Source organism: Tursiops truncatus, chromosome 21 (genome assembly GCF_011762595.2).
Source record: "Tursiops truncatus isolate mTurTru1 chromosome 21, mTurTru1.mat.Y, whole genome shotgun sequence".
Classification (NCBI taxonomy): Eukaryota; Metazoa; Chordata; class Mammalia; order Artiodactyla; family Delphinidae; genus Tursiops; species Tursiops truncatus.
In genome coordinates, this window is record NC_047054.1 from 12,278,832 (window position 1) to 12,512,868 (window position 234,037).

At 42.9% G+C, this 234,037-nt stretch overlaps 1 protein-coding gene across 17 annotated transcripts; it reads left to right on the forward strand.

The window, feature by feature from the left end:
* Positions 1 to 18,922: 18,922 nt before the first annotated feature.
* STOX2 (storkhead box 2) lies at positions 18,923 to 229,013 on the forward strand. 17 transcript variants are annotated; one of them, XM_019921328.3, is made up of 7 exons: positions 19,149 to 19,286; positions 38,878 to 38,998; positions 76,071 to 76,129; positions 76,529 to 76,733; positions 206,242 to 206,394; positions 215,294 to 217,559; positions 222,582 to 229,013. In XM_019921328.3, the coding sequence occupies exons 4-7, from the start codon at positions 76,595 to 76,597 to the stop codon at positions 222,775 to 222,777; spliced, it is 2,754 nt and encodes a 917-aa protein (XP_019776887.1). In that variant the 5' UTR covers positions 19,149 to 19,286; positions 38,878 to 38,998; positions 76,071 to 76,129; positions 76,529 to 76,594; the 3' UTR covers positions 222,778 to 229,013. The 17 variants fall into 17 exon arrangements, with proteins under 17 accessions (XP_073654664.1, XP_073654663.1, XP_073654662.1 ...); XM_073798567.1 differs by lacking the exon at positions 19,149 to 19,286 and adding an exon at positions 19,367 to 19,716; XM_073798568.1 differs by lacking the exon at positions 19,149 to 19,286 and adding an exon at positions 19,886 to 20,041.
* The last annotated feature ends 5,024 nt before the right edge of the window (positions 229,014 to 234,037 follow it).

The following is a 234,037-nucleotide window of genomic DNA, read 5'->3' on the forward strand; positions in this document are numbered from 1 at the left end:
CCTTTCGGGTGATATCACAGATTTTAGCAGTGCATGGCACTCACATTCTTTTAACTGTCATTCTTATTGATAATTGTCTCCTCCAGTTGAATATAAAACTCTCTGATAGCTGATACGCATTTCTTTCGGCAGGTTTGCCTCCACTGCTAATGGTGAGCTGGCCCCTTGGAACCTCTCGTTGTACTGACTTAACGCCTCCGTCAGAGCAAGGTGTGTGGACCTGGGGCCCAAGCATCACTCAGTTGGAAAGAAAGCTTTTCTAAATTGCTTGTGTCCTTTCTTGGAAATGTGCTGAAGCAAAGAGAAGGCAGTCAGGGTGTCTTCAAAGATTCCCCGGGGGGCTGGTCTCATGATAATCACATAATCCAGACAAGTCAGGGCAGGGGAACAGTCAGGGAAGAAAGAGGGGTCAGAGCTGGAGCTGGTCAGATGGTGCCCAGCGTTTACGTCTGCTCTGAAGAAGGATCATTGCAAAGGATTATTACACAGATTCCTGTAGCTCATTCAGCCGATGGAAGAGACAAAAACTCCAGGTCTAAATCCTGCATTTTCCTTTGTCCCCAGAATGAAAAGGACCTTTGTTGTCTCTCATTTAGATTTATTTAACATTCAGCCCAAAGAAAACGGAAGGGGGGGCGGTTGACCTGGAGGGGAAAGAGGCCGCCACCCATCTCCCATCATTTTGGCTTCAACTGTTATAGGCTCCCATGAAAATGCTGGAAAGGGATTTGTTTTGTGGTTGGGTTTCCTTTTTTTAAAAAAAAGAATCATGACTAGATCTGCAGTATTTCCTCAAATATGTGAGGGGAAGGGAGCGGTGACTTCCTAAAGGAAAGTATTTATATTTTTAGACTGAAATGTGCTTTGACAAAGCTTGTCTCAAAAAATACATAAAAAAGAGAGTTCTGAACAAAGGAAAATACCTCTTAAACCATAGTTAAGGCAGTTTGGCTTATAAAGTATATTTTAATGTCATGAGAGAGAGAGCTGAGGAATTTTGTTTTATTTTCAAGGATGACCAAAAAAGAAAAAAAAATGCTTCTGGATTTTAGACTCTCTGCCTTGATTCCACTTTTCTTCTGAACTTCCTTGCTTTAGGCTCACACATCAGCGGGGGCCAGGAGAGCCATCGCTTTGGGATGATAGGATCGGGATTGCGTCCATACTGTGAATAATGAACTGGGGATGAGGGAGTGGGGTGGGGGGAGAAGAGGGAAAGATGCTCCTATGAGGACACAACCCACTCTGCTTTGTCATGAACTTACGGTGTATTATGGGTCAAGGGAGTGCTGGAGGTCACCCAGTCCGGTGTTTCTGGCCTCGCAGACCATGTGCACCAGGGCGTGGGGCGCAGGAATCCACGTGCTTAATATGCGGCCCAGGAGGGTCAGCCCCGTCCCCAGCTGGTGCAATGGCCTAACTTCCCAAAGGAGCCGTGGGTGGTGCAGAGAGGGGACAGAGCTCAGAACAGCAGCCAGTTTAAAGCAGAACCCACTCTGAGACACGTGGCTTAAGCAGGGACACTGCTGTGCCAACCTGGGTGTAGACAGGTGGACCTGGCCTCTGTGATATGCCTTCTGGGCTCCGTGAAGACATCCCCCTCGCCACCCCGCCTTCCTCTCTTACATGCTCATCCTGAAATCCATGAAGGAAGTCACAAAACCTTTCCGCCACAGTGGGAGATAAATGCTCTTTGAAAAGGTAAGAAGGTGGCATAAACATGTTGACAGTGAAGGCAACATGGTAATGGGAGGCTGTCCATTTCTGAGCAGATGGTCACATGGGAGGAAGAGGGGGTGTGAAAATACCCAGGACCCGAACGGGAGCCTTGAACAAAGGGAAGGCCACAGATCACAGAGTAAAGGTTGGCTAGAAGATTAAATGTTTCCAAATTTTGCATTATCAAAGTTTGCAAACATTCAGGAAAATTAAAAGGACAGTATACTGATTACCTAGACAATGACCACTTATGTTAAAGAAGTTTCTTAACGTACCTCCACATTTGCATCAGCTACCTGTATATATATCTGTGTGTGCGTGTGCGTGTGCGTGTGCGTGTGTAGTCAGAGATGAACGTTTCCTTAAGAATAGAGTGCAAGACAGGGAAAAATGACAAGGTGCACTGCAGAGAGGTTGTCAAATTTACTTCAGGTCACAGACGTCAGAGAAGAGAGGCTACACCCAAGGTTTCAGACTCTGCTCCTTCCACTGGGCAACGTATCCTACTATTAATTGTGACTCTTCACCCTTCACCCTTGGATCATACTTCTGAGTGTTCAGGTTGCTTTCACATAATGCATATTATTTTCAGTGTCGTTCTACCCAGTGTGAAGGAAAGAAGAAAATCACAGGGAAAGGAAGAAGACATCCAGTATCTGCTATCATCCTGAAAGCAGAGTATCTTCCAGGAGTTAAGCTCAAAAGATGAGGTGTGGAAAAAAAAAAAAAGGAAAGAAAGAAAGATGAGGTGTGGCCTTTCTCATGCTGTTTAAGGTTCTTTTGACATTTTGAACAGGAAAAGCTGGAAAAATTAATTTGGGGCCCTCATCTCCTAAGGCAGGGCCATACCACTTCACAGGGAAACCAAAGAGGCAGTTCTATCCAGAACCTGCATTTCCCATTCTGCACACGGATGCTAGAATGTTGAGGAATACTTACCTGCTTACACTCCCTGTTTTAGCCGCCTTCTCTAGGCTACCCCCATGCTGTTCCCTCTTCCCCAAATACCTTTCTTCCCATCTTTTCAGCTGGGTTGTGTGCCCCTCACCCTACCCACTGCTTACTCGTCTGGTTGCATTTTTACTCTGGTTGTAATTTCCTGTTCATTTATGTGTTTCCTCCGCTGGACCACAGACTTCACAAGGACTGAAACTGTGTCTTAATTGCTCTTACAGGCTCAGTGCTAAACTCAATCCCTGCCACTAGTAGACATGCAGTAAGATTTGTTGAATGAAACCATGAACTCACAAAGATTTGAACTTTAATTTGGTGTAGTAAGATTTCAACGCAAGGGGAATAAAGTGTAGCAGGCTTTTTTTAAAATTTTATTTTGTGGTTTGTTTTCAAGGGCGAGAGGCAAGTGAGGGCTTTGGCAAGTGTCTGAAGAAGGGAGGAAACAGACTTCAGTGCAATTAAGACAGAGGCTTAAGCAGGTTGGACGGTAGGTCCAAGAGAATGCTTGCAGAGCTAATGACCCAGTTTTTGGGGCAGAAAATATGGAGGTTTTCAAACAAAGAGTTTCTTGAGCTCTATGCTGTAGTCAGCTTGGATGGAGGGTATAAGAGAGTAGGTGGACGAAAGCACCAGGGGCGAGAGGAGAATCTGGGCGTGGCCACAGCACTGCCCGGGGAGCCACTGCCTTGCTGGGTTTTAACAAAGGGCAAATGGGATTCGTTCAAAATAAGCTAAAACTCTATGGATGGCCTGAGCAGGACCTTTCCAGTTTCCAAAGGAAGAGACTTAAGTTTCCAAAAAATTTTAAATGTATATTTTAATTAAGAATGTACATAACATAAAAGTCACCGTTTTAAGCAATTTAAAAGTATATAGCTCAGTGGCGTAAGTGCATTCACACTGCTGTGCAACCACCGTTGCCATCCGTCTTCAGAACCTTTTTCATCTTCCAAATCTCTACACATTGAACAATCACCACCATTCTGTTTTCTGTCTCTGTGAATAAGTTCTATATTAGGTTAGCAGTATTATAATGGTCACATTAAAGGAACTGATGTATAACTATATTGTGGTCGACAAGGTCAGCACCAAAACGATTAGAAAAATGTAGGTATGTTGGTAATAAATAAGGATTTTTTTTTAAGTCAAAATAATCAGTTCTTTTCTCCAAAAGAAGATTCCTATTAGGTGAATGCTTTGGTAACTCTGAACATGGGCAGCAACTCATTTCTGCTCAGTCCGGTCGGAGAATATTGATTTGAGGATTTTACAACACTAACGTGCGAGTGTGTGACGATTTTTGTTTTGGCTCTTCTGGCCACTGTCTAGACTGGGCTTCTTGCTCCTTCCTTTATATGATCCAAGGAAGGTCTTTCCAGAGCCAGTTTCTTTTGTAATGACACGTACTTGAGACTCTCCTGGTCCGTGGTCTGTCTTGTGGTTGTGTGTTATGGACTGACTTTCCCCAAAGAGCATTTTGTAGTTACAGGACACCATCCATCCCCAGTTAAGACATTTATTTAGTCATTTCCTTTAGAATCAGGTCCAAATTCCACTACCTCGTTTTCAAGAAGGTCTGTAGTATAGTACCCAATGCAATTCCCGGTCTTGAGTTACATTTTGGAAAACATTGGCCAAGACCTGTATACTGCCAGGTGCTGGTGGATGGTGGGTGGGTGGATATATAGGGCGTAGAGATGCAGAGAAGACGCACGACTCTCCAAGATGAACTGGTTTCACCTCCTCACCAACCTAGCTGCACGCTGTGTTTTTTTTTAATAAATTTATTTATTTATGGCTGTGTTGGGTCTTCATTTCTGTGTGAGGGCTTTCTCCAGTTGCGGCGAGCGGAGGCCACTCTTCATCGCGGTGCGCGGGCCTCTCACTCTCGCGGCCTCTCTTGTTGCAGAGCACAGGCTCCAGACGCGCAGGCTCAGTAGTTGTGGCTCACGGGCCTAGCCGCACCGCGGCATGTAGGATCTTCCCAGACCGGGGCTCGAACCCGTGTCCCCTGCATTGGCAGGCAGACTCCCAACCACTGTGCCACTAGGGAAGCCCAAAGCTGTGTTCTTATCACGTTTCTTTCACCAGAAATATCTTGCCCTGTCCATGTAAGGCTATCTATGTTCCTTAGGACCTAGCAAACATTCCTTTTCATCACAAAACTTTCTCTGACCATTTCAGTCCTCACTGATCTCTTGTTCTGAAATTTCAAAGCAACCATACTCTCTTCCATACAATCAGGCAAGGTAATATCATCATCTTTTTTGTTTGTTTGTTTGTTTTTCCGGTACGCGGGCCTCTCACTGCTGTGGCCTCTCCCGTTGCGGAGCACAGGCTCCGGACGCGCAGGCTCAGCGGCCATGGCTCACGGGCCCAGCCGCTCCCCGGCATGTGGGATCTTCCCGGACCGGGGCACGAACCCGTGTCTCCTGCACCGGCAGGCGGACTCCCAACCACTGCGCCACCAGGGAAGCCCTCATCATCTTTAATGTTTGCTTTATTTCAGATATATTGGTCTTCTATCTCCAATATAGTGTAAAGCCCCTTTTCCAATGGTGCTGCACCCTCATTAAACATTTGTTTGGTGAGTGATAATGAAAGACTCCTCCTTAAAATGAACAAATAAACAAACAAGAACAATGCTTTCTCCCCTGTGTAAAAAGAGTATTGATTCTTCTTCTTTACTGAAGTTTAGTGGGATTTGGGGAAGATGTGTTCAGTCAGCTATCTTTGTCCCTAAGTCCAGGTAACTTTTCCAACATCACCAGCTCTTAAGTGGTGGAGCCAGTACCCAACCTTAGATATTCTGACTCCAAGTTCAGTGTTCTTTCCAACACAGCTGAGCCTTTTGGTAAGAGAACAGAAATCCAGTTGCCCACAGCCAGTCGTAGTTACTGAGGACATAAATGGGAATGCAGAAAGGATGACATTTTTTCCGGACGGTAGGAGTTTGCCAACTGTCCAGTATTCTTCTCAAAGGGATAGAGACATTCAAATATCTATCCTAGAAGATCTGTGACTGGACAAAGGAGGAGAGTAACCAATGGCTCGTCTAGAGATAGAGACAGAGCTGTGAGGTAAGCAGGGCAGCATCTTTTTCAGCATTTCCTAATCCTGGGGCCAACATCTGGCTTCTTCAGAGTCACAGGAGGCCGTGACGTTAGGAGCAGAGACCATGGTGTCTAACCACCTTGATTTGGATCCCAGTGTCTTCTACAAGCTTTGTGACCTTGTGCAAGTAACTCAACCTCTCTGGGCCTCCATTTCCTCATTTGTAGGAAATCTGTAATATTAGAGCCTCCCTGGTAGGGCTGCTCTGAAAAATAAATGAGTAAATATTTGTCAAGTGCTTAACATAGTGCCTGGCTCATAATAAATAGGTGTTTTCTGGAAAACAAAACAAAGTACACAGTGTTGTTTGTGGATTTTGTTTTTCAGAAGTGGCACAATAAGCCATTATGGAATTTGCTTTTTTCATTCAACATGTGTTTTGAGATGCTTCACTATGAAACACAGAGATCTAGTTTTCTATTTATTATGAGTGAGGAAGAACATTAGCTTGGGAAAGTGATGCTATATCACTTTCAAAATATACACATATTTTATAGCACAGGGAGATCAGCTCGGTGCTTTGTGACCACCTAGAGGGGTGGGATAGGGAGGGTGGGAGGGAGACGCAAGAGGAAGGAGACATGGGGATATATGTATATGTATAGCTGATTCACTTTGTTATACAGCAGAAACTAACACACCATTGTAAAGCAATTATACTCCAATAAAGATGTTAAAAAAAAAAGAAATCGTTTTGGGGAGGATATCTCACTTAGCTGCACCTGAATATCAGTGCTTCACTAACACCCTAGCAAATGCATCTTTCTGGATTTTTTTCAATTTTTCAAGGTAAATTTTTTAAGAGTAAATAGTATGATATTACGTCATTTAAATGCAATGTTGTGATTCTTTGTCCCTCAACAGCTATTTTAAAGTTTTCCTTTTGCTCATGAGTCCACACTCGGTGATGAATTCCATTTTTTAGAGACTTAAAAAAACAGATTTTTATCAATATAACACAATGACACACACGTATAGGCAAATCTTGACATCATTTAGAACAAACCTACTACTTCTTCCCATAGTGACAAGAAATAGGTAAAAATCCTACGTGTTTTCTGTTATGAATAATATTATTTATTTAATTTTAGCTTAGTTTTCTTTTGTTTTTTTGAGAGTGTGTGTTTAATTATCAAAGTAACACCTACTCATTTTTTATGCACCCCTTCCCCTTCAGTCCCCTCATTTTTAAATATAAAAAACAAATACAGAGCAGGATAAAATAAAATGTTAAACACTTTATCAATTCTTCCCGGTTCCACTCACCCATGGTAACTCCTATTAACTCATTGGATCTTGGAAAGAAATGGATGGCATTCTCAAAAGGGGTAAGTGAAGAAAGTTTTATGCAGGAGTATTTGCAAAGGAGGGTGCAGCGTTAAGAGAATCTAACAAGGGGTAGCGAAGCATTCCGGGGGTAGCAGCTGCAGAGAGTCCTGTACTACTCTCTGAAGAAGCAAGGAGCAAGGGAAGGGAGTGGTCACCAACCCAGCAAGACCTGCCATTGTAGAAAAGGGCCCTGGAGGGGGGCCGTGGCCTTGGGGAGAGGAACACACTACTGCCCACCCCGAAGCCTGACTGGGAATTGTTGCGGGAATAAATACCCCATTCTCTCTCTCCTCCTGGCCTCCCCTGTCTTGCCAATTTCTGGGCCAGATCTAACTGGAAGTAAGAGGGCAAGGCAGCTGTTGGTGCAGCCCATGGCAGTCAGGCTCCTGGGTGGAGAGCAAGATAGAGGAGGATGGAGAAGGAGTTTGGGGGAGAAATGGAGACAATCCATCAGCTCGCCTACCCACAGCCTCAGTTACCCCCAGTCTCTGAGAATCTCTCCATGGCCTGTGCGTTTGCAGGTTTCCCTGCGTATCCTTTTAGAGCAGAGGCAACCTCTGTGAAGGATAATCCCTTGAAGAGGAGGGCTGACAGGGTGGGTAGGAGCCTGGGGAGCTGAGTCTCCCGAATGGCTCAACTCTGTAGCCACAAAAGGGCAGAGCTGAGAAACAGACGTTGCCTGCGGGGACATTTTTAATATTTAGAGCCTGATTCACCAAATGCAGGTGGTAATCACTTAGATCCCTGGGCCACCAAGCAAAACTCTGAAAGAGCACTTAGCTTTTAATTAATGCATGGTAAAGCACAGAAGGATTTTCCGTTTCTGGGACCACAGTGTTTGGACCGGTCTGACCATATTCAGAACCACGGCATCGTTTTGTTTAGCTGCAATACTTTCCCCAACTCGAACCATGTGGTAACATTAGTATAGGTATTAGGTGATTTGTAAAGATGCTGAATTATACCAAAATCATGACCAAGTAAGTTTATTTTTATTTTCAATATATTGTTCTTTAATTTTACCCATGGAATTGATTAGGACAGACTTACGGGGGTTAGTGATTTAGAAAATGGACGGCAAATCTCTGTTGTTGAGTTCTCCGAGTTAGGAGGAAAACAGAGCACCAACAGAGAAATCAGATTTTCGTAGAAAGCATTAATTCTAGCTATGGCTGGAGTAACACTTGTCTGCGATCTTCACTGAAAAAGTAAGTCAAAGCCTGGGTTATGAGAGGATTAGGGACAGTGATGGGAACGTTCTGGAGGAAATGTGGAAGTAGATTAATTGTAATATGTTCTGAGCTTGGAGTCTATACACTCAGCTGTGCAGAACTCCTAAGGAAAAGGCAACCCTAAGCCCTTCGTGGTAGTAGGTGTAACACAGCTTCCATCAGTATGATTAGAACTTTCCAAACCCTGTGCATTTTCCTCTCTTTCCTTGTCACGGTTCTCAGGCCAATCACCCACTTCTCGGTGCTTGGTTCCTAATGTGAACCTAGTAATCTGTGTGTGGTCCCACCAGCGACAATGACAGACACGCTGTCCTTAATACCAATGGAGATCCACATACCACATGTTTACATATTCCACAGTTGTAAATCAAGCGAACAAACTATTAAAATATACTCTGAGAACATACTTTCCTGGATTATTTGATCATTTTTATTGGGTTTTATCTTTATTTTTAACTGCATTATTGAGATATAATTTATACAGCATAACATTCACCTCTGTTAAGTATACAAAGAATTTTAGTGTGTCTACAGAGTTGTGCAATGATAACCACCATCTAATTTTGGAACATTTCCATCATTCTGAAAAGAAACCTCTTCTCCGTTAGCAATCATCCCCATTTCCACCCCAGCCCTCGGCAACCACTAATCCTCCTTTTTGTCTCTATAAATTTGCCTTTTCTGGACATTTCATACAATCAAAAACATTTTTGATCTGTGGTTGGTTGAATCCACAAATGTGGAGTCGGCAAATACGGAGGATCCACTAGACTATAGAATCTGGAACCCATCCCCCATGGGTGTTGAGGGTTGGCTTCATTCCATGGCATGGATACTCAACATTTTCTGTTCCATTCATCAGTTCACGGACATTTTAGTTGTTTCTGCTTTTTGGCTATTGTGAATAATGCTGCTATGACTATTGTGGACAAGTCTTCGTGGGGATATACATTTTCATTTCGTTTCTGTCTGGTAGATCACTAGAAGTGGAATTGCTGGGTTTTATGTGGGTCTGTTTCGTTTTCTGAGAACCGCTATCTGTGTTCCACAGTGGCCGCACCACTTGAGAGTCCCACCAGCATTGTGTGAGGGCTCCCATCCTCAGCAACCCTTGTTATCGTCTGTCTTTTTTGTTATAACCACGCTAGTAGGTAAAAACTGGTATATTGTCTGGGCATAGGCTCATGTACTGAGTTCTAATTTTAAAGATTTTACTTTCCTTTTTTTTTAAGATTTCCGTTTTTTAAAAATATTTCCATTCTCTGCTAAAATTCTCTATTGTTTTTCCGCACCTTTTCCTCTATTTTCTTTAACATACTATAATTATGTTGAAATTCTTGTCTGCTATGGGTTTGTTTATAGTATATTTTTTCCTCCAGGACTCAACAGACTCAATATAGTCCTTTTCCTCGGCATGCCTTGGAATTTTTCAACTGAATGCTGGACATTGTATATAAAATACTGTAGAGGCTCCAGGTAATACTATCTCTTCCTCCAGAGAAAGTTCCCTCTTTCCCTTGTTAAGCAGATAGAGTGGGAGCTGATCATTTTCGTTCAACAAGGGACTGAGCAGGCTCTATTTTGCATTGCAGTTTACCTTTGTCTCACCCATCTTCAACTGAGAGCCTGATGTACATTCTGGAACTCCTCCACCTGGCGTATCGTGAGCTCCAGTCCTTGTCTCATCATTACTGAAGCCGACAAAAGCTTTGTTCTAGTTTTCCGAGGGTTTCAGCTCGGCTTTTTATCCTCCCGTCCTCTGCAGCTATGTTGAACAGAAAATTGCCATGTTTGAGGCCTTGCAATTATATCACTCCAACTGTATAAAACTGCCAGAAAGTCTACTGGTTTCTCTGTCTGTCAGAAGCAGCTCTCTACTACTCAGAAGTCTACTCAGGGAAAGGGGATTGGGGGGACTTCCCTGGTGGTCCAGTGGTTAAGGCTCTGCGCTTCCACTGCAGCAGGCACGGGTTCGATTCCTGGTCGGGGCACTGAAATAAATAAATGAAAGACTGGTTTTCTGGACTCTTGTTCATAGCCAGGAATTAGATTAACCCATTTCCTTAGGGAAAATTGTCTGCAGGTCAGATCACCTCTTCATGGGCCTCCCTCAGAAATTTTATTACTTTTTTTTTCCTTGTGCTTCAGCAACCATGTGAGGCCTTTAAGCAGACAATGTTTATATGTTATCTAGCTTTTCTAGCTGTTCCTGGCAGAATCATTGGTCTGACATAAGCAACTCCATCCTACCTGAAAGCATAAGGTGAGTGCAAGAGGTGGTTTTATATATATGTATCATTTTTAAGTGCCTATACTGAGAAATTTTTAGGCTGTCTAGTGTGCTCCATTGCCAGAAATGGAAGACCTAAATGTACTTTTTTCTTGATAATATGTTTTCTAATAAAATATGTTGTCTTTACTGTATGTATATATTTAATTCTAATATGAAATATAATTTTTAGACATGGAGTGCTTATCTAATGACTTGTTCAATTTACATCCTTTAAAATATTTAAGTAGGATAAACAGAACACATTAAAAGTGGTGCGCTGAAAAGATACTACGAGTCACAATAACTGTCACAGATGGTAGACAAGTCTTGTTGATTTGCCACTTATTTCGCATTTCTAAATTATCAGGACGATCCCCATTAATAGTATAAAGGAAATATGAACAAATTACAAATAAAACTACTTCAACTTTTTTTTTGGAGAAAGAGTACATTTATTCATCTAGAATAAATCACCAAGAATGACTAACTATATGTAATTTCTAAACTCTGGTGAGTCATATTGCTAAAGTAACCAAGTGGAAAACACCGTAGGAATCGAATTCCATTTATAACTGAATGCCCGATATAGATGATTTTGAAGTTCCACTTTAACAAATACAACATGAATAAGATCATTAAGCTTTCTCTTGTGAATGACTGTGTTTCTGTCTTTTAAAATGCTTTGGTATCTGCTTGTTTCAGATAGCAGTTATCTGATTAACCAGAGCATTTTCCTAAAACTGTCTATTTTTAGTTGGCCCTTTTCTTGCCTTTGGAGATCTGCCATCTGCAGTGATCTCAGAGAAGGGAGGGTCTGTTTACTGGAGAATGCGGCACTTTGGGCAAGATGGCAGTGTCCCGGCAGGTTATCTACTGTTGGAGATCTACTGTTGGAGATCTCAGACTCTGAGCATTCACTTCCTTATATGGAGGAGACAAAATCAGGGGTAGAACTTGGCAATTAGTTTTTTAAAAAAATCAACACATAATGAACTGATTCTATTCCAGTTAGTAGGAGAAAATATATAAAAATTGTGTGTATCATGTTGCTTTGTTATTAATATTGGCGATTGTTATTTCACATGAAATAGTAACAAGGCGTTATACACGCTCATCCACATACTTACGAAATTAATGACCGTACAGTACGCGTCATGGCAGCAGTTTGCCAGGTCTTTCTTCCCCACCACAGCCACATGGCGATGCCATTTACATGAGGGACCCAACCTCATGGGAACACTAGTGAAATGCACAAACCCTGGCAGGGTAGTTGTAACTCCAGCCCTTTTCTTTCGTATCTAAAAAGCCTAGCAGTATGCAAAGGATTGAGTAAACTTACTACTAGAGGAACTTTGAATCTACCTTAATTTAAAAATAAATCAAAAGGAATCAATCCCAAACAGGTACTCTATTGCTAAGAACCGTTTTCTTGGACACACTGCCCAGTGACAGAGACTCACCAGTGGATCACGTCCCTTAGGTTGGAAAGAGCTGTATGTAATACGTCAACCTCGTATAATAAGTACTTACCTTTCAAGTCTTAGTTCAATATTACCCAGCGTATGAAGTCTTATCTCATTCTCAATGTCACCTATTTAATGAACCTCTCCTTCCTTTTATCTCCTTCCCCCTTTTGTACTCCCATATAGCATGTACATGCTTCTGCTACTGCACTAAGAAGGCCTAGTTCCATTTTGGGGAGATTATTTGTCTGTCTCCTCTTGCAAACTGTAAGCCCCTCCCAAATAAGGGGGCTACGTCTTATTTATTTCTCTATGTGTCATACTCAGAACACTGCCTAGAGTACAACAGTTGTTTGATATATGATTCTTAATGAACGGCAGCAAGATTTAGTAACTTCCAATCATTCAGAGTTAAAGCCTGAGGCATGCATTCTAAGGACATGGACATCCAATATTTAAAACATTCCATTAAAAAATGCACAATAGTGCTTCCCTGGTGGCGCAGTGGTTGGGAGTCCGCCTGCCGATGCAGGGGACGCGGGTTCGTGCCCCGGTCCGGGAGGATCCCACATGCAAGCACAACTTGATGTGGCCGATGAAATTTTTGTTCAAATAAAATGGAATTTTGGCATAAAATTTGGGGTATGTGGAGTTGGGTTTACCATTACAGGCAGGAAAATTGTAAAGTATTTTCTAGGGAAAAGTAGACTGGTTTCTACCCTTAACTGCTCCCATGCACAGCTATAGGAATCCAACAAGAACAAACCATGAATAGAAACAGAAGACAAAGAAAAATATAGTTTGCACACTGGGCTAGGCTTCTGCCTTTGTAATGAGATGCCAAGGCTTGTGCCATATGAAGGCCAGAGTTCAGAAGGGTCCTGGCTGTGTTACTGTCCACAGAAGCGTTATGCAGAAGCCTCCCAGAACCAGCCACAGTTCACTTTCAGGCTACATGAAGCTCTCAGTTATGGCGGCAATATTAAATTTTGTCTTAGAAGAGATTCGTTCTTTGGGGGGAAAAAGAGTGAGGAATCCGGGTGGCATTTAGAAGCACTGTGAGCTACTTTGGGAAAGTGTCTCAGGCCATCAAGAAGTCTTCCCTGTAAGGAAGATCGACATAGGTCTTGACTAAGGTAAGTGTCTTTGGTGTGCTGTGGGGAGAAGTGAGGCATGTGATGTACTTCTGCAGTCTTTTCAACATCAGATTCATTCTCAGCCACTGGATGGAACCAGCATCCTCAAGCAAGTGATTCATACATGTGCGGCTGTGACAACAAGACCATCACAAACTCTTCGAAGAGTGGAGGGGGCCTTCAGTGTGGTTGGAACCAGATTGCCTGGATTTGCATCCTGGCTTGAGGACTTTATACCAAGTCACCAAAACCCCGAGCATGTGGCTTAAGGTCTCTGTGGATGAGTTTCTCATCTATAAAGTTAGGATGACAATAGTAACTACCCCATAGGGCTTCCGCATGGATTAAACGAATGAGTATACATAAAGTGCTTACCATGGTACATGACACAAGGAAGCACCATGTAAATGTTAGCTATTTTTATTATTAACCTGGTATAAACAGTAATAGACATTTGAGAGCCTCTTTCCAGCTAGTAGGTGAGCACGTAGTCATCAGCATCAAACAAAATCAATAATCCTGCGTAAACTGTGCACTACAATTAAGGGTGTTGGTGGATTACCCTTGAAAGAATCCTTTAGGGGGCTTTTAATTAGAACAAGCGGTAACCCATGGTGATAGGAGCTCTGTGGAAACGCTGGACTTCTACTGCAGTGAGGCTTTATTGAATGGTTTGTGCAGATGTCATTCTTTCTGACACATTAATCAATTGGTGCCTTGAATTATGGACTTAGGAGTCTAAATCCACCTATCACACTTGTGAGCTAAAAATAACATAGCAGGACTCCCTTTTTGCTTTATAAAAGTTGACTCTCCAGAGATGCCACAATCAGGACATCACTGAAATCTCGTTTCCTGCCGGGATTCTTATCCATTAGACTGACCCAAGATGGGTGCAAACAATACGAGAGCAACAGCGGCCCAATTATCTATTATTTTGTAACCAAGCACCTCAAAACTCGGTGAGGAAAAACGGCTGCCAGTTTATCATGCTCATAGTTGTGTGGGTCAAGAATTGAGACGAGGGCTTCCCTGGTGGCGCAGTGGTTGAGAGTCCGCCTGCCGATGCAGGGGACACGGGCTCGTGCCCCGGTCCGGGAAGATATCACATGTCGCGGAGCAGCTACGCCCGTGAGCCATGGCCGCTGAGCCTGCGCGTCCGGAGCCTGTGCTCCGCAACGGGAGAGGCCACAACAGTGAGAGGCCCGCGTACCGCAAAAAAACAAAACAAAAAAAAAGAAATGAGACGAGACACAGTGGGGATGGCTCACCTCGGTTATACAAAGTTGGAAGCTTTAGTTGGGTTGACTTGAATGCCCAGAGGTGCCTGGGACAGCTCGATTGGGGGTTACTAGTATGGGGTCTCGGGTCTTCCACATTTGGTGTCTGCTGGGGCTAGAATGTCTCCTTCACTCATGTGTCGGTGCCTGAGCTGGGCTGGTAAGAACGACTGGGAATTGGCCAGCACTACTCTCTCTCCACACCCTCTCCTTGTGGCTAGCTTGAGCTTCCTCACCACATGATCATCTCAGCTTAGCTGTACTTGTTACAAGGCGGCTGCTTCCAAGAAGCAGAAGTGAGAACGAAGAAGCTAATCAGTCTATTCCCAGAACTGGCACAGCATCAATTCCGCTCTACTCTATAGGTCAAAGCAATCACGGGGCCTGACCAGAGTCAAGGGGGTGGAGAGAGAGACTGCTACCTCCTGATGGGGGAGTCACACTACCGAAATGGGTCACATTACGGAAACGCACAAACGTGGGAAGTGTTGCGGCAGCCATCTTTCAAAAACACCATCTGCCACAAACAGAAATTCCAAACTGAGGGCCCTTAGGCTGGAAGGCACATCCCTGAGTGATGACTGTCTGAGAGTCTGTTATATCCTGGTGGGACAACCAGCAACTGATAAGCTTGGGCCAGAGTAGGTTTAGCAAAGCCCTCTTTCCCTGCAGGAATGGCAGGCAGTTGACGGCAGGCAGTGGGGAGAAGGGCTGATAAAGAATTTCATTCACAGTGCTCTTTCATTCTGCACAACATCCCGCTTGACCTTGAACTTCACTATGGAGAAAACTGAGGGGTTTCCCTGGTGGCGCGGTGGTTGAGAGTCCGCCTGCCGATGCAGGGGACGCGGGTTCCTGCCCCGGTCCGGGAAGATCCCACATGCCGCGGAGCGGCTGGGCCCGTGAGCCATGGCCGCTGAGCCTGCGCGTCTGGAGCCTGTGTGCTCCGCAACGGGAGAGGCCACAGCAGTGAGAAGGCCCGCGTACCGCAAAAAATAAAATAAAATAAAATAAAAACTGAGGCAACTGTTCTCCCCAGGGGGTTTGAGGGTTTCTTATTTGATGAGCTACCCAAGAAGTTCTTCCTGAACGTTTTCAAGTGAATTGGCGCAATAATCCCTTCTGAGTGAAGTAATCCTAGTTTATCTTGCAGGTTCTCAGTTCCTTTGGAGGCTGCAGTGCAGGCTGAGGAAACCTGGGTTCTGGAGTCATAAGTCTGGTTCAAATTTTCGGTTTATCAACTAGTGGTTGTGTGATCTTGGCCAAATTACTTAACATCTGTGAACTTCGTTTTCTCATTGGAAAAATTAGAATAATAATTGTTCCTTCTCATTGAGTTTTGCAAAAATAAGGCATTTGATAAATGTTAAATACTTTTCCTTGGAAAATAACCAGGAAATCTTACCAGTACTTGGGTCAATATAAAGGTCTTGGATACTGAACCTAGGGAAGGAAATAGTTCCTTGCCAAGAAACATTTGCACCTTCTTTCGTGATGATACACGCAAGTGCCTCTCTGAAGGGGATAAAAGACAGAGTACAACTTTTCCAGTGACATCAGAAGTGTGGCCTATGCAGCCTTGGCAAGATAGGCTACTTCTCATCCTTTGGGCAGAAGTAAATGCCCATCTCCTCCTAGAGACCCCAGTATCCTATCTAATGTAGGTCCTCCTGTTTCTTTTTTCTTTTTTGTGGTACGCTGGCCTCTCACCGTTGTGGCCTCTCCCATTGCGGAGCACAGGCTCCGGACACCCAGGCTCAGTGGCCATGGCTCACGGGCCCAGCCACTCCGCGGCATGTGGGATCTTCCCGGACCGGGGCACGAACCCATGTTCCCTGCATCGGCAGGCGGGCTCTCAACGACTGCGCCACCAGGGAAGCCCCCTCCTGTTTCTTTCTGACACTGCTCTGTTCGACACTTTCAAGGCGTGCATCTCATGCTATAATTACACTTACAGTTGTTTACTTGGTCATTGCTCCCTCTACATCTTTTTATTTTTCCTTGACTGGTTTTATTATTTAGCTTCTGAAGGATTGCCCAATGCATCCCTGTCCTAGCTTCCTGCTGCTGCAGCCGCTGAAGACTGGGGGCTGCAAGAAGAGAGACTGTGGGTGGGTGCGGAAGCAAAGAGAGGGAAAGATCGAGGAAGAAAAGAAAGCTATATTTACAGGCAAATTTTGGTGAAACTGACATGGAGTAGAAACATGCGTGACCCTGAGTCCATGCATGGAGGGTACTGTGGGCCAACTGGGAACTGAGGGTTATTGAAAAGTGTAGTAAAAGGGTTATTGAAAAGTGTAGTAAAATGCTAATACTTGGGGAATCTGGGTGAAGATATTCAATACATGGGTATTCTTTGCACTACTCTTGCAACTCTTCACTAGGTCTGAAATTATGTCATAATACAAAAATTTAAAAAATTGCTAGGTAAAAAAAAAAAATGTCACAAGTATATCTTTCCTTCTTCCATTTTTCCAGCCACTACCACTTCCTCTCTTCCTGAGGCCCAGGCACTAAGGGAGGGCGAAGAATGTTGCGTCACTGGTGCCAAATTGAGGCTTAGTGCTAAAGCACTAAAAGCCCAGCACTCCCGCGGGTGCCTGGGAGATTCCAAGGGCAGGATGCGTTCATACGACCATGGCTGCCTCCCTCATGTCAAGTCCAGTCCTTGGCTTTCTAAGGCCTGAGGAGCCCCTGGCTTCTGTGACTAGTGGCAGCACACATTCTCATGCTGACTGCACATTTTATCATTTGAGGCGACTTCTCAAACATGTCCTTCCTTGATGCTCTCTCCGGTCCAGAGACGTGGGCTTGAGTGGGGCTTTATCAACTCCCATTTTGCAAATGGGAGGAACTGGGGTTCAGTGACTTGTCCAAGGACACCTTCAGTAAGATTAAAACCTAGGTCTTCGGACTTGGGTTTAGTAACTTTTTCATGGTAATAGAATCCCAGGATGCCAGCAGCAAACACTTCAGCGATCCCTCCCACCACGTAACATTTTTTTTAGTTCAAAGGTTTTCAAAGTATGGTCCAGGACCAGCAGCAGCAGCAGAGAATTTGTTTGAAAGAAAAAGTATTAGGTTCCACAGCAGGCCTACGGAATCAGAGACCCACATCCAGATACCTATGTTTTGACAAAAGCTGCAGGTGGGGCTTCCCTGGTGGCGTAGTGGTTGAGAGTCCGCCTGCCGATGCAGGGGACGCAGGTTCGTGCCCCGGTCTGGGAGGATCCCACGTGCCACGGAGAGGCTGGGCCCGTGAGCCATGGCCGCTGAGCCCGCGTATCCGGAGCCTGTGCTCCGTAACGGGAGAGGCCACAACAGTGAGAGGCCCGCGTACTGGGGGAAAAAAAAAAAAAAAAAAAAAAAAAGCTGCAGGTGACTCTGAAACACCAAAGGCTGAGAAACCCTCCTCTAGGGAAATGTAGCATGAAGCCTTGGCGTTAATTAATTAGGGCTCTAAATATACAATTAAACTTTCTCAATGAAAAATAAGCCAAACAGAGTTTGTATACAAAGAAGCTTAACGAAGTGGGGTTTTTTGGTTTGTTTCTTGTTTTCTTTTTTTTAAAAGCATGATCATTACCTTTCCTGGTAAATTTCCGTATCCTCTTCCTAAACGGAGGGTTGGGTAGGTAACGCTGGGAATGACTAGGTTTCTTCTATCTCAGGCCCACAGTACGTGATGGAGATACGGGAGGAGAGTTCCACGAGAGCGTGGGAGGAGGGACGGATGACAATTTTTCGTGGTTGACTAAGTTTTTAAAAAAGCCACTTCCAAGGGCACATCAACCAGTCAGCGAAGCCACTTGTTCCAGCAGGAGGTGGGAGGCGAGGGCGGAGTGGAGCGTGGGGAGGAGCGACACTCACCGCTCCGGACTCGGTGCCTTCCACGTGTCGCCGTGCGTCCCTGGCCCCGCCACCTAAACTCACACCCCGCCCCCGCCCCGGGCATCCGCACCCCGTCGACCACCTCCCGCAGCGGACTTTGGGGGATTCCTCCGGCCGAGTCCAGCCAGGAGGGTTCCCCGGACTCGGCGCGAACTGCCCGCCCCCTCCGGCGTCTCCGCCCCCCGCCGGGGCCGCCGGGCGCCGAGGGAGGCGAGGGTGCAGCGGCTGGAAAATTAGTGGTGCAGGGAGGGTGGCCTGGAGCTGCAGGTAATGCGCGCCAGCCGTCGGCCCGAGCGGGCTCCGCACGCCCTCCCCTCCCTCGCGTGGTGACCTGCTGCGCCCGCCGGCAGGCTGCGCGCAGGGGCTGCGCGGGGGCGTCCCCGGCATCTGGGCGCGGGATGTCTGGGGAAGCGGCCGGCCCGGGGGTGGGCACTAACGCTCTTCGTTTGTCGCGCAGCGCACTTCGCGCTGCTGTTCCCGGGAGCGGCGGGAGGCGACGGCTGCGGTGAGCGGGGTCGCGCGCGGACGCCGGATGCCTCCGAAGATGGAGAAGTTTCTGCAAATTGCGCCTCACTCTCTGGCCATCGTCCTGGGCCCCGCCGAGGGGCCGGCGGGGGAGAGGTCCGAGGCCGCCCGGCCCGCGTCCCCGGCCCAGCCCCGGCAGCTCGCCCGGCACCACATCGGCTACGAGATCTTCGCCGACTTCAAAGCCGAGAACATGCAGCACTTCTGGAACAAGAAGGTCACGGCCGCGGTGGCCGAGACGTTCTTCCTGGGCTGGATCGACGAGCAGGTCCTGCTAATCCAGGGCAAGGAGGAGCATCTGGAGGCGCTGCGCGAGGGCTGGTCGCGCCGGGCGCTGCGGCCGCCCTCGGGCTTCCACATCCGCTGCCTGGGTGAGTCCGGCCGCCTCCCGCCCTGTCCCGTCTTGTCGCGCCGCGGGAACCCCCCCATCCCCCCCATTCCCCCCCGCTGCCCCGCCCGAGCCGGCGCGCTGGCCCCGCTCCCCCCGGGCGCCCGCGCCTCTCTCCACCCCCGCGCCGCGCCCGGGGAGGGGCCGGCAGCCTGGGCGAGTGCTGGACTGGGGAGCTTCCTGGCACCTAAACCGCGGATCTGTACCTTGGCGAGCACGCCGCCTCTGGCCAGCTGGCGGGAGCCTCCCCGGCTGCCCCGGTGAGGCTGTGCCTGCGGCCTGCCGGGTGGGCGGCGGCGCGGGAGGCTCGGCGGGGCCGCGGCCGCTTCGGGTCTGCGGGTCTCACCTTCTGAGCTCGGCTGGGGCCGGGGGCGCGTGTGCGGACGCGGGAGAAGTGGAGAGACAGCGCTCAGGTAGCTTCGGGTGGCAGCGGGCTCGGCCGCGGGAGGCGGCAGCGAGCGGGCCAGGTGCGCGGGCGTCCCCGGCGCGTCCTTTCCTGGGGCGGCGACCCGGCCCGGCCGCGTTTGCCTCGGGAGACGCGTCCCTCCGCCCCCTCCGTGTGGGTTGACTCTTAAGCGCCGCTGCGTCCTTGCAAGACTGAGCTGCAGGTTTCGTTGCCTCCAGTACATGTTTCTTCAAGTCATTTTGTGAGTTTGAAGGAAGGGATACGAGGAGGACAGTGGAAAGCCTGATCCTCAGCAAAAGAGAAAACCGTGTCCGGGGAAGAAAGCCCGAAAGGTGATATTCGCTGCCGCACTTCCAGTGCTGTCTCGACCTGCTGTTTTGTTTTGTTTTGTTTTTAATTGCATTACTTCATATGTATTTTTCTTAATCTAGTTTGCATCCCTTTTAGACTTTACTTTTTAGTTTTGTACTTTGGGCTCGGTGGCTTAAGGCGTATATAGTACAGAGTAATGTTTTGTGAAACGATTTGAGGAAAGAAAGCGTTCTTTCTAGTCCCACGGTTTAGAAATTCTTTCGTGACATTTTGGGAAGAGGTCAAAAGTTCAAACGCTAAAAGACTGAAGAGCCGCCTTTTTCGTTCGCCAGGGTTGTTAGGCTACCTTCCGCCGAAGGAATAGCTTTTACCTGCTGAAGTGCCTTCCTCTATACATATGGCAAATTTATAGCATCTTTTTTGTTTTGTTGTGTTTTGTCTATTTTCACATAGCAGAAATCTTCCTTTATAAAGCTTCCTTTAGATAAAAAATAGTAAAGCTTGAATCTTGTATGTTTTATAACCTGTGCTGAATTTCAGAAGGTGTCTTAACTTTCTTTTTTGACGTTAGCAAAAACCTCAGTGGAGTCCCTGTAATTAAGCTGCCTTAGTAAAGGGTCAAGATCTGCTCTCCTACTGTAGAACTGCAACACACTAGGAAGTAAGAATATATGTAATCACTTGTATGCACTGTAGAGATTGCATTTTAATAGTTTTAAACTTGACTTCATGATTATTTTTTACTTTTCATTTTGGAAAATTTAAGCAATTTGCAAAACTCGTACGGGGGTTCCCCTCCCCACCCTTGTTTGCGAGGTTAAGAGGTTAGGATTCCAAGACCCGGAGTGGATGCCTGAAACCCCGGATGAACCCTTGTATATACTGTTTTTTTCCTATACCTCCATACTTATGATGAAATTTAATGTTAAAATTAGGCACAGTAAGAGAATATCTGAATTGCTAGCATCATTACTCTTGCGCTTTGGAGCCATTGTTAAGTAAAGTAATGGTTACTTGAACACAAACACTGCGATACCACCCCTGTTGAAGTGATGCTGGCCAGGCGGCTGCTAAGTGACTAATGGGCAGGCAGGTAACCTACACGGCACGGATTCGCTGGGCAAAGGGATGATTCACACCCCAGGACGGGGTAGGATGGGGAGAGAGTTCATGAAGCTACTCAGAATGGCACCCAATTTAAAATGTATGAATTATTTCTGGAATTTTCCATTTAATATTTTGGGACCTCAGGGGACTGCAGGTAACTGAAACAGCAACTGCGGAAGCAAAACCACAGATAAGGGGGGTGTCCTGTGTAATCAAAAATACTATATTGAATCCCCATGAATCCATCATCTAACTTCAAAATTTATCAGCACATGGACAATCTCACTCCATCTATAAATCTCCCCCACCATTTGAAATCCCAGACGTTGTATCAATAGCATTTGATTTGTAAATATTTCCGTAGTTCATATATTTTTTCATTTTAGCAGAATGTGTGAACTTCTAGGAATTGGCGATCTGTCATATTAAGCAAGGAGAACTATTTTGGCAATTTTAAAGGTTCGAGATTGCTGTAGTTGATTGACTATTGCCTGTTGCCTGGGCAGCTTGAACTGTCTCAGGCTGACGGGCAGCTGGTGGGTTTAGCAGCTGCACGGGCTCAGCCCTTAACTCAGTACCGTGATGACAAGCGAGGGGACTGCCTCCTGAAACCAGCATCAGATACAGGAGCATGGGTGATGCCTTCTGGGATCCAAGTGGTTAACTTTTCTGAACTGTCTTGGGGGTTCAGAATTCCTCAGAATTCTGGTTTTGCTCAGTAATAATGGTAAAATGCTGAATTGTGTGCGACAGTTTATCTCCTATAAAAATTCTCTTAGGGAACCTCAGTGTCTGCTGCAAAGCTTCCCAATTTTTTGTTGCAAGATCTTTTATGGAGCCTTGAAACTCCGAAGTCTGGGAGCCCCTGATGACTGGCTCACAACCTTTTATTCCAAGTCACAATATATGTGTGGACAAGTTCATGCGCTCAAAAATACAGGAAACAAACTCCAAACCACGAAGGTGTACTCAGAGGGAGCCTAGCTGTAAATCTGGAAAGACTGAGCGCCACTGTCGTAGGAATCCCTTGACTCCATCTAATTTATATACGCAAAAGCAGGAGCTGAGCACTGTCTGTGGGACTTTATCATTAGTAATGCATTTCTTGCAGGATAACTTTCAACTGATCCCTCAGACTGTGCTACCTATATTATCAGTTACTTTCATGTAGTTTTGTGACTTTCCCTAATTATTTCATGGGTGTAAAACAGCCACAAAACCAGACACATAGATGAGCATTACAGAAGGCATTATATTTCCTCTTGTCGAACCGGAATTAAATTCATCAGTCACAAGTAGTCCTCTTAAATAACCGGTAGGCAAATGCCAGTTTACATTTTATTATACTTATGGTAAATAAGTATTCACGAAATTTGCTTGTTTTCCGGGTGGTCTCTGAGAGCCCATCTTGGAGCGTGGTAATAAAATTGTTCTGTTAGATCCTCCCAGTGAGGAAAAGGGAGGAATGGCTTTGCTCCATCTTGAGTTCCCGTTCTCCTGTGTGTGCGCGCGTGTGCATGTGCGTGTGCGTGTGCGTGCGTGTGTGTGTATTAACCCACCCCGGAGTGGAGAGAGAGGGGTGGACAAGAGGTCTGCCCAGACCCCCTTTTCTGGCTGTGCCCCAGCGCAGTTGAGGCAAGCCTACACTTTTACAGCAGGATTGAAAACAAGTTAGTGTTTTGCTTTGTAACTTGAAACATGCGTCTTGAAGTTGCCAGCAATCCAGATTACTTTTGCCTGTAATTCCAAAAGTATGTGGTTCTAACCACACACATTTCAGGTGGGGATTGGACAAGGAGGAGATGATTATGGATCCAACAAGAAGCAGGGAATTAAGCAACTCAAAGGAAAAATAGTTTTGACCTGGGATATTCAAATCCACTGCTTAGAAATGACCTGCTAGCGTATTTCAATCCACTACTTAGAAATGACCTACTCTGGGCATGTAGAAAAAATAGTTCAGGCATTTTCTTTCCAGGACCCTCAAAAGGGATATGTGTGTGCAGGAAACCAGGAATGTTTTAAAATTGTGCTGTGTATTCTGATTAAACTCTAAATTAAACCCCATACGTGTTCATTGAGTGCCCGCTAGTGCCAGGCTCTGTGTCCCTCCCGAGATTATAAAGATTGATGAGGCACTCAGGCTTTTCGGAGATGCTGACGCAAGAACTGAGAGCGCGAGGAGGGCTCTGAGGACGGGAGTAAAGAGCAGGTACTCCTGCCTGGTGGGCTGGGAGGGGGGTTCCCAGCAGAGAGGATTGCGCTAAGCCTTGTGCAGATGCCGGCTGCCAGGGCTTCCTCCAGAACAGGAGTGCTTTCCCACCGGGGCAGGACGGCGTTGGGGAGGTCCTGACACGTTTGGGAACTGGCTGGCTGGGGCTGGGGTGGGCAGTGGTGCGATAAGACAGTGGGAAGGGAAGCTTGGGCCACAGGTGATGACTGGGAAGCCCTGGTAGCTTTTGAGCAGGGGGAGGGGTGACACAGTTTGATCTTAGGTAGAATGAGAATTCTGGGGCCGGTGAGGGCGCTGGATGGGACTGGGAGGGGGTTGGACGCAGTTGCACCAGCTAAAGGTCTATTGAAAGCGTCGTGGGGAGAGATGGTGGGTGCTGTGTGAGTGCATTTGTTCTCTTATGGTACCTTCCCATGGTCAAGGCTCTGCGTGCTACGGAAGGTATCACGTTAGCCTGCTTGAGTCTAGAGGGCCTTCCAGTCCCAGCCCCACACCCAGAGGCCCTTGAGCAGAGCCTAGATGCTCCTCCCTCCTGGGGCTTCTGGGGTTTCCCCACCCGCCAGCCTTATCCAGGTCCGGCAATCTCCACAGATTCTCCTAATTTCGGATCTCAGGGAGCATGGCTCAGTGTCTCTGTCTTCTCCAGTGACTCTTTATACTTTCCCCATTTATCCTTAGATATTAACAGAGGACCAAACATGCTTTTTAGGCTTTAAATCAGGACTTATGTTTTAAATTAGAAAAATTTTTAGCCGGAGTATCCCTGAAACTCACATAATATTATATGTCAGCTATATGTCAATAAAAAGAAAATTGTTTAGAACATATGGGCATCAAGCCTTTATTCTATTCCAACATCTTTATTGGTTTTCTCAGAAAGTTGCTCTCTTAAAGTGGTTTCTCCAAGTAGTAAATTTTTAAGACAATTGTTTTAAAAATGTATACTCCAAAAGAATTTGTATATATCCCAACCAAAAGTTGACTCATTTAAGTCAACTTAAAATTGAATAAGTGTCCTAAGCTCATGGCTGGGATTGCCTCATGAGTGTTGTAAAGATTTTGGAATTGGAGATACTGAGTCATTCAACAATTGGAGAACCTTCTGTCTTCTAGGATTTGTTCTGGGAACTGAAGTGGAGAACAAGTCAGACACAGCCCTTGTACTTTTGCAGATTCCGTTCTAGGGGGTGCAACAGACATCTCAGAAATTAAGCAAAGAAATTAGAATTTCAGAGAGTTTTAAGTTCTGTAAAAATTGAGCAGGTGATAGAGAGTGACGAGAAGATATGAGACGATAGCTAACACTTACTGATCGTTTACTATTTCCTAAGTGCTATCTTTTTGTTAACCAACCTTTAAAACTATTTAGGTATCATTATTTTACCCATTTTGCAAATGGAGACATTGTGGAACAGAGTGACAAGTACTTCTCCAAAGGTACCTAGTTAGTAAGCTAGAGAGAGGGGGTCTGGACCCAGGCAGCGTTATTTTTGTTTGCGTGTTTCTTTTTTGTCATACAGATAGGATTCAGGTTCAGGTTGTCCTGGCCAAAATTTCCTTCCCAGCCCCCAGTACATACAACCTCCCAACAGTTTAGGGTGCCAGGTAGCCCAATGGCAGCCGGTTTGCTTGGAGGCGGCTGGGTTCTTCTTTTCCATTAGATAACACAAAGAAAAAGGGAAACCAGTGCTGGGTCCAGGATGCCGCCTGAGACCATCCTGCTTGAGCTTCCTTTAGGCCAAACAGGTCGGTCCATTGCTTTGTGTGGTTTAATAATCTTTCTGCAGGGCTTTCTCACAGGAGGGCGGATTCTTCATTTTCTGCCCCAAAGCCACATTCCCTGCCAGTGCTTTGAGTGACAGCTCTATAATGCCCCTTATTTCGTGTAGCACCTGACTGATGGATGAGCTGTCGGCCAACAGTGGAGGAGCAGATGAAAATCAGCTTGAACGCTGGAGGAACAGAAAGGAAAGCCATGAGGCTGGGGCTTGTTAAGCCAGCCAGAGAATGGAAGGTGTGGCAGGAGGTGAGGTCAGAGGGGCTGGCCAGCTCCAGGCCACGTGGAGCCTCCTGGAGTTTTATTCTGTGCTGACAAGGCAGCAGGCATCCAGTAAACATAGAGCCCTGGGTTGGGGTCTGTAGAATGTCCAGAAAATCGTCAGACGTGGGCCTCCCTCCTAGAGAAGCTTACGTCTCATATTAAAATCTCAGGGTTAAGGTTAGACAGTGAACAGGGATGCATCTCAAGTTTTGTTCATTTCTAGCTAGTCATAAAGATATTTTTATGAATTACCTCACTCTGGCTCAAAGAAATTTTCAGTAACGGTGTGTCAGTTTCATCGTAGTAAAGCGTTTAGAATGAACTTCTGAGACTCAAGGCCTTGTTGTGATAACTGAGAGGCTTTATCTGTTTCACCTCTTAACTGCTGAATGCTGGTCTTGAGCATATATTTCCCTCTTGCGTTAAGAGGTGAATTTACAGGTTATCCCAAGTTCTTTTCAAAGGGGCATAAAACCGAAAGGCCCATCTGTGTTTCTTGTGCTGGAGTGAGGGCCCTCAGGTGCTTTCTGTTCCTGAGGTCACCACACATTTAGGGGTAAAAAACCCAGAGAGATTTGTTGTATCCAAAGTACTTGCTACAAATAATTTCAAATGTTTCATTCTGCTTAAAATATCCCACACAGAGATGTGTGCTCACCTTCAAAATCGAATTTTCAGGTGTGGGGTGGGTTTTAACATAGTCAGCTGGATTGTACTTGTATCATTATTCTGCTCACTCGACATGGGTAGAAACACGTTTTGAACGCCTCCATTCTGTATCATAGCTATAGACTTAATATAATCACAGGCATTCCTTAATTGGTGGGAACTAATTATCTGATGTATAGTTTATCTCAATGAGGAGGTTGCATAGATGTATTGATAAAGTACAAGCTATCAATACAAGAATATAATCTATTAGTATATATTATATATGCACACACATTTATCCTTGAGAAGGTCCATGCCAAGAGCTTTGTAGTAAACTTAAGTCACACTGGCGTTGGAGGATGCGGCCCTTGATATTTTGATATCAGTCTCTCTTGATAGAGAAGAGTAAACTTGGACACTGTCAAGGGTCAGGTATCGCTTTTTTTTTTTTTTTTTTTTTTGTGCGGTATGCGGGCCTCTCACTGTTGTGGCCTTTCCCGTTGCGGAGCACAGGCTCCGGACGCGCAGGCTCAGCGGCCGTGGCTGACGGGCCCAGCAGCTCCGCGGCATGTGGGATCTTCCCGGACCGGGACACAAAGCCGTGTCCCCTGCATCGGCAGGTGGACTCTCAACCACTGCGCCACCAGGGAAGCCTCAGGGTCAGGTATCTCTTTAAAGAATTTGACAAATGATTTGGATAAAGAGGTAAAGGGGTTCATCAGAGTCTTGGGGGTGAAGGCCTCCTAGGGGGCAGACCCAAGTAATGTGAAAGGCCACAGGATGGTGGTGGCCACCACGTGGAACGGCCCCAGGACTTGAGATGTTCTTGTGCTGTTAACGCGATGGAAGCGTACCTCCGTGCTGGCGATGCTACTCTTAAGGCTCAAACACACACAGTAAAATTCTTCCATTTTCTCAATTTCTTGTGAAGGTCCTATAATAGAATTTTCTATAACGAGAGCCCATCTGTCGATGTAAAATGACGTGTCTCTGAAACCGGGATGTCACCTCCTCCTTCCCAATACCAAACACGTGGGGAGCCTCTAAAGCCCCCGGTCTGCATGGATGCTGGCTGGTTAATAGTACGTCCAAAATAACCTCCTCCTCATGAATCTGTGGGTCCCCGGCGGTCCCCAAAGGCATCCCAGCGTCTCTAAGCGGTGGGCTCAGTCTGGCGGGATTGCACCTTATTACCACCTGAGATCGCCGCAGACTTTAAGATGAGCACGCCGGTGCTCAGAGGGTGCTGCTGGAAGATGACTGTGGCTGCATCCTCTCTTAGCATTTCCTTCCATCACTGCCACCCTTCCCCCAGTGCTGTGTCAGACACCCTCCTCCCCACGTTGTCTACTTTCCCTCTCGGGTTTGGGCAATTTTTCCCTTTAAATCTTGCAACAGAAGATGATGATTTCATCTCTGCCCTTCTGCTTCTAAGTAAAGTCCTCCCCGCCCTGAATTTTTTAGAAACTGAAGTTCTCCTTATGTGTCCATTTCCACGACACTGGAGCTCAGCACCTGCTCTTCTAAGGAACATTATCTTCGGAGATTCCAGGCTACGCACACCTTTGGAAGTGACCTTCATGAGTCCAAGATAGTGTCCAATGACACTTTCATTCTGAAAAAGAGGGGAGAACCTTCTACATGTTTAGTGCCTTAGAGGGGATTGATTTTCAAAACAAAATTTTATTTATTTACAGATATTCCCAAACCTGTGGCTCTTGCCCCTTTAGGCTGCTTTGTGCTCTTGGGAAGGTCCTGCAGTTCCCAGCCACCTGTCAGCCGAGGCTGCCCACAGCCTGGCCTGAGGCTGGAAGTGTTTGCAGCCACTCCTGCATGATTCCCATTTCCTTCCCTCTTTGAATTCTCTCTTTCTCTCTTTATTTTAATAGAATAGCTGGGCAAGTGTCCATATCTTTATTGTTTTTTTTTTTAGTATTTATTTTTATTTATTTATTTTTATTTTTAGGCTGTGCCAGGTCTTACTTGCGGCATGTGGGCTTCTTAACTGTGGCATGTGGACTCTTAGTTGTGGCATGCATATGGGATCTAGTTCCCTGACCACGGATTGAATCCGGGCCCCCTGCATTGGGAGCGCAGAGTCTTACCTACTGGACCACCAGGGAAGTGGTCTCTTTGAAGTCTTAAATGACTTAAAGTGACACCTTCTCAAGGCGGCAGTTGTGCTTTATCCACACGGTCACAGACCCACCAACCCTCCAGCTCAATGACTTAATACTTCTGCTTGTCTGGCCGGGGTCCCTGTGGGTGGGTTGAGCCGGGAGGCTGTGCCTCGGCGAGTTGAGATGGACCCTGTGGGAAATGGAAGGGGAAACGACAGGAGGGTGGGAGGATACAAGTGCATGACTGCACGTGAAAAATGGCAACTGGATACAGAAGAAGAGAAATAAAGGGTGCAGGGATCACATGGAAACCGCCTGCTTTATGTGAGGTGCAGGACGATTTCAAGTTGGAAAGAGTCTTGCCAGGAATCAGGTCCTCTTCTCGGCAGTTTGATTTACCTGTCAGACAGCGCTGGGGGTCGGGGCTGAGCTCTCTGCATTTTTTCTGCCCATCCTGCCAAGGCTAGGAGGAGCGTTACAGGATCTGATCTGTGGTCCTGCAGGAGAGGGGTTTTCTCCCTGCCGTGTGGAAAGATCTGTCCAGTCTGGACAGTTCACGTTAGCTTCTTTATCTCTGCTTCTGGCCAAAAACCAGACACTTCTGGACTCCTCCAGAGGAGAGGAAAGGATGACACAGTTCAGTGAACACTGCCATCCTTCTGGAAAGAAATTCCAACTCTTTTTTTCATTGATTATAGTCATGCATGTGCCATAGTCTCATTCTGTTGTCACCATTTGCCCAGATCCTCAAACCGTCTTCTTCCAAGACCACCTCTTTCCCTCTAGGTTCTTATGGCTAGTCCTTCCCCCCTTGGTTCATTCTGTTTGGGTCTTGATAATATCAGCTTGGGAAGACTTGGAAAGCCTGCTGACTTTGCAGTTAATACAGAATCGCAGGGGACATGAATGCTTCTTTTTGTTGTTGTTGTTATGGGAGACTTTCTAACCAGCATAATTTGTCTAGGTTGATCACTCTCCTTTCATCAGAGTCTGGTTATTAATTTGTAAAAAAAAAAAAAGGCTTTAAGTTAGTAGACTGAAGCCCTAATGTAGAAAAATGAAAGCAGTACTTTAGAAACCACATCTCTGAACGCGCCAGATGACGGTGGTTACTCTAGCATCTTTCTTCTACTCTTCCCTGTATTTTTTAACATTTCCTCTTATACTAAAGAAGGAACATTCTAGAGGGCAGTTTTTATGCCATTTGCTCCTTCATTTTATTAAATGTTTACTGACTCTATTTCAGAGTTGGGGGAAGGGGTGAGTGGGGTAGGGAGAGGAGGAAAAAGAAGAATGAACTTTTATTAATGTTCACTGTAGGTCAGGAATTGTTCTAAGCACTTTAGTATATTGTCTCATTTAATCCTTACAGAGGTCATGCTAACATTCTATAGAAGAGGACACTGAGGTTCAGAGAGTAACCTTACATGAGCAAGAGATCTCATATTTCAGTCCAGCCATCTGACTCCAGAGTCAGAGCTGTTAGCCCTTTTAAAACTGCTTGTCATTTCTGCTGGACGAAGATTTTGACTTTGATCACGATCACTGATAATGTTTTCTTCTTGTACTGTAATTTCTTCTGAAGGTTAAACACAGTAGACTGCTTTATATTATGATTTGTGGAGCTTGCTTAAAACACACAGCTTTATGTCACCAAATAAATGAAGCAGAGTGTTAAAGACAATACTGTGGTCTTGATATTTAAAATGCAGGATCAGCAGCTGGTTGCAGGATAGTGGCTGTGCCAGATGTTTATTCAAATGTTGCCAAACAGGAGCCTTAGAAAGTAATTGATACAATTTTTGCTACCAACTGAAATATTCCTTTTTATAAAAATAAAGGGGCAGTGTAAAATGTACTGAGAAAATTGTTTTAATGAGAAAATGGGATATGGTGCTATAAGGCAAATTCATCACATTGTTCTTCACTGTTTAATTTTTCTTCTTTTTTGAGGTTTCAGGATTAAATGTCATTTATGTTTTTACATTCTATGAGTAAGCGAATTATCAGCTCTATTTTACTGAATCTAATTTGAAGTCTTTGCTGATCTTAGTAAGGTGTTCCTATTTTCCTAGCCAGGTATTTTTATTTTCTGCATTAAAAGTTACATTAAGTGTGTTAATGTAACTCTTGAATTGTCCTAACTTAAAAAAAATTAATTTGGTGTGATAAAGTGTATTTCAATTACTTTTGGTTATGATGCTAGAAGAAGTTTTTCTTTTTTTAAGAAAATTAGCAAAGATATAGATTTTGGGGATGAAGTATTGGGTAATATGATTTACACAGTCCACGTATGATTGTTAAAATATGAAGTCATGAAGGCTATAAAATTGCTGTTGAATACAGCTTTGGCTATATCCCATAAGTTTAGTATATAATATTCTCATTGCTGTGATCATCTCAGCAGTCTATAATTAGTATTTCGATTTCTCTTTGGCCTAGTAACTATTTTGGAGAAGTTTCTTTCTCTCCTTTTCCCCACAGAAATTGTGAATTTTAAAAAAAAGTTGTCATTGATTTCTTACGCTGTTTTGCAGTTGTCAGAATGTCAACTCTGTAACATGTATTTTTTTCAAGTTTACTGACATTTTGTTACCTAATATAGAACAAGATCTATTTTTCATAGAAACTTGAAACAAGGAATTTTAAAAAATAACTTCTGTTATTAAATTTATATTATATTGTTTAACTCTTCTATGTTCTCATTTTTTTGGTACGGTTTATTTGTCAGACTGTGATAAGTGTGCTAATGTCATCTTTCCAAAATTATGTGATTTCTTTCACTGTATTACAATAGCTTTAACTTTATGTATTTTGATATCCAACACATATCTTTACTATTGATTTTTGCCTTTTATATACATATAAGTATACATAGTTGTATATCTGTGTAAATTATACATATTCATATAAATGTATGTACATTTATGTAACATACAAGTACACACTAAACACAGAATCCTCTCTCATCCCTTTTACCCTGAAATCTTTTTCCAAAATTAATATTGCCGTCTCTGCTTTTTGCTTGTTATATCACTGCCACCTTTTTCTTTTTAATCTTTTGTATCTTTTTGTTTCAGTGTGTTTTATAAACAGGATATAGAGTTTGCATTTTAACCCAATATGAAGAGTATTTGTCTTTTTAGGAATAGTGAACCCCTAAGTGTATTATAATAACTGATATGTTTGCTCTGGTTTGAAACTTTTATATTTCACAGGAAGGCCCTACAGTATCAGCTTTTTAAAAATAATTTACGTTGAACCGAAGTAGCGTACCATTTTTACAAATGAGTTAAGTACCTTCTTTGGTGCTTTGCTTTTGACCTTGTAACTAGAGCAATAGTTTGCAACCTGGTTATTCTATAGATGAGTGAACCCCAAATTGTCTACCACTGATCCTAAGGAGTGAAGCAGAGAGAGAGACAACCACAGCTGCTAACCTGCAGTTCCAGGAAGGAGCCAGCGTAGACCTAAGTTAGTAAAACATCCACTTCCTGACCTAGAAACCCCCTTTGGACAGTGTTGGGCTAGAGGCTGTGGAGGATGCTTCTGCTTGACCAGGTCTCAAAGGACAGGGAGGGTGCATGGGCAGCGGCACCCAGTTAGCACTTGGTCCTGTCCAAAACGTCCATAAGACATTTGGTCCATGCCCAAAGGTCCTTAATATTTGGTCCTGTCCAAAGCCATTTGTCATGGACCAAATATGCTCATGAAAGTTTTGGACAGGACCAAATGTCCTGCAAGGGTGGAGGCTACATCAATGTCATTTGGAAACTGGATTTTTTGTTTTGTTTTATTTTTGTCTGTCAGTTTATACTATGCAAGAGTCTTAGATCCCGGATCAAAAGCAGAAAGGTGAGGGATGTTGGCATTGCTGCCGAGTTAAACTGGCTCACAAAGCAAGCAGCATTCTCAGGCAATTCTAGAAAGAAGTTTTCAGATAGTACAAGCACCAGACTGTCCCTTTGGGTGACAGTTTTGGAAATTGTCACTCTCCCCTTGTGTTAAATCTTCCATCTCTTCCATGTGGAGGAGATTCATTTATGTTTGAAACTACTTATACCAAATCAAGGAATAAATAAAGACAAGAAAGAGAATAGAAGCTTCTTGTAACAGGGGCACATCTTCAGTTTGAGGAAGTCCGTGAAGACAGAATCAGATGGAAATTGCTGATGGCAATAACTCAGCAACATGTGACTAATTACTGTAGGAAAAAGGTTTAATTTGATGAATTTTTTTCCCTCCTCTTTCTTCTTTTAAAAATGAACACTTTATGGGAATTCCCTGGCGGTCCAGTGGTTAGGACTCTGCACTTTCACTGCCAGGGCCCAGGTTCAATCCCCGTTCGGAGAACTAAGATCCTGCAAGCCATGTGATGCAGCCAAAAAAAAAAAAAAGACCAAAAAATGAACAAATAAAAAACAACAACAAAACACTTTATATATCTCTCTGGCACTGTGGAAGAAACAAGGCTCAGAAAACTCCAAAGTTTCTTTTCTTTTCTTTGTTTTTAATTGAAGTATAGCTGATTTACAATGTAGTATGTTTTCTTAAAATAGTATCAGTTTCTTTTGTTCTCAAGTACGTGACTACTCCTTATAACGTGACCAAAAGTAAGAAGCCTGGATTCCATCAAATCCAGCAGGATGTAGCTATATTTGTAGTGAAAATGTAAAAGCAAATTTAGTCAGCAAATTTACATGTAATTTGACTAAATGGGGTTTCAAATTTATATGTACTCAAACTGATGATTACTTGGTAAAGTCTTATTGTGCATAATACCTCTTAATGTGCCTGAATATTTAAGTGACCTTAGATTTGTTTAAAAAAAAATAAAGTGCTGTGCTGAAATAAGTATTACTTAAAATTTTTTTTTTCTCTCCTCCTCTCCTGTTAAAAATTCTGGAACTTCATTAGTAGGAGAGGGAAGGATCAGTTAAATCCTAACAGAATGTAAGTTATTTCTGAAGGGCATGTGAATTGGTGAGTTCACATCGTTTCAATGACTGTTTGTAAGATGGATTGTAAGAATGTAAATCTGGACTGGCCAGTCTGAGGGTCAAGAGTATAATCTATTCAGCAAATGCTTTTACTTTCAAGGAGAGGGATTTAGAATATGTACAACTGTGCAAAGAGAGGGAATGTGAGTAATTTTCTCTGAGCCCTGACCCTGTGTACTCAGAACTTCTGAGGACTTAAGCATGTGGACTTGAATGAGTGAATGTAGTCCTTTGTAATATTGCCAACATGTTTAATTTTCCAAGTAGGTAGGTCATTGTGTCGACTTTGTCCTCATGCCAAAACGATTATCCAGGCATTTCAGTTAAGGTATTGCCTTCTCAAGTCACAGAAGTTGAAAATGATTACCATTTATATGCTCACCTATTTTAAAATAACTGGCATTTATATTCTAGAGGCCCGAGTACTGCAAAAAAAAAAAAACAAACAAAAAAACCCCCCAAAAAACAATTAACGTGCCACAGTTTACCATTTTACACATTCTAACATGGGGGGGAAGGAAAACTACTCAGTGCTGGTAATGTTGTGATAAATCTGGTATCTTACAAGGCGTGCTCCTTAGTTGCGGCTTGCCAGCTCTTTAGTTGTGGCATGCGAACTCTTAGTTGTGGCATGCATGTGGGATCTAGTTCCCTGACCAGGGATCGAACCCTGGCCCCCTGCATTGGGAGCGTGGAGTCTTAACCACTGCACCACCAGGGAAGTCCCAAATCTGATATCTTAATACATTGCCAGTGGTATTGTAAATTGAAAAAAAATTTTTTTGGAAAGCACCTTGGCAATATGTATCAAAAAGCCATCTAAATACTCACATACTTTCATGTAGTAATTCTAGCTTTAGGACTATAGCTAGGATAGTAATCCACAATTACAGAGCGCTATATATAGGAAGCTACTCATTACACAGTTGTTAAGAAAGACTGCAAGTAACCTAAAAAGCATGAGTAGAAAATAATTAGGTAAATATGGTTTTATATACTAGATGGAATGCTATACAGCCATTAAAATGTCTATAAAGCATAGGAAGCAACGTGGAAAAATGCTTATGATATATAATGTTACTTGAAAGCATATGTAGTATTTCATAGCAATCCAGATCAGAAGAAAATCTCACACCAGGTGCATAGAGAAAAATGGGAAAGAATAACTTATCATTATTCTTGGTACATGGTAATTATTTTACGTAAAATATTTTATGTGAAATAATTACAATGTACTGAATAATTACTATATTTTGGGCACTGTGCCAAGTACGTTTTTTCACTTAATTTTTTTTTTTTTTTTTTACCATTTTTAAAGTCTTTGCTGAATTTGTTACAGTATTGCTTCTGTTTTACGTTGTGGCTTTTTGGCCACGAGCCATGTGGGATCTTAGCTCCCTGACCACGGATCGAACCTGCACCCCACTGGACCGCCAGGGAAGCCCCTCTCACTTAATTTTTTTTTTTTTTTTTCGGTACACGGGCCTCTCACTGTTGTGGCCTCTCCCGTTGCGGAGAGCAGGCTCAGCGGCCGTGGCTCACGGGCCCAGCCGCTCCGCGGCATGTGGGATCTTCCCGGACCAGGGCACGAACCCGTGTCCCCTGCATCGGCAGGCAGACTCTCAACCACTGCGCCACCAGGGAAGCCCCTTGCTTAATTTTTATAAATGACTCTCGGTGTGCCCATTTTGTGGATGAATAAACTGAGCTCATAGAGGTTGGATAACCTTGTTCAACCATATTAAGTGATAGGACCAGGTCTGGACCCACGTCTGTGGGATCCAGAATCTGTGCTTGAAACTGGTGATTCACAAAGTTGACTGTGCATCAGAATAACCTGTGGAACTTTCAATAAATAAATAAATTAATAAGTGAATAAATACTATATGGCTTACCCCAGATCTCCTGAGTCAGAATCGCTAGTGAGACAGCCAGGAGCCTGGGTTTTTAACACATAAGGCAGGTTCTATGGTGAGTCTGTGACTAGCATTTAGGACCCTCTGCAAATTCCATTTGTTGTATTAAAAAAACACTAAATATTAATATTGTGAATATTAATAGTGGTTGTATTTGGGTAATAAGATTATGGGTGATTTTATTTTTTTCCCTCCAAAAATTTTTCAGATTTTCTTCAGTGAGAAGTGATGTTACTTTGAGTGTAAAAATTTAATGAAGAGAAAAGTTGAATAAAATATTCTATTTAAAGGGTCTCCCTTTGCGGGGGGAGTTATTATGTGCTACCTCTTTTAATACGTCCATTCTGAAGGGCATAAGTGGGAGAAATGTAATTATATCCAAAAGAGGCATAATTTTAGCAAAATTTACAAAATATATCAGTCTAATGGTGATTACAGTTAACAGCCTGTATTAAATTTGAATTACAACACTGCTTTAGAAAATAAGACTTGGGGTATAGATTTTACAAAATAGGTTAGATGGCATGTTAATTATATTTCAGTTAAAAAGCAAATAAATAAATTGGATAATTGAGAAAAACCACAGAGAAACTGGTCTCTTCAGCTCTTTGAACAGCAAGAGGGGAAACCACAATCACCGAATATTTTTGTTTTCAGGGAAGGGGAAAAGAGTTCTTTTTCTCATAGTTTGAGAGGAAAGGGGGTGAAATGAGATCATAATTGGAAATAATGGACTTTATTGTTAATGTGCAGCCGTGTGACCCACGTGTGGGGAGGTGAACACAGGAACTTTCAAATCGGGTCACTGCAAGTTGCCATGTTGGGTCACCCAGCAGGAGCAACAGTTCAGAGCCTGAAATAAATTAAAAGCTTTTGCATAGCAAAGGAAACCATAAACAAGACGAAAAGACAACCCTCAGAATGGGGGAAAATATTTGCAAACGAAGCAACTGACAAAGGATTAATCTCCAAAATATACAAGCAGCTCAATATCAAAAAAAAAACAACCCAATGCAAAAATGGGCAGAAGACCTAAATAGACATTTCTCCAAAGAAGATATACAGATTGCCAACAAACACATGAAAAAATGCTCAACATCACTAATCGTTAGAGAAATGCAAATCAAAACTACAATGAGGTATCACCTCACACCAGTCAGAATGGCCATCATCAAAAAATCTACAAACAATAAATGCTGGAGAGGGTGTGGAGAAAAGGGAACCCTCTTGCACTGTTGGTGGGAATGTAAATTGATACAGCCACTATGGAGAACAGTATGAAGGTTCCTTAAAAAACAGAAAATAGAATTACCGTATGACCCAGCAATCCCACTACTGGGCATATACCCAGAGAAAACCATAATTCAAAAAGACACATGCACCCCAATGTTCATTGCAGCTCTCTTTACAATAACCAGGACATGGAAGCAACCTAAGTGTCCATCGACAGATGAATGGATGAAGAAGATGTGACATATATATACAATGGAATATTACTCAGCCATAAAAAGAAACGAAATTGAGTTATTTGCAGTGAGGTGGATGGACCTAGAGTCTGTCATACAGAGTGAAGTAAGTCAGAAAGAGGAAAACAAATACCGTATGCTAACACATATATATGAAATCTAAAAACAAAAATGGTTCTGAAGAACCTAGGGGCAGGACAGGAATAAAGACGCAGACGCAGAGAATGGACTTGAGGACACAGGGAGGGGGAGGGGTCAGCTGGGACGAAGTGAGAGAGTGGCATGGACATATATACACTACCAAATGTAAAATAGATGGCTAGTGGGAAGCAGCCACATAGCAGAGGGAGATCAGCTCGGTGCTTTGTGACCACCTGGAGGGGTGGGATAGGGAGGGTGGGAGGGAGGGAGACGCAAGAGGGAGGAGATATGGGGATATATGTATACGTATAGCTGATTCACTTTGTTATACAACAGAAACTAACACACCATTGTAAAGCAATTATACTCCAATAAGGATGTTAAAAAAAAAAAGGTGTTGCGAAGTTCCTGTTTTTTAGGAGGGCAGAGGAAATTGTCAAATTTAAACCAGTTGTATATGCATAAAAATGTTGGAAAAGTTGTATTTATATTTTTGTACATAATAGGCTACACGAAATTATCAAAAAGTTTGCTTCCATGATTGGATGCCTGGGCAGTCTTAGCCTCCAGTGTTCAACTTCAACATCTTTTTCACTTTGCAGACCTGACCAAACAATCTTCAGAATTCCTGGGTGAATTTGGAAGACAATAAATAATTTCATGAGGCGTTAGTCACGTATGGATTCACGAGTGTATGTTTTACAGAATAAAACACATATTGTGTAGCTTTTAAAAGCTGAGTAATGATGTCATTTAGCCTTAGTTATGAAAACCTTATTTAGAAAATGGTGAACTTATTTTCCCTCCGGAAAATTCACTTTTCTCCAACACACGAGATCGGATGAAACTGGAACATGTTACCAGGAATCCAATAAAGCTGTGAAAGGCTTAAATTAGGTAATCTCTTAATTGAAAAGAAAGAGAAGTTTTCATGAAAGATATTCTCTTGAAAACTGGGTTTTTACAGCCGTCAAGACTTCTTTGGAGAGGAAGTGGAGAAGAATTCCAGATGATGTCTTTGTTCAACTCTAAGACAAGTCTGAATTGCAGTTGAAGCTATCGAATTTCCAGTGTAGCCCTAGATCACTTTTGCTGTCTGCCTGAAGTCATGACAGAAGAAAAAAAGGACGGCTATCTTCTTAAGATAGGAGACCACCGACCACTACAGCTTTGAAATGGTGTCGACATCCTTGGAAGCCTGTGAGCTGAGTCAAAACAAAGAAAACCCTCTGGCTATTTTGAGTCCGGCTTAGAAAACATTGGCTTCCCAAACTGCTCAGTAATCTAAGAGAAGACCTCAGTCCTTACTAACTGGATCGTTAATTGTGTCCCGAAGAGTGTGCTAAACACCAGTGATGTACCTTGCTTGGTAAACCTTTGAATGCTGATTACAGGGTTCATCCTTTGATGGGCTATCACAGGGAAATATACTTGCCAGGTTTGTGAGTAAAAAGACATAACACCCCTGTTTTGGGAACTCCAGGGAAAAGACCAACTTCTTTGCGCATATGAACAGTTTTCATCTGGAGCATTGTGTATTTGGTAGAAAAAAATGGGAACTATGAATACACAGAAATTGATGCTTCAGGGAGTAAAGACCAACATTATACTTCACAGATTTATAGCTAATTTAAAACATTAGAACCACCTCTTTATTTTTTAAATTTGGTAACACTCTCAAGGCTTCCTGTAAGTCATTTTTGTTTGTTTGTTTTTTTGCGGTACGCGGGCCTCTCACTGTTGTGGCCTCTCTCGTTGCAGAGCACAGGCTCCGGACGCGCAGGCTCAGTGGCCATGGCTCACGGGCCCAGCCGCTCCGCGGCATGTGGGATCTTCCCGGACCGGGGCACGAACCCGTGTCCCCTGCATCGGCAGGCGAACTCTCAACTGCTGCGCCACCAGGGAAGCCCCAGGCAATCTACTCTTGACACTGGTGGACAGTTGCATTTGTGAGCTTATTGGGGAGAGATTTTTTCTCCCTGATGTTCCTGAAAAGAGAACTCCAAGAGGAGTTTTGGAGAAGGGATTTGATTTAGGAGTCAGACATACTTTTCAGATGACTGTGGTGATCTCCTTATTTGCATTTTAAAAACAAGCAAACATGCTCTTCCTGGTATTACCTTATTTCTTTCATTCACATTTCGTCAGCTAGCCTGTTTTTTTTCCCTTTGCTTCTGACAGTGAAAAGAAGCAGCAGTACACTTGATGAAGAAATGACTCATCCTTTTGGCGAGCACACATCCTCACTATTCTTTAAAAATAGTATGTGATGAAGGAAAAAGACTTATATTTCAAGGTTCCTGTAAGTATTTTTCTTTGAAAACATTATCCCTCTGATATTTCTCATGGCTATTTTTCATTGATATATTTAATTTTGAAACTTAAAGTAAAACTAAAGGAAAGCAAGTAATTTTTATGTTTACCAAAAGGAGGCATGGTTGAGGAAGCCTGAAAAATACGGCCAGAGTAAATCACCAGCGGGAAGATACATTTCTTCCTCCATTTGACTTGCTAGCTTTAGGGCTGCAGATTTTCCCCTGCGAACGGCTCCTGGAAGAGAAAGCAGAGTGATGCTCTTAAAGGGGATGAGCGAATGTTCTAGAAAATACTTTTATAACACGGTTGGGTTTGGGAGGGCTTAGGGAATACAACTTATGGCGTGATCAGTATCAGAATTAAAGTAAAACCCTCATCGATATTAGTGGTTATAAAATGATTTTGCATAGCTCCTTCATTATTCTGTTCTTGAGGTGTGTTCTAGTCGCACAGTGAAGAAAACTCCAGATTATTTTCATTTCAATAATAAAATGGTCTGTGTCCACGATAACCTGCTTGTGCTTATGCCTCTCCCTTTCTGTTTCTCTTTTTTTTTCTTTTTCACTGTTTGTCCTCATCATGACGGTCTTACCCATAAGGAGGTCCATTACTTAGCACCCTTTCTGCCCTCTGTGGAAGGCTTTGGGATACCTGAGCAGTCCTGGTAGCTCGCTGGGCTGGTGGACATAAGCCTTTGTCAGATGATGAGCCGGGCTGTGGTGTCAAGAGCTCTGGGTGGATTAGCGTTCTCATTTCTGCTCTGAATTTAACAGCTGTGGGACTCAGACCAGTCCCTGTTCTCTTGGACTAAAAAAATACATGAAGAAAAAAAAAAATACACATGTAGCCACGTAGCCTGTTTTATTATTTTTTTTTTTTTTGGTCTGTCTGCTTATTTATACATAACAATTTATTATTAGTTTATATTGTATCTTGTATCCTGCAAAGGACTGAATGTTTCATACTTGGTCTCCAGGTAGGCTGATTGAATACCAGGCTGTTGGACGAGTGAAATTTGCCTGAATCCAATTGTGGGTTTTGATATGTTCAAAGTAACCTTGAAACTAGACGTGAAAACAAGCCGAAGCGTTTTTTCTCTCGGAGTTCTGTTACCCCGGCCCTCCTTCCCTGATGCCAATCCAATACGCTAATCCAATATAGCGTAACGACATTATTTTGCTTTTGAATTGTACACAGAGGCTTGGCTAGAACGCTGCCTTGGCTGGGTGCCGTCGTGTAACCATATGGTACTTCACGGAATGCGGATAATGGCCTCATTTTCCTCTCTGAATAGGTGGGAACCTGTGCTAGCAGGTAGGAGAGCATTTATATAAAGCACAAGTGAAAGCATGACACCGGTGTTATTCATGCCAGAGCATCGAGGACTGCTCATCTGTTTAGAAGATTGTAATTCTCTCCCCACTACTTTCTGGGTATTTTCAGCTGTGACTCTGAAGAGAAGTGAGGGTGATCCAGACCCTGGCTTTAAAGGTCAGGGGTCGCAGCTTCACGCATTTCTGTGTTCTCTGCTTTGATGTCATAGGTGTCGGCCAGGGGCCTCTCGGGGAGGCTGGTAGGCAGGCGGGTCACCAGGGTGAGGCTGGCAGTGCCGCCCCGTCGGAGCTGCCAGGCCCTGGGCTCCTCTCAGGCCCTGCCTGGTGGGAAGGGAGGGCCCAGCTCTCTCAGGCAGCCTGCCCCCAGCACCCCTGTCCTGTCCCTGTCAAGCTGGACCCCAACTCTAGCCTCAGGGTTCTGTTAGTGAGTAGCGGGGGGCCTGGGTCTCAGAGCTGGGGGTTAAGATATTGGAGCCTACGACTCCGTGTGCGTTCCGCGGTGGCCCTTCACTCAGCGGGCACTGAAGCAGGGAAAGGTGATGGGATTTGTGTCAAGTCTCACAACCAGGGTGTCCCAGAGCCAAGGCCAGTGCCCAGGGGCACCCCGGCTTCGGCGTTGCTCTCCTCACACCCCCTTCCTTCCGGGTCCTGTCAGCCTTTCAGGCTCTGGCCTGGAGTGTCTGTCATCTGCACCCCACACACCTGCGTGCTGGCAGTGAAATGGCCCGGCAGGGTCAACCCATCACTGTGAGCCTGGACGGGACTCCTGTGCCCTTCCAGAGATGGCAGGCCCCTTTGCTGTTTAAGCGTGACCTTGAAAAAAGCTGTTTTTTACTGGACCCCAGCTATATGGTAGATGCTGAAGTGGCCCATGTGTATCCATTAACATATTTAATTTCCACAGAAACTCAATGAGTTTCTTCTTCTTTTCTCCATTTTACAAGAGGCTGAAATTCAGACAGGGTACATGTCTTACCTGATGTCAGTTAGGTAGAGGGGGCAGTGCTGAGGCTTCTGCCCAGTTGTGCCAGCCTCCACAGGGCCTCCCTGGGGCATCCTTCTTCCCACACACTCCCCTGCTTCTGCCCAGCCCACTGTGGTTCCCCTGGAAATTTAATTACGATAATCTAGTAGGGGTCCCCTTTCTTGTTAAAATGACCATCAGAAAGCCACAGCTGTCCAGAAGGAGATCGTCAAAGGCAAACTGTGCAATGAAAGACTTTCCTTCCCACCAGCCTCTGCTATTCCTTTTTCCTGCCCAATCATGTTGTCAGATGTTTGGCCCGCAAGAGGCTACAGCAAAGCGCATGGTCATAGTTCCCAACCCAGTGCCCACAGGTATCATCTTATGCTCCCGAGTCCATCTGGTGGACGGTTTCAGCAGCGCTGAAAACTTGCCTGATGGGCAGAACTTCAATTCCTGTGATTACTAGGGCTTTTCCTACAGTTTTCCTGGGCTCTTTCCATCTGCACCCCTAGACTGTAAATGAAGGTTTTGTTCTTCAGCACATTTGAAATATTGTAAAGGGTGGTGTACACTGTACATTAAAAACGGTATAACAACAATACAACTTTGTCCTTCAAATGCAGCCTCGGGCCTCCATCTTTTCCCCAGATACGCAGACGTGTATAACCCTGTATTTTGTAAACCCGGCTGCCACGCTTTCCAGGAGAAGTGGGTTTTAGCTGTGAGGAGACAGCAAGCGTTCAAATAATTTGACGGTTTTAAGTTACAGTTTCATTGAGCTTCATCCCATAAACTGTCACCTAGTTGAAAATTATTTGGGATTAAAATAATCCTGTAATAAATTCAGACTGGCCATAATGGGAGAATTTAAGCAGGGATACCTCCCTATTAAGCTTTACTTTTTTTTTCTGGGTCATAAAACTAATAAAATATTCTCACCACCTCCCAATCTTCCCCACGTTTTAATATAAATTATTTCTCACCTACATTCTACTTTCCTTTAAGCCAATTTTATTTTCCTAGGCCACGGGCCTTGGGTAATTTCCTTAGATAAATGTCAGTTACCTCTGATATGAAAAAGCATGCTAGAGAGAGTTCAATGGAGCCGCCAGCCATCTCAGTAAACTTGCACAGCTCTCAGATAAACAACCACAAAAATATTATTGTGTGATCGTTTAAAAAAAAAAAAGACAACCCAAAAAACAAAAAAACCTTACTTCTTGACAAACTGGTTAACAAAAGCTCTATTTATTTGACTTGTGGGATAAACTCCAGAAGGAAGCAAAGAGAAAAATGTACATTTCATGAAAACAACAGTATGTTAACTGACGGAGCATTTTGTGCTTATCATGTGATACATGGATACCAGGCACCGTAGGAGAAACAAAGACATCATGCGTTTGACCCCAGCTCCCCTGGGGTTTCTGGCTTCACTGGGAACATGTGGAAGAGTAGACTGCTGGGTGGTGAAGGGTTAAAGCTTATGCAAGCTCCCTGGGTTCCTGGACAGGGATAGGTCAGTGCAGCCAGTCTGTGTTCCTACCCTGGACCAAGTGTGGAGCCCCGAGTTGGCTTTCTTCCTGGCCTGCGCAAGCGGAGTGTCCTCCATCTCCCCTCCCTCCCACATGGCCTTGAGCTTGGGGACGGTGGAGAAACATGGTGGATAATCCTTGGCTCTTAGAGACCAAGGAGGCTGCCCATCGAAGACACTTGCTAAAAAGGGGCCAACTTAGAACCAAGAGTCCAGGCTCGCTCCCCTGTGTCGGGAGGTCAGTGGTGGATATCTGTCTGATGTAGCTGAGACATTCTTTGCCACCTGCTGATGCTTTGAAGATCTTGAGCTAATTTTTCATGGAGGAGATGGAACGGGTCCTGCAGGGTTTGGTGAGATAATTCACAGGACTTAGCTTAGTGCTAAGTACATAGAATGTGTTTATTCCAAAGTTCTCTCTCCTTCTTTTCCTTATGTGTCACGAATCCCCAGCTGGACCAAAAAACCCTCAAGAGATAAAGAATGTGCTTTACATTCACCTCTATTCTCAGCATCGAGCTTAGTTGGCTTGATAGGTAATAATAATACAAAAAGTCGTCATAGTAGCAGTGATAGTGATGGTAACAGTAATAGCAAATATATAAAGTATTTGTAATATGCCAGACATTACATATAGCATTACTCATTTCATCTTCTCAACAAAGCTTTGAGGTAGGTGCTGTTGTTGACACAAGATGAGGAAACTGAAGCACAGAGTGATTAAGTGACTTGCCCAAGGTCACCCAGACGCTATGTAGCAGAGCCAGAATTTGAACTCAGAAAGTCTGGCTACAATCTCTGTACTCTTTTGGCGCTTGAATAAGAAAAAAGCCCATTTTATTAATGTGAAAAATGTTGATCATATGCAGAAATAGAGGGAACCATATAATGAATTCCTATTTAGGCATCTTCAATGCTTATCAGTACATTTCTTGTCTTGTCTCATCTGTATCCCCACCTCCTCCTACATCTCCACTTTGGATTATTTTGAAGAAAATCCCAGACATATAACCTCCATGTAAATACTTATGTATATATCTCTAAATGATGGATTTTCAGTATAATCACAATGCCATTATCACACTTAAAAATGTTACCGGTTGTTCCTAGTCTCAACTATCCAGTTTGTCTTTAAATTTCTTTGTTGGTTGCATTAACATTTATTTTTACAGTTCATTGGTTCAAATCAGGACCCAGACAAAAGATAGCCTGTTTTTCATAATGATTTTTAAAGCAGAATAGCTGAAAATATCTACTTATTGAACTTAATTCAGCAAATATTTATCATGTGTCTGCATTTTGCAAGGCACAGTGTGAGGATGATGAAAGGTATGTCCCAGGAGCTGTCAACTGGCTGTGGTGACTGACTGGATTCAGAAAAAGCCAGAGGGCATTGGCTTGTAACTCCAAGGTTACAAGCTTGGGGTGAATGATGCAGGAATAGAGGACTTGATGGAGAAAAAAGGAAAGGTGGAAGGAAGAAACAGCCCCCGGAAAATGTGATGGGTATGGCTTGTGGTTTGTATTTAGAATCTGAAATCATATTCTGTCCTACATGTGTATTTTCTGCATTCCATTCTTTATCTCTGCCTTTCCACTTGATTCTTCTCTCAGTGGCAACTGGGAAGTCGTGATGTTGGCTTTTTTTTCCTTGAAAAAATCTTGATAGAAATTTGGGGGTAAGCTTAATGATGATCCTGTCTTTGAGTAAAGGAAATAAATGTGTTTGCGGGGAGGAGGGTAAATCAGTGGCGTAATCCCAGTGGTGACAGATTTAAGTTTTTAGGTATATGCTTTTATTGTTCAGTCTGGCTCTAATGGACTGGAAAATGTCTTCGTCTAACGAGAAGGCATTCAGAGAATGGGAAAAATGAAATTCTGTGAAATATTTCTGTTTGCTTTGAAATTACTCATCCCTTTGTTTTGAGGGGCTTCCTAACTTCAAAGTAAGGTATCGTGATTTACCTTGAGTTTGATGGAATTGGACTTTAAAACTAGACTGAGAATCATGTGTATGCTATAAAGTCCACTGCTGAAACTTGCTGCTGCAGACATATGAGTTTCATCAAGTAGGTTTAAGTTGGAACAGGCATAAGAAAGAAAACAATTTGGTGTGGGTGCCAACCGGGAGATTAGAACAGCAATTTACTTATTTCAGCTGTTTTATTCAGTAGCATTTATAAAGTAGGCTGATTTCCTCCAGATATTTTGCCAACTAGCATTAAGAAACAAGAGATTTTAGGAATCAACTTTGACTCTCTTCCTATCCGAAGAGGTGGTTTTCAGTGTTTTTAAAAACCTATCATTTTTTTCTTTGGTTAGAGAAATTGTATTTGTTTTATGTCCCAATCATTTTTCATACTCATTAAAAGTTATTCTTAAAACTGAATCATGAAGCTACTGGAGTTTTGGTGAGACATTTAATCTGCTGTGCTGGTTTTTGAATTTAAGTATAGTTGATTTGCAGTTTGCATTAGTTTCAGGTGTACAGCAAAATGATTCAGTTACATATATGTTTATATATATATTTCAGATTATTTTCCATTATAGGTTAATACATGATATTGAATATAGTTCCCTGTGTTATACAGTAAGTCATTATTGATTATCGATTTTATGTATAGTAGTTTGTATGTGATACTCCCAATTTATGCCCCCCCTGCTTCTCCTTTGGTAACCATAAGTTTGTTTTCTATGTCTGTGAGTCTGTTTCTGTTTTGTATATAGATTCATTTGTATTATTTTTTAGATTCCACATGTAAGAGGTATCATATAATATTTGTCTTTCTTTGCCTGACTTACTTAGTATGATATTCTCTAGGTCCATCCATGTTGCAGCAAATGGTAATATTTCATTCTTTTTTATGGCTGAGCAATATTCCACATTCCCACACCACATCTTCTTAAACCAATCGCCTGTTGATGGACACTTGGGTTGTTTCCATGTCTTGACTATTGTAAATAGTGCTGCTGTGAACATTGGGGTGCATGCATCTTTTTAAGTTAGAATTTTGGTCTTTTCTGGATATATGCCCAGGAATGGAATTGCTGGATCATACGGTAGTTCTGTTTTTAGTCCTTTAAGGATCTTCCATATTGTTTTCCATAGTGACTGCGCCAATTTACATTCCCACCAATAGTGTAGGAGGGTTCCCTTTCTCCACACCCTCTCCTAATCTGCTGTGAGTTGAACTTAACTTCAGGTCCACAAGTTCTTATTTTTGAAATATTAAAAATATTAATCTCTATATTCAGTATTCTCTGAGACTGCTGTGGGATTGAGTTATAGAAGTAGCAGAGAGGAAAAAGAGAAGACATGGGAAAAGCCTGTTTCTGTACCCTTTCTATTAAAACTCTTAGTCTGTTGTCATTTTGTTGCCTATCTTTCTCTTTGTTGTAGATCTTTCCAACCTCAAGAACCCACCAGTACTTATACAACTAGAAAATTATACATAACTAGAAAATTTCTGTAAGCAGGAAGACTATTTATTGTTCCTTATTATTGTGTTTTTTTTAAAAAACTGCAAGTCACTAGGATAAATAGTAACACAACACCTTCTGAATTTCATAGGGAAATCGGTCTCTGGTCCTTGTGTGAGCCCCTGGGCCATGCCCTTCCTGATTCCAGCCCTTTCTCTGGAGTTTGCAGTCATGTGAGCCAATATATATCCTCTGCAGTTTTTAGCCAGCTTGACTTGGGGTTTCTGTTACTTACAGCCCAAAGCACCTAACTAACCCTAATTTCATGCACTTTATAAACAGATCTGTTTCCTGTCGGAAGTGAAACTGAGTAATTCTCTTCTCTGGGTCAATGAATTTATATTCCCAAAGAGACATGAAGAAAAGGGAACAATTATTGAACCTGCTATGTGTCAGGCCCAAATGTGAGGTGTTTTCACAGATATTTTCTAAGTTAGTCCTGAAGATGGGCATTACTGTGCCTCTGTAGCTGTTCGTGCAGTGATGAGGCAGGTGGGTGCTATGAGAGAGCCCTGTGGACCACTTCTCCGCGGCTGCTGGAGTTAGGCTGATTGTGCCTGTTTCCAGGCTGTCCCTGGGTTTTTACCCGGCTCTGGGCACAGTGCCTCAGGGAGCGGTGCTGTTTCCAGTGTCTGTCTGACAAGAACTGATCTCACTTCTGCCCCTAATAAAGCCGTGTCAGATCGCCCGGTGCCTTCTCATTTGCTTTATGCCAACTTGTTGTCTTTGCACGTGGTAGAAAATTGGGCCACATGTAACTTAATGTTCTGACTATAATTAAAAGATTTCCCTCCCAGTGGCCAAATGCAAGCAGAAGTGGTTTATTAAATTCTCAGCTGGCTGGAAGACGTTCCAGATGCACTGAGAGATGACGTTATGGGTCACGATATTGTTTTCTAAATTCCACACAGCAGTGAAATGAAGCTGCGGTTGAATACATCTTCCTTTGGGAGAAAAGAAGATGTCGAGTGAAGGCCTAAGTGCTGGGTCGGGAGAGGCCGTTGTGGCCGTCTTTGTACCCTGACCTGGGAACTGGCTTCACCTTTGACCCTGCTGTCTCAGTGTGCGCCGGGCTGCTCTGGCCTGGCTGTTTGTCATTCCTCATGTGGAGGTTAGATGAAGTATTTGAGGGTGATATGGGGCATATCTGTTGGTTGAAATTAGCCGGGGTGGGAAAACATATCTTTTCATCATAGGCCAGTGGCTCATTGACAAGAAATGAGTCATGTGCTTCACTCACAACTGAAGGACAGCAGTTAAGAATCCTCTTCCAAGAATAGGAAATTCGTTATGGTTTCAGTGTCACCTGATCCACCATCAACACATTTGGGAAAGTCACAGTAATAGAGGACCGTTGAATGAGAGTGCTATGTGAAATGTTTAAACGGTTCTTGTAACAGGCAGGTTTGCATTTTTAGAAAAAAATTAAAAAAATATATATATATGTATTTTTTTTTTTTGCGGTATGCGGGCCTCTCACTGTTGTGGCCTCTCCCGTTGCGGGGCACAGGCTCCGGACGCACAGGCTCAGCGGCCATGGCTCACGGGCCCAGCCGCTCCGCGGCATGTGGGATCTTCCCGGACCGGGGCACAAACCCGTGTCCCCTGCATCGGCAGGCGGACCCTCAACCACTGCGCCACCAGGGAAGCCCAGAAAATAAATATTTTTTTGTTAGCTGCCTGTAATTAAATCATTAATGAAGTAAAGTTGTTCTCAGTTCAAACGTACCCTCTCCAGTTTAGATCGTTCCTGGACGGGCCTTAGGAGGTATGGGATTCTGGGTCAGTCCCTCTCAGTGGAGAGGCCCCCGAAACTAGGCTGATCTTCAGGCCTCAGTAGCCTGAGGCTGCTGGAGGTCGTGGGGTTCTTTCTCCTGGTGGGGTTGGGCAGCAGAGGGGTGGCAGATTTCAGTGGAAGTTGCTAGAGGCCTACAGGAGAGTAGGAGCTACGAGAGGCAGGGTACAGACAGTAAGAAGGTTGCCCGTGAAAACACACGCGCAGAAAACTGCACACATGTAAGGAAAAGCTGGGCGGGAAGGAAGCTTTCCTCTTTCCCCTGTGCTCAGTTCCGCCCCCGGCTCTGCCTTGAACTTGGACTCTCGTTTTACTCGTGCTGCCACACTGCGGCTCCTGTCAGGAAACAGGGTTCGAGCGTTCCTGAAAGCGCCAATAATTATGTCATAGTGAAAATTAGTTTTGGATGACCCTGATGGGAAACTGAGAAATGTGTAAATGTTTGGTGACTATCAGACTTCAGTTATGGGGGAAAGGATGGTCTAGAAATATTTTGTTAGATGTTGGAATTTTGTGGTGAAGCGTTGATTGAGCATCACATAAAAACTCAACTGTGCTGTAAAAAACCAAAACCTTTAATCAATTTTGTTAATCCAGTTCTTTGTCACTTTCTGTCTCTGTGCCCCAAGCACACTGTCCCCACTTCTGAGTCTTTGCTTTGCCTGTTTTTTTTTCACTACTCTCCCCCAATCCTCCCGATTCCCCAAGTTTAACCACCTTCTCCTCACCTCCCTGAGGTCAACTCTAGCAATTCTAGAGCCTATTACTAGTTTCTTGCCTTACCACCATTATACTTTTTATCTGAATCTTTCCTTGATTAAAATGAAGAAGGAGGTAAACTTCAGACATAGTCCCTTATATATATTTAAGGGGTAATACTGAGTGTCTTTTTAACTTCGCCTCTGCAGACCAAACATTGCAGTTTCACTTCCTTTAAAACTTTCTGCTATGCCATGCTGCCTTCTTCCAATCTTACATGACTTTGGAAGACTAGTCCATTATTAAGAATATTTTGCTGATTTGTTACCAGATTTAGATGATCCAGGGTGATGGTGTACCTAAACTTCCTTCCCTGAGATAGATATGGTTCAGTAAGTTTTAACGTGGATGAGTTTAATTCTTAATAATATTTCTAATTTAACTTATTTTTGGTGCATCTAATAACTGCCTGCAAAAAGTCAAGTCCAGGGCTTCCCTGGTGGCGCAGTGGTTGAGAGTCCGCCTGCCGATGCAGGGGACACATGTTCGTGCCCCGGTCCAGGAGGATCTCACATGCCATGGAGCGGCTGGGCCCGTGAGCCATGGCCGCTGAGCCTGCGCGTCCGGAGCCTGTGCTCCGCAACGGGAGAGGCCACAACAGTGAGAGGCCCACGTACCACAAGAAAAAAAGAAAAAAAAAAAAAGGTCAAACTCAGTTTCGGTGATGATGAAGCTGCTGGGGCTAGTTGAGATGCCCTTAAAAAGTTGTTTCCCCAGCTAAGTTCACAGCATGGGTATTTCTTCCACAGAATAAGATTATTCCTCAAATGCTCCTTTAGCTCTGTAATCCGCCCTGCAAGACCTTCAGGTTACGTAGGGAGTATCCTGAAGAAATCCAAATAGAGACCATGGTACATGAGAAAAAATCGTTACAGGTTCGCCGCAGCAGAGAAGTAGCCGGTGAACAAAGAACCCATGGAAATATTGGAGGCAGAAGAGAACCTTGGGATGCCTTTCTTTCTTTCTTTCTTTCTTTTTTTAAATTGGGGTATGGTTGTGTTACAATGTTGTGTTAGTTTCTACTGTACAGCATAGTGGAGTTCCCTGTGCCATGCAGCAGGGAGAGCCTTGGAATTTCTACAGTATTTTTTCATTCCAGGCTGACAGCAGTTTGGCCAAAGTAGATAGAAAGGACGTGAGAATGTGTTGTTGTCACAGGGTCCAGGCATGAATGTACTTCCTCTGCTGATAACCGGCTGAGCCTCCTGGGGCCAGCCACGTGATGGCTTCAGGTCTCAGTGTTCCCATCTGTAGAATGGCTTCAATAGCATTATTTGTTTCATAGGAGAGTAGCATTTCGTAAGCAGTAAAGCATTCACTAGCCTGTGTTTTATTTCCCTGTCACAGCCTAGTATGATACCAAAATATTGTCGTCCTCAATGGGTATTGAACCAATGGGTTTCTGAATACTTTGCATGTTTCCCGTGAACTGTTTCGAGCTCCGAAGTTTAATACAGGGAAAGCTGTTGAGTGACTGACCAGCTTGTGACTACCTTGTCTGTGGTTTGTTCCCTCTGAGCTGGGAGCAGCCTGGGTGTCCTGGTGATCTCTGGGGTGAGAGGTTGGCTTCCTGCAGTCTGCAGGGTGGAGCTAGGAGCATGGCGGGGCTGGTGTCTCGGCCCGTGTGAATTAGCTGCACGGGGCGTCCAGGTCCTGTGCACTCACACAAGTGGACGAAGCTGGCGGCTGTAGAATTCCTTACCTTCCCCATCGTCTCTCACATCATAGTGAAGATCCTGCCTGTATCCCACGTTTTTTTCATCTTCCGATGATATTCGTATAAGGCAAGGAAATAACAAAGTCTCTCCTTGAGCCTTAGCTGCTCGCTTTGAATTTCTCTTTATTATTATTATTATTTTAATTTTTGGCTGCGTGGGTCTTAGTTGAGGTACGTGGGATCTTTAGTTGCGGCATGAGGGATCTAGTTCCCCGACCAAGGGCGGAACCCCGGCCCCCTGCATTGGGAGCGTGGAGTCTTATCCACTGGGCCACCGGGGAAGTCCCTGCTTGCTTTGAATTTCAGTTTGAGACATTCATTCCACAAACCGTAGTTCGCTCTAGGGGCTGAGGGCCCTGCCTCAAGGAGCTTTGGGTATGTGGTGGAAGAGACAAGCAGTCTTTACGATCCAGGGTTCCAGGGGCAGTGGACAGCCCGGGGATGAGCCAGTGCTGGGCCTGGGGTTGACATGCAGCACACACAGAGCAAGTGACCTTTAGAGTTTGGTGCCCACGGTGGCGCAGAGGGAAACGTGCATCTTGAAGTAGAGAATCTCGGAGCTTGGATTCCAGTTTCTCCTCTTAACTGTGTGACATTCAGGCAAGTTAGTTTGTTTTGAACCTTAGCCTTTTCATCCGGAAATGGGCAAAGAAGGTAATAATGTCCAAAGACCTTAACGCAGAGTTGGCAACCAATAGGTTTTAATATATTAAAAATTATTAATCAGCATCTATGTGCTCTCACTCCTCTCCTCTTACTGCCCTTCGTGTCATTCGTTACTGGAGGAAAATTACTGTAGTAAAAACAGCACTGGCGTTGGTAGATTTGGTAGTCCTGGCTCTGCCACCAAACTATGGTGTGACCCGAGGGGTACAGAGCTGGTCTGCAGACCTCTGGGGTTCCTGTGAGGGCAAGGATCTGCTTTGTTTCCTCTTTTTCACTGTAACGAGTAACGCCGTTATGAACATTTACGTGAGTTTGTGTGGACATATGTTTTCATGTCTCTGGGCTGTATCCCTAGGAGTGGAACTGCTGGGTCATATAGTAACTACGTTTACTATGTTTCCATCTTGAGGACCTGCCAGACTTTTCCAGAGTGGTTGCCCCAGTTTACAATCTCATCAGCAGTATATAAGGGTTCTGACCTCTGCACATACTCACCAACACTTGTTATTGTCCGTCCTTTTGATTTTAGCCATCTTAGCAGGTGTGAAGTGCTACCTCTTTGTGGTTTTGATTTGCATTTCCCCGATAACTGATGATGCTAGCACCTTTTCATGTGCCTGTTGGCCATGTGTGTGTCGTCCTTGGAGAAATGTCTGTTCAAATCCTTGGCCCATTTTGAGAGTCAGTGACTTTTCACATTTGTTGTCTGGACTCCTCTGAGCTTGTTGGGATTGGCTTCTATCCTCTGAAGAGGCACAACAGATGCTGCTTTTCAGGTTGGTTGGATTTGGTAGCTGAACAGGGGCTCCCAGGAGCAGCGGTACCCAAGGACCACCAGAAATCAGTCTCTGTGCCAGTCCATAGACTATTTTATGCTGAAGTGACGAGCGATCCCAGCATCTCAGTGGCTGAACACCTTAAGTGTTATTTCATCCTCATACAAAGTCTGTGACCCAGGTTGCTTCAATCTTATGGTGCAACTCTGGGAACAACCAGAAAGTTGATCAGGGACTGTTCGTTCCCTCATCCCGGAAGTGATCTACATCTGTTCTGTTCACAAGCCCTTGGCGAGACCTCACCCCACGGCTCCATCCAGTGGAGAGGGGTCTCGGAGGTGTGGTCCTCGTGTCCTGGGGAGGGGAGACCTGACATCAGTGAGCACCGGTAATGTCTATCCCAGTCACCAACTCTTTCCATGCAGGAGTCTGTGACCTCTTGTGACAGCCTCATGAAACTGGAAGAGGGGGAATGATTTTATACTCTAAAGCTTTCTGAAGCTATTCTAGTTGGCCCCGTGACAGTGTGAAGCTTTACTTGGGGACATCCCAGTTGATCTGGAATGTGTGCTTCTAATTTGATTAACGGTAAGGAGGTTCAGTAAATCTTTGAATGGGCTCTTTTCTGTCTTTCATATAATCATTTCTGGCAAATGTTTCTTCGTGCATCTCCTACGTGCCAGTTACCCTGCTGTGGGCAGGAGGTACAGGGATTAATTGGAGTCCATCCCTGTCTGTTAGGACTCATAGTAAAAAAGTGGAGACCACTATATAGACAAGTAATTATGCCGTTGGATGAAGGTATATGTACTTCACTAGCAGTAGGAAAGGACTCTGAGAGCAGAGGAGGAATCCCTGGAGTTGCGTCAGGCAGCAGGAAGAAGCATCCCAGGGCATTCCCTTTCTGTTTACTGTGATAAAATATACCTAACATAATATTCATCGTTTAATACGTTCACAATGTCGTGTAACCGTCACCACAATGTATACCTAAAACTTTTTACCATTCCCCGCAAAAAACTGTACCTGTTAAACACTAACTTCCCATCCCCCAGCCCAGCCCAGCCCAGCCCCTGTAATCCTTATTCTACTTTCTGCGAATTTGCCTCTTCTTGGTACCTCACATAGGTGGAATCATAGGTATTTAACCTTCTGTGTCTGTCTGATTTCACTAAGCATACTGTTGTCAAGGTTCATCCATGTTGTAGCAAGTATTAGAATTTCATTCCTTTATGAGGCTGAATAGTGTTCCATTATATGAATATATACCACGTTTTGTTTATCCGTTCATCTGTTGACGAACACCTGGGTTGCTTCCACCTTTTGGCTACTGTGAATAATGCTGCTATGAGCACAGGTGTACAAATATCTGTTCAAGTACCATTCACTGTATAAAAACATTTTATTTTAAATTATTAGATAACACATTCACTGTGGATCATTTAGAAAATACAGGAAAGTAAAATTAAAGTCACATATAATGCCACTACTCAGAAATATATTTAGTGACTTTTTTACATTTAGTGATACTTTTTACATTAAAAAACTAATTATTAAATTTCATACCCTGCTTTTTTTCTCTGAACACAATTTTGTGATCATTAGAATTATATAAAATATTTTTAATGACTAAAAGATAATTTTGTGGGTGTGTCATAGTTCATTTTTCTTACAGATCATTTTGAGATTCAATGTGACTTACATTGAGATGAACGTATCTGTACAAATCTTGACTAACTCTGTTATTTACAGAGACATGAAATGACTGTATCAAAGATACCAGGAGTTCAAGGAGCTTCTCATAAATGACCAGATTGCTTTGTCTGAAGTTTTCCATGGCGACCGCAGTATGTGAAGAGACCCTGTCTCTTCAAGGCCAGCACAGGGATACTGTTACTTAAAATTGTGCTACAGTTTTCAGAGAGTTTAGCCTCTTTCTGTGCTGCCCTCACTTGGGATAGCTCATTGTTCACAGTGATGCATGATGGGACCTGTTTGCTTGTAGACAGAGTAGCTCACCACTTTGCCCCACCCCCTCACATGAGTCACAGACTCTCACCACCACCCAGTCTCATAACTTGCAGAAATTTTCACTTTGGAGACAGAAGTACATGCGCATTTTCTGGGAAGTGCCTAAGGATCACTGATTGTATCAGTCAGGGTTCTCCAGAGAATCAACCAGTAGGGTGTGTGGGTATGTCTCTGTGTATATACGTGTTTATAAATATATGGCGAGTGGTTGATTGAGATTTAATTTTAGAAATTGGCTCGCACTGTGGGGGGCTGGCGAGTTGGGATTTTGCAGGGTGGGCTGGCAGGCTGGAGACCCAGAGAAGCGTGGATGTTGCAATCTTGAGTCCAAAGTCAGTCTGGAAGTTCCTTCTTCCTTGGGCGGCCTCAATCGTTTTCTCTTGAGGCTTCTAGTGATTGGATGAGGCCCACCCACATTATGGAGGGACATCTTCTTAAAATCTGTGGACAAAATGTTAATCGCATCTAAAAAGTGCCATCACAACATTTGACTGGCGTTTGACCAATTATCTGGGTACCATGGCCTAGCCAGGCTGACGTATAAAATTAACCATCACACCTATCCAAAAAAGTTGGTGTACCACGGGATTTAGCACTCTCCTGTATATATGCAAAACTAGTTTAAAAATTACGTAATTTTCCTGGTGGCCACTAGAGGGCACTCTGATCAAGGGAAATGGAAGATGTGGCTCATCTGCTGTTTCCTTCTAGAATGACCAACGTCAACCCAGCAGAGACCCTGGGGGACTTCTCCACTCAAGGCCCTAATTTTACAGTTGAGAAACGTACTTTCACTGCCCGGAAGTTTACACTGTAAGACAACAGAGTAAATTAATGATAGAGACTAGAGTTAGACCTGTGGCTTTTTGACTTTACATTTCATATTTTTTCCATTTTAGGGCATTCTAGTAATTTATATTAATTGTCTGATAATTAATATAAATTAATAGGTAATGATCATTAATAATTTAAGGGAAGTAAGTTGAATATGAGTTGTTTTGGTTCTTATAAGTTACCTGTGATGATGAAATGGAACACATATATTTTGTGTATTGCATGAACTAAGAATCCATATAACTTGTAAGTATGAATTATGAAGTTATTAACTTTCAAAATACCCAAATTAGTTGATACTGGGTCCATAGCTAGTTTTGGTGAACATTCTAAGGGTTTTGTTTGTTTTTCTTTTTATAAAATACTCCCTTTGAAGGACACAGAGGAGGCTTGTGGCACATGAAGACTCAGCCTGCAAAGCTTCCTTTCTTTTTCCTGAGTGTGTGTGTGTGTGTGTGTGTGTGTGTGTGTGTGTGTGTGTGTTGGGGGTGGAATGATTAGGGGAGAGGGGATGCAAGTCATGACGTTACTTTTTGGAATCAAGTTTTTCGGACCTAGATTGGAATGTCTGAATACCTTATTGTTAGCAGTAGGCAGTGGGCGTGAAAGGCTGAGTTTTTGGAGGATGGATGGGTGACAGAAAATAATGATTCCTAGCTTATTCGGAAAATTCTATGTTTGTTTCAAGTGTCTTTTCTTTGTCCTTGTACTTTCACAGCTGAACTCTTGTTATCTGAAGGATGAATTCTTTTGGCTTTTTGTGTCCTTTTCATTCGAGTGGATTACAGTTATCTCCCCACCAGGGGGCAAGCGAAGAAAAGCAAAATCAGTCTGACTTTGTCGCTGCAAATCCACTGCAGTGATGCTTTCTTATAGCATATATATATATATATATATATATATAGCAAAGAGGGATTTTATGTGTGTGTGGGGGGGCGTGTGTGTGTGTGTGTGTGTGTATTAGCTATATTTGACTGTATAGAATTGCCACAATTCAACTTTGCCTCTTAGAAATCCTCTCTAAATGATTGTAGGAAAAGTAACGGCTTCACTGGGAGTTCTAATACTTTGGGGCTTGTCCCACGTGCATATTTCAAACGTGCCAGATCCCCTCTTCCATGCCTGAGATTTAGTCTTAGTCTATTTATTTGGCCACAGAAGTGATCAGGAATGTGGTTACAGTATGTTCTTAGAGACACTGCAGGCTGTAGGTCTGAGGGAGAGCATTTTCAACATACTGTTATTAAAGAATCAGAACCCTCCTTAGCATGCGGGTAGGTCCCGTCCCTGCCTCTTACTGCCCAGACTGCTTCTTACTTTAAAGTGAGGTTCATTTGGAAGTTGTCTCACTTGCTATTTTAGAATATTTAGAACAACTTAAAATATATATTTTTTCAGTTTTATTGAGATGTAATTGACATACAGCACTGTACAAGTTTGAGGTATACGGCATGATGACTGGATACCCATATAGTGCAAAATATAGGACAACTTTTTAGAATAGGTAAGAAGTTCAGAAAACAGAGGCAGGGAAAATAAGCAACTCATTAAGGATTTGCTATTGGATGAATAATGAAAACAAATACAGAACTGACCTTGCCTGAATCAAGATATTGAAAAATAGCAGGTGAGAGAAATATTTATGGTGGGAGTTTTATTTTCCAATGGATGCGTACGATTTGGGAGAGTCACTTGTATGGAAAAAGATTTGACTTTGGGATGACGAGTCCTGGCCTGGCTTTCAGCAAGTGCTCTGTTCTTGCCGGTGAGTGGCTTATGTAATTAATTTCCTCATTTAATCCCTGTAAAAAAAAATTTGGTGGATAATGAAGTCACTTGATCTTTTTATGTTCATTACAACACATATTTATTAAAATATAACACACAGATGATTCCTCATTTCCCTAGTAGTTCTTACTGCCTTTCTTGATTTGAAGAAGTATTTAAGAAGTATCGACTGCCCCAGGTGTTCTGCAAGACTCAGTCTTAATATATATGTACCAGGGATTTCTCTGCTGGTCCAGTGGTTAAGACTCTGCGCTCCCAAAGCAGGGGGCCCGGGTTCGATCCCTGGTTGGGGAACTAAATCCCACACGCATGCCGCAACTGAAAGGAGCCCGCATGCCGCAAAGAAGATCCTGTGTGCTGCCGCTAAGACTCGGCACAGCCAAATAAATAAATATTTTTTAAAAAATAAACAAATACATTAATATGTACCAGAGCTGCTTTTTTATTTTTTAAATTTATTTTTAAAAATTAATTAATTAATTTGTTTGTTTATTTTTGTGGTGCAGTGTCTGCTGTATTTCGAGTGTGAGACTATTAGGACACAAGTGTTCCCGTATTATCATACACAACCACAGTCACATACACGTGGCCAGTTACATATTTACACCAAGCTGTGGTCACTGCAGACCCACATTCACGTTCAGACAGTCACACACACAGTCACATACAGTCCCATAAACATATCAAGTTACAAAGTCAGTTACCTCTCCCTCATTCACCCAGGCACCTGGACAGATCCAGCTAATAATACAGTACCACCCTCAGCAGCTCTCATGTGCTGGGGCATGTGGCTGACTTACCATGTTGGATCTCCTAGGCCCCAAACCACCCCTTCGCCGAGGTCAGGAAGGAGAATCCACGCCAGCATTCACACTGGAAACCTTGCTAGGTTCGAGTGTGGGAGATCTGGAATACTCCCTTCAGCCAGAAACGCTATCAAATCGTAAGCTCTCGGGCCTGAAAGTCTCCTGGGAACATCCTATCCCACCCTCAAGGCAGGAAGCCTCGTGCAATCTCCCCAACAGATCATTCAGCCCCTGCTTGCACATCTAGTGACACGGTAGAGCTGCTTTTTTAGACGGAACCTAGCGTATATCAGTTTACTAGTTCCATACTACACGACTAAACTAATTTTTCAGAGACTTTAAATGGCATGTGGAAGACGATGGCTTTACTAACAAAGCAACAGGAAAACTCCAGACCTTACAGTCTGCTGCTATTGGTTTTCCTTGAATTACCTCCCGAAGTACCTGTGAATGACTCATTACGTATAAAAATAAGTTATAGGTGCTCGGCAACACTTTGTAGTTTCTTTAAGGTTTTTGATTGGGCTGCCACCAGGAACATGGGCGTGTGGCCCGCATACGGGCCTGTGAATCAAACGGCTTTGTGATTTTGTATATTTAATGAAGGGTGCTCCAGGGCTGTGTGCGGAATGGGTTAAGCAGAGGCGGAAGAAAGTGCTTTATGACAAAGATCACGTCTTCTTAGAACCTACCATGCTGGCTGCCCGCGTTCTGTTCTTAGCAAATTGGGTTTTAGTCCTGGTTTGTGTGATTTTCCATGCATATGGTCCCTTTTCATTCACTGCCTTTGAAGCGTGCTTGAGTTTGCAATCATCTCTCCTAGATAAAATAAGTCACAGCGAGTTTCAAACTTCTTTATTTGTCTTGGAAAGAAAACCTTTTTTTCAAATAAAATTACACATGGCATCCCAATATATAAGGATGAAAGCAGAAGGACTCTTTTGGGGAGGAGGGATGAGCTGCTCAGGACCTTGCCCAGATTTCTTCCAGAGGGACCTCGCCCCGACTTCTAGAACTCCTCAGAGCTCGGTGACGTAGAAGATGAACTTGCTTTTGTACCCTCTGTTTTCCGCTCACTTTTTATACTTGCTCGGCCCTGTCTGTGTACAGAAGCTTTAGTCTACCTTCATGGGAACGGAACTTTAGATCAGGGCTTGGCAAACTTCTTCTATAAAGGGCAAGATAGTAAATATCTTCAGCTTTATGGGCCATATGGTCTCTGTCATAACTACCCGGCTCTGCCTTTGTCACACAAAAGCAGCCCAGACATATGTAAATGGATGAGCATGGCTGGGTCCCAATAAAACTCTATTTACGGACACTCAGATTTGAATTTCCTGTAATTTTCACATGTGATGAAGTTCTGTCTTTTCTCAACCATTTAAAAATGGACAAACAGTTCTTAGCTCACGGGCCATGGAACTGCAAGCTGGATTTGGTGTGCGGGTCCTAGTTTGCTGACTCCCGCTTTAGTTATTCTGTGGGGATTACTTAAAAGAGATTGTGTGTGTTTAGCTGAAGTTCAGATTGAGGCAGTTGTCGTTTAGTTCATCTTCTCCGACAATCTCTTTTCTCTTTCTGAGGCTTCCACCATATATGCCCGCTTTGTGCTGCGCAGGCCGCTAATTCCTGATGCAAGTGTTCTCTTGAATACTCTGTGCTCAGATGCAGTGAAATACCTTCACATCGGGGGTTAGGGCATCAACTTGTGCACTTTGAGGGTGGCAGGAGGGACACAAACGTTCAGTCCATCACACTCTCCAGTTTCCTTATATCCATTTTCATAAGAAGAGCAAAATGAAAATGAATACTCTCAGAGGGCTAGTGAGTTCTTGTATTTGCTTTTGCCAAGACTGCACATCCTCGTCACCCAAAAGTCACGTCCCAATTTGTGACTGAGCTGAGCAGCGGGTTTTAAAGACTGGAAGGGAGCAGGGGTTGGAAAGAAGAAGACGCAGAAACGAGGAGAAAAGCTCAGTTGATTGACGTGCAGGCTGAAATGTACTTCTTCCAGTAAATACCCATGCAGAATTTTGCATCTTATGACTTGTCATATATTCCTCCTACACAGCCACCGTGCTAGATTCCCATAATGGTGCAGTTGTGTAACGTGTATGTGTGTTATAATTGCTATGTTCTTTGCTATTCATAACAACCCTGTCGAGTCAATTGGCCAGTGTTGTTATGGTGTGACCCCACTGGCTGTAGAGATCAAGACCAGAAGTGTGGGGAGTTGGACAGACTTGCCCAAGAGCACATCACAAGTTGGTAACAGAGCTGAGATTGAAACTAGGCCTGAAACTCATGTCCTGTGTAATTGTCACATCACACTACTTCCTACAACCTCCTGGTGGTTGAAAAGCGCTTGTCTAAACCTTATCTTTGAGGCTGGATACAGAGTGTCCTGTTTCAGCTTCAGGTGTCCTGCCAGCTCTGTCATCTTTGATTGTCTTGCTATTTTGTGTCTCAGATTAAGTGTTGGAGAAATTAAGGGGGTGGTAAAGCCTTTTTCCTACTAGGATAAAGTCACCATTCTGTTGCAGTCATTTAAGGCTCAGTCCCCTAGGACATTAGGGATAAGCACATATTGGTTAGGAAATTAAAACTGATTCTTTGTTGCACTGGCCAGATTTGTCTAAAATAAAGCACTTTAAAATTTAAATTTTGCTTTTTTGAAATGCTGTTTGAAACAGAAACTTATGTCCAAGAGGAAAACAAAACAAAACAAAACACAGCATGGCTGATAGAAAAACGATTTTTAAAAAACCAAGACATGAAGAAGTCATTTTCTAATGATAGCAAATATTCAGGATAAGTGTCCAGTTCTCTCAGGGCTCGTATCTCAAGGATATCTTCCCATTTAGGAAATAGAATGATTTTACTAGGCTAGGACTTCTTACAGTGTTTGGAGTTTGGGAACTGCATCTGGAGAGCTGCTTCCTTCGGGTTGAGTGTGTTTATCTCATCAAGGCTTGGAATGGAGGCGTCTGAACCTTGGGGTGGCCAGCTGGTTCCTGAAGCTCGCGTCGTTACGGGGAAAGACAGAGGGACATGCTGGTCTCCTTGATTTTCATGAGCTGCGCAGCAGGGCTGTGGGAGCCTTCCGTTCTCCTATATGTTCTGGGTCCGTAAAAGGGGTTGACATAGCTCCCCGAGAGTTGCTTAAACTTCTGGAAGGAGAAACTCTTGGGGCAGCCCCAGTCCTGGTCCCCAGACCTGGATTTCAGTCTCAGCCTTGTCACTCATGGCTATTTATTCTCTGTCACCTTCACTTTCCTTATACATGAAATGAGGGTGACAGAATCGGACAAAAGTCTGAGGGTTTGTGGGAAGAACTGACACATTGCTTAGTGCGGTAACTGGCACAGAGTCGGTGTTCAATGAAAGGTAATTCACTTTGCCTCTCCTTCACATCCTCCTGTTCCAGGGGGCACCAGGAGAAAGGGACCCTCAAGGACAAAGGAGACCCAAAGGCCCCAGAACTGGCTGGTGAGCCAGGAGGGAGGGACCAAGGGACCCTGGGCAGCTGAGCCCATCCTGGTCCTTCTGAAGAGGTGCTGCTTTTGTGGTGGTTGCAGATGGAGTCACCAGGTGGGCAGGGAACCGAGCGACCGCCTGTATCTGAATCTGGGCTTCTCCATTTACATTGTGAAAGCTTGCATTTAAATATCTACACATCATAAAATCAGATGCTGGCGTGACTGTACAGGTTTAGTGCATGTTTATCCTTCTTGACTACGATTGCTTATTTAATTGTTTATCCTCCCCACATGACTTTAAACTCTGTGAGGGTAAAAGGACCGTGTCATCTCATAGTGTATAGTCACTGGTGAATGAATGTGGAACACAGTACCTTGCCCAGAGCCAGCAATATAATATGGACTCAATTCATGCGTGTTGAGCAAATGCATTTTTTCTTACTTTTTAACTGTATTTATGTAAAAATTGAGGGCTAACCTAATACAGTAAAGCATATAAAAAGTGCACTAACTTTAAGTGTACGGTTCAATGATACTGTATATATAAAAAATATATATATATACACACATAGATACATACCCCTATAACAACCCACCACACTGAGATATAGAAATTCCTGGCACCCCACAAAGTTCACCTCTAGAGGAGGGGTGTCTGTATGATATATTCTAATTTTAACATTAAAATTCATTTACTCAGCTATATTTTCTAGAACACTTACCATGTTACATAGCATTATATTACATACCAAGGGTGATACCTACAAAAAATAAGATACATTCTGCCCTTCAAAAGCCTCTTGATTTGGTTTGCAAGGTAGGACTAAACCTTAAGTAATCCAGTAACCAATTGTTTACCAAAATTAGCACTGCAAACCAATGGTTTCTGGATTTTATTTTTATTTTATTTTCTTAATGACAGAATTCTTTCTTCAACCAACACTTACCTGGAGCCTTATATGTAAAACAAACAAGCAAGGGAATGTTTCGGTTGAAGCTGAAATAAGCACTCACCACTCCCACCCAGGGGCATTTTGCTGCCACTGTTAAGGGAGCTCAGAGAGGGAAAAGATTAGGGTGTCTGGAGCAGCTAGGGTCAAGCCTAGACCTGAGATTGGATGTGAATGGTGTATATACCCCAGGGTGGGAAGGTGAGGGTAGTTAGAGGGCCTTCCAGCCTGGGAGAGATGCTTGAGGGAAAAGGAACCTGCGGTCTGGATGGTCATGGGAGCACGTGCACGGGCAGGGGTGTAGTGAGGACCAAGGGGGACACGCCTGGAACAGCCAGTGCGAAAGGGTAAAGGGTCTCTAGGAAGAGAGTTCTTCCTCTCCCAACATTACATTAGATTTCCTCATGCCTTTTGTTTAAATTTTACTCCAAACAAAGAGACGTTATCTAATTTTCTTTAGATAGCCAGATCACCCCTAGAAAATACCTAAGAAAGAGGAGTTGCATTTGTGGACCGCTGGGGTCATGGGTGGAGAATCTACAGTGCCAGGTGATACCATGTCTGTGGGCCATTTGAAGACTTCAGAACTCTGAACAGACGTCTTAGGACCGTTCGAAATGGAAGTTGCAAAGAAAGAGTGCAGAGACCAAAAAGAAAGAAGCACTAGAGATGCGTTTATATTTATAGAATCTAATAACACAAGTGATGGTGTGAGTCCTGAGAGTACTCCTAATTATAAATAGGGAGGCTGTTAAAAGGCTCAAATGTACTGAGTCTATTTCTTCCAAGGCAAAGAGAGCTATTTGTTCACCTCTCGGAGAGGCAGCTGCTCCCACAGGTGAATAGGTTGTCATTAAGTGTAGTTAAATGACAGCTTACTAAATGGATCCTACTACCTAAAGCAGTTCTGCTTTGCAACGACCCTGTGTGTCAGCAAGGTGAGCTGTCCCACACTGATTAAATGATGCTCTATCTGGTTCTATAAAAGAACCTCAGAGTTCAAGAGATGGAACTTTAGAAAGTAATCATGAAAAATAACTTTGTTGTTTTTGACAGCAAAATTGTTAATTGCAAAGAATATTTGCAATTCTTTGACTACGAAATTCAATCTTTTTGTGATTTAGTTCTACAAATTCAACAGATGTGGGACAAACATTTATTGAGAGCCAACTGTGTACCAGGTACTATATGGTGATGAAGAGAACCAGTCAGTGAACAGAACTGTGGAAGTTCTTGCCCTCATGGAGCTTATATTCTCATGTAGTAATTCCAAACTGCTTCCACATTCTCACTGACAAGATGAAATAACTACTTAAAAAGTGTAAGCAATTCATTTGGCTGAAGTATCAGTGGATTTTCAAGTACATAAAATTGGGGGAAGGTAAAGCTATTAAGAAAGAAGTGTATATAAAAGTGAATTCTAGCTCATAATGTTCATACACATGTCCACTATTTAATAGCATAACAGAACTTTTTCTCTGCCTTAATATTTCAGGAGAATTCTTTCAGAATTATTAACAGATCGTTTTAACTATCTCATTTCATCTGGAGACTAAATAGAATTTGACAGCCGATAGCCAAAGTCAAGTTAAATGGACAAAGTATATAAATATCAATGATGTAAAGGTGTGTAATCCATAGACTAAGGTCTTGGGTAGCTTTCAGGTTAAAAAAAAATGTATCTGTAAACACTTTAGCCATGTCTTTTATGTTTAGCTATTAGGGTAAAGATGTATCTGAAACCACTAAACATTAAGTGACACAAAGAAATATTGCAGGGTAATAATGCTGTGGTCCAGTGGCTAAAATATTCTTACTTTTTCTGATTTCTTGTGGATTGTAAGGGAGCAGAAGCTGAGAAGCAAATGAGAAGAAAGAATTTAGGGAGTGTTTTGTGAGGATTGCCTACCTGAAAATCAAACAAAGTAAACATGTTAAAAATAATCAGCACACATGTTCCTCTCTTAGTTATAAGAAGTAAATGCGGGCTTCCCTGGTGGCGCAGTGGTTGAGAGTCCGCCTGCCGATGCAGAGGACACGGGTTCGTGCCCCGGTCCGGGAAGATCCCACATGCCGCAGAGCGGCTGCGCCCGTGAGCCATGGCCGCCGAGCTTGCGCGTCCGGAGCCTGTGCTCCGCAGCGGGAGAGGCCACAACAGTGAGAGGCCCGCGTACCGCAAAAAAAGAAGGAAGTAAATGCTGCTTAGAGAGGGCTTTTTAAAAATTATAATATTTTCCTTAAATAGAAAAGCACCAATATTAAAAAAAAGAGAAAACATTAATTACCCAGCATTTTGTTTCGAGTTTTACTTTCAAACCCAAGAATTCTTGCTTGTTTCCAAACTTGGTGCTAAGGAATTTTTCTGTTCCAAATTCAAAACTACAGAACATGATTTGTCAGTTATTTTCACATTTCTTAAATTTAAAATTTAAAGACAATTTAGCGAATAACGGTGCAAAGAAACTGTATACTGTTCTTACAGTATATAAGAAACAGGGATGACTCTCTGACAATCTAAAAGGGACAATAAGAAATGTCCACCACAGCTAAATACAAAATAGAAAGTAATACTTACAGAGAAGTACAGCAAAAGTGATACAGGAGTCCAGAAGAGGGAGAGACGGCTTCCGGGAGGGAGAATAGACAAAGGAATATCACTGGCTGGATGGACTTTACACCTACAAAGCTGGGGAAGGTCATTCCATCCAGTCCTGGAAAAGCTTCAGTAAAGCTTAAACCAGGTAGGGAATGGGTTTAGGGAGATTGGAAATAGGAAGAGTCAACAGTTCAATTTTTCTGGATTGTTGAATGTGTCACACAGAATTCTTAGAAATGAGGCCAAAAAGATGGAAAAGGGACACATTCCAGGTCTTTGATGCCAGACCAAGTAGACTGAATTTTATTTGCTAGGAAATCGACAACCGTTTGGGGTTTCTAAGCAGAAGCATGATTAATCGGGAAGCACTTTTAAACAGAGGAGTTGTAAAGTCAAATGCCTGTAAAGACCAAGTAGTTAACTAGCAAAGTGGAGAGGATGTGGCAGAGAGGCTGTCTTTTCTAGGGGGTTGTGGCTGTTCAGTGCTTTAGGAATGCAACCTCTCACTGTTTACTGTTCTCTTGTGCATATGTGCTTTGTTGTCCCAAATTACATTTTGATACCATGTGTGCCCATTGACATAGATTTGTAATTATTGTTTTATATAGTTTTTTTTTTTTTTCGGTACGCGGGCCTCTCACCGCTGTGGCCTCTCCCATTGCGGAGCACAGGCTCCAGACGCGCAGGCTCAGTGGCCATGGCTCACGGGCCCAGCCGCTCCGCAGCATGTGGGATCTTCCCGGACCGGGGCACGAACCCGCGTCCCCTGCATCGGCAGGCGGACTCTCAACCACTAGCGCCACCAGGGAAGCCCTCAGGCCTTGTTTTTCTTGATTTTTGTGGTTGCTGATCTTTGTTTAGTGATTTTTCTGAAACGATTTTGTGAAGCCTATATTCTTTGTCATATACAGCCATTGATGTCTTTGGTTAGTGTAGTGTTCAGTTGGCAATTTTGACAGAGATTTCCTTAAACTTCTCAAACCAAAAAATAAAAAAGAAAGGAAAAGAAAAGAAAAGAAAAACGGAAGCGGAGGGGGAGGAGAGAGAGAGAAAAAAGAAAAACTTAAATAGCTAGTAGGCTGTGTGTGTTTGGAGCATGCCTTCAATTCTCACCATGCCATTTACAGCTCTGCCCTAGTTTTCACTTCCTGCTTGCACAGAGCCTGAAAGTCAGTTTGAAATGCAACATTAGGACCTTCTCTGATCTTTGCTGCGGGTATACCATGCATATGAACTTTTAGATTCCCAGGAACATGTAGGAGCTTTCAAAATCTTTATTTCCCAAAGTATCTCACTCTTACCAGGCTTTTTGGTACGTCTGTTGTTTGTCCCAAACAGTATCCTTTGCCCCAAGTGGCAGCAGGTAATTCATTTGCCTTTAAACATTTTTGACAAATGCCTCTTGGGTACTCACCTCTTCACTCAGGGAGAGTTCAGAATTAGATGAAATAAACATAAGACCTTTGCATCTGTCCTTCAGGGAGTCACCAGGCAGGTCAAACATAACCATAATTATTTGAAAACAACGTCTGCTCTGATCCTTCCAGCACCAGGAACCCACACCAGGGAAGTGGGTTGTGTCTTCAAAACCGCCACTGAGCTGGGTAAGGGGGCGTGGGGCTAGGCAAGTCAAAATGCCACAAATCCCTCTTACTGACATTTAGCCCCTTTCTTCTTGATTCTGTGTTCACCTGGTTGCTGTAAAGCTTTAGAGCAGATAAAGTTGATTCTAACAGTTTTTATTAGCTGTTTTGTGGAGGAACTGGCCCATGGAATTCCCTCCTCCACTGTTTTCACTGTTGTCACTCACGTACTTTAAAAATATTATATATATAAAACAAAACATGTGTGCGAGCTAAGTGCCAATACCTTTGGTATAGAGCAAATTGGAGAGGAGAAAGATTGAATGAGAAGAAGGGAAAAGGAAACTGGGGGGATATTGACCAACCCAACCTCAGGCACCAAACACAGCACAGTCTTCTAGAAAGTTATGCAGTCCATGTGTCTGTTCTATTAGAGGAACAGGGTTTGGTTGCCTGTAATAGAAACTTGGCTAATACTGGCTCACACAGATAGGAATTTATTTGAATCACATAACGAGCAACCTGGGATGGATAGGCAAGGGCTAGGGAAGTAGCCCAATGATGCTGTCAAGAACACAGGCCCTCTTGGTCTTTCTCTTCACTGTCATTAGAACATTGGCTTGCACATCCTCTGTTGTTGCCTTTTGATCTCAAGATGGCTGCTGCAGCTCCAGCTATCTCCTGTGCATTCAAGGCAGAGAATTGGCATGAGCCCTTTTCCTGGTGTTTTTGTCTGTTTGTTTGGTTGGTTGGTTTTAAGTTGGGACAGAAAGCTGTCCTCAGAAGACATCTTATGTTTAATTAGCCATGAATAGGTGACATGCGTATTCCTTTCAGTCACTGGCCAAATTACCATGACAAGGTATGATTCTTTCCTTAGGGCTGAGGAAGGGCCTGTGCTTCAAGAGATCAAAGAAGCAGGGTTCTGTAAGCCAGGAAGAAAGAGGGAGGGTAGCTGTCAGGTAGGCAATGGACAGTGGTGGCCATGGGCAGAAACTAGGAGGGGTGGCAGATAATGGCGGGAGGTGGCTGCTGGGAAGGTCAAAATTGGAGCAAGCGCTCATCTTTATTGGGGGAGCAAGGGGGTGAGAAATGAAGATCAGGAAAACAAAGTGTCCAAGTTGTTATTTAATGGGGGTAAACCCAGAAAGGGTCGACTCAGCCGAAGAAAGCCGAAGCCCGTGGCATTTCCGGAGCTGGAACAGGGGCCCGGAGCCCACGTCAGGGCCCAGATGGAGCAAATGGAATTCTGCTGCGTGCCTTGTTTCTGGCTCTGGTTTCGCCTGGTGGGAGTTTACATTACATTTAGAGCTGGCAAGCAGTTTCTGGCAGGTGTGGCAATCTCCGGGCCCTTAGACAACCAGTCAACTCTGGGTATAAACACAGTGTGCCGGGGCTAGCAGATTCCAGCATTGAACTGGAGATTGGGGAAGGGTTTTTCAGGGCCAACTTGGGAAACTGGCAAGAGTCCCAAATTCAGGAGGAGCCAGACTTACTGGGCACTTAGCAGGACGAGAGCTTGGGAGCAAAGCTTAGGGGTGAAGCTGTTATTTGAGGGAGTGGAGGCAGGCTGGGATCAGGGAAGTAGGAACCCTTTGATTAAAGCTGGGCCTTTAGGGAGGGACTGGTAGCCAGCGCTACCTGATGTAAGACCCCTGGGCGGAGCTGGCTCGGGTTCAGTGCAAGGTCTCACGTCTCAGGGTGCGACTGGTGGTGGGAATTGAAGACTTGGCCGAAGCTACTACAGGCAGGGATCAAGTGGCCCCACTTTGGGAGGGAGAAGAAAAGATGTAGCTTCATAGAGGGTAGATACAAGAAATATTTTGGAGATAACGCTTATGGGACCTGGCAAGAGGAAGACACGCTGGCGTTTGAGCCTTGGTGGCTGGCTTTATCAAAAATATGGAATGTCAAAGCAGCAATTATTTTTGATGCTCAAACCCCTTGAGGTAGGGACATGAGAAATTGATTATGTGAGACTGGGCTTGGGAGAGAGAGGACCTCTGAAATGAAGGCTGGAGTCACCCACATCAAGATGGTGATGGGATTGAGACAGGATAGGGAAAGGGCATGGGGAAGGCGTTCAGCTTCTATGACATGAAGAGAAACCATCTCCTCAAATCGTTGTCTTTGTTTCCTGTTTCTTTGATTTTTCCCCATGAATTCTTTTTCCAGATCTCTCATATTTCCGGTTGATTCTTCTTTCTTAATTTTTTCAGTTATACCCAATTTTCCCAGATATCTACATTTTCTTATGCCTAAAAGGCTTATTTAAATTCTTCAAGGATTAAAAAAAAAAATCAGAGGATACCAACTTTCCCATCCCTTAGACAAGAATTTGTGTTTATTCTTTATGATTTCCCTTAATAGTAATTGCTATTTATGGATAACTCCCAAGATTCTTTAATGATAGTTCTTTCAAAAATGGCCAAAGAAGAATGTGTTGCTGCTTCCTCCTTCATTCTGTAATCATGCAGGAAATGGGAGGAAGGGAGATGCAGTCTTATCACACCCACATCAAAATACTCCTACAGCTTCAACCTTCTGACGGCACCCTGTAGCTTGGAAGGAGTGTTCCTTTAAGCCATGAAGGATTCTTTTTTCTGTACTAAGTTAGAGGTGGGCTTTTCAAGATTTATATTAATAAGGAAAAAGGAAAATAATTAAAATCAATATCATAAAATAGATGGTTTCATAAGCTGGTGTAAGAGTGCCTAAGTACAAGTAATACATAGGAGAAAGGTGTATGTTCTCAACAGTCAGAACGGCTAAATCTTTATTTGAACCTGTGATTTTGGGGGTAGAGGTGTCCACTAGTTTTTCAAACACATGTGGCAAATGTAAAGAACTTTCCAGAACTGAAGTCAAAGCTATAGGTAAGGTAACCAAGTGTTGATGAGGTCAGGACACTTTTGAGAGCAAAAGTCAGTGTTGGGAATAATTTCGCACTGGAACTGTTCACCCGGTGAACTGTTCAAAAAATAGGACTTAAGATCACCCGAGTTCTAGACCTCAATAGTTTGTTCACAGGTCACATAATTTAAGGTACAATGAAATGAAAGTCAGGCATTTCCTCCTGTTCTGGCCTCTAAGTTGAAGTGCTGTTTCATTATGTAAAATACAGGTGGTTCAAGGGCCTGGAAATGCCGAAATGAGATTTTCTTAGTCGTTAGCATTTTCCTGTTGCTTTTCTAGTCAAGGTGACGGTGTTTGGAGACCATGCTGAGTGGATTCAGGGCCCAGCCCTGTAGGTACTTAATGACTTCAGTGTGGGCTTTTAATCTCCTGCTCAAGTGTTATCTTACTTGCCCAGACAAGCCTTCCCCATTCTAGGAGAGTGTGGGAAAATTAACACTGCCAGAGCGACTGGGGGAAGGAAAGAAATGTCTGAAGCTAGTAATGCATTGCATTAGTATTTATTTTAATGCGGTCTGGAAACGTACGGCTTGAAATCTCTGTGTTGCTTAAGGAGAGACCAACACCCTTCCATGGAGGTAAAAAAAGAAAAAGAGGATTGAAAAATATACAGAGCATAGCAATCTTTACTGCTGGAGCTAGCTCTCAGGAAACCTGAAGTGCTGAATGTAATAAAATGTTGACAGGAGTTTCACTTAACATGCGGGAACTCTGGACCAGAACGACATCTTTGGCACCAAAGGAAATCAGGAGAATAAAGGCAGTCGTCAGGATTTGAAGTAAAGCCACAGATTATTACCATCTGTACATTTTCCAGACCCCGTGCAAAACCAGAAAGCCAGGACCCAGACCGGAGAGTAAGTATATCGAACTCTGGGGTATGTTGTTACAGGGAAGAAACTCAGAAATTGGTCTGAATTTTAAGTACAGTGCTTCATAAAACCTGACAATTTTTTTTTTTGTCTGGTGACCGTGTCCTAATAATTCATTTGTGGAAAATCTGGAACATCAGGAGGAGTTATTTGTGTGTTTCTTGTGGGAGCTACCATTGTTATAAACCTTTATTATACCAGGCCTTCGTACTTTCATGGTTTCTCTGTAAATGTGGCATTATTTGTAAATTGCTCTCCAATTTCAGATTGTTCTTATATAGTGTGTTTTCGTGTTCTTTCCAGAAACTTGTGGAAAAATCTTCATGGGACACATGTCAGTGTTTGGATAAATGATTGGTTCATCACTGTCAAATATCACTTAGCTAGTATTTTTCTGTTTATTATCCAAAAGAAGGTACTTTCAGATGAGCCTGCATTAAACATCTTTAGATTAATTTTCTGCCTCATGTTGACTGACATTATAATTTGAGCCAACAGCTACCTTCCCTATGGTTGAGACCTGTATAGAGGCTGAGCATAAAACACAAAACTTTTGGATTGTGTGTGCTCTCCTCAGGGCTGATGTTTCTTCAGAGATCTTGGACCTCAACTTGTAAAGGCTAGTCCTTGAAAAGCTAGATGCACTGAGGGGAGGCTGGGGACGGGGGAGGGAAGAGGGGAGATGAGCTTATCCGTTTTCTATGAAAAGAGAATGTATATTTTAAAATAACAAGTAGTGAATAAGACAGGCCAGTGTATCTAAAATGTTTACATAAAAGAGTTAAATCCTGTGGCAATGGGACCATTAGGTAAACTATTTGACATCTCATTAAGAAATAGAAACTTTCTTATAAATGGGTTGGCTATAAAGCTCTGAGAATAAAATTTAATGGGATGGTTTTAACTTAGAAATAGCAATTAATGACAGATTGCAGAAGTCAGCCAATTAATTGTCACTTACTGCTTTTCTATCCAACACATATGAAAGCTTGTTTATAAACAGGGAGTTTTTTTTAACGTGCACACGAATTTTGTATAATACTTGGCAGCTCCTGGCTAGTTTGGCAGCATTAAAATCTTAGCTCTCAGACTAGTCTTCTGGATATGAAATGTTCCATGGATAGATTTGTTCTTTCCTTGCAAGCCTGTAAATCTTAATGTTTAGCAAGACATTCTTCTCTGCAATGTTTTTCTTCGGTCAACTTAAATTCTCAGCCTAATTTAATATGAAGTGTTTGGCCAAATTAAAATGAGGGAAGGGTCCCACACCTGTTGAACCCTAGGTTAGCCACTACATTGAATCACACACATGGTGCTTAATTCTGAAAACGACTCTTCCCAATGTTCATGTTGCAATTAAGGTGTGTATAGGAGTCTCTCTTACTGCAGGGTGTGCTTCCTTGTTAGGACAGCCCAATCCATTTCTTTAATTAATGATGCAGATTCTTAGTTCATAGACCAGTCTCAGGGGAGTAATTTAACATATGTGAAAGGGCTCATGAGGCTTTCTGGACTCTTGGGTCCTATTTGATAGATTATTGCTTCAATATATTAAATGGACCCCAGTGTTCTAAAAACAGTCATATAATTTCCACATGTTCATTTTTTCTTGCTAGAAGGTGTAACTTACAGCAAGAGTAGCTTAGAAATCCTGGAAGGTGTAACTTACAGCAAGAGTAGCTTAGAAATCCAAGCTTATTCTTGAAGAAAAACTAATAGGCATGTTTAGCAAACTTTTAAAAATATCTGTGTGGGAAAATCTTCAGTGAAGTTTATGAATATGTTTCTAACATATTTTTAAATGTCTGTGTAAGCATCTTAAAGCTTAAGAGAAGAAGTGCTAAATTGGCACAGTTGATTTCTCCTCTTGCAAAATACTTGTGAGCAGCAAGGTCACATTCAGCAGAAGGTAGAGTTGGAATGACGGGTTGAGGAATGTTAATGATTTGTCTGGAGGTGCGCGAGTGTGTGTGAGCCCTTCACCTCCATCCTGGCTTCTTTTTTTTTTTTTTTTTAATATTTATTTATTTATTTGGCTGCGTCAGGAATTAGTTGCGGCATGCGGGCTCTTCCATGTGGCACGCGGGCTTAGTTGCCCGGTGGCTTGTGGGATCTTAGCTCCCCGACCAGGCATCGAACCTGCGTTCCCTGCATTGGAAGGTGGATTCTTAACCACTGGACCACCAGGGAAGTCCCCATCCTGCCTTCTTTTTGAAGTGACATTTGGCATTTTAGCTGCTTAGTGATGCCAGCTCGATAGGAATCTTGAGTTCATCACGCAAATTCTGGGACCGCTTGGGTCCCAGCTGCTCCAATGTGGGTCAGGAGCAGGGCAAGCCTCGCCGAAGCTGGCAGCTGCCTTGGCAGGTCTGTTCTGAGTCAGCTTCCCGTCTAGAGTTTCACTCCTGGCCTGGCTGGGGGCTCCCTGATTGGTTTGCGTGGAGTCTTGCTGCAGGGATGTACCTCTCACGGAAACGTCCTAGGTGTGCACCCTGGGACCCAAGCAGGCCAGCCCTAGGAGATCTGTCTCCAACCAAACCAAAGGGCCACCCAGGGATCTGCCTACCTGGAAGCCGCCGCGGCTCTCAGCCACTTGTCCCCGGCTTGCCATAAGATAATGGGGGTGTTTTGCTCTTAGGGAAAAAGGGGAGGAAGGTGTCACGTTGCTACTTTAAAAATAGTCTTGTTTTTGCAGTGGTGTCTGTTGAAAAGTTATCGCATATGTATTCCATGTCGGTAGCTCTATTCTCTTTGAAACTTATCCTATGGGATTTAAGCCGTCGACTACCAACTCTCATCGAGAATTTGCTATGGAAAGTCCTGAAGGTTTGGTCCGTGCCATCTAAATGAGGAGAGAAGGCACAGGAACAGCAGCGAATAATGTGAGTGTATAGTTAGAGCCAGGTTGTCTGGTGCCGGCCCGCGTGCTGCAGGTGTTCAGAGGACAGAGATGCAGCCAGCCTTCCTCGTCCGTCTCAGCGGTAATCCTGCCTCCTGCGAGGTTACCCCAGCCCTGCCAACTCCCACTGCAGCCTAGACCCTTCGCGTCCCGTGTACTAACATGTCAGGATCCCACCTCTGTGATTTTGAAGTCCTGCCCTGACTCAGCTTCTCCTCGAGCTCTGTTCTTCTACCTCTGCGCCACGCTACTTAAAAGACTGTGGTGCTTTCGTTCTCTGTGAAATTATTCTCCCCCGAATCACCAGTGACCTAGGGATGGATGAACTTTTCTCCAGCCCTGTTCCACTGGCTCTCAGCCACGGCGGTGGTTGTCGGTCTGCTTTTCTGTTTTGCTCGTCCTTGGTTTCTGGAAAGTTGCTTTGTTTCTGTTTGGCATCCATTCTGCTTCCGTTCTATTGGCAGTACTGCTCCGCCCACACTTAGGTGAGAATTTCCCAAGTTTCAGGCCCGCCGGTCTCCCTGTTTTCGCCGTCGGATATGCCCACTCACCTCCTTGAGCTGTCACCGTAGAGGACTCGCTCGTCCACTTCTCCAACATGTATTAGGTGCCTCGGCACCAGGCGTCCACCTAGGCACCGAGGGTGGCACAGTGACACGACAGGTGGGTGCCCGCCTCCTGGAGCCTGTGGTCCAGGGAGGAGGACAGACAGGTACCTAGCTCACATCAGTACAGTCGGGAAGCCGCCCCGTGGGGAGGCATACTGGTCCTATGAGAACCCCTGGGGGCACCTGACCCGGAGCCCTGACCTCTCTCTTGAACTGCAGGCTCTCCTGGGTGACCTGTCGCCACCTCAAACACACTGTGTCTAACAGGAAATGATCTTTTCCTCCAAGTTATGTGCCCCCCATGCTGTTCTGTTTCTGGCAACGGAACCAGCTTGTCCCCCACCTACTTAGGCTGGACACCTGGGTGTCACGCAGATTTCTGATTGCCCTTCAGTTCCTCACCCAGTCACTCACCCGCTTGTGTCAGCAGCTCCTCCGTAATCGCTCTCAATTCTGCTCCCTACTTGCTATTCCCATTGCCGCTGCCAGCGGCCCAATCCTCACGACTGCCTTCCCGCCCTCTTTAATATTTATGAATAGGCTATTTACTGATTCAGAGGAGGTTTACCAAAATTACCCAAGTAGCTCATGTTCATGGTGGAAACGTTTTAGAAAATGCAGATAAACACAGAGAACGAAGGAAAGAAAGAAGGAAGAGAAAAGTCACGTTTCACCACTCAGATAACATTCCTGTTGAAGCTCTGACATTTAACCTCCTAAACTTTTCTCCACGGTATCCACATATGAAAATATTCTCATATGTAAAAGTGTGAAAAATATCTTACAAACTGTGATTCTATTCTCTGTACGGTTTTGGAGCCTACTTTTTTTTTGTATTTAATCTATATATGTTCGTTCTCCGACGTCTGTAAATATAATTATTTGTAATAATTTTTCACGGCTGAAATAATTTGTACTTTAATCCGTACACCATTTCAGTCATTGGTACACCACTGCTAGGTCACCTTCTTGAAGCATTTTTCATTCTTGCTATTCTTCCGTGCAGAAAACCATCAGTGGCTTCCTATTGCCTGCACACACACACACACAAACCCACACACACACCTTCCTCTTTATATAGGGCGGTTTTTCTGACTTTCTTCGTCTTCAGTATTCCTTCCCTCATCAGGATTAAGCTTAAACCACATTTTGGTGGTTATCATACAAGAACCCCTTATATGGTACATCTTGCAGGACGGAGGGACCTCCAGAATGATGGAGGGACAGTCATTGGCATGTCCCCAGCACCTCGCTCAGCACCTTGCTTCTCCCACCGTCCATTCTCTCTTTTCCTTCACTGCTGTCTAGTGTCCTGGGGCTACCGATGTGACCAAGGCCCTCCGAGCCCCGGCTCCTGTGCAGTGAGAGTGGGGGACAGCTGTGTCAACACACAGATGCAATAGGGCAGGACCATGGTGCCATGGCGGCAAAGGGCTCTGATGGGGTGACCTTGGAGCTAGTCTTGAAGTGTGCCAGGAACTTACCAAGTTAAGCTGGTGATCAAAGAGGATGGAGGAGAGAAGTCTGCAAAATGGGGTGCCATGGGCAGTCCTTGGAAGGAAGGCGGCGAGCCGGAGTGCGGGTGTGGGTAAGGCCGTGGTGAAAAAGAGATGGCAGGTCCAGGCGGGCAAGGGCCTCTGCAGGGAGCTCTCAATCCACCCAGATAGTCTTCATCAGGCCAGTTAAATGGTGAAGCACAGAGAAGCAGCCTGGCCCTTGCTCCCCAGGAAGTCATGATAGAAACCAAGATCGAGTTCTGTGTTTTTATGATTTTGATATTATAAGTCAAATCTGGAAACCCAGATGTTACTGGGCAATCCAGCTTATTTTATTGAACTGACTGGATTTGTTTTTTTCTAGGCTAGCAAAAGACTAGAAAGCCTTTATGATGCCTAAGACTTCATTTTCTTCATCTCAATATTTCTTTTATTAGGATTAGTTCATGTCAGTTTTATTCACTCATATAAAGGCAGTTTAGTGTGTGTGTGTGTGTGTGTGTGTGTGTGTGTGTTTACATATTTGTCAACACATTAAAGCTAGGCAAAATTATAACTATACCTCTCTGGGGAAGAAGCGAAAACCCTTTTTGCTGTTCAAAGGTAATACATAATTCTACAATTAGATATCTGTGTTTTTAAAATCACATCCCTTTTTGCTGATGTCTGTACCCATTTTGTATTTAGTTCACTGTGAATTTTTAACTCAAAGAAAATAACTCACTCCAGCTTTTGAATAAGGAGACAAGGAATTATTCAAGCTTCACAAATAGAATCACAGCGTTTTAAATTGTGAGGGATTTTCCATTTAGTCCAACCTCTTCATTTTACAGAAAAGGAAATTGAGGCCGTCATAGGTGAAGCAATTTGCCCAATGTGATGCAGCTAATCAGCGTCTCAGCCAGAATCAGAATCCATGATTTCTGGCTTCCAAGTCCCATGACCTTTCCATTGCCCAATGCCTCCATCCTACTTAAAAAAAAAAAAAAAAGAAAGAAAGTAAAAAAAAAGAAACGGAGAATTGAGCTGACACATTGCTTTAATTCTCCTGCTTCTTTACAGAGTGTGAAAAATCCTGATGTACTTTAAAAGAAACATTTAAAAATGTATCCGGACTTGTGAAGAAGATCAGGAATATTTGTGATATGCTAATTAGAACGTATCTCATTATGCAGGAAACAGGAAACTTGGCAGAGGGAGATGCTTTTCAGAGTAACTTAAGAAAACTTCAAAGGTAGGACAAAAGAGTGTTCTTTTTATTTATTTGATAATGTGTGGCTGCCATCACATTTCTGATAGAGTCTGACACCTTTATAATAAGCCCCACAGAAACTGGGGGGATCTGTCAGACACATGGAAGGAAAAGTAAACAATTTCATTTCCATCTGAGTTTCCTCAGATGTGAGTGAGGGCCTTTCCCACAGGGCTCACCTGCCAGGCTTCTTCCTGTAGAAACTTGTCTGTGCTACCATTAGTCATTGGCCGAGGGATTATATTTTGGCAGCCACACTAATCACTCCAAGGTGACCCACTAGTTGGAGAAACAGATCCTTCTCCGTTCTTACGGAACACGGATCCAATGATGCGAGTCGTTATTTGGGGGAAAAACGATCAAAGTGTATTTTCTCCCCAGGCCGCTAATTTCCCCAGGTCTCTCCTAACTAGAAGCACTGTTTCTTCCGAAGAAGTTCTAAGTGCCATGAGGAGAAACACCAGAACTTGGTCAGATTTCAAGGTCAGGGGTAGACCTGAGCTCCAGGATGAGAGAAGAAGATGCCCCCCAACCCTGGGGAGTCCAGAGAACCTCCCCGATGAGAGCGGGTCATCCTGTCACCTTGGTAAGGCCTCACCCTGCTGCTCTGGGGCAAACCGTGCCCCTACTGCCCACTGTCTGCCGTTGCACCCGACTAGACCATTTCTGGTGTGTTTGATGCAAAGGTGAAGTTGCCCTGGCTGTGAAGTTCATAGGTACCCGGGAAGGTGAGGGGGAAGGAGGGTACTCAGCTACTCTTGGCCTGCGACAGCCTCCAGGTAGAAAAGGTCCTGGGGAAAGATAAGGACACCTCAGGATACCAGTCCTGATTTTAGAAGTGTCTTCCAAGCAGGGTTTAGCAGAACACATGTGAATTTTACAATTAGAACAAACTGGTTTGGGATCCCAGTTTTTCTCGCTGCCTGTGTGACCATGAACAAGCTACTCAGTCTCTCTCTGCACCTCAGTTTCTTCATCTGAAGTGAGTCGTGGTGATTACTTGAGGGTTTTTTTGAGGCTTTGATGCGATGACATAGATGAAGCGCCTAGCAGATTGTAGGGCTCCTTGTGGGCCCTCAAAAATAGGGACAATTATCATGATGATATAAACACCAATACGTCATAAAACAGTCTAAATCAAGACCCCAAAGAGAGCCAAAATATAAACTGGCAGCTCGAGGAATTATCACAAAGTGGAGACGTACTCAGGGAACGACCAACCAGGTGAAAACGAGAATGTTAGCAGTCTCCCAGAGGCCTCTTCATCCCTCCCCATCTGCCTGACTCCCCCTTCCCTTCTCGCCAAGTAGCCACTTCCCTAAGCTTCTAACACTCAACAGATATTTAGGGAGAGTCTGCTAGATTCCGGGCACTAAACCACGGTGGACAAGGTAGACAGTGTTCTTGTCCTCAGGGAGCTTCCATTCTAGAGGCAGGAGCCAGACAGCAAAAAGATACGTGAATAAATTAATCTGATGTTTTCTGATGCTGCAAAGTGTTGTGAAGAAAATAAGACAGGTTAAGGGGCTGGAGAATGGCCACCAGAGGATCCTTCCGAAAGGGGGGTCAGGGAAGGCCCTTCCTGAGAAGTGACGTTTGGGAAGACCTGGGGAGGGGCAGCCCCCGCGGAGGGAGAAGCCTGGGGTCTGGAGGATGTCTGAAGAGCGGGAAGAAAGCCAGCGAGAAATCGGTCCTTGAAGAGGCAGAGTCCACATCGTGAGGGCCTCATAGACTATGGGAGGAAATTGGGTTTTGTTCTAACTGAAATGGGTCGTGAGGCCATCTGTTGTCAGTGCCGTGAAAGGAAGCGTGGATTGCTTCCACGCCGTCCCCCCAGCACCGTCTTGCTGAACGCTGCGTAACGCGTTCTCCTTTTGTAAAGCACGTTCACATGTAGGGTCTCCTTTTTTTTTTTCTTTTTTTTTGTATTTTATTTTATTTATTTTTTTTATACAGAAGGTTCTTATTAGTCATCCATTTTATACACATCAGTGTATACATGTCAATCCCAATCTCCCAGTTCATCCCACCACCCCCACCCGCCCCCCGCCGCTTTCCCCCCCTTGGTGTCCATACGTTTCTTCTCTACATCTGTGTCTCAATTTCTGCCCTGCAAACCGGTTCATCTGTACCTTTTTGATCCTCATGACCACCGTGTAACGTCCACCAAAAGGTCTGATCATGTCCTGTGATCGAAACGGTGAGGGCTTAAGCCTTGTTGCAGAACTCCTTACCACACAAGGAGCACAGCCATCCTCCTATTTGCATTGGTGACGTTGTAATGGCTCAGAATCTTCCTGCGTAAGAATCCAGTTAACTCCTGCAGGGGCCAGGTGCTCTTGTGTCTCCCAAAAGGTTATCTGTGGAGCATCAGTCACAGACAGTGCTCATGAAAGAAGGGGTCCCTGTCGAGTAAATGTGGACATGGGGCACAGTGCCCCCTCCCCCTGGAGAGTCCCCATGTAAAATGTTGTAAAGGCTCTGAGAAGTTCTGCAGTAATGAAATACTTTAACCCAGCCATTTCCCACCCCTGGCCACAGAACCGCTTTTTATACGCAGCCTCCATTGACATCTGGGTCAGTTCTCGGAACGCCTTTTGGAAAATACCAGCCCGAAGAGTTGCTATTTAGTGTTTACTCAATGGTCTCTTGAAAGAGTTCAATTATTTCATGAACCTAAAACTCCTCTCTTATGTGAAAGGATTAGAAACCACATTCGTAAAGCACTTCCATATGCTTAGCATGAAGAACCTGGACAAACGGAGATCCAAAGTGTTGAAAATCATAAATCCACTCCTGTTTTGAGCACTCCTGTTAATTCCTTTGTCCTTTGAACTCACAGCATTTCCATTACTATGGTACCGTGATGCGCTTGTATTTCTGGATACTAGAATGTCAAAGCCGGAACCAGTCTTACCTGGTTTAAGAGATAAATGTTCTGAACCACGCATGGCTTTGATTTTGGATTATTATCTACGAGGATGTATATGTACATAGAAGAGAGTCCATTTATAGATCCCTTGCAATCTTCTGTACCTGTTGCCACACAGATTCCTCTTCTTTTAATCTTTTTCTTGCTCTTACCTAGGGATTTACACAACTGTATCTGAAGTTGCAGGAGACGTTTTTGATAGATGTTCACATAGACCTGCCTGAATTCTGGCAGGGTTTGTGGGAAAGTGCCTGATTCACTTCTAGCTTCAACTTTATAATTCCTCACAGATTTTCATGTCTCCTAACGCTTGTGTTTCTCCCCGTTTCCTAGCTCGGGCTCCATCTGTGTTGTCTTCATTTTCTTAACTCTGTGGTCCACATTTTTTAAAAATGTTACTTTATTTTAATACTCTGCCTGGAGTTCAGCACTTCTTAAATTAGGTTCTCAAAACAAAAAATTTTGAAATATGAAGAAACACAGAGGTAAATGGGGCTTTTTACTGCAGGACTTCTCAGTGCCTTTAATATTCTAATACACATTGTTAATCTCCAGAAGGGAGATAGAACAGTATTTTCCTAATTTATTTACCTACTGAACCTCTACCGCAACCCCTTTAATAGCATCTTGTAAGAATGTTATTCTGAAAATCCCTCTTTGCATCAAATCCAAACCTCTCGACCTATATTTTCCTTAACCATTTCTCCAGCATTATGTCCCATTACCCCTTTGATTATCTGCCCCAGTAAAACCAATTGTTTTATAATCCTCCTGAAAAACGTTGCATTTCCCTGGGTTTAATCTCTTCTCATGATATTCCCTCGGTCTTCCCCGTGGATCCAATGATCTTTCCTAGCAAATGTGGAATGCTTTATTTTCTTTCTTCTGCACCTATATCAAAGATCACAGTTCTTCAAATCCCAGCTCCTCTGGGAAGACTTTACTGACCAAACAGTCCACTAAGAATCTCTCTTGGAGCTATTATGATCCGTACCTCACCTTTAGCCAGTACAGGCTTACCTCGGAGATATTGCGAGTTCGGTTCCAAATATTGCGATAAAGCGAGTCACAGGAATTTTTTGGTTTCCCAGTGCATGTGAAAGTAATATTTACACTATACTGTAGTCTATTAAGTGTGCAATAGCATTGTGTCTAAAAAACAATGTCCATACCTTCATTGAAAAATACTTTATTGTTAAAGAATGCATCGTCTGAGCCTTCAGCGAGTCGTAATCATTTTGCAATAGTAGCATCAAAGATCACTGATCACAAATATTAACAATGAAAGAGTTTGAAATATTGCAAGAATGACCAAAATGTGACACAGAGACGAGGTGAGCAAATCCTGTTGGAAAAATGGCACTGATAGACTTGCTCGACACAGGGCTGCCACAAACGTTCAACTTGTAAAACACGCAGTATCTGTGAAGGGCAAGAAAACGAGGCCTGCCTGTATTATGAGTGCTTACTGACTTGTGGTTTATCACATATATGCTGTCTCTGCTCCTTAGGGCTAAAACCTGTGTGTGTGTGTGTGTGTGTGTGTGTGTGTGTGTGTGTGTGTGTAAAATCTCTCGCTGAGCTTTGCACACAGTGGACACTGCACATATATCCAAAAGGATAGTTTGTATTTTGTTTAGAAGATTGGCTGTTCATCTCTCTTCCTGGATACTAGGAGTAGGATGGGGCAGGATTGTTGGGTTACCTACCGCTTGGTCAATGAGGTGGGCAGAGGCTTTAGAAAAGGAACGAACAATGGCTGTGGAAATGACAACAAGCAAACATACTAAGCACATAGAAGGGTGAATACAAAGCACTGTTATTCTCCCTAAATGAGCTTACAGTCTGTTGGGGAGAGATACACGATTTAATAAAAAAGCCATGCTAGTTGTACCCAAAATCATGATAGGAATATAGAATTGAGGATGGTTAATGTAGGGTGGCATGGGGGGCTCTAGGAAGGCAGATATAAGGCACGTAGGGGATGCGAAGAACAAGAGTCACCGAAGAAGAAACAGTGACTTAGGCTAAGAAGAAAGACGAATTACGAATTCGGAAGGCAGAGAGGAGGGAAAGGAAATTCCAAGCAGAGGGAAACAATCGTGTAACTGACGCCTAGAAACAAGAAACCTTGGCGTGTAGGCTGCATGGGGAGACGTTGTGGAGACCAAGGTGGGGTTTGGGGGAGTCCCGTTGTGAAGGCTTTGAACCACGTGGGCACGGAACGGCCATTGGAACAAAGTTTAAACTGGGGAGTGATGCGATCACTTTGGGAAAAATGGAGGTGGAAGCTGGCTGCGGATGAGAAAAATGAGGTTGCCACGGGTCCAGTTTTCTTTGTTATTCCCAGCAGACCTGGGTGCTGTATCAGGAGTGGAGAAAACTTGCAGCCTAGTTGTGGGGAGAGAACGATGTGCGTGCAGGGGACCATTTCAGCTCCCCACCCACCTTCCAGGGGCCACACGGCTCTCCGATAACAAGAGCTCAGCCCCTTCAAGAAGATGAGCTGGCCCTGAACTTGAACACCTGATTGCCGATTCCCCTCGCTGTCTCTCTCTCCAGTGTCTCTAACTGGCAGCCTCCAAGATATCATATTACACCGAGCGAGGAAAGAATGTTCTCCATGGTGAACCTGCTCTGACACTCTTAAGGTCCTGTTCCCCCTGGTGTTCTGAGTGGGACGGTTCAGACTTCAGAGCTTCCAGGCGTGGTTTAAGAGCCATCTGTTTTAATCAGGCATGTTGTATGATTTATGGAGAGAAAGATGATGTCGGGGGAGGGAGCTGGTATACATGATACCCTCGTAATTAGACCCGAGTTATTGTCCAAGTGCAGGGGCCCAGGCAATGATGTGTTTGTATTTTTTAAAAAGATTTATTTATTTATTTGTTGTTTATTTATTTTGGCTGCACCGGGTCTTAGTCGCGGCATGTGTGTGGGATCTAGTTCCCCGACCAGGGATCGAACCCGGGCTCCCTGCATTGGGAGCGCAGAGTCTTACCCACTGGACCGGCATTGTTGCTTTTCGTTTAACTGCTCGTTCGCTTAAAGTTTCAAAGCCCCTTGCTAGTGTTTCTAAAACGGCAACAATCTGTATTTTGGGAACTCTCAGGCTTTTGCTTTTTTTACATAAAAACTACTGGGTCGTCCTTACAGTATTTATTTTATGCCTATACCACCTCCCTTCGTGATAAAAATAGTTAACAGTTTCATAACTCTTACTAATGTTCTATATGCCAGACATATATCAATACAAACTCATCTAATTCTCCTAGTAAAGCCCTGAAGTAGACCCTGGTGTTCTTATCCCCGAAGCGTAGATGAGGGAATCGAAAGAGAGAGACACGGTGATAGGAATGGAACAGCTGAGATGTGAACCCAGGCACCCAAGGTCTGCGGTCTGTGCACGTAGACATGCCATCATATTACCTTTCCGCAGATAATTTTCACTTTACTACAGTGTAGAAAGATGCTGCTAGCGCCATCTTTTTCTAAAAGAAATATATATGTGTATTTTAACTAATATTCCAGATAGCAATGATGCATTTCCCACTAAGTTTGTCTCTTTCCTTCCCCAAAATCCTTGTGGAAAATACAAATGACATCAAAGGTTGCCAGGTGGACTTGGTCTGTAGGATGTGGTACAGTAAGTGGAGTGACTTGGAAACTGGGAGAAGTGAGTTTCAGTTTCGGCATTGACTCAGATGAGCTCTGGGGCCTTGTACATGTTACTTGACTTTTTTGATGCTGTTTCTTACGAGGACAAGGATTTCAGCTTTACGTTTCCAGGAAGCCATCACACAGGACAGTAAGAGAAAGGGTTTTGGCTGCAGGATCAAACTCTTGAGAGAGATTCAGGACCAGGGCTGGTTCCTTTCAGGATGACCCGACCTCACAGAACTTTGCTGGAAGTTGTGGAGTCACGAAGAGCAGGGACAGGCCGATCTCCCAAAGAGATGTTACCTTTAGATTAGATTCACCTTTGTATTATTTCTTCCGGTGTGCTATTTGTCATTTTCGTAGAATGATGGGTTTTTTCCAGATTATAAGCTACTACCACTTGGAACTTTGTCACTGTTTCCTGTTAGCACAAGCATAAGCATCGCTAGCAGAGGAACAAGGATAGAGGAGCTTACATTTCTTCCCCCTGTTGTTAGTTTTGTCTGTGAATCAGATTGAACCTGAGCCCAACATCTTGACGACACTTCAGGTGTGACTAGTGGCCTTCGTGCTCAATGGTGATAACGTTAGAGCAGCTGTGAGTTTTGAATCAGATTGTTATTCTCATTCTGAATTTAATATCTGATTTCTAAGATTTCTCTTTGGTTTCTCGTAGTGTTTTTTTAAAATAAATCGTTACTGGAGTATAATTGCTTCACAATACTGTGTTAGTTTCTGTTGTACAACAAAGTGAATCAGCCATATGCATACATATGTCCCCATATCCCCTCCCTCTTGCGTCTCCCTCCCACGCTCCCTATCCCACCCCTCTAGGTCGTCGCAAAGCACGAGCTGATCTCCCTGTGCTACGCGCTGCTTCCCACTAGCTATCTATTTTACATTCAGTAGTGTATATATGTCGATGCTACTCTTACTTCGCCCCAGCTTTCCCCTCCCCGCCTGTGTCCTCAAGTCCATTCTCTATGTCTACGTCTTTATTCCTGCCCTGCCACTAGGTTCATCAGTACCTTTTTTTTTTTTTTAGATTCCATATATATGTGTTAGCATACGGTATTTGTTTTTCTCTTTTTGTATTGTTGAATGAAACATTTTCCTGTTCAAAAGGGGGTTGAGAATCTAACAGATTATTCGCACCAAGAAAGACATTATTTCATTGTACGGCATTTTGCACCTTCTTTGGGATCCCCTTCTTATTGCTCTTTCTAAGTTTTACATTTAACTTTTCTTTAATATTACTGTACTTGAGAAATCTAGGAATAGAGCAAAATTTAGGCACATGTAGACATTTAATCACCTGGGTCTTCTGGTTGTCAGTAGTAGAAATCTTTGAAGTTTGTTTTCTTATAACTCGTAGATTTGGACTGCTGATTTGGTTGTAAATTAGACTTTATTGCAGTCTTGATCGACTGAGACTCTGCACTCACTTTAAAGGGTATAAAATATTAGCTCATGGATAGTTAGGGGCAGGTAATATAAGTCTACATAAAGTATATGAAATGATCAGTGTATTTTATTTTGTAAATCATGATGTCTAGAGTTGAAGCAATTCGTCCTCAAGTTTGCTATCTGTGGTACAAACTAGAGGAGAGAACGAAAAGCTATCTTTTGCTTCTAGTTCTTTTTTTCCATGAGCGGGGGCTATTTTATGTGTCAAGGAATCAGTGGCTAAACTCTCTATCACTGTGTTTCAGTTCTACAGCTGCCTGTAAACAATTTTATCTATTTTAGAGTAAATCAAGGTAGGCATGTGTTCACTCCGTACATATTCCAAGGGTCAGTCCCTCAAGTGTTTAGAAAACAGTTTTTCTCTAAACCTCCCGTTTTAATTTCCAGATAGCACTTTTTTAGGAAATTCCGCCAAAATTCTGATTGATTTTGAAAACTCCCAGATTGCCTTTAAAACTTACAGAGACTGTTTACCGAGGCTTTAAAGAGTGATTTCAACAATATGACAGAGGAAGAGAGGGTGAAAGAATAGAACTTATTAAGCCCAAGAGCCCAAGGAGCAAAGGGCAGCAGGGTGAGGGGTGGACATGCCTCTTCCCGGGCTGGGGGACTGAGGGCAGTGGCACCAAGTGAGCTTTCAGAGAATAAGTCTAATTCCTTCTTGATCAGATCATCATTGAAAGCATAGAAAACGGTCATAGTCTCTCAGAACAGTGGCCCATCCAACCATGATCCTGCATTACAGTGGGACTGGCCATTACTTGTCCTTTGTCATCCCAAGAACAGATTTCCCTTTAGGAACTTGGGGTATGTTTCCCATCCAGGCTCTTGTCCCATACAGTTAATGCTTGGCCTGTGCCATTTCTTTTAGTCCATTGATGTTCACTGAGCCCCTTTGCTGGTCCAGGTTCTGTGCTGAGCTCAGGAGATAGAGGGAAATAGCTTCTCCTCTGGATATCTCACAGCCCCACAGAGGGTAATAGATAGGGATTTATCTGTTACTCTCTGTGGGGTAAATGAGCAATTTGTTACAAAGTGCCACGTGTCACTAGAGCACCCACGGAGAGGTAGGGATGCAGAGGAGGGATCAGAGCTCCTTCAGCTTTTCATTCGTGTCGTTTGAAATTTGTAGGATAGGGAGTGAAATTAATATGCCTCTCAAACACTGGAGTATATCCGATGTCTGGGATTTGGGTACTTTTTCGGCCAGTCTGTATTTACCCTAAATGCGTCTCTTTAGCATTATCTCCGCGACTGCAGCCTCTCAGTGGCATCTGGGGTGAAATGTTAAGAAAACATTTCGGGGCTTCCCTGGTGGCGCAGTGGTTGGGAGTCCGCCTGCCAATGCAGGGGACGCGGGTTCGTGCCTCTGTCCGGGAAGATCCCGCATGCCGCGGAGCGGCTGGGCCCGTGAGCCATGACCGCTGAGCCTGCGCGTCTGGAGCCTGTGCTCCGCGGCCGTGAGAGGCCCGCATACCGCAAAAAAAAAAAAAAAAAAAAAGAAAGAAAACATTTGGACATCAGGCCAATAAATCACAGAGACTATTTTGCTAGTCAAGTGTAGTGACATTTTTAGGGAAGACGCTAGAATCCCAGATAGCCATGGACAGTCACTTCTTTAAGTCATTCCTATACATACGGGTTGGTTAACAAAAGACAGATCTGAGCCTTACTAGGGTGTCCTGGTGTGCTGGTGAGGTGGCAGAACCTTCTCCAAAGACGAATGTCCTCCCTGAGGTGAAGGTGGCCTAGGTGCCCGTGAAAAGCTTAGGGAAATAGGAACTGATAATTAAACTAGGGGGAGGCTTGTCACAGCAGTGCTGTGGTCCTGATGGCTGAGAAGGACTCACATGCTCAGTTTCTCTCCTGGATGCAGCAATGCTAGTCTTTTCCTCCAATTCAAGACCTTATGGAACGTAGCAAAACCTCAAAAGAGCGGAAATAAGGTGCCTGGCTTAACTGAATTTTCTGGTTTATTAAGAGTAAACCCTTTTGTTAAGAGTAAACCCATTTATTAAAAGTAAGCCATTTTTCCCCTTCTCTGCTCTTGTCCATGAAAATGTCTTTAATACAATGCAGGGACTACCCTTGAATCTTTTGGGGTTTGTTTGGGGTTTGAGGGATTTCCCCAGGTTCATTTGATGTTGGTATTATTCCTCATGGTAACAGATGAAATTCAGATGATTTTCTATAACTTTAAACAACTAAATAAACACTGATGATGTATTTATTTGCTATGTGAAGGCTCTGGTTAGTGAAATTAAAGTTTACCAGTACAGTGTGATGCAGGCTGTTTTCAATATCGGTGACAAATACAAGAAAGCAAGAGCTTCTGCTGTCTTATAACAGTTTTGCCACCGAAAAGAAAGAAAGTAAACAATAAAGAAGACAGAACCCACTACTTAAAAATACTGTCAAAGTTATTAAAAGTGGCTAGAAACTGACTATCAGTGAAAGCTATTCCTAATCCATGTGTGTTACCCATGGCGCATATAGATTGATGGGTAGAAACAGATGGTCCTAAGGTAGGTATTTCTAAGCTCTTTTTTACTGTAGCCATAGGAATCCCATGAAAGGTTAAAAACTATAATGTATCACCTTTTCAACTTGCTAAGTTATATTTTCATCGCTGGAGGTAATTTGTATTACTGTATCTATATACCACCTGATTCCACAGTTTGAAAATAGGAAATGTTTTCATTCCTTAGATTAAATCAGTAGAGGAGAAGTTCGGAATGAATCAGTCAGAATACTTAGAACAGTAATTTATCATGCTGTTAATTTGCTAACTCAGAATCAATCTTTATTAATTTTGGCTTTACTAATTTTAAATTTTGTGATTAGTTGGATAAAAGTTGGACTAGGGTTATTTTTCGGGTTTGTGAACGGCTTATTAGGTTATATAATTGTATAAATAGAAACAATCAGTGACTACTTAAAGCTACTTAAGAGACCATTCTTTGGGCGTTTTCCTGCCCTTGAAAAACATTGATACGCTATTTAAAAATCATTCCTCTCCGCCGTCTAAAGGAATCCTGGAGACGGTTTGCTTTTCCTTGCTTCTTTTTTTGTGATGTATTAATTCCAGGCGTTATTATGTCAGGACCAAGGAATGGGTTTCTAATGAACAGAGGACAGCTTTAAACAGACAATCCATAATGTGACACGGGAATCTTTACCAACATTTGTTTATGAGTTGATCTGGGGCAGCACAGAACTCATATTTCCAAAGGAAAAAATCACTTAAAATAGTGAATACATTTTTAGACGAAACTACCCACACCTATTTCACTCTTCGTGCAGCTGCGATACTATAGTACTAGTATCTTCAAACCATAATGCTATTATATAACTTACTAGAACTCGAGCGCTAGAGCCATAGTATGATTAAAATGCCTATGGTGGGCTGGCTCACCAAAGTAGTACATTAATACTCTCATAATATTAGTCATTTCTTTACCTATATGAGGGGTAATGTTGGCTTTTTGTACTCTGGACTTGACGTGCATCACCATTGACAACCTTGTTTCTTGGGACAGTGCATTCTACAGCAGATTGTGGTTTATAAATTTGAAGTCAAAGAACACCTGTGTACATATCTGATTTATAAGAATGAGAGTAAACTGTTTAATAATAAGAATCTTTAGAGACTTAAGACTCTTTCTTTGAATAGTCATGTATCACACAATTATGATCCTCATGGCATTTCCATCGTGCTAAGACTTTAACATAATAATTATGAATTCCAGTTGTTTCACTGAGCAGGGAGGGTTTCAGTTATTACCACATGAAGAGTGGAATTGCTGGTTAACAGGACCTCGTTTGTTGATAGAACTTTATTCTTAAAAATATAAAAGTGTACTTTCTAAGGATTCTTTTAAAAAAAATTGTAATAGCACCATACTTGTTTCTTTTCTCTTTTTTTTTTAACTGAGGTATAGTTGATTTACAGTGTTATATAAGAGTATCCTTTATTTCACAGTTTTTATTAATTCCAGCTAGTCTTTCCCTGGCAAGCCCACATTCATGGAGTTTGTTGAATGCAAAAATGTTCTTGCTTGAAAGCTTACGTGATTATATCCTGAAGGTTAAACTTCAGACCTAGAAACAAGGCAGATGCTGGTTTTATGTGGCGTGTTTAATGCTTGCCTAAAGTTATTTATGAGTTTTGTATTTCTTTGATTCCTTATCTGTTTTATCTGATGCAGGGCCGCAGTGATTATCATTCTGGTGAGTGGGCACCATTTCTGACCGGGTTTAAGAGGAGATGCCACCCTTACACGGGAACCATGGCCTCTAGTCCTCGGGGTCAGATCTGGTGCTCCAGGTGTGCTTGGGTTTTGTTTTTATTTTCTTTTTCAACTCTCTTTTTCCCTTTAAGGACTATGACATCCCTTCAGGGCACACGAATTCTTTGCCCCCTTCTTGGCTGCCCTTCAGAGGGCATGTCTTTTTTTCAGTACTTCTGATAGGCGTTTCCTGCTCTTTTTTCAAATTGCTAAACTGGAAAAAGTTTTTGAACCTTGAAAACTGTGTATCCTGATCTACTTTCAGGACCCATGCCAGGGAGTAAAATTACGCTAATTGCTTTTAATCTCCTAGTCACTTCAGTTTTGGTGTGAGAACATTGTGGTGTGTGTGAACAGGTTTTTGTGCCAGAAAAATAATCGAAAACCCTTGCTCGGAAAAATAGCGCCATCAGGAGCCATCAGCAGCGCGTAATGGTGGCAATTAATGACAATCAGGGGCCAACTTACTGCCTGCCGTAGCTGACATTTTTTTAAAGGAGTGAAACATATGAAGTTTATTTTATTATTATTATTCTTTTACTTTGTGTAAGTATTTTTACATCTGCTTGTGATTATTCTGCCTTGTAACTACCACCTCAGGCCCAGTCCTTTTTAGGGGGAAAAAAAATGAATTCCTTATGTAATAAGTTATCATTTGGAAAATTTCTCTGACAGACCATGAGCTCTTCTTATGAAACATTCGATACAAAAAAAGAAAAAAGAAAAAAGAAAGCGCAGCTGTAATTCACTACAGGAATAGGGGTTTATAGTGGATCTTACGTATCCAAGTTAGTTACTTTCGTGAGGATAAAAATTTGTACCTCGTATCTGAATGCAATAATGTCATACGAAGGGTTGCAGCTTAAAAAACCCTATCATATGGATAAACTAGAACTTACACCAAGACAGCAGGGCATCAAGGGGAGCCATTTGGGTCTTGCTTAAGATCACTTATTTACTGGAAATATCTTCAGTTTAGGCTCATACTGAAGCATACACCCTAAAGGCAGAGTAATTGCCAGGTTCCAGAATATGTATAAACATTATATGTACTTAAAAAAAAAACACAAGTGCATTTTAAAAATTTAAATAGAAGGAAGAAATACAAAAGCTATGCGTCAGAGACCTGAAAGGCATATTTAACATTAATAACAAAAGGGGCCTCTTGCAGATTCTGAAGTGGCGGTTTTTAAAATTAGAAGCTGGGTACGCTGTAACCTAAGAAGCATATGATATAGCTGTTGCTAGGGTACGGGGCCTGCTTTTGCCAAAAGCTGGGTAAACAAACAAGATAAACCCACGTAAATCGATGGCTCTGGTCCTGACAACTCAATGATCATCTGCTTATTTTTTTTTAATTCTGTGTTTTCTCCCCCTCCAATATCTATGTATCTGACACTTTGGAATTCAGATCTGCTCTCATGAGATTAGTCAGTCATCTTTGTGGTTCTGCTGTTTGCTTCTTCAGTGAAAGTTTGAAGAACGCTGAAAACCCTGGAATCAACCCTAAGACCTAAAAATTTCAGAACAGCTCGTTCCGAGACTTGTGCGTAAGCTGTGAATGTTACTGCTCAGATTTTTAGAGTGTTACTTATTTTTCAGACGCTGTCTCTTTATTTTGAATATGAAGGATGTCTTAAGTCTTTTCCCTACATGTCACATCCTGTTGGCGCATTTAGATCTTTCCGTAAGTGTTTTTGTATTGCACCCATATAAAAATGGGGAGGTCTGGTTTGTTTCTCGGAGTGTTCTTGATTTTAGGAGGGTGTTGAAGACTGCCTTGTCAACTATGAAAGGGCTGTGCCAGCAGCACACGACATGTAACCTTGCTTCTGAAACACAGTGATTTGGGATTGTTTTCATAGGTACTGTGGGTATAATAATACCACCCTTTACTGTCTCGCAGGTACGTTGAAAGGCTAAGTGGGGCAATGTATGCGCACAGGCTTTGAGCTCTTTGGAAGAGAGCTATTTCAATCAGGCGTATAATTAGATTCATCCCCATTGTTATTGTGCTTCTAAAAATTGCGCAGGAAGCTCCATGGTAATGCGGTGTTGTGGTTGTATCAGCTCAAAGCTTCCAAGGCTGCCCTCCTTGGAATGGCTTGTGGCTTGTGTAAGTACGTGGTGAGTGGACCATCATTCCATCTTCCTTCGAGAAGGAGTGCTCTGACTGAGATGCGGTTCTACCAGCATCCTAGCAGATGGCAAGAAACAGATTGCAGAGACTTGGAGAAAAAAAAAAAAAGGCCTGGGTGCATGCCACCCACGTTTGTAGCTGCAACTTCACATGGGATATTGTCTTATCGATGACATTGTGGGAAAGTCTTCATACCCTGGGAAAAGTGAGCCTTTTGGAAGTCATTTTTCTTTAGGGGTGCCTGCTTTTCTCTGCAACCTCAGCCCTCCCTGCAGTCAGAACTGAAGAAGAAAGTCTTTTGTATGAGAGCCATGTGGCCAGAGCTTGGATTTACAGAATTCTCCTGAAGCAGCTGTAGTCTCAGATTGACTCCTGGAAAGCTCAGCGTCTCAGGAGGACTGAGATTATTAATAAGCTTGTATCACTTTTTTGAGTGTTTTAAAACATACTTATCATTTAAAGTAATTGTACAGAACTCTTTTTACCAGTACTTTCTCTCGATTTATAGAACTGTGCACAAATATACCCAGAGACTCTACAAATAGAGTCTAGTTTTCCACTAGAATTAAATCTGCGTATTGTGGGAATCCTTTGGTTTCTGTGCACACTCAGGAATAGAGCCACATATGTGTCAAAAGCTCCCATTTCTCGGGCGCCGAGTGGTTCTCTGCTGCCTCGTTCACTGGTCAGCATTCTTCCCCAAGTGGTCTTCAGCAAAGCCTGTCATTGGGGGCCTGAGGTGATGGAGATTGTGGAGAAACTAAACTCCAATTCTTTTCGTTATTACTCTCTTCAAAACGGAGGTTCTTCCCTTCTCTCTCTTTCCCCCCTCCTCTTCCTACAGGCTTTGATCTTAGACAGGTGATGGTGGATGCCACGGTCAGGGCCTTAGAAGATGGGGCAGAAGGAAGAAGCACTGGGTTCTGTTTTCTCCTCCTTGTTGATAGCACTTCCCGAGGCCGAATCGCTATTCTAGGGAGTCTGCGCGTGTGCCCCAGACCAGGTCTTCTTTTGAGGAGAAGAGCGGGGACTGGGTACCACGGGGCTGCGTGACCTGGGGTGTCCGCCCTCACATGCCCTGGGAGCCTGGCTTCCAGCCTCCGCATCCGTTGGCTCTTCCCTTGCCTTTCACGCAGTGGTAGTTTGTGCCTCTTTTCAAAGCCCTCTGAGAAACTTGAGTGACAGTATGTGTCTTGTCGAAAGAGGGATGAAGGGGCTTCCCTGGTGGCGCAGTGGTTGAGAGTCTGCCTGCCGATGCAGGGGACATGGGTTCGTGCCCTGGTCCGGGAAGATCCCACATGCCGCAGAGCAGCTAGGCCCGTGAGCCATGGCCGCTGAGCCTGCGAGTCCGGAGCCTGTGCTCAGCAACGGGAGAGGCCACAGCAGTGAAAGGCCTGCGTACCGCAAAAAAAAAAAAAAAAAAAAAAAAAAAAAAGAGGGAGGAAGAGGAGGGTCAACTTTGAAACCTGGTTCTTGAGAGGGACGTCGTTTTGCTTATTTTAATCTTACACCAGCACCTTGGATGCTGTTGCCCCATAGGCCCCAAGTTAGCCAGCACGTTTACAGGAGCATTTTGCTGATGCCCGAACCCCCATGTGCTCCTCCAGAGGACCAGATCTCCTGTTGACCCAGGTTCTGTTTCTTGGGGACACCTGAACCCTGGCCCTGACACACAGGCTTTTTTGACAGCGACCATGTCTATCATCTGAACTTGAAGGGGAGACTCCAAGCAGTCTGAGCCCTTACCCCCGACTTGGCCAGGCTCCAGGCTCTTGGCAGCCTCCCAAACGGGCCGGGCTTCGTTTCCTCCGGGACCAGCTCCAGCCCTGGCTCAGCTACTTACCTGTTTGGCTCTGATCAGTGAGGGGATGTGACCAACAGGCTCCTTGGCATTCCTTGTTTATAACCAGAAAGGGAGCTCCACCAGGAAGGAGGATTTTACAAATGAGAGTATTCAGTCGAGTTAGGCGGGGCCAGAGGAGAGGCTGCCAACTGAAATGATTTGAGAGGTGCTAAAGGGCCCCAGCTGTGCAGAGGCCACCCTTCGGGCCTCCTGCCCGGGGAGGACCTGGGCCCTGCCCTTCTCTGACGCCTGGCTACGGCCTGAGCCATGTTGCTTAGCTGCTGTGTCCTCCCTCTCCTGTCTGCAGAGTGAGCAGGGCCGATCAGGGGTTGTCAGGTAGGTGATGTAAACGGGTGAAGTGGGCCGAGGGCACATTCTTGTCCATTGCGGCTTGACACACGTGGCCCTCTGAGTACCACTGTGACTTGCGAATTGAGAATTAGATCTCAGTGTGAGAAAAGTTTCCAACAGTGCATGCACCGTGATACACAGCCACTGATATTTTTTCCCTTCGTGTGGAGGAAGGACCCTGGAGTTGTGGAGCCCTGGAGAGCGTGTGGTCCGTACATAGGGTCACAACTCAGCTCCATTCAGGAGTAAGGCCCTGGGCTATGCTAGTGTCAACCTGAAACAAACAGATGGCCAGATGTTTCTCCAGCAAAGATGGGTTTATTTGGGATCAGCAGAGAATCGCAATTCAGGGTCTGCAGCCATGGGGAGCCACGGGCCAATCCCCACACAGCAAGGGAAGGAGAAAACTTCTATAGAGGGGAAAAGGAAGTTTGAAGGGCCACGGGAAACAAAGAGTCCCTGGCTTTTCATTGGCCGAGTCCTGGCCAGAAAAGAAGGGGAGTCTTCCTTCTTGCTGTTGGGCTCATCACAGGGTGTGAGAGCTCCCCCTTCTGGTCTCCCAACTCTATTTAATTGAGGTTTCTGTTTATTAATTTTTTACAGTATCTTCAGATTTTTTTTTTTGGATGCTGTAAATATGTGAAAATTCCCCCAATTTGTTTCTTTTAGATTTATTTATTTATTTTTGACTGCGTTGGGTCTCCTTCTGCTTGCCGGCTTTCTCTAGTTGGGGCAAGCGGGGGCTACTCTTCATTGCGGTGAGTGGGCTTCTCGTTGCGTTGGCTTCTCCTATTGCAGAGCATGAGCCGTAGAGCGCAGGCTCAATTAGTTGCGGTGCACGGACTTAGTTGCTCCGCGGCATGTGGGATCTTCCTGGACCAGGGCTCCAACCCGTGTCCCCTGCATTGGCAGGCGGATTCTTAACCACTGCGCCACCAGCGAAGTCCCTCCCCCAATTGCTAAAAACACTATACGGATTAAAAATGAAAATAAAAAAATGTGCGAGTTGAATTTGACCAATTTATCATCTTTGGGATAAAAACCAGTCCCTAAGTTCTCTTTTAGCTCAGAATTTTATGGGTCTTGGAATCCTGTTCTCCCTGAACTAGGACCCTGCTGTTCCAAGTGTGGTCTGTGGTCCAACACATCAGCCTCTCCTGGGAGCTCGAGAGAAATGGAGACTCTCAGACCCCATCCCAGACCTCCGGGATCTGCATTGTAATACAATTCCAAAGATTACAGTTTGAGAAGCACTGAACTAGAATATCATTTCAGGAAAAGTTCTGCTCAATTATTTTTGAGTGGGGGGAAAACATGAACAGTATGTGAGAACGAATCCAGCCTTTAGATTAATTCACTGATGGAAAGAATGAATGGGTCCAAATATATGAAGATTAGCATGGGTGAAAGAAGGAGACAGACCTGTAACTTTGGTTGGAATATTGTTTTGCATCCTATGGGCACCGGGGTGGAATTCATGGAAGCTTTGAGCTTCTGGTTGAGGATAAAGGGTTTTTTGTTTTGTTTTTTTTTAAACTCTGTTAAGAATTCTAAACACCTACCTGATGCCACACTGCGCTTAACTCTTTCACATAATTTATCCCATTAAATCCTGATAACAGTATTTTGTGGTAAGAATGATCGCTGGAATATTTTAGACTAGGAAACTGAGCTCCAGGCAGCTTAGGAAGTCATCCGAGGCCACCTGCTAGCTGCAGAAAGAGCTGTGATTTGCACCCAGGAGAGCTGGATGCCCACCCAGACAGCTGTCCAGCTCAAGCTCCTTTTCTATAACTTTGCCAAGGCTGGGCCTTGCTGGAGACATTAAACAATTTTTGATTGCTTTTGGGAAAGATTTTCTCTTAGGTCTTCAGTGGAGGGTTTGCCCCATAAAAAGTGAGAACTGTTCCAAAGTAAGAAATATTTGTCACTCCTTAAGGACCGACTATTCTGTTTTAACAATTGTTTCCTGCTCTTAATCCTGGAAGTTGGTTCCTGATTTTGATTTTGAATTCCAATTGCAGACAATAGCAGATCGGGAACATGCATGCAGTTTTGAAAGAAAAGTGAATGAGTGTGAATTTAAAAACCATGTTCATTGTGTACCTTTTATGAAAAATCTTCCTCTATAACGACTTCTTCAATTTAGTATTTAACATTTCAAAGGATTTTGAAGGACTCTGCCTTCTCAAAAGTTGCCAAAGATTTCAGCTGTTGTCATCATTAGACTTCAAAGCGGGGACTGCAGGCGATTTTAATGCCACTGCTTTTAATCCTAACCTTTGTATTGAGATTAGGAACATAAAGCATAGCCTGTAAGGGGTAAACCTAATTTTTTTTTTTTTTTTGGTTTTGCTTTGTTTTTCCTTTACCCAAAGAATTACAGTGAAAGCCCCACTCTCTGGAATTGTTCTTTACTCATTGCTAGTTTTTTTTTGAAGTTGTAAGCTGTGCTGAAATCTGCACAATGGTGTCTGTCATGTAAAACGTAGCTGGAGTAATGAAAGGACTTGGCTCATAACAACAGTCAATTTCAAGTGCTCACAGCCTGTTTCCACAAAAGATAAAGAGCCACAGATCTCTCTCAAATTAACTTGTATGTGTCATTAGTTTAGTGTTTGAAGGGTGTATGTGTGTATGGGGAAGTTGGGATAAATTAGCTGCAGTGACCTCAGCCAGCCTCATCCCAGCCTCCACTGACCCATTGCCCATGGGACCCTGCCCCCTCTATTATAGCTGCTGTCCCCACTCCCTCTCATCATCCCGTCCTTCCCCACCTCCCTGGACCCTGCATGCACCATTCACACACCTTGCTACTCTTAGCCAATACATCAAATGCAGGTATATGTACAGTGTTCCCAGAGAATAAAAATTCCCAGAAGCGTACTAGGGAGGCAGCCACAGAACTCCCTCAGTGGGTGGTTTCACCAGCAACTGAACATCTTACCTGGGTTGAGAATGCGACAGGCCCGTGGGATACGGTTAGTAATTTTCTTTTCCGATGGTGGCTCTGTCAGTAAGGCTTGTGTAGCTGTAAGTTAAAGTAAGGCACATCTCAACGACATCATTTATCATCAGCAATGTTGGATCCCTAGCATTTGTGTTGCACATTTCCCCATTTTGCAATGGACAGCTGTGTATATTAGCTTCTTGGAGAAATCTGGAGCAGAGTTTTATTTTTTTATTTTATTTTATTTTGTTGAAGTATAGATGATTTACAATGTTGTGTTAGTTTCAGGTGTACAGCAAAGTGATGCAGTTACACACATATATATATTTTTTTCTTTTTCAGATTCTTTTCTATTATAGGTTATTAGAAGATACTGAATACAGTTCCCTGTGCTATACAGTAGGTCCTTGTTGTTTATCTCTTTTATATTTAGTAGTGTTATCTGTTAATACCAAACTCCTAATGGAGCACAGTTTTGGGAGTTACAAGTGGCATAGTTGGTTTGCTGCTGCTGTGTCGAGGGAGAGGTGAGTGGGAACTGTTTTAGGTGTGTGGCTGGCGTCACAGGAGGCTTAGGGAGTGAGATAATAAATAGATGATAAATAGAAGAGGGATCAGTTATACTTGGGAAGAATGGAAATGAGGAATATGAAAAGGTGAGAGCGTGTAATGGTACAAAGAGTACTGAATCAGAGTCAAGGGCCTGGGACTTCCTCCACTTTGGGCTGCCGACTTGCTGCATGGCCTTGGTAAACTCATTCTGTGCCTCATTTTCTTGACCATACAGTGCAAGTGTAGGAGAAGATGGCTTTAAAAGTCTTCTTGGCCAGCTATCAGACCATTTGATTCCAATCTAACATATCCAGGCATAAACCAGTCTACCAGCCAACCGACCAAACAAACCAAAAGACATGATGTGGAGGATAAAGCATTGTGCTAATTTTGCCGAGGAATTGAAAGATACTGTTAGAAGTTTAAAAAGACAATGTCATGGCCAGATCAGAGACAAAGGGAATTTTTGTCATCTACATGAACTATACCAGAAAAAGTGTGTTTGGATGCCGGGAAGATGGAAAAGATAAGACTGAAATGTTTAGGTTGGGATCAACGTGGGATTTGTGCCCGTAAAGATGAGAGATGGAGAGAGATAGACCCAGAAAAGGTAGTGAAAGAGACAGCAGAAAGATTAGACACTATTTTATTATTTTCCTCTCATTTTAAAATTTGAACAACCAAAGTGTGAAATTTTAGCATCTTACCTCTGACACATGAAGAACATGGTAGGGTAGTAGATTTGACTGTTTGGTAATTTATTTCTGAATAGGATTTAGTGATTTTTTTCCCATCTGTGTACACTCAGGAGGAAATTTTTCCAAGAAATACATATTACTGTTGGATGTTTAAAATTTAGACCACTGTGTAGATAGCAGTTAGTTTTGTCTCATTGGTTGGGTTTTCTGATTTCAGGTACCAAGTGAAAGAATTAGGGTGAAAATTTCCTTAAATATGACAAACAGTACAGTAGGGCGGTGCCAACCTCTTAAAGATCCTTTTCACCTTCAATGAGATTGAAGTAAAATTACCTTATCTGAGCTCCAAGGGCTGCTGAAGTTACTTATAAGCTCAGAGATTGTCCAGGAAAGAAGTACAACCTCAGGCACCAGGAGGGAGAGGAAATCTTAAGCCAAATCACGGAGAACAAGAAAAGGGCTTGTTCAGTGAATCGAAAGGACATCACTGTGGCACATTTTAGGCTCTTAAATATTTGTTAAATGACTAAATCAAAGTGTTGTTTTTTGAACACCAGAATTCAACAGGGGTTACTACCCAGGTGTATAGAAAAACCTAATAAAAATATTGCAATCTCTACGTAGGATGCTGCTTAGTCAGAAATGCACAGAGTAATTTTTCCACGTTTAATTGTGTTATTCTCATCCTCACTCAAGCCTATTTCGTACCACGATTTAAATTTTCCATCTGATTTTATTCTCTCTCTGGCATGCGAGCCATCACCCGTGTAGCTTCATAATACCGGCAGATAATGACCAAAATTATTATAGATAGATATATCTTTAGGCATCTCTGTTTGGGAGGTGGAAACTAATTTGAACCAACAACTTTAAAATAACTGATTTCGACTGGTTTGAACTTGAACTAACCTAGGACTGAATTAATTACAGGTAATGAGGGCCCCAGCTAAAGTACCATTCTGCAATATGCTTTATGAGAAGTATGGGTAAGTGACAGATGTTAGGGCTTCGGATCTAATGTACATAAATACCCAACTCACTGTTCTGAAAAATTACAGTGGAATTGTTTGTTCTAAAACACATTCCAGTCTATTCTCTCTTTATGAGGACTTCCAAATGGAATTTGGGAAACTGAATCCCTGAGATGAAACGCCATTCCCTTGATCCACGTAGACCTGGCTTTGTTTTTCTGTATATGGAGTTTTCTTTTCTTTGACCCTTTACTCTCCATTTATATCGATCTTTATGGGTTCTTGAGCTCTGGGTTCCCACTTTTTTTTTAGCAGTTACAAAAGCGAAAACAGGGCATTTCCCAGACATAAAACTCTTTCTCCTTTCCCAGTAGGTCAGTTAATCCTGGGCCATTGCAAGAGTTCAGTTAAACTTAATTCAGTTAAATTCTATCGCTCCATTCCATCCCAGTTCTGGAGTTTACCTTTGGCTGCATAAAGAGGAAACAAAGCCAAGACTTTAGCCAATGTCAGAAAAATATCTTCTCCCGACATTTAGGTTGAATGCTTGGTTCTTGTAGTCGGACAAATGCGTTGTAGAGTTTTAGCAGCTGTTGGGATTTACTATGCCTGAGTTGCCCTTTAAACTGCTTGTCTGGATACTTCGCTGCTTATTTTGAAGTGGGCTTCATATTTCATAGTATCTTGTAGCTGGAAGAGACCTTGGGAAACTTCTGGTCTGACCCATTTGCTTTAGAAATGAAGCAACGAAGCCCGCAGAAGTCAAAGGACTTGTTTTAAGGTCACAAAGCCAGAAAGTGGCAAAACCCAGGCTACAACCCCAGTTGCCTAATTCCTGTTCCAGTGTCTTGGTCACTGATTTCAGAATAGGATGTAGTGATATTTTTCACCTCTCTCCAGACTCAGGAGGAGAATTTTCCAAGGAATCCATGTTATTGTTGGAGATTTTAAAAACTTAGACCACTTTATATAGCTGTTACATTTTTTCCTTTTATTTTGCACAGTTTCTAATGTGCGGAAAAGTAGAGAGAATAGAAGCACAAGCCCAACAGCCAGCTTCGACAATGTTCAATTCATGATTCATCTTGTTTCATCTATATCCCTACCTACTCTCCCACCCCAGATTATTTTGAAGCAATCCAGACATCGTGTTATGTCACCCATAAATATATCAGTATGCATCTCCAAAAGATCAGCACTTAAAAAGCACAACCACAATACTACTATTAACTGAAATAAATTAGCGGTAATTCCATAACGTTATCAAATATCCTATAGTTGGCTTAAAAAAATCTGTTATAAATATTGTATGACCATTTTATTTCAAATATATTTTTCCTTTCAAAGGCGACACACATGCAGTTAAGAATGGTGGGCATTTTAGATCAATGAAAAGAGAGAGGGGCTATAAAGGACTGTCAAAATCACTGATAAAAAACATGCCACGAGTTTACAATCACCAAGGAATTTACTAGATATTCACTTGATTTTGCAGTGTTTTAATTCTCCTTTCTACCTAAACTAGTAAATTTTAATGTGATGTTTTCCAAAGACGTTGCAGCTGTTGTCTTTGTATCCCTTCAAGTCAAGTATCAGTGTATGAAAGAAACTTGTTACCACGGAAAAGGAGAAAGTCGTGGCTATTTTTGGCGGCAGGTTCATGACAGATTTTTCCTTTGTGTCAGCACATGTGAATACCTTCAGCTCCTAGAGCTCTAGTTTCCTAGCATAGGATATAAAATATTTTATGGCTGGGGACACATTCTCTTCACTACAAGTTAGGGGAGACATGTTGATTCTTTTGGGAGACACGGTTGACGGTGCATTTCTTATTACTTCAACTCCTTCTGTTAAATGTCTTCAGGGATGGAAGCCAAGAGCAGGTTTTGAAGGACGACCCCATCTCATTAACACATTCAGATGGGCGTGGAATCTGAGCTGCAGGATATAAAGTCCGAAACAAAAGAATCTCCTCAATGCTTGTCTGCAGTAATGAGAAAGTTAGGAATTTTGGCAAGCTGGCTAACGCCAGAAATGTTTACAGGAGGCTTTTTCTTCCTTAGAGAAAAATTAGGAAAAGTTGGATCCTGGGGGTGAGAAGCAGGAAGCCAGATCTTCCTGAAGGCCACAGTCATGAAAGTAAACACCCCAGTGTGTAAACCAGCTGGTAGAAAAGAAAACAATTAGCCCTGGAAGTACAGCCGCGTGCTTGGTGCTGTGTTCCTGTCATCACACACCCGACACTAACAGTGGAGAGAAGTGTGATCTGAAACGCATTGGAGACTCGCTCCATCTAGGTCAGAGTCACTTCCGGGACATGATACACCTGTGTCACGTGGTTACTGGGGCCACAGCCAGCCTGGAGATTTGCTGAAAATTTTTCCTCCCACCCCCATCACAGTCATCAGTTGACCTCGCACCACCTTTCCAAATCTGAACAAAGTCCTCCCTCTTCATCTTTTGTAGTGTTTGTTGTTGTTTGTTTTACCTTTCCTCTCTGCCATTGGTTTCGGCTGGTCTAAGAAGGACAAGCGTTTCAGAAAAAAAAAAGAGAGAGGGATTACATCACTGATAAATCCTACAGTTGGGGCAGCTGTTTTGGGACCACTGGGGTCTCCGAAGGCCTGCCTTGTGCGACCCTCCCCTCCTGTCTGCGGCCTCCTCGCCGGGCTTGAGTTACGGTGATTCTCCTGCATCTGTGGGCCTGCGCCGGGGCTGGCTGCCTCTTCTTTGCTGTGTTAGTGGTGCCAAGGAAGGAAGAGGAGATGCCCCAGCTTCTGGAAGCTAAAGATGTGGACATCCAGCCCGGTGGCTGTGTAGCATCTCTGTGTCTCCCTCACCGATAGGCCGTCTTCCCGAGGTCCTGCTCTTTCATCCTTTTGCTGCGTAACTCTCTGACGGTGGGATTTGTAGGAAACCCTGCTTTAAAAATGCATATGTCTTTAAAGTTCATTTATCACATTTGGCCTATAGCTCAAGGCCCCAACCAATAGAAAGTCCCCTACACAGGGGCACTGTAGCCCCCTCTAGGCCAGTGTTTGCATGGAAAAGGACTTTGAGTCCCGTGTCCTCTGAGGCTGCTGGCCAGAGGGAGTGAACTTCTCTGGCCCCAGAGATAAGGGCCCAAGTGACAGGGTGGACACAGAGGATTGTGGAAGGGAATAAAGAGCAGGGGGCAGAAGGAGGGGGCCCTACAGGGTATGAAAGCCAGAGGCCATGGCAGAGTTTCGGATGGTTGCCAGAAGGTGTAGACAGAGGCAAGATAAGGGTCGTTCGGGTTGGTTCTTGAAAAGCAGAAAGCATGGGCATTGGGAAGGCGTCCTTGGAGATGGGTCTTGTACCCAAGAGACGCTTTGTAAATGGGATGTCTCTAACTGTGGGACTCCCTGGATGTTTCAACAGCACAAACGTTGAGAATAAATCCTGCCTGCGTGTCTGTGAGCCCATTGAGGATACTTGGGGACACAAAAGAAGTGAGGAGAGAGCTGGCATTTGGGCAGCTGCTCCGTGTCTGCAGCTCCTGGCACGCTGTCACAGGGCTTCCCAGGTGTGAATGAAGAGAGAACCAGGCTGGAATTAGGCAGGTATTAGTAGGGCAAGATACATAGCAAAGGAGGGGCAACAACTACATCTTTTTCTTCTAACCATCTTTCTCTCAACTACCTGTTTACCCTCTGAAAAGCACTGCCCCAAACACTGACATCCCTCTGCTTGAACATAGAGCAAACAATCCTTGATGACAACTCCCATCACCTCCTCTTCTCCGCCTCCCTCCTTCCTACAAATGCTCGTTGAAAGCCTTCTACGCATGAAGAATCATGCGAGGTCCTTGAACAACACATTCCTGTCCATGTTGTGAGGCTTTTCTGTGGCACATCAGCTCAGGACCATGGTCCTGATGCAGGCTTGTGCAACCCTGCCCTGCACGAGGATGTCTTAGCTGGAGGACATCATTCACATCAGGGGTTTATACAGTGAGAGAGATAAAGTAATATGTCCTTAGAAAGGAAACTCCCCCCCTACCACCACAGTTGTCACTAAGGCAGTGTAAAGGCTTCTAGAGGCCCAGAATCGACCTTCCTTTCCCCCTTTATAATCAGATGTGTTGCCGCTCATGACCAAACCCTTCACCAGTCATTAGCAGTTACTCTGCTGAGTGCACTACATACATTTTCATATTTATTCTTCACACACATTGAGAGGAAGCCACTTTTCCCATTTTACCTTGGAGGAAACGATGGCCTAGCAGAGATTTTTGGACTTTGCTCAAGGTTATCCATCTGCTAAGTGTTAGATCCAGGATCTTTTTAATACCTGAGGATGGAGGCAAGTATCTTAGACGCATCTGTTGGGTGTTGGAGGGTGTTGGAGATCTCCATTTTCTTTTTATTTATGAGACAAGTTCATTTTTCAAAGGATGGGGATTCAAGGCTCCAAGCAAGACCCCCCCAAGCAGTACTAACAGTGGCTAACATTTGCAGTGCCTTCTCTGTACCAGGCATTGTCTAAGCAGTTCATGTGGATTAGTTGATTTGAATCTTACAGCAGCCCTGAGTTCTATTATTATCCCCATTTTCCAGTTGAGGAAATTGAGATCATACGGGGATGGTCAGTGGCCCAGTGCACTTACCTGGGCAGGCGGCCTCTAGACCCTGTACGCCCCGCCCCTCTGTTGTGCCACCCAGATCCCAGGTACATCAAGGCCCCGTCCTGCTTGTTTCCTCCTGGCCTTGAAGGAGCGCGGAGGAGGCAGCCCCTGTGAGGTCAGGCGGAGACAGCAGTGCGTAACTGGGATCTGGATGTGCGCTCCTGCCTGCTCTTTGCCAATCCCGTGGTTACTTCTTATTCTGACTTGCTTATTTATGGGCCCTGGGGCTTGTCAAGGAAGAAGCTAGAGGTTCACACAGTCTGCACAGGAACGAGACAGATTCTTGTTCCTGTTAATGAGAGTTAAACATCTCAAGTGTTGCTTTTCCCCCACCCCTTTCAACCACTTCATTCTTTTGGAAAGTGTTCAAACCCCGCAATTATGCAGGTGACCATAGTGCAGAGCCGATTTACCCCTTATTTCTTGGGCTAATTTGGCTTTGGACGAGGGAAAGGGGCAAATGCTCCCTTTCTCTCGAGCACAGAAAACAAGTTGGCTTCTTTCCTGTGTAAGTGTATGCACAGGTTTTCCCAAAAGGGAAGTTTTGCTTTTATAAGCTACCGAAAAAGTTCCTGAAGCATTATTGGGCCATCTCGCTTGGTTTACTTATTTATTTTTCTGAATGAATCCAGCTTTGGTTTAGGAGTTTGAAGGAGTCCAAGGATTGTCATCAACAACACTGTTGCAGGTTGAATTGTGTGCCCCCTAGATTCCTATGTTGAAGTCCTAATCCCCGGGACCTCAGAATCTGACCTTATTTGGAAATAGGGTTGTTACTGATGCAGTTGGTTAGGATGAGGTTATACTCAAGTAGCGTGGCCCCTAATCCAATGTGATTGGTGTCCTTATAAAACAGTGAAATTTGGACACAGATATGCACACAGTGAAATGCCATGTGAAGACAGGGGTGATGCAGCAGAAGCCAAGCAATGCCAAGATGGCCACAGAAGCGCCAGAAGCTCGGAGTGAGGCCTGGAGCAGATTCTACCTCCCAGCTCTCAGAAGGAACCCACCCTGCGCACACCTTGATCTTGGATTTCTCCAGAACTGTGAGACGGTTTCTGTTGTTGAAGCTGCCCAGTTTGTGGTCTTTTGTTCTGGCAGCCCTAGCAAACTAATGCGAACAAATTCTTACCTTAAACAAACAAACAATAAAAATGAAAACATTAAGTTAGTAAAGTTTGATGGGCCTGAGCCTTTGAGCAAAGTAAAAACTTTCTTTTTTCCAGCATTGCAGCAACTTAGAATCAGAGGACCTTGGCACTGGAGGGCCCTGGCTGGGGACTGGCTCGAGGTCTGCAGGGGCACCTGCCAGGCTCAGCCTGAGTCCAGGGTCACTGGCTCACTTCTGCTTCTCTCCACCGACACTTCCTCTCCGTTCATTCTTGACTTCCGGTCCCCCGCACAAGCTCCATGTCCCAGGATAGTCTCCTCTCGGCATGTTAATTTCTCTCTCCCTTCCTACCTCTTCCTTTAAGTCTTCCTAGTTTGATAAAAATATGCCAACTGCTTCCTTTCAGCTCTCTCGATCCGGAAGTGAAATCCCCAATGCCGTCTTGCAGAAGAAGGACCCCGCTAATTTTCGATTCATCCCTATCTTCCACCCCTCCAGTGCCCTTACCCTTTGCCTGTATATTTGGATGCCATATTTTATGCCTCCCTGGCTTGTGTCTGCCCCACTTCCGCCATCCATTAGGTCAGGTCGGAGCTGAGGTAGGACCAGCGTGGGTGGGGAAGCCAACGACAGGTAGGCTGAAGTTGAAGGTGGTACCTTCATTTGGTGGGAGGAGAGCCTGGGTGGGATGCCCACACTGTGAAGGGGAGATAGACCACCGTTAGAAACACAGGTTAACGCAAAGAAGACTTCGAAACGGGGAGATCTGGCCAAGAATCAGAGATTCGCGAGGAGATAGAAAACCAGGCAGACTGATCACATGGGCCTGGGAACCGGGGTGAACTCAGGGCAGTGTATACGGTCTCTGGCAGTGCCCGATGTGTGCGTGCATGCCATTGGGGGACTGAGTAAGATCAGAAAGTGTGGAAGCTTTACCTCTTAGGAGGTGCAGAGACCGTGGGACCATGCCATTGTGTCATCTGAGGTTAAAATCCCTGGGATTTAAGGCCCCAGTCTATGGAGGGCTTTGAGTGTTGTGCTTTCTACAATATAATGCTTCATCCACGGTGCCAATTTTTACTAAAATTTTACTCATCTTCTCTTTGGAACTTTAATGGTTTCCAGATCTGCTCTGTGTTGAAGGATGGCCACGAGCTGTGCCACAGGGGATGGGTGAGGTGCCCTGCGTGGTGGGCTGGCCCCCTGGAGCGTCCGAGGTGCTGGCTTAGGCAGTGTTGAACAGCCACAGCTGCTGGTGGTCTGTACACGGGTGGAGGGTCCCGGATCAGTGTGGAAGATGAGGGAGTACCTGGGCATCTCATTTGGTGGGTGTTTTCTACCCAGACCGCAATCCTTTGTTTTTTGCCCAGCAAACACCAAGTAGAACTGCGTTGCTACTTCTAGTTTTCTTTAGTCTTTGGGAAACAAAACAAGCTTTTCTCCCCCAAATAAGACTTTAAGTTTTAATCAGGTAAATACTTAGTGAAAATCCTTGACTTTACTAAGTTTTAGCCCACGTGCTCATCTTTTTTTTTGTTTTTTTGTTTTTTGCGGTATGCGGGCCTCTCACTGTTGCGGCCCCTCCCGTTGCGGAGCACAGGCTTCGGACGCGCAGGCTCAGCGGCCGTGGCTCACGGGCCCAGCCGCTCCGCGGCATGTGGGATCCTCCCGAACCGGCACGAACCCGTATCCCCTGCATCGGCAGGCGGACTCTCAACCGCTGCGCCACCAGGGAAGCCCCCACTTGCTCATCTTTGATGGTAGGGACTTCCTGGATATAAGACTGAGCCAAGAGCTCTACATATATTATCTTATTTAAATTGACCACTATATATTTTTACTGTTCTTATTTTAAAGATGAGAAGACGCAGGCTTATAGAGGTTAAATAATTTGTTCAGGGACACAGAGGAGGTCAGGAGCTGAGCCAGGACTTAAACTGGGGCCTGACTTCAAATTCTGTGTTTAACATTGAACTGGCATAACCAATAGTGTCAAATTCTGAGTTCCTAAGAACTTCTTTTTATTCTTCCTGTTGTTCCAAAGTAAAATTTTACCGTGACTTGCGTTATTAACATCTCAAAGTCACAAAGAAATAGAACAATGACTTAGCATGTATTTATTATTACTCTGGCCCTAATCAGCTCTTCTAAATATCAATAAAAGTGAGATGTAGTGCTTTCCTAGACTTCAGAATGTCTGCATATTTATCGCATTATAATAGCACGTCATGGTGTTTGAACCAGGAAAGGGACACGGCAGCTGTTGAGTGCAGTTCCCACCTTTTCTAAATGAAGATATTGAGAGTCATAGAGGTTTGGTGAGTTGACTGCTGGGAATTAGTAAAGGCTGGCATAGAACTTCCGTGCTGGTGTTCTTCATCCTTCCTTAAGTGTTCTTCACAGAGCTCTTATCTTTTCCAGTACCTCGTTGAGGTTGGTGGGTAAAACAATACAGGAGCAGAGAAGTTACGCGACACTTGCTCAAAATGCCAGAGGAAGTCCGTAGTGGAAGGAAGACATGAGCTTAAGAACCCTGGGACCAGCCTGGTGTGCTTTCCATCACCCCCACCCCGTCTCCCTGAGCCTTGCTGTGCTGTGCTGTCTCTTAGGGGTTGCCCTCTCAGCAGGTCTCTGAATGGCCACATGGCCACGTTGCCTTAAGCCCACTGATGCGAGAGGAAGGGAGGGAGGGGCGGGAGGGAGGGGGAGAGAAATAGAGGGGACCGTCACCATATCATACATGACTGATTGTGAAAATGGTAAAGGATGTCTGGGAACTTTTGTTTCATGCATGTGTGTGTGTTTCTTTTAATTTTTTCTTTTTTTTTTTTTTTTTTGGTGAAAAACTCAGATTTTATAATTATTAAGAAATTCTTCCTGTCAGAGACAAAAGAAAAAGTGAGCTGCTTCATTCCATTTCCAGCAATATAGCAGACCATATATCCTCAAAAGCCCCCGGATTAAAACAAAAACCACTATAAATTTCCAGGTGAAATATTTCATAGCATTTCTTGCCTCTTCGATCTCATAAAACACAAATCTAGCTCCATCCACATTTCTGTACCATTAAGCTAGCAACTCAGCCCCAAGGGAACTGGCCTGTTCGTGCTAAGCAAAGAAACTGGTAAACAGGGTAAACTGCAGTAAGGTTAGACTACTTAAAACCGTAAAAGAAAGGCGGGGGGGGGGGGGGCAGAGAAAGGAGAGGGGGAGAGGGAGGGAGGGGGGAGGGAGGGAGTAGAGGGAGGGAAAAGAAGCAGGAGATGGAGGAAGAAAGAAAAGGAAGAAGGAAGGAAGGAAACGAAACAATAACCTGGGAGCCAGTATATGTTTGTACAGAGTTGAATCATTGCCAGGTATTTGTGTTGTTTGGGAGAATATGGGGATGGTGATTTATTTTAGATTGTTTTCAAGTTCAAGAATGCCTGTTGAAATATCGGGATAATCACTGCAAGACTAGAAGAGAAGACATTAAGAGAGAAAGAGACTACGTAAATGATTTAGCATGGCACAGTAAAGAACTTTCTGGGCTTCCCAAGGGGTGCACCACCAGACCTGGCAGCCAGGGTGTGTTCAGCCCTGGACCCGGTCGAGGGTGTTAACTAAAATGGATTAAAGCAACATTTACTGAGCACTAACTGATTGCCAGGCACATATTTCATTTCATCCTCAGAACAGCCCCATTAAATTGGCACTTTTGTCTTGCCCATGTTACAGAGGAAGAACTCAGGGATAGAGCTCATGTCTGAGGTTGCCCGGCTGGGAAGTAGAGATGCTGGGATTCAGACACTGAGAGATGTGCTCCAGAGTAATCACTTTTAACTCCTGAACTCTTTCGCCTTAGCAAAATCCTTGCAGGGAAATCCTTGCCTTAGCAAGATTCTGGGGGTGGTGGTGGTGGTGGAGAGAACTGTGCCCCTCCAAGATGGCTCCAGGCCTCTCCCCTCTGTTCTCCTGTTCTACGGCCTGCGGGCCTCCTCCCGGAAACGTGCAGGTGCACACAGCTGGAGGAACCTTTGCCTTGATTTCATGGGTACAGCTCAGTGCTACAGTTCTTGAACTTGGTCATTTTGAACTCTTGACAAGGGCATAAAATCACTTCCTTTTAAGCTTTTCTGTTTTAGTTGCTGAGGTTATGGTGTTGATTATAATGGTCTGTCATGACGCGTGAAAGCAAATTGGATGTTCTCATAATTGATGCATACTTAAGACGTATTTAGCCTCTCCTCTAAGCAAGTTATATTTCAATTGTTACAGGATCTAAGTTTCAAATATCCCATTTGCCATGCCACCCATTCACTAGCATATAGGTGCTGGCTCCATGAATACATTTATGTCAACACCAAACATGGATGGATTTCTTGAGGTCTGCAACTGAAATAATTTAGGTCTAAAAATGTGTCCTGGCTCTGGAAAACTCTGTAGGAGGCTCACCTCCAAAAACTTGGAGATGTTTAAAACGCAGTGTCTGGAGCCAGGAAGCCAGATCAGATATTCTCTGGAAATCAACTTCCCTCTAAGATTTTGGAAGAAAACTGTGTCGCAAAACAGTGTCTCCATCCTATCTCTGGGTTCAACTTTCTCTTTTCTTTATTGTCTTCTGTCTCTTTCTTGTAGCTTCTTATTTGGGTTTGGCCTTTTCCCATTTCTAGGATGTTACTCCTTTCTTCTGAGAAGCCATGAAGACAGAGAGGTAGCAGTTTTCTGACTGACACAAAGGTGTGTCCACACGAAACTCACCTGTAGGCTGAAACGAGGGCGGGTGCTCACCTCTAGTCTAGTCTGCGTCACAAAGCACAGTCCACGTGCAAAATGTTAGGACTTGGCACTTGTCCCTTCCCCCTGCTGCCAGCGCTCAGCTTGGTGGCCTGGAGGGAGCCCCCGCTGGCCTCTTAAGAAGGTAGTCCCTCGTTCTTTGTGGGAACTGGGAAAACAAGGCGGGGGTGGGGGGAAAGGCTGGGGAATGCAGGTTATGCTGTATTGTGTATTCTCCTTGCAGGAAGCGTTTGCCATCAGATGGAATTACCTCAGCCAATTTTTGGCTTGGGTAAACGGGATCATAGCAGAACCAATGCAATATATGTCTCGCCAAAAATTAAACTTTGGCCACAGGTCTTTGAGCCTCCACCCCCATTAGTCAGGGGACAAAGAAGAGTACATGGTGACACCCCCAAATGCCAGTATTTTACATTTTAAAATATCTGATCATACTGGCAGTTTTTCTTGTCTCCCCACTTACATTTATTTGTTCCTCTTATAAAGCAAAAATTATACTTTTTGACCAGCCTTCTTTCACTAAAAGTAGAGTGACCGTATGTCCCTGTTGGACCAGGAGGGTTCTGGTCAAGCGTTTTGTCCTAGTGTAATTAATAGCATCCTTTTTACTTGAAAAAAATGTCCTCGTTGAATAATAAATAACATGGTAACTAATGAAAGCTACTGCAAATGGTTATTAGGTTATAGTTAACCCTCTCTGTTTGAAATAGAAGTCTCATAGCACCTTTAAAGTATCAAATGAATAATAATAGGAAGACTAAAGATTATTACCCAGAAGACTAATTACTTAAATTTTGAAATATTGAAGGAAAGTTGGAAAAAAATCTCTCCAATGCACTTAGTAGTAATTATTAATCTCATCTGTGTATTTTTATTCTATATTAAAGTCAAAATGTTATTAGTAATTATTAAATATCACATAAAAGTCCTATAATTTGCTGGGAGTTAAAGTAGTTATTCTTAAATAGAGTCAGGAATTTAAATATCTTTTTAAAAATTATTGTAATTTGACAGAACAGGAACCTATTGGAGCTTTGCTTATTTTTTCATATATGATTTTAATTGTTCATGTATAACATTTCTTTGAAGCACAGGAAGTGACGTGTTGAAAAAAGATTTCTCCTTTAAAATCCATCTGTGTTATCGTGTGGTTTTTCACTGGCTTGGGAAGCAGCTCTGTGGTGACCTGCAAACAGAATTGAGAAAAGAAAACTTTCAAGATTGATTAGTCTGAAGGAGGTGTGTGGACTTAAGTCTAAGTCTCATGCACCGTCTGAGTATAAACCAACCGAGGGAGTCATGTGAGTCATCCAAAGAAATCTGTCTTCTCTTCCACATGCACGTATATTCATAAAAACTTATTAATAACTTAGAAATTGGGGGACTATTCTAGCAATATAAAGATTTCTGTGAACTTCATTCGGAGTACCCAAAAGCAATTAACATATAACCCTAAATTTAGTAACTACCCCCATCCATCATTACGGGGGCAGCAGGGTAGGGCAGGAAAAATCCTGGACTGGGAATCTCAAGAGAGGAATTCTGGTTTTTCAACCTCTGTATGACTTGGGGCAAATCACTTACTGCCTTTGAGCCTTCGTTTTTTTCATCTTTAATTATGATAACAAATGTTACCTTGCTGACCTCAGACCTTACGAGACTCAATAAACTGTAAGGTCCTAGGCAAACATAATGCATTATTTATTATTCCTTAGCTACTAGTGGATCTGAGGGAAAACAAAGTAGGTATAATATTCCTTTATGACCCTGAAACCACTTTATAAATCCATGGGCATTTGTTGGGCTTCTGCGAGGAACACAACCCTGCAGAGGGCCAAACATCAACATATCCTGGCACCTGCTTCTAGAGAACCTACTTTTAAAAGGCACGAGGCTTCAAAAGATGAACGAAGTGAAGTCTTCCCTGGCCTCTCCATCTTAAATCAAAAACCTTCATCTTAGCCTTCCTCCCCGGCATTATTTTCCTCCACTCCACTCATTGCTATTTCATATTCTGTATAATTTACTAATTTGTTTACTGTTATCTCCCCCCATGAGCATGGAGACTCCTTAATCACAGATGGTTTTGTTCTTATTGCTATTTTGTTTTTAAACTTTGAATCCCAGAATTTGTAGCCGTCTTCAGCACATAGCAAGTGCTCAATGAACATCTGTTCAATGAACAAAACAGTCTTTGGTCTCAAGGAACCGAAAAGCCGGGGAAGCAGGGGACATCTCTGTACGGTACCGCATTCTATTACAGCATTGTAAGCACCATCATGGAAGCGCACAGATTGCTGTATAGATGGGACCAGGACTCCCAACTCTGCAGGAGAGGGGGTGGGAGGCAAAGAGAGGGAGAAGATGGAAAGTTTGTCAGAGCACTGACTGCAATTTGAATCTTGAAGGATGAATGAGAGTTTTCCAGGAGGACAAGGTGGTGATAGACATCTTAGGCAAACAGGGCAGCTTCCGAGAAGGTCTGGAGACGGAAATTGACATTGCTGAGGAACAGTGAGAACTCGTATTTATATTGATCTTTTAAGGAAAAAGTACAAAAGAAACGAAGGCTTACAGGTTGATGCCGCGTGTCACTCGGGGACGTGTGAGGGTCCGCGAGGTGGAGGCCATTTCTGTGTGGCCCTGTGTGTGCCGTGTTTTACTGTTAGGTGTTACTCCTCATAACTGTTTATCTGTGCTCAGTGAGTGGATTTACAGATCACATGATCTTCATGATTTTGTCATGAGATGAGGAAGAATCATGAAATATCTTCTACCTCACAAAAGTCTACTGGTTCTCTCATGGCAAAATACTTCAAGGAATTGTTCAGTGTGAAGATAAGGTATTCTTCTTCATAAAATGATGAGAGTTACAATTTTGCTGACCTTTTCTGATCACGCCGAGGCTGAGACCAGTCAGTACAATCGGAGGAACCCACTGATACTGTGATTTTAGCTGGTCTTTTGTGGTTAGTCAATCATGAGCTGGACAAAGTTCACGGAGACACCACGTTCAGTTGTGCTGAAATCTCGGGTGGTCCAGGAGGACCTGTGTTGCCTCTGAAGGTTGGCAGGAGAAGCAAAGTCGCTCACTGTTGTCTACACAGGGCAAGTCGGAGAATGGAAAGATTTACTTAATGAATTGTCACAACTGTCAGTCATGTCAGTCAGGCAAGTAAATTTCTCCTTTTTTCCCCTCAACCTGTGAAGAGGTGCGGTGACTCCAATGGACCCTTGTGTCATTCTGAAGCTTGTTGGCTTTCAGTGAGAAAGTCCACTATTCATCTCTTAGGGTTTGAGAAAAATATGAGGTCTTTCTAGAGGAAGCTTGCTCTCTGTGAGAGTGTGCCTAGTGACTCCTGGCTTTGTAAATGCTGACATTCCGGTGCTCCCTTTAATTCCCTGAAGCTTATGAGTGTAACTGCAGGTCCGTCAAATGAACAAATATAGCTGCAACACGTGGTAATTTGCCAAGACAGGTTTCTAGTATGAGGTAGATTGAAAGAGGCCACTGGATGTCGAGGCTGCATAGGGAGGGCGTGGTGAAATGGGCTCCTTTAGTTGACTGAACAACTTGTTTAAAACTCTTATCCTTTTACTGAGAATACTTTAACCATTCTGAAGAGAGACGCGAAACCCTGACAGAAGAGCCTCATGGGTATTTTCTCAAAGAAGAGGGCAGTGGATATTCCTATATATGCGGCATATGCAGAAAAAAACAGATCCCGAGGTTTACCTCAGGTAACAAAGTGTGTTGAACAGAAGTCAGGGGCTTCATCATCAGTGTCGAAATCTTGTATCAGAAAAGATGGTTAAATATTTGTATGATTTCCAGCTGCATTCACATGTGAACGGAGGCTTCTCCGTGCAAGTTAACATAAGGCTGAAACGCATAATTGTCTTATTATTGTGCAGTCTGATTTTTGCCTTAAACTATTTAATATTGATGACTGATTACAAATTGCTTATTATCAAGTTTCAGTTTTGAACGGATAAACTTATTTTGAAGTATGTATTTAAGCAAATAAATTAGATATTTGATTACATATTTTTAATATTCAAATTTTACAACAGTCTTAACTTCACTGAATTTTTTAGGTTACCCTTTCTGTATCTTAGGCACATGACACTGGCTTTCTGTGTCTGGCCTCCCTCTCCTTCCCCAGTGCCTTGACTCAGGCCTTCAGGATATAGGAAGGCAGTAGAAACACAAGAATTTGGGGACGGATTGAGTGTAGTGATAGGCATGGTGTGGACGGGAGGAGAGCAGTGAGAGACAGGAAGCAGTTGAGGATGCATCCCAGGTCCTCGCTTTGGGAGACCGAATGGCTGGGAGTGCCGTTCGCCACATCCAGAAATGTATTCCAAGAAGCCAGAGGTTGGGAGCATGCGGATGAAGATGGTTAATTGTGTGTAATGAGAAGCTTGAGTTTGATTGTCCATGGAGTATCTGGGGAAGATATTCACTTGGCAGTAGGAAATAAGGATTCGGAGATCAGGAGGGAGGTCTGATGGAAAGTTTTTGGAAATCAATCACTTCTAGGGGTTAAAACAGAGCAGTGGATGTTGTTGAGCTCAGCTGGTGAGACTGAAGGTAGAGAAGGGTGATTGGGGACGGAATCCAGGGAACACCAGTGTTTAATGGGTGGAGGTGGACTTGAGAGGTGAGAGGAGAGCCAATGGAGAGAGACAGTAAGACAAAGGAGAGAAACATTTTAAGAGGAGAGAGTAGACAATAGCGCCAAGCAAGAAGCCAGATAAGGGCGAAATTTGTCAATGGATTGGGTAATGGAGAGATTGCCAGTTATATTAGCAAGAAGAAAAATGTGTGTATGTATAATATTTTGGAACTATTTAACAGTGGAAAGAAAGTATGAGAATAAGGACAAAAATCAGTAGCATAAATCATAAATACTTCAAATCTCAAGAAAGGGGAGGATCCAGAATTAAAATGATTTCCCAGTGTCTATGTGTGGAATCAGTCCATAAACATTGGAGATACCCGTGACGCTGTCTCCTCTGTTTGCCCTCACTGCCCTGTCTGTCCTACACTCCCCAGCCTCTCACAGATCAACTGTGTAGGTCGGCAGGTTTGAACCTGGCAATGTTCCCTGTTCACTGTTCTCCATTCCTTCTGTTAGAAATCAGATTCTGACTAGCATCCTCTCAATTGTGCTATGGCAGTCTCCTCCTAACTGGTTTTCTAGCTCAAGTCTTTAAGTTTTCCAGGTTATCCTCCACTCTACGGCTGGGTTAATTTTTTTTAAACAGTATCATTGAGGTATAATTGTATATCACAAAATCCAACCATTTTTAAGTGTGCTATGTGTTTTTATAAATTTATACAATTGTGTAGCCATCACCACAATTCAGTTTTGACAACATTCTCGTCACCTTGGAAAGTTCCCTCAAGCTTGCAGCCAATTCCCACTGGATTCAAATGTCAAGTCCAAACCCAGCTATGTCTCTCCTTTGCTCAGGATTCAACGCGCCCCTTTCCCTTTTTACTTATGCACAGACTAATTGGCCTGAAATCCCAAACACTCCACCAACTGTCCCAATATACCCTTCCAGCTTAGTGGCTCACGAGTCCCTGACATTTTCGTGCCTTTCAGACAAACAAGACTATTTAGGGTTCCCTCCATCGATTTCTGACCATTGTGACTTTGCTCAGGCTCCTTTCTCCAGCTGGTAGAAATGGAGTATTAAAATGGAGTGTTTGTTAATATAAATTTTAAAGAGCAAAAATTTTGGTGTCTCTAAACTTAAAAAAGTCTTTTAAAAAATTTCTCTAGATCTTGACAAATTCAAATGCACCCTTGAAAGAATCATCTTCCAGTTATATTTGGGTGGAACCTGACGCCGCCAGTTTACTTTTGAGCTTGTTTTATATTCTCGGTCTACCTGATATCAGCCCTTTTTTTTATGTGCCCCCCGTGTGTGCAGGTGAAAGGACCAGCTCACAGCAGCTTGTCTTCCACGCTGTCCACACAAAGCCACTTACTGACTGTGCCTTTGCGTCTTGGACTCTATTCTTTTTTATCTTTTAAATTGCATAAAATATACATAACATTTACTACTTTAATTCTTTCTGTACAGTTCAGTGGCCTTAACGTTGTTGTGCAACTGTCACCACCATCCAACTCCAGAACTTTATCACCGTCCCAAACTGAAACGCGATCCCCATTAAACCCTAACTCCCCCCTCCCCTTCCCCCAGGCCCTGACAAGCGTGATTGTACTGTCTCTGAATTTGACTACTCTAAGCACCTCGTCTAAGAGGCATCATACAGTATTTGTTCTTTTGTGTCTAGCCGATTTAGCATAATACCTTCAAGATTCATCCATGTTGTAGCGTGTGTCAGAATTTCCTCACACTTGCTCTTTCCATTTGTTGACGGACACAGGTTGTTTCTACCTTCTCTGGACTCTGTTCTCGACCCTGGGTAACTGCTCCAGCTTGAGCAGGGTGTGCTGGGCACCACTGAATGCTGCAGCTCTTGAAAACACGCTAGCTGTGCCTGGGTGTTTTCTTCTTTCTTTTTCCTAAACCCAGTTTGTGGATGCTGTGTATTTCAGCTATTTAACCCAGTAGCATCCACGGTATGGTATCACTGTTACTTGCTGGCCCCCACTGGAATTCAGCTTGTTTTGTTATTTGGTGCAAAGCAGGATGCATAGGTGAACAAAAGGATCTAGAAAGGATTCAGGTTTTTTAAGTGCCCCCCGCTTAGTGATCAAGCGTAACAATAAACTTGGCTATTATTTCCTTGATGCCTTCTGCTTGCCAGCAGTGAAATGGAACATTTATATATTTACCTCTGATCTTCACTTTGAGAGCTTATCACCATGACAGTTGAAACAGTGGAACTCAAAGATGAACTTTTCCCAGGCCCCCAGCAATGACGTGAATGCCTGCTCTCCTTGGCGTCACCACACCGACCTGCCCTCTATTACTCTGACTTCGCTTAGTCTGGCCTGGAGATGGATGTCATCATCCTGGCAGCCTACTCCAGCCTCTCAATCCTCCCAAACGCTCGAGGCCCCTCTTGAGTTACTTCTCCTTGGTGAGTTCCTCCATCCCCAAATAGTTGCTTTCTTTGGGAGTAGAATTCATTGACCGCCATTATTCATTATAGCCCTGTCGGCAGTGGGTTATAGGTGATGATGTACCTGAGTGGAGAGACTAAGGGAAATTCGGCTTAGATTTTGATAGGGATGCAAAGACCAATATATACACTGTCTCATCATACTTACGACTTCTCCGAAACATGTTTTACGCCATGGATTTATCACCTCCCACCACCTGTCTAGATCTGTTTACCTAAATGTGTTCCAGCAACAGGTGGTCCTATGATTAGAGCTTGAAGAGCGGTTGTTGTTGTTGTTGTTGTTTTCTTGGTGGATTTACAGGTGCGTTTGCACATGAAAGGCTCTGAGAAGTCCAGCAGGCCTGTTGTAACTTCAGCACATCTTCTGAATTTATAATGGAACCCTCTTTCCAAGTCACATTTGTTAATGTATCTCAGGACAGGGGTTCCCCAGAAGACATTATTTATTGGGAGCTGCAGACCTTCATGCCAGCAGCGTGACCACTGCCTTGGCAACCACGCTGGTGGTCCACATACGAAGAGAGCATCTTCTAAGACAATAAATGCTCAAGCTTTCTGATAAAATTATAGGTAGCAGTTTGGAGCCTGGGCAAAGGAGGACAAAGATGTATCTACCAAACACATGGTCAGCTACCTTATTAGCTGCTTTTGAAGGCCCAGGTCATATGAATGTGCATATGTACATACATGCAAATATATGAGTGTATATATGCGTCACATAAGAAATACTCCCAATCTTCCAGCTCGAAAGCCTCTGAAAAAGCCCTCGTCCTTTTGGGACACATTCATTTCCAGATTCCATTTAGCTTCTTAACCCGGGCCACGCAACCGCCCAATTTTAAGGTGTGTATATGTATTTTTTTTGACTAAAAGCACATTTGTCAAATGAAACTGTTAATATCTTTTTCAAATTATGTTTCAGGACGCAGCAGCAAGATAAATGACTATCAGACTCAGAATTTTGATTTTTATTTAACAAATATTTTAATCACAAAGTTTGATGCATATATCACAGACGTACGTAAATACATAAACACCTATTTCCTTTCTGCGGACTTAGCTCTCTTACCATACCAAAGTGGGGCTTTCTGTGCACAGCAAAGATCACTTATATTTAGGTCTTTAATGAATGTTCAGTATACCAGAGATACAAGTTCAAAATATCAAATTTTCCTTGATTAGAGATACAAATGGGAAAATCAAATTTCCTTCAGTTTTTAGGTTCAATGCATTCAGTTTGTAAATTTGGTATTTTAAACATAATAAAATTAAAACTGTAACTCTCAGGGGCCTTTGAAAAACATTTGATCAACTCACATTGAAGACTAAAGTCCTTTTACTCAATAATTAGCCCCATTTAGAAACACAGTTATGGAAAATTTCAAACCAGATTCTTCAGAGGACTTAATCAGGCTTCATTAGTCATCACATCTGGGCCAGTTACTGTGAGCCACTGGACACAGCTATGAACAAAGCAGAACAATGAACTGCACTGAATAAAACAGAAAACATCCCTTGCCTTCATGGAGCTTACATACTTGTAACTATTAAATTCATTCAACTCTTGTAAATCTAATAAACCAAGGTTTTAAATGAGGAGCGCGTCAAAGTCAAAATTCTTCTACCTTTCAACTTAAAATTACAAGTCTAAAATCAATTACAGTTGACCCTTGAATGACACAGGTTTGAACTACCCATTTCCACTTATACGTGGGTATTTTTCAATAGTAAATACCACATGGTCCATCCGTGGTTGATTGAATCTGAGGAACCGTGGATGGAATGGCTGCTATAAATTATACTTGAATTAACCTGGTTGTTCAAGGGCCAACTGTATAATCTGAATTAGAATCACAAAGCAAATGTGTGTCTAATTAGTGTCTCTATCTGATGTGTAAATACCAAATGTACAAATTATTAAGCCTGATTTAAAAATTACGAGTACTATGAAAGTGATTTGCTGTGTCATTTCGCTATTTAATTCTAAACTTTCCTACTAGGAAAAACTGGGATTATACAACTGAGCTTACTTGATGGACAGTTCAAGACCCAGATACTTGATTGTCTCAAGTAGGTTGAGCGATTTGAAACTGGACTAGGGACCTAGGCGTTGAGTATGACCAGAGTGAATCTTTTCATAGGACAGATGGACACACTGAGTCTGATTTTAACGGTGGCTGTAATAACGGGATTCCACTTTCTTTACATAGCGTTGGTTTCACAGTATGTGGTTTGCTAGATTCAAGTCTTACCTTCATAACTTCTTTTGATGTTGCCACTTAATTCGGATGGATAAATTACTTAACTGTCTCTACCTCTCCTGCTTTCCTATCTGATTCGATTAAGCTAACCCAGCCTGTTTACCGCCTGGTTCTTCTGTGTCTGGCTATTTGGCTTTGGCTCCAAGAGCATTCTGTTGCGTATGGACACTGGGTGATATCGCTGCTCTGCAAAGGCCAGCATTCAGAGGCAGCTGAGTGGAGCTGTAGCTCTCCTCCCAGAATATCCATCAACCCGCCCCCATTCCTTCAGATGAACAATGAATATTTTCTCAGTTTTAAGTCAAGTGCGATTCAAATTTACAGTCCGGAAAAGTCCTGGATGACCCCTCCCCTAAACAGAATCCCTCTTCTAAGCCCCTTTTATATAGAAATTCTGAAACTATCATTGCTTCTTTGCTTAAAACCCTTCAGTGGCTCACATAATACAATAGAATACAAAACCCTTAACATGGCCTGCAAGTCCTTTTGTGATCCAGCTCTTGGCTTCATCCGTGATCTCATCACACGCCTTCCTCTTATGCTCCAATTCCAGCCACACTGGCCTTCTTTCACTTCTTCCAACAGAAGCCAAGTTTCTTTCCCACCTCAGGGCCTTTGCATGCACTGTTCCCAGTTTCTGAAACATCTCTCTCCCTACTCTTTGCTTGGATGACTCCACATACTGTAGGTCTCAGATTAACTGTCATTTTTTCATGGAGGTGATTCTTCTTTGTAGACCTTAACACAATCCGTGCATTTATTTGCTTACTACCTAGACCGTAAGTTACGTGGGGCCATGTGTGTTGTTCTGTTTGCCCGGCATCCATCACAGCATATACTAGACAGTCAAAAATCATTTGCTAAATGAATAAGTATCACAGTTGTCACAGCAATCACCATTAGCCTTCAGTCGTAACCGTTATAATCGTTCATATAACCACTTTTGGCTCATGGGATGTAGGGTAGTTGTGGAATTGGATTGAGATATCTAAATGTCAATATCTCATGCATTCATTAATACAATTATTTTTATTACCTTTATGGTTCTTTACACATTTAGTCTTCTTTAGCTTCTAAAGCTGGAGGCTTTCTGTTCTTAGCAGTCCTCTTACAGTAAAGAAGACAGTTTAGCAAAATGTGCCTTTTGGGAGACTGCCCTTTTCTAACTTTTAAAAAATATCATTGAATATTAGCTAACTGGTTTACGGTAATAAATTTTGTATTAATAAGTAATAAATTTTGATTAGTGTAAATACAAGTTGCTTAGTGCTTTTTGTTTGTTTACCCCCGGGTTCCCGGGAGATAGATCAGTTACACTGGCCCCAGGTTACAGAGGGCAGCCCTTAGATATTGAATGGAAGTTCTAGGTTCTATAATGTTTGTTGCTGAAACCTCGCCCCCCTCTGTGTCGTTCTTCGAGAACCTGCCCCCCCCCCCCGGCAAAGAATTAAAGCCTTGGAAAAGCACGAAATTGTGCTAAAACTCCTGAATCTTAACCATTTAGAACCCAGTGCGGGTTTTTTGGGGGGGGGGGTGGTTGCAGTATCAACCTGGAAAGATCATAGGTTCATAAAGATTTCATATCCCTGTCTCTGTACCTTGGCACCTGCGAATATGTAGAACAGCATAAAACATGATTTTGAACGTTGCATCGTCACAAATGGAAAAAAGCGCAAAGACGTAAGAAGAATCAGGTTTATTTTTGTTGTTTACAACACCTAAGCGTTATTGGAAACCCAAACGAGAAGCCAAGCTGACAAAACGGCCGCAGCGCAGCGCGGTCGGGGGTTCTCCGCAATGTGGCCGCGCGCCTTTAACTCGCAGTGACCTCCGCGTCCCGGCCCGGCATCCCGGGCCCGGCGCCTCGGCCGGGGCGGCGCATCGCCCCCTCCTCCCCTCTCGCGCAGCGCGCATTGTTGTCCTTTAGCGATTGGTTGTTGGACCAGAAACAGCGGTGCAGAGCCGAGCCGGGTAGTGGGGCTGTGGACCTGAATGCAGGTTAGCGGGCTGGCAGTGACTGACACCGGGGGCTCGAGGGACAGCGAGGAAGAGCCGGAGACGCCCTCGCTGCGTGGACCAGGTGCCCGGGCGTTTGCGGCTGTCGGCGGAGCTCCGGGTGGCGCCCCCTCCCCCGGATCTAGCTGCCTCCGGGATTGGCGCAGGTGGGCAAGGCAGGGCACCGCAGACTGCCCTGTTCCCACCGAGCGGTTTCTCTCCCTTTCTGCAAGCGGGAGGCGCCATCCTAAAAAGATGTAAATATCCGAGCGCTGACTCCTGGCTGGGGCACCAGCCAAGTCCCAGAGCCGCCGCAGGGTGTTTTACATGAAAATGAGAAGCTTGACAGGATCCGTGCTCTAACTTAAGGCAGCTCGGTGATTGGCATGAGGCTGAGCGGCTTCCCGGCTTCCTGTACTTCAATAGCCATTCTGCGCGCTCGCGACTGAGCAGCGGTGCCGCCGTGCGGGTGGCGATCGGCAGGCTCCGCATCCTTGGCAGCCATGGCTCCCGTCGCCGCCGCGGCCAGTAAGTAGGAGCATGCCTGTGTAGGGGGGCACATGCGTGTCGGCGCGCGCGCGCACACACGCACACGCACACACGCACGCACACCACCCTGAGCCTTGGAAGGAGGAAGATCGACGAGGCGCTGCAGTCGCGAGGACTCTTCCTGGATTCGGCAGGGGCCCGCCGCCGCAGCTGCTGACTGCAGAGCCTGCTCGGATCCTGTGCACACGCGCCCCCCATCCGAGCCTCTGTAATGAAGACTGCCTCCCGAGGACTGCAGGGGAGGCAGAGCCAGCCCGCGCCCGGGACTGCGGGCCGCGCGGCTGATAGGCCCAGGGGGACACGACTTGCACACTGTCATCCCCACGCCTCGCTCTGAGCCGCCTGGTGCGGAGAGGGTCTGCCGCCGCCCCTCCGGCTTCCCGGGCGCCCGATCCCGGGTCACCCCCGGAGGCCTGGGCTTCCTCATTTGTTTGGGTCTTTTGTGCCGTGGCTCACAGTTGGCTAAGCACTCCTGCGCTGAATCGGGCCATTGTCTGCGCTCCCATTGCTTTCACGCTGCAAGTCTCGGCGCCCTCACCCCGCCCGCCCCCTCCCCGCCTCCTCCTGGCCGGGGAACCTCCTAACGTGCCTTTCCCCCCAGGAATCTGGAAGCTATAAGCCGGGCGGATTGCAAATGAAGTGTAATGCATTGTGGGACGTGTGTAAAATCGGAGCCTTCGCTGTGGGGGGGTGTGGGGGCGTGGGGAGGGCCGGACCCGCCGCTGGCGGTGTAGACGCCGACGAGGAGGGGCTGGGAAAATGCGCGCAGAGTCCGCCCGGGTCGTGCCCGCCGTAGACGGATGAAGCCGCGCGCTGCGCCCCGGCGCTGAGGCCCCGAGGATCGGGGCAGCGGGTCGCCCTCCCCACCATGAAGAAGACCCGGAGCACAACCTTGCGGCGAGCCTGGCCTAGCTCGGATTTCTCGGACCGGGCCTCGGACCGCATGAGGTCCCGCAGCGAGAAGGACTACCGCCTGCACAAGCGCTTCCCCGCGGCCTTCGCGCCCCAGGCTTCGCGGGGCTACATGACATCAGGTTGGTAACCGCGTCCCTGCCCCCAGGCCGGGGCCACGGGGCGTGCTCCGAGCGCCGCGGCCGGGGTGCTTCCCCAGGAGGACGGGCGGTGATGGATGCGATAAGTTATGGGGAAAGCAGGAAAAAAAATTAGCTCTCATCCACCATTTTGTACCTCCGCAAGATCCACAGCAGGCCCTCTCAATATGGGGTTGGAGAGCTATTAGTTAGGTGAAATCTGGGAGGGGGACGTGCCGGGCGTTTTGGCTGCACAGATAAATGACCGCCAGCTCGGGCGCCCAGCCTCCTTGAGCTTGTGGAAGAGCCTGCGCCCGCCGTTGCCCGCAGTATCGGGCTTGCTCGCTCCCGCATTGTGGCCAGTTATTATCCTAGTGGGTATTTAAACAGCCTTTCTTTTTCAAAAGGGAACAGGTTCCATGCACAGTTCTGGATGGTTTGAGTCAGGGAAGAGGTCTCAGGCTGGTCTGCTTGCACGCAGGGAACTGTGTTGCAGCCCACTGAATGCATTCGGTGGGGTAATGGTGTGTATGCGGATTGAATGCTCACATGATTTTGTGTGGATTTAACATATGTTGCTTTGAATCAGGTTATAAGGAAAGAATGGAGGCTGTGTCATGTATTCGCATGTCAGACAGGAAGGACAAACAAAACGGTAAACGGGAATGAAGGATTTCATCTTAAAACGCATAGAAGCATTTCTGAAGGCGCCAGTTAGTTCCCTTTGGAAATACAGCGGATGGCTTTGCTGTGTGACTTGGAAACCCAGGGATAAAATACTTGAAACGCTGAAGGAGGAAAATCCTGAAACTCTTCTCGTTGTTTTCTCCTTACTTACTGTTGACCACTTGTATGTAATGATGTGTAAGACACCAATTTTGGTTTGTTTGTTTTTCATTCTGAATGAATTCATTTTCTTCTAAACAAAATGTCCTGGGAAAACCGAGGTTATATTTGAAAACACATCTATACCAAATCACTCTAAATCCTGGGAAGATTGCTTTAAGCTTGCAGATGGTACTCAAAGTCTAGCTCTACTATCTTTCTCCTAAAACAGCAAGTTTAAAAAAAAAAAAACTGGGGCCGATATCTCATGCTTTAAAAGTGTCTTGTGAGTGCATTTCCGTGAGTATAAAACCTAAATAAAATAACCGTCTTTTTTACTGCAAAATCTGGTGACATAAGGATGTACTGTCTTGGCAATAAGGCTCCCTTGATTTTCCCTGTCATGAAATGCCAGATTTGTAAAGGAAGTGACAACTACAGTTTATACTTCAGTAATTGAAGTCAGTCACTGCTGTGGTCGCTTTATTCTTCAGGCTGGTGGCAGTAAATTTTGAAATACACCTAAATCCAAGTGTAACCTCAAAACACGTATGTCCATAAACCCATGTCTACACTGAGTGTTCAGATAATCTCGGGTTTCATATCCTTGGTGTTTGAATGTCTTCATTCCACACTGAAGAGTTTCGCCTCTTTTTTGCCCCTCTTCAGGAATCAGTACTGATACCAAGAGTGAGGCTGTAGGAGGGCAGGTGGCCATAATGTCTTCAACAAACCTGCAAGACTCTGTGATGATTTCAGGCACGTTCCCATGGAGCCTGTTTTCACCTATCTTGTCATAGCATCATTATGATCACATTTTTATTCTTTGCTAAAGAACTTCTCTGCTATTGCCAGTTTTTCAAGGCATTTTTGAGGGCTTGAGGAAGAAGCTTTTCATTTTCTTTGATTCTCTTATTTCTTGACTTGTAAATAGTAAGCTGGTCCTATGGGGATAGTGAAGGATCAGCTCTTTCAGGTTGGTGGTTGTCTGTGCAGGTTTCATGTTAGGTTACTACTGAGGAAAGAAAACCAGAAGGTGGGGGAAGAAGAGCTGTGTTATTCATTCAGCATTTTACGGAGTCTCCCCCCACCTCAAGCAAAGTGCCTTGCTAGATTCTCATGGGGCTGCAGGGTTGGGTATAATATGGTTTTGTCCGAGGATGGAAGCTGTTATTTATTCTTTATTTTAATTATTAGCCAATATGTATAATAAAAAGGGTTGGGGCTCATGGAAGGATAAAGTAAATATTAAGACAAACACCTACAATGAACACTGGGAGAGTAGGTGGAATCTTTCTCATATACATCTTTTTGGGGGAGATTGAGAGTAGCTTGTCAATTTCCTTTTCAAATATGGTTCCTTTCCAAATACCAGTGTTGATAGTAATAGATGGTATATTGAGACACTTTGACATCATTTGGGAGAAGTTGTCTTCCCCTTAGCAAATGTAAGAAAGTCCACTTATATCAAGTTAGTGACTCTGGATACAAACAGAGCCTTTGTCACATAAAATAGAAAATGAAGCAGCTTAGAAACACATGAAGCTTTTCATACTTCTTCTTTCTGTTTGTCCAGTCATTTTGCCATAATAGCTACTAGTATTTATCATACTTATTCTCAGTAAAAAGAGGTTTTTTTGTTGGGTTCAAAGGACAAGATAAGCTTCTTCAGAGAAATACTAAATGACTTGAAATAACTTCAGTGGAGACTGTTTTTAGAAATCCCCTCCAACTAATATTCCTTTAAAATATGGTGAAAATCACTGTTTTGTTTTTTTTTTTTTAACTTTAGGACAGGAGAGGTCCTTGGAAATTTGAATAGCTGTCCTTTTGATCTGGCCTACTATCGCACAGTAGGTATTTCAAGTTTAACTCTGTTTACTTAAGCCAAAATTATAGGCATTCCATAATCGCTTTCTAATGAGACAGAACCTTTTCAAACAGTCTTCTTTCACTAGTAAGTAACTACCAGTTTGAAATGTGATTTATAGCAACAGCCTTGACATTTAGCCTTGGCTTTTTCACGTACCTTTGGGATAAACTACACTTAAGCTCAAGAGGTTAGAACAGACACATATCAAACTTAAGGAGATCCTACAAACGGACAGTTAGAGAATTCTGAAACTTTAAATTTTGAAGACCATGCCTTATATGACTATTTAAGCCCCTGATTCATGCTACCAAATCGAAAATAATCCTAAGAATTCACAGGCCTCCTGGCAACCAGCAAGTTCACAGGCCATGAGATGAGTTCATTGTTCATCTTGAATATTAATTTCCCAAAGGTAGTTTCTGAGCAGAAGGGGGGAAAATCTTGCCTTTTGTTCAAATCAAGATGAATAATAAAATGTGCATCCACGAGCTGAATAAGAAAAGGGGTTAGGCCAAATGCACGTGGGCTTATTCTCCCACAGTTTCTAAAACTAGAAATTATGATATTAATTAACTAGAGAGAAAAGAAAACTCCCCATAAAGAGGCCATAGCTGTATAATCCTTAGGGCTTTATACATGAAAATATGCTCACCTACCTTCATGAAAGGATTTTCAAGGCACCAAACCTTTGTTAGTGAAGGTGTTAGAACCTTCTCTGTCAGGACCTTGTGAACTGTGACCTCTTTATACAAGTGATGCTGCTTCACTTTCCTCTCCCCAAGCCCTGGGGATGGCTGCTGCTTTATATTTCACATGGCATGCCACCAAGTTTGGGGACATTTCATTGATCAGGACTGCAAAGTGATTTGTTTTCCACTATAAAGGTCCTACAGAGCGTGTGCATAAAAGGCGTCCCCTGTGAACGAGCCACCCCCAAAGTACTTTTAGATGGATGTTTGTCATTTTAAGGAGCAATAAGGCAGACAATTTTAAAGGATTTGAAAAGAAAGAAAACACAAGCCGCAAATGACATCTTAAGAAAATATAAACCAGTTTTGTCTGCCGATCTCACTAATATAAATCAGCGGGGAGGAATGGCCAGGACGCCACCTTGATGAGTTATTAGTTTTCATTTTATAGAAACTAATTCTGGGGCCCAGTGGATTGTGGGGCCCAGTTCCTTACGTTCTGTTATTTTGAGAGTTTTCTGGGAGTGGAGGATGGGCACCTGAGTTTCTAATCTGGGCCTGCCCCAAACCAGCTGTGTCCCTGGCGGGTAACATGACCTCTCCCCGTCTGGAATGGGCCCTCCTGGCCCGCATTTCCATTACAGAATTGGGCTCCGCAGCGCCTCTGTAATGGGCAAGCCCAGGATTTCTCAGCACTTACACAGAAATCGTTAGAAATAACCTTTGCCCTTTCTGCTTATTGGAGTCATGTGCTTCCGTATGTGGGGTGTGTGGGAATAGCGCTCATTTTGCAATGGAGTCTTATTTCCTGTCATCCCCAGATGTTACATTAAGTGGCTGCATTAGGGCTTGTCCCGGTCACCAAACTAATGGGGGTGAGGGGACAGGGATGAAGCCCTGGCAGGTTCCGATCACGTGCAAGTTTTCATGAACAGCATCCTGTTGCCTCCTTATACCTCCTCGCAGAGATACATTTCCAGCCTCGCTGCTCCAACCGTGCTTTAATTTGAAACTACCTGTGTTGACTCCTTTCATCAGGCCTGTGGAAGTGAGGAATATTACACTTGGTGGTGAATGACTTTATTCTTTATTTCCCAGGAGAACGCGAATGTGCTTACAAAAGGTCACCTCTCTTGGTATTTCAACATCTTTTATACTCTTGTGAACGTTTTTATTTGAAAAAAGGAATATGAGTATATTGTATAAAAACCTTAGCATTTTTATACCTCCAGAGCAATTGTGGCTTAAATTCTCTGTAGCCCCAGAGAGTTAGGGCAGTTCAGACAACTGTATGTTCTTTGGTACAAGATTGCTTATGCTGAGTGCAGCTATAACTAAGGAGCAGAGTCTGGTTGGATCCTTGCTGCTGGGTTCAGTTGCCGACTTTTGCAACTAGGGCAGGCTTTGTACATCAGTCATAGAAACTGCGTGATGCCTAGTCTATCAGGTTTAGAGTAGAGGTTCTTGTCGTTCGTAAGACTATAGACTATAGTCAATGCTAACTTAACCTTCACCACAGTAACATGGGAGAGAAATGGCATGGGTAATTTTTTTTAAGTAGATAGTGAACTTTTCCTTAAGTAGTTAATCCCCAGACTATTTTTATTTGACATTGGAATGCACAACCAGTTGGCCAGAAAATCCCATTGATTTCTACCACCTAAATATTTCTAAAATCTCCCCCTCCCTTTTCATCTCTGTTGTTGAAATCCTTCTGTTCTATTACAGTGTCTTCCAAACTGACCATGTCCAATTCTTGCTCTACGGGTCCCCAGAGGGGTTTTGTTTTTTATTTTTTTAATCCCTCCTAAAGCAAAACTGGTCATGTTACTTTCCAACTCTTTTCAACGTTTCTCATGCCTATGGGTGAAGTCTGAGACCAAGGCTCCTCATGGCGTGACCTCCCCTGCTTTTCCCACCCCTCCTTCCATCCCTCCCCCACCACCCTGCACTCCAGGCTCTGGAAACTCTTTGCCTTCTGCAATATCTTGTTGCCTTTTGTGATTTATGTGACACCTCTGAGAGTGTGCTCGCCATCTTTAAAAGTCTGATATTTAGCTAAAATATATAAGGCTCATCCAGTTTAGCCTTCCAGAACAAGCTCACACACCCCTTCTCTTCCTAGAGCGAATCACTCGTATGACGGTTGTTTTGTACTTGTGTTACAACAGCATGGTGACATTGTGTTGTACCTCGGGTTTACTAGCCAGTGAGTTCCTCAGTTACAGTATGTGTTTTATTCACATCTCTATTTTGCCAGCAACCACAGAGCTTGACACATATCAGGGACTCAGGAAATATTTATTGGATAAATGAATAAAACATGGCTTCTCTTAAAAACTTGGTTGAGGAAATGTCTTGAACTCCTAATGTGCGTCATCCTTTTGTAACAGAAGATTCTACTCTTCAAGGACTTCCTATTGTGGCTGGTAGGACCAGCTCTCAATGAGTTGACCATTAGAAAGCAGGAAATACTGGAATATAATCAAGCGTTAAGTGGGTTCTTCATGACATTCTTTTTTTCCTTAAATTCCACATATATGTGCTAGCATACAGTATTTGTTTTTCTCTTTCTGACTTACTTCACTCTGTATGGCAGACTCTAGGTCTATCCACCTCATTACAAATAGCTCAATTTCGTAAGACAGGAATAAAGACACAGACCTACTAGAGAATGGACTTGAGGATATGGGGAGGTGGGAGGGTAAGCTGTGACAAAGCGAGAGAGAGGCATGGACATATATACACTACCAAATGTAAGGTAGATAGCTAGTGGGAAGCAGCCGCATAGCACATGGAGATCAGCTCGGTGCTTTGTGACCACCTAGAGGGGTGGGATAGGGAGGGTGGGAGGGAGGGAGACGTCTCGCAAGAGGGAAGAGATATGGGGACATATGTGTATGTATAACTGATTCACTTTGTTATAAAGCAGAAACTAACACACCATTGTAAAGCAATTATACTCCAATAAAGATGCTAAAAGAAAAAAAGAGTTAAGTGGGGTTGGTTGATAGGGTTGGTGTAAGTGGAATAGGACTTAAGAGGAGAGATGTCAATAAAAAAGGCTGCCTGGAAGGAGGACTTACTTGCTTCTCGAAGGACTGGGTAGGATTTGAAGAGCAGAGAAGGCGGAGAACTGGGGGAAGGTTGTAGAAGCAGTATGAACCAAGACATTCAGCTGGCAAGGAAAACGTCAGTGTGAAATTTGCCATACTGTAAATTTGGGATGTAACTAGAAATAATGTGTAGCTAGATCAGGTGGGCTCTTGAAATGTAGGTGGAGTTTATCGGGGTAGGAATCAGATTTGTGAGTTTGGGAGAGAAATAATGAAAGGAGCATCTTAGGAAGAGGTGTCTGGCTATCCTGTCTGGCTACAGGATAGATGGAAGAGATGGGAGTTGGGAGGCTAGGGGACCAGCTGGGAGGTGGTTGAGGGAACAGAGGTTATCAAGCAGTAGGGTGATGAGGGACCACCCAAGAGCAGTGTTTTGCAACACTGCTAGGCATTAGCACACCACCCTTAAGAATTTGTAAACCATGTCCATATACTATCTGTGCTGTTATTTAGTTAATATTTTTCTTTAACTCTACCCACTTTTATATTTAAATGGATGTAAAAGAAAAATTTTTAATTTTATATGAAATTATGGGTTTCATTTGACAATTATTTTTCTAACCCCCATTACAGTTCATATATTCCTATTTCAGTAAAAAATGATTCAACCAGGTACCACCTGAAATGCCCTCACATACCTGAGTGGTACTCATGCCTCATAGTGAAAACCCGTATCCAAGGAAGGAGGGATGGGCATGAAGGGCAAAGGGAGCATCTGTGAGGACCAAGGGCCTCGCTGTTCCTTTAAGTGACTGGATTGAAGAGAGGAGAGAAAATCAAAGGTGAATCAGAGATTTTTGTTGGAAGAATGCAATAAGTGACCAGGAGGCTGCGGGAAATGGAGCAGAAGATGAGTTCTATGTTGGACGTAATGGTTTGGTCGTCCAAGCAGAGAGGTAGGCACTCACGTGACCGGTAGAGGCTCCAGGTGTAGTTTGGGGGTCAACCACTTAGCAGTGTTAGTGAGAACACGGGAATAGTTTAGCTTTTGTACTTTATGTTCCACTTCCTAGAGGGGAACAGGTGACTTGCTTATTTTTATTTCCAGCAGATGGAGGGGCAGTTGGATTCCATTAACATTGAGTCCTACTTAGGTTTCTGAAAACCTGGAGACTCAAGGTTAGGATTGCTTGGAGATCATCTGCTCTCTTTTCCTAAAAGTGAAGAGCTTTTTAATGCTTGGATGTTTTTGATTAGTGTTTGCATTTATTCAGAAGGTACTGTAGTGTTGATAAAAGGGATGTGCTCTTGGTATCTCTAGTTCTGGTTTGAAAAGGGTTCAGAGCTATGCAAGCAGCAGCACAAAAGACTAGACCAGCTATGTAAATATCGTATATTTCAAACATCTGTCATATACCAATCTAGTTGAAAATTTCTGGCTTAGGTAACACATATACACAGTTAAAATCTCCATTTATCTTCCTACTTAAATCCATGATGGCCCCTCCAGGCCAAGTTTTCTCTTTTTGAAGATAAAAGAGAAATATCTGGCAGGTGCCTGTGGGCATTAGAGGTAGCAGGGCTTAAGCCTGGCCGTCTCCTTCTGATGGCCACAGTTTCAGAGGGAGGACCCTTCTAGCTTTGTAATTAACACCCTCACCTCACCCCTACTGCAAGTTCCTGTCTAGTTGATTCCCCTAAGAGAGCTCACAGACCAATTCATTGCTTTCGGCACATCCAGCTTTTGCTTTGAAGTCATTTATTCCGTTATTAGGTGAAATGAAGGCTGCCGCGGCAATTGACGTTCTGTGGATACTTGTCATTTTTTTTGGCTGTCCAGCATCTGAACCCCCTTCCCCTGTCCGTATATCCCCACTGTTGTGGGTTGAACCTGTGCCCCCGTAAACCCCTGGTAACCCTGAATATGACCTTATTTGGAAATAGGGACTTTGTAGATGGAATTAATACGTGGTCGTACTAGAGTCAGGTGGGTCCTGAATCCAGTGTGACTGATGCCCTTATGAGAAGAAGAAAAGAGACGCAGACACAGGGGAGACGTCCATGTGAGGGTGGGGGTAGAGATTTGAGTGATGGGTCTACAAGCCAAGGCGGTACAGGGATTGTTGGCAACTGCTAGAAGCCAGTGGAAAGGCATGGAAGGGATTCTCCCCCAGAACCTCCAGATGGAAACAATCCTGCGTCTGACTCTTGGCCTCCAGAGCTGTGAGAGAATAAATTTCTCTTGTTTTAAGCCAACCAGTTTGTGGTACTTTGTTTCAGCGTCTTAGGAGACCAATACACTCACCTTACGGACCTTGCGGGGAGGCAGAACCTCATTTCTCTATGTGGACACCGAACTTGGCCATGAAATTGCTGTCCTGGCCCACCTGGCTCAAGGTCATGGTTTCACCAATTACACACTCCTTTCCAGACTCTGCATCTGGTGCTTGTGGGGCAGGGTAGGGGGGCTCTGGGGCACGTTCCCTGGCTGGCAGTGGCGTGGCAGCAAGATGGCATTCTGCAGGCAGTGTCTCGTGTGTGGCAGTGGAGGTGGATGCCAGCTGCAGGGTTTGTGCTTGGCGTGACTACCGAGTTCCAAGCCCGGATCTCCAGGCCTCCCCGCAATCCTGAGTTACTCAATACTTTTCAGTAAATTCCTTTTTGGAGAGGCCGTGTAGCAGAGTGATTTAGAGCAGACATGTAGTCCAGATGGCTTCATAATCCAGCCTTTCCAGTACTGAGCAGGTAAATTTGGGTAAATTACCTATTTATTCAGGGCCTCAGTTTCCTTACCTGCAAAATGGGAATAATAATTGTATGTATCTATGAGGATTGGGGTGAATTATGTGAATTAATACACGTAAAGCACTGCATTGGTTTCCATGCATAAGAATGGAAGAGCCCCAAAGGAAGCAAATAGACTCTCAACAGGATCTCAAAGTTGTCACTTCAAAATATGCTGTCAAGAGTAAATTGCATATGAGCTACACAGAGAAATATAGTTGAGTTTTACTTTGCAACCACGTTGGCTTCATTTTGTAAAAGCTTCCGGGGTCCTTGTTTCCATCTCTCCAATAACACCCAGTTTCCCTCTTCCTTGCATCTAGCTACTTAGTGTTTAAAACTCAGTTCCAGGGAATTCCCTGGCGGTCCAGTGGTTAGGACTCTGCCCTCTCACTGCCGAGGGCCGGGGTTCAATCCCTGGTCGGAGAGCTAAGATCCCGCAAGCCGTGCAGCGTGGCCAAAAAGAAAATATAATCACTCAGCTCCGGTCTTAGCTCTCAAGGAAGCCTCTTTGGCCTGGTGGACTGTTGATTGAGCTGCCCCTTCCCGGTGCTCCCGTAGCACCCTTGTCTGCCTCTGACATCATTTACACATCTGTCCTCATCTTCTTGTCGGATCTTCCCTCTAGACTGTGAAGCTCTTTGTGAACTTGGCTCTAGTCTCACTTGGTTTTGTTCCAGCAAGTGCTAGGAATGTAGTAGGCATACAGTAGGAATTTAAGTGTACAACTATGGGGACCCATTGTCTTGCGAACATTTCTGATAGTTTCAGTGAAATCTCTGACCTCTTTGTTTCGCTTCCTTCTTTAACCGCATTCACATTCGTAGTTAGTCCCCTGGGGACTGATGATAAGCGGCCTCCAGGGTCCTTGTGTCCTATCAGGAAGTCTGATCCATTCACACTGGGCCAAAGGAGTGAACGCTGGGGCGTTTTAGATATCCACCGGGCTGTACATACACAAGCTTCTGTCTTGGGATTCTAAAAATTCCAGCATGGATGTTCCATGAAAAAACAATATAGCTTTTTGGAATCCACCGAACTTCTAAGATAAAACATCACTTTAGATTAGATGCTGGAGCTTGTCATGATAGTGGGGCTTCCTGTGAACCTAAAGAACTCATTTGAATTTTCATTTTGATTGGTTTTAAAATAATTGAAAGGAGTATTTGGACCATCTTTCCCCCACACACTTGCTACGTGGTTATTTATAATGAAGGCAATGGACAGCTGTTGATTATCTTAAAAAAAATAAAAAGTTTTGAAAAGTCCACCTAGCCAAGGACTTGAACATGCCCGGAAGAGCCGAACAATGAAGATGGTTGTAGTGTCAGGTGGACTTTTCCACATTTGTAATAGTGGCTTCTTAGGTTCGTAAAGTGCCTTTATGTAGCGGCAGAGCTTTTTGATTTAGGGCTTTGAAGTCAGACAGGACATCGGGGTCCCGCCACCCCCCGGCTGCCTGTGTAATCTTGGCACTGTATCCTCTGTTTCTCATTTATAAAATGAGGATACAGTAGTATCTAATTTATAGTTGCTATGTGGATTAAATGAGCAAATGCATGTAAAATAATTAGCAGAGTGCCTGACGCATAGTAAGAACTTAGTACATTTTTGCTACTGTATTATTATTTCTTTGGGGGCATAACTCTAAAAGAGTGATCCACTCCTAAATATTTCACACCTGAGGCTGTAGAAGAAGGGAGATGACAGGCGACTTGTCCAGGGTCGGGTAGTTCAATCTGATTCTTATACTTTGGTCCAAATTTAATCACAGATCAAATATTCCATTACCTGTTGATTTGGGTATGTGGTCTTCTAAGAAATCCACAGAATTATTCATTTACCTAAGGGGGCTCACTTGTCCTGCAGTTTCCATCTTAGGAAGCATGGTGGAGAGTCATTGTATATTCAGTATTCCTGTGAGTTAGAAATCTAAGAGAACTTGGCTTCACCTAAAATCAGGGAAATGGTGCCCCGTCTAATCAGAGATACTGACTTGGACTTTTCCAAATAAGGTAAAGAGAAAAAGCCTCTTCCAAGGTTATGGTTGAGCTGTGTGTTTGTATGCGTTTGCGTTTGCAATAAAACGAGTATTGCAGAAACGCAACGTGAGGAGGGAAAGCTGGGAGGCTAAGGTACATCTTTCAAGGGCAGCCCAGTGCCTTCTCTCCTCCAAATCACGTGCATGTTCCTCCCTTGGTGAGCTTTAAATAGTAGTGATGGTCCCCTGGAATCTCAGGTCAGCACGTCCCCCTGGGTTGTGGAAAGGGAGTGCCACACTTTGGGATCCGCTTTTCACGTGTTAAGATTTCAGCAGCTTTCCTTCTAGCAGATGGTTTGGCAGCAGGACTCGGGGCTCTGGGATGACAGCCTGAGCTGGGGGAGGAGAGAGGGTTTTCCCTCCTCCGAAGCTTTCAGAGCTGCCAGCACCTCCGCTTCACTTCACTGTAGAGACAGACGCGCCGACCCTGGCCAGCCGGGATTTGGGAATCCAAAGCTTCCTGTCTTCAACACGTTGCCCCTCCCCAGTTCTCCCTGCCTGCAAGTCCAGTGAAAATAGCTCAAGAAGAACCTCAAGTATTGATATATGAAGCAGCTTGCCTTACAGGGTTGCGGCCGACTAATTGAACTTCAAAAGCCTCTAATTCTAGAGCCGCAGTATGACAAAAGCCTTGGCTTTTGCTGGTAGAAGCATGGTTTTGGGAGGTGGCAGATCTTGCTTTCCCGTATGTTGTACCCTGCTCGGTGTGGGTGGTTTCAACATGTGGAGAATTTCAAAGAACATTTGTTCAGGATGCCAAAGGCAGGGTACGTGATGGTGTACCATCCTGAGCGGAAGGGCCAGAAGTGGAGGTATGCACTGTCAGGTGCCACCGGAGGTGGGAAAGCACCTTCTCTCCAGTGAAGCTGTGCAGAGCACCATTGGGCTGGGGCTGTGCTGAGGGCCTAGGAGAGCTGTGGTTAATCCTTACACAGTGCTGTGTAGACAGGCCCTGGAAGGTTTCTGTTGAGCCTGGCGGTGGGAAGCCGGAGGTCAAAGGTCCTGGGCCATGAGCACAGCCTTCCTCTGTTGGTCTGAGGACATGCTTCCTATCAAGATAACAGAGTTCCTATGTGCTCCTGAAATGTAGACATGAAGAGGGAGCCTTTTTACCCCCAATTCACTTCCCCCACAAGGAAGGGAACCAGTGTCTACTGAGCATGTACTTGGTACCAGCCAGCGCGTGAGGATGACCTCATGTAGTCTCAGAACAGCCCTGGGAGGCAGCCACTAATGAATGTCTGAAGCACCACAGAAGACGACACTGGGATTTTATACATGCGTACACGCTCACACGCTCGCACACTTTAAATCTTGTATGTGCTCGACTCTTAGTCTACATGCCACCTGTTAGTAAAATTACCTTCTTATTTTTATGTAAACATTAAATATTTTCTTTCACTACCCCAGCGGTTCATCTTGCACCTGCCCTAAGGAGCTCGCTTGAGAGGGCTGGCTTGTACCGAGAGGAAAGATTTCAGAGTTCCCTGCCTATTCTAATGAGTCTCACCTCAAATATTGGTGTGTGTTATCGGCAAAGAATCTACTCTGCCAGCTGATGTTCTGAGAGTTACCTTGCTTTGCCCAAAGAACCGTAGAGTCTCCTAAAACCTGACAGGGCGTTGGGGGGCGTGGGAGGCTATTGCTGGAATAGTTCTGTGCTGCTGTTTCTTACCCTTCCTCTTCTCATCACGCTGGAGAGGGTGTCTCATCCATCCGCTGTGAGTTCCTCGCTGTCTTAATTGGCCCGGTGTTATCGGGAAGTGTCTGTCCTGCAGTGAACACCCCTGATTCTTGGAGGAGATGAAATCGTTGGGCTTGCACAATTCCTAGGCACAAAAGGCACCGGACAAGAACATGGAAACTTCAAATGGAAAGAAGTCCCCCCACGTAAACATAATTTCATTCATTCGTAAACCATTTTCTTCTGCTGACGCATTCTCTTCTGTACTTTTTCTGTTAGGAAAAACTGAAGAAACATGAGATTTCGTGCCGTCTAACTTTTGCCATCTGTTGTAAGAGTTTACACTGAGCAGTCATTCTGAGCATCGCAATAGGCCAGGGTCCAAATAATGGAATAATTTCACAGTACCCAGCACAACAATTTAAAATAATGCTATCAGGGGTCAAAAAAGGAGGAGTTATATGGGTCTGAATGGTATAAGATAGGAGTAAGTCCAAGGTAGTCAAGACTAATAAACTAGGAATTTTGGTGGCTATGACTCAAAAAAAGTATCGATGGTTAAAACTGAGTAAATGAACTATAACTTTGATAAGAGTCAGTTAACTGGTTTAGAACACATCAGATGTGTTTTATAAAATCTTCGATTTGGGGGAAAAGAAAAAATCTGTCCTTGTGATTTCCCTGTAGGAGGGTCACTGAGAAAGTCTTTTACAGTTTCTCCTAGTTTTTCAGTGGTCAAGGAGGGTGAGTTCAGTAACCCATGGCAACGGAATGAATGTGAATAATATGAATGCGGAATCTCCATTTAGTACTTCTGCTAGTAGGAGGACTTGCAGGATTTAGCACCTGCATAATCCTTGGAGTACGTAATACTTAAAGTAATACAAATACAGGAGCAAACTCCCATTCTTTAGAATATTTAAGAACAGTCCCAAAGCTTTATGATATACTGTGTATTTTCAATAAAACAAAAATTGCTGTTAGACACTACGTAATAGTTAAAAATTATATCTCTTCTTAACCCACCCCCCCGTTTTATGGCTAGTTAACTAGCGAACGCTTAAAATTCTCTATATACTAGACTTTAAAATACCAAACAAATATAACACAAAGTTGTCAGCTCTTAAATTAAAAAATGTAATTTATGGTTTCTCTGTATTTTTAACTTTAGAATCAAGGCACCAAAATAAACTCACAGAACGAAAAAGGTCAAATTTACTTGTATTCAATTTCTTAGATTAGAATTTCTTAATATTTGCATAACGATTGTTTTCACTTCTTGTTGCCAAGAGGGCGTCTGGGAGAGATTTGATTAGTAAACCGCTTCCTTAAAGAAAAGGGTTTTAACACTATGCAGTAAATTAAATGTATGGAAATTACATTCATCTGAGCTAGAACTTTCACAAATTCACTGTGCTCTGCTGCTGGGGGGAGATGACCCCTCAGGTACAAGAATACTTAACTCTATAGGCTCATTCTTAGTCATGTTTTTTTGGGTTTTTTTTTCCGGTACGGGGGCCTCTCACTGTCGTGGCCTCTCCCGTCGCGGAGCACAGGCTCCGGACGCGCAGGCTCAGCGGCATGGCTCACGGGCCCAGCCGTTCCGCAGCATGTGGGATCTTCCCGGACCGGGGCACGAACCCGCGTCCCCTGCATCGGCAGTCGGACTCTCAACCACTGCGCCACTATGGAAGCCCGGCATTTAGTTTTAAAGTTAATTTAATTTGATTGAGTGTGTTTTCAGGACTAGTGTTCTTTAATCTGAGTGCAGAAGTGGAAAAACCAGATATTCGGATTTTTCTAGGCTTGGCACTTTGCCAAACAGAAGGATCAAGCCGGATAAGGACGTTGATCCTTTTCTCCCTTTGGGTGAAGCTGGAGCCAACGTGTCATTTGGAGGTGTGGTCTTGATGGCGTTCAGGAAGGTGATCCGTGGATGCTGCTTTATCTTCTGGACAGTTGTCTGATGATGGTATTCTAAATACTCAAAAGGTGAACTCAAATTAGGCAGAAATACAATAGGCAAAAATATGAATCTTGTTCTCAAGCTAAGTTGTCCAAAACTCACTTTTAAAGTTGTTTCAAGAATAACTGAAATCTGAGTATGGTATCCCTAGGAATTTTTTCTTAAGAACCGTTGGTGTTCTTTTCTAGCTCTAGTCAAGAAAAATTGATCATCTGATTAGGCCTTTGTCAGATGGAACTTGCCATGTATGTAATGTTCCACACTAGACAATGTAATAAACATAACTAGGACTAGAATTGCACTAATTTGGGTTAATTAGGAGGAAAACTTGTCTAAATAAGTGAAAGACCTAAATTTTATAGAATGTTTAATGAAATGGGGTCATTACTTTCATGTCCTTAGGCTATCTAACGAATGGATAAATTATTTATAATTAGCATATCAATTGTTGCCATATAAGAGATTGCTCCTTTAGTACTTGAAAGCAGATTATTTTTCCCTTCTTCAGAAATTGTATGGTCCCTTGAAACCTTATTTATGCCACTTATCTGTACAAACTAAAGGTGACCTTCAGCCTAACTCTATTCCATAATCCCCAAATTCCAAATTTGTAGATTTCAAATTAAAATGAAATTTTGTCTTATGGGAGGATAATTCTGCATCCTTAAAGACATCTTTGGTCTTTTGCTTTCTTTTTAAAAAGAAATATTTCTTTTTTTTTTTAAACATCTTTATTAGAGTATAATTGCTTTACAATGGTGTGTTAGTTTCTGCTGTATAACAAAGTGAATCAACTATACATAAACATATATCTCCTCCCTTTTATGTCTCCCTCACAGAAGTTCTAAAAATTCATAAATAATACATCATAATACATACATATGACATAAATAGATGTTCAAGATTAATTATTCAAGATAAATTTTAAAACATAAAATTAAAAAAATGATATCCAGGGCTCCCCTGGTGGCGCAGTGGTTGAGAGTCTGCCTGCCGATGCAGGGGACACGGGTTCGTGCCCCAGTCCGGGAGGATCCCACATGCCGCGGAGCGGCTGGGCCCGTGAGCCATGGCCGCTGAGCCTGCGCGTCCGGAGCCTGTGCTCCGCAACGGGAGAGGCCACAACAGTGAGAGGCCCGTGTACCACACACACACAAAAAAAATGATATCCAAATAAAAATAAATAATAAAAGTTAAAAATAAGTAAAACATTCAAAATGATAAGTAAATATCCCAGAAGAAAGAAATAATAAACGTATTGTTTTCCCTAAAGAATACTTTAGAATTCATGATGATAATATCCTTCATTTATTGAGGGCCTCTTAGATGCAATTATATTCTTTCATTTAATACGACGACCCATCCTATGAGGTTGGTACTATTATTATATCAATTTGCTGATGAACAGTCTGGGGTTGAACATTTCACAGCTGATAAGCACCCAAGCTAAGTTTCAAATCCAGATCTAAGTTTTCCTGGTAAAAACCTTTAGTATGTTATCCTCCACCTTACAGTTAGAATAAAGCAGATGATGTTTTTAACCAGATCCGTAAGAGAATTAGGAGATGGAAATGGGGCAGTGAGTAAAATACCAGCGTGCTATGAACAGAAAGGGGAAGAGTGGTATTAGTGCAAAAATGGCGGCGTGGCATGCGGGTCAGAACGCTACATCGTGAAGAGTGTTCTTCATTTGACCTTGATCTTTTTATTTTTCTGACCAGTTATCGATTTTTTGCACACTGGACTTTTCATTTTTTCTGAATGTAGAGTCGACATCAGGTACTGACTCCGGGCCCAGGTTTGGGAGAAGGCTGCCCGGCTTTGGATACAGGCTCTGCACGTAGCCAGCTGTGCAGCCTGGCCTCTCGGTGTCCCATGTGTAACATGGGGTCGTAATAGCACCTACTCATTGAATTGTTCTGAGGATTAAATGCCTTAATACATGTAAAACCTTGAGAGCAGCACCTGGCATGTAATTTGTGCTCAGTAATAGTTAATAGTTATTATTATTAATAATAAATATATGGTCTGCGTATAGCAATAAGGAGCTTTGGGTCTCTAAAAAGGGGTCATTTATTTCTTAGAACTATACCCTTTTTCTTAGAGGTAGGAAAGCCTTCATTGCCAGTTACTAGAATCCCGCTGACCCATGGGGAGCAGTGTAACACAGTGGGTCTAGAATAGATTGGCTTTGCAGGATAGATGTGGTGCTTTTTCCAGTACATGTGTTACTGATCTGGAAGCAGCAACTAGGACTTAATAGTCATGAGGTTGCCAGCTGACATTTTTGACAAGAGGCAGGAGGGCGCGTGTGCACTGGTGCCACATCCTAATTTATTGCCTTGTTTTGCCCTTTCTGGGACTTATCCAGGACGGTGAGGGGCTGCCATCAGTCTGTTCTCTCTGCTCCCTTTGGAGAGACCCTCCCTCCTCTCTGCAGGTAAGTGAGCAGACCCCCCAGCAGGCCACGGGCTTCCCTCCACGTCGCTTAGAATCTCACTGGCCTCTGTGCCCCTCCCTGCTGTTGATGACGGTCTGGCAGAGGCTGTGATGGGGCCGGCGTGGTGGTCACGGTCCTGCACAGAGAAGACGCAGTTGCAGGTGTGCTCCCAGTTGGCTAGAGGCCCTAAGGAGCCGCGGTGCATTATTTCAGTGCTTCTGTCCTGCATTGTTTGCTGACGAGCTCTGTGGCTGCTTCTTTCTCATAGATTCGTTTTCAGTTCAGGACATCTGTCTTAAGTGCATTTGTTTCTTTTACCTCGGTTAGGAAGGAGAGCAGCTCTGACCATGGGACACTTTTGTGTCTGGTGTTACCTCCTGTCCAGCACTGCATCTTCCCAGAGGTGGCCACTAAACGCTCATAGCCCCAGTTGCTGCTTTTATGTGCAGAAGAGAAGCTTCTTGGGGTGGAAAACAGCAGTAATAAAACACATTCGCATAAGGTTACTTCAGTGCCTAAAGGAGTTTGTATTTTGCCCTCTTAAGATCCTTGAGAAATTTGTATTTCAGGTGGAGAATACTGTGGGGAGGAAAGCCTTGTGTTCAGAGACTTAGTAGAGATTTCAGTTATTAATGGGTGATTGGGAAGGAGGTCTAGATTAAATGTGTAATTTTGCTCAGCACAGACTTTACTCGTGTGTCCTGTCAGTGTGGATGTGGACCACTAACACCGTGATGACCTGTCACTAGCATCCAGCACCCTGGGGCTCTTTGGTTCTATTCTCAAAGTTTCTGAGACAAGAGGGCATTAAAAACTTGGCTTCATTTTGGAAATGGTCCTGAAAAGAACCCCAGCCACTACTTTTGGTGATAGGAATTAGGAGGCAATGAAGATGTCTGAGAAAGCCATAGTTTTTATCCAGAGAAAAACAAGCTTAGGATAAAGTGTAAAATACAAAATTTGGTGATGGTTTGGATCTGTGATGTAACTTAAGGCCAGAAAAAATAACTCCTGTAACCATCTCGAGAATGTACTCAGATGAATATATTTTAATTGCTGTCTTCAGTTTCATACACACAATCTTTGAAGACATAAAGAACTTAACGTTTTTAGTTACTGGAAAAATTACATGGAGTATAGTCATATTCAAAACTGTAGTAGAGATTTGCTGAAGTCTTCGGACCTATTCATTACTAACGATTAGTTTCTTTTGTACAGCATATAGGGTGAGACCAAAAGACTATAGCACTGCACCCTGTATATCAAGTAACTAGCTATAATTAAATTCAATACTTTGTGCTATTTTTTAATTCTGTGGTGACATTTGCCTTCCCTCGAAAAACCCAGTACATATTTAGGTACAAATGTTTTAGGAATTCAAGGAAGAGAATGGCGCTTGGTCTGGTGGGTTTAGAAGAAGTACGTATTCTCTCCTTATACAACATTAAGGGCAAATATGTTGGGTCATTACCTATCTGAGCATAACTTTGAGGTGGAATTTCTATCAGTAACCGATTGTTGCATATATTTCAAGTATACTGAGACTGAGAAAGTGATAGAATCTCTGGTCATAGTCACACCTGGTTCTTCTGAGTCTTTTGGAAACATTAAAACCAAATGAACAGGGACTTCCCTGGTGGCGCAGTGGTTGAGAGTCCGCCTGCCGATGCAGGGGACACGGGTTCGTGCCCCAGTCCGGGAAGATCCCACATGCTGCGGAACGGCTGGGCCCGTGAGCCATGGCTGCTGAGCCTGCGCATCCGGAGCCTGTGCTGCGCAACGGGAGAGGCCACAGCAGTGAGAGGCCCGCGTACCGCAAAAAAAAACAAAAAAAAAAAACCCCAAAACACAAATGAACAAAGAGACTCTTTCTAAGGATTCATAACTGTCACTTCACCCGCCTCATGTACTCCAAAGAAGGCCATTTAGCAGCACTGGATGGTGGAGGGCCGAGGCATTGATGAGCTTGTAGTGAAATGCATTTCTGAGATAACAACACCTGTCTTGTTTGCATTATGGCCACTGATTATTTTTGTACATCTATTACAATTAATTATCCTAACTATATAACTTTTGTTTTTAAGAAGGAAATGGGTTTTCAGTATTCGTTTTTAAAGCTTAATAGAATAACAGAAGCTATATTTCTTTCCTTTTTCTTTTTTTGGAGGAAGAAGCTATATTCTTTTATGCCATCCATCAGTATTTCTGAAAACCTGGTTCGAATATTGACCCAGATCTACAATGTTCTCTTTCTTGCTTGCATGATAATCCAGGAAACATGTGTGGCTTCTATGGGTGTCTTTAAATCAGAGACGCTGAGCTAAAGCCACAATAGCATTTTCTATTGGGGGATAATGAAAGTGTCTCTATTAGGATCAAAATAGCCTTTAAAACATTCAATCTAGAAACTAGAGTTTGCTGTTGAAGTGACTGTATTAAAACCATACCCTAGCTTGTTGAGTAAGTTTTTCTTCTAATTTCCTAAAAGATCTTCATTTATCATCTACTACAATAGATTCCTTAGGAAGCTACCTTATTCCTGGTACTCTTCTCTTGATTTATTCAATGACCTAGTGTCTATATACAAGCAATATTTTAGGTGCCAGGAGTCTAAGGATGGTAAGAGACACAGGCTCCTGTTCTCATAGCGTCCGCAGAGTACTGGGAAAGAAAGGAACTGAAAGAAATTCACTATTCCTTGGAAGATAGTGTCCAAGGTAAGGAGAAGCAGGCACTGAGTCTGAACAGTCAGACAAATCAGAAGGGCATTGTACTATACAATTTATCCCCCAAACTGGAATGCCTGGGCCAGGGAAAGGGGCGCTATTAATAAATACACCAGAATAGCAGGCAGAAGCTGCCACTCTCCCATGAGACACATGGTTACCCTACTTATAGAGTTAAGGAATTTGCATGTTATTCAGGAGGCAGTCAACAAAGAGCCACGGGAGGCTTTTAATCTAGAAAGTGATGTAGTAAAACTTTGATTTGTGGAAGGCCAAAGGGGAGGCGTGGAGACCAAGTAAGGGCTGTTCCAGGGACCCAGGCCTGAGAAGGTGACCCCTGGGAGCTTATGATGACAGCAGAGAGGCAGAGTGGTGGCCAGACCTAAGATGTACTTTGGAGACCCAACCGACAGACCTTGGTGATGGATCGGATGCGGCAGCTGAGCAGGAAGGGGGGAGTCGAGGGTGGCCCCCAGGTTTCTGGGGAAGAGAGTGACGTCATTTGCTCAGACGGCAGTGGTGAGAAGCAGGTTTGGGGGAGGGGCGTTGGTGATTTCCATTTTGGATGTGTTGTGTTTGAGGCACTTTTATGCAGATGGACAAGTAGAGATGTTTGATAGACATTTTTTCTCTTATGCATTAACCTGAAAATCAGCCTGCATAACATACTGATATTGTTACGTGTGGTTTTGATTCCCCATCAAGACCTTGAGCCCGTAGATTTGCCTTGTTTTACTCAAGGAATCATGTCCGTCTGCAATACTCTATTCCCCATTTTGAGCCTTGGGAGAAGTAGTATGGCTGGGCCTCTTGAAGCAACTTAAAGTTGACTATGAAAAGAGGACCCCAGCTTCCTACAGCAGCGGTGTTTCTCAGTTGCCTGTCGGAACTGTGGAAGATGTGGGTGTTTCTGCAGCTTTAGACTTAAAGAAACGTCCCACATGAGAGCCCCTCATCTGAACAATGTGTATAGCCTTTTGCAGAATGCTACTTCAAAAATACCTAGTATTTACAAAGCACGTATTCTAAACAGCTTGACTATATTTTTCCATATATCCTTAGAACATACATGTGAGTTTGGCAAGAGGTAGATATACACTCTAAGTGGCAATGAAAAATATAAATATGACAATGCTTTCTGAATGTTTTCTTGGTTAATGTTTATATTATCCTAATATGTACATTTTTAATGGGTGTCAATATAAAGGTTTCTCCTTAAGCTCATGGAAGATTTCAGAAGCAGGATATCTGTTCTGCATGCAACATGTATTTAAATTTATGGACAGAACTATCATACCTTTCCCCAATGTATTTTTTTTTATTTTTTTACTTTTAAATTTTATTTATTTTTGGCTGTTTGGGGTCTTTGTTGCCGCACTCGGGCTTTCTCTAGTTGTGGCGAGTGGGGGCTACTCTTCGTTGTGCTGCACGGGCTTCTCATTGCGGTGGCTTCTCTTGTTGTGGAGCACGGGCTCTAGGCACGTGGGCTTCAGTAGTTGTGGCGTGCGGGCTCTAGAGCTCAGGCTCAGTAGTTGTGGCGCATGGGCTTAGTTGCTCCGCAGCACGTGGGATCTACCAAATTTTACATTTGGTATAAATACCAAATGTAAAACAGATAGCTAGGGGGAAGTAGCCACAAGGCACAGGGAGATCAGCTTGGTGCTTTGTGTTCACCTAGAGGGGTGGGATAGGGAGAGTGGGAGGGAGACGCAAGAGGGAAGAGATATGGGAACATATGTATATGTATAACTGATTCACTTTGTTATAAAGCAGAAACTAACACACCATTGTAAAGCAATTATACTCCAATAAAGATGTTAAAAATAATAATAATAAATATGATATTTAACTGAACAATCACTGCCCCTCCTTCCTGAATGCCTGCCCCATCCCCATTCTCTTTTTTTTTATTTTTTTTTTTCCGGTTCGCGGGCCTCTCACTGTTGTGGCCTCTCCCGTTGCGGAGCACAGGCTCCGGACGCGTAGGCTCAGCGGCCATGGCTCACGGGCCCAGCCGCTCCGCGGCATGTGGGATCCTCCCGGACCGGGGCACAAACCTGTGTCCCCTGCATCGGCAGGCAGACTCTCAACCACTGCGCCACCAGGGAAGCCCCCCATTCTCTTAAATCAGGATCAGACTTATTCGGCATTTTGATCTAAGTGTATAATCATCTTTTATTTTCCTATAGTCTATCTTTTATTTCTGTCTCCTTTCCTGACTTACCTAGTTATACAGCAGTTAGTGACAGAATTAATTAAAACAACTATCCAGATTCTTTTATTCAGCAGTTCCTTAATTTAGAGCAGTAGTTTTCAACTCTCTTAGCCTCCACAGACCTCCTTTTTTTTGTACAATAAATACTTCGGTGATCTTCTTTTCCTACCCAGAAATATAATCTTACCTACATACATAATTTCAAAAGAATAGATTTGTTACCTAATTGTAAAATAAGTGGGGATAAGAAGAAGGTAATTTATGATAAAATAATGTTTTGTTAATTACAAAAAAAAACACCATTTTTTTTAATATGTAAATGCTTGGAGAGGGCCACACTGGAAACTATGATGAAGTCGTCAGATGCCTTGCGCTGTCAGGGGAGTCACCACAAGTGCAAAGGCAGCTGATCCAGCTGTGCTGCACGCGTGGCTGAAACCGTAATCGCCATGGCCGTTGTGGACACAGTTTTCTGAAATGCGGACTAACTCAAGGCAACATTTCAAACAAAGCAGGGTTTGTTCCACATCCAGTTATAATCCTGGAAAATTCAGCGTTTATTAAAACTGCGTGAAACAGTTTTGTGTTAACATGTAGAATGGAGTTCTAAGTGCAAGTAATTACAAATAAATATTTTGCACAGTGGATGTCCCACAGGACGCTGGGAGGTACACGCAGGAACATGTGTTCTGAGGGTCTGTCTTGTGCACGTCAGAGCGTCTAGCATCCCGGGAAGCTCGAACACCGAAACACAGTGGCGCTCTCTCAAGCCTGGTGGCAAACAAAATGCCCTCTCAAATGTCACAGACTTCTCTCATGGGTCTCACCCTGCTGAAGGAGAAGCAGAGGAAGACAAAGAAAGGCAATTACAAGTTCGTGTTTAGGGCTGTCTTTCCCTTAGGCCTGGAATGTAGCATTTGGGGATCAACTCCCTAGAGAATCGTAGGAGTGAATACCTCCGTCTACCTGTTCCAGAAAAAATAGAAGGGATATTGAGGTGAGAGGCACAAAAGGTGGGGTGAGCAGTCAGAGGCAACGCATAGGAAGGGCAGAACAATTTGGTAGCTCGGGGAAGTCAAACCAAACCGAATCTCTGGCACTTGGTAGCTGCACGATCTGGAAAAATCCTTTCAAACTCTCTTAGCCTCTTTCTTCACCTGTAACACAAGCACTTATGCCTCATTTATAGGGTTGATATGGGGATTAATGGGATGATAATATATTACAGTAATTGACATTGTGCCTGGGACCCAGCTTGTACTTAAGATCTGCTGGCTTCCTCTGCTCCCTTCTCCTCCAGAGATTTATAATAATGCTGTTTGCCTTTCCGGGCGGCGGGGCAGAGGGAATGTATGAGTAATCTTCTGCTGCCATTTTTTTCTAGGTGCTTAATTTTTAAGTTCTTAATTTTTAAGGTAGAAAACCTGATAGATGGTACATTATACACCCTGAAGCATCCTGAATTTTGGTTGAAACGGACCCTCTGCATTTTAGATGTGGATTTTACACTTCAAAACATATCTTGGAGAAAAAAAAAGTTATTTTTAAATCACAAAAGAAATACTTTGCTGTAGGAACTTCAAGCATTACCCTTGCAAATAAACTGAAACTTGAAATCCTCATCACCCCAATGCGACTTCCTAAGGGTGGCCAGCTACTATAATAGAATTTAAACGTAAGTTACTCCTTCAGTATTCCTCCTGGTTTTGGCGAAGCCTGCTCTTCCTTCTGGAGTCTTTCTGTGCCATGTTTGTGAAACTTTCTTACCTGTCCTGTTGAAGCCATGCTGGTATAAAATGTCACTCTGATCGCTTCAGCCCAGCTCTTCTGTGTCTGTAGGGCTGGAATTGATGTATTTCTCTTTGTATTTCTCCTGTAAGGGTTTTGCATACGTTTTTTTCTTTTCAAAGTCGATCATGAATTTATTGAGTGAACGGTTTTATTCTAGTGTATTAAGTTATTTCACTTTATTGTAAGCCCTTATGGTGGTGGTGGTGTTTTTGTATAAGAAAGTTGTTCAAAAATGGAAAATACAGACCAAAGCATTGAAATTGTGATTATACAGGAATATTCTGTCGGCAGAACTGTGTCAGAAGACCACAAGTGAAAAAACTAGATTGTGAGAAACCAAGAACTTTTTTTGAGTACATTGAATCATAAATAAGTTTATTTAAAGGAGAAATGCCAGGTGCATGGAGAGAGCTCTTTGATATTTAGAATTTCCAGCCTGTATTCCTAGAGGTACCGTATAAACGTTTGGTGCTATATGACCTTTGGTCTTATTTCAAACTTCATGCAGTATTATCTGTTGTAAACACTTATCTGTGTCCTGTAAATGCTGTGTCACCTTATTTCCATTATAACTAATGATTGAAAAGAGTTTTATAAGAATGAACAATCCTTAAATGTAATTTTGTGACCGGAGGATTGATGCTTTTAGGTATGATGAGTTGTCTTTACAAAGGCATTATCTTATTCATTTTAACCAACTCTGAAATAGGCATCATAAGTAAGGAGGGAAACATTATCTTGACATTATCTTGAATTTACACGTGCATATATTTTTATGGACTCCAAGCAGTGCATGGGTGTCTGATGCACAGTTAAAGCATCCCTTGATGGGGACTGTGGTGATTTCCATTCCATTTAACGGACATTCACTGGGCTTTTCTTTCCCTGGGTCGTGCCCTGCCTAAGAGAAATCTTAGTAACATACAAAGAAAATCCCAAGCACATTGAAACTGGTTAATGTGCATGATGGTTCAGTTGAGATAAATACCTGCCATTAAAAAAAAAATTATTAACCCAGAATTCTCCTAGTTAATTTCAGTTCCCCATTTAGACATAGCTTTCTTGAAAGGCTGTAATAAATTCTTCATCTGACTTGAAGGAGAGAATTTACAGTGGAGAGAAAACTGTGTCTTCTTGCCTTACTTCCAGTGCACAGGGAAGCCATAAGCCCCTTCCTTTATTTGCTTGGGGATGTCAGCATTGGTTTGCGAGCTGCTCAGAGTGGGGTTGGCAGATAGGTCCATGAGGACTTACATTCACAAACTGAGAGTAGGCATGTCAGTTATACCTCAATAAAGCTAAATTTTTTTTTAAAGAAATACTCTTCTTTTGAAGGCAGAGCTAGAAATTTTGTTAATCAAGGTAATCTGAAACATAATCTTGCCTCTTGCCATATACATAAGTTTTTATACCTTAGTTTGTGAGATACACTCCTGGAAGACTATGTGATAAAAATATAAAAATATCCATTACCCCCAAAAGTTTCCTCCTGCCCTTTTTATTTACTGTCATTGTGTGTGTGTGTGTGTGTGTGTGATAAGAACACAACATAGGATCTACCCTGTTGGCAAATTTTAAGCATACAGTACAGTGTAGTTAATACTACAGGTATTATTCTGTTCCACGGGTGTACGCTTATCTCCAGAGTTATCAAGTTGTGTACATTAAACATGTACAGCCTTTTGTATGTCAATCATACCTCAGTAAAGTGGTATAAAATATATTTTAGGGCTTCCCTGGTGGCGCAGTGGTTGAGAGTCCGCCTGCCGATGCAGGGGACGCAGGTTCGTGCCCCGGTCCGGGAAGATCCCACATGCCGCGGAGCGGCTGGGCCCGAGAGCTATGGCTGCTGAGCCTGCGCGTCCGGAGCCTGTGCTCTGCAATGGGAGAGGCCACAGCAGTGAGAGGCCCGCGTACCACAAAATAAATAAATAAATAAAAATAAATAAAATATATTTTAAAAAATCGAGAGCAGCATCTAAAAGCTGATAGCAGTTTGATGTTTCAGCAACATCCAAGCACGTTTATTAGCACCTGTCTCATGAGTCAGGCATGGTGTGAACTGCAGATGGTGTGTCCTCACTGGGACACCCCATTTTAAGATTAGCTTCTCTAACCCAAAAGGCTATAAAATCTGGAAACCATTTATTTCATTGGTAGATGATTTAAACCTAGCTCTAACTTCACTGGATAAATTGTTGGCATCGACTACTGATGGAGGATTAAAGATGAGTTTTGAAAATACAGCATCTCTGGCTTTGAGTAAAAGTTTAAAAAAAATCCCAAACTTGCTGAATTGTTTTAAAATTTCCATTCCCACTAACGTACCTTTTGTGAGACTGGTTTCTCTACTATGACTGTTATTAAAACAAAAAGTTTTAATAACATTTTAGAGAAGCGTTTTAGAGCCGCATTATCTCCCGCAAGTAGCACTGCCATCCATCCAGTTTAGATTAGAAAATTAACAAGCAAACAGCAAGCTCATTTGTCACATTAAAAACTTTATAGATGCACTTAGTTTGTTCAGGGTGTGTGTGTAGACATTTAGTATGCGGAATACTATTTCTTCCATAAATTTTGTTTCATCACAATTACAGAAAGTCAGAGAATTACAAGTATAGTAGCATTTCTCTAAATTAATTGTCTATGAACACACTTTCAGCAATGTGCAATATTTGTAAGTCTTTTTTTCCTGTGATTTATTTGTTCTGACTATACTTATTGAAATGTAATTTTATGTCTGCATATAATGATAAAAATTGGGGAAAAAAAGAAAAAATGTGGGATTGCTTTTTTTGTCTTTCATTTCATTTTTCCCCAGAAATTCATTTTTATTATATTTTGCAAAAATATCCTTTGCCACAGATAGTTTGAGAAGTGCTGGTATAATGAATCCATCTGAAGTAGAAGAAACAAGCAGACGTTTGGTTTGTAAGCTCATCTTAGAAACACTCCTTTATCTGCCAATCTTAGAAACACTCCTTTATCTAGGCGCTTCTGATGAATGCTTGTACATTGGGATTTTCCTGTGACATGCAGGGTCCTCATTATTTTTTCTATTCTTTTAAAAGAAAGAGTGTTTTCTTTCCATTTAATTTCCCATCATTTTGTTTACAGTAGAATTTGTTTTATTACCGAAGTTTGCTCTTTCAACTGCTGTGGCTTCTGTGTGATAACTTTGGTCTCTAAAACTCATTATGACCTTGGAGACCACATTCTGCCTAATTTTAGGTTGATTGTTTTGAAATGTATCTTAGATTTTTTTCTAGCCTTGAACAGTAACACCAGTTGTTACCTTATATTAGCTCTGATTTCAAATGCTCTTTTAATAGGCTACTCATAAATTTTTCAAAAGAGAGCCATGTGATAAAATTGGTCAGAGTCGGCTCCTTGGTACATACAGGGTAGAAGACTGCTTTTGGATTTTAGGCCCAAGGTACCAAACTTAATCATTTGGTACCTTGAGCCTAAGGATGGTGTATTGGTTTCCTAGGGTTGCTATAGCAATGTACCATAAACTGGGTGGCTCACAACCATAGAAATGTACTCTCTCACAGTTCTGGAGGCCAGAAGACTGAAACCAAGGTGTTGTCAGGGCCTCACTCCTTCCTAAGACTCTAAGAGGTGAATCTTTCTTTGCCTTTTCCAGCTTCTGGTGGCTTCAGGCTGTCCTTGTCTTGTGACTCCAATCTGTGCCTCTGTCTTCACAGAGCCTCTCCTCTTCTCTGTATCTTTTCTTCTGTCTCTTGTAAGGACACTTGTCATTGGATTTAGGGCCACCCAGCTAATCCAGTACGATCTGCTCAAGATCCTTAATCATATCTACAAAGACCTTTTTCTAAATAAGGACACAATCACTCGTTCTGGAGGTTGAAATTGAGATATATCCTTTTGGGGGCCACCACTCAATCCACTACAGATGATAACAGCTTTTTAAATTTTATTTATTTATTTTTTAAATTTTTTTATTTTTTGTGGTAAGCGAGCCTCTCACTGTTGTGGCCTCTCCCGTTGCAGAGCACAAGCTCCGGACGCGCAGGCTCAGCGGCCATGGCTCACGGGCCCAGCCGCTCCGTGGTATGTGGGATCTTCCCGGACCGGGGCACGAACCCGCGTCCCCTGCATCGGCAGGCTGACTCTCAACCACTGCGCCACCAGGGAAGCCCGATAACAGCTTTTTTAATAATTACTGAGCATCTCTTGAGTGTCATATCTAAGGTGCCATAGTACTTGCTAGAGGGCTGTGAGCTGTGGTAGAAGGAAGGGGGCCGATGTTGGGGTAGACAGTCCTGGATTTGGGTTTGGGTTCTAGTGTTCTAGCTCTGTGAGCCGGGGAGATGTTTCTTAGTTTCTTTGCACCTCACCTTCCTCATCTGCAAAATGGCGATATTCCTGAAAATTCTGAACAGTGTGATAGATATGTCAGGGGTGGTCATAATTAACAGTGTTCTCTTATTTGAAGATGCACATTTTTATCATTTCAAAATCAAGGGGCCCCTTGAAATCAACCACTGGTTCCCTGACTTTGTGGATTCATGGTGCCTTTCGTGCCTCAGTAATGTTTTTATTGCACTCCTGTGGCCAAAGAAATACCTCGTTGTTGTGTTTACTAATTAGTTAGGTCCAAACGACTAAAGGAGTGTTTAAATGGTGTCCTAACAGCAACTCCAGTAACTTCCTAAGGGTGCGTGTGCACATGCCGGGCACTGCACGACTTCTCAAACCTGGGAATGAGATTGGTCATTGTCACCCTTATTCATACTCCATACCGATTTTTGCACAATGCTGCACTGCTTTTTGTCAGAGCCACCACCCAAAAGCCAGCTCCTCGGAGATGTTGCTTTCAGCGGGACTGTAGCACAACCTAATCTGAAACCGTAAGATAACCCCAGCTGGTTGTTGGCGTGATGTCCGACAGAGGTCAAGTCACGTTTTCTAATTTGGTGATACTAAATTTACTCCCTAATCAGCAATGTAAAAGCCAGACTTTAAGAGTGTCCTAGGGGCTTCCCTGGTGGCGCAGTGGTTGAGCGTCCACCTGCCGATGCAGAGGACGCGGGTTCGTGCCCCGGTCCAGGAAGAGCCCACGTGCCGCGGAGCGGCTGGTCCCGTGAGCCGTGGCCGCTGAGCCTGCACGTCCGGAGCCTGTGCTCTGCAACGGGAGAGGCCACAGCGGTGAGAGGTTCGCGTACAGCAAAAAAAAAATAGAGTGTCCTAGTCTTCATTATCCAAAGTAATTGACATACTATATTTTATTCTAAACGTAAATTGCCTTTTCTAAATGTCCGACCCCATTTATTTTAATGCTTCAAAATTTTGTTTTCTATTTCCTGCATCAAATAATTGTTCAGTAAATGCATGTTGATAAATACCATGTCAAAGAGATGAGTTTTCATTCAGGCTAACACCAAGATGAAACATTCAGGAGACACAGAGCTTGGTATTTTGGTTTGTTTTATTTTTGATCCACTATGGCCAACCAGCCATTTTTTAGGAAGTAAACTCTGATCTAGCTTCTTTTACTTAGCCCAGAGATAAGGATGGCGAGTTAGTAAAAAAGCATTGGTCATCTTTAGTTTATCTTTTCGTGAACCAAACCTGTTACTCTAGGAGATGACCGTCCTGAACTCTGGGTTCAGTGTACAGATGGAGTCTTTGAGTAATATGCTTTTGTTCATAATACTCATTCTCACCCATTCTTCTGGTTCTCCTCCTACCCTCAATTCTTTCATTCATTCAAAAAATATTTCTTGAGCACCCTAGTATTTGTGTACTGGGGATCTGTACCGAATAAGCCTACTGAGCATGTGGTGATAAGCAAGATGGATATCATGCGATATACTTAAAGTACTTAGCACAGCGCCTGGCACATAGGAAGTCTTCAGCAAATGGTAGATGGAATTCATATTAATACTATTAAGTTTATGTCTTATGCATTAAAAAGCTCTACCAGAGGGAACACAGGGAAGACATACAAATCAATAGATTGTGAATTTTTTATTGTAAACCTTGGCTGGAGAGAGAGTGGGAGACTACTCTGTGATAAGAGCCGTGATGGTCCCCCTGTTGACATTTGTCACATCATCTTGCCTGGCAACTGACTGTTGCTCGTCAGTTATTAGATTGCACATGTTTTGAAGGATCTGTCCTCAACCCATTAAAAAATATGTATGGTCCTCAGGGGTATTTAGTACATCAAAAGTGTTTAAAACCCTCAAGGATTAGTAAGTAATTAGCCTTCATCCCTAATGTGTAAACAGCAGAGGAATCTTTGATTTTGGCTCAATCAGTGTAATTTTGATGTTAACAGCTCAGCAGCCAACAGTTAAATAAATTTTGACATTGAGAGTAGACAAGCACAGTCCAATTTATTGTTGGTCGATCAACCAGCTCATTTCCTTTTAGTTTAGACATTTGTAAAGCACTTTTCTCATGCATTCGTGATACACATATATGCAAAGCTTCTTGCTTAAAAAAGCAAGACATAAATTAAAAAACCCTTAGATAATTATAGAACACTCATGACTCACCCCATTGCACCAGACTTCAAGTCTTAGATCTGGTCTCAAGCATTCACTGAAGGATCACTAAGAGGCTTCTGATTCTTCTGAGCTCATACCTATGTGATACTTACGCTTCCTTCTTTCATTTTTATAACCTATATACAAAAACCTCTAGTTCTCCAGCTCCCCTTCAATTATAGTTTTCCTTTTTTAAAAAAATAAATTTATTTATTTTATTTTTGGCTGCGTTGGGTCTTTGTTGCTGCGTGCGGGCTTCCTCTAGTTGCGGCGAGTGGGGGCTCCTCTTCGTTGTGGTGCATGGGCTTCTCATTGTGGTGGCTTCTCTTGTTGTGGAGCATAGGCTCTAGGCGTGTGGGCTTCAGTAGCTGTGACATGTGGGCTCAGTAGTTGTGGCTGATAGGCTCTAGAGTGCAGGCTCAGTAGTTGTGGTGCACGGGCTTAGTTGCTCCACAGCACGTGGGATCATCCCGGACCAGGGCTCAAACCCCTGTCTCCTACATTGGCAGGTGGATTCTTAACCACTGCGCCACCAGAGAAACCCCTCTTCCTTTTCTTAAAAAAGTAATTCCATATTGCATAATATATATTGGTAAGATGACTTCAGGAACTCCGAAAACAGAAGAAATAAAGTTCTTTGTTTGTAAAACATGGGCCAACTACTGTTTTAACTTGAGAAGACAGATGACAGTCAAAACCTTTGTAGAACTGCAAGGCTAGTACAGGTTCAAATGGAGAGATAGGTGACAGTTATAACGATTTTCTCTATCGTGTGGGTTTTAAAAAAACATCTTTTTTTTTTTAAGAATTTAATTTTGAAAGCATTTCTTATTGATCTGAAGTTAGTTATTAACACTATCCTAGTCATCAAGAAATAGGCCTCTGTCTTTGTATTGCTGTTTCGTATTACAGGTCATTTCATCTAATTGCTGGGGCTTTGAATTACAATTCTGGCAGTAGTGAGTTAAAACTTTTCTAGAAAAACGTGAATCTGGGATGCAGTCAGCTTTCAGAGTGGCATACAAAAGAAACCAAGAGATTCCAAATTTAATAAGTTTCAGTATTCCAGATGGAAGTCTAGGCTGGAAGAGAACACTGATCCTTCATTACTAAACACATTTAATCATTTAACTACATTAATTGTTGGTATAGGATGTTATGAAACACATAGGATATTATGAAACTAAGAAACACAAGGCAATGACCTTGTGTTTGCAAAGGTGACAAGCCAGGAACACACTCTTCAAGAGCAAGACCAGTAACTAAGTTATTCAGTTGATAAACTTAGCTAAAGCAGGGAGGCATTTTTTAAAAATCTGAAATATTTTATTTTAACTGAAAATACCTTTTTTGATGTAGGGCCAAGGACTCTCCTTTTCATATAAGTCTGCACAGTTTTTCTTGAATAAATCATACCCACAATACACCATCTATGATTTCCAGTTTGGGTTTCTGTAAGGAAGGATGAAAATGAGTTCATTAGCGAAACTGGGTGATAGAGTGTTCAGCATAATCATCTGTCAACTTTTGAGTGTTTGGAATTTTCTGTGTTAAAAATGTTTTTAGAATAAAAATATAAAGAAGTAAAGTGATCAAGAATTTAAAACATATGAGGAGAAATGGAAATGCAGAAATCATTCTTGAGTTTTATGATAGTTTAAAAATCTACCCAGGAGATCCACTGTACTGCAGCTACTACTGAGCATTGACCTAAGTGCCCTGGATTCAGAGATGTCTACAAATTGGTGCCCCTCTTGAGAACCCATGGTTTGGTGTACAGAAGACAGACGTGTAAACCCCCCCCAAATTATCAATACATTACAGTGTCATAAATGCTCTAACAGAGTACATATATACAGAGAGGAGAGAACTAAACCTTCCTAGGAAGCTGGGACATACATCACCAAATAGGTGACAATGATAAGCTGGAAAAAAATAGTAGTTATTTATGAGTGTATCCCTATTGCAATGTGAGCGTCTTGGCCAGATTGTGCATAATGCGGATGGGAGCTCCCCTACTTCTCCTTATCCTGGAAATACGAGCATCAGTGCTGAACTGGAATAGTGCACGTGGTACTGATACGTGAGCCTTCCAATCTCTAGCGAAGACTCAAATACTACGTTAAGGTGATCTCATGCATGCTCATTATAGAGCATGCATTTATTTTTTTTAATGTATTTATTATTGAGGTGTAATTGGCATATAACATTATATTAGTTTCAGGTGCACAACATAACAATTTGATATTTGTATATATTGGGAAATGATCACCAGAAGCCTAGTTAACATTGGTCACCACACAGTTACACATTTGTTTTCTTGTGATGAGGACTTTTAAGATCTACTCTCTTAAGCAACTTTCAAATATGCAATATTATTAACTCTAGTCACCATGCTGTACATTATATCCCATGGCTTATTTATTTTATAGATGTAGCTTTTGTACCTTTTGACCCCTTTCAGCCATTTTGCACCCCCAGGCTTTGGCAACCACCAGTCTGTTCTCTGCATCTATGAGCTTGCGGGTTTTTTGGTTTTTTTTAGATTCCGTATATAAGTGAGATTATATGGTGTTTGTCTCTCGCTATTTGACTTACTTCACTCAGCAGCTTAGTGACCTCAAGATCCATCCATGTTGTCACAAATGGAAAGATTTCATTCTTTTTTATAGCTGTGCAATATTCTATTGTGTACATATACCACAACTTCTTTATCCATTTGTCTGTCATTAGGCACTTAGGTTGTTTCTATATCTTGGCTATTGTAAATAATGCTGCAGTGAACATAGGGGTGCATGTATCTTTTTGAATTAATGTTTTTATATTCTTTGGATAAATTCCCAGGAGTGGAATTGCTGGGTCATATGGTAGTTCAATTTTTAATTTTTTGAGGAACCTCTGTACGATTTTCCATAGCGGCTGCACCAATTTACATTCCCACCAACTGTGTGTGCATCAGGGTCCCCTTTTCTCCACACCCTCACCAACACTTCTTGTTTCTTGTCTTTTTGATGCTGGCCATTCTGACAGGTGTGAAGTGATATCTCCCTGTGGTTTTCATTTGCATCTCCCTCCTGATGAATGAGGTTGAGCATCTTATGCATTTAAAATATGAGTGAGGGCTTCCCTGGTGGCGCAGTGGTTGAGAGTCCGCCTGCCAATGCAGGGGACGCAGGTTCGTGCCCCAGTCCAGGAGGGTCCCGCATGCCGCAGAGTGGCTGGGCCCGTGAGCCATGGCCGCTGGGCCTGCGCGTCCGGAGCCTGTGCTCCACAACGGGAGAGGCCACAGCAGTGAGAGGCCCACGTACCCGGCAAAAAAATAATAATAAATAAATAAATGAATAAATAAAATATGAGTGAAAAAGTCATTTAAGTATAAATTCTCTATTGGCATTTGAGCACCAGGATGTCTACTAGTAAAGAAATGTTTAGAAGAACTTATTTATTCACAAATTGTGAAACTGCTCTATTATAAACCTTTCATTCAGTCAACAGATATTTATCTAATATCTACCTGTCCAGACCTTGTAGTAGATACTGGACACATCAACAAAGAAGATAGACACAATTACAGAACAACGTACAATATGATACCATTTAACTAGCCTCTTATTATGCGCCCAAAAGTACCAGATATTGTTTGTATGTACATTTACATATGGAAAAGTGTTTTAAATGTACTGGGAGGATTGACATCGAGTTCATGAGAGTGCTTGCCTCTGGGTATGGAGACAATGAATGCATCATCTTTACCTGAAAGATTTCATTTCTTCTATAGAAAAAATTGACAAAAATGGGGGAAAAAATGACAAAATTTCAACAATTGCCCATTTGAGGTCGTGGCTCTGCAGGTGTTTATTACTTTAAAAATTTCTTTGTATTTTAAAAATTTCTCCAACAAGGGAAAACACAGGAGAACCCCAGTTGCAGAATTTGGGGGATGGAGGTGGGAGAGACAGAGCTCCTTTTAGCAGAGGACAGAGCTGTGATAGGACAGACATTCGTTGGTGAGAAAGCAAAGTGACTTATTATCTATTGATCGTAGCATGATTTCTTTCTTTATTTAGACCAAAAAGTAATTTTGTCCTTTAGATTTTATAGGTCATTTCCAGGTTGCATGTGTATTTTGAACAAAAGTTAGTAGCGCTCACCTTGGTTGTGATGGGGGCAAGGTGCTCTGAGTGCCTATAGAAGTGCACCTAGAAATGGGACCCCTGGCATTTCTCGGGAGAAAAAGTTTTGTGAATACAAAATGGTTTGAGTTTCTTGGAAGATTATAAATGATGCAGAGGGTTGAGGAAAACCATGTACAGTGAAGTTGTTTTACATCCCTGAAGCCAGAGCACACCATTTTAGTGGCGAATCAGGGGCTCTGTAGTTTAGGGTCTAAGACTTTGGGAAATGATCCCTGTCCTTGTTCAGTATATTCTTTCATCTTTGGTTTGTTTTGCTAGGACGCATCATCTCTCTCCTTGCTAAGAACCGTAATCATCTTATCCTCCTTTTAGAATGTATTTCTTTATGCTCTTTAAAAGGCTTCACTCATGAAATGCTTACTGTTCTAAATCTGAATAATACATTTTGAACGTAGCCACATAGCTCCCTTAGGACTCCAGTTTTTTAAATGGAACAATTTAAAATATTTGCTATGCAAATGGGTACTCAGGGTGAAAGTGATTTTGGTAAGAATGCAGTCATATTTTCTAGGTATAACTGGTCTGGTTCTAAAACAAATGCGAGGTATTTGCTGAATTCGGGGTCACAAATGCTTTTTTTTTTTAACATCTTTATTGGAGTATGATTGCTTTACAGTGGTGTGTTAGTTTCTGCTTTATAACAAAGTGAATCAGTTATCCATATACATATGTTCCCATATCTCTTCCCTCTTGCGTCTCCCTCCCACAAATGACCTCTCAGTGTTTAATAAAAGAGCAGGAGAGTCTAGAGGTTGAAATCCTAGGCTTGGTGTCAGACTGACTTGATTTCAAGTTCTGAGTCCAGCATTTATTTGCTGTGTGACGTTAGGCAAATCACCTTTCCTTGCCCTGAATTTGCTCGTTTGTAAAATGACTGTCGTAAGAATAATTACTTCAGAGATTATTGTGGTGACGATTAAGTGGGATTATGTATGTGAAAAGTGCCAAGGACAGAGCAAGAATGTAATAGTGAGTAATACTGAACTGTTGGTCTCAGCATTTCCTGGTGTATTAATTGTGTAGTTTGTGGGGCGGGTCTGTCTTTTGCTTCTCATACGATGCACATCCCCAGATGTGCCGTATTGTTTCAGCCCTTTGGTTATAGTACACAGAATTCCACTCTTCCACCAGCTGTATACGTTATTTACTCTCTTTGTGCTTCCGTTTCCCTATCTGTAAAAAGTGACAGTAATGGGACCACCTGACCGCGTTGTCATGAGGATGAAATAAAGTAATAGTTGCCTTACTGTTTAGCACTCAGTACGTTTGTTCTGCTTTGGGCGTTATATACTCTTTTCTTTCCTTGAAATGCCTTTTCCCTAGTCCTTCCCGAAGCCTCCTTGGTGGTCACCGTGTCTGTTGCATGTTTTAGGGTTCTCCCAAGCAGAGCTCCATGTTCCCTCTTGTGTGTCCCAACACCATTTTGTACAGACAAATATTATAGCACTGGGTGCATCGAATTATAATCCGTTGGCTTTTCACTTGATTCTGTGCTCTCCTAAGTTGTTATAACAAGACTCTGTTGTAACGAGCTTCTATTTAGGAGTCAAATAGATGGCGATGCTTGTCAAGTATAAGGAGCCTTATTTTCTTTCAAAAGTAAAAGCCAGTAGATAGACGACTTTTATGTTGCGCATATATTATTTGTCCTTAAACTGATATGTAGCATTTCAAAATGGGCAGGTGGAGTGTTTTCCAATTTAGATTCACATCACTGTTAGTTTAACACATAATTTGGGGAATAATCACTAGGCAGGGACTCGGGGGTTGGTTCCCAGGGCTGTTGCCCTAGGGACCGTGTAGCCTTTGGATAAGCTATTAACTTATTAAAGCTCTATTTTTTTTTTTTTTTTTTTTTTTGCGGTACGCAGGCCTCTCACTGTTGTGGCCTCTCCTGTTGCGGAGCACAGGCTCTGGACGCGCAGGCTCAGCGGCCATGGCTCACGGGATCTTCCCGGACCGGGTCACGAACCCGTGTCCCCTGCATCGGCAGGCAGATTCTCAACCACTGCGTCACCAGGGAAGCCCTGTCTCCAGTCTTTTAATCTAGAAGAGCTTTCTAGTTCCCTCTTGGCTTTTATGACGTTAACCTTTTTGAACGTTACAGGCTGATGGTGTTGCTGAGTGTTCCTCAATTTGAAGTTTGTCTGATTATTTCTTTATGATTAGATTTAAACACCTTTTGGGGGCAAGAATACTTCATAGGTTGTGCTATGTTTTTCAGTGTGTGGCATTGGGAGGCATGGTGGCTCTTTGTGTCATTGGTGATGCCAAATTTGATCATTTGGTTGCAGTGGTGTCAGCATAGTTTCCCTATTGTTTTTTTCCCTTTGTAATTAAAAAGTAATTTATTCCCTCAGAATGGGAGAAAATATTTGCAAATGAAGCAACTGACAAAGGATTAATTTCCAAAATTTACAAGCAGCTCACGCAGCTCAATATCAATAAAACAAACAACCCAATCCAAAAATGGGCAGAAGACCTAAATAGACATTTCTCCAAAGAAGATATACAGATTGCCAACAAACACATGAAAAAATGCTCAACATCACTAATCGTTAGAGAAATGCAAATCAAAACTACAACGAGATATCATCTCACACCAGTCAGAATGGCCATCATCAAAAAATCTACAAACAATAAATGCTGGAGAGGGTGTGGAGAAAAGGGAACCCTCTTGCACTGTTGGTGGGAATGTAAATTGATACAGCCACTATGGAGAACGGTAGGGAGGTTCCTTAAAAAACTAAAAATAGGACTACCATACGACCCAGCAATCCCACTACTGGGCATATACCCTGAGAAAACCATCATTCAAAAAGACTCATGTGCCACAATGTTCATTGCAGTACTATTTACAATAGTCAGGACATGGAAACAACCTAAGTGTCCATTGACAGATGAATGGATAAAGAAGATGTGGCACATATATACAACGGAATATTAGCCATAAAAAGAAACGAAATTGAGTTATTTGTAGTGAGGTGGATGGACCTAGAGTCTGTCATACAGAGTGAAGTAAGTCAGAAAGAGAAAAATAAATACCATATGCTAACACATATATATGGAATCTAAAAATAAAAAAAATGGTCTTGAAGAACGTAGGGGCAAGATGAGAATAAAGACATAGACCTACTAGAGAATGGACTTGAGGATACGTGGAGGGGGAAGGGTAAGCTGGGACGAAGTGAGAGAGCGGCATGGACATATATACACTACCAAACGTAAAATAGATAGCTGGTGGGAAGCAACCACCTAGCACAGGGAGATCAGCTCGGTGCTTTGTGACCACCTAGAGGGGTGGGATAGGGAGGGTGGGAGAGAGGGAGACGTCTCGCAAGAGGGAAGAGATATGGGGACATATGTTTATGTTTAAGTTATTCACTTTGTTATAAAGCAGAAACTAACACCATTGTAAAGCAATCATACTCCAATAAAGCTGTAAAAAAAAAGTAATTATTTGTTGATATTCTGAGACTATGTGAATCTCCAACAATGTTTTACCCTATGGTTTTGCCATGCATCAATAATTCTTGCTTGTATTACTTTTATTACAATGGTGGTGACAGATGCGAATTCTGGTTCTATGATTTCTTCTAAAGCTATGAATTGGCGTTCACTCGTTTCAGAAAAAGCACTCTCCTCTTCTGCACACCCTGTAATTTTTTGTTTGTTTTTTATCACAACGAACTCATGGATTTTTTTTTTATTCAATGTGTCGTAGTCTTTTGCATACATGCTATTTGATGCTTAACTTGTTCCCGATTTAGCTGTGGAAACCCTTTCCGTCTCGTCGCCGAGTCACCTGAGGTGTCTCCGTCGGTTTTTGAGCCTTTTTGTTGCTTCCTGGCACAAAAAGATGTTCCTGATGCACTTAAGCATTTCCTGCCTCAGACCCAGAAGCAGTCGTTTCTCTAAGGAAACCTTTTTTCTTTTAGTGGGGAACAGTATTTAGAACCAAAGATCATGAAGACTAACTGTGCTCATTGCTACTGGGGTAACCTTGCTTCTAGGATTTTCAGCGGACAGAGCTAGGGGGAAAGCTACACACATACATGTTACACACACGCATCCATCACAGAGCTCTTTCTCTCCTTTCCCCAGCGTATATTTGTGTACTCCTTCTCCCACAGTATATTTACAAATTTTCTCCGTCTCAGCATACACACAAAGTTGTTTCAGAATCACGACACCCACACCACCATCCGTGGTTCGCTTTTCCTCTTATATTATATTTAAACTTTCTTCACTCTCTTAACTCAGCTACCTCTCATCCATCTGCTTGTCCCGCTTCCAGAATTATTTGAGGATTTCATCTTCTCTCTCATTCTCTTCCTTTATATTCCTCTTACTGTCATTTCACAGGGAATTGGGAGCTACTGTTGACAGTCTACCATGTTTAACCAAGAGCCTCATCATAGATATTTCCATCTGTTGGTTACTTGGAGTCAGAAGCCAGAGAGAAAGGAGACAATATTTACCTTTGATACCCGAAATGGCCATGCCAATCACCTCTCCCTCAATTTCACAGCTGGTATGCTTCCCATAGCCCTCCCAGACAAATTAGAATTCTCTATGGCTTCCTTGATGTTTCCATTTCTAACCATCTCAGTGGGTGGGACTTCTTTTCTGTGGTAATTGTTGGCAGACCTGAAAATTCAGAGATGTGGGTAATACTGGAGAGGAGATGCCCTGCCTGTCTGATTCTGAATTAGCATTGTGCTTGTGGGCTGAATGTTACCAGTCAGGCAGCCCTGGGTGACTTCAGACAGAGAAATGAGTAGACCTACCTGAGAGGAAGCAAAGACCAAGCTGCCTACCCAGGCCTGATTTTGATATCTTGATTTTCCCATTTAATTGAAATGAGGGCCGACTTTTCCTATAAACTATAACACTGGGATTTTCAAAACCACTTTCATGTTCGTTATCTCTGCTTCTTGACAGTGAAGGAGGTTCACATTTTAATGTCCTTTCTACTATATGTTAAGTGGCGCACTGAAATAGCAAGAGAAATTTTGACCTTAGAATTCTAAGAATGCCTTTGGTATCAACTCCAGTTATGAGGTGTAACTAGACATAGAAGGGGAGTTTTTAAAAGGCCATCTCTGTGAGGCAGCCATCATCTCTGAAAGAGTTTGGAAGGTTTAATTTATTTCTCTGAGCTGTGGTAAACAAAAGCTGGTGTTTTTCTTTCCGTGGGTTTTCAACTGCCGAGCTGCTCCAGCAGTGGTACAGTTTGGTGGTCAAATAAAGAACATATGGCAGGTTCATAGGCAATGCTTTATGCTGAGAACCTCTTCTGGCATTTGCCCTATTGGCAGTTTTTGCAGGATCTTTTGCTCTGTGCTTTATTTATTTATTTACTCTGCTTGCATTGTGGAATTATCGGTAAAAGGCTGCTTTAAATCAGAATCAAAATTTTAAAAAAATATTTAAAGAACATTTTTGACCAAGAATAGCGCAAACATCTCAACATAAATCATCTTTGCCGAACTGGCTTGTCTATTTCAAAACAGGAAGACCATCCTTCTCGACGTTCACGGTGTGGTTTTGCTTTGCTGCAGACTAGGTTTAGCGACAAATTCCATCTGCCTGAAGCTACATGCAGTCTGTCTATTGATTGGTTATATTGGGACTTCATGGGAGTGTCCTTCAAATCGCTTTTCCCAGCATTTTTAAGAGCTCCGTTGGGGGGAGAGAAAAAAAGAGAGAGAAGAAAAAAGGACCTTGCATTGTTTCAGTTTGCGTCCAACATGCAAAAACATAGTCCTAAATTTTTAATTAGCTAAGTGAGTGGTGAAAAGGGAAAGTAATATAACAAGCCTCGGTGAGCAGCTGGGATGTGTTGCCATGACGACAAGTTCAGCAGGCTGCCAGCATGTCAATGGGTAATATTGGGAGAGGGCTTTGAAACAGTGCCTGCTAGCCACAATGTGATTGGTCACGCCTCTGTTGTCTTTGTGTGAACCAGGGGATGCTGGGTAAGACCTACAGTGAATGCTCAGCTTGTCTCAAGGCTGCAATGAGGTAATGCTTCTGAATCTTTGGGGATTATGAGCTCCTGCCTCCAAAAGACTGCAGTCTCGAGTGTTTTCATTCTTATTTGCGTTAATTACTGACTATAACATGTTAAGAAGTTTTACGGCTGCTTTTATTCATTCTTTTATATGTGCATGTGTGTATTATAGATAACACGTGTGTATGTTGCATATAGACTCTCAAGCGTATTCTAAAAAAAGAGATCACCCTCCATATTAGTCATTCTGCTTAGAGTCAACATTTCTTTTGATTGCTGGCATCAGTGGCAGTATCTATTGATGGATAAATGATGTATTAAAGTGCATTTATGTTGGGTAAGCAAACTTGTTCATTTCTAGAGAATATTTTGGTGTTGATTACTTTCGGAAGTCTTTTATTTATAAGTCTTTTAATAGATATAAAGGGGGTTGTAAAGAGTGTTGGTTTCGCTTGGTCAGGAGGTGTAGTTCGTTTTAGATTCCTTGAAATTGGCCGGTTTATCTCCTAATATTGATCTTATATAGTTTCGTTTTGTGGGTTTTTTTACTAATTGAACATAGTATCTGACTGTTCCACAGTAACATGCTGAATAATGGTTTGACAGTTGAAACTTAAAGCTCTAAAGGGGAACTGTATTTACAGATGCAGAGATCTAGAAGTGTTTATGGCTGGCTTGTGAAACAAATACATTAAGGTGCTGATGTGACAGAGACACATGAGCTAAAATTCTAAGCCCCAACTCTGGTCCTCAATAATACCGTGACTTGGATTCTCTCCAGGGTTTTTTTCAGGTGGCTAGGGGCTGTTTCATCACATTCGTAAACAGTAACCTAGTGCCCTGGAAAGGTTAGGGCAGCATCTCCAAATGCTGTAGGTATAACCAGGGGGAAGCTGAGTGGATGACCTGGTCCGTCTTGTCACAGATGCAAAGGAGGGGAACTGGCTTCTGGACAGAGCTCATCGAGCTGCCGTATTGCGACCCTGTCATATTTACCGCACAAAGAGTTCATAAAAATTTATAAGCCTTTAAATGGATTTTAAAAAAGAGTAAAAACCTTAACGGTAACAAATGGTTTCTGCTGCTTCTGCATAATGCAGTGAACTCTGCCAGCTACCTTGCTTTATTTGAGGTCAGGCCACGGGCATGTGGTTGAAACCGGATGATTCTCCAGCCACACCATCACAGTTCACAGAATCCGAGGCCAGGCAGCAGGAGTCAGAATCTGGTCTCGTTGCAAACCACGCTTTCTTTATTCTTCGAAAGAATTTAAAGCCTGCTTTCACTTTACCCCTCTGGATGTTTTCTGTTTATAAGTAAAGTAAACAAAGACTTATAAGCAGAGCCAAGGATAAATAAATGTGATAGTATATCTAGGTTTTAAATAATTTGGTTCAAAAGACTTGTGGCACCAATAGGATCTTGGGTTGTGACTTTTCACCAACATGTTGATACTGTCTAGTGGCTCAAATGCCCAAGCCAAACAGTCTGCATTTACTCCATAAATGGGGAGGCCTTGGAAGGAGGCCAGAGTCCTTTGTCTAAAACAAAGCAGGATGCAGTGATCCTGTGAAGCATGCGAGAAAAATCCACCTGTTGATAAGACAGGCACTTTTTCTCTAAGAGAAATTTGATGTTCTGTTACCTTCACTTCTTTGGTGATAAGTTACTAACGTAGCTTCAGATCTCAGGCATGCCTTGCTAATTGAAACAGTTTTCAGATTCATTAATGAGGCAGAGTTTTCATAGAACTGGATACTCTAATACAGTCCACTTGTTACTGGCAGGATTTGCTACCTTTGCTGTCTTGCAGGCTGTAAGAGAGCCTTACTTTAAGACTTGGAAATCATATTTATTCATCCTTATGAGAAGGCATCTTTCTTTCGTGCGATTCCATGCTAATTTGTTTCCCTTCATCAAGTCGTAAAATTCGAATCTCTTTTATTTCGGGGATTTAGTGTGTCTCTGTGGGTCAGATTATGATATTGCAAAATCTTCATTATTAAGTCACTTTAGAGTATTTTACATGCAAAATTAACATCTTAAAGATGAAATGAAAAGTCAAGAAAGTTGCTGTTTAATTTACTATTTCACAAGCTTTTTACGAGTTTGGAAGCCCTCTTGAAGGGGAGGAATGGCAAGTTCCAACTAGCGTGAGTCATTACATCCTGTGACAGGCTCCACAGTAAATGACTTCTGATGGATGCGAAGTCTGATGCTTAGAGATTAATGGCAGATACAGTATTGCAGGGCCTCCCTTGCATCACTAATATTATCAAATGAAGCTAGTTGCTTAGCAAAGGGCTTTGCTCAAAAGTGACATGTGATTGATACTACTGATGGTTTGTAAAGTTTTCAAAAATATGACCCTTTGGGCACATCTAGAGGGGAAATAATTTGAGGGATTTAAGAGATTAAAAAATACTTTTCTTTAAAAATTCACCCTTTATCACAAGCCCACCATATTTAGAAAATGGGGTTTATTGAGCAGTGGAAACAAAAGTTTTTGCAGGAAAAGCAAAACTTTAAAAGAAGGAGAATAAAATTAGGGGATCTGGAAGGTAGACTATCAGAAGTCTTAAGGCTGTGGAATTAGACAAAATCCTAATTGTTCTACATTCCTTTAGTGTGACTTTTGGTCACTTATCCTTTCTAAGTTGATCCTTCTCCCTTGACCCCCCCAGTCACAAAAGTCACTGCCTCCCAGGGGTGGGAGTGAAGGGGACCCATGTACACACCCGGCTCTTTATTCTAAAGGAAGTTCTTTCAGATGGAAACATGAGGAGAGTAATAACTCTTATCCCCAATTGAAAAAAAATGTTGTCTCTGTTCTCATGGACTTTATTATGACATCAAAAAGTTTCATTTGTATAACCCTTAACTTCATTAATCAAGTGCTATTAAAGTAATCGTTAAAAGAGGCACAACTTCTTGTAATAGGGAACTCAGTGTTACATGTTGATTTCATTTAGAAATGTTGTATTCTTTCTAATATGATAAAAATAAAACCTTAGCAATTCACAGCATGCTAATTCAGCATGTTAATAATTGAAACAGCAACTAGTATGAAATGTACTTCTCCTCCATTCACGAAGAGAGGGTTTTCTAGTTGAGTTAACAGCCCTGGAAATTACGCAAGGGAGAGTATCTGCTTTCGGGAATAAACTTTTCAAGTCACATCAGTTCTTCAGATGGATTAATTAATATTCATATGTCATGCTTAGAAAGGACTACTTTTCAGGTCTTTATGATGTAGAATCTCCTTTATTATGGTGTAATGTACCCCTTTGTGTGGTTTTAATATATCAAATCCTTTTATATTTGGAACTATTATTGTTTAGATTGACTACATGGTAAAGTTGTATGTAATACATAGCGTCATGTACTGGAATAGCAGTTGCTGACTTTATCAGTTACCACACGTTTATCTTGGCATCCCTGAGTTGATCATTTACTTGGAGGTGGGCAGCACCATGTCTTTATTTTCCTTTTGTTCCTCATGGCACCTCACCTAGTGCTAAGTATAAAATAGGTGCTGATACATATATCTTAACAGGCTGCTAAAAAAAAAATGGTGGGTTTTTATGTGGAAAAGTGACTCTTGACCTCAGACACAGGAAATGGAAGGGATCTCTGAAATCTTACCTATTCTGCCAGTTGAATTTCCTTATCATCAAATAGTTTCTCATCTCTACCTAGTTCCTCCTTCAATCAACATACAAATCTTATGTTCTTGAAATTTGAAATGTCAGCAAGAAAGGAAGTATTGTGGTTGAATTAAATGTAAACAGTTATACCGTGTATGTGAATCTTTTAGTCACTCATTGCTCCTGTAAGCTTCAGCATTTTCTTGGTAAGACGGGATGTGGGGTGGTGATGAGTGTAGAGGTTTGGAATACTGATCAGAACCCCATTTGAATCCTGGATGTACCACTTACTTACTAGGAGACATAGAACAGATTACTTAATTTTAGTTCTTTAAATGAGGATTATCCCTCAGGGTTGTATTGATTACGGTTACCTGCATAAAGTACCTGATATATAGTACCTGCCATGTAGTAGCTGCTCAGTAAATGCCAGTGCTCTTTATTTCCTGTTGGCATTTAATTGCTCCCGTGACCAAATTCTTCTAGCCTTCCTGAGATATTTTTCCTGCTGGGATAAGAGAAAAACGATTTGTTCTTCAACTCTGATATGTTATTCTAGAGGGATATCTTTCTGATATGATAAGAAAATTTTATCGATTGTGTTTATGTAACATCTTTGGTTTTATCTACTTGAAGTTAAGGATGTCATTGATATCAACGTATTTAGAGTATTTGATATTGATTACATCCCTATGTTCAAGTGGATGAAACCAGGCATATTAGATAAATACAGGAGTATCAGACAGGAAGAGTATTCTGGTAGTCATGCTTAGAGTGGGTGGAAGAAACCAGCAGGAGGATTTTCTGGTGGTCCAACAAGGCAGAAATCTGGCTAACAACAAAGCAGAAGAGAAGGAACAGATTTAGAGACATCCAGACAGTGAGTAGACTGGCTTTATTGACTCTTTATACAACGGAATAGGGCAGATGGTCAATGAAGAGAAAACAGGAATCTTCCATTCACGGTGTGTCTACCTCGATGATATGGTGCTATAATCCAGACTAGGAGATACCAGAGGTCGCAGGATTTATGGGAAAGATCACAAATTCTGTTTTGGACATGTTGAGTTTGAGGCACTGGGGACATGCAGATGGAGTTGTCTGTTAAGGACAGAGGAGAGAGAGATGAGTCGGGAGGTCAGGGAGAGTTTCAGGACCAGAGAGGGAGAGTTGGCCCCCATCACGTCTATAGAGCTGAGCGTTACAACCGGGATGGTGGATGGGAGTGCCTCTGATGGGGATTTAGCAGGGCAGAGAGGAAGGTAAAGGCTGGAGCCCTGGCAAGCACTCCTTTCTAGAAGCAGCCAAAGGAAACTCAGACCCAAGATGTGAATTTAGAATCCAGATTTCCTTTTAATGGTTTACACATGACTGATTTCCCTAGAGAAATTGATAAGTCAGCTGTTTGGAACTGAAAAGCCAAGGCTGGGATGAGCCACAGTCATGTAAGTCAGCTCTTCTGCATTTGACTGACGGACTGATGGGTCTCCCGAGCCCATCAGAGACCTGCCATTTCATCACACTGCACCCTTCCAGGAATTCGCTTTCTCCAGAAGCTGGGCTCAGCGGTGGTTATGTACTCAGGCCAAACCACACAATTCAGTTCATGAAATAAAAGGACTACAGATGGCTGTGGAGAATAGAAGACACTAAAACAGAAACATAGAATTAAAAATAGTTGTTAGCAAAAAAAAAAAAAAAAAAAATAGTTGTTAGCCATCTTCGGTGTGAATGCATAAATAAGTTTATAATTCGAGGGACTGACCTAGGACAGGTGTGGAAATTGCAGCTTAATCTAAGTACTTTTGAGACCTATTAAAAGAAGCATATTGTTGGGCTTCCCTGGTGGCGCAGTGGTTGAGAGTCCGCCTGCCAATGCAGGGGACGCGGGTTCGTGCCCCGGTCCGGGAAGATCCCACGTGCCGCGGAGCGGCTGGGCCCGTGAGCCGTGGCCGCTGAGCCTGCGCGTCCGGAGCCTGTGCTCCGCAACGGGAGAGGCCACAACAGTGAGAGGCCCGTGTACCAAAAAAAAAAAAAAAAAGAAGAAGGAGCATATTGTTCCTTTGTCAAATGTTGCTTAAAACCTTTTCCTTTTCCCTTGATATAACTCTATCAATATCATAGTTATTATGATCATCTGTTATTAAACCTGTTTATTGACTGGGACCCTAACTCTCCTGGATTTCATGTATAACATGGATATAATAGTATTTATTTCATAAGGTTCTTGTGACAAATAAATGAAATGGCATACTACAGCCCCCTTGATAATGCTTGGTACATACAGGCACTCAATAAAGTGTAGATATTGTTATTAATAGGAGGAGGGAAGGGAGAAAACTTCTGAAGTACTAGGTGGGCATTAGAAGTGAGAGGAAAGTGGTTAAAGATGATTGGGGTGTGTGCACACAAGTGAAAAAGCTTATAGTGTGTGCCATTATCAGAAAAGTGTAAACGGTGCAAGAGGAGGAAAGGGGAACATGATAGTATTTGGTTGTCCTTAAGGATGAATGAAAGACGGTGGGAAAGACACTGGAACATACACTGGCCACCCAGGGGGTTGACCATAGCTTGACAGTTGTATATCTGGGGCCCAAGGTGTACCTCACTTACATAACTTGTTGATTGCCCTATGCTCCAATTGTCTTGCTGGTTTTGTTTCAGTTTTCTCAAGTCAGACATAGTTGGCTTCTAGGATGTAGTGAAAACGGTGATACTAAGAAGGAAAGTAGTGAGAATCCTGTGTTGGATTCAAAACATCAACAGCTCTGGATTATGAAATACAGAGTGCTAAAAAAGTAGAGAACATTAAAACTTATACACCGGTGACTTAGAAATGTTAATCTTGGAAACTGAAAGATGAAAGTCCAGTTTTTTAAAAGCAGAGAAAGACAAAATGAAGAAGACAAAGCTTAAGGGAAAACAATGAGGCGATCTAGTAAAAAACTATTGATTAGTACATGCTGATTAAGTAGCTGAAAATCATGCCTTTTATGAATCCAGAAGATATCAGCATCCGTAACACTTTGCTTTCAAAATCCCGGGCCTCACAAATGGGGTGTGGGATGGCTGCAGGCTGTGTGTTAGGACTGTCAATTTAGGACTGTCAACTTAATCTATGTCCTTCCTCCCGTCAATCTGAAATCTAATCTGACGGTTCTCACAGAGACCAAAAGCATTTCAGTGAGATTTGTGTAGACCAACTTAAGATCACTAACTTTTAGTTCTGGCAAGAAAGTACTTTTTAAAAAAAACATCATCTATTATCATCATAAAAGAGAGGACATTTAACATGAAAAGCGAGGACATCTCACACATATGTATACACACGAACACACACACGCAAACAAGAGGAAAGAACAGCATGGTAAAAGGCAGCTTTCAATGAACAATTTTCCACAGCGTCCTAATTTTTCCTTCTTTTTATTGTGAACTGGTGACATCATTGTCCGGTCAAGCACAGAGGTAGGGCCAGAATTTGGAAAGTACTGGTCCAGCCGTCTGGACCACCCAGCTCCCAGGTGACCAACCCAGGACAGCTCGGGAGACAGAAATCCAGGCACTTCCACTGCTGCAAGCCCAGTGCTGAAAAGACTAACACTTTTTCCGCACTGCTTTGTGCCCCAAAGCTGATCGATCAAAATGAGCTTTGTTGCCAGGGAGTTTTTCTTTCTTTCTTTCTTGAGACTAGTTTGGGTTGGTGGGGGGAGGAAGGGATAAAAGGTAAATAGTATAATACAAGAACGTGAAATTTTAAATACTTGCAAAAGTACACACATCTTTACGCTATAGCAGCAAGAATATGTTAGATTCTAACATAAAGTAATAGTATCACAGTGGGAATGGTGTCTTCATCAGTTGTTTGGTCTTAAAACAAGCTTTTTCTGGGGTGTGGAACTTTAAAGAGGACAGTTTTGTTATTCCTATAAGAATTGACTCCCTTATTTAAAAATATGAATGTGGTAGACATGCTGATTTTTAAAAATTAACAAACATTTACTAATCTGAACAGATTATTAAGAGAACAGTCTCTTTCATCAGTGTTTGTGGTACTTGAAAAAGACATTAGCAGAAAAACAAAAGGACGATAAAAATTTGAAAACTTGGTATGGCAGTGATTGTATCAGCAAGGAAAAGAAGAAAAGTTAAAATGTGGAAGAAAAAAATGTACCACGATTCTTTTTTGTAAAGGAGCATACAGATAACTTTTGCTGATAAATTTTATAAATTTAGAATTATGTTATATCAACAGTTCAGAAACACTTAACTCTTAAAAAGGAGTTTGATTTGTACTTATTCCTGGTATATTGACTCTGGTGTTATGATTTGCAGGCTTTGCAGTTTTTAGATGGTAAATGTACATCCCTGGTGTTACGGAAACTATTGATCTAGCGCTACAGATTTAAATAAACCTTAGGAAAGAGCTCATCAGTCACCCATTCCCGTCTCTATATAGACTATGCACGCTGCTCTTTGCGCAGATATGAGAAAATACTTTATACATCCTTGCCAGCTCTCTCGTTCTCTCTCTATAACTGTGTGTGTGTGTGTGTGTGTGTGTGTGTGTGTGTGTGTGTAGTTTCAGCTGAATTTTCTATCCTGAGTTTGACTTAGAAATCAGATTCTACTCACTTTATAATTTCTCATTGTTTCAGTAAACGATGGTGTTGAAGGTCGCATTTTAGACGTTGTCAGTGGCCTTCGTGCTCTGAATACCTCTCAGAGGTGTCCACACTGATAACTCCGTTGCGACGATTCCCAGGCCCGGGGTGGACAGTGGGAGCTGTGCTTTCTCAGGTGGCTGGGGGAGCTCCTCTGGGCGTCCCACTGCTCAGGGCCCGCCAGGCACAGCATGTCACTCACTGAGGGGACACCCCGGGGCCCCATTCCCCACCCCAGGTCACATCATCGTCCCCCACCTCACCTGAGTCTGCCCTTCAAGGGTCACGGGGGGATCACGCAGAAGGAAGGGCAGTCACCGCATACGCTTAAGGAAGATGTGGTGACTCCCCACTCGCAACATGGGGGCCTCCACGTAAAGCAGTTTGAGCTGAGTGGCCCTTCATTCTTTCCTCATTTTCCCCACCCACGCGCTGCTAACAGTAGCCAGAATTAAAATCCTCGTTTGGGCCGAGCAGGAAAGTCTATCCCCTCTACATAAACCTTGTCCAACAAATGTACTCATGCTGCAGATGGGACTTTGAGCTTCCACTCAGGAATAGAGTAGATTGTACATATGCTTTGCCCGCTCGTCATGCGATCCACTAGCAATTCCTGTTCAACGGTGCCTTTGGCGGTCCCGTTATGACGAAACTGCCATAGCTACATCATCCTGTGCACTAGGCACAACCTGACGTGTGATGTGAACACTGCCTTCATGGAGCTCTTTTTAATGGAACCATCGGGTGGCATCCCCCGGTGAGGAGGCCATTAGACTTTAGGGGTCAAGTTATTTATGGCTGGGGGTATAATTGTTGGGAGGTAACGTTTGAGAGTTTTGCTTTTGGTGCAGTTTTGTGAGTGGATAGAGGACAGAAGCTACTCAGGCTCAGATATGAACCAATTTGAAGGACACGCCTCTGGGGACCACAAGTGCCAACAGTGTGAAGTAAAAGTAGGAGGACTGGACGTACTTGAGTAAAAATCTCAGTGTGTCTCAGTTGTAATGGCCTCGGCCAAGGCTGCGGGGGGAGTCTTTGAAGCACCCATTGCTTCTCTCTGGGAGGCGTAGATGAAAGAGGGAGGGTCAGAGAGGGAAGCAGGGCAGGCAGTAATTACATCTGTTGCTAATGATCTGGTGTGTGGGTAGCGTGCATGCCTCATTTCTCCTGGTCCCTCTGACACTGATAACAAAGCTCATTAGTCCTCGTGCCAGAGCATGGACTTGGCGAATGAGAGGACAGCACCCACGTCAGTCACTTCAGCTGCTCATTAGTGAGTCTAAAGCAAATGTTATGCCAAAGAGGCCAGGACCAAAAAAAGGAGGTAAATTCTAGTTAACATGTCTGTCTACTATTTTCACAGAGGTGGGCAGGGGGAGTTGTTTGGTATGTTGGCAAATAGATGAACTGAAAGGATACCTTTTTGAGGCTGAACTTTTTTCAAAGAACTCAATTAAATACATCCTAAAATAAAAGAAAGTCCCTATAAAAGGAAAACAAAGACCAACGTTAACGTATTTGCTTCTATTATTAACAGCGCGTATTTATCATTTATTTATTATTGTTATTTAAACAATGAAAAGTAATTACAACACAAAGAAGAATCCACTTCTGAGCAGGGTGGGGTAAGTACCCTCCACCCTGGCTTTCCCACTGACTGTAGCAGGAGCCCTGGACAGAGGACGTGGAGCAGCTCTTAGGACTCTGAAAAGTACATGGTAGCAGGGCCGCTTGGGGAAGGAGATGAGAATTAGAAGTACCACCAAACTGGTCGTGAGTTTCCTGTGTCCCCCTGTCTAGTATCACGTGGCATAGAGGTAGCCCAGAGCCCAGTAGGACACACTGATATGCACAAAATATCTTCAGGATCAAAGTCCTCACTTTCCGGCCTGAGGACCAGGAGAACGGACTCCTATGTTCAGAGTGAGTTTTTCCTCTTTTTTCATTCTCTCCCGTCCAACCTGCAGTCAGTCCTGCAGAGGCAGCAGCAGGAGGTGCTGGACAGCCATCTAAGACTGTGCAGGTAGGGGAATCCCTCTCTCTGATGAGAGGAACTGTAGTCCCAGGAGTGTGGGGTGAATTCCTACTGCTTTCTTCCTCTCTCTGTCCTCCCACCACTTGGCACCAGACTGAGACACAGTTGCTGAAAGTACGCAGAGCTGAGCAAGGAAACGGAAGCCCCAGGCGCTGGCAGAGGGCCATGAAAGGGGGCCCCAGGGAACCCGAAAGTGTTGGGACAATCACACAGAGGAGGGAGCTCGGGAGAGCTGTCACGTAAAATACTGCATGAACTGCGGCTCACTTCGGAGCTGTGTGTGTGTGCATGTGACCCTAAGCAGCATTCCAGACGCTTTGAGAGCTGAAATGTGAACTTGACCACCACAGGGGTCTCAGACTGACCACTGGATGGCACACACATGGGACCGATCCGGATAGCATTGCACAAGCTTTGAGTGCACTGACATTCACATCTCACCTGACAGGAGGTGATTTGGAAATGGCAGTTGGAACGTAACCAAATGGATCACCTTCTTAAAAGGAAAAAAAAAAATCAGCATCTTCCTTAGGATTTAAAGAATCAGAGTTTCATGACACAATGATTAATATTACTCAGAATTCCTCAACGTATGAAGGAGGAGGGTAACCTCAATTTGTATGGCGACAGGTAGTCAACAGTTGCCAATGCTGAGGTGTCACATGCTGGATTTATTAGACAGGCTTTAAATCAACGACTATAATTATGGTCCAAGAACTGTGGATAAACACTCTTGAAAAGAATGGGAAAGTAGAGAGGAAAGGAATAGAGGGTATAATGTAGAACCAAGGTAGGATTTTTGAACTGAAATATGTAATAACCCAAATTAAACATTTACGGATGGGCTCAATAACTGAATGGAGATAATAGAAAAGTCAGTGGACTTGGAGATAGATCAATAGAAATTATCCAATCTCAACAACAGAGAATAAAAGATTGAAAGAAAACAAAAACAAAAACCCAATGAGATCCTTGCCTGGTAGAGTAATCTTGGTTGTAGGTTCTTCCCTTTCATCACTTTAAATATATCATGCCACTCCCTTCTGGCTTGTAGAGTTTCTGCTGAGAAATCAGCTGTTAACCTTATGGGAGTTCCCTTGTATGTTATTTGTCATTTTTCCCTTGTTGCTTTTAATATTCACTTCCAGAAGGCCTGCTCTAAAAGAAATGTTGAAGGACAGAAAATAATACCAGAGGAAAACTTGGGACGTCAGGAAGGAAAGAAAAGCAATAATGGTAAATATCTGGGTAAATGTAATTAACCATTCTTCTCTTAAGTTCTTTAAAATATGTATGATGATGGAAAACAGATATAGCATTGATGGAGTTTTCAGTGTGTATACATGTAATACATATGGCATAAAGAGAGGAGGGTAAAGAAACCAATGTGGTGGTAAGGTTGGTCACTTGGAGCAGTAAAATATTAAGTCTAAGTAGACTGTGAAGTTAAATATGTATGCTGAAATGCTTAGAACAATAACTAAAAGCACTGTACAAAGAAATATAGTAAAAACTCAATAGATAAAATAGAATAATTATACCATTTATATAAATAAATATTACTAAAAGCATTCAGATAGTCCAAATGAAAGTAGGAAAGGAAAACAGAGGAACAGAATGAGAGTAGAAACATAAAACAAATAATAAAATGGTAGATCTAAATTCCAACATATAAATAACTACACCAAATATAAATAAACATACCAAGTGAATAACAGAGATGGTTAGAATGGATTTTTTAAAAAGGACCAAAGGATATGTTGCCTACAAGTAATACATTTTAAATATAATGATATGAGTAGGTTAAAAGGTAAAAAATATGCTATGCAAATAAAAAACAAATAAATAAATAAATGGAAGCTAATATTACATAGAAGGGATTAATCAGGGCTGGAAAACAAGAATGAAAGCTGGAGTGGACATATCAATGTCAGAAAAAGTAGACTTTAGAGCAAAGAAAATTACTGAGGATAAAGAACATTACATAAAAGTAACTGGGTAAATTCCCCAATATGTCATTAAAAAGTCTATTTATCTCTTACACTATACAGAAAAATCAACTCAAACTGGAATAAAGGCTTAAATATAAGACCTGAAACTACAAAACTCTTAGAAGAAAACAGAGGCAAAGCTTTATGACGTTGGTCTTGGCAATGATAGTCATTGAATGATTTCAGTGATTATCATTGGAAATGACACCAAAAGCACAGACAACAAAAGCGAAATTACACAAGTAGGACTACACCAGACTAAAAAGCTGCTGCACAGCGAAAGAAACAATCAACAGAGTAAAAAGGCAACCACAGAACTGAAGAAAATATTTGTAAACCACATACGTGTCTGACAAGGAGTTAATTTCCAAAATATGTAAGGAACTCCTGTAACTTAATAGCAAACAAAGAAACAAACTAGTAACTGAATAACTGAACAGTTGAAGACTTGAATAGACATTCCTGCAAAGAATATATACAAATAGCCAGGGCTTCCCTGGTGGCGCAGTGGTTGAGAGCCCGCCTGCCGATGCAGGGGACACGGGTTCTTGCCCCGGTCCAGGAAGATCCCACATGCCGCGGAGCGGCTGGGCCCGGGAGCCATGGCCGCTGAGCCCGAGCGTCCGGAGCCTGTGCTCCGCAACGGCAGAGGCCACAACAGTGAGACGCCCGCGTACCAAAAAAAAAAAAAAAAAAAAACCAAATAGCCAGCAGGTCTATGAAAAGATGCTCAACAACACTAATCATCAGAAAATGCAAATCAAAAACCACAATAAGATATCACACTTCATACCTGGTAGGATAGCTGTTATTAGAAAAACAAAAGATAACAAGCGTGGGCGAGCATGGGGAGAAGTTGCGATTCTTGTACACCATTGGTGGGAATGTAAAATGATGCAGCTGCCATGGAAAACAGTATGAAGGTTCCTCAAAAAATTAAAAATAGAACTACCATATGAGCTAGAAATCCCACTTCTGGGTTTTTATCCAAAAGAACCGAAAGTAGGATCTTGAAAAGATACTGGCACTCCCGTGTTCCTTGCAGCACTGTTCACAATAGGTAATATGTGTCAGTATGAAACAGTCTAAGTCTCTGTTGATAGATGAATGGATAAAGAAAATGTGGTGCATACATTCAGTGGAATATTATTAAACCTTAAATAAGAAAGAAATTGTGCAATATGCAACAACCTAGATGAGCCCCGAGGATATTATGCTACGTGAAATAAGCCAGTCACAGAAGGATGAATACTGCAGGATTTCACTTATATGAATAATTTAAAATAGTCAAAGTTATGGAGGCAAACAACAGAACAGTGGTTGCCAGGGGCTGGAGGAATGAGGAAATGGGTGTGTAAAATTTCAGTAAAGCAAGATGAGTAAATTCTAGAGATTTGATGTACAACTTTGTGGCTATAGATAATAATACTCTATCGTACACTTTAAAATTTGTTAAGAGGATGATCTCATTTTAAACAGTTCTTATCAAAATAATTATTTTTAAAAAAAAGAGTATGTTAAACATGTATGTGCCTGACAACAGAGCTTCAAATAGAACTAAAAGGAGAAATGGATGATTATAGTTGGGAATTCAACCACTCCGTCAGTAATTGATAGAAAAAGATAGAAAAGCAGTAAGGATATAGAAAAATTGAACAATACCATCAAGCAACTAGATCTAACTGACATTTATAAAAAGTTCTTCCTCCAAATAGCAAAATATACGTTCCTTTCAAATCCTCAGAGAACATTCACAAAGATAGCAGATATCCTGAGACATAAAGGAAACCTAAAAACAATTACAAGAATTGAAATAATTCAAGGTATGTTATTTTATCATAGTGGAATTTAACAAGAAATCAATAACAGAAATCAATATTGATTTAAATTTATTTTAAATTTAAATAAATTTATTGATTTAACAGAAATCAATAACAATAAATCTCCAAATACTAGGAAATTAAACAGTGTGCTTCTAAGTAATCCGTAGACCAAAGAGGAAGTGTCAGGGAAAGTTGAAGGTATTTTGAGGTGAATAAAAATGAAAATACAACGTATCACAATTCATGTGAAGAAGACAAAGCCGGGCTCAGCAGGAAATATAAAGGCTAAATGCTCATGTTCAAAAAGAAAAGAAGATCTGTAATGAACAATCTAAGCTTTCACGTAAAGGAACTAGAAAAAGAAGAGCAAAATAAATCTAAAGAAGGAAAGACATAATAAAGAGTAAATACCAATGAATTTGAAAACAAAATGAATGGAGAAAACCAGTGACGTCAAAAGCTGGTTCTTTAAAAATAGCAGTAAAACTGATAAACCTCTAGCCAGATGGACAAGCAAATTAGAAGCCACAAATTGTCAATATTAGGAGTGAAAGAGGACATATCACTGCAGATCCCCCAGACATCGAACCTATGAGAAACAAGTACTACAAACAGCTCTATGCACATAAATTCAACAATTTAGATGAAATGGAAAGAAATGTTGTTTCTTTTAGGACAAATCAGAACTCACCCAGGAAGAAATAAATTACTTGAATGATCCTGTATCCTTTAAATACATTTAATTTATGGTTAAAATTTACCCTCCCCCACAAACCAAAACCCAAAGACAGGTCCAGATAGAACTCTGAAGAATCCTACCAAACAATTTATGGGAAAATACCACCAATTCTACATAGTCTTTTCCCCAAAATAGAGGAGGAGGTGACACAACTCATTTTTTGAAACCAGCATTATCTTTATGCCAAAACTGGACAAAGATCGTATAATAAAACTACAGACCAATGTCCCTCATAAACATAGATGGAAAAATCCTCCACAAAATATTAGTAAATTGAATCCAGCAATTTATAAAAATAATAAACCACGACCAGGTGGGGAATAGCCCTGGAATGCAAGGCATTTGAAAATCAATCAGTGTAATGCACCATATTGAAAGACTAAACAAGAAAAATCACATGATGTTATCAGTTAATTCAGAAAAAGCAATTGATGAAATTCAGTATCTATTCCCGATAAAAACTCTTAATCTAGGAGTATCAGGCAGCTACCTTAACGTGATAAAGAACAAAACTCTGCACTAACATCATTCTTAATAGAGAAACTGAATACTTTCCCCTTAAGTCTGGGAACAAGGCAAGGATGGCCACTTTCACCATTCCTGTTCAGCATCAATTTGGAATTCCTTAAAAAAAAAATTCTTAAAAAAAACAAAAAAGAACTAAACACTTAAAAGTTGTAATAAAACTGTTCTAATTTGCAGACAACATCATTGACCATGTAGGAAATCCACCAAAAAAGTGCCTAGAACTACATTGTTGGTTGCATTGCAAAACTGTATAGCCAATCTGGAAAATAGTTTGGTGGTTTTTTATGAAGGTTTTTATACCCTTACCATATGACCCAGCATACAACATAGATGAATTTCAGTAGCATTATGCTCAGTGAAAGAAGCCAGTCTCAAAAGGTTACATACTGTGTGATTTCATTTATATGGCATTCTGGAAAAGACAGAATGAGAGGAACAAGGAACATATTGGTTGTTTCCAGGGATTAGGGGTGTGTGAGGAGCAGTGTGAAGGAGTTTTTTGGGGTGATGAAACTGTTCTATATCTGACTCTATCCTGATAGTGATGATGGTTACACAAATCTGCATAGGTGCTAAAGCTTATAGAATGTGTACATCAAGAAAGCCCTTGAGGAGATTGGTTCAAGATGGCAGAGTAGAAGGACATGCGCTCACTCCCTCTTGCGAGAGCACCGGAATCACAACTAACTGCTGAATAGTCATCGATAGGAAGGCACTGGAACTCAACAAAAAAGATACCCCACATCCAAAGACAAAGGAGAAGTTGCAATGAGATGGAAGGAGGGCTGCAATCACAATCAAATCAAATCCCATAACCACTGGGTGGATGACTCACAAGCTGGAGAACACTTATACCACAGAAGTCCACCCACTGGAGTGAAGGTTCTGAGCCTCACGTCAGGCTTTCCAACCTGGGGATCTGGCAATGGGAGGAGGAATTCCTAGAGAATCAGACTTTGAAGGCTAGTGGGATTTGATTGCAGGACTTTGATAGGACTGGGGGAAACAGAGACTCCACTCTTGGAGGGCACACACAAAGTAGTGTGCACATCGGGACCCAGGGGAAGGAGCAGTGACCCCATAGGAGACTGAAGCAGACCTACCTGCTAGTGTTGGAAGGTCTCCTACAGAGGCGGGGAGTGACTGTGGCTCACTGTGAGGACAAAGACACTGGCAGCAGAAGTACTGGGATGTGCTCCTTGGCGTGAGCCCTCCCAGAGTCTGCCATTGGCCCCACCAGAGAGCTGGGTAGGCTCCAGTGTTGGGTCGCCTCAGGCCAAACAACCAACAAGGAGGGAACCCAGCTCCACCCATCAGCAAACAAGTGGATTAAAGTTTTACTGAGCTCTGCCCACCAGAGCAACACCCAGCTCTACCCACCACCAGTCCCTCCCATCAGGAACTTGCACAAGCCTCTTAGATAGCCTCATCCACCAGAGGGCAGACAGCAGAAGCAAGAAGAACGACAATCCTGCAGCCTATGGAACAAAAACCACATTCACAGAAAGATAGACAAGATGAAAAGGCACAGGGCTAGGTACCAGATGAAGGAACAAGATAAAACCCTAGAAAAACAACTAAATGAAGTGGAGATAGGAAACCTTCCAGAAAAAGAATTCAGAATAGTGATAGTGAAGATGATCCAGGACCTCGGAAAAAGAATGGAGGCAAAGATCAAGAACATGCAAGAAATGTTTAACAAAGACCTAGAAGAATTAAAGAACAAACACCTAGAAGAATTAAAGAACAAACAAACAGAGATGAACAATACAATAACTGAAATGAAAAATACACTAGAAGGAATCAATAGCAGAATAACTGAGGCAGAAGAACGGATAAGTGACATGGAAGACAGAATGGTGGAATTCACTGCTGTGGAACAGAATAAAGAAAAAAGAATGAAAAGAAATGAAGACAGCTTAAGGGACCTCTGGGACAACATTAAATGCAACAACATTCGCATTATCGGGGTCCCAGAAGGAGAAGAGAGAGAGAAAGGACCCAAGAAAATATTTGAAGAGATTATAGTCAAAAACGTCTCTAACATGGGAAAGGAAATAGCCACCCAAGTCTGGGAAGTACAGAGGAGTCCCAGGCAGGAGAAACCCAAGGAGAAACATGCCAAGACACATAATAATCAAATTGACAGAAATTAAAGACAAAGAAAAATTATTGAAAGCAACAAGGGAAAAACGACAAATAACATACAAGGGAACTCCCATAAGGTTAACAGCTGATTTCTCAGCAGAAACTCTACAAGCCAGAAGGGAGTGGCGTGATATATTTAAAGTGATGAAAGGGAAGAACCTACAACCAAGATTACTCTACCAGGCAAGGATCTCATTCAGATTCGATGGAGAAATCAAAAGCTTTACAGACAAGTAAAAGCTAAGAGAATTCAGCACCACCAAACCAGCTCTACAACAAATGCTAAAGGAACTTCTCTAAGTGGGAAACACAAGAGAGGAAAAGGACCTACAAAAACAAACACATAACAATTCAGAAAATGGTAATAGGAACGTACACATCGATAATTGCCTTAAATGTGAATGGATTAAATGCTCCAACCAAAAGAAACAGGCTCACTGAATGGATACAAAAACAAGACCCATATATATGCTGTCTACAAGAGACCCACTTCAGAGCTAGGGACACATAGAGACTGAAAGTTAGGGGATGGAAAAAGATACTCCATGCAAATGGAAATCAAAAGAAAGCTGGAGTAGCAATACTCATATCAGATACAATAGACTTTAAAATAAAGGATGTTACAAGAGACAAGGAAAGACACTACATAATGATCAAGGGATCAATCAAAGAAGAAGATATAACAGTTATAAATTTATATGCACCCAACATAGGAACACCTCAATACATAAGGCAACTGCTAATAGCTATAAAAGAGGAAATCGACAGCAACACAATAATAGTGGGGGACTTTAACACCTCACTTACACCAATGGACAGATCATCCAAACAGAAAATTAATAAGGAAACACAGCTTTAAATGACACAATAGACCAGATAGATTTAATTGATATTTATAGGACATTCCATCCAAAAACATCAGATTACACTTTCTTCTCAAGTGCACACGGAACATTCTCCAGAATAGATTACATCTTGGGTCATAAATCAAGCCTCAGTAAATTTAAGAAAATTGAAATCATATCAAACATCTTTTCTGACCACAATGCTATGAGATTAGAAATCAATTACAGGGAAAAAAACGTAAAAAACACAAACACATGGAGGCTAAACAATACGTTACTAAATAACCAAGAGATCACTGAAGAAATCAAAGAGGAAATCAAAAAATACCTACAGACAAATTATAATGAAAACATGATGATCCAAAACCTATGGGATGCAGCAAAAGCAGTTCTAAGAGGGAAGTTTATAGCAATACAAGCCTACCTCAAGAAACAAGAAAAATCTCAAATAAACAATCTAACCTTACACCTAAAGGAACTAGAGAAAGAAGAGCAAACAAAACCCAAAGTTAGTAGAAGGAAAGAAATCATAAAGATCAGAGCAGAAATAAATGAAATAGAAACAAAGAAAACAATAGCGAAGATCAATAAAACTAAAACCTGGTTCTTTGAGAAGATAAACAAAATTGATAAACCATTAACCAGACTCATCAAAAAAAAGAGGGAGAGGACTCAAATCAATAAAGTTAGAAATGAAAAAGGAGAAGTTACAACAGACACCGCAGAAATACAAAGCATCCTAAGAGACTACTACAAGCAACTCTATGCCAATAAAATGGACAGCCTGGAAGAAATGAACAAATTCTTAGAGAGGTATAACCTTCCAAGACTGAACCAGGAAGAAATAGAAAATATGACAGACAAATCACAACTAATGAAATTGAAACTGTGATTAAAAATCTTCCAACAAACCAAAGTCCAGGACCAGATGGCTTCACAGGTGAATTCTATCAAACATTTAGAGAAGAGCTAACACCCATCCTTCTCAAACTCTTCCAAAAAATTGCAGAGGAAGGAACACTCCCAAACTCATTCTATGGGGCCACCATCACCCTGATACAAAAACCAGACAAAGATAGTACAAAAAAAGAAAATTACAGACCAATATTACTGATGAATATAGATGCAAAAATCCTCAACAAAATACTAGCAAACAGAATCCAACAACACATTAAAAGGATCATACACCATGATCAAGTGGGATTTATTCCAGGGATGCAAGGATTCTTCAATATAGGCAAACCAATCAATGTGATAAACCATATTAACAAACTGAAGAATAAAAACCATATGATCATCTCAATAGATGCAGAAAAAGCTTTCGGCAAAATTCAACACCCATTTATGATAAAAACTCTCCAGAAAGTGGGCATAGAGGGAACCTACCTCAACATAATAAGGGCCATATATGACAAACCCACAGCAAACATCATTCTCAATGTTGAAAAACTGAAAGCATTTCCTCTAAGATCAGGAACAAGACAAGGATGTCCACTCTCGCCACTATTATTCAACATAGTTTTGGAAGTCCTAGCCATGGCAATCAGAGAAGAAAAAGAAATAAAAGGAATACAAATTGGAAAAGAGGAAGTAAAACTGTCACTGTTTGAAGATGACATGATACTATACATAGAGAATCCTAAAGATGCCACCAGAAAACAACTAGAGCTAATCAATGAATTTGGTAAAGTTGCAGGATGCAAAATTAATGCACGGAAATCTCTTGCATTCCTATATACTAACAAGGAAAGATCAGAAAGAGAAATTAAGGAAACAATCCCATTCACCACTGCAACAAAAAGAATAAAATACCTAGGAGTAAACCTACCTAGGGAGACAAAAGACCTGTATGCAGGAAACTATAAGACAGTGATGAAAGAAATTAAAGATGATACAAACAGATATACCATGTTTTTGGACTGGAAGAATCAATATTGTGAAAATGACTATACTACCCAAAGCAATCTACAGATTCAATGCAATCCCTATCAAATTACCAATGGCATTTTTTACAGAACTAGAACAAAAAAATCTTAAAATTTGTATGGAGACACAAAAGACCCTGAATAGCCAAAGCAGTCTTGAGGGAAAAAAACAGAGCTGGAGGAATCAGACTCCCTGACTTCAGACTATACTACAAAGCTACAGTAATCAAGACAATATGCTACTGGCACAAAAACAGAACTATAGATCAATGGAACAGGATAGAAAGCCCAGAGGTAAACCCACACACCTATGGTCAGCTAATCTATGACAAAGGAGGCAAGAATATACAATGGAGAAAAGACAGTCTCTTCAGTAAGTGGTGCTGGGAAAACTGGACAGCTACATGTAAAAGAATGAAATTAGAACACTCCCTACACCATACATGCAAATAAACTCAAAATGGATTAGAGACCTAAATGTAAGACTGGACACTATAAAACTCTTAGAGGAAAACATAGGAAGAACACTCTTTGATGTAAATCACAGCAAAATCTTTTTTGATCCACCTCCTAGAGTAATGGAAATAAAAACAAAAATAAACAAATGGAACGTAATGAAACTTAAAAGCTTTTGCACAGCAAAGGAAAACATAAACAAGACGAAAAGACAACCCTCAGAATGGGAGAAAGTATTTGCAAACGGACAAAGGATCAATCTGCAAAATGTATAAACAGCTCATGCAACTCAATATTAAAAAAGCAAACAACCCAATCAAAAAATGAGCAGAAGACCTAAATAGACATTTCTCCAAAGAAGACATACAGATGGCCAAGAAGCACATGAAAAGCTGCTCAACATTACTAATTATTAGAGAAATGCAAATCAAAAGTACAACGAGGTATCACCTCTCACCAGTTAGAATGGGCATCATCAGGAAATCTACAAACAACAAATGCTGGAGAGGGTGTGGAGAAAATGGAACCCTCTTGCACTGTTGGTGGGATTGTAAATTGATACAGCCACTATGGAGAACAGTATGGAGATTCCTTAAAAAAGTAAAAATAGAATTACCATATGACCCAGCAAGCCCACTACTGGGCATATACCCAGAGAAAACCATAATTCAAAAAGAAACATGCGGGCTTCCCTGGTGGCACATTGGTTGAGAGTCCGCCTGCCAATGTAGGGGACGCAGGTTCGTGTCCCGGTCTGGGAAGATCCCACATGCCGTGGAGCGGCTGGGCCCGTGAGCCATGACCGCTGGACCTGCGTGTCCGGAGCCTGTGCTCCGCAACGGGAGAGGCCACAGCAGTGAGAGGCCCGCGTAGCGCAAAAAAAAAAAAAAACATGCACCCCAATGTTCATTGCAGCACTGTTTCCAATAGCCAGGTCATGGAAACAACCTAAATGCCCATTGACAGACTAATGGATAAAGAAGATGTGGTACATATATACAATGGAATATTACTTAGCCATAAAAAGGAACGAAATTGGGTCATTTGTAGAGACGTGGATGGATCTAGAAACTGTCATACAGAATGAATTAAGTCAGAAAGAGAAAAACAAATATCTTATACTAACGCATATATGTGGAACCTAGAAAGATGGTACAGATGAACCAGTTTGCAGGGCAGAAATAGAGACAGATGTAAAGAACAGACATATGGACACCAAGGAGGAAAGTGGTGGGGGTGTGGGGGTGGTGGGATGAATTGGGAGATTGGGATTGACATGTATACACTGGTGTGTATAAAATTGATGAATAATAAGAAACTGCTATATAAAAAAAAATTAAATTCAGAAAAAAAAATAGGGGTTCCCTGGATGGTGTGTGTTACCAGTCAGCCTTCTGAAAGACAACAAAGAGAAAATTGCAGTTAATCAGAGGGCGAAGCATTTTACCTGGAGCCTTCTTGGGAGAAAGAAGTGGATTGACCCCATAAAAATTAGTGTAGAATTCTCTGAGCAGTAGCCCTGGTATTCCAAACATCCCTCTATCAATATCACATACCTGGAGGAGGAGTACAAAATTCTAGGCAAGTGTGCAGTCCCCACTGCAGCAAGAAAAGGACTGGAAAGGACCTCAGAATGTCTGATTTAAGGGGCAAATATTTTAAATGACATTAAAAAATTTTTTTTCTAATTAAAGAAGTAACACATATTCAGTACAGAAGCGTTAGGAAATTTGGAAAAATCTCAAATCTGGTCAGCTGTAATCTCACCAACCAAAAGATAAGCACTTTTTGTGTTTGCAAATTTCCAACCAGTATTTTTCCTGATTATGTTTAAAACTAAGATGTGTGAGGGCTTCCCTGGTGGCTCAGTGATTAAGAATCCACCTGCCAATGCAGGGGACACGGGTTCGAGCCCTGATCTGGGAAGATCCCACATGCCATGGAGCAACTAAGCCCGGGAGCCACAACTACTGAGCCCACATGCCACAGCTACTGAAGCCTGCACGCCTAGAGCCCGTGCTCCACAGCAAGGAAGCCACTGCAATGAGAAGCCCACGCACCGCAACGAAGAGTAGCCCCCCGCTAGCCGCAACTAGAGAAAGCCCGCGTGCATCAACAGAGACCCAACAGAGCCAAAAATAAAATAAATAAAAAATAAATTTTAAAAAAAGTCCTTGATTTTGCATATGTTACTTTTTTAAATTATGTTTTAAAAATTATAGGTTTTCATGGTCAAAGTGAATGATACCTGATAGTCTTGTGATCGCTTCTCAGTGAACCAGCTCATACTGATCAGTGGAACTTTCCGAAATGATGGAAACGTTCTCTATGTGTTGTGTCCAGTATGGTGACTACTAGCGCCATGTAGCTACTGAACACTTGAAATAGAGGAACTAAACTTAATTTCGTTTAAATTAAATTAAGTAACCACATGTGGCCAGTAGCTACTGTATTACACTGAGCAAATATATTGTATAAACACTGTGATCCCAGGCAACAAAGAAATGCTCTTAGTTTCATGTATTCATTATAGAGAAATAAAAGCGAAATATGACTGGCTTGTAGTTTTTGACATCAGGATTTTATGATTTTTTTTCCCTAGCTTTATAAACACTTTATTAATAAAGGTGTATGATCTAAATTCTATAAGACGATTTGTGGAGGTAACCCTGAGGATTGACGTCAGCAAAAGAAGTTAGTGGATACGGAGAAGTGTGTGATAATGAACCCAAATAATGTTTTGTTTTCAGTCAGCAAATATTTGATCACTTTAGGGGCTGAAACCACTCTTTGGGGTACTGAAGATACAGTGAACCCTGTTCTCATTCTGGGAATAGGGATAGAGTAGCCATTAGTTGCAGTCAGACCAGGGTGTATTGAAATGTCAGGAAAGCAGTCCATGGAAAGACTCAACTTCTCTGAAGCGTGTGTTGGTTTAGTGGCTTACCCCTTTTGACAGGTTCTATGGGAGCCTGTAGGAAATATGAATATAACCCAGTATGCCGAGTTCAGCTTCATGATGGAAAGATTTGGCTGGTATTTCTTTACTTTCCAGTCCATCTGGACTTAGTTTCAGTCATTTTTCCCCTCTTATTCATAGTTTTCTTGGGGAAGTATTGTGATACCTGCCTTTCATGTGTGTTTACTTTTCATTCCTTAGTTAATTGGAAGCACCTTGAGGTCAAAGGTTAGCTCTGGAGATATGTCTCCTTTGAAAAAATATGGCAGCCTTTGCAACTTTCATATTTTTTTCCCCGATTCCATCTTACAGAGGAGGAATGCAACCCACAGAGAGGATAACTTGGTCATAATTAAATAAGCCAGTGATAAAGTAATTCAGTTTCTCAGCTCTTTGACCTTCTAACTAATTCCAGCTAAAAGAGCTCTAGGACCCAATCATGGTATATCTTTAAACAACAGAAATACTGATGATAACTTTGAAAGCTAATTGGGAAATACCTCTTTCAGGTGTATTTTCAGATGTAGTTGTTGCTTCTCAAATTGAGGGCATATTTGCCCCCGGGGACCGGGGCCCTATACTGCAGGTTTATACAACCTCAAGATCAACGTGGAGGTCTTCCCAGAGGGTCAGTTCACTTGTCAGTTTTGGAAAGTAATGTTGAATGTTGTTCAATGGATACAATTTTTAAAAATTTTATTAAGACAAAAGCGATATGTTAGAGAGTATAATACAGAGCTTGTATGAATTTCAGGGAGACTTCCAAACAGAATCTTTTTTTTTTCTGTGTATTGCAAACTTCTCTGGCCATCCCTTCACTATCCTGTGCAATGGAAAATACTAAGTAGAAATGTCTGAGATACATTCAGGTGTGTTGGAAGTGAATAGTCCACAAATCCAAATGCTGTTGTAATAAAACCATAATTGAGAAGGGTAACCTCTCATTTCCCCACACTTTTCCATAGTTTTCTTACCACTTAATATCAAAACATGACAATTTAAACTCTGTCTTTTAAACTGAAAACTCACAGCGTCTCCGTTTTTCTCACTTTCATCTTTTTCCTTCCTTGCCTTCTTTGGACATTGATTAGAAGAACTGAGAACAGAGAAATAATCTGTCGCACAGTGTGTAGTATGGAGAACTGCGCATCTGCCTCCTTAATTTATTGTATTGTATCCAGAGTGCATCGGAGAAGCCTTAGAGTTTAATTTTCTTTGAATCAGTTGTACAGGGTATTGTGGAGTAGTGGGGAGATGTCTGCACTGAGAATCAGGAGGTCTGGATGCTAATTCTAGCTTTGCTACTAACTCTGTGTAACCTTGGGCAAGTCATCTTCCCCACTTGGCCCCTAGGATTATCTTCAATCAAAAATGATAACATACGAGATGACTTTCTGTCTCCTCCAGCTCGAAAATGCCATTATTCCGTGTTCCTAATCCTATGAGAATTGACTGATCCAAAGACGTTTGAAAATTTTATGAAGTTACATGGAATAGCCACGCTCTTCAGTTTGTGTTCACACCGATGCTCTTTAACACTTGGGTACCAAGTGTATTTGTTCTTTAAATGTGTAGTTTCCTTGCCTATACCGTGCTGCATCAAATCCAACTTAATTGAAATTGTTTCTTCCACCGTAATAAAAATGCACATAACTCAGTAAACCCTGGGCTATAAAGGCCTTGAAAACTTTGGAGCTTTCTGTTTTTGAAACCACTTTCACTGAAATTTTAATTTGTACCCCTTCCCCAGCTTTTGTGTAACCAGGAAAGTCTGATCTGTCACGGGTGCCCAAGGATTTTTGTTTACAGGGTTTCGTCTCTTCCCTTTATCTGTCAGTTTGAACTAATGTTCTACCCTGGGCACTTCTCCAGATGTCAGACTATCACCGTAGCACAGACGGTTGGATAGATTCTGGGCAAGTTGTGTTCGGTGTACATGGTACTTCGAGAAATGCATTTCTGATTTTCATGCTGGAAACTGGACAGTCCCTTTGTGAAACAGGAAAGTACCTCACATCTCTGTGCCTCTCTCTGTTCCTTGTTTAAGCCCTCTTTGCGTCTCATTTGGTCTCTCACAATCACTGGCCCTTCCCTTGTCTCAGTAATTAATTATCTTCTCTCTTTCGAGGCATCCCATACCCCATTGCCAGAGTAACCTAAACTTTCAGCATCGGTAGCATCACTCCCCTGTAAAAACTGCCTTTTCCTCCTAGAATTTCAGGTTCTTCAAATCTTATCTAGCCTGACTTACTCTTTGGCTTCATCTCTACCCACCTCCTTTGTGAATCCACTCTAGCCACGCTAGACAGACCATCAGCCATGCTCCAGAACCTCCTGGACTCTCTGCTCCACGTCAGCACTGTGCACGCTGCTCCACTGCCTGGAAAGACGTCTCCAGCTTTTCTCTTCCTCCCCCTTTCCTTACCCATCTTTGGGGTCCCTTAACTGCTGCCTTGTTCCTGAAACGCCACCCAGTTCTCTCCATGCTTCCTTGCCGTCTTTCTCCTGTATGAGAAATAACCATCCTTCGCTGTTCTTGTGGCACTCTGTCCCTCTTTGCCTTGAATGACTCAGATGTTGATGCCAAACTGTGAGGACAGGAGCTGTAACTTCATCCTTGTACTGACCTCAGCGACAAGCAGAGAGTCTTCCACGTTGTATTTAGTAAATGTTGGTCGAGTTGAACTACATTGAATTAGGGTAGGTTTAATATAATATTGCTACAGACTAGGATTTTTTTTTCTTCTCTATTGGTACAGTTTTGCAAAGGGAAGAGAGTCCTGGCATCACAGACTTCTTTCTCCGTGGTGATGGGAGGTGGAGAAGACCCCGGGGGTGGGCAACGTCTGACCATGCCGTCAACATAGCTTCTCTCTAATGAGCTGCCGTCAGCTTATAAATACTTGTTTTTAGAGATAGGGTAATGCTTCTTAGGGGAGGAGATTGATTAAGGCTATAAAAAATAAGTGAAATTTATTGCAAGTATCAGGTGGGTCATTTTCTTATTCGTTCAAAGACTCTTCTTAATCGGATCTGAGGACACCTCCTCTTCCCTCCTCTCCCTGTGCGCCCTGCTGTGAACACTCTGCTCCTGCCTCATGCTCCTCCCATCTGTACTTCCATACCTTGGTTCATACTTCCTCTCTCCAGGTCATTCATTCATTCAGCACAGATTTATTTATGGCCTGCCGGTGGCTAAGCACCCTTCAAGAATGTATCTGTATGAACAGACTTGTGCTTGCCAAGGGGGAGTGGGGGTGAGGGAGGGATGGATGGGGAGTTTAGGATTAGCAGATGCAAACTATTATATATAGGATGGATAAACAACAAAGTCCTACTATATAGCACACGAACTATAGTCAGTCTCCTGGGATAAACCATGATGGAAAAGAAAATAAAAAAGAATGTCTCTATGTGTATAACTGAGTCAGTTTGCTGCACAGCAGAGATTGGCACAGCATTGCAAATCAACTCTACTTCAATTAAAAGAAAGAATGCATCTGTAAACAACAGAGCATGCAAAAATCCTTCTCTCCACGGAGCTCACGTTCTAACTGGTGGTATGCCCTTTCGCTGTTGTCCAGATGCTAGGACGAGCTTGTCCTGCCTGGAAGCCGTTCCCGACTGCTTCAGCACAGGTTCTTTCTCCTGCATTTTTAGAGGCATCTGTTACCTGTTCCTCCCTTTTGACAGACATTGTCTTGTATTCTTGGTGCTCTTTATGTGTGAATATCTTATCTCCTCGAGTTCATTAGAAGCTTCTTGAGAGAGGAGACCATGTCATTTGTTCATGAAAAGGTTTGTGTACCCACGTATATACCCTGCCTTGTGTACACTGTCTTAAATGTTTGCAGTTAGGCCCCTAATAAATATCTTTCATTGATTTGAGGGCATTTCGTGGCTCTCCGTCTTATCAAGTACGGTCGCCCTAAGACCGTGCTCTACCGTTAGGCATCAAAGCGTTCTTTAAAGATCCTGCGTGACTGTGTCACTACTGGTGCTGCTACTTAACCCTCTGCTGAGGAACCAGCCACATGCCGAGCGCAGCCTGTGCCTACACCTCGTCGGCCGAGGAGATCACCTCTGCGATATTCTATCTGAGGTTCGTAAGTCTTGACTGTAACACTGATTCTGAGGAGCAAAAGGTACCAGGCAGAGGAGAAGGCCTGCTAATTACGTCTGTAGTTGATTCTTGTGTGCACCTCTCCATCAGAGACTGGCACCTAAGACATCAGAGTGCCTTGATTTCTTGCCTTTATTTCTGAGTTGAGGCTAATGAGTGTCCATCGTAAAACTCATCTCCGTATTAGTAGGACTGCAAAAGGAGGTTATGGCTTTGGCGGGTCAGTTGCACCCCTTTGCATGGCCATTCGATGACAGTCAGTGGCTGAGGCTGGAACACACTCCGTTAGGGGCTAGAGAACTGAGCAAAGGCACCTGCTCCCAGCCTGGGAGCCTCACCTTACTGGCCTCGTGTGCTGACAAAGGGAATTGGCTTCCATTTAAAGGTAAAAGTTGAGGGATGGAGTTCTGGTTTTTTTTAAATTTTGTTTCCAGTGGCTGTAGTCGACAGGCAGACCCCTGAGGCCTCCTGCCCCAGGTTCAAATCTTGCCTCTGCCACTTAACCAGCTGTGGAAGCTTGAGGAGGGCAATTAATTTCTTTTTAAAACGGTGCTAGTAACAGTACTTACCTTAGTGGGTCCTTATAAAGCTTGGATGAGTTTTTATATGCGGGCATGGTAGGCCCACATAGAGATGGAAACATACACGCTTGGATGTTAGAAAATATTTATCAACTTACTTAACCTTTTCTATGTCATAGAGGAAACTTGAGATTTTAGCTGTCGAGAGGTGGTCCAGTGACCTAGAGCTGCTTCCCTAGATGCTCTTAGAGTGCCAGAGGTCAAGATACCTCGATATAGATCTTAACTTTTATATAGTACATCATTGCCCTCTTAAGGTGCAGGGTTTATTTATTAGGCGTGCCTTCGGACCTTATAGCGATCAGACTATGCCTAAGAGGAATGGGCTGAGTTAGGTGGATTTCAGTGGATTTATAATGACTGCCAACATAAACAAGCTCAGAGTGTTGAGTAAAGGTGAGCTGTCTTGGGAGGAGGCCCTGGTGCTGGGCCGCAGACTGAGTCATTGTCACGGATGGGAGCTCAGGTGGCATATCCAAGGAGAGGAATTAGTACATTGGAAGGGAGCATCACGACCAGACCGTTTCTGGTAAGACGAATATGGCATAATTGATGACGTTTTCTTTCTTTTTTTAAAACTGCATAAATGAGACCTGATTTAATCGCAGATAATGTGAAAAAGTTCTCTAGGGGTTGAAAGTGTGACAATAGCCGAACGCCTACCACTGTCTTAGATCAGGGGAATATAGAGCCCGGAGCGGGGGAGGTGATGGTGCCGTGGGGAGACACAGTTAGAGTCTATCTCATTCTTCGTATGACGTTTTTAGAGGGAGTTTGATACGCCCGAGCGGGAGCAAAGGCGAGGAACCAGGAGGGCAGAGGATTTGAAAAGTGTCAGGTGGTCGAAGGAGCTGAAGAAGCTTTATTTAATAATGTTGAGATGGAACATACCAGCAGAGCCATAAAGGCACATAGACTTACCTACGGTGTCCCACACTGTGGGCAGCTGGAGAAGAGATGGCTTAGAGTGTAGGCTCGGGATTATTATGTGTAGCCATCAGCTGAGTTATCAGACAGAAGAGGGTTCTGCATCATTTAGCTTTCCGAGGGCAGAATGGGAACCACTGTGTGGGGTTCCAGGACTCAGCTGGCGGGGGAAGCCTTCACCGGAGGATGTGCCTGGCTTGGACGAGGCCCGAGCTCTGAGGGAAGAGGGCCTTGAAGACGGGCTAGATCACAGGTGCGAAGACACCCTGTGATTCTCGTGGAGCTTTAGCCTGGCAACCCTTCTAACTCAGAGATTCGGGATAGCCTTGCTGAGAGATCCATTACGTTGCTGTACTTCCCAGCTCCAGTCTCATCCTAGACGTCATCTTTATTGTTGGTTAGCTACCGTATGCATGAGGATGTGGGAGAATTTGCTCTGCAGGCATCCTCAGCTCCCCAAATCTACTTCAATTCGGAGTGGGGGATAATTTATCAGTATCTCTCTGGTTCCTGAGTGGAGCTAGTGAGAGGTGCCTGCTTGGGTATTATTTTGTTTGGGGGAGTTTGGGCAGAATTAGTACCAACACAACAGCATTCACGTCATTCTTAATTATTCTTTTCCTCTCAGACTCCATTTTTCTGTGGTCTTCACGGGATGGTGGATACTCCTCTCCTCCTTTCCTCTCTCCCAACTCCCACCCCTTTTCCGTCTCGAGCCATTTCTGTGTCGTTTCTTGTACTGTAAACAGAGATGAATCATCTTCTCTACGGTTCTGTCGAAATAAGTTCCTCTGTGTGTCCGTGTGTCCGTGGGTGTGTAAATACAATGTGTACACGTGCCTATGCCTGAGCGATTCAGCGTGGGGCTCACCGAGCGTGTGGTGCAGTACAAACAGTGCAGTGAAAGGATGTGTTTGCACAGATCTGGAATGGCTTTTTTGTGCCTTACCGATCTGAGGCACAGAAATTCTAAAAAAGAAAAGAGAAAAAGCCGAGGAAGCAGCAATGTAAAAGAAACCCTGTGCATCATCCCACCCCCCTCCCCGCCATGGTTTCCGTGGTGTTGGGAGCTCAGGGGCACCTCACGGGGAGAACGAGCTCTTGACACAGTGACCTCATTCCCCATGCCGCCCTTCTCCTGGCAGAAGCTGTGCTGGCTCCCGGGCTGTCTCTGCTGCAAGGCGGCCGGCACTGCATCGGGAATGATGCGACCCAGGCTTGCAAGGACTTGCCCAGCAACTGGAATTTATGACAGATAGCTCGCTGCAGCTAAACTTTGATCCGGGATACAGTCGAACCACCTCTTACACACAGGAGGGAGACACGTCCTTCTCTGCGATGAAAAGCCAGCCTTAAAAAAAAAAAAAAAAAAGAAAGAAAAAAAAAGAGAGCGCATGTGTCAGGTTTATAATTATGAACTGGTGAGTGTATGATGTCGGATCCCTGTTAACGTGCGTGTGTGTGTTTTCTCCAAACATCCGGAGGTATTTGCCCTTTTCCCTGTTTTCATGATGAAAAGATCTGAGTTGGTGCTCAATGCATGGGAGGGGGCCTGGGCTCCTTGGAGAGGAGGATGTGCCCCTGGCAGCTCCGGGCCTGGGGTGCATTCCCAGCCCAGAGTCTCCGCATTGCACAGACAAAGGAGCCCCTGCCGACAACCAGAGGCTGTAGCTTTTCTTGGAGTGATGACTCATTTCAGCTCACAAAGGATTCTGGGCAGGGTAATGAGAAGTCAGGTTAGCTGACCCGGCCCTATGACTTCACTTTGCAGAGAACAAGGCAGTAGAGGAGTGACGCTGCAGATGCCCAAGGCACTGCAGTGGGATGTTGGCTCAGGACCAGTGGCCACGATAGACGGGACTATAGGTATGGGACGGGATGCCAGCTCTTCCAGGCAAATAGGAGGAAACAACGGAAAAGAGGATTTTTTCCCTCTAAAATCATACCAGCAAAGTCCATTCATAAAGCTTTTTAAAGGTGCTTTCTGCCAGCTTTTGAACTGAACTTGTGTCAGCATCTCCAGCCCTGAATTGTCAGAAGAGCTGAGAGTTGGGGGACTCATTTTTTTTTCCAAGTAGACGTATCAAGGTAAAGTACCAGATTCCTGTTGGGTTCCACGTGCCCTCAGTAGCCAAGCTGAAATGCTCATTTAGGATATTATGACTTGAAAGTTTACTCTTTCTTCTTATTCCAGATTCTAGGACGTCCGTTTCTGTTACTGGCTCTTTCTTGTGCCTGAATGCTACCCCCTAGCATGCACCAGGCTTTAGTGCCAAAGCTACCTGGGGGATGGAGCCAGTCCAGAAAGGGTCAGGTAGGTCTCCCCTGCTTTTCTTTCAAGAGTTGTTGTGTGCAAAGAAATATGGTAAAATGTATCCATATTTTGTATGGCTATGGATACAAATGTATGGTAATCAACTCCCTCAATAAGGGGGCCCTGTCCTCTGAAACATGGTCTTGCTGTGATAATCCCTCCACAGCCTCAGTCTTAGGCAGTAGAAGTGCTTCACGGAGGTGCCCACCAGAGGCAGCCTCGCCAGCATGATTCATGTCACAGCCTCACATCAGAGACCAGAGTCAGCTGTAGGATGTGCAAATAGGAAATAATTAAACGGCTCCAGATTTCCATCAGCGGTAATATCTCTTTCACTCCTCGGATGGAGGCATTCAGTAAATATTTTTTGAAATGTTTTCTTTTCAGTATAGTCCCTAACTTTGGTGTGTTATTTGGCCTGTTAACCTACACGCAATGCACTAAAATCCAAGAAAGCCTGCTTTATGTGCTCGGGGACTGCTTCCAACATCAGACAGAGGTAGCTGTTAACTGCTGGGGAAGTAAGCGTATTTCGTCATAGTCTGTTGTAGGATCCAGACGATTACAGAGCTGTTTTCTTACGACGTCCATGGGCTTTTCACACAAAAGCTTTTCTTTTTTCTTTTTAAGTGGTGAGGTGGTAGCGTTTGGCCCTCCAATGTGCGTGGCGTGCCACCTTTCCTAAGTGAAACTTGGCCAATCTGAAAGCGTGGTTTTACCACTTCATCCAATTTATGGTTTTAGCGCTTTCCGTTGAAAAAAATATTTCTGAGAATGTTAAATGCATTTGTAATAATAATTAGAACATTTTAGAATAATGCAAACCGTACGCTGGACAGGACCCTCAAACATCTCTTTTCTCTTTGGTCTCATATCCACCCCCATAGCTCGCCCTCTCACCGAAGGAAAGAATGTTTGTTTCCTTTCTTCATTGTAAAGATGTGTCTTGTTTGTGCCTAGTACTTGGCATTTTCAAAGCAAAGTTGAGGATGTTGAGTCAGTTTCAAAGGATGTTGGATCACATCATACCATGCTGAGAATATAATGTCCCCACACCCATCAGTTCTACTCATCCTTAAATACCTTATTCAAAATCTCCCTCCCACAGAAGGGCTTTCTCTGATACTCCAGCAGGAGGTCATTTCTTAGTCCTGTTATAGAATTAACTTCTCTAGATAGACAGCTACATAGATATAATTAGACCAGATTCCTATTATAGGAATTATAGGAGTTAATTTGCTAGCCATTCAAGGATTTTCTTCTTACATCTCTTCTAAGGACATTTTAAACAGTAATTTGCACATATTATGATTGCTTATATTTCTACACATTTATATCATGTTTCCCCACCTAAATTATAAGCTCACTGAAGGCAAGGATCAAGATTTGTGCCTTTCTCTACAATTCCCATCTCCTAGCAGTTCTCTGCACATGGAAAGCACTCAACAAATAGTTGATTAAGAAGAAAGGCAGTTTGGGCTTCCCTGGTGGCACAGTGGTTGAGAGTCCGCCTGCCGATGCAGGGAACACAGGTTCGTGCCCCAGTCCGGGAGGATCCCACATGCCGCGGAGCGGCTGAGCCCGTGAGCCATGGCTGCTGAGCCTGTGTGTCCGGAGCCCGTGCTCCGCAGCAGAAGGGGCCGCAACGATGAGAGGCCCGCATACCGCAAAAAAAAAAAAGAGTAAGTTGAATAAATTTAGATAGGCTTGGGGACAATCATGTTAATACTACCTACTTATTAAATATCTATTAGGTGTCAGGGACCATGTCAGCACTTAATCCCCTCAATAACTCTACAAGGTGAACATCACTGTGTACACCTTACAAAAGAAGACAGTGAGACTCAAAAAATGAATTAATTTGCTCCAAATCACACAGCTAATGAGGAGCAGAACTGGGCTCTGAACTTAAAGTTGTGGCTTAGCGTCCATGGCCTCTGCCACTGTCTTGTAATGCCAGACTTTGGAGAGAAAAGTTACTTCCGGTACAGTGAGTTGGGAGTTTTCTCTGTGTGTGTGTCTGTCTGGCCTTTTGTACTCTTTCATCCCTGTGTACTTGTCTATAGTTCTGTCAATGACAGCTTGAAGGGGTGGTAGGTGTTCCTTCATTGGGGAGTTGGTGGCAGTCATTCTGTATGATTTGGTTGTAATTTGGGAACTATCAACGTGTATATTTGAACTGCACTTAATTAGGCCTTCTGGTTCTATTACGACTGTATTTTACAGAAATTGGTTACAGTATAGTTGGGACCTAAACAGATGAAGCAAAGAAAACAAAGGTTGAGCATCAGCTGTGGTGCTTCTAACTTAGAAAGAGTGGAAGAGGGTGACCCTGGATACTTGACACTGATGTGCTGAACTATAGTTGAGGATCATCATCAGCAGAATTTGGAGCATCTGATGTCTCTGGCGTTAGGCTAGGTTCTGATACAGAACGGAGAAGGAAGAGAAGTGTGTGATAGCTTAACATAGGGCATTGGATTCTGTCCTACATGATGCGCTTATAATGAAGAAAAAGACACTCTATTGCACAGGACTCTTGTTAGCCAGGTGCCTTGCAGAATTGCATGACATCTGAGAGCTCTTATGACCTGTTGTCATCTAGGACTGGTATTTCATCATGATTTCATCGCTGGTGGTAAATGGTCTTCACTTAGCCCTGGATGAGGGACTAGGGAGCAAGGAGGCTGCTGTTGATGGGAAACGTCTCGGCGGTGAGCAGGGTCTTACCTTGCCTCGTCTATATGTGTAGTGCCTATTTACTCAGCAACATTTGAGCTCCCGATGTGCGAGTGTTTTACTCCATAGTGCCTCACATACGCCCCACTCGGGTTATAACGTGGAGACTTCTTAGCAAAGGTTTGAATTATGGAAACGGATAATTGGCCCGATGGCTCATATTTTCATTGTGACTTTTCAGCTACAAATCTATCGCAGTAGCGGAACGATCCAGAAGTGTTCGAGGTCTATGATTAGAGAGATGTCTGTCATCATCCTTGGTGATGGTGAAGACAGCTCCCGAACTACAGAGTTCTCACTTCTCCCTGTCCACTGATTGCCTCCTCTATCTGATTCTCCACGCTTTGTGGCTTGTCCATCTCTGCTTATCCTATGACAGTTTTTCATCAGTCGTCAAATCTCAGTAGCAAGAGTAGTAGCTAATAGGACTAATGAAAGCTTGTAGCCTCGGGAACATAATAGGTTTCTTCTGTAAACCAATGAGCCGGCTGATTTGTCATCACACCTAGTGCATCTCTGCATTAGACAGGCTGCTAAGCAGATTCAGGTGATACGGTGGACGTTAACCCGTGTGTGTGTGTGTGTGTGTGTGTGTGTGTGTGTGTGTGTGTGTGTGTATCTGCCATCTGCCACCATGACCACTCTTATTTAACTCTCATTAGAAGTTTCTTAGTAAGTCATCGCTAATAGACACCATTCACTGTAGTATTATTAATGAGAGCCTCGTGTTTACATTTTCTTTTGAATTAAAACAGTTTATCTAAATAATAAGCTTAGGAATTAGACCTTCTTTAAGAGAACTCCATCAAGTGTTGAAATAAAGCACCAGGGAGCTTTAGAAAAGCTGTTAGAGAGTTTCTAAATTTCCCCCCAAATTTTTTTATTGTCAACTTTACTGCCATCAACGATTGCAATGAAGACTCAGCCTTAAATTTCTGAGATCAGTGGCATTTAAGCCAGACATACAGTAAACTGGTAAAAATGCCTTTTTCAATGCTAGGTGCCTTTTAAATTTCAGATACAAACATTTGAAAGTCAAGTATAGTAATTCAGTTTCAAGGGAAAGCTACTTAAAATGAAGCAGCGTGTGAGTTGATGGGGGTTGTGTGTTCTGCCCTCCTGTAAGGGTATTTCGGTCTGCAAGAGGATGTATAGGAAGGGGATGTGTGTTTTTCTAGAACAGCTTTTTAAAAAAGAACCGTCTGTTAAAAGAACCAAAAACAACACCTATACATAAAATCGGGGTTAATAAATTGAACTAAATTGTAAAACACAAGATTCATCTGATTCGTTCTGCCTCCGAGAAACTGTTCACTTAACCTCAGAGAGCTAATGATTTCCCCAGGCCCAAGGGTATTGAAGATAAAACTCGGCACATTCGTCGTTCTATGAATAGTTTGTTGAAAGGAATAGACCTGTATTATCACTGTGCCCACTGTACATTTTACAGGCGTGTTTGACCATTTTTATGAGTCACGGTATCTACTGCATGTGGTAGTTTTATTGACATCTATAATTTTAACTTTAGTGTTAATTTTGGCAGTCCAGAGAACAAAAACAGGCACACTTTGGTCCTGAGGAGCAAGACTTTGAGTTAGAAAAGAGTAAATTATGAAGCCTTTATTACACGGGAAAAAGTTAATAGCCAATCAATCTATTTTGCTGTCGTTTTTAAAATTACAGCCTACTTTTTCCGGTTGGATGAGCATTAAACTAGTTTTCTCCAGCAAGACGGAAACAGAGGTAGACAGCAGTACTATATTATGCTTTTATGCCAGAATTCTGCTGCATTGATATAGAATCAAAGAATTTGAGAGTCTGAAGGAATCTTTGAAATTATGTCATCCCAACCCTCATCTGCAGACACAGAGTGGCAATTATATTTTGTTATTAGAGACTGGGCGCTTATCAAACTATCTCCTGAATGCCTTCTTATACTGGCAGTTTCCCAATGATAAATTAGTACAGTTTCAGAACTACCTTTGTAAGTAGGTTGCTTCGGTTCATGAACTTCGTTAGGGTCAAAGGTAACTTCAGTCCAGAATACAGAGTGAATTGACATTTACAATGGAAAACAGTATGTGAAAATAAAGAGGAAAACAGGCTAATTTGAACGGAATGCTGGTACTTGGGGAAAAAAAGATTATTTAAAGAAGGCTAAGATAGAAGATGAACTTTGGGGAACTTTCAAGGTTGTATTATAGTTTATTGTGATGTGATCCACCTGGAAAAATTACAGCTTTCCTTTTCGTATTTGATGGGTATGAAGATGGGTACTTTAAGATGAGAGGAAATAGATTTACGTTTGTCTTTCTGGTCGGTATCTTTTGGAAAGCTATGGGTATCATCTGGGAAGGGGTGGATGTAGGTTGTCATGGAAGTCACATCTTCTTAGTTGCGTCCCTCCCCCGCCCTGCCCCCCCAATCCGTGCGTATGCAAAGGTTGGGGAGCACAGAGAACCTAAATTAGTGACTGGGGAAAATGGCATTCATAGAGGACTGAGCTTTATTATAGTTCTTCCTTTTTTTTTTTTCGTACAAAAAGAACCAAGATAGGAACAATTTTGGAACTCAAGTTTCAGAGGTTTGGGGTATCTAAGAGGCACTCAAATAAATTTCTTGAAAGGATGAATTATGTGAGACAGAATTTTTTGAAAGAATCCTAACTAAAGTAACTGGCCAGAAGTTGGAAGGGAGAGCAGATAGAGGGGGTTAAATAGTAAAAATGCATGGGCCTGATAAAGATATTTCTGAGGTGGAAGTCACCATCTGTAGAAGATAAAAGACAGGAAGTCAGCACATGCGTGATGTCTGCTTGTTGTCGCAGACCCTCCTTTCAGTTGCCTGGCGGTGGTAATAGTCACCAGTTTGTTCCCTACAGTTGCGCAAGAGTGATTTTCTAACACAAACGTGTCATGTAATTCCCCTGTATAAACATACACAGGGTTCCTGTCAGCATAAAGGGTAAGAGTGTGGAGCCTTCTGGTCTACGAGGAGGCTGCATTTCTCTCCGTCTCACCCCCAGCCTGCTCCAGATGTGCCAGAATAGGCCGTCAGCATCCCCAGCTCAGCGCGCTGCGCCGTGCCCCGCACACGCTCACTCCCGCCTCTGCTACGGCATCCTTCACTCTCCTCGTCATCACCGGACACATTTACCTTTGTCCTCATACTTCTTAGCCTGACTGTAGTACCTTAAAGGAAAGAAGTGTCCAAATATTCCCTGAGGTATTTGAAATCTAATGTGAAATGCTCTTAAAATCAACAAGGTTTACTTAGAATTGTAATATTGTCATGCCTTCTCACATTTTAAATTCATTTAACAGAAATTTATTGAATGCCTGCTCTGTCCAAGGCACCGTGCTTGGCTTGATCTGAATGATCCTGGATTTGACAAATGTTCCCTGAGGACTGGACTTAAATGGATGTTCATAAGAAAATAAAGCTGAGATAAAACCTATTTACCCCTGCTTTCTAGAACAATAGGACAGAATTATAGCATTTTAGAAAGAATTGGCTAGCCCACAAGGTAGCCGTGAGCTTTTCCCGGAGTTGTCTTTATGAATATGTTCAGAACTAATTCTGGCAATAGAAAAATCCATCCTATAAATTATAGACAAGTAACAATTCATAGTTTATGCAAAATGTGGTCGTTTCTATAGATTATGATGACCAATAATATTTTAGCAGTATTTACATTCCCTTGTTTTCTTCTTTGACCATAAATGTGGTCCAGTTGTTGGAAGAATTTTCTAGTAGCATATTTTAAGAATGACTTGTTGGTTCCTTAAGTAGGTCTGATATAAGATCCAAAGAAAATCATTGTAAACTTGAATAAGATGTTGTGTTGTGTTGATCGGTACCTATAATTCCTTTTATATAGATCTTAAATGCATGTCTTAGCCCTCACTTAATGTATAATTATTTTTCTGTGGTAACTGCTATGTTTGGGGCAAAATTAATAGGGAGAGTCTTAGAAATTTCATGGTTAAGTATATTTGGTCTCATTAAATTCTGTGTTCGTTTTGCAATTATTTAGCAACATATATTAATAAAATCACAGCTCTTTGGATACCCTGAGCAATCCCTTGGATTCCGATGTTGTAAGTGGATATTCATTCATTCAGCAAACAAGTACTGGGTGTCTGGGGTGAGCTCTGCGTTATTCCAGGCACTGAGAATGCAGGAATGTGGGGTTCACGTTTCCTTCTGTCTTGGAGCTTATATTCTAGTGGGTGAGACAGACAGTATACCAGTACACACATACACACATTCAGAGAGTGAAGACAGTGACTTGGAAGGACCCTGGTACCAATTCCAGTAGTGGGGGGGGGGGCCCCACTCCACCAGCAATTCTCTGACACCAGCTGAGTGTCCCACAGTTCATCCCAATTCCAACACCATCTACCTGGAAAGCATCAGATCCCATGGGTTAAGGGCTCAGTCCACAGGAGTGCCCTCACCCCACCCCACCCCTGACCACCGATGTCACTCGCAAGCCCAGATTGTCACCTGTGTTCTGAAAGACTGGTGATAGATTGGAGGCTCCCACCACCCCCTCCTTGGGTTCAGTTACTTTGCTAGAGCAGCTTACGGGGAGAAACACTTTACTTACTAGTGTGCCAGTGTATTATAAAAGAATACAAGTCAGGAAGAGCCAGGTGGAAGAGATGCATAGGGCAAGGAATAGGGAGATGGCACGGAGCTTCCATGCCTCCGGAGGTACACCACCCTCCCCAGTCTCCACGTATTCAGCAACCTTGGAAGCTCTCTGAACCCCATCCTTTGGTTTTTTATGGAGGCTTCATTACATAAGCATGCTTGGTTAAATCATTGGCCGTTGAAGATTGATTCAACCTCTAGCCACTCTCCTCTCCCCGGTGGAGGTCAGGGGGCGGGGCTGAAAGTTCCAACCCTGTAACCACGTGGTTAGTTCTCCTGGCTATGAGCCCCCATCCTTAGGTGCGGGTCCAAAAATCACCTCACTGATGTAACAAAGATACCTTGATCTCTCTCACCACTTAGGAAATTCCAAGGGTTTTAGGAGCTCTGTGCCAGACATGGGGATGAAGACCAAACATATATTTCTTATTATAAACCATAGTATCCAGTAACATGAGAGAGAGTGTGCTGTGGTTTTAGGACAGCATTAGATCGGGTGCCTGGGCAGGGCTTCCCTAGGAGGCCCTGTTTAAATGGAGACCCAGAGGCGGAGAAGCAGCCCGTCCTGCAGAGATCTGCGTGAAGCACATCCCAGGCAGGGGCTCAACAAAGGCGAAGGCTCTGAGTGGGGAAAAAGCTTGGTGAGTTCAAAGAACAGAGGAAGTTGTGAGCATGTTGTAGGGGGGAGCGGAAGAGGGGTCGGTGGATGGTCCCAGATGTGGGTGGACAGGCTCAGGCCAGCGTAGACCCGGCAAGGAGTTCCGATCTCCTAGGCGCAGTCGGCAGTCACTGCAGGATTTCATGCAGGGAAGCAGCGTGTTTTACGCTTTTCTAAGAAGACTGCTCTGTGGAGAACGGAGTGTTGGGTAGGAGAGAGTGCTGAGAGGCATCAAGCCATTGTCATGGGCCAGGTGAGGGGGACAGTGACCTGGGGTAGGGGTCGCATGGCAGATGGAGTGGAGGGAAGAGACCCAGGAAGCATGTGGGTGTAGAGGACACAGGATGGCCGGTGGGGTGGGACGGGAGTGAGAAGTAATTTATCTTAGTGCAGTATAAAAGCAAGAGGACGGGCTTCTCTGGTGGCGCAGTGGTTGAGAGTCCGACTGCCGATGCAGGGGACGCGGGTTCGTGCCCCAGTCTGGGAAGATCCCACATGCCGCGGAGCGGCTGGGCCCACGAGCCATGGCCACTGAGCCTGCGCGTCCGGAGCCTGTGCTCCGCAACGGGAGAGGCCACAGCAGTGAGAGGCCCGCGTCCCGCAAATAAATAAATAAATACATAAACAAAATAAAATAAAAACAAGAGGACGTGGAGACGGTCACTTAGAGCATCCAAATTCCATTTGATTCTCTCTCCTGAGTTAAATGTTATTCCACGTATTCAGTATTATAGTGAAACTGAGCTTTTTCAATACCAATGCGTTTCAAGAGACACTTACAGCTTACTTGCCTCTGACGGTTGGCCGCAGTGACTGAAAAGAAACTGACCTAGAAGATCAGTAAACGTTTGATATTTGTTAGTTAAACTAAACAAGAATTTCAGCTAACAGCATAAGGACAAGCATGACCTAAACTCGTTAATTTTGCTAATAGTCATTCCTTCTTTAGAGAAAGCTCAAGTTCCCTATAACATACACAAAATTAGAAAATAGACCTGCATTATTTTAAAAAAATCCTATTTAGTATTTTTGTATCTTTAGTCTTCTGAGAAGTCCATAAGTATGACAGGCAAATTCTAGAAGGTGTTACCCTCCCAAATGATGCACAGGTCCAAAGGTACTGGAACGTGCTTTGATCTCCCCACCCCACCCCCCCACGTGCTTGTTAGCTGACCCCATTGTCCTTTTCATCTGACTTATGAAATTATTCCAGGGACTTCCCTGGAGGTCCAGTGGTTAAGATGCCCTGCTTCCCAGCCTCAGAGCACAGGGAGATCAGCTCGGTGCTTTGTGACCACCTAGAGGGGTGGGATAGGGAGAGCGGGAGGGAGACGCAAGAGGGAGGAGATATGGGGACATATGTATAAGTATAACTGATTCACTTTGTTATAAAGCAGAAAACTAACACACCATTTTAAAGCAATTATACTCCAATAAAGATATTTAAAAAAAAAAAAAAGCTGCCATGCTTCCACTGCAGGGGGCATGGGTTCCATCCCTGGTCGGGGAACTAAGATCCCACATGCCGTGTGGCGTGGCCAAAAAAAAAAAATGCCAGGTGACTTTGAAGTCCACGTAACCAACCTAGCAACTCTTAAGAAACCTGCCTCACTGCGGCTCATCCTGTCCTGTAGAAGGTGGAGGGACAGAGAAGGATCCACAGGAGAGATCTTTAGAGTGGCTATGACTGAGCTACACAGCCACCATGGGGAGGGGAGATTTGAACATGAGTAGCTCCAAACACACCCCTCTACTGCGTCTCACCACCACCATTAGTTCATCCTTTACACAGAAGCCTTTAGAATACGGTTGTGTTTGAATGAAGGGTACAACAGTTTTTCAAAGATTTAAATACACTCTTCTAGGCAGTAGCAAGCTTGCCTACTGAGATGGGCACAGTCCACATAATTCTGTCATTTTTGTTTTCTGTTTTTTTTTTTTTTCGATACGCGGGCCTCTCACTGTTGTGGCCTCTCCCGTTGCGGAGCACAGGCTCCGGACGCGCAGGCTCAGCGGCCATGGCTCACAGGCCCAGCCGCTCTGCGGCATGTGGGATCTTCCCGGACCGGGGCACGAACCCATGTCTCCTGCATCGGCAGGCGGACTCTCAACCACTGTACCACCAGGGAAGCCCAATTCTGTCATTTTTGAGTCACCAATATGAATTGAGCTTCACCAGCCAGTGAGTGAAACTCACATCCTCAGCAGCCTCCCAAAATTCCGTGTTCCAGCTTCTGCCCTCTGCTACCCCAACAAATACTTGCGAGCATCTCTCAGAGGTCTATCTCTTTATGAGACTTACATCCCATAGGCCCCGGCAGTCTGTGGGTTCTAAGTTAGGTCAGTTCCTGGTTTCTGCTGCTCTGGATTTGTGTATTTCCCCCATCTCTCTGGCTGTTGAGGAAGTGTCTCCCTCTTGTCAGACCCACATCTTACAGAGAATGGAGCCACAGCAGAGCTGATGGGAGCCCCGAGGGCTGCAGGAAAGAGGGGAGCGTTGGACTGAGCTGGACCTGGGGGTGATGGGGGTCAGGCTTCAACCTTTGACACTGGGGTCCTGATGCTCCATCTGGTGCACCTGTTAGACTTACCCCCTCACCTGTTGGTTTTCATTCCCAGGTGCTGTTGCCTGGTTTTATCCATCAAAGCATTTCCCATCCAGTCCATCAAAGCAGGGTTCACGTTCTTTCCCAAAAGGCCTCAGGATTCCCCCATCAAATTAGGAGTTGTGGCTGGGTGCAGCAGGCTGGTCCACCCCAGAGCACCCAGACACCTTCCTGGAGGCCGTTGCTTAATGCCACAGGTTGGCCCAAGTCCCGTTCTGGTTAGTCACGGTGATTTATAACAAGAGTGAAATCATACTTGGAAACAAGAGGAGAGATTATGTAAATCCATGTGGGAAAGAAGCTTAGAAGCTCACAGATTTTCTGCTCCGCTGATGGTTTCACCCCCTTTCTGAATGGCCTTTCTCAAGTGAAACCTTACAGAACCCCAAGGAGGAAACAGGTGGCACGCAGATGTCAGGAGCAGATTTCCCTGCCCTCCCACCCCTCCCTCTGCTGGGGGCACCCCTCCCTGCCCCCAGAAGCCTCTCTGGGGAATGCTAGGGATCCTTCCTTGGAACATGACTTGAAAATCACCACACTGTGACGCCAAGATTGCAGAAAGGAAGGCAGTTATGTGCATTAAATGTTGCCATGTCTGCCCCTGGCTTCTGGGTCTGCAGCCTCCCCCCACCTGCATTGGCTCTTTCAGATGCAAACGTGTGCAGGATATGCCAGAGCCCTTCCTGGGTGGTAAGATCATCCTCCACGTGGCCACCGGGGTCCTCTTCTTGAAATTCATATCTGACATTGTCATTCCTTAAATTCCTTCTCTGGTGCACCATCCTTCATAGAATGAAGGCCTTGGGCACTCAGCTCTTTGCTGTTAATAGTCCCTATATACCTGTCCCCCTTCTCTGCTGCTCCCCAGAAAATACCCCTACGCCCCACAGCCACCCGGCACACTCTCACTTCAGCACCAGGTTCAGGCTGCACGACCTTGGTAAAACCTCCTCTCACTTCCTGGTTCTAAGCTCCGTCCTCACCTCCGGCTGGCGTACATCACTCTACCCTCTCTGCCCCAGAGTTTATTTTTCAGCCTTCTCTGGCGCACGATGAACGTTGGTCTGTCTCCTCCGCTTAAATGGAAACTCCTTGAGGGCAGAGATGTTGGTGGGAGGGGGCTTATTTACTTTCCCAAGTGACTCCCAAGACCCCAGCAGGTGCCTGGGGCAAAGGGCACCCAGCGTTTGAATGAATGAATCCTCAAGTTCCCACAAGTGCATTTGTCGAGATGTGAATGACAGTTATTAAACAAATCAGCTCCGAGTTAATAAAAGCAGAGATCATTTGAAGAGGCTCCGTTGTTGCAAGCCTTTCAGTAGCAAGTCTATTTAAACGAGATCTCAGGTTTTAAACGCAAGTCTTCTTTGTGGAAGCTTCCGCCGTTCTGTGCACGTCTTTCCACCTGAGAGGACGTGGCTGTAACGCACCTCAGTGTTGAGGGTTGATTGTGTTCATTGCACAAGGAACAGGTGAGAGTCACGGGAGAGGCGCGTGTGTGTGGAGGTGTGTGTGTGACAAGTGGCTGGGTCTTAATGAACCACTTACTTGAAAATTGTCTTTCTACAGGTGATGTGTCACCAATCAGTATGTCTCCCATCAGTCAATCTCAGTTTATCCCACTCGGGGAAATCCTTTGCTTGGCCATCTCCGCAATGAACTCGGCAAGAAAACCTGTCACCCAAGAAGCACTGATGGAGCACCTGACCACCTGTTTCCCAGGTAACAAGAAAAGAATGAGGCACTTCCTAAATGGATGTGTGCTCTGGCTGCCCTGGGACTTCCTATGGACAGTTCATCCCATGTTTAAGTCTAATAGGAAAAGAAAAATGTTTGACAAAACTGACCAGTAACTTTTCTTAGTTCTGTAATTAAAAACCAAGGCACTAGTGTCACTTCAAAAATAATTTGCCTTCTTCAGCTGTAATAGTTTTTAATTGGCACTGATGGAAAGAAATTAAATCAGAATCCTTGAAGAATTCTGTGAAAGACTACCACAATTCCATTTAACCTTTACAACACAACCTTGTTAAAGCACGTGAACATCTTCATTCATGGGACCGGGTCAGAAACAACTGAAAATTTGTCCTAAGGGATTCAGCTACAAAGAGAGTAATGTCAAAAATAAACATTATCTTGCATGCTCATGTCACGGCCTGACGAGTTTTAAGAGTATGCTATATGATAAATTAAACTGACCTTAGAGTAAAAGAAAAAAATTAAACAAAGTGGTTCTTTTTCCTTTTAAAATTTTTTTAATTTTTAAATTTTTGTATTGGAGTATAGTTAATTTACAACGTTGTGTTAGTTTCAAGTGTACAGCAAAGTGATTCTATATATATATATTCTTTTTCAGATTATTTTCCATTATAGGTTATTATCCTATATGGAGTGTAGTTCCCTGTGCTATACAGCAGGTCGCTGTTGTTTACCTATTTTGTATATTGTAGTGTGTACATGTTAATCCCAAACTCATAATTTATCTCTGCCACCACCCCCCCACCGCTGCTATCCCCTTTAGTAACCATAAGTTTGTTTTCTATGTCTTTGAGTCTGTTTCTGTTTTGTAAATAAGTTCATTTGTATCCTTTTCTTCGATTCCACATATAAGTAATATTGATATATCTGTCTTTCTCTGTCTGACTTATTTCAGTTAGTATGATAATCTCTAGGTCCATTCATGTTGCTGCAAATGGCATTATTTCATTCTTTTTAACAGCTGAGTAATATTCTATTGGGGGGAGAAAATACACACACACACACACCCCCCACATCTTATTTATCCATTCATCTGTTGATGGACACTTAGGTTGTTTTCACATCTTGACTATTGTAAATAGTGCTGCTGTGGCCATTGGGGTGCATGTATCTTTTCAAGTTAGAATTTTCTCCAGATATATACCCAGGAGTGGGATTGCAGGATTGTCTTTTTCTCTTAAGTATTATAAAAAGAAGATAATAGCCCAGCCACTTTATGAATAGTATCTGATGCCTCCAGTGCCAGAAGATGTTAGGAGTGGTGATAAGCTGAGGAATTCTCATGTCCTGTCTCAAGAGAAGCAGCCCACTACTCAGCTCCAGTGTATTGTATCTGCCCCCCAAAAAAATATAGAACCCTCCCAGAGTTGCCAAATCTTCTAATTTTTTAAAACAATCTGGAAATACAGTTTTAGGTGAAATCTATAAATTTCCTTAAATAATGGCAATTTGCACGTGTGTGTGTATTTTAACATGTGTATGCTGACGACATACAAGTCGAATAAAACACATTATTGGGCCACCAGTTTGCCAACTTGGCCTGATCTCAACCCATCCCTAGCTTGAAACAGAGCTTATGTTAAAAATGAGCGACAAACACTTGATGTATTTTTCATTCGACCTAGAAGAGACCTTAAACCTCAGTAAAATGAGCTGTTGGCTGCGTTTATTAGCTTTTGCTACACAAATGCTGGGTAACAGTTACAGAACATCAGTGACCTATGACGATGAACATTTATTTAGCTCGTTGGTCTGTGGGTTCTCCACGAGTCAGCTGGTCCAGGCTGGAACTTGCCAGGTGACTGTTCCCCCTGTACTCCGTCCACTTTGGAGAAGGGGACCTATTCTGCTCGTTGGGGTGACAGAGGCCCAAGAGAACAAGTCCAGGGGCTCTGGGGCTCTTCAGACCTCTGGTCATGCCACGCCCACTAACATTTCATTGACCAAAGCAAACCCGGCCAAACTCAAAGTCAAGGTGTAGGGAATTGCAGCCCACCCATGGGGAGACGGCAGAGGGGCTACTTTTAAATAGTCACCTACCGTGTTGAGTCTCCCCACTTTTCCTGTTGCCCCAAAGGAACTTCATATTTCTCTCCCAGTGATTTTTTTCCCTCCTTTTGGGGTTTTCTAATTATCACCTTTGAACAACACAGGTTAGAACTGTGCAAGTCCATTTATCCATGAATTTTTTTCAATAAATCTAGTATCTGTATTTTCCTTTCATAGATCTTTAAATTAACTAAGGGTAAGGGAATGTTTGTGTTCAATTAGAGATCACAATATGTGGAATCAAAACCAGACTATCTCAGCTTCCTGCCCTTGAGTGAGTCATTTATCAATTCCTCTGTTTTTGAGGCAGAGATAGCAGTACCCGGATTTTTGACCACGAGGGGGGTGGTGCCCCTAACCCCTGCATTGTACAAGTGTCAACTGTAATATGTTTTGAAATTACATGTACTCTTTAAAAGCTCTGACATGAGCCCACCCCTTCAACCTATTGATTATCTTAAATTTTCTAACATTTTATTATCTCTGAATATTCTTCATTGTCTGTCTTTCTCTGTTAACTTCCAGGCGACTCCTTTTCCGTTCAATAGTAAGATAAGAGAATCCCAGGTGAGATTACTTAAGGGGACAAATGTGTTCATGAACTAATGCTCTTGTGAAGGAAGGCTATTGGCCTTTTACCTGGGTAGCCTCTTCTGACATCAAACATCCCAGCTGCTTTTAAAATCCCTCTGTTTTTATGTAGGTTCATGAGAGATCCCATAGCTTTTCCAAACTTGGTTACATATCTCCCATTACAGGGCCATAAAATAGAGAACAGAGGGTTTCCCTGGTGGTGCAGTGGTTAAGAATCCGCCTGCCAATGCAGGGGACGCGGGTTTGAGCCCTGGTCTGTGAAGATCCCACATGCTGTGGAGCAACAAAGGCCATGCCCCATGACTACTGAGCCTGCGCTCTAGAGCCCATGAGCCACAACTACTGAAGCCCGCAAGCCACAACTACTGAAGCCTGCGCACCTAGAGTCTGTGCTCTGCGACAAGAGAAGCCACCGCAATGAGAAGCCCGCGCACCACAACGAAGAGTAGCCCCCGCTCGCCGCAACTAGAGAAAGCCTACATGCAGCAACAAAGAACCAACGCAACCAAAAATAAATAAAATAAATTAAATTAATTTTAAAAAATAGAGAAAAGAAAGAACACAGAGCAAGTATGTAATAGGTAATTGTGGGTCACTGCCAGACAGCTGCTAACAGTGTCACTAAGTTGGAATATTTTGTAGAGAAATCCATAGAACAACTCTTTGCTGGCTTTTATGGTGAGTGACCCTAAATCCCAAGGCCTCGCATTCAGATGGACCAAGAGGAGCTAACAACCTTTTTCATATGATGATTTATTGGTCAACCCTAGAAGTTTGCAAGGACACCATACAAACCTGAGTCTAGGGCAGGGCTTGGCAGACTGTGGCCTGCAGGCTGTGTGTGGCCCTCCACTTGTTTTTGTAAATAAAGTTTTATTGGAACAGAGCCACACTTGTTAGTTTATATATTGTTTTTGGCTCCTTAGGCTACAGAGTTGAATAGTGGCAACTGAGAGATCATATGGCTCATCAAGCCTGAAATAGTTATTACTATCTGGCTCTTTACAGAAAAACTTTGCCAACCACTGGTTTAGGGCAAGGTAGTAATTATTTAAAACTTTGTTCAGCAGTAGCTCTGCATTTTAAACTATTTCCCGAAATGAAGTTTTGTTTCCTGCCTGCCTTCCTTCTTTTCTTATCTCTCTTCCTCCTTTTTTTCTTTTTTTCCTTTGATTTTTCTGCTTTTCTTTGGCTATCATTTAAGTTACTTCAGAACAGAACAATTTAGAAAACTTAATACTGTTCAAATTCTGTTTGAAAAATGTATTTCAGTGCAATTCTAAAACTTTGGAGGGATTCAAATATCATTTTTTTTGTTTTTTAAAGGTAACACTATTTACTTTTTATTATTTTACTACTTGAAAATAAAGTTTTGAAGTCTAACTGAATATTATTAAAACATTCAAGCTCTTATTTTTAATGCATATGTTATAAATAGAAAGAATAGATTTTGGCCTCTTCCTGTTTTGGACATCCATATTCTAAAGAAACTTTTTATTAAAAAGTCTTCTAGTAAAAATGTCTGATATGCCGATACTTAAACCTTTTTATCATCTTTCTATATTGGTTAATTTTTGTTGTTGTTTTTGCGGTACACAGGCCTCTCACTGCTGTGGCCTCTCCCGCCGCGGAGCACAGGCTCCGGACGCGCAGGCTCAGTGGCCACGGTTCACGGGCCCAGCCGCTCCGCGGCATGTGGGATCCTCCCGGACCGGGACACGAACCCACGTCCCCTGCATCGGCAGGCAGACTCTCAACCACTGCACCACCAGGGAAGCCCTATATTGGTTAAATTTTTGAAAACAACTTTTATATACCAGTTCACATTATAGAAATAAGAATATTTTTTAAAGGTTTGAAAAGAATAATTACTGCTTCTCAGCTTTCTAAATAGGTCCTCATACTATTATATATGGAATGGATAAACAACAAGGTTTTACTATATGGCACAAGGAACTGTATTCAATATCCTGTGATAAACCATAATGGAAAAGAATATAAAAAAGAATGTATATATGTATAACTGAATCACTTTGATGTACAGCAGAAATCAGCACAACATTGTAAATCAACTATACTTCAATTAAAAGTAAATAAATTTTAAAAATAAATAAATAGGTCCTCATCCATCCAGAGTGATCATTTAAATTGGACTACTACTTGTTAAGTTATTACACCTGGATCTTCCCGGGAGGAAAGCTGACCCTAAGGGGAATAGAATTAGACCTATAAGCCTGCTTATGGGCTTGAAGTTGACTTTCGAGTTTGCTGGAGACTAACATTATCTATACTGTGTTCTGTCTCCAGTTCATCCGTTTACATCGCTTCCTACTGAATTCCCCCTCAGCCAATGTCCTTCACAAACACGAAGAAATCATCCGAAGAAGCCCATTAAGTTTTCAGTCTACAATGCTTACCATACAGAACATGTACATATGTGCTCTGTTCCAACAATTGTCAGATTTGCAAGATTGAAGTGGTATATAAGTCTAAATAACCTCGCATTGGCATGCAGTGTATTGAAATATCTGTTTTTGCTTTGAGAGATGTAAAGTGTAGGAAAGGAGAGAGGTCAGATTCCAGCCCTATTTGAGTGTAAAGCTTACCTTTGCTCTTTACGCTATCAAAATCCAAACTCATGATGACCTTTGGGACTAGAATATGGAAGTGATGGAATATGCAGACCTTGACAATCTCTATCACAGCCACATCCCCTTTTTCCGTTGAGCCCTACAGATTTCCAGTGGAATCCTGGGTTTCATAGACAATTGAAGATACCAGTCATTATACTGGAGCTTAATAATAAAATAATAATCATAAATATCAGTGACTTTCAGGTAAAGCTTTGAAGACTTACAGGTAGGGGTATGGAAAATGGATTGGACAGGGAATGTTTCTAATTTGTTTTTTCAAATTAAACATTATTTGATTGATCCACTTGAAAATCCAAGACATCAAAACTTTAAATGTAAATTCTCTCTGGAAACTCTTTCTTATTCCTTCATTTGGGAACACTCAGAAAGTGGTAAGTAAACATGATTGCATTGTAGTCATGATTCCATATAGTTTTGTGAGTTTTCTAAGATCAGCACTTGGTTGGCCTCCAATCAGCAAATTCTATAATACAGTGAAATTTTTGTTTTATAGTAATAGCTATTTTTATGAATAACTCTTCAGCGTTCCTTTTTTTTGTGTGTGTGGTACACGGGCCTCTCACTGCTGTGGCCTCTCCCGTTGCCAAGCACAGGCTCCAGACGCGCAGGTCCAGCAGCCATGGCTCACGGGCCCAGCGGCTCCACGGCATGTGGGATCCTCCCGGACCGGGGCACGAACCCGTGTCCCCTGCATCGGCAGGCGGACTCTCAACCACTGCGCCACCAGGGAAGCCCAGCTTTCCCTTTTTATAGCAGAGAAGTAAACCAGTCAATCATGAATTCTTCTAATTCTTCTAAATGAGCCTTACCACTTTTTGAAAAATTTCTGTGTGACTAGTGCCCCCTGAGGTTGTTCAGCAGAAGCAGAATATTAGTAGTGTTACTAGAAGGGGCATAGAAGCTTCTTTTAAGTTGCTCCTCTCATGTGCAAGCATTTTCTGTATTATGTTGGCTCTCACGAATTGCAAATATATAGCTTGGGTTGTATCACTAATTCAATTGGCACTCATTTTTGTTTTGTACAGAAACTACCTTAAATTTTTTTAAAAAAATTTGTTATTATACCAGCCTTAAAAACCAACATACATTTGCATAAAAACCAACATACATTGCTCAAGAGTAGAACCTTAGACAAAAAGGAAACCATGCAGCTCAAAAATTAAATAATTATATTAAACAATACATCATTCAGAAGCAGTGTTATCTTTTCTGCCTTGATCACAATGGGTGCCCTCTGAAGAGGGTAACAAAAATGGGTGTGTAACTTACTCATACATGGACTCTCTCCCCTTGAGAACTGCAGGCCGTTTCCAGTGTTTTTGTATTTCACTTTCATAGTTTTGGAAGGATTGGGGGAGCCTAAACTTCTCAGCTTACCCAGCTGTTCTAGGCTGTTACACAATGTTCTTTGAAGGTAACGGGGGTTTCCATGGATCCTGACCCAAAGTTGAGACTACTGATAGCTAACATTTATGAGTGCTCACTGCGTCAGGCAGTGTTCTTCATACACTAAACTCATTTAAACTCACAACAACCCTCTGAAGGTAGGTACTGTTATTGTCCACATTTTGATGACAGTCAGTAGAGGCTCAGAGAGGTTAAGCAAGTTGCGTAAGGTGATACCAGCTGTAGTAGTTCTCTAAAACAGTCATAACAAAGTACAGGTGGCTCGTCTTACAGTTCTGGATGCTACAAGTCCCAAATCAAAGTATCATCAGAGTTGGTTGGTTTCTTCTGAGGGCTGTGAGGGGAGAATCTGTCCCAGCCTCTCCCCTTGGCTAGTAGTTAGCTGCCTTCTACCAGGGTCTCTTCACATCGTCTCTTCTCTGTGATGTCTCTGTGTCCAAATTTCCCCTTGTCATAGTGGCTTAGGGCTCACTCTAATGACCTCATTTTAACTTGATTATCTCTATAAAGACCACATGTCTAAATAAGGTCACATTCTGGGGTACTGGGGTTTAGGACTTAAACATATGAATGGGGGGTGGCGCGCTTTCAGTCTCCACTGAAATTGCCATTTTTGTGGGTCAGACACGGTTGAATATTGCCAGGATGATTCAACCTGACCTATTTCCAAATGACATCATTCAGGTCAGTCTTAGAAATATTATCACCCGTGATTTGCCTGGCACTGAGGCAGGGAGAATACTAAAGAAATAAAATAAATGCGCTACAGCCTAGAGAATTTATACTCTCTTAAGAATGTATGTTCTTAATTATCTCAAAGTAGACAATGCTTAAATGTGCACACAAAACCCTTTGAAAACGATATCAGTCCCTGTACAAAGGAATACCTGTGATTTTTTTCTGGAATTTCTATTCTAGCAAAGACAGCAGTTTGGGACTCAGTGACCAGATAGATGTAGAGCCTCTAAGCTTTCACTGGTGTATTTATTAGAGCTCTCTGGTTATGAATCTGAGAAACCACCTTCATCCTGCTGGCTCATGCCAACAAGGATGAACTTCTCACCTGAATTCCACCAATCATTTTCAAATTTGAAGGTGATGATTTCAAAATTGGACAGTACATCCTAAACGATGGTCAAGTCTAGTTGCCCTTTGATATAATTTATAAAATTAAGTTTATTAAGTAAACTTAATCTTAGAATGAGTGCATGGAGTAACTCCAAGTGTACGTGGTAGCCTCTGTGTATTTTAGATTTGTTTTTCAATACCAAGATGGCTATTTCAACCCTGTTTCCCAGTCGCTTTTATTGAAAAAGTCTTTTTTGTAAATTTATATATACCGAAAACGTTTTTTCTTCATTTAAAAATATTCTGTCTTTGGGAACTCCCTGGTGATCCAGTGGTTAGGACTCAGTGCTTCCACTGCAGGGGCCACAGGTTCGATGTCTGGTTGGGGAACTAAGATCCCACATGCCGGGAGGCCAAAATAAAAATTCTGTCTTTAACTATTCAGTTCAGTAAAGGTTTTTAACAACAGTAGGCACCTAACGCCATCTATCATCCCTGTCTCTCTTCCCAGCCTTTATATGTTCCTGTTCTGTTGGTAGTAATATTCCATAAGAGTTATCAGAGAAAACTAGGATTCACACTAAACTCGATGAACACCTGTGAATCCTGCTTAGTTTCTGTCTGATACTACTTAGAGGCTTGCAAAATTAGTTAGATTCTGTGTTAGTCCGTTCGGGCTACTGTAACAAAATACCAGGGACTGGGTGGCTGAAATAACAGACATTTATTTCTCACAACTCTGGGGGCAGGGAAGTCCAAGACCAAGGCGCCTTCAGGCTTGGTGTCCAGTGAGAGCCCTCCTCCTGTTTTGCAGGCAGCCGTACCCTCAAGTCACAGAGAGAGAGACAGAGAGAGAGAGAGAGGGCTTAGTCTCTTCTCTTCTCATAACGCCACATCACAGAGGCTGCACGCTCATGACCTCATCACCTCCCAAACACCCCACGTCCTATTACTGTCACATTGGGGTTCGGGGCTTGAACGTGGGGATCGGGTCGGCAGGGGGACCATTCAGTCCAGAGCATACTTGGAAAACTCCGGAATCAACACCACGTCCCCTCTTCATTCTCACGAGTGTGTCCTTTGGATTTCAGGTGTTCCCACCCCAAGCCAAGAAATTCTCCGGCATACGCTGAACACGCTGGTCCGGGAGCGGAAGATCTACCCGACTCCAGATGGCTACTTCATCGTAACCCCGCAGACCTATTTCATAACTCCTTCCCTCATAAGAACTAACAGTAAATGGTACCATTTGGATGAGAGGATACCTGACAGGTCTCAGTGTACCTCTCCCCAGCCCGGGACCATCACGCCCTCTGCCTCAGGCTGCGTCAGGGAAAGAACGTTGCCCAGGAACCACTGCGACTCTTGCCACTGCTGTAGGGAAGATGTGCACGGCGTGCACACGGCCACCCTGCAGAGGAAGACCGCCAAGGACTGCAAAGACCCGTACTGCCCTCCTTCCCTCTGCCAGGTGCCACCCACTGAAAAGAGCAAAAATACTGTCAACTTTTCGTATAAGACGGAAACTCTCTCCAAACCTAAAGATAGTGAAAAGCAGTCCAAAAAATTCGGACTCAAGTTATTCCGGCTCAGTTTTAAAAAAGACAAGACCAAACAGCTAGCCAATTTTTCCGCCCAGTTTCCTCCCGAAGAGTGGCCCCTGCGAGATGAGGACACGCCAACTACTATCCCTCGGGAGGTGGAAATGGAGATCATTAGGCGTATTAACCCAGACTTGACCGTGGAAAATGTCATGAGGCACACTGCACTAATGAAGAAACTTGAAGAAGAGAAAGCGCATAGGAGTAAAGCCGGGTCCTCCGCCCATCACAGCGGAAGAAGTAAAAAGAGTCGGACTCATCGCAAGTCCCACGGAAAGTCTCGGTCGCACAGCAAGACGCGAGTGTCCAAAGGAGACCCGTCAGATGGCTCCCATCTGGACATCCCGGGTGAAAGAGAGTATGACTTTTGCGATCCTCTTACCAGGGCTCCCCGGGAAGGCTGCTTCATCATCGAACACAAAGGTGATAACTTCATCATGCATAGCAATGCGAACGTGATTGAGTCTCATTTCCCCATGACTCCGGAATGGGACGTGTCTGGGGAACTGGCCAAAAGGAGAACTGAGATGCCTTTTCCTGAGCCTTCCCGGGGAAGCTCCCACTCAAAAGTGCACCGAAGCCACAGCCATACCCAGGACCGAAGGTCCAGGAATGAGAGATCCAACAAGGCCAAGGAGAGGTCCAGATCCATGGATAACTCCAAAGGTCCTCTGGGTGCTTCTTCTCTGGGGATGCCTGAAGACCTGGCTGAAGGCTGTAGCCAAGACGACCAGACCCCCAGCCAATCCTACATTGACGACAGTACTTTAAGGCCTGCACAGACTGTCAGTCATCAAAGGGCTCACATTTCGTCCACAAGCTACAAAGAGGTGTGTATTCCAGAAATAGTCAGTGGCAGCAAGGAACCTCCCAGTGCTTGCAGCCTCTTGGAGCCAGGCAAACTGCCCGAGAGTTTGCCATCCTTTGGTGAACTCAACTCTTGTCCAACAAAAACAGCTGCAGATGACTATTTCCAGTGTAACACCTCCAGCGAGACGGTGCTCACGGCGCCGTCACCTCTGGGAAAGAACAAAGAGGACCATGACACTCTGACCCTGGCGGAAGGGGTGAAAAAGCTGCCTCTGTCTGACAGGCAGGCCCCACATCCCTCCAGGGAGCCTGTAGGACACAAGGAGGAGTCGCCAAAGGGGCCGGGCGGGGGCCCAGCGGCTTCGGGCGCTGTGGCCGAAGGGATTGCCAATGGACGCCTCATCCAGCATCACAGTGCCGAGCCCAGCAGCCTGGACAAGAGGAAAGAGATATTCAGCAAAGACACACTGTTCAAACCTCTTCACAGCACCTTGTCTGTAAACAGCTATCACAAATCAAGCCTGTCTGTCCTCAAATCTCACCCGAAGACACCTGCGGACACACTGCCAGGCCGATGTGAGAAACTGGAGCCGTCCCTAGGGACCTCGGCTGCACAAGCCATGCCAGCTTCCCAGCGTCAGCAGGAGTCAGTGGGGAACCAGGAGGCCTCTTTTGACTATTACAACGTCTCTGATGATGATGAGTCTGAGGAAGGGGCAAACAAGAACACAGAGGAGGAGAAAAACAGAGACGATGTGGGAACCATGCAGTGGCTCCTGGAAAGGGAGAAGGAAAGAGACTTGCAGAGGAAATTTGAGAAGAACCTCACCCTCCTTGCCCCAAAGGAGACCGACAGCAGCAGCAACCAGAGGGCCACCCATTCGGCGCGTCTGGACAGCATGGACAGCAGCAGTATCACGGTGGACAGTGGATTCAACTCCCCACGGTAGGAAGAGGCATCTCTCTGCACACACATACACCTACCGGGGCCTGGGGCTTTATAAAATAACTCGGAAGGTTTCTGATTTCACAGTCTCAGTTCTGTGAATGAGGGTTAAGAGTTGTGTGAGTTGTATTGTTAACAGCCTGTTTCTGACTTCTTTTTCAGGAATTGAAACAAATGTTTCTGCAGCTGTAGAGATCACCAATCTGGACTGGTGGGTTGGCCCCTTCCCATCCAATCTAAGACCAACATGTCCCAGTATTTTTCCTTCAATGTTTATATTGCCACCATGCTGATAAAGGAAGGGTTTTTTTAAAGGTCCTTCAAAAATAGTAACTTTTTGAGTAGAATGAGTAGTCAGTGTGGAGGTGGGAGGTAGGGGTTGGGAATAACTGGATTGACTCAAGGATGGGGAGTCCTTCTAATGAGAATATAATAGCCAATTTCAAAACCTTTCCAGTGGATCTAGAAGCCTGTTACTATTTTAATCCCGACTTTTTATGCCGCCCTCGCCCCTTGCTCTCATACACCTTCCTCTCACCGCTCAAAAGTCTGCAGACACATGGAACCTGTTCCTGTGACGTAAAGATTAGGGGCCTGTGCACCATTAGTTCAAAGCATGTGCCAGCACTTTTCTTTCTCCTCCTGCAGAACTAACACCATTTAGGCATGCTGATCGTGGTGTCTTCTTTTCAGTAGGTGCTGGTAATTCAGCAGAGGTTGACAGCTAAGAGTGTGCAGTGCCCGATGGCCACGTCCAATGCAGTGAAGTGGTTCAGGGATTTTGAAAACAAAAGGGAGTCTATGCAACTTTCCTTTTTTCTCCTTAATTCTTCCTTCTCTTCCAAGAGCAACTTGGGACCTGATTCTGCTTCTAAATTCTACTCCAGATTGGTGACTCTGAGATGCAGAAATAACATTGAGAGATTGACATCTCCCATTAGTTGTGATTCCCAACTTTTTACAATATTTATTATTTTAACAAGTCCAAGATATGATTATGTAGTTCATACATTTATTTTAATTATTAAGAGTTAAAATTAGTTATGTTGTAATCATTTCACTGTATCTATGGATAATCTGGGGACAGAGCATCCCAAAATCAGAATTGGGAAGCGTTATTCTGTTTGTCCCTTATTGGGCCTTTGTTATTTCTTAAAGGGCTAGTTCTTTTTATTATTATTATTAATTTTTTTTATTATTGTCGTGTAACCTTCTTTTCCAAGTTAACACATGTGTGGAAGTCTAATGTCTAAACAAACCACAGAGATGGCACTCTGGTTAAAGTGGAGACCAGGAGCCCCAGATCTCCTCTGCCCATCCCTCAAGGACCCTAAGAGACTACGGGGGGGCATGGCACTCAGTCTGAAAACTACTGGCCTATTAAGTGACTTTTCTAAGACGTAATTTTTGCTAAATATTTGTTAATCCCAAATCGAATCTTAACCAATTAGTTTATATATTCTTTTCTCTCTACTTCCCTCTTCAACTCTTGTTTTTCCTCTTGATTTCCTAGTAGGGATACCAGATAAGCATAACTGGGAGTCTGCTATTGATGGTAGAAGCTCAGTACCATCGCTTATGGAAGGTGTGGGTCATGTGCCTGGACGTTATGCTCTACTGTTTCTTACTATATAGCCTCTCCCTGCCTGATGCTTCTCTGCACCAGTTTCCAGCAATTCATTTGGCCCTCTTGGCCCCTGGACCTCCACGGAGGGAAAACCGTGATACTCCAGAGATAGCTGCTAAGGAGACCTTGAGAGTAGTTTAGTGGGTTCTAACTCAAAACTTCACCACTGCATTATATTGAAAGTTTTTGTTTGGGAACAAGTAAAAAGAAAGGTTCATGTAATCATTGAACCAGTCTCTCCACAGAATATATTTTATTATCTCTAGATTTGGAGTGCAGAATATGGAATTTATGAATGGGATTATTTCTTGAACTAAGCTTATTTGCATTGCTTTAATAATGTAGTCAAGGTCAAATGCGTTGTCCTGGTAGAAGAAAAAGGTCTTCCTAAGGAGACAGTCTTCACCCAGGAGCTATGTATCTGCCCAGTGTTATTAGGTGGAATTTTCTCTACAGAAAAAGGTAGATCACCCGTAAATTTCATGCAGTTAGAGAATCTACAGAACAATTCCTAATTTTACCCCTTTCGTAATTAATATCCTTTGGTTAGAAGCTGGGTGACAAACTTATTTTCTATATCTATTTTTAAACTACTTTAAACTTTTATTTTATCTCATTTGAAGTATCTCCCTATACTTCAATAAGTGCCCTAATTTACCTTTCTGATGTATGAAGATGGTCTGCGAAGGAGAATATTTGAGTTACAGGGAGTTTTATTCTCCAGCGTGAGGAGTATTTTAGCCGTATAGTATTATCACGCAGACACCTCTCCACCACCGCAAGATACAGGAATCTTAAGTGGGCCGTTTACTCAGATTTTTCAGTAAATAATTGACAGAGCAGCTACGATCTAACCTCCTCCCCGTGCCAAAAAAAAGAGAAAAATCAAAATCAGAAAAGATGGTCTTCATACTCTCAGTCTTCAGTGTTGGCTCAGAGGTCATGTCCAGCCACATTTCCGAAAGTCTTCAGTCCCTCTTGTTGGGAACCAAAGGTCACTGAGAGAAGGAAACAAGGCAGAAACTTAAACTGTGCTGTGAGATCTAATATTGCAAATGAAAAATCCCGACATGCAAAGCCTGCTATTCCAAATCTGAGGCCAAAAACCGGTTGATAACCACAATATGAAAATCAGAGGGATTCAGGCTGCCAGGGATGTGTCTGCACAGTGTACTGTGCCGTCCAAGTGTGGGTCCAAGGGCAACGTGTGCAGCAAGAGGCGCAGCAGGGCCTCTTGGTTCAGTTTTTCTGCCTACAAATTCCTGAGATGTTATTTTAATGTCGTACTCCGTTAGTTCTCTTTAAAAAAGTAAGGAATTTTAAATTGGAGATCTGTTGTTACTGCGAACCTTCCCTCTCCATGAACTGTTTCACCATCATATCCACAGCCTTCCATATGACTGTCGCACATTGTACTCAGTGTCACGGCAATAATGAGATATACCCTTTGGAGACACTGGAACGCTCTATGTATTTATCACTATTAATATGTTGGCCGTGGTCAAGGGCAGTCTGAGTACAGAGAGCTCCTACCTTAGACCATCTGTTGCGATGATGTGTGTTGATGGTGCCTGGAAGACAGTAGGGTCTTGATAAATTAAACTCCCGCCTCAAAAGCTGGTTTAAAAGTGGATCCCTGAGACCTCAAAATGCATTTTCCCATAGAAATAAAACAGCATTAGTAGTGTATAGATTCCCAAGCCTACCCACAGTGGCTGCTGAATTCATCAGATGCCAGATGTGCTACAGAAATAGCTTATGTTTCTCTAGCTTTTTGGTGTACGGATTCCTCATTATTGCTTATTTCTTCTTCTGAGTCACTCAGTGAGTAGGTATGACACATAACTCGCCCTGTTTTAAAGATGAGGAAGTCAAATGCCATAAAAAGTTATCGCTGTGATTAAGAATGAAACTGAAGGAACGCGCCGTGACCTCTTTGAGGTTCTACATGTTTATTGCCCTTCTTCCTTCCTCCACCTGACCCTCAGTTGTAGTCCTGGAAAACCTCTGAGGAATTTTCTTAGAGGAGGTGTAAAGCAGGTAAGTAGGTAAGTCTAGCACTTTCCATTGCTTTAGTGATGATGTATTCCTTAGGCACGCCCAGATTTACGGTAAGCCTCATGAGAGAACTTAACTCACTTCTATGAATGTATTAACCTTCCAGACGTGCCCTCTGCAGTCAGGAAGGGTCCAGTTGTCTCTTTGGTAGCCAGTGAACAACATTCCTTTTAAACAATTAACTCTTGGCTTTTTGATGAGAAGCAAACTTAAGGCCACAAGGGGGTTAGGATGAAATAGCCTGTCAGGAATGGCTGCCACGGTATAATGTTCAGACAAAATTGCTATCAGTTTAGGATGGGAATGAAAGTGAGCTGTGAGGATGTCCCCTATGTAGTTTGACCTTCAGTCAGTGATGGGGACCCACCTGTAGAATATTTTATACATCTTGAATCTATCCAGTAGAGTGGATGTTTTGAGCATCATTGTGGTTTCTTCCACCTCTTTGTAAGCTGATGTTTCTTACTACCATTTTGAGGACCTTGAACGTGAAACCCATTCAGTTCTGATCAATCAGGCCAAGTAATCTTATTTCTGCTGTTGCCCTACACATCTGACATGTTAAATGTTATAAACCTCTTGGAACAATAAAATCGCTTCAAGTATTTCTAAATTAGAAAAACTAAAAGAGAGATCGAAATACTAAAGCCTTTAAACCACCTCTGTTCTGTAAGAATCCTTTAAAAAATAAAATATTTCTACCAAATCAATGTACACAGGGAAAATCTAAGATTCCTTATCTGAAAATAGAATGTATTTTTTACTATAACATTATATGTTTGAAACAGAGGTATGAAGTGTTTAAAAAGAATTTTATTCCCATCAGTGTGGCATACTGGCTAGTGGCCTACTTGAAGTTCACCGCCAAAGTCAAAATCTGCTACTCGAGAATGAAAACAAAATCATCAGGGTAAAATTATGGAGTTTATTCAGGAGCAGTTCTATCAATGAGTTTCAAGCCTGAAATGAAATCACTACCTGTGTGTATTTATGAAGACTATTCTTTTTTAAAAACGAACGCTATAGCCTTCTAGCACATCAGATCTTGAAGGTGTTTCCTTGAGCGTGAAAGGCAAGGGAAGACATTTATTTAGCTGTATAAAAACCCTTTATTCAGCATGCTGCTGATTATAACATGTCTTGTGAACGCTGCCGAAGTCCAAGTTGGAGGAGCATATGTGAATAATCAGCATGAGATGGTATATACATGACATGATGAACCGACAGAGGAAATCCATTAACTGCATCATTTGCTCTTCCTCTAGGGCTCAATATATAATTATTTATGTTCCAAACCAAACCAAACAAAACCAAACAAAACCTTTTTACTCTTTTAGCACTCGGGAGAGCCTGGCTTCCAACACATCAAGCATTGTTGAAAGTAACCGTCGTCAGAACCCTACCTGGAGCCCGGCCCACGGTGGAGCTGGCCCGGCCTTCAATTTCCGAACAAGTACGGACAGCCCCACAAATGAAGCTGAGAAATTACAGAAACCTTCCAGCTGCTTGCAAGCTTCTGTTACTAGCGTGTGATAGTCATTCTGCCTCAGATCTCCTGTCTCATTCGATACAGCCAAGTTTACGGCACTGGGACTGTTGTTTACATCTTCGGGAAGACAAGCATCTCAACGGCAGTTTTTGTGTTGACTTAAACTGTGCTGCTAAGTAGGCTAGGGCAAAAAACAACAACAAAATCTTTATTTCAGAGTATTGCTTTTCACATGTACGGCTCTGTAGCAACAAGAATAGCAGTAGGGGTGATATGTATACTTTTGCTTCACTAATTGTAACTGAGCACACATAGGAAAGTCTAGACACTGTCAGTGTAATACGCATTTTCAATGTCATGCAGTTGCCAAGTCCATTCTGAAATGCCACAGATGCGTGTTGCTCCCAGTCTGTGACCGAGTGGTACCACAGAACACTGATCCTTGACACTTCCAAAAACAAAAGACAAAACAAAACAAAAACTAAGCCTCCACAAAATGTCAAATGCAAGGGTCTACCTTTAGGGAAATCAATGCCAACTGACTAAAGGGGACCCCAGCCCTTCGTGTGTGAACCGTTTAGGCCCCAGTCATTTTGCACTGTGAGTTTTCGTGACAAGATTTTGCAGGAGCCCATGGAAGTGTGTCAGAAGGGGTCGTGATCCAAATACTGGGAGTGTTCGTTTTCAGGATTTTAAGTGTCACAGATGCTTGTCTGATTTTTTTTAACCTTCCATAATCACAAACAGGAATATAGGCCTTGGAATCTGAAATGGACAAAGGAAGGGTCTCCCAGCCTGGCTGGGGCACAGCACTAAGTGATGGGAGAGGTAACGGGGACCTGTAGAGGTGTTCATCAGATACTGAAGGAAGATCATTTCCTCCTTGTGATACTTGACGGTGATGCTATCTTACTATAATAGATATGATAATTTGTTTAAAATCAAAATGTTCTTTGTGATACAAATGAAGACTACGGCCTGGGGACGTTATTCTTTCTAATGGAAGGACATAAATCTATTTTATGTAGTTTTAAATAGAATGCCTAAATTAGGCTGTGGGAGATAATTTTTAGTGGTTATAGGAAAGAGCAAATTTAGGGGGAGTTGAACTTCAGGCCTTTTATTCCTGGGAAGATATCTATAGAGAAAACTTTAAAATACTTTTTGATTAGAAATATACATGTGCCCATGTAATTAACAACAGAATGTGATCATTCTGCAAGTGCGGTGTCATCCTAACTTGTACGCCCCTAAAATTTATTAGAATGACAATTATGCATACATGAACTATGCCAGAGTAATGTTTACAGATACTTCGTAACCCGTTCCAGGAGGCATTTTTAGGTAGATGTATAGTTTTTAGCCCAACTTATTTCAGAATGGTTTGTTAACGTTTTGCTTTGGTTTACAATATGTCATGTTGAATACAAAGACGGTTCTCAGCAGCAAAGGGATTACACATAACCAAGATTCAGCCTTCTAAGAAAGAGGCACCTCCAAGTTCCCGTGTCTTATTTTATGAGAACCACGGAATAAATCTATAGATAACGGAAAATTATCCACAAAAGGGTTACATGTGACACAAGTAAATGGTCTGACAGAAAGTTTTATTTAGTTAAGTGGCATGTGATGTTTGGAGCCATATACCGTAAACTATATATCCAAAAATTTTCACCTCAGATTTCAGCAATTGGCATAGAATCTGTGAAACACTTCTGCTTCGGTATTAGGTTGAATCACTAGCCATCTGTTTAAAGCGTGGAGTCATGTACACAGTTGAACTGTTTCTTGAAACATTTGGGTCCTTCCTCATGCTTTTTCAGATATCTGGAAGTTGCATTGGGTCAAACTGGACTCATCAAGTTTAGCATAGATTCCTTTTTTTGTGCTTATAGTGAAACGTGAGCACGTTTCTTGGCAAACTCCCGCACCTTTAAGATGCTTAAGTCGGTTGGCTTTCAGTCTCATGCCTTATTTCCTCCAAGGCATGCCTTGATTGCTCAGAAATGCACTCTTCTCTCACTGCTTAAATTTGTCTGGGAGGAATGATAATGTATCAGATAGACTATACAGAGTCTGTTTCCTTGGGGAGTTGTATGCCACACAATTACTAAATTCTTCTAAATTCTTTTTTTTCCCCAAAACCCTGCCCTCCAGCGTCTGTCATACTATCAGTTCATAAATAATAGAACCATTGAAACAATACATCAGCCTCTAGTTGATCCTCCTAAAGTAGCCATTATAATAATCAAATACTGTGTGAACAGGAGAGGAAAGCATTACCTTTAAGAGAAGCTTTAAAATATGAATTTATCAATATTTCACAAGAAATAGGTTTACAGAAGACATTGGAATAAAATGTGTACCACGCTTTGCCTGATGCTATGAGGTACATGATTAAAAAAAAAAAAAAAACTCCCTTAGACCAGCAGCCATTAGCATAGAAATGATGGACTTCAAAGAGGATATGATGTGAGCAGACGTTCCACGTAGAAATATGCCCGTCTGAATCGAATCGGGATTCTTGAACGGGGGAGAAGCGGTGGCGGGAAGCACATTACAAATGTGACCCTAGATGGTCTGCAGTGATGTTCTCAGTGACCCACTCCAAGCTTTGCCAGCATCCTTTTCCTCCAGGAAACGATAGCTTTGTGGCCCATGGCTGCTTATCTAGACTTCACTTAGAGTTTATCAACTGAAAGGTTTACAAAACTGAATCTGGTTGAATCTCTGTGTAGTGTTCAACTTTAAAGGGTCAACCCATCTGTCGGCATTTTGCACACGTATGTATTATTATGATACAGCATATTACTTTATGGTAATTTTTATTTTTACATATAACTACCTCCATAAATTTGATGAAGCGGCAGCAGTGCGTTCAAGTGTATTGTTTGGAAAAGCAAAGTTGAAAACTTTCTTAACCATTAGGCCATGGCGTTCTGTGTGTGTGTCAGTGATTACGTGGACTTGTGACTGTTTCGTTGCCATGGTTTTTCTCTGACGGCATTATTTCACTCTCATCTGTAAACCTGTCTCTCTCCTTCCCCACAAAAGCACACTTGAATTCGTTGTGAATGAAAAAAGGAAGTTTAAATTTCTTGTCTCCCCTGCCCCGGCTCCTGCCACCAGCCCCGGACCTCATTCCTGCTACGAGTTCTCTCCGGCGAAGAGCCACTTGATAAACATAATTTAGCAAGCTATTGACTCCTATAAAATCTGATCTGAATTCTAGGTTTTCGGTCACAAGACACACCAGAAATTTGGACTGCCAACTTCGAAGCACTTTGGGCCTCGCTACTTGCATGCTACCATATCGAGCTCAGACTTCATTTGAATTAAAAGAGCTGTGCGTTGTATCCACAACTTCTGTTCCATAACTCGTATTTCATTTTATATATTTTGCACATCTCAGGGGATCTTCATAAGCATATGAAAAGGGGGAGGGGTCCATCAAAAAAAGGAAACAAGAAGAGCAGAAAAAGGACTTAGCTGGATAAAATTAACAAATGAAGGCTTCTCCAGTGTTGTGAAGTTCAAGTTCAGGAAGCATCCATTGAGAGTTAATCTGGAGTCACAACAATCTGAACACCAGCTGTTCCCCAGTCTCCCTTTTTCATAACCCAACCAGCATTTCTAAAATATAAATTTAAATTATATTGCAGTCACCATGGGGAGAAAAAAAAAACCCGTTCAGCGGTAACGAAAGCATTGTTTGTTTTTTAGGTTGCACAGCTTTGTAAAATTCTACCCAGGATAAACCACTTATCACCACAAAGTGTACTTGAAAATAAAGTTTTGAACTTAAATGAAAGGCATATTGCTCACAGTACAGTAGTGATCTTGATTTGAAAAGTCTAACAGTTTATAACACGGGCAGTATTTGGAGCTTGATTAAAAACCAACAACAACCTATGAGGACTTTGCAAACTCATGCTGGGATCTCAAAGTGCTTCCAAAGCATTCGGATTCACAATTAACAAAGCAGGGCCTATTTGTAATACCCATACTTGGAATGAATAAACAGGAGGAGTGACATAAGATTACCCAGAAACACAGTGGCAGCTATCAGTGATCTGTTTTCTATCTGTTTGATAGACCATCATGAGAAATCACGAAATACGATGCTATTTTTCTGATGTGTGCTAATAAAGTCAAAGAAAACGAATACAACTTGATACTTTTGTCCATTTTCATTCAAAAAGTTCAGGGTGTTGGGAATTTTACAGAAATCCACCCAAATGCTATTGTGGTCCAAGGTAGATCTGGACATACACCCTCGTTTACAGTTTCATATTGGGCTTCTCTAAATCCTGTGCTAAAATACTGTCTTTCAGGAACACGACTGCTCCTGGCAGTGGAAGGTGCTGAGACAGAAATTTTCATTAAAAACGTTATCAAGTACTCTGCACAGTGCTTCTCGTTAGCACAACTGAAATTCAGTACACTCTGTTGAGCCCTACTTTGAAGAATCTGGATTTCCCAGGGAAGCTGATCTAGTTCTAAGCGTTTTTTTCTCAAATTGTGAGATGAAAGATCCTGGTCGGGGACCTTCTCCGTGTATCACAGGCCAGTCACAGAACCAGCTATCAGCGCGCTGTCAGGTGACAGTGGACCCCCGCAGAAGCGATCCCTTCCTTCCCCCCCACTCCCCAGCCCCCCAGGCCCCTCCCACCCATACTCTTCTGTTGAGCAAATTTCTGCACACGTTGAGGGCTTGAGGAAGCTAGAACACTGGAAAAATGAATGCAAAAGCCATGGAAGACATTGCTTTGCTCTGGGTTAGTAAAATACGGGCAGGAAAGAGGTTACTATCAGTCTGATCTTTGCCAAGTAAGATAAAAGAATCAGCCATCACTCTGTCAACTCTCTCGGAAGGTCTTACAGTATTGAGGATACATCCAATGTTTTGCCATAGATTTTTATTTGGGAGACATTTCATAAGTTACATCCATGAGAAAGTTCGTTATTAAATTTCCCGGTGTGTTGGAAATAGACATTGGCGTCTCCCTGATGGAGTTAATCTCTGCGTCTTTTACAGCAACATCCCAGGGAGGGATTCCCCAGCCAGTGCCCCTCTCACACAGAATCCTGTGTTCTTACACTTGTCCTAGGACTTACAGTTGCTGATTTGCAAGGTTCAGAATTCTACAAGGCACAAGGGGAACTAAACCTTCTGATGATGATTGTGTATTTATGATCAGTTACAGGGCTTTGTCTGCTCGTTGCTGGCTTCAAATGTGAACACACACACACACACACACACACACACACACACGCCCTGCCAACTAGGGAAAGGGGGTTTCCTAGGTGAGGCAGCAATGACTCTGGAAGCCAGTGTAAGGCTAAGAGCTTGCTTGGTCCGTGTACGGCTGCCTCCCTCCCTGTCCAGAGGCTGGCTTTGCCATGCCTATTCCCTTGCGCCCACCAAAAAGAGCTACCAAATCTGAGATCTGAGGTCTCCTCCAACACGAATCCTCTGCAGTTACAGGAAGTTCATCTTGGTGTACGCACTTACGGCTCCTTGCTTCCAAGGTCCACCCTCCCTGCCTCCTTCCCATCCCCCCACTTACACCGCCGTGGTTTCCACATTGGAAGGGCAAAGCAGTGTGGTATTGTGCACACAAGGATGGGTTAGGACTAGAGCTGCCCTAGGGTCACCTTCATGTAAGTACTGACAGCTACAAATGAAGGTCCTTAGCGTAGTTGACATAGAGACAACTGTCTAGAAGAGAATTAAATTTCAACATTAAGTTTAAAGGGATCATAATTCTGCAGGTATCTTTCTCTGAGTGACTGAATGTGACTATTGCATTAGGGTAAATGAATTAAGAAGTGCAAGTGGGATTTACTGTATGTTAGAAAGGAGTTTTGCAGCCAAGACTGCCTTGAATAAAATGTGTTTGCACTGAAAAAAAAATTTTTAAATGACTTGGTCTCTGGTTGCTGTAAAGGTCATCCAAGATGGATGTTCTGTTTATATTGTATAGTATTTCATATGAAATAATTACAGTTCATGAAATGTCTTCCCTAATGTTACTGATTTATAACAGCACATTTGTAACATGGTTTTTATCGTGTCAGTGTACCATATTGTAAATGATGATTACTTGTCATGCTTAGTATAATAACTTAAAAGAAAAAAAAGCACAGGGATTTTTGTAAGTCTATATTTGAAAGTCCCTCCATATGGTAATATTGTGTTCATGTTTATGTAGTGTTGTGTGAAGTATCCATTTTGGATTGTGTTACTTTTTAAGATATTAAATAACATTTGGTTATATGTCTAAGTGGATTTTTTTTTTTTTTTTAGTACTTGAGAGAAAATACCTTACATGAGACCACTTTATTTCTCTCCTCAATTAATTTGATGTCATAACAAATTTTTATTGCACAATCTTGGTTATTAGAGCTTTTGAATTAAAACAACTGAAAATGGAAATTTCTGATCAAAATTTTTCGAGGAATGTTGAAAAATCCCATTTTTAGCTAGCTATTGGAATTTGAGACTGAGTGAGGCTTATGGATGCATATAATTAAGTTTTATAAATGAAATTATAATGCGGTTGGTTTTCTCGTTTTGTTTTGTTATCACTCATATCACAACTGCTACCCCCAAACAAATGTGATCCCCTCTCCAGAACGTACTCAGAGGCTACTCACGTCTTCCAGTGAGGCCCTTGCACAGGTTTGGAGTGCTTCCATGTTTCATTGCCCTCAGAGTCTATTCTGCTCTGCTCTGACTCTCCCCAGTGGCGGCGAGTCACCACTGCCCTGGGGGAATGCACCTGATTTTTGCAAACCAAAAGTTATCTGCTGTCGAGCAGACGGTTAAGCTAGGAAACAACATTATTAGTCAAAACCAGTATATGAGCTGTAACGTTGAGCCTAATTGTCTCGTAAAGGCAATACTCAAAGCAGGCTTCCCAAAATGTCTTGAACCATGACAGTGTCATTTGGGTAAGTGTGGAAAACCCAAGGTGACTACTTTGAAGGACAAGCCTTATTTTAGTTATGTTAAGTTTGTCTATATGTATTTTAAACTGTCTCAATACAGACGCTTCATTTTTTTCAAGCATGGAGCTAGGAAAAACAAGGATGCTGGAAGTACATTGTGAGTTTTCTGCTAGGACCAAAAACCTCTGTGCTGGAGGAGAGGTAATTGTCTGTTCCTTTGAGAACCTTCCAGTGAGCTGCACACATGAAGGAAATGTAGTGACTCACTAAGAAGCTGGAAGGCAGGATTCTGACTCCTTTGCAAGAATGGTCACAGTTCATAAAAATCGTTTCTTTCCAAAGGAAATGGTGTGGTTTTAATTTATTTTTAAGTGTTTGGAGTGGTTGGGGGTTTTTTCCTCTGTAAAGAAAATCCAAGCAGAGTCCTTGGTATTTGCCATCTCTGTTGTTACAGCTGTGGAATCGAGAGCCACTGAATAATAAAGTTATTCACCTGGTGACTTTAATCATGTATTTAACTGTGAAATCTTATCCCTACTACTGGAATACTTGGCTTTAGCGATATTCCCCCTCTTTGGGTTCCATGGCTCCAGATTTTTCCTGTAAAGCAAATAGCTAGTCATCGAACACATGGAATAAGTGTGTGTGATTAGCGTTCACAGAGCCTAACACACCGCGCAGGAATTTCAAGAAAAATTCAAGGCACCTGCACGCAAGATAGGCTGGGTAGGGTTTGGGGTGGATCTTCTTAGAAGCGTTGCATTAGAAGCATGATGGTAAGAGGGGGAGGGAGGGGCAATGTGTTAAATAAGAGAAGTAAGGCCAGAGGTGTTAGTTTGGGAATTCAAAGGGCAAAACTGAACTACTGATGTTCAGTGAAGAGCAGATTCTCTCTTCCTCAGCGTCGGATCTAGGACTAGTGTCTGTGGCTCAGCTGGAGTGGGTGTGCCAGCCTGGGCTTGTCTAGGTGAATGTGTACGTGGGTTACTTAGGCAGCCCCCAAAGTCCTCAAACACATGCCTCCAAGGCCACCTCATGTCCCCCTTGTTTCTCTTCCTTCCTTGTTATAAAGTTCTGGACATCATTGTTCTTTTCTATTACCTTGGGTTTATTTCACCTTATTACTCTTTTCTCTGTATAAAACTAAGAATTTTTGTTTGTTATGCTTTCTTGTCTATTAATGTTTGAACTCCTTCCTGATCTCAATTTTTTATATAATGTAGTATATAATAATATAGTAGAATATATAGACTATAACACTAATTATATTAATAATAACTATTACCTTATGTTAATATGACATATATATTAATATAATTAATATAACATTGTATATCTTGCACACAATTGTATATAAATTGTATATATTAGATATAATAATATAAAAGTTATATACATAGTAATTTTGTATATAACTACAATTGATTACTAGCACTTATATTTTCACATTTATAGTGCCTTACACTCCTTATATCCAAAGGCCACTATCTTTCCTCAAACTCATTTCCACTCACCTTTGCACCAAGAGTCTTTTGTTCTCCAACACTTAGATATAAATCTACTACCAGCTGATTCATCAAAGGCCTGAGAAATCACCAGAAACTTTCAGAGATATAAATAGATAGATGATAGAGAGATAGATATATGCTATAGATAGATGATAGACGATTGGATGGATGGATGGATAGATAGTTGATCAGTAGATAGACGATTAGATGGATGGGTAGATAGACGATTAGATAGATGAATAGATAGATGATAGATGATTAAATAGATACATACATAGATACTGCATTAGACCAAAGATCTCTGTATTTTTTATAGTCTGTAAATGGCAACAAAACAAAAGGAGATGTCATGCAGAAAGATAGAGTGTAACTCCGTTTTAATGATGTATTGAGAATTTGTTAGCTTGGGAAATTTGTGTGTGTGTGTGTGTGTGTGTGGTACGCGGGCCTTTCACTGTTGCGGCCTCTCCCGTTGCGGAGCACAGGCTCCGGACGCGCAGGCTCAGCGGCCATGGCTCACGGGCCCAGCCGCTCCACGGCATGTGGGATCTTCCCGGACCGGGGCACGAACCCATGTCCCCTGCATCGGCAGGCGGACTCTCAACCACTGCGCCACCAGGGAAGCCCAGGAAATTATTTTTGAACCCTCTTGTATCTGTGCTTCAAGCCAGCATCTGCCATTCTTTACTCTATCTTATATTGCGGGGGAAAATTCCCCCTGAAAGGCACCTCCTTTAACATCAATAACAGCTCAATGGTTCTAGCATTTAAAATGTCATTCTTGAATATCTTCCACAATCATGACATTTCCCCTTTTGCTATCCTATCAGATTGCAGAGGTAGCAATTGGTCTGCCCTACATAGTCCAGCTTCATATTGCTTGTCATTGTTGACAAGACGTGTGACAGATTAAGAAATCCTAAATGGACTGGAAAAGACAAGGGTTTTTTCCTCTTTCGTCCCTTCATATGTTTTTGATGGTAGTTCATGGGACATCTGTGTTGAATGTCAAAGGATCGATATTCAGACTGGGAAGGTTTCAAGGTTCTCAGGGATAGAGAGATGACCTTGGGAACAGAAGATGCCATTTCCAGTTGTTTCCCTTCAGTGTCTCCTGTCTTTAAAAGGGATCTAATTGGATGGATGGTGGGGGGGCTCCATCTGGCCGCCTAAGAAGTCAGCCAAACGGGCACAATAGAGCTTATCTTTTACAATTGACTTTTGCTCTAGCCAGTTGATAGAACTACCAATACTTGGAGAGAATTCCCTAAAGACTTCAGCAGTCAGAATATTTTGTAGACAGCTTATTGAGAGCAAAGCACTGCCACTGCATTTTTTAAATATTAAAAAAAATGCTTTACTTATTTATTATTATTTTTAGCCACGCCATGGAGCATGCAGGATCTTAGTCACCTGACCAGGGATTGAACCCGTGCCCCCTGCAGTGGAGGCACAGAGTCTTAACCACTGGACCACTGGAGAAGTCCTTCCATTGCATTTTTCAACAAAGATTTTATTACGGTTTTAGAATTACAGAATTATTGCGACCACAGTACAGAGAATTCCTGTATACTCCATTACCAGTTTCCCCTATTATTAATATCTTGCTTCAGGATGGTACATTGGTCATAACTAATGAACCAATACTGATACATTATTAGCTAAAGCAATGCTTTACTCAGATTCCCTCAGTTTGTCCCTACCGTCATTTTTCTGTTCCAGGAGGCTGTCTCGGACGCCACATTATATTCGGTCATTGTGTTGCCTTAGTCTCCTGTGGTCTGAGGGAGTTTCTTAGACTTTGTTTTTGGTGACCTTGACGATTTTGAGGAGTACTGGTCAGGAATTTTGTACGATGGCTTTTCTTTTCTTAAGATTAGGCTGGGGTTACATGTTATGGGGAGGGGGTCACAGAGGTAAAGTGTCATCGTCATCATGTATCAGGAATGCATATTATCAGTGTGACTCACCATGTTGACGTGAATGTTGATCACCTGGCTTCAGGTAATCTGAGGTCTCTTCACTGCAGAGTTACTCTTTTTCTTCGTTTTCATACTGTCCTCTTTAGAAGAAAGTCACTAAGCACAGCTCACACTCAAGGAGTGAGGAGCTATGCTCCATCTCTTGAAGGGCAGAGTATCTAAATAGATTATGTGAAATTCTGTACAGGAAATTTGTCTCTTCCCCACTTATTTATACAATACTTTATTCACATCGCTGTATGCTCACAGATACTTATTTTATGTTTTGAGATGTGGTCCATTACTACTTTATTTATGTTATGCCTCAATTTTTCAAGCTTTTGCTATTGTTTGCTCCTTTGGTGGGCTTCTGTATCCCTTGGGCATACCCCCATCATTGTGGTTGTCTGTTCGTTTGTTGAGCATGTCCTAACTTCCTGGCACTATAGGATGCTCTAGGCTCATTCTGTATATCCCACTCCAGTCTCGGAATCAGTCACTTCTCCAAGGAACCCTAGTTTCTTTTACTGAAAGATGATATTAGAAACCAAGATCTAGGTGGTCGGTGTGCCCACCAGTATCGGAGAGCCATAATTTCTAAGCCCTCTCAACTGATAGAACAAGGAGACACCTGCGTGTATACTAACCTGTGTACATGTACATGTCTATAAATACTTCCAGATGGAACATCTGTATCTCTAGTAAGCTGAATGTGAGTTCATACTGTTGTATCCAGCTCGTATCCATTACTGCATAGACCGTTCTGCCTCCACCCCCACACCCCCACCCCCCGCTAATCTATATCCTCCACTCCAGCAGTGAGAATCCTGGCTCCCACCATCACCATCCATTCATTTAATTGTTCAGTTGCAGTGTATGTG

Coding starts and splice junctions, on each gene's coding strand:
- STOX2 (XM_073798561.1), top strand. CDS start 18,923: ATGCCTCCGAAGATGGAGAAGTTTCTGCAAATTGCGCCTCACTCTCTG. Junction 19,287..206,241: donor CTTCCACATCCGCTGCCTGG/GTGAGTCCGGCC, acceptor GTCTTTCTACAG/GTGATGTGTCACCAATCAGT. Junction 217,560..222,581: donor AGTGGATTCAACTCCCCACG/GTAGGAAGAGGC, acceptor TTACTCTTTTAG/CACTCGGGAGAGCCTGGCTT.